The sequence below is a fragment of the Selaginella moellendorffii genome, unplaced genomic scaffold (assembly GCF_000143415.4).
Source record: "Selaginella moellendorffii unplaced genomic scaffold, v1.0 SELMOscaffold_18, whole genome shotgun sequence".
Classification (NCBI taxonomy): Eukaryota; Viridiplantae; Streptophyta; class Lycopodiopsida; order Selaginellales; family Selaginellaceae; genus Selaginella; species Selaginella moellendorffii.
In genome coordinates this window covers 1,416,457-1,626,734 of record NW_003314279.1, presented here as the reverse complement: position 1 = coordinate 1,626,734, position 210,278 = coordinate 1,416,457, and the positions used below count along the sequence as shown (strand labels likewise).

The 210,278-nt window shown below is 46.5% G+C and overlaps 45 protein-coding genes, 1 non-coding gene and 1 pseudogene across 62 annotated transcripts; 22 read left to right on the top strand and 25 right to left on the bottom strand.

The window, feature by feature from the left end:
* Nucleotides 1-32,262: 32,262 nt before the first annotated feature.
* Nucleotides 32,263-34,529, top strand: LOC112346903 (annotated as a pseudogene).
* Nucleotides 34,530-35,150: 621 nt separating this feature from the next.
* Nucleotides 35,151-41,062, top strand: LOC9650350 (ABC transporter G family member 39). Of its 2 annotated transcripts, XM_002972118.2 has the most exons (22): nucleotides 35,151-35,699; nucleotides 35,755-35,875; nucleotides 35,950-36,038; nucleotides 36,094-36,178; nucleotides 36,236-36,395; nucleotides 36,455-36,531; nucleotides 36,579-36,632; nucleotides 36,697-36,787; nucleotides 36,853-37,436; nucleotides 37,491-37,807; nucleotides 37,868-38,028; nucleotides 38,083-38,346; nucleotides 38,405-38,533; nucleotides 38,584-38,702; nucleotides 38,759-39,091; nucleotides 39,147-39,437; nucleotides 39,491-39,574; nucleotides 39,635-39,768; nucleotides 39,822-40,049; nucleotides 40,111-40,282; nucleotides 40,347-40,601; nucleotides 40,674-41,062. In XM_002972118.2, exons 1-22 carry the CDS (start codon nucleotides 35,377-35,379, stop codon nucleotides 40,941-40,943), a joined length of 4,341 nt encoding a protein of 1,446 aa, XP_002972164.1. In that variant the 5' UTR covers nucleotides 35,151-35,376; the 3' UTR covers nucleotides 40,944-41,062. The 2 variants fall into 2 exon arrangements, with proteins under 2 accessions (XP_002972164.1, XP_024532537.1); XM_024676769.1 differs by having other exon boundaries at nucleotides 36,853-37,807.
* A 128-nt stretch (nucleotides 41,063-41,190) lies between these two features.
* LOC9650349 (ATP-dependent zinc metalloprotease FTSH 5, mitochondrial) lies at nucleotides 41,191-42,546 on the top strand. The gene is made up of 4 exons (XM_024676786.1): nucleotides 41,191-41,315; nucleotides 41,387-41,471; nucleotides 41,541-41,821; nucleotides 41,885-42,546. Exons 1-4 carry the CDS (start codon nucleotides 41,294-41,296, stop codon nucleotides 41,887-41,889), a joined length of 393 nt encoding a protein of 130 aa, XP_024532554.1. The 5' UTR covers nucleotides 41,191-41,293; the 3' UTR covers nucleotides 41,890-42,546.
* An 8,828-nt stretch (nucleotides 42,547-51,374) lies between these two features.
* Nucleotides 51,375-53,554, top strand: LOC9650347 (elongator complex protein 3). Its single transcript, XM_002972115.2, has 9 exons — nucleotides 51,375-51,836; nucleotides 51,890-51,959; nucleotides 52,014-52,186; nucleotides 52,240-52,414; nucleotides 52,465-52,631; nucleotides 52,693-52,912; nucleotides 52,972-53,076; nucleotides 53,151-53,303; nucleotides 53,359-53,554. The coding sequence occupies exons 1-9, from the start codon at nucleotides 51,382-51,384 to the stop codon at nucleotides 53,512-53,514; spliced, it is 1,674 nt and encodes a 557-aa protein (XP_002972161.1). The 5' UTR covers nucleotides 51,375-51,381; the 3' UTR covers nucleotides 53,515-53,554.
* Nucleotides 53,555-54,384: 830 nt separating this feature from the next.
* Nucleotides 54,385-60,306, top strand: LOC9650210 (ABC transporter G family member 39). 2 transcript variants are annotated; one of them, XM_024676767.1, is made up of 22 exons: nucleotides 54,385-54,910; nucleotides 54,966-55,086; nucleotides 55,161-55,249; nucleotides 55,306-55,390; nucleotides 55,448-55,607; nucleotides 55,667-55,743; nucleotides 55,791-55,844; nucleotides 55,909-55,999; nucleotides 56,065-56,648; nucleotides 56,703-57,019; nucleotides 57,080-57,240; nucleotides 57,296-57,559; nucleotides 57,618-57,746; nucleotides 57,797-57,915; nucleotides 57,972-58,304; nucleotides 58,360-58,650; nucleotides 58,704-58,787; nucleotides 58,848-58,981; nucleotides 59,035-59,262; nucleotides 59,324-59,495; nucleotides 59,560-59,814; nucleotides 59,887-60,306. In XM_024676767.1, exons 1-22 carry the CDS (start codon nucleotides 54,588-54,590, stop codon nucleotides 60,154-60,156), a joined length of 4,341 nt encoding a protein of 1,446 aa, XP_024532535.1. In that variant the 5' UTR covers nucleotides 54,385-54,587; the 3' UTR covers nucleotides 60,157-60,306. The 2 variants fall into 2 exon arrangements, with proteins under 2 accessions (XP_024532535.1, XP_024532536.1); XM_024676768.1 differs by having other exon boundaries at nucleotides 56,065-57,019.
* A 42-nt stretch (nucleotides 60,307-60,348) lies between these two features.
* LOC9650209 (ATP-dependent zinc metalloprotease FTSH 5, mitochondrial) lies at nucleotides 60,349-63,342 on the top strand. 2 transcript variants are annotated; one of them, XR_002992600.1, is made up of 8 exons: nucleotides 60,349-60,536; nucleotides 60,608-60,692; nucleotides 60,762-61,043; nucleotides 61,107-61,349; nucleotides 61,477-61,601; nucleotides 61,673-62,149; nucleotides 62,199-63,159; nucleotides 63,239-63,342. XR_002992600.1 is itself a non-coding variant. In XM_024676777.1 (7 exons), exons 1-7 carry the CDS (start codon nucleotides 60,510-60,512, stop codon nucleotides 63,102-63,104), a joined length of 2,145 nt encoding a protein of 714 aa, XP_024532545.1. In that variant the 5' UTR covers nucleotides 60,349-60,509; the 3' UTR covers nucleotides 63,105-63,320. The 2 variants fall into 2 exon arrangements, 1 of the variants encoding a protein (XP_024532545.1); XM_024676777.1 differs by having other exon boundaries at nucleotides 62,199-63,320.
* Nucleotides 63,343-63,420: 78 nt separating this feature from the next.
* On the top strand, nucleotides 63,421-64,302 carry LOC9640596. 3 transcript variants are annotated; one of them, XM_002972112.2, is made up of 5 exons: nucleotides 63,421-63,523; nucleotides 63,575-63,628; nucleotides 63,682-63,799; nucleotides 63,853-63,925; nucleotides 63,976-64,302. In XM_002972112.2, the coding sequence occupies exons 2-5, from the start codon at nucleotides 63,613-63,615 to the stop codon at nucleotides 64,240-64,242; spliced, it is 474 nt and encodes a 157-aa protein (XP_002972158.1). In that variant the 5' UTR covers nucleotides 63,421-63,523; nucleotides 63,575-63,612; the 3' UTR covers nucleotides 64,243-64,302. The 3 variants fall into 3 exon arrangements, with proteins under 3 accessions (XP_002972158.1, XP_024532553.1, XP_024532552.1); XM_024676785.1 differs by having other exon boundaries at nucleotides 63,427-63,499; nucleotides 63,569-63,628; XM_024676784.1 differs by having other exon boundaries at nucleotides 63,429-63,523; nucleotides 63,569-63,628.
* Nucleotides 64,242-66,846, bottom strand: LOC112346902 (oligopeptide transporter 2-like). The gene is made up of 6 exons (XM_024676775.1): nucleotides 66,306-66,846; nucleotides 66,147-66,244; nucleotides 65,528-66,091; nucleotides 65,210-65,462; nucleotides 64,980-65,162; nucleotides 64,242-64,911 (listed from the first exon to the last, which is right to left on the bottom strand). The coding sequence occupies exons 1-6, from the start codon at nucleotides 66,819-66,821 to the stop codon at nucleotides 64,300-64,302; spliced, it is 2,226 nt and encodes a 741-aa protein (XP_024532543.1). The 5' UTR covers nucleotides 66,822-66,846; the 3' UTR covers nucleotides 64,242-64,299.
* A 4-nt stretch (nucleotides 66,847-66,850) lies between these two features.
* Nucleotides 66,851-68,981, bottom strand: LOC9640595 (squalene synthase 1). The gene is made up of 13 exons (XM_024676778.1): nucleotides 68,687-68,981; nucleotides 68,545-68,587; nucleotides 68,401-68,490; nucleotides 68,273-68,348; nucleotides 68,140-68,209; nucleotides 67,909-68,091; nucleotides 67,751-67,861; nucleotides 67,546-67,692; nucleotides 67,420-67,495; nucleotides 67,276-67,364; nucleotides 67,130-67,221; nucleotides 67,027-67,078; nucleotides 66,851-66,959 (listed from the first exon to the last, which is right to left on the bottom strand). The coding sequence occupies exons 1-13, from the start codon at nucleotides 68,879-68,881 to the stop codon at nucleotides 66,897-66,899; spliced, it is 1,287 nt and encodes a 428-aa protein (XP_024532546.1). The 5' UTR covers nucleotides 68,882-68,981; the 3' UTR covers nucleotides 66,851-66,896.
* On the bottom strand, nucleotides 68,913-71,855 carry LOC9640594 (oligopeptide transporter 7). 2 transcript variants are annotated; one of them, XM_024676774.1, is made up of 7 exons: nucleotides 71,776-71,855; nucleotides 71,171-71,703; nucleotides 70,939-71,036; nucleotides 70,303-70,872; nucleotides 69,989-70,244; nucleotides 69,756-69,938; nucleotides 68,913-69,692 (listed from the first exon to the last, which is right to left on the bottom strand). In XM_024676774.1, the coding sequence occupies exons 2-7, from the start codon at nucleotides 71,693-71,695 to the stop codon at nucleotides 69,072-69,074; spliced, it is 2,253 nt and encodes a 750-aa protein (XP_024532542.1). In that variant the 5' UTR covers nucleotides 71,696-71,703; nucleotides 71,776-71,855; the 3' UTR covers nucleotides 68,913-69,071. The 2 variants fall into 2 exon arrangements, with proteins under 2 accessions (XP_024532542.1, XP_024532541.1); XM_024676773.1 differs by having other exon boundaries at nucleotides 71,171-71,721; nucleotides 71,776-71,818.
* On the bottom strand, nucleotides 71,792-72,368 carry LOC9640593. Its single transcript, XM_002971903.2, has 3 exons — nucleotides 72,212-72,368; nucleotides 72,003-72,144; nucleotides 71,792-71,940 (listed from the first exon to the last, which is right to left on the bottom strand). The coding sequence occupies exons 1-3, from the start codon at nucleotides 72,349-72,351 to the stop codon at nucleotides 71,797-71,799; spliced, it is 426 nt and encodes a 141-aa protein (XP_002971949.2). The 5' UTR covers nucleotides 72,352-72,368; the 3' UTR covers nucleotides 71,792-71,796.
* Nucleotides 72,357-73,904, bottom strand: LOC9640592 (pentatricopeptide repeat-containing protein At4g02750). Its single transcript, XM_002971902.2, has one exon. The coding sequence runs from the start codon at nucleotides 73,902-73,904 to the stop codon at nucleotides 72,357-72,359; it is 1,548 nt and encodes a 515-aa protein (XP_002971948.2).
* A 418-nt stretch (nucleotides 73,905-74,322) lies between these two features.
* Nucleotides 74,323-75,299, bottom strand: LOC9640591 (ethylene-responsive transcription factor 3). Its single transcript, XM_024676782.1, has one exon. It carries the CDS (start codon nucleotides 75,293-75,295, stop codon nucleotides 74,516-74,518), a length of 780 nt encoding a protein of 259 aa, XP_024532550.1. The 5' UTR covers nucleotides 75,296-75,299; the 3' UTR covers nucleotides 74,323-74,515.
* A 408-nt stretch (nucleotides 75,300-75,707) lies between these two features.
* Nucleotides 75,708-77,569, bottom strand: LOC9650208 (dTDP-4-dehydrorhamnose reductase). Of its 3 annotated transcripts, none has more exons than XM_024676780.1 (10): nucleotides 77,449-77,569; nucleotides 77,316-77,396; nucleotides 77,171-77,257; nucleotides 77,042-77,110; nucleotides 76,762-76,972; nucleotides 76,542-76,704; nucleotides 76,306-76,493; nucleotides 76,138-76,255; nucleotides 75,927-76,063; nucleotides 75,708-75,867 (listed from the first exon to the last, which is right to left on the bottom strand). In XM_024676780.1, exons 5-10 carry the CDS (start codon nucleotides 76,957-76,959, stop codon nucleotides 75,742-75,744), a joined length of 930 nt encoding a protein of 309 aa, XP_024532548.1. In that variant the 5' UTR covers nucleotides 76,960-76,972; nucleotides 77,042-77,110; nucleotides 77,171-77,257; nucleotides 77,316-77,396; nucleotides 77,449-77,569; the 3' UTR covers nucleotides 75,708-75,741. The 3 variants fall into 3 exon arrangements, with proteins under 3 accessions (XP_024532548.1, XP_024532549.1, XP_002971946.1); XM_024676781.1 differs by having other exon boundaries at nucleotides 77,042-77,104; XM_002971900.2 differs by lacking the exon at nucleotides 77,042-77,110 and having other exon boundaries at nucleotides 76,762-77,014.
* A 34-nt stretch (nucleotides 77,570-77,603) lies between these two features.
* TRNAQ-UUG lies at nucleotides 77,604-77,675 on the top strand. Its single transcript has one exon. It is a non-coding gene; the product is annotated as a tRNA-Gln (tRNA).
* An 11,571-nt stretch (nucleotides 77,676-89,246) lies between these two features.
* On the bottom strand, nucleotides 89,247-90,570 carry LOC9640589. Its single transcript, XM_002971899.2, has 2 exons — nucleotides 89,714-90,570; nucleotides 89,247-89,607 (listed from the first exon to the last, which is right to left on the bottom strand). The coding sequence occupies exons 1-2, from the start codon at nucleotides 90,305-90,307 to the stop codon at nucleotides 89,404-89,406; spliced, it is 798 nt and encodes a 265-aa protein (XP_002971945.1). The 5' UTR covers nucleotides 90,308-90,570; the 3' UTR covers nucleotides 89,247-89,403.
* A 70-nt stretch (nucleotides 90,571-90,640) lies between these two features.
* LOC9640588 lies at nucleotides 90,641-95,627 on the bottom strand. Its single transcript, XM_024676941.1, has 9 exons — nucleotides 93,893-95,627; nucleotides 92,463-93,681; nucleotides 92,307-92,389; nucleotides 92,177-92,185; nucleotides 92,006-92,094; nucleotides 91,859-91,932; nucleotides 91,746-91,796; nucleotides 91,611-91,687; nucleotides 90,641-91,544 (listed from the first exon to the last, which is right to left on the bottom strand). Exons 1-9 carry the CDS (start codon nucleotides 94,203-94,205, stop codon nucleotides 90,709-90,711), a joined length of 2,751 nt encoding a protein of 916 aa, XP_024532709.1. The 5' UTR covers nucleotides 94,206-95,627; the 3' UTR covers nucleotides 90,641-90,708.
* Nucleotides 95,628-101,224: 5,597 nt separating this feature from the next.
* Nucleotides 101,225-102,965, bottom strand: LOC9650207 (retinol dehydrogenase 11). The gene is made up of 10 exons (XM_024676855.1): nucleotides 102,853-102,965; nucleotides 102,732-102,788; nucleotides 102,594-102,666; nucleotides 102,458-102,545; nucleotides 102,340-102,408; nucleotides 102,211-102,284; nucleotides 102,065-102,153; nucleotides 101,883-102,019; nucleotides 101,736-101,822; nucleotides 101,225-101,671 (listed from the first exon to the last, which is right to left on the bottom strand). Exons 1-10 carry the CDS (start codon nucleotides 102,887-102,889, stop codon nucleotides 101,486-101,488), a joined length of 897 nt encoding a protein of 298 aa, XP_024532623.1. The 5' UTR covers nucleotides 102,890-102,965; the 3' UTR covers nucleotides 101,225-101,485.
* Nucleotides 102,966-102,969: 4 nt separating this feature from the next.
* Nucleotides 102,970-105,438, top strand: LOC9640587 (uncharacterized protein At5g03900, chloroplastic). Its single transcript, XM_024676853.1, has 13 exons — nucleotides 102,970-103,467; nucleotides 103,558-103,665; nucleotides 103,719-103,822; nucleotides 103,898-103,984; nucleotides 104,030-104,096; nucleotides 104,161-104,226; nucleotides 104,321-104,413; nucleotides 104,481-104,546; nucleotides 104,596-104,708; nucleotides 104,773-104,859; nucleotides 104,921-104,990; nucleotides 105,039-105,182; nucleotides 105,243-105,438. The coding sequence occupies exons 1-13, from the start codon at nucleotides 103,060-103,062 to the stop codon at nucleotides 105,384-105,386; spliced, it is 1,557 nt and encodes a 518-aa protein (XP_024532621.1). The 5' UTR covers nucleotides 102,970-103,059; the 3' UTR covers nucleotides 105,387-105,438.
* LOC112346927 (putative Rieske 2Fe-2S iron-sulfur protein YhfW) lies at nucleotides 105,389-107,831 on the bottom strand. Of its 2 annotated transcripts, none has more exons than XM_024676852.1 (11): nucleotides 107,727-107,831; nucleotides 107,580-107,652; nucleotides 107,284-107,527; nucleotides 106,964-107,205; nucleotides 106,777-106,904; nucleotides 106,481-106,720; nucleotides 106,204-106,411; nucleotides 106,064-106,148; nucleotides 105,841-106,010; nucleotides 105,648-105,792; nucleotides 105,389-105,582 (listed from the first exon to the last, which is right to left on the bottom strand). In XM_024676852.1, exons 3-11 carry the CDS (start codon nucleotides 107,501-107,503, stop codon nucleotides 105,443-105,445), a joined length of 1,578 nt encoding a protein of 525 aa, XP_024532620.1. In that variant the 5' UTR covers nucleotides 107,504-107,527; nucleotides 107,580-107,652; nucleotides 107,727-107,831; the 3' UTR covers nucleotides 105,389-105,442. The 2 variants fall into 2 exon arrangements, with proteins under 2 accessions (XP_024532620.1, XP_024532618.1); XM_024676850.1 differs by having other exon boundaries at nucleotides 107,284-107,518.
* Nucleotides 107,824-108,343, bottom strand: LOC9640586 (glutaredoxin domain-containing cysteine-rich protein 1). Its single transcript, XM_002971896.2, has 3 exons — nucleotides 108,184-108,343; nucleotides 107,984-108,132; nucleotides 107,824-107,934 (listed from the first exon to the last, which is right to left on the bottom strand). Exons 1-3 carry the CDS (start codon nucleotides 108,304-108,306, stop codon nucleotides 107,892-107,894), a joined length of 315 nt encoding a protein of 104 aa, XP_002971942.2. The 5' UTR covers nucleotides 108,307-108,343; the 3' UTR covers nucleotides 107,824-107,891.
* A 29-nt stretch (nucleotides 108,344-108,372) lies between these two features.
* On the bottom strand, nucleotides 108,373-110,734 carry LOC9640585 (afadin- and alpha-actinin-binding protein). The gene is made up of 17 exons (XM_024676854.1): nucleotides 110,618-110,734; nucleotides 110,536-110,558; nucleotides 110,365-110,479; nucleotides 110,206-110,303; nucleotides 110,061-110,157; nucleotides 109,914-110,003; nucleotides 109,800-109,862; nucleotides 109,671-109,745; nucleotides 109,549-109,614; nucleotides 109,418-109,495; nucleotides 109,283-109,372; nucleotides 109,153-109,230; nucleotides 108,981-109,100; nucleotides 108,902-108,927; nucleotides 108,712-108,841; nucleotides 108,583-108,648; nucleotides 108,373-108,529 (listed from the first exon to the last, which is right to left on the bottom strand). Exons 1-17 carry the CDS (start codon nucleotides 110,618-110,620, stop codon nucleotides 108,452-108,454), a joined length of 1,296 nt encoding a protein of 431 aa, XP_024532622.1. The 5' UTR covers nucleotides 110,621-110,734; the 3' UTR covers nucleotides 108,373-108,451.
* A 64-nt stretch (nucleotides 110,735-110,798) lies between these two features.
* Nucleotides 110,799-112,498, bottom strand: LOC9640584 (putative dual specificity protein phosphatase DSP8). The gene is made up of 6 exons (XM_002971894.2): nucleotides 112,074-112,498; nucleotides 111,858-111,980; nucleotides 111,709-111,802; nucleotides 111,568-111,650; nucleotides 111,417-111,506; nucleotides 110,799-111,348 (listed from the first exon to the last, which is right to left on the bottom strand). The coding sequence occupies exons 1-6, from the start codon at nucleotides 112,275-112,277 to the stop codon at nucleotides 110,929-110,931; spliced, it is 1,014 nt and encodes a 337-aa protein (XP_002971940.2). The 5' UTR covers nucleotides 112,278-112,498; the 3' UTR covers nucleotides 110,799-110,928.
* A 91-nt stretch (nucleotides 112,499-112,589) lies between these two features.
* LOC9650206 (chaperone protein dnaJ 20, chloroplastic) lies at nucleotides 112,590-113,362 on the bottom strand. Its single transcript, XM_002971893.2, has 2 exons — nucleotides 112,857-113,362; nucleotides 112,590-112,790 (listed from the first exon to the last, which is right to left on the bottom strand). The coding sequence occupies exons 1-2, from the start codon at nucleotides 113,280-113,282 to the stop codon at nucleotides 112,668-112,670; spliced, it is 549 nt and encodes a 182-aa protein (XP_002971939.1). The 5' UTR covers nucleotides 113,283-113,362; the 3' UTR covers nucleotides 112,590-112,667.
* Nucleotides 113,363-116,086: 2,724 nt separating this feature from the next.
* On the top strand, nucleotides 116,087-118,403 carry LOC9650205 (glutamine synthetase cytosolic isozyme). The gene is made up of 14 exons (XM_002972109.2): nucleotides 116,087-116,248; nucleotides 116,299-116,338; nucleotides 116,400-116,503; nucleotides 116,579-116,627; nucleotides 116,690-116,796; nucleotides 116,905-116,992; nucleotides 117,049-117,177; nucleotides 117,246-117,320; nucleotides 117,374-117,427; nucleotides 117,481-117,518; nucleotides 117,572-117,731; nucleotides 117,807-117,867; nucleotides 117,923-118,045; nucleotides 118,111-118,403. Exons 1-14 carry the CDS (start codon nucleotides 116,178-116,180, stop codon nucleotides 118,125-118,127), a joined length of 1,116 nt encoding a protein of 371 aa, XP_002972155.1. The 5' UTR covers nucleotides 116,087-116,177; the 3' UTR covers nucleotides 118,128-118,403.
* Nucleotides 118,404-118,978: 575 nt separating this feature from the next.
* LOC9640583 (probable ubiquitin-conjugating enzyme E2 16) lies at nucleotides 118,979-120,081 on the top strand. The gene is made up of 6 exons (XM_002972108.2): nucleotides 118,979-119,112; nucleotides 119,185-119,288; nucleotides 119,378-119,480; nucleotides 119,550-119,613; nucleotides 119,702-119,790; nucleotides 119,850-120,081. The coding sequence occupies exons 1-6, from the start codon at nucleotides 119,089-119,091 to the stop codon at nucleotides 119,943-119,945; spliced, it is 480 nt and encodes a 159-aa protein (XP_002972154.1). The 5' UTR covers nucleotides 118,979-119,088; the 3' UTR covers nucleotides 119,946-120,081.
* Nucleotides 120,082-125,016: 4,935 nt separating this feature from the next.
* LOC9650202 (plant-specific TFIIB-related protein PTF2) lies at nucleotides 125,017-126,500 on the top strand. Its single transcript, XM_024676675.1, has one exon. It carries the CDS (start codon nucleotides 125,028-125,030, stop codon nucleotides 126,444-126,446), a length of 1,419 nt encoding a protein of 472 aa, XP_024532443.1. The 5' UTR covers nucleotides 125,017-125,027; the 3' UTR covers nucleotides 126,447-126,500.
* Nucleotides 126,501-126,602: 102 nt separating this feature from the next.
* On the top strand, nucleotides 126,603-128,349 carry LOC9640582 (atherin). Its single transcript, XM_002972105.2, has 7 exons — nucleotides 126,603-127,519; nucleotides 127,574-127,617; nucleotides 127,674-127,716; nucleotides 127,764-127,850; nucleotides 127,902-128,006; nucleotides 128,066-128,151; nucleotides 128,207-128,349. Exons 1-7 carry the CDS (start codon nucleotides 126,632-126,634, stop codon nucleotides 128,283-128,285), a joined length of 1,332 nt encoding a protein of 443 aa, XP_002972151.2. The 5' UTR covers nucleotides 126,603-126,631; the 3' UTR covers nucleotides 128,286-128,349.
* LOC9640581 (transcription factor bHLH30) lies at nucleotides 128,279-129,560 on the bottom strand. The gene is made up of 2 exons (XM_002971891.2): nucleotides 128,998-129,560; nucleotides 128,279-128,908 (listed from the first exon to the last, which is right to left on the bottom strand). Exons 1-2 carry the CDS (start codon nucleotides 129,154-129,156, stop codon nucleotides 128,501-128,503), a joined length of 567 nt encoding a protein of 188 aa, XP_002971937.1. The 5' UTR covers nucleotides 129,157-129,560; the 3' UTR covers nucleotides 128,279-128,500.
* Nucleotides 129,561-130,171: 611 nt separating this feature from the next.
* Nucleotides 130,172-131,380, bottom strand: LOC9640580 (pentatricopeptide repeat-containing protein At4g02750). The gene has a single exon (XM_002971890.2). The coding sequence runs from the start codon at nucleotides 131,378-131,380 to the stop codon at nucleotides 130,172-130,174; it is 1,209 nt and encodes a 402-aa protein (XP_002971936.2).
* Nucleotides 131,381-132,077: 697 nt separating this feature from the next.
* LOC112346889 (pentatricopeptide repeat-containing protein At4g02750-like) lies at nucleotides 132,078-133,415 on the top strand. Its single transcript, XM_024676745.1, has one exon. It carries the CDS (start codon nucleotides 132,078-132,080, stop codon nucleotides 133,413-133,415), a length of 1,338 nt encoding a protein of 445 aa, XP_024532513.1.
* LOC9650201 (60S ribosomal protein L17) lies at nucleotides 133,386-134,380 on the bottom strand. Its single transcript, XM_024676840.1, has 6 exons — nucleotides 134,267-134,380; nucleotides 134,174-134,214; nucleotides 133,874-134,104; nucleotides 133,726-133,828; nucleotides 133,604-133,665; nucleotides 133,386-133,532 (listed from the first exon to the last, which is right to left on the bottom strand). The coding sequence occupies exons 1-6, from the start codon at nucleotides 134,304-134,306 to the stop codon at nucleotides 133,461-133,463; spliced, it is 549 nt and encodes a 182-aa protein (XP_024532608.1). The 5' UTR covers nucleotides 134,307-134,380; the 3' UTR covers nucleotides 133,386-133,460.
* A 52-nt stretch (nucleotides 134,381-134,432) lies between these two features.
* Nucleotides 134,433-135,377, top strand: LOC9640579 (dual specificity protein phosphatase 1B). Its single transcript, XM_024676744.1, has 4 exons — nucleotides 134,433-134,851; nucleotides 134,918-134,970; nucleotides 135,026-135,090; nucleotides 135,144-135,377. Exons 1-4 carry the CDS (start codon nucleotides 134,433-134,435, stop codon nucleotides 135,249-135,251), a joined length of 645 nt encoding a protein of 214 aa, XP_024532512.1. The 3' UTR covers nucleotides 135,252-135,377.
* Nucleotides 135,378-143,160: 7,783 nt separating this feature from the next.
* On the top strand, nucleotides 143,161-144,421 carry LOC112347002. The gene is made up of 6 exons (XM_024677089.1): nucleotides 143,161-143,301; nucleotides 143,351-143,422; nucleotides 143,480-143,683; nucleotides 143,735-143,977; nucleotides 144,027-144,168; nucleotides 144,222-144,421. Exons 1-5 carry the CDS (start codon nucleotides 143,164-143,166, stop codon nucleotides 144,165-144,167), a joined length of 798 nt encoding a protein of 265 aa, XP_024532857.1. The 5' UTR covers nucleotides 143,161-143,163; the 3' UTR covers nucleotide 144,168; nucleotides 144,222-144,421.
* Nucleotides 143,972-145,128, bottom strand: LOC9650200. The gene is made up of 4 exons (XM_002971887.2): nucleotides 144,829-145,128; nucleotides 144,661-144,763; nucleotides 144,415-144,582; nucleotides 143,972-144,351 (listed from the first exon to the last, which is right to left on the bottom strand). Exons 1-4 carry the CDS (start codon nucleotides 145,083-145,085, stop codon nucleotides 144,199-144,201), a joined length of 681 nt encoding a protein of 226 aa, XP_002971933.1. The 5' UTR covers nucleotides 145,086-145,128; the 3' UTR covers nucleotides 143,972-144,198.
* Nucleotides 145,129-145,340: 212 nt separating this feature from the next.
* Nucleotides 145,341-148,115, top strand: LOC9640521. 6 transcript variants are annotated; one of them, XM_024677085.1, is made up of 15 exons: nucleotides 145,341-145,778; nucleotides 145,861-145,998; nucleotides 146,064-146,114; nucleotides 146,171-146,293; nucleotides 146,346-146,417; nucleotides 146,476-146,594; nucleotides 146,642-146,743; nucleotides 146,811-147,047; nucleotides 147,093-147,159; nucleotides 147,215-147,268; nucleotides 147,318-147,407; nucleotides 147,488-147,523; nucleotides 147,576-147,698; nucleotides 147,758-147,887; nucleotides 147,950-148,115. In XM_024677085.1, the coding sequence occupies exons 1-14, from the start codon at nucleotides 145,686-145,688 to the stop codon at nucleotides 147,767-147,769; spliced, it is 1,317 nt and encodes a 438-aa protein (XP_024532853.1). In that variant the 5' UTR covers nucleotides 145,341-145,685; the 3' UTR covers nucleotides 147,770-147,887; nucleotides 147,950-148,115. The 6 variants fall into 6 exon arrangements, with proteins under 6 accessions (XP_024532853.1, XP_024532852.1, XP_024532851.1 ...); XM_024677084.1 differs by having other exon boundaries at nucleotides 147,576-147,887; nucleotides 147,950-147,958; nucleotides 148,005-148,115; XM_024677086.1 differs by having other exon boundaries at nucleotides 145,342-145,778; nucleotides 146,811-146,927; nucleotides 146,979-147,047; nucleotides 147,576-147,887; nucleotides 147,950-148,003.
* An 84-nt stretch (nucleotides 148,116-148,199) lies between these two features.
* LOC9650199 (receptor kinase-like protein Xa21) lies at nucleotides 148,200-149,486 on the bottom strand. The gene has a single exon (XM_002971886.1). The coding sequence runs from the start codon at nucleotides 149,484-149,486 to the stop codon at nucleotides 148,200-148,202; it is 1,287 nt and encodes a 428-aa protein (XP_002971932.1).
* Nucleotides 149,487-150,332: 846 nt separating this feature from the next.
* On the top strand, nucleotides 150,333-156,134 carry LOC9640520. Its single transcript, XM_024677053.1, has 16 exons — nucleotides 150,333-150,428; nucleotides 150,505-150,580; nucleotides 150,631-150,682; nucleotides 150,755-150,832; nucleotides 150,881-150,955; nucleotides 151,015-151,180; nucleotides 151,236-151,580; nucleotides 151,657-151,754; nucleotides 151,815-151,909; nucleotides 151,970-152,260; nucleotides 152,311-152,478; nucleotides 152,711-152,922; nucleotides 153,067-153,360; nucleotides 153,578-153,906; nucleotides 154,003-155,955; nucleotides 156,018-156,134. The coding sequence occupies exons 2-15, from the start codon at nucleotides 150,523-150,525 to the stop codon at nucleotides 155,765-155,767; spliced, it is 4,026 nt and encodes a 1,341-aa protein (XP_024532821.1). The 5' UTR covers nucleotides 150,333-150,428; nucleotides 150,505-150,522; the 3' UTR covers nucleotides 155,768-155,955; nucleotides 156,018-156,134.
* On the bottom strand, nucleotides 152,476-153,945 carry LOC9650198 (uncharacterized protein YciO). Its single transcript, XM_002971885.2, has 9 exons — nucleotides 153,737-153,945; nucleotides 153,565-153,680; nucleotides 153,454-153,507; nucleotides 153,377-153,401; nucleotides 153,205-153,306; nucleotides 152,971-153,140; nucleotides 152,839-152,920; nucleotides 152,688-152,786; nucleotides 152,476-152,618 (listed from the first exon to the last, which is right to left on the bottom strand). Exons 1-9 carry the CDS (start codon nucleotides 153,935-153,937, stop codon nucleotides 152,556-152,558), a joined length of 912 nt encoding a protein of 303 aa, XP_002971931.1. The 5' UTR covers nucleotides 153,938-153,945; the 3' UTR covers nucleotides 152,476-152,555.
* A 181-nt stretch (nucleotides 156,135-156,315) lies between the features above and the next one.
* LOC9640518 (glycine-rich RNA-binding, abscisic acid-inducible protein) lies at nucleotides 156,316-157,393 on the bottom strand. Its single transcript, XM_024677087.1, has 3 exons — nucleotides 157,346-157,393; nucleotides 157,162-157,285; nucleotides 156,316-156,954 (listed from the first exon to the last, which is right to left on the bottom strand). Exons 2-3 carry the CDS (start codon nucleotides 157,264-157,266, stop codon nucleotides 156,394-156,396), a joined length of 666 nt encoding a protein of 221 aa, XP_024532855.1. The 5' UTR covers nucleotides 157,267-157,285; nucleotides 157,346-157,393; the 3' UTR covers nucleotides 156,316-156,393.
* Nucleotides 157,394-157,454: 61 nt separating this feature from the next.
* On the top strand, nucleotides 157,455-160,635 carry LOC112347001 (pentatricopeptide repeat-containing protein At1g09410, mitochondrial-like). Its single transcript, XM_024677080.1, has one exon. It carries the CDS (start codon nucleotides 157,472-157,474, stop codon nucleotides 160,472-160,474), a length of 3,003 nt encoding a protein of 1,000 aa, XP_024532848.1. The 5' UTR covers nucleotides 157,455-157,471; the 3' UTR covers nucleotides 160,475-160,635.
* An 11,287-nt stretch (nucleotides 160,636-171,922) lies between these two features.
* LOC112346959 lies at nucleotides 171,923-173,714 on the bottom strand. Of its 3 annotated transcripts, XM_024677007.1 has the most exons (4): nucleotides 173,622-173,714; nucleotides 172,305-173,567; nucleotides 172,210-172,255; nucleotides 171,923-172,007 (listed from the first exon to the last, which is right to left on the bottom strand). In XM_024677007.1, exons 2-4 carry the CDS (start codon nucleotides 172,696-172,698, stop codon nucleotides 171,965-171,967), a joined length of 483 nt encoding a protein of 160 aa, XP_024532775.1. In that variant the 5' UTR covers nucleotides 172,699-173,567; nucleotides 173,622-173,714; the 3' UTR covers nucleotides 171,923-171,964. The 3 variants fall into 3 exon arrangements, 2 of the variants coding, with proteins under 2 accessions (XP_024532775.1, XP_024532774.1); XR_002992628.1 differs by having other exon boundaries at nucleotides 171,923-172,255; nucleotides 172,305-173,533; nucleotides 173,622-173,672; XM_024677006.1 differs by having other exon boundaries at nucleotides 171,923-172,255.
* A 15,839-nt stretch (nucleotides 173,715-189,553) lies between these two features.
* Nucleotides 189,554-192,745, top strand: LOC9640517 (protein SMG7). The gene is made up of 9 exons (XM_024677052.1): nucleotides 189,554-189,843; nucleotides 190,073-190,187; nucleotides 190,238-190,315; nucleotides 190,367-190,906; nucleotides 190,967-191,092; nucleotides 191,141-191,226; nucleotides 191,275-192,355; nucleotides 192,424-192,507; nucleotides 192,564-192,745. Exons 1-9 carry the CDS (start codon nucleotides 189,554-189,556, stop codon nucleotides 192,600-192,602), a joined length of 2,439 nt encoding a protein of 812 aa, XP_024532820.1. The 3' UTR covers nucleotides 192,603-192,745.
* A 2,732-nt stretch (nucleotides 192,746-195,477) lies between these two features.
* Nucleotides 195,478-197,118, bottom strand: LOC112346994 (pentatricopeptide repeat-containing protein At4g02750-like). The gene has a single exon (XM_024677051.1). The coding sequence runs from the start codon at nucleotides 197,116-197,118 to the stop codon at nucleotides 195,478-195,480; it is 1,641 nt and encodes a 546-aa protein (XP_024532819.1).
* A 121-nt stretch (nucleotides 197,119-197,239) lies between these two features.
* LOC9640516 (phosphoglycerate kinase 1, chloroplastic) lies at nucleotides 197,240-198,952 on the top strand. Its single transcript, XM_002972097.2, has 6 exons — nucleotides 197,240-197,542; nucleotides 197,601-197,678; nucleotides 197,732-197,992; nucleotides 198,063-198,380; nucleotides 198,435-198,593; nucleotides 198,649-198,952. Exons 1-6 carry the CDS (start codon nucleotides 197,345-197,347, stop codon nucleotides 198,841-198,843), a joined length of 1,209 nt encoding a protein of 402 aa, XP_002972143.1. The 5' UTR covers nucleotides 197,240-197,344; the 3' UTR covers nucleotides 198,844-198,952.
* Nucleotides 198,953-199,073: 121 nt separating this feature from the next.
* On the top strand, nucleotides 199,074-201,402 carry LOC112346958 (protein diaphanous homolog 1-like). Its single transcript, XM_024677005.1, has 5 exons — nucleotides 199,074-199,568; nucleotides 199,922-200,052; nucleotides 200,114-200,241; nucleotides 200,301-200,954; nucleotides 201,011-201,402. The coding sequence occupies exons 1-5, from the start codon at nucleotides 199,315-199,317 to the stop codon at nucleotides 201,131-201,133; spliced, it is 1,290 nt and encodes a 429-aa protein (XP_024532773.1). The 5' UTR covers nucleotides 199,074-199,314; the 3' UTR covers nucleotides 201,134-201,402.
* A 91-nt stretch (nucleotides 201,403-201,493) lies between these two features.
* LOC112346993 (probable LRR receptor-like serine/threonine-protein kinase At1g56140) lies at nucleotides 201,494-203,884 on the bottom strand. The gene is made up of 6 exons (XM_024677050.1): nucleotides 202,985-203,884; nucleotides 202,578-202,871; nucleotides 202,310-202,523; nucleotides 202,018-202,258; nucleotides 201,816-201,966; nucleotides 201,494-201,763 (listed from the first exon to the last, which is right to left on the bottom strand). Exons 1-6 carry the CDS (start codon nucleotides 203,882-203,884, stop codon nucleotides 201,494-201,496), a joined length of 2,070 nt encoding a protein of 689 aa, XP_024532818.1.
* Between the last annotated feature and the right edge of the window lie 6,394 nt (nucleotides 203,885-210,278).

Below are 210,278 nucleotides of genomic sequence, written 5' to 3'. Positions count from 1 at the left end.
ACCGCCTAGCATTTAGGAATTCGGTCAAACACAATGTCTTCAAGGAAGCCCTTTAAACGCTTCCAGGATGGCCCCATGATCAACACACATGTAAAAAATAAAAAACAAGGTAACGCAGCCAGTTAGACCACTATTGCCAGGGATCACAGTCTGACTCCACACTCAAGCTCGACCAGGACGCATTCAGAAAGCTTGGAAAGTAGCGCGTACCGTACGCAATTGCATAGTCTGGCCGGAGTTGAATGGCTCGCAAGTAGGACTCCTGAGCTTTACCAAGATTCTAAAAAACCACAATCTTTAGATCGCTTACTAGGAACATGCCACATAACTTACTTTCAAGGCGTTCCCAAGATTCAAATGAGCGTTCGCAAAGTTTGGCTTTAATCGAATAGCCTCCTGCATGGATAAAAATTCAGAAAACATAAACTTTGCGTTTTCCAACCTGATAATAAGCAAGAGCTCTTTCGTAGTCCCCTGCTTCCATCAACAGGCCAGCAAGATTTGACCACGCAATAGCAAAAGTCGGCTGTATTCGGAAGCCATTAAGCGGTAACCAATGGCAGGCCGAAGTACGGCCGGCCGTAAGAATTACTGTAAAAAGGACTTTTGAGCATTTAGTTTTTACCCCACGCAAAGAAGTCGTCAATTTCATGACCGACCAACCTACCCCCGCGAACGTCTTGCTCCCGTCAAGTGAAAGGCAATAAAATCGATTAGCCACTAATCAATGTTATCTTTTTCTTATCATAGATCAACAATGTGATGGATTCGATTTCTCTGATTCCTTGTGCAACAATTCTTCGTGTTTGGTGGTGAAGCCAATTAAAAGAATAAATGGTGATACCCCAAAATTTGAAAATCAATACAAAATGTTTGCGCGCCCAACTGAATCAAGGGGCAGCATCTCCCAAATGTCTTGTGGGAGGTCAGCTTGACTTGTATAAAGAGCTAACAGTGGAACTTTAGCGTGTCAAAGGCTTGTTTGGTGTTCTAGTTTGTGATGCCATTGTCTGGGTCAGTGCACAAGAGGAAAGTTGCTGCACATCAAGACTATCAAAGTAGCATAATAGAGAGATAAATAGAATTTCGCATAAGTGGATCTAAACATTCTTCCATTCACCTGTGACTGGAATCTATGCGTGGGCTGTAACACAAATCTTCGTGCTTCTTGTCTTGTGTACTCCAGTATAGAAACACAGAAATTATGATTTGCATTAGGGCAGATTGACTTGAATAGTAGATAAACAGTAAGCGTGTAATGATCGAATGTTGCAAGGATTCAGCTGTTTGAGCATATTCTAAGAATGTTCTCTTTTATGGTTGAGATTAAATCTTCTCAAGTAATCAATGGGTAAGATTTCCTAGTGTTTATAAACATTTGAATTGGAATTGAATTGAATATCTTAAACAAACTTTTTATGCACAAACCCTAGTCACATAGAGAGGCACCCTCCTCTTCCATCAATCGCATGCCCTGGCACAGCATCATTTCTTGATGCTGAGTTATGTGGATAATGGGAGATCACTCTAGAAATTCATAGTTTTGTCCCTGCAATTAAGTGTGTGGCAATGTGATTGATCCAGGGTTGATGATGAGGAGTGAGGATGATTTTATGGTGACAAGCTTGATTGACATGTTGAAGAGCTTTTGGATGTCTAGACTAGTTTTTTTTTTGTCTTTTTTTTTTTGCAAGACTAACTGGTTTTTTGAGATCACAAGCAAACCATAGAGCACTGATTCTATGAGTTTTTTTTTTTGTCTTCTTTTTTTTGCTTGCAAGACTAATTAGTTTGTTTAGATCATAGCCAATGATCCAAACATCCTACTCATGGAGCTCATGGAACACTTAGGTAGTGACTTTTTTTTAATCTCTCCTCTCTTTTACCAAGTTGTTCAGTTTGCATATGGATCAAGAGGCTCTAATAGATGTCCTCAATGCCAAGTGCTTAATTGGCAAATCCAATGATCCAATTCATTTCCTCATTTTGGTATTTTGGTATGTGGTGAACACAAAGAGCATGCATCAAGTTGCTCAGTTTGCATATGGATCAAGAGGCTCTAATAGAAGCCTTGGATGTCCAAGTGGTCAATGCCAAGTGCTTAATTGGCTAATCCAATGATCCAATTCATTTCCTCATTTTGGTATTTTGGTATGTGGTGAATACGAAGAGCATGTGTCTACCAGGTCTAGGTTCCCAGACTCTGAGCTTAGGGTGCATGACCCTACGCTCTGGTGTTGAGCTTGATTAATACATGCAATATTTTATAAATAATTTTAGCAAAATTTTCATCATGCAATTCTAAATTGAATTTTCCAATCTTGAAAAATAAAGTTTCATGAATTTTATTTTGATAATCCATAATTTTTAATTGAATTTTTTATATGTTTAATTTGAATTTTTGAACAAAGGTCCATGCAATTCAAAACATAATTGCACATTTAAATGTGCGTTGCTATTATGAATTCAGAGAGAAAAAAAAAATTTGATAATAGAGATAAAAAGTTTGCCATAAAGTTTTTAGAACAGATGAGAAATGAACTCCTAATGCTTGAACTTTTACTGTTGCTAAGCTTATGTTACCACAATAGAAAAATTAGTAAAAAGAAGAAGAAGAAAATTAATGACAAAGGTTTCATAAATTAAGGGGATGCATGGAAATCATGAGTTAGTTTTCAAGTATGCCTTTGACATGGATACCTATATTAAACACCACATACCATCTCAAAAATAAACCTAAGGGTGGGGTGGCAGTGGAATTAGGGGAAAGGGGGGATATGGCATCCCTGAAAATTTCTCCCGATGCCTGGAACCTGGTAGAACAAATTAATAAAATAGTACCATGTATAGAAATAGTAATTATTACTTAAAAAGACAAAATGAATTTAGCTGAGTTGGCAACAATTATAATAATAACATGGTGCGAGTGCATGGAATATGGAAAGGGAATACAGAAATGTGCATATCAATTAGCCCAAAAACCCTAGCTTATATACAGGAGCGAGTGGTCCGGATTGAAACTAATCCAACGGCTACCAAAATCCCACTACGCTAATATTAGTATACGGTATCGTAGCCGTACACTTGGCCCTCACATCATCCCCTCCTCTCGGAATAATGGAAGGCTATCAGGATTCTCTTGTAGATGGGCCGGGATCTGGAGGAACGTCAGGATGAGGCATTGGCGGATCTGTAGATGGCATTAATTGCTCCTGATCCCTTTGTATGAAGCGTTTTAACTACTGCACATGCACAATCTCCGGAGGATCGGCCTGCTGGATGTCATGCCGAACCTCATAAACTTGCGGTCCAACTTGCCACAATACCCGATATGGTCCTTTCCACTACGCAAGGAGCCCCTTAAATAAACCACGTACCGTAAGATGGGGAAAACGGACTAACACCAAATCATCCACTTTGTACTTTGCAGGTGGACGATGATGGGAGCTGTAGCGCTGTTGTTGTCCCACTTGTACGCGGCCTAAGTGTTCGGCAGACTCTGCTCGGACAAGTGGAAGAATGCTCGTCAAATATTGATCCCATGACCTAGCATCAGGAGCTCGTGGCAATCGCAAAAGTAAACCCAACTCTATTGGTAATATTGGATCATGACCATATAAGAGTTTATATGGTGAAACACCAACAGAACTCTGCACCTCTGTGACATAGGCATACCGAAGAGACGGCAAATAACCATCCCAATCCGAATGCTGAAAGTTCACATATTTTGCAATCATCCCTTTGAATGTCCGAATGAGCCGTTCCACCAGACCGTCTAATTGTGGATGATAAGCACTCGTAAATGTGTGGCGTATCCCCAACCGAGATGTCAAAACATGAAATACCTTAGCCATAAATGCAAGACCATTATCCGAAAGAATCCGCTCTGGACAAGAATGTTGGAACACCACTCGATTGAGGAGAAAGTATCCAACAACAGTTGCAGAGGCGCTAGCAAGAGCACCAACTTCCACCCAACGAGTTAAGTAGTCAGAAGCAATAATAACATACTCATTGCCAGCAGTTGACCGTGGAAAAGGTCCCATAAGATCAAACGCCACCAACTCAAACGGACGGGAAATTGCAATTGACTCCAACCGTCCTTCCGCAGCACAAGGGGGAGTATTACGAGCTTGGCACCAAACGCAGCTACGCACATACCGGATAACATCACGTTGCATCTCTAGCTAATAGAAAGACCTGCACAGCTTCTCGGTCACATGACGATGTCCCATATGCCCACCTAGAACAGGAGAATCATGGTAGGCATGGAGAAACCGTGGAATAAAGATAGAAGGCACCACCAATCATAAATGATCATCAGGATCCATCCCAACAAAATAAAGAAGGCCATCTTCAAGACGATATTGAGAATGTAAATGCCAGAAAGGCAAGTCATCAGCAAGTGATGCAGGATCCTCAAACGCATCTCGAAGCCTTCGAATCCACGGCTCAATCTTTTGAGCCTCGCGAACCTCATCAAGAGAAGGTAAATCTTGCTCTATGCCTTGTGGACACTGAACATCAAGTACAGCAACCACCGATGGCACGGAATCCTCGTCTAGAAAATCCACAGATGCTGGAACAATAGGCTCATCAGAAATATGAAAAGAAAGTGGAGAAGGAAGAGGAGCTTGAGAAAGGGCATCAGCATCAGCCATAAAACTCCCTGGGCAATGAACAACATCAAAATTATATATCTGAAGCTTTAAAGCCCATCGAGCAATACGACCAACCAAGTTCTTCCGCTTCAATAATGAAATAACGGCAGCATGGTCACCTTCAAGTAACGTCCGAGAACCATGTAGATATGCATGAAGTTTCTCAAAACCCCAAACTGCCGCTAAATGCTCCTTCTCTGTTGTGGAGTAGTTCACTTCTGCTGGTTGTAACGTACGGCTTATATATGCAATGGGATGACGCTGACTAGGCACACTCTGGCTCTCTTGCATTAACACACCTCCAAGACCAATATCAGAAGCATCACGTGCAAAATAAAAGGTCGAGTGTAGTCAGGATATGCCAAAACCGGAGGAGTCATCAATAGCTCTTTGAGATCCACAAACGCCCGCTCACAATCTGAAGACCAGATGAAAGATGACGTTGATGATTTCAGCAACGTTCGCAACGGTGCAGTGCGATCAGAAAGATGATCCACAAAACGACTGAGATACTGCACCTTGCCCAGGAAGCGCTGCACATCATTCACACACTTCGGAGTAGGGAACTTTAGAACGGCTACGAGTTTGTCAAGATCAACTTGCAAACCCTCATGAGAAATACGGTACCCAAGATAAGTTGTGTCCTTGGACCCAAACACGCACTTCGACCGCTTCAGCTTTAAACCAACATCTCGTATCGATCCAACACTTTACACACATCACAAACGTGCTCTGCCCACGTCCCCTCCGAGTGAATCAAGACATCATCAATGAAGTCAGCAGTCACCTCTGGCATATCACAAAGAACCTCGTCCATCATCCACTAAAAAGTTGCTGGAGCATTGTTCAAACCAAACGGCATCACCAAGAACTCGTACAAACCAAACGGTGTACGAAAAGCAGTCTTAGGAATATCTTCATCGGCCATTGGTACTTGCCAGTACCCAGAAGCAAGATCTAGCTTGGTGAACCAACGACTTTGCCCCAGACGATCCAAGAGATCAGCAGTGTGAGGAAGAGGGTACACATCCGGGATTGTCACTTCATTTAACGGACGATAGTCGATGCAGAAATGAATACTCCTATTAGGCTTCATCACAAGATGAAGTTCACATGCCCAAGGACTCCGCGACTTCCGAATAACACCCTTCTCCAACATCTCCTTGATGTTTGCAGGTAAAATCTTAATCTCCTTGGGTGACCGATGACGAACAGGAACCTTGATTAGATGAGCATCCTCGGTTGGAATGGGATGATGTGTGGCAATCTTCTCCCCAGACAATAGGTCAAATTCAAAGAGATCAAAATACTCCTTCATGAGCTGGTCAATAGCTGCAACACAAAGATCATTAGAGGGATCGGAAAAGGGAAGAGTAGAACAAGATGGAAACACAAGAGGAAATAGTGGGGGAACAAAAGTAATGGAAGTAGAGGTAGAAGTAGAGGGACGAAGAAGTACAGAAGTGAGAGGAATGGATGAAACATAAGGAAGTATGAGACAAAGGGGAAAAGCCTCAAAGTCACACTTGGCATGATTGCGTTGTAACCAATCCATACCAAGAATGAGGTCAAAAGCTTGGCTCGGCACCACCCACAACGACTGCAACTCAAGCTCGAGATCGCCCACACGCACAACCAGGTCCGCCTCATCTCGTGCATAGGCATGTGTACGGCCGTTGCCATAAAGAATAAAAACTGGATCCGCCACACGACGCAAGTGTAGACAACAACGTGTGGCAACAGGTCGAGCAATAGAAGATAAACTCGAACCTGTATCAACCAACACGGAGAGAAGAATAGGAGACCTCTTGTTATAAAAACGAGCTTGGAAAGTAAACACTGGATGAACCGGTGTCGAGTGAACCCCTTGATGATACTCCCGAAAGAAAGATGGAGGGGTCACTAACTTATTCGCGCAAGGTCCCTCAATTACTCGTAGGACTCCTCGTTTCCTGGATGCACCTCGGTATCCAAACCTTCCACCGCAGCAGCACCAACGGGACGTTGCTGATGCCAAGGTCTCCACCCAGGAAATGGAGGTCGCCAATCCAGAAAGCGTCGACAACGCCGATAAGTATGACCAACTTCATCACATGCCCAGCAACGAACATCACGGCCATGACCACGTCCTCGCCCTTGTCCTTGGACTCGAGTAGTAGCAGCATCAACCTCTATGGGAACAGGACCATCACTCATAGGAAGTGGAGCTGAAGGACGTGTAGTGAGAAGTGGAAGAGGCAATGTCTCATAACGTAGTGCCAAGCGAAAAGCATCATCAAGAGTGGCAGGAGCAAGTGCATGCACAAGTCTGACAAGATCTTGATGAAGTGCTGGCCACAACATTCTTAGCTTGATCTGCTCCAACATATTTGGCTCCGCACGAAGCAAAAGACTTTGGAAACGAACGCCAAATTGCATCACCGACTCAGATGGCCTTTGGTGAAAACGATGCAATTGTTGGAAGGCATCATCACAATCGTCGGTGTGTCCGAAGGCGCATTTGAAGATGTCCGGAAGAACATTCCAATTGCCACGAGTGGCTGCGCTCAATCCATTGTACCACTACAATGCCGTCTCTTAGAGACATGTGGGGAACTCATGCAAACGTCGAGCATCATCCCAAGAATGATATGTGGCAATTACCGTGAAGTGATCGAACCAATGGTACACATCATCCCCAGGATTCCCATGAAAGAACTCCGGCCGAACGCGAGGATTAGCACCAAGAGCAAGAGGAGTTGTACCATGTTCCGTGAACGCCGCCATCAACTGAGTTTGGTTGTTCAATTGCAAGCGCATAGCATCAAGCAATTGAACCAACTGCTGCTCTAGAGTCAAAGGAGGAGATTGCGGATCGGCCATGAAGATGAACGCAAAAGAAAGAGCAAAAGAAGAGAAATGAGAAAAAGCTGGAAAGAAATGGTAGATCTAGACAATGCAAAAAGTTAGATTTAAACCAAAATCCTGAAAGGAAAGAACAAAAGAAAGGAAATGGAAAAGGCTAGACCTAGACAATGCAAAAGCTAGATCTAAACCGAAATCCCAAATCCAAGCACTCCCCAGGGACAATCAAAGGTGCCCCTCAACTCCACCAATGCGAGTGCATGGAATATGGAAAGGGAATACAGAAATGTGTATATCAATTAGCCCAAAAACCCTAGCTTGGTCCAGATTGAAACCAATCCGATGGCTACCAAAATCCCACTATGCTAATATTAATATACGGCATCATAGCCGTACACTTTGCCCTCACAATGGCATTTTTAAAGGTTCAGCTAAATCCATTTTAAATAGAATCTCAGTTATATCAAAGCTATCATAACTACCCCCTTTGTCAATATCTGACTTCTAGATAGAAAAATCACAAGGTACTTAGAAGTGATCTCCATTCTCTGATCCTCACTAAATCACGTCTCTCGCAATCGTCACCAAATCACATCTCTCACTACTGCATGGTCACCTGCCACTCCAGGCTGAGCGTGTTGGGATATATCAAAAAATTTGTGTAACTTTACTCGCAAGCCAAGGAGAACTAAACAATCTGAAGTATACTTGCACTTTGAGTTGATGTTGTCCAAGCCTGATCAAGCCCGCACAAAAGGCCAGTCAGTCAGTCCAAAAATTATTGAGAAAAACAGTATCATTCCACTAGTGATTCCTGAATCAACCTTGAATGCACAAATGATAGACAGTATCTACAAAGAAAGTTTAACATCATGCAAACGCTCACTGAATTCGCATCATGAAGCTCTAAGAATAAAGTGTTATCTAGAGCATACCGACCATCCAGCCAAAGCATCTCAATGCTGCAGGACTTAGAAAGAGTAAAGATTCGAAGAGAGTTTGAGACAGTAAGAGGCGGCCTGGAGCATGACTGGCAGCATAACTCATTGCAAACACAAACTCCCGCCATGGACTCTGTTTATCATCGTTACACTAGCAATAGCTCATGTCACCATCAGAAAACCTCACGTCATTGCTAAGCGTTCGATCGGTTTGGGCTCGAGATGGATCACCTGGCGAGGGCGTGGTTTTCGATGTCATGCCCGACAGGACAGTCTCTTGTACTGTGTCTGAGCTCAAGTGGAAGGTTCCACTGGAGCGTGGCCATTGCTCGTGTTCTTAGCACTCCTGTGCCAGACGCCTTCTTGTCATTGCCACTGACTACTTCAGGCGCCAGCAACAAGATTGTAGTTGGCAGCAGCAATCGCGCCCAGAATCGCGATTGCTCTTCTCCACCCTTCTTTGCTCCTCCACTGTAACTAGGCTTGCCGAGGTGAGCTTTTCTCCTTTCTATTTTTTCCTTTTCCTGGAAGCAGATTCTAACTCTCCCTTGCAGCTCGATCAATTGACTTTCAAAGCCAGTAAAGTAATGGCATCAGAAGTTGGAAGTATGCATTTCTTCCCTTTCTCCTGTGCTAGCTTTCAAGATTAACTCTTTTTTTTTTCACTCTTTTCAGATGTTGTGAGCATCGCAAAATGGATTCCCTCCACCCCCACATCTACGTGCCTTATAGACGCCGCTTCTCTATTCAACGTGAGCGACCCAGTGAGTAGCCTCTTTTTCACCTGGCTGCTGCTTCAGCTCCAAAGCATCAAGCAGCCCTTCGAGTGGCTTGACGCTTTGAAAGCTCAAGCCATAGCCGGCGGTGGCAGGCAGCATGACAAGCTCATGCTCTTGCTCTACACACTTACACTAGTAGCCTCGTGCCGCTTAGTTTGAAGTGGATCAAGTGGTGCAACGATCTTTTCCATGAGCTCCTGCGGATAGAGTGGAAGTCTGTGGACGTCAGCTTTGGTATTCGGCAGATATTGGAGGTAAGTCGTCCAAACAAAAACGATGGTGCTGTTTCTAATCGAAAAGTCTCGCTCAAAGTCACTTGCATAGCCTTTGCAAAGTTTTTCCAAAATCCACTAGTGAACTTTGAATCTCGATCACTAATGATGTCTTCAGCAAACCAAAATCAAGAAAAAATTTCTCCAAGTAAACTACAGCCAAGTCTGAGGTAGTGATAGACTGGGGGGAAGAAGACGTATGAGTTGATTAAGCGCAACTTTTATTGGAGGAATATGAAGGCTGATATCCTCAAGTATTGTAAATCATGCAAGCTTTGTCAATGGGTTAAGGTGCTATAGGAGAATCCGGGGGGACTTTTGCAACCTTTACTTATTCCTCAGAGCCGTTGGTGTAATATCTCTATGGACTTCATCACTTGTTTTTTTGTCCAGGAGCTCATGGCTGCTAGAGAACACAAATCATGGGACGCAAGCATTTGCGAGCATCTCAACCACTGGGTTTCCATGCACTTGTCATCCCACTGCAATTCTCACAGTGCTGGTTTTATCACAGTGGATGCAAGCGTGTTGGTTGGCCAGCTTCTGTATGGCTAGATGCTGACAAGGAAAGGACAGAGTGACCATGCCATGCTCCTGGAACTTTGCTCCATGACCAAGAAGTCCACGCCTAGTCTCTAGGAGCAGAATCCAGCAAGGAACGGGATCAGCTCCTCCACGCCACTGCCACTGTCTTTGGCAAGGAATTCAGCAACAACTTTGTGATACTGTGCGAGAATGCACAGTGGAAGGAATCTGGCATGACCCATTTCTCAGTGAGAACACTGAGAGCTTGGAAGGGACAGTTTTATATCAGCAGACTTTCCATGTAATGGTATAATAAGTTTAGAAAAGTAATCTCTAGAAAGTACCTATGGAAGGGTCACAAAATTGGGCTATGGATAGAGGAGGGAAGACTCCAGTGGAATTAGTTTAACTAGAAAAGGCCAATGTGAAGATTAATCATATGAAGAAGAGTGTACACATCTAAGATAGTCATCTCATTTAATAAACATTAGTCTAGGCAAAAGTAAATACTCTTATTAAGTTTTGTCATAAAATGAGGTTCATAAAGGATTTTAAGATTTTTAAATAACACCCTTTTCTAACATTTTTTTAATATTTGTAAAATCTTAATTTCCTTTGGTGACCAACACCAAACAAGAATATTGATTAGATGAGTATCCTTAATTGGAATAGGATTACGTGTTACAATATTAGCCACAGATAACAAGTCAAAGTCTAAAATATCAATATACTCCTTGAGTTGATCCACTGTGCAACACAAACTATCTGAGGGATCTAGAGAGGGAATAAAGGAGCATGATGGAAACACAATAAGAAGTAATGAAGGGATAAAAATGATGGAAACAAAGGTAGAAGAAGAGGGACAAAAGAGAACATGGTATCTGTGAAAGTTCCATACTTGATGACATCATGCTGAGAATTGAAGTTGAAATGTAATGAAACTTGAAGCCATACAACTCTACAATGCCATGTCGAAGCAATTGAGTAGTGACTCCAGGTGATATGGAGCTACTGTAGACTGAAGAAAACTTCCCTGAGTGTCAAGGAAGCTATACAAAGACTCTTGAGTGTGGCCAAAGTCAAAAACAAAGATTGGAGCAGTGCTTTTGCCACCTTTGAGGGCTGCACCACCTTCTGCTCCCTAACTAGCATGCACCATATCCAAATGGTGCTGTGAGGGTCTTAGATCCTTCTATGAAGCTCCTTATTGGCAAGGAAAAAGACTTGGAGCTGAAATAGTGGATTGAGTAGTCGCAAGAGTGTTGTCTATTGAGCTTGTAGGGATCCATGATAAAGTACATGGATCTGTGAGTGTGTCTTGGAAAGGCAAAGTTAGTAGAGAAGAGCAAACAGCATGATGCAGGTCTAAATAAAAGACATTGAGTAGTCGGGATTTCCTTAACAAGGGAAAATGCCACATTTTAAAACTTGTAAGATCCAAGGTGTTCAAGTGCTTTGACTGGAGGAGATTGTGCTGCTGATGTCTTTGAGTTTCCTAGAGTCTCTTGATCACTGAAAGTCATCGCCATGACTGTTGGAATGATAGAAAATGTCGTCACTCCCATCTGGCACATCATCACTTGCTATTTTCACATTATCCCTAGCTCCAAGCTTGACTAGAAACTTAGCTGCTGCTATTGACCCAAGAAGCTTGGTCCTCAAATAAAGAGGCCAAGGAGTTGGTTGCTGTTGGTGGCACTTGGGAAAGATAACCACCTTTTGTGAACATATGCTGCAGAATGGAGCAAGGAGAAGAGCATATAGTTGATATATGGCTGGATAAGAGCCTCTTGAATACCTCTCGAACCACTGGAAGTGCCTATGCCTTAAGAAAAGAAGCAAGTTCTAATTGTGATGGGGATTGTATAGCACTAGTGAAAATGGCCATGGATGGTTCAGTAGTAGCATTGAATGTAGAAAAAGTGTGGATGCTGAATACCCCCATTTCTGGCAGTGATGGATCGTTGAGGAGCTTGAGGAAGACAATAGCAAGCTTAGCTGGAAATGTTGGACGTCATGGAGACTTGGAAGAAGTAGCAATAGGAGTAGGGGTTGGAGTTGGAGTTGTCTTCTGTAAGGAGTGGCTATGAGTGTTATATAGTTTGGTAGTCTTGATATGATCACTGATTTGCATCATTCCCTTATTCTAGTATGTCTTAGCATCTATTTGGAGGTGCCATATGCATCCCAAGAAGATAAGATTGGTGAGGGAGTGGGAGTTTACTGTGAGACACAAATCCTTAAGCCCCAACAGTGGAGCCGAAAGGGTGCCACATGGTAGTGGCCAAAGCAAAAGCCAAACGAGCGTAACACATTTGGACTAAAAGGCTCCGACTTGAAAGGTTGAGAGCGGGAGTGGAACTCCCAACGGAGTGCTCAAAGAATGAGCATGAAGCGAGCAATAAGCGAGGCTCCAAAAAGGGATCCAAAAGGACCAACACATGACACGTAGAAGTGTCTGAGAAGGAGTCCGAGATGGACCCAAGTTGGAGTTTGAGGTGGAGTCCGAGATGGACCCAAGATGGAGTCCGAGATGGAGTCTGAGATGGAGTCCGAGATGGAATCCGAGATGGAGTCCGAGATGGACCCAAGATGGAGTCCGAGACGGAGTCTGAGATGGAGTTCGAGATGGACCCGAGATGGAATCCGAGATGGAGTTCGAGAAGGACCCGAGATGGAGTCCGAGGTCGAGACCGAGACCAAGACCGGGACCGAGGCCGCGACTGAGGCCGAGGCCGAGACCGAGCCCGAGTCCGAGTCCAAGTCCAAGTCCGAGTCCAAGTCTGAGTCCGAGTCCGAGTCCGAGTTCGAGTCTGAGAGGGTGCTGGCCCAAAGTGTTTGTCTCCCAGACCCTGGGGGGTTTGGTGAGCTCCAAAAGTATAGTAAGGGGGAGGACTACAGTGGAGCCAGTTTGGCCAGGAAAGGCCAGTTTGGCCCAGGAAGGCTGTACCTAATGTTGGGTGATAAGCTGCCCACTGGGAAGTCCAACACTAGAGTGAACACAGACCAACAAGCGGGGTAGCTTGTTGAAATGTTCAAGAGCCAGCTCTAGTTCCCCCGGGAGATCGACTGGCCGATGCTCCCAGTCCAAGTGTGGGTGGCACTACCTACTTGGATACCTAGCGTGGCTCAACGGAACCTCGCTCTAAAGAGCACCCAAAGGCGGAAGGTGGGGAGAGTACCCATGAAGCCCGCGTGGGGCCATGGTGTTCCGAAATGTTGTCCCAAAGGCCCAGACTATGGAAAGGAAGAAGAGTAGTCCTCTGGTGTAGTGACCAAGGATACAGTCATGCGGTGAGGAAGTCCCAGAGGACCGTGGGACTTAGTGGTCGGGCCTGTGGGCCCTGATCCAATGGCAATGTTGGCGAACACGGCCAAGGACAGAAAGGGACTTGGTGGGGACCAGAAAGGAGATATTGGGGAAGGCTATTCCCCATGTCTGTGGGCATCCTAAGGATGCTAAAGAGTGGATCTGGGATGACCACTCATGGACGGATGGCCCAGTCTTGGAGAGACGGGATTGCAATGTAGGAGGTGTGGGACCACTAATGTGACCAAGGTGATTGGGCATAGCCTAGCATAACAGGCTGGTATGTTGGTGGTGCCTTGGGGTGTCGGTCATGGGACCGGTCACGTGGAGCACTGGGACTAAGTGCAAAGGTTGAGTGGCATGGATGCCATTCTCGGGCTAGCAAGCCCCAAGTCCTGAGTGGGACTTATGGAGGTTGTGAATGAGACTCCTTCAAGTGGTTGGAGGTGTGGTTAAGTGATTAAAGTAGAATGGAAAAATGTAGTCGCTTACAGTTTGGTATCGGAGCTGTTCCTTAGATCGACTCTTATTGGTGGCCAAGTATATCACCACTTGTATTGGAATTGGAAAGTCCTAGGTATGGACCTATCCTCAAGGAGTAGCATGTCGAGAGGACATGGCTCTCCACTCAAGTTCATGCGTGAACTTGTGCATGATGTGGTGGATGGAAAAGGGTCAGTAAGGGAACAACTTTGGGATCTTGGGAATAGAATGAGGGTTTCCTCAGAGAGTTGAGGATGTGATCTAGATGAGCGTTTGACGCAGCAAACGGGCTAATGTAGTTGTAGTAAACAACTATAGTTGGGATCACGGGAAAGATGCAAACTCCAAGACGATAATGGAGTCACAAGATTACCCTCATATAGTTGAGGCTGGTGCTCATGAATTTAAAACCGGAATTAATGACCGTAGAAGGTCAAATATGGAAGAGGACACAAGTCCTTGAAATGGTACCCAGGGCTACCTTTAATAAATAGTGGAACAACCCAAGGAGTTGGGGGTGTACTTAGAGGATGAGTTGGTATTCTCATCACATGGACAAGTGGTTTTAAGGGGCAAAAGGTTGCCCAAGAGAACAAATCAAATGTCGGAGTAACACTTGCAAAAATGGTCCTTGTGAGTAGGACTTGAATACAAGAAGTTGTATTCCAGTGAGCTGGCACCTCAAAGGTGGGACCTCATGGGTCGTCGAATGACAAAGTCCAAAAAGTTGAAGGACTCAAATAGAGTCAAGGAATAATCTTGAAGGATTGATGAAAGCATTTGGACTGAGGTGTGTTGTACCCTACGAATGATGGAGGGGGATCATAGGATCCAAGGATGAGAACAGAGGGTATCTCATCGATGGCAAAATGTGCCATGCTAAAGTTGTGGGAAAGGTGTTCCTAGAAAAAGCAACTTTGGTGTAGAGTTGTGTGCGAACACTATGATGTAGTGCTAACGGATAGTTGGCATAAGAAACGACTGAATTGGTCTTGGCAAAGACCTAGACACAAGTGCGAAGTGTCATAAAGGCAGACGCATGGAGCCGATGGTGTGGAAACACCAAATGGGCCAAGGTGTGATGCCTTAAGGTTATGTTGATGGGTTCATGAGAACCCCTTGCCAAAGGAATCCCAATGGAAATGGGAATGGCATAGCCTATGCTGGAAGGCATGTGGTTAGAGTGTGGTGACCCAGATAATGATGGAGGTGTGGAAACACCAAGCAATGAGTTGTAAGACTTAACAACTATAGGGCAATTAAGCAAGAGGTGCAGGTAATTGGTTAAACAAGTAGAAGGTAGTTACCCAAGACTTCTTAATGGCATAAAGAAGTTAAATATACCCATATCAGGGATAATTTGCTTATGTTGCAATATAGTAAATCAATGTTGTAAAAGGAAATGCTCATTGTCAAAGAGGCCATCATTGGGACACCCAAACACTCTAAAACACCAAGAGGTGGTGGTTAGTGTCGTGAGGGCAATAGATAAGGCCCAAGGGACTGAGTCCCTAGCAAATGATGGATAGAAGATGCCATTCAAACATCCAAGGTTGTGGAGATGGGAGGAATCCATCTACCCGATTTGGACAAAGCCAAAAATGGGATTTTGGCAAAGGCTTGTAATGGGCATATGGAGGCCCATAAGTAGCAACGGTAATCCCGGTGTGTGGGATTATAAGGTGAGCATGCCCAAATTAAGGAACCACTCCCTAAGCTATCAGGTAGGTTCATCCCTATGAATACTTGACAAGGCATGGTAAAATGTGCAAAGCTATCCTCCTAGTTCGGAGGAGAATAACCAAAGGAAACATATGAAACATATGAGGCCAAAAAACAAGTAGTATGGGATGGAATTGAACCATAGAAATTGAAGGGTATAACCAATAGTGGTTATGCAAGTTGTGAGTGGAGAATCAAGAGGGTGCTCAAGGATGTTGCTACTAGCTACTGCGATGCCATGGAGAGTCTAAAATGTGGAATTATCCATGTTAGACCATATGGTGAGTAGGGAGCTTGCGAAGGCAAAGTTTTAGCAAGCTAAAGAACAAAGTTCCTTGAAAGTTCCCAAAGAAAATTCTAGGTGGATAAGTACCTAGAAAGCCAAGTGTAAATAGTTCCTAAAACGCGCGAAATCAGAGTGGTGCAGCAAAAGCGTGATCTTGAAGCTGGCCATGAGGCGAGGCTATCGAGGTTGGGGAAGTAGTTCCCGAGTGTTCAAAGAGAGGGCTTTGAACGAAAGTCGATGGTTAAGGACTTTCACGCTTATGCATGAACTATGTTACGGTGGCCGGATGACTTACTAAGTGAGATTGGCAAGTCAGGGGAACAAATTCCTAGTCGAAGGTGCTAACTTCAAAAAGGGGCAGCCCATGGGGCTGAGCATGGAGGAGTCCATGCATGATCACAGATTTGTCAATGAGAGGACTTGGTAGTGCGGAGGAACTAGGTTCCTAAGCTGTGATCTATAACGCACTTTAAGTACATGTTGGTGCACCGGCGTGGGGAGTCAAGCCAGGCATCCTATGCAATGCCATCTGTAGATGCATATACGGAGGTTGGGTTCGAGTCCCAACCCTTTAGTGCTTGGGTTCGAATCCCAAATCACTAGGGCGTGGTGATGGTTTGGAATATAAGGACACTCATTTTTCGGTGGTCATGGACTCTTAGTGAGGAGACTGGTTTGGGCACACTGCCAAACAAGGGATGCCTCAGAGTCGTGATGCATGGTTAGATTGTTTAGAGTGAAAGCTCGGCATATCTAACTTGAACACTTTGGTGCAAAAGGCACCAAGGACGTGGTGAATGAGATGGGGACACCCAATTTCAATTGCTATGGATCCTTGGCTGGAAGGGCTAGCTTGGGCGCACCGCTAAGTGTGGGGAATGCCCCCGGGGTCATAGTCAACAATTTAAAAGGGTCTGGAAGACCTTGTTCCTATTGATATATCTGTTAAGGGGTCAAGAGGAGATCACCAGGTGATCTTGTGGCTAAACAAAGACAAAGTCTTTGTTTGGGTTAAGGAATATAATTCCTAGTTCAAAGTGTTGATTTGAACTATTGATAATGGTGTGACTTGGTCAAGGTGACCAAATGAGAAGGGCACCTAAAGGGAAATCAATTGTGCCAATACGATGGTATAGTAAGTCCAAGAAAGTAGTCTTGGGGAGAGACCCATGGAAGGGTCGCAAAATTGGGTTGTGGACGAAGCTCGGAGCAAAAATTGCTAAAGAGACCTACTAAGGGTGAGCACCTGTTGGACTTAGCAAAGTAAAGCCTTTGCCATGGAACTAAAAGGATACCTCGAGAATGGAGGTAGTGATCCTATGTTGCTCAGTGCAACAATCAATGGATAAAACCAAAAGACTAGTGGCCAAGTGTGGGCCATAGAGTTCATTGGAAGGAATCCAAATGGCAAAGTTAGGCATGGAACACTAGTGTGTTGAATGCTAACGGATTGTGAGAAAGGAAGTGTGCTTCCAAGGATGGATTCCCAAATGCTCCAAGTTGGCAAAGGTGAAAGTTCCAAGGGAGGGAGCAGCGAAGTAGCCAAAGGATAGGGCCATGGATAGCTCTAGCACAACTTACGATGGTTGGAACTTGGTGCCAAAAGTGGCATAAAATAGAAAGGAGGACGATGGCACCCTCAAGTGGGGAGCTTCCTAGGATGGGAAGTGAAGTTGCACAATATGTGTAGTGAAAGGTGTCAAAGACACCAAAGAAATTAACTTCGAGAAGTCAAAATTAAAAGTTCTAAGGTGAATTGGTTATGTCAATAGAAGTTGGGACTACTCGAGAATGAGTAGTGGAATTGAGTTAGAGAAGGTGTCTCTAACGAGTTTAGCAAGAACTGAACCAATAAAAGGGAGCAAACCACCCCAGGTGGCCGAATGAGTCTCTATGTTGGAGAGACTATGCCCCTTAGAAGATGGACAAGGCATGATGAGCCTTTGGGGTCAAACCATAGACAAGTATTGGCTGGGTGCCAAGGATGGAAATGGTAATACTTGCGAGTGTTACTTTATAAAAGGGTTTACCGTTCGATGAGGACATCAAACTTCGTCTATGGGTGGTGGAGTTGTGAGACACAAATCCCTAAGCCCCAAAAGTGGAGCCGAAAGGGTGCCACGTGGTAGTGGCCGAAGCAAAAGCCAAACGAGCGTAACACGTTTGGACTAAAAGGCTTCGACTTGAAAGGTTGAGAGCAGGAGTGGAACTCCCAACGGAGTGCTCAAAGAACAAGCATGAAGCGAGCAATAAGCGAGGCTCCAAAAAGAGACCCAAAAGGACCAACACATGACACGTGGAAGTGTTTGAAAAGGAGTCCGAGATGGACCCGGGTTGGAGTCCGAGGTGGAGTCCGAGATGGAGTCCGAGATGGACCCAAGATGGAGTCCGAGATGGAGTCCGAGACGGAGTCTGAGATGGAGTCCAAGATGGACCTGAGATGGAATCCAAGATGGAGTCCGAGATGGACCCAAGATGGAGTCCGAGATGGAGTCCGAGACGGAGTCTGAGATGGAGTCCGAGACGGAGTCCGAGATGGAGTCCGAGACGGAGTCTGAGATGGAGTCTGAGATGGACCCGAGATGGAATCCGAGATGGAGTCTGAGAAGGACCCGAGATGGAGTCCGAGGTCGAGACCGAGACCGGGACTGAGACCGGGACCGGGACTGAGACCGGGACCAAGACCGAGACCGAGACCGAGACCGGGACCGGGACCGGGACTGGGACCGGGACCGAGGCCACGACCGAGGCCGCGACCGAGACCGAGGCCGAGAGCGAGCCCGAGTCTGAGTCCGAGTCTGAGTCCAAGTCCGAGTCCGAGTCCGAGTCCAAGTTCGAGTTCGAGGCTGAGAGGGTGAAAGCCCAAAGCATTCATCTCCCAGACCCTAGGGGGTTTGGTGAGCTCCAAAAGTATAGTAAAGGGGAGGACTGCAGTAAAGCCAGTTTGGCCAGGAAAGGCCAATTTGGCCTAGGAAGGCTAGACCCAGTGTTGGGTGATGAACTGACCACTGGGAAGTCCAAGACTAAAGTGAATACAAACCGACAAGCGGGGTAGCTTGGTGAAGTGTTCAAGAGTCGACTCTAGTTCCCCCGGGAGATCAACTAGCCAATGCTCCCAGCCCAAGTGTGGGTGGCACTACCTACTTGGATACCTAATGTGGCTTAACGGAACCTCGCTCTAAGCCCATGGCTAGAGCACCCAAAGGCGGAAGGCGGGGAGAGTACCCACGAGGCTTGCGTAAGGCCACGGTGTTCCAAAATGTTGTCCCAAGGCCCAGACTGTGGAAAGAAAGAGGAGTAGTCCTCTGGTGTAGTGACCAAGGATACAGTCATGCGGTGAGGAAGTCCCAGAGGACCGTGGGACTTAGTGGTCGGGCCTGTGGGCCCTGATCTAGTGGCAGTGTTGGCGAACACGGCCAAGGACAGAAAGGGACTTGGTGGGGACTAGAAAGGAGATATTGGGGAAGGCTATTCCCCATGTCTGCGGGCATCCTAAGGATGCTAAAGAGTGGATCTGGGATGACCACTCATGGACAGATGGCCCAGTCTTGGAGAGACGGGATTGCAATGTAGGAGGTGTGGGACCACTGATGTGACCAAGGTGATTGGGCATAGCCTAGCGTAACAAGCTGGTATGTTGGTGGTGCCTTGGGGTGTCGGTCATGGGACCGGTCACGTGGAGCACTGGGACTAAGTGCAAAGGTTGAGTGGCATGGATGCCATTCTCGGGGCTAGCAAGCCCCAAGTCCTGAGTGGGACTTATGGAGGTTGTGAATGAGACTCCTTCAAGTGGTTGGAGGTGTGGTTAAGTGATTAAAGTAGAATGGAAAAATGTAGTCGCTTACATTTACATACTGGAAATGCACCACCACAAAATCCACCAATGATGAGATCCCTAGGATTGATATAGGCACTTTGCAACATATACCCATAGGGATCATAGTATGGTTTGCAAAGGTTTTGAGGATGATGATTGTGTTGTTCTTGATCTGGAACCCAGTAGACTTTGCCAATGCCAAAGAGATGGCATTACTCCCTGATCCTGAATCCAAGAGTGCTTCTGCTATGACAATATCTCCCAATGTGACTAATGCTATAAAAGCTCCTAGATCTTATGTTGTTGTGGTATCCATGATGTGGATCTCCTCTCTAGCATGAAGAAAAGGTTTGTTGGACCATGCAAGAGTTTCTAACTGCTATCCAACTCTTGGGACTGATCGTAAAAGTTGTCCGAGTAAAAGGGTGATTGAGCTACGTAATAGCTATTACATGATGTATGTCAGAAGAGATGAAGATGTGGTAGGAGTCATGGAAGATGTATTAGCCAAGCTCGGAGAAGATGTGCTGTCAAGCTAAAAAGGTCCAACATCAACTATAAGGGAGCCAAAAAATGCCAACTTAAAAGGCAACTTGTATGTGCTGGTTGGACCTAGTACTTGTTAACAACTAAGTCGTGCTCTTTATTGAGGTGGTCGAAGTGCAAAGTTACCAGCAAGTGGATGCTCCTGGACACATTAGCTCCTTGGAAGTTAAAGCTCTAGATGGAGGTGATAGCACTATTTTGTTGAGTGTGTACTAGCCTCACAATGGGTACACCAATGATAGGGTCATCTCAATGTTGTTTCTATTTGCTAAAATCTCAATGCCTTAAGTTCCTCAAGAATGGTAGTCTATTGTTGTTGCTGTTGCAAGAGAGCTTGTTATTGACACTCAAGGAGGTTTTTGTATTAGCGAAATTCAGTAATAGCAAATTCCAATACTAGTGGCTATTTCTCTTTCACAACTTTGGGTGTAGATTGGTGAGAAACTGTTGCAATCAGATGCTTGAGGAGGTGGCTGGATGGAGATTGGGCAACTTAGGAGACACCTAGAATGAGGCAAAGCTCCTTCTCAACCTTCTTGGCATGCTCAAAATTTGAACAACACTCAATATGCTTATACTTGAGAAGTTTGCATTGGATGAGTGGCTTTAGCCCTGAAACAAAGGTGGTAACCACGATTATCTCTGTTAGGTATGGGATCTAAGTGAGGCATAGCTTCCAGTGCTTCTTGAACCACCAAATATACTCAATGACAAACTCATGTTGTGTTTGTAGGAAAGAAAAGAACTCGGTGTGAAGTTGTTGAAGATCCTTCTCCTATCTAAACATCTTGAGGAAGAGTCTCTTCACCTCTATATATCATTCCCACTCTATATCCAAGAATGACTCTACCCAAACTCGAACTTATCCATGCATCAATCAAAGAAAGTGGTTGCACTTGCCATCGTGATTCCATTTAAGTCATAAAAAACCTTAAATTTTACTATATGAATCCGTATTGGTGAAGCTCCTAGTGTGAAGGTAAATCCACACCCTGCTGTAGGATATAAATTGGATTAACTATCTCTACTGGTTGCTGCAAATCCCTAGTCAAAGCATCTGTTGGATTTAGTGAATCCTCCTCATTTGATATGAATCTATGGAAATCAAACTCTTGCCTTAAATGTGAAAACTTGCCTTTAAGAATGGAGACTAGTGCCTTCTAAATTGATCTTCTAGGTGATTATGAATGTGTTATCACCAGCATAAAATGTTTGAATCATTGCAAATGCCTAAATATGGTAAATGCTATGAAGTGATGCACCCAATCTAGCAAGTTGAATCATCCTCAAACACCTAAGCAAAGCTTATAACCAAAATAAATGGTCATGAATGTTGCAAATTCCAAAATAAAATTCCAAGAGGCGTGAAAATGTTAAGGTATCTCTAAAAGAAACAAGTGTTGTGCTTTTCTATTAAAAACTCTTGGAATCACCTGGAAAGTGGCTCAATGTCACCCTAAAAAGCTAGATCATCCTCACACAAAGATTTGCAAAAGCAAAGTGTAAGATGGGAGAAAAAATCTTAAGAATAATAATCACACTCAAACAAGGATGAAAGTTAGTGAAGAACAATAAAATCTCATGAAATTAGATATCAAATTAGATGATGCAACACAAAAATAAGATATCACAAAGGGATTTACAATCCTGATGTAAGAAATTGCAAGAAAGGTAAGAACTTTATGTGTTAGAGAGGTATGCAACTTCGTTTATCATACGATGCTAGAGAAAATGACTTGAATTTGGCTCAAAACTCCATGAAAATATTGAAGTGATGACTCAAAAGGAAGAGCAGAGCAAAGCACACACGATACAACAAACGACAGTGAAAATAAGATTTAGACACTCAAGAAATTGGCACTCAAAAATTGTTATAGTGTGGGGAAGAAAGAAACTAAAATGTGATTAAAAAAAATGATGGAAATGCACAAATTTGGATGATGGATAGCTCTATCCATGTCTTAAGACCACTTAGAAACAAAATTTTACAAAGATGCACAAAATGGAGAGAATTCTCACTTTGCAAAGCTTCCATAGTGAATTGCATTCGCACGCTAAAAGAAAAATGCATACATGTCATAGCTCTCAACGAATTGGCCTCCAACAAACCACTCTTTGGATAGCTATTAGCAAGATTTAGGAGCCCATCAAACAAATTGGTACAATCTCTTCCTAGAATTCAAGCTTAGATTGAAAAAAGATGGATGTAGGAAGAGGAATAAAAACTGAAAGAAAAATCACTAAAACTCCATTTCTCCACTAGATCACAAGTGCTTATACTTGATGGAAGGAAAAGCCTGAGATCTACATACCCAAAAAAAGAGCCCCTCAAATGGGTCAAAGACGAAGGAGAAAACCCCACTAAAAACTGACATTGCATGCCATAGCTTCAAGAAGATGAAATCTCACTCCAACACTCAGAAATCTCTCTATAGGGGTAATCCTACCACTCTTAGCCTACCCTCTCCAAGATTGCCACTCCAAATCCCATAGATCCTCTCCATCAATCAAGAAATGCTCCAGAAAAAAAAAAGATATGTGTTATACTGGGTTCACCATGTTAAGGTATAGCACCTTGATCCTCCTCCTCTCTATGGCTCTGTTCATGTCTTAAGCTCTCTCTCTCTCCATACTTTAGCTTAAGACATAAAATGCAAAACCTTTGATATTTGTGGTTTTTATATGAATATTTTGAGAATTAAAATATTCCCTCTCCCTCTCTCAAGATGCCCATAGCTGCAATAAGGGAGTAGGAGTGGGAGTAGGAAGAAGAGTAGGAGTATGAGTAAAAGTGGGAGTGGGAATTTTCTTTAGTTGCAATAAGGCAATTTAGTGGCAAAAGATAAAAAGAGTACTAGGTGGTAGTGTAGTTATAAGAGGGTTAACAAGTGCCCTAAGTTAGGATGAAGATTTATGGAGGTTATACATAAGACTCCTCCAACTGGTTAAAGGCATAATTAAGTGATTAAAGTAGAATGAAAAATTTAATTGCTTGTAGTGTTAAGCGAACCCCTTGATGGTACTCAAGAAAGAAGGATGAAAGGATCATTGATTTATTTATATAAAGACCCTCCACTATTCACCTAATTCCTCATTTTTTAGAAGAATCTTAATATTTAGATTGTAAGCTCCTAAATTTGGACTTTTCGAGAGGTCATCCAACCTAGTACTACTCAAACTCAAAAATGCTTAATCCTAAATATCTCAAAACCTTGAAAATGGGGTGCACTCTTTTTTATAGGCCTTTTCCCTCTATATTTAAATCATTATAGATTGTCTTTTTAATCATTCTTTTTGGTTGCTTATAATCCATCACATTTTCCTACAAGTTCATCTGGTGAATAGAAGATAAAAGCTGTAGCTCTCTTGAGAACCCTGCTCTTTTAACACCCTACCCCTCGGGTCGATCCCAGCCGAAGGCAAACTGAACCTGCCAGATATCAATCTCAACATGTGGTATAATTCCCTTAGCCAACCAATAAAGTTGGACTCAAGACCTCTTTGATACTAAATATAAAATTTTGAATTTAGACTTTTCGAGAGGTCACCCAACCTAATACTACTCAAATGCAACCTTAAGTATCCCAAAACCCTTAACTGATGGGAAAAACGGGTGTACTCTTTTTTATAGACCCTTTCTTTGTATATTTGAACCCTATGGATAGTATCTCAAGTCGTTCTCTTTAGTTACTTACATAAACCTTTTATTGCAACAACACTAATAGGATATTGTTGATGCCAAATCCTCCAGTTAGGAAATGGAGGATGTTAATCTAGAAAATGCTAACAATGTTTATATGTGTGACCAACCTCATCATATGCCCAATAGTGGACATCATGGCTACAATCAATAGAAAGTGGAGCTGAAGAACATGTAATGAGAAGTGGAAGAGATGATATTTCACAATATTGTAGTATCATCAACACAACACTTTGTCAAAATCTTGTAGGACTTTTGCATGCACTTGCTCCAACCACAACATTCCTAACTTGCTCCCTCCTAACATATTTGGCTCCACACAAAACAAGAAACTCTGGAAGCGAATGCTAAATTGTATTATTAATTTAGGTGGTCATTGATAAAGATAATATAATTGTTGGAAGGTATCATCATAATCATTAGCATACGTAAATACACATTTGAAAAAATTCAAGAAAAAGCTCCAATTTGCATGAGTGGTTACACTTAAACTATTGTCCCATTGCAATGCTATCCCTTAAAAACATATGGGAAACTCACATAAATGGCAAGCATCATTTTAAGAATGATAAGTGGTAATCACTATATAGTGATTAAACTAATGGTATATATCATCCCTAAGATTCCCATGAAAAAACTCTATTCAATATGAAGATTTGTAACAAAAGCAAGAGGAGTTATACCACAAGCTATGAATACTACCATCAACTGAGTTTGATTATTCAACTGTGTGTCCATCTTGTATCCCTTTCTAGAGACTCACTTATTGATCATTTTATACTCGTTCTTTAAGTAATTCGTTAGGAGTTCCACTCCTACTCTTAACTTTTTGAGTCAGAGTTTTTAGTCCAAACATGTTATGCTCGTTGAAATTCCACTTTGGCCACTATCATGTAGCACTCTTTCGGCCCCACTTTAGAGCTTAGGGATTTATGTCTTACAAGCACTAATTCATCCAATGTTTACTTTCCGAACTCATTTTTATAACAAAAGGTTTTTTATTATTCTCTTCATATTGATTAATATAGGCTTAAGTTTATCTTCTATTGCTCAACCTATTGCCACACATTGTCAACTATAGTTCAATTTTGCTATAGAGCCAATTTTTATTTTTATGGCAACAGCTATACACATGCATATACATAGCATGAGGCTGACTTAACTGTTGGTGTGGGAGATCTCAAGCTTGAAATTCAAATTGGTGCTAAGTCAAGCTTTTGACTTCATCCTTGGTATAAATTAGTTGCAATGCAATAATACCAAGTGTGATTTTAAAGCTTCTCCCTCTTATCTTATACTTCTTTATATTTCTTTCATTCTAATGGTCCAACCCGACCATAGCCACAAAATTCATTCGATTTTGTGGTAGCTTTCCTAAGCATCAACACTTTTTTTGCCCACTAGACTTTTACAAACACTCAGTGTGAGTTTCTCCTCTTCAACAGCATCAACATTCTCCATCTAGGAGCAGCCAACACAACTAAACACCATACTCCAAGTCTTATATCAATATCTCTTGTGGTCTCGAATTCTCTCGACACCGCAAACTTTAGATCATCATGCCTAACTTCAGCTTAACTTTTTATGGAATCCAAGGCTTTCTCTAGGATTTCTTTTGCCCTCCAAAGGGGAGCTCCTTCACAACAACACTTAAGAAAAGCTTGACTTACCTTCTTCACTAGTAGTGAATTCTCTCCTCTCTTTGGGCTTTTAACTTTCTTTTTTTTTCTTCTTTGTTTTCACTTGTTTCTCATGTCCTTCTAGGCCATATCCTCTTGCCAACACAAGCTCAAGCTTAGATTCTAGCCTCAAGGTGGCCTTAACTCCACTTGTCTAGGAGCTTGTTCATCTTCCGGCCTTTCCTCTTGGTTCCCAGGTTCTTGTCTCTATCACTTTTGGGAACACATTCTCATCTTCATTCCCATTCATTTATATTCACAAATCATTACTCTATTCACTTTTATAATTATTGCATTCCATCATCACAAATACCCACTCTCTGTTTTTCATTATTTCCACACCATATATACATGGTACTTAGGATTTTCCAACATCACTCTATTGAGAAGACTTTCAACAATATAATGCAATAAAAATCAAATTTTTTGGACGTTGGAGACAAAAGATACAATTTAAACCATCACAGTATGAGACTTGCAGTAAATCTAGAGACATTCTAGCTCTTTTCTTCAGTCAATTGGGCCTACATAGAACAAGCATCCAGCCACTCATCAGTGGAGAAAACAAATTTTCTCACTCCACATGCTTCTAGCTGCATTTGGCCATTTCATCTTACACTCTACATCAAATCCCAATATTAGCTACTACTTCCAATTGCGACATCAGATCACACATAGTCCTCTTCTATATCATCCACCATAATATGGCCTCCATTCCATCCATTCCATCACTTCTTGGGCCACAATTTTTATCTTTTTCCGCACATACCCTCACTATGCAAGGCATTCACTCTATAGCTTTCTCAAGAGAGGCACAAAGAATGTTTATCACACATTATGGAATGAGGCCATAGCTTTGGTCAGGAGGCTCTTCATCATTGGGGATCTAGAGGATAAAGCCTTTGAACTTATCAATACAAAAAATTATCAAAAGGGCAAAATTGTGCAGCAATATTGGGCTGTTCTATAACGGGCTGCCACATATATCTCTAATGACATTGAAAAGGTAGAAAGGATGGTGAAGCAAGCTTTTTATTGAGGCTTTCGTGAGGATTTGCAGCCTTATCTGATCACTGCAAAAATGAGATCTATGGACAAATTGCTTTCTGTGGCAGCAAAAGCATTAAAAAAGTGGAAACCCAAAGCAATTACAACATGTGTTGCTCAGCCATAGGTACAAGAGAGTGATGACTCAGGAGAGCCAGAGGAATACCACCATGATGCCAAAAGAGGTGAGACTTTCTTGAGAGGTAACTGGTCTAAAAAAAAACAGATATACCAATGGTTCCAGGGTAGGTAGTGGTGTCAAGCAGTTGGCACCTACTGATGGGGAAAGGGACAAGGGACCTAGCAAAAGGATTGGTTGTTACACTTGTGGGAAAGAGGGCCACATTCAGCATGATTGTACCTACATTGCTGACCTAGAGAAGTGACACAATGACCTGAACCGGTAAGTTGAGGCCCTTAAAGCAAAGTCTTCGGAAGAGAATTTAAACTAGAGCTTGCGCTTGTGCAAGGGTCAGACGCAAATAATGGATACCCTACCCTTCTTTCTACATATAAGCTTTTGAATTTAGACTTCTTGGGACCCAGTATTATTTAAACCTAAGGACATTTAACCCCAAATATTCATGGGCTCTTTCCTTTTATATTTAAACCCTATAGACCGTCTCTCAAGCCGTTCTCTTTGGTTATTTACAATCCATCATGCTCCTTTGCAAATTCACGCCCTCGTGAATGGAAGTTGAGAGCCGCATCTCTCCCGAGAGCCTTGCTCTCTTGACACCCTACCCCTCGGGTCTAGCCTAGCCAGAAGCAAACTAAACTTGCCAAATGTTAATCTCAAATGTGATTCCCCTAAACTAACCAACAGAATCAAACTTGAGACTTCTCTGATACCAAATGTAAGATTTTGAATTTGGACTTCCCGGGAGGTCACCCAACCCAGTACTATTTAAACCCTAGAACGCTTAACCCAAATATCCCAAGACCATTAACCAATTGGAAAAAGGGATGCACTTTTATTCATGGGCCCTTTCCCTCTATATTTGAACCCTATGGACTGTCTTTTAAGTTGTTCTCTTTGATTGCTTACACTACAGTCACAAAATTTTGTTGTGGTCATGATATGGTGGACCAAAAGAAGATCAATTCATTATCTCTATGGTTGAACTCAGATTTCTCTAAGAGAGTGGTGGCCATGGTGGACACAAGCTATGAAGTGACAACAGTGCTAGAAAAGTGGGTAACTGAGGCCTCCAAGGTGGTATGCCCTTGTCATCACATACGTATACACATGGTCAATGATGAGCTATATACACCTCGAGGTCTAGTCAACCTTGATTTGAAGGTTGGGAACACAGCAGTGAGGATGACATGTATAGTCACTTGTGCAAATGCAGCACTGTTGGGACTTGATTGGATGGATGCTATAGGTGCAAAGATTGAAATAAGGGAGAGGCAACTCACTTTCTCCAATGGTCACAGACCTGTGAAGTTGGGGGGTCTGCTTAAACCTGAATCTTCACACAAAGCCTTTTGTTGCACTTCCGAGTTTAAAACATTTGCTCCAATCAAGCAAGGGATGTATCTGTGGAAGGAGCCATGCAAAGGTAACATGGCATCCAGATTGATGTTGCCTCACAAGCTGTGGTTGCTCTTTGCAGAGGCAATTGCAAACAAAGTATTTTTGGTTGATCAAAAGGTGGTGCTACTAAAAGCGGACGCAGACATTACGATTCCTCCTATGTCATAGGTTGTGATTTAATTTGTTTTGTTCCATGCTGCATGTATTCATGCCCAGTACATGTAGGCATTTGTCCCAACACAATTCTTTATTTGTTGCTGCAAGGGAACGTTCATCACTTGTGGTCCTCATATCAGGCACTCTAGAGAGGCAGCTAATGGAATAATTAGTTCTGCATATAAGGACAAGCTTGACATCCTTATGGCAAACTTGACAACCTCCACAGTGCACGTCAAGTTGGGTGATCCTATAGCCGAGGCAGCATGCAAAGATATCTCAGACATTGTGTGCTATACAGCTGCTTATGGTTTGGATGCTCTTGGATTGCCAGAACCATTCAAAAATTATGTTGGGGGAGTGAGCTGTATGTCGTCAGAAAAGCTGCCACTAGATGAGGAGGCTCTAAAATTCCTTGGGAGGATAAAAGGAGAACTAAAAGTTGGAGATATGCTCTCAGGTACGGATCTCGTTTCTGAATTTGATGAGTTGCTGTGGCAATATCAGGAGATTTTTAGTACTGGAACTCTTGACCTGGGCAAAACTGATATGCTTCATCATGAGATCCATACTTCCTCAAGCAGGCCTATCAAGCAGCATGCATACCGTGAAACTCCCAAACAGTGGAAGATTGTTTCCAAGGAGATTAAGGAAATGTTAGATGCTGACGTAATTGAGCCTTCATCATCACCCTGGGCATCGCCAGTGGTTCTCGTCGAGAAGGATGGCACAACCAGATTCTACATTGATTATCGCAAGTTGAACTCCATTTCTAAGCGTGATGTTTATCCACTACCACAAATAGATGATACACTCGACCAGCTTGCTGGTGCACAGGTAGATGTCTGAGAGAGAGGTATGCTGGTACTTATGTGTTGTAACTCAGGTGTTTTCCGCAATTGATCTAGCCTCTGGATTCTGGCAAGTGCCTATGAGAGAAGAGGATAAGGAAAAGACAGCTTTTACATGCCGGGATGGTTTGTACCAGTTCAAAAGCATGCCTTTTGGGCTATGTAACACGAGTGCTACTTTTCAAAGACTTATTGACCGTGTCCTTGGTACGCTCAGATGGGAATCGTCACTTGTCTATATAGACGACGTTAATGTCTATTCTCGGGGAGTATGTAGCCACATCACAGACCTCAGAAAGGTATTTTATAGATTGAAAGCAGCAGGTCTGAAGATTAAGCCAAAAACATGTCACTTCTTCATGCGCGAAATTAAGTTTCTTGGACATGTGGTATCTGGTAGAGAAAATATCAGCAGTGAAGGAGTTTCCTATTCCTGAGGGAAAGAAGTAGGTACATGAGTTCTCCTTCGTGTGTTTGGAACTCTAATGTCTCGATGCAGATTAAAGCCTTTCTTGGTCTGGCTGGCTATTATCGAAGATTTATCAACAAATCGCAGAAAGGGCCTTGCCACTGACAAAGCTTCTAAAGCAGTCGGAGCGCTTGGGGTGCCAAGCAGCAGAACGCCTTTGAAGAACTAAAGCGGGAGCTGTGCAAGTAGCCTATATTATCTTATCCTGATTGCAGGTATTGTGGTTGCCTGGTAATGTATTGATCCATCTTGTGCAGCTTTTGCAGTGCGACGCATCAAGACTTGCCATATCAGCAATATTGGCACAGATTGGCAATGCAGAACATCCCATTGCTTATTATAGCAGAAAGCTGAGCAAAATTACTCCATTTCGGAAAAGGAATGTCTTGCTGTAGTACAGGGACTCAAACACTTCCGTGCTTATGTCCATGGCACCCAAGTCAAAATCGAAACTGATCACCAAGCACTCAAGGCTCTTCAAGGCTCAGGATCACTCTCAGGTCGTCTCCAGCGATGGTCGATTTACTTAATGGGATATGACTATGAAATTGTTTACAAAAGAGGCTCACAAAACTCGAACGCAGATGGGTTATCCAGAGCCTTTCACAGCTAGACTGTCTCACAAACTTGTTGAATTTTCTTGCTATAGTTCTCATGTTTAATCGTATTGGCAATATTTATCATTCCTGTTCTGGGTTGTAGTTCCATCCGCGTGAGCATCCCCATTTGGACTTGATTATTTAAGTGTGTGGGTTGGTTGAGGTAGTTATCCCTGCTTTGGACTTCAGATGGATCGCGAAGAATACAAACTGCGCTTGGCCTTTGCTGAATCAGGAGAGATTGTTCCTGGCATTGACAAGTCAGTGAGGAGAAAACTCAATTGAGGAAGAGATAAGTTTGGTGTGCTAGATGGCAAGCTAATGTACATCGCTTCAAGAGAGCTGAATCAATACCTGTTGATAGTTCAGCGGGATGAGGTCGATGAGCTCGTGCTAGATACCATGCTTCCTCTTTATCGGGACATTTATCACGGAACAGGATCCTAGATGATTTACAGCAGCATTACTGGTGGATTGGTATGAGGAATGATGTTGATCGGGTGATAGCCTCATGTACGGCTTGCAAGATCTCTAATGCTCCAATGCGGTCATCTATAACCTCAGAATTACAGCCGTTGCCAATTGGAGGGCCTTTTGCAAGGGTGGGACTTGATTTTGTTGGACCTTTCAACTTCCCCTCCAGACATGGCAACAAATATATTGTTGTTTGCATGGACTACTTCTCTAAGTAGGTTGAGGCACGAGCAGTAAAAGACAAATCTACTCAGACTGCTGTGGAGTTTATCTACGAGGATGTTATCTTAAGACATGGAGTCCCAGAGGAGATCCTTACTGACAGGGGAAAAGAGTTTTGCAGTGAGGCATTCTCCCTACTGTGCTGCAGAATGGGTGCGAAGCACACCCTGACAGGACGATTCAAACCTTCAACTAATGGCATGGTAGAGCGCTTAAACAAGACACTAGAAAAGATGGTCTCAGTAAATATTTTGCTCAAGAAAGGGGAGTGGGACAATGATTTGCCGGAAGTACTCTTTGCTTACAGAACAACAAGACACGAGTCCACAGGTTTTTCACCTTTTGAGCGAGATCTCACCGCAACCAATGATGGTATTGAATCCCAGAACTACATTGGAGAAAGCTCGAATCACAGGCCAATCTTGGAAGAAAGAGCAAGAGCAAACATTGAACAGGCACAAGCTCGTTATTCAAGGAACTACAAGAAAAAGAATCAATGATCATCCCTTTGGTGTTGGAGATTCTGTCATGGCCAAAGTTGTGGTGCAAGGCATCCTAGGAAGGAAGTGTTCTTCACGGTACGATGGGCCCTATTTGGTAATAGATCAGCCAACTCAAGCTAAGATGACAATTTTGGCTCAGCAAACAGAGAGTGCAATGCCATGGACAGTGTTAGCCACAGAATTACGATTCTCTAATTTGATATTCCACAGCAATGTTAGAAGTCCTAGAGAGCGCTCAATCAGACCTATGTTTTTTCAAGTCTCTCCTTCGAAAAAGAGGAAATGACTACACAATGCATGTGACATTAGTCTAGGAGTTGAGGACACACAAGTAAACGCTGTTCGAATCGGTGACTAGTTAGCAAAGCCTTAACTCTGTCGAACCCTAACCCTAACTTTTTCTATTTTTTGGTTGTATCGCGCTTCTTGGCGAACAGGCTGACGTGGTGGGACATCTTGAGGGAGGGTTTTTGCGAGGTTGGGGAGAAAGGAGATTGATACCTCAGAGGTGGGGAGCAGAGTCTGAGCGTGTGGCGTGTTTGGTAGACATTACGACTAGAAAGGTGTGTTTTCTTTGAGGCTTTGTTGCTGTGACCACATCAGTCCATGAATGAAAATAGGTCCTGGTTTGACCGCTATAACGTTTACTTAAGCAAACCAAAAATTTAAATAGCAATGGACTTGTTAAAACTGATTAAAAAAAAATTCAAAATAACTTAATTTTTAAAGGAAAAAAAAAGAAATAATTAACAGGTTTGAATTTAGGGCTAGAATGGAGCGATGGCTGGTCAAAAATATATTTCAACTTTTTCTTTTAGGGTTCTTGGGTTAGGGTTTTAGCGGCAAATGGCAGTGGAGCGCAGGAAATTGACACCGGGACGGGGAGGTGTTGTCCAGCAGCGGCTGAGCGAGGACGAGGCCAGGGTACGGGCAATTGCGGAGATTGTAGGGGCTATGGTGGAAGGACGCCGCAGTGGTGAGGACGTCGATCTCAATGCGCTTAAATCCGCTGCTTGCCGCCGCTACGGCCTTGCCCGAGCGCCAAAGCTCGTGGAGACGATCGCGGCGTTGCCAGAGACGCGATCTCGTCCTGCCCAGGCTCAAGGCCAAGCCTGTGCGCACTGCCTCTGGGATTGCCGTGGTTGCCGTCATGTCCAAGCCGCATCGGTGCCCACACATCGCCTATCTGTGTCTGCTGCCCGGGAGGCCCAGATTCGGACTTCGAATATAGCACACAGTCCTACACTGGGTATGAACCAATGAGCATGCGAGCAATTCGAGCAAGGTAAATTCTATAGTCTTTTTCATTTCTTTTTTTGCTAGCAAAAAAATATTCAGGTACAATCCTTATATACAGGCTCGAGGTCGAGTGGATCAACTCAGGCGTCTGGGCCATAGCGTGGATAAGGTGATCAAGTTTATGGATTCTCTTCTCTGTCACTGAGCAAAGGTGATCGCCACAGGTTGAATGTATCCTTATGGGAGGTACTTTCATGTCTTTGCCAGCAGACTACCGCGACTATTTTATCCGAAATCTCCATGACGCTCTGTCTGGTCACACCTCTCGAAATGTGGAGGAAGCCGTGAGATACTCAGAGCATGCTGCCATCAAGTGCATTGGACTGACCATTGAGACGTAAGGCTTGCGTGGTTTCTTTCAATCACCTGGTTTCTTAATTTCGTTTTTCTCGCTGTTGCAGGCGTCCCGACTACTGTCTGTCTCCTCACTTGCGCCAGATGTTGTCTTATGGCTGTACGCGGCTTGAGATTGGGGTGCAGAGCACGTACGAAGATGTCGCTCGAGATACTAACCGGGGCCATACTGTTGCTGCTGTTGCCGACTGCTTTTGCCTTGCCAAGGACGCTGGCTTTAAGGTCCGATGGCATTTCCTACACGAACTTCTTTCGCTGATTATGTATTTCAGGTGGTTGCTCATATGATGCCTAACTTTCCAAACGTCGATATGGAACGGGACATGGAAAGCTTCCGCGATTTTTTTGAAAATCCTTCCTTTCGAGCGGACGGCCTCAAAATCTATCCAACGCTGGTTATTCGAGGGACAGGTTTGTACGAGCTATGGAAGACTGGAAGGTTAGTGTATTTGCTGGTCTTTTCTCCGAGACAAAATTGATGTGCATCCTGATTGCTACAGGTACAAGAACTATCCACCTGAACAACTCGTCAATCTGGTTGCCCGAGTGTTGTCTCTGGTACCTCCCTGGACTCGGGTCTATCGCATACAACGTGACATCCCCATGCCTCTTGTAACGTAGGGCGTCGAGAAGGGAAACCTGTGAGAGCTGGCGTTGATGGGGATGGAGGACTTGGGCTTGAAATTTAGAGATGTCAGGACAAGAGAAGCTGGGATTCAGGTTTGCTCACATGCTCACGAGTAAGTAACATTCAACTAATAATTCTGATTCTTTTGCAGGATATACACAATCAAATCAAGCCTGAAGAAGTAGAGCTAGTAAGGCGTGACTACTGTGCTAACAGAGGCTGGGAGACGTTTCTGGCTTATGAAGACACTAGACAGGTATTTTGCCTAAAGCTTTCTCAAAGTCTTATGCTTATCATGCTTATCTTGCATGAGAGTGATCATCTAGGATATACTGGTGGGTTTACTGCGCCTGAGAAAATGCGGTCCCAACGCTACATGCCCCGAGCTGCTGGGAAGATGTTCGATAGTTCGCGAGCTGCACGTTTATGGAACTGCGGTGCCTGTTCACGGCCGTGACGCCGACAAGCTACAACACCAGGTCTATTTGTTTTCATCTTTATCCTATTGTCTCAAGCTACTTCCAATTTGTACAGGGTTATGGAACTCTTTTGATGGAAGAAGCCGAGAGGATAGCTCGCAAGGAGCATCGATCCGTGAAACTGGCAGTGATATCCGGAGTGGGAACTAGACACTACTACAGGAAACTAGGCTATGAGCTAGAAGGTCCCTACATGACGAAAAGATTGTAAGTTTACAAGATGAGAATCTCAATCGCTTTTTGATTTGCAAACGCGAATGTTTAGCATATAGCGCAGCGAGATCTTATGACAGCACATATTGTATTTAAAAGCTGCTAGTAATGAGATCAAACTCTACCACAAGTTGTACTTAAAAAACTGCTAGTAAACCGAAGTGTTTTACATTAGCACGGGACCTCCTTCCACCGAGCAAAACTATCTTGAATGCTGCTCAAAGATCGCAAATCAAAGTTGACTCCAAACTAGTTGAATTATATTGAATAAAATAACTCCAGTAAACATAAAATTTCTTCAGTAATCAAAAGTTACTACAATTTGTAAAGACCTTTGATCAGGTCACATTGAATAGCCGAACGATTCCGGTCGAATTCGAGGAAACAACCACCATTTTTTTTCCATTGCTGAAACAACTAGTGTACGCAGCATATTCACCCCTGTCAACGCTTCTATTTCGAAATTTCGCTCAAAAACCCGGGAAGAAAACTTTGCATCCACGCCAAAGCGTGTGCGGCGGCGTCGAGAAGAGCCCTACTTTGTCTAGAACAGGTTTTTATTGGCGAGGACTCTCCATATGTTCCATAGAAGAGGGTCACGAAATCACAGCATCACGTGCGCTTTCTAGTTAAGCGTCTGGACCGTCGGATCAAATCCCAGCCCAGAAGCGTATAAATGAGAAGCTTCCATGGAGTAGCATGGGCTTGTTTGTGGAAGTTTTCGGCCATGGTCCAAAGAGGCCAATTATATAAAGCCCTAGCTCCCAAACTATTTTCCATTCTCCTCATTTCTTCCGGCTCGATCGATCCAGGGATGTAGCGCCAGGATCTGGGATCTGGATCTCGATCGAATCGACTTCTAGTGGTAGCTCGTCGAATCGGGGGTGGAATTTTGTAGGTCGCATCGCCCCGGAATTCCAGATATTGCCGAAAACATTGCATTGGATCATCGCGAAAGAGGGGAAAAGGGCGGAGCGATGGCGGCTCCGACCGACGTGGAGCTGATGAGAGCGGCGAGCTCGCGATCGTGGACGGAAAATGTCTTCTCGCGCAGCTCGGTCAGGGAGGTGGACGATGAGGAGGCCCTGAAATGGGCCGCGCTGGAGAAGCTTCCCACATACGATCGCCTCCGGACGGCCATAATCAAGAACGTGGGCGAGCATGGGAGCACTCGCCACGAGCACATTGATGTCAAGTCCTTGGGCCTCGTGGAGAGGAGGAATCTTGTGGAGAAGCTCTTGGCAACAACGGACACGGAGAACGAGATGTTCATCCGCAAGCTCCGGGAAAGGATCGACAGGTAGTAGAACTGTTTTGATTCGAGTTTCTTCTCACTCTTGGAACAATTGTCTCAGAGTCGGGATAGACCTTCCCAAAATCGAGGTGAGGTACGAAGGACTTCAAATCGAAGCTGCTGTACGTGTCGGCAAGCGAGCTCTACCGACGCTGTTTAACTTTGTCATCAACATGTCCCAGGTTCGTACTATTAACAAAAAAATCTTTTCATCGCTCTCTGGCTCTTACTTTTTTGTTGTGATTTGTTTTTCCAGCAAATCTTGGGAAAGCTACACTTGCTCCCTTCTAAGAAACACGTCCTCACGATTTTGCGCAACGTTAGTGGTATCGTGAAGCCTTCCAGGTAATGAAATTGCTGCATCTTTCGGCGAAAATCTTGTACTTATACTTCTCTACAGGATGACACTTCTGCTGGGCCCTCCTAACGCAGGGAAAACTACGCTGCTTCTTGCGCTTTCTGGAAAGTTGGACCAAAGCCTCAAGGTAAGGAAGTCCTCCAGCTTTTAGGAGATGGTTCTCATCTTAGATTTCACTTTACAGGTTTCTGGGAGAGTCACCTACAATGGCCACACATTGACTGAATTTGTGCCTCAAAGGACTTCTGCTTACATAAGCCAACACGACTTGCATAGCGGGGAGTTGACGGTGAGGGAGACGTTTGATTTTGCTTCTAGGTGTCAAGGCGTGGGAAGCAGATATGGTAAACAACGTCCTGGGTTGGCGTGCAAATGGAATTGACTTTCTTATAACTTGTGTCAGAGATGATAACGGAGCTTTCAAGACGGGAGAAAAACGCCAAGATCAAACCGGATCCCGATGTTGATGCGTTCATGAAGGTAATAAGCACTTTGTGGTTGGCAGCGTTCTTACGAGCTTCTTACAGGCGTCGGCTATAGAGGGTCAGGAGACCTCCATTGTGACGGACTATGTGCTGAAGGTAAGCGTGTTTTGGATCGTGATCAAAGAGGATTCGCGGTTCTCATGCATTTTTTCGCTTCCAGATTTTGGGTTTGGACGTTTGTTCTGATATAGTTGTCGGAGACGCCATGCGCAGGGGTATTTCTGGAGGACAAAAGAAGCGTGTCACTACAGGTAAGACTTGCAAGCCTGGAAGCGTTTTGGTCACGATTTGTTTATGACAAATGTTTATTTTGCAGGAGAGATGCTCGTTGGGCCTGCAAAGTCTCTTTTCATGGACGAGATTTCAACCGGTCTTGACAGCTCGACCACATTTCAGATAGTGAAGAGCTTAAGGCAGTTTGTCCATGTGCTCGATGCTACCATGGTCATCTCCTTGCTCCAGCCTGCTCCCGAGACGTTTGAGCTTTTCGACGACTTGATTCTTCTGTCGGAGGGGCAGATTGTATATCAGGGGCCCCGGGAACTCGTGTTGGATTTCTTCGAGACGCAGGGATTTAAATGTCCTCCGAGGAAAGGTGTCGCGGACTTTTTGCAAGAAGTTACGTCAAGGAAAGACCAGGAACAGTATTGGGCTGACAAGAGGATGCCATACAGATTTATACCTGTCCAGGAGTTCGCGGATGCCTTTCAAAAGTTCCATGTCGGTCAGAACATTGCTGAAGAATTGGCGCGGCCTTTTGACAAGAGTAAAAGCCATCCGGCAGCTCTTGTCACTCAGAAGTACGCTCTTAGTAACTGGGAGCTTTTCAAGGCTCTCTTGGCGCGGGAGATACTTTTGATGAAGAGGAACTCATTCGTCTACGTGTTCAAAAGTTCTCAGGTATGCTATCAAAGACTAAAATCTATATATCTGATACTAAAATTTCCAATGCAGCTGATTGTTATAGCCGTAATCACGATGACTGTGTTTCTCCGGACCGAAATGCATCACAGAACTGTTGGCGATGGCAGTCTCTACATGGGAGCCTTGTTCTTCGGCCTGATCATGGTCATGTTTAATGGATTTGCGGAGTTGTCGATGACCATTGCGCGCCTTCCAGTATTTTACAAGCAGCGGGACCAGATGCTATTTCCTGCGTGGGCATTTTCTCTTCCTAACGTGATCACTCGAATTCCAGTGTCCCTGCTCGAATCAGCAATTTGGGTGTGCATGACGTACTACGTGGTTGGATTTGCTCCTAGTGCCGCCAGGTTTGTTGCATTGATGTTTAATGAGAAATAGTGTTGATATTTTATGTTTGAGTGTTTCAGGTTCTTCCAGCAGTTCCTCCTCATGTTCTTAATTCATCAAATGTCGGGAGGTCTTTTCCGATTCATTGCTTCACTTTCTCGGACTATGGTTGTAGCAAACACCTTCGGCTCTTTCACGCTGCTGATAGTTCTTGTCCTCGGTGGTTTTCTTCTTTCTAGAGGTAATCCATTGACTATACTCAGGTAGCACAACTTATATGGTCTTTAATTTCCAGAGGACATTGAACCTTGGTGGATTTGGGGATATTGGTCGTCGCCCATGATGTACGCACAGAATGCGCTTGCCGTGAACGAGTTCAGTGCATCAAGATGGCAGATTCTCGAAAATGCCAATCAGACCACCACCGTTGGCAACCAAGTTCTAGAGTCTCGAGGCCTGTTCCCCAATAAAAACTGGTATTGGCTTGGAACTGGTGCTCAGTTGGCTTATGCCATTCTCTTCAACGTTGTTTTCACTTTGGCACTCGCTTACTTCAGCGGTACGTAGGAATCTATTTCTTTTCTCCATGTAGGTACTCATTTTTTATATTCAAACAGCTCCTGGGAAACCGCAGGCCGTAGTGTCTGAGGAAATACTAGAAGAGCAGAACATGAATCGTACCGGCGAAGTCTCAGAAAGATCAGTGCATGCAAAATCAAAGCGATCCGGCAGATCTTCTAATGCAGGTAATGGCGCCATCACAAATTTCATTATATGGTCTAACATCGAATGCCAGGAGATCTGGAGCTTACGTCTGGTCGAATGGGTGCCGATTCTAAAAGGGGAATGATACTCCCGTTTCAACCTTTAGCAATGTCATTCAATCATGTTAACTACTACGTTGACATGCCCGCGGTATGCTTTTACGCATTTCCTTTGTAGGATATTGAGTTCTAATGTACTTGTAACAGGAAATGAAGCAACAAGGCGTGACAGAAAATAGATTACAGTTGCTGCACGACGTAAGCAGTAGCTTCAGGCCTGGAGTTCTCACGGCACTTGTCGGTGTAAGCGGTGCTGGAAAGACAACTCTCATGGATGTTTTAGCCGGGCGTAAAACTGGTGGCTACATTGAAGGCGACATTCGCATCTCCGGCTATCCCAAAAACCAGGCTACTTTTGCTAGGATTTCGGGTTATTGCGAACAAACTGACATTCATTCACCCAACGTTACAGTGTACGAGTCACTGGTTTATTCTGCTTGGCTCCGACTATCGGATGACATTGATAAGGGGACGAAAACGGTAAGGAGAGAGATGTTTTTCGTAGTCAAGTTTTCTAAGGTGAGTTTTGGAACAGATGTTTGTGGAAGAAGTTATGGAGCTTGTAGAGCTTAACCCTCTCCGGGATGCGTTGGTTGGTCTCCCTGGAGTTGATGGACTTTCGACCGAGCAGCGGAAACGACTGACAATTGCCGTGGAGCTCGTTGCAAATCCTTCAATTATTTTCATGGACGAGCCAACTTCCGGACTGGATGCACGAGCGGCAGCAATTGTCATGAGAACGGTCCGGAACACTGTCGACACCGGTCGCACTGTCGTCTGCACCATTCATCAGCCTAGCATTGACATTTTTGAGGCCTTCGATGAGGTACGCGATTATTACCTTGCAAACTCTCTTGAAAACCTGCCTGCTTTCTCCAGCTTCTGTTGATGAAACGCGGAGGGCGCGTTATCTACGCAGGTTCCTTGGGAAAGAACTCGCACAAACTTGTTGAATACTTCCAGGTAAGTCGCTTGCTTTGTTCTTGCAGACTTGAGATGATTTATATGGATTAATTTCCCCAGGGTATTAGCGGTGTTCCTAACATAAGAGAAGGATACAATCCAGCTACATGGATGTTAGAGGTTACCGCTGCAGACGTGGAGAGTCGTCTGGGAGTAGATTTTGCGGACATCTATAAAACTTCTTCAGTCTACCAGTAAGCACACTTGACCCTTATCTCTTTCTTGGCTAAACCACTGGTGTGTCTAGGCACAATGAAGCTATTATTACTCAGCTGAGCACTCCGGTTCCCGGCACGGAGGACATATGGTTTCCAACGCAATACCCTCTGTCGTTCCTCGGACAGGTCATGGGATGCTTGTGGAAACAACATCAGTCATACTGGAAAAATCCATACTACGTTCTGGTTCGCATGTTCTTCACCTTGGTTGTCGCGATAATATTTGGCACAATGTTTTGGGACATCGGCTCCAAAAGGTAAACGTTGCGTAGTTCAATCGAGCGTTGGTTCTGACTCCTGCCTTTCTCTTGTGAGCAGATCACGAGAACAAGACCTCTTTAATCTGATGGGATCTATATACGCTGCTGTGCTCTTCATTGGGTTCAGCAATTCATCAGGAGTGCAGCCGGTCGTTGCTATTGAGCGAACGGTCTACTATCGAGAAAGAGCCGCTGGAATGTACTCTCCCCTTCCATATGCTTTTGCTCAGGTAAGGCATACATCCGACTCTTCAGATTTCGTTTGACTCATCAAGGAAAACTCTGTGCGTCCAGGTCCTGATCGAGATTCCCTACGTGTTCGTGCAAGCCTTCTCGTATGGACTCGTTGTGTACGCGACGATGCAGCTGGAATGGACAGCAGCCAAGTTCTTGTGGTTCCTCTTCTTCTTGTACATGACGTTCCTCTACTTCACGCTCTGCGGCATGGTGACGGTGGCGCTGACACCCAACGACCAGATTGCAGCCATCGTATCCTCGGCATTCTACACAATCTGGAACCTGTTCTCTGGCTTCATCATCCCTCGACCCGTAAGTTCATGAATTCCACACATTTCTTTTCCGATTTCTTAACACTTTGGTTTGTTTCTTGGTGTCTCTCAGGCAATTCCAGTGTGGTGGAGGTGGTACTACTGGGCGTCGCCACCGGCGTGGTCTCTCTACGGCCTCTTCACGTCTCAGCTTGGAGATGTCACCACGCCGTTGTTCCGGGCCGACGGCGAAGAGACGACCGTGGAGCGCTTCTTGAGGTCCAACTTTGGGTTCAGGCACGACTTCTTGGGCGTCGTGGCCGGAGTTCACGTCGGCCTCGTCGTCGTCTTCGCGGTGTGCTTCGCCATCTGCATCAAAGTTTTCAACTTCCAGAACCGATGATCGATCAATTGGTTTTCGTGGGAGAAATTCTAAAGAACGAAGAAACTCGGTGCTGCCCCCATAACGATAGCTCCAGGGGCATCACAACATTTTTTACAATGAAGAGAATGTACAGTTTTCTTTGAATTATATAACCAGCCAAAAGGCTGGGTTTTTTTTTTTTTTTGAATGTGTACTTTTAGAATATTCCGTCTCACGCGGGAGAATATGCCACGAAATTGAAACGCGGAGGTTGAAACCCTCTGGGTATTCTCGTGTTCTTGATGGTTTGGGGACTTCTCGCGGAGGCGGTGGCTGCCAGGGCGCCCTAGCGCGTGAAGGATCGATTTTGGGAGCTCGGGCGGCATGGCATGGCGTCAGTTGCTGGAGAAGGTATGGCGCTCTCTTTCCTCTCTCCCATTAGGGCTGCGCCCGCGCTGATTGCCCGCGGATTTCGACCACAGGGAGGCTCCTCCGCCAAGCAGATGGTGTCGGCGGCATCCTTGTATGGGCTGGGACGCGCGATTGTGTTGAAGCAGCTGGATGCAGGCATTTTTCTATCCGATTTCCCTCGTCCTCTTCCCGTTGCTAATGATGCTTGAATTTCGGATGGCGCAGGGATCGTGTTGAATCGCCTCAAGAGACGCTGCATGTCGAGCTACACAAGCAATTTCTCGAGAAGGCTGGAGGAGCTGGAGAGAGAAGGAGGGCCCGATGCTCGGAGAAACAAGTGAAGTTTCTAAGAGATCTTAACAAGGTGGATCCCGAGGGAGTGATTTGGTGGTTCGAGAGTAGACCACTTCCGCAGCACAGCGCTGGTGCTTTGGCCGAGTATCTCAAAGCTCTCGTCAAGGTCGATAGGCTCGATGACAGTGCCTTGTTGAAAACGCTGCAAAGAGGTAAACGCTGTAACTCTTTCTTTATCGGATCTGATCCTCTTTTTTTTTTTTAAACTGTGTAAGAGTAACTGCATCGCTAGGAAGTTTTCAAGCTGAGGCGCGACCGATCATGTCTTCGGCAGGCAGTAGGAGCAGCCACGAAAGACGGAATTTTGGGCTCTCCCAGTGCGCCAATCCACATGGTCACGTCCGAAGGAGGTTTTAGAGTTCAAGTGTGGCGGACTGTTCGAACCTTGGCTCTGGGCTTTCTCCTTCTCTCTGGCGTTGGGGCCATTGTCAAGGACAAGGGCCTCAGCAAAGGTAAGCATCGTAGAGCATGGCTTGCAATGCAGCGACTGGAAAGACGATGCTGGCTCGGGCAACTGCTGGTGAAGCAGGGGTACCGTTTTTCTATTGCAGCGGGAGCGAGTTCGAGGAAGTGTTCGTCGGATGTGGTGCTCGGCGAGTGCGGGACTTATTCGCAAGCACTCGCCATGCATAATCTTCATGGACGAAATTGATGCAATAGGTGGGAGCTGAAATCCCAAGGACCAACAGTACATGCTGGTGGAGCTGAACGGTTTCAAGCAAAACGAAGGCATCATAGTGATCGCGGCTACGAACTTCCCGAATCTCTCGACAAGGCGCTTATCCGTCCTGGTCAGTTCGATCGGCATGTGGTGGTTCCAAATCCAGACATCCAGTTAGAGAACATCCATTTATGTATAAACACCTTGCTTTTCTTTTTTTCTTTTTTCTCTTTTTTTTATCTCTTATTTTTCTTCTCTTCTCTTGAACTTTGATTTTTCTTGTATAGATAGCAACAGGTTTTCTGGCACAAGTTTTATAGTGAAAGAAGATGCTTTAGCTATTTGAACACCTACCTAGAGGTCACATTAACGTTCTTGTTACATAAACGTATAAGTTTAGTCTCTTGTTATATGGGTTGTAGTGTTCTTCCATTGCAACTTTTATGAATCTTTCTTTTTCATAATTATTTTTTTTATTAAATGTGTTGTGGGTTATGTAAAGCACCCACAACACATAAACTCATCCCGTGTCCAAATTCACAATTTAATGCCATTTCATATTTAATAAGTTTCAAGCCTGTCTCAAATACTAACTCCTGATACTGAGGGAGGCTTAAGGTGAAAGCCCAAAACGTGTGTTCCTTAGGGGGGGATGGGTGGCTGGGCTATGGGGGGGGGTTCCAAATGTATATTAGGGATAGTGGGTAAGTCAAGCATGGCTAACCAACCTGAAACTCCCATTTGTGTGTTTGTCCTTGTTCTGCGTCTGGCATGTGTCATATGGCATAAAGAAGGTTTAGCTTCCACTTTTTGGTGTTATCCTATGGTAAATCACCATAGGATAAAGGGTCAAAACCACATGCATTACATTTTCCCTATAGTTTTAAAAGTATTTTTCATTTATAAATTCTTGCAAGTTGACTATATGATTGTGGCTTTTACTTCTGGCTGCTACACACATCATCAAATTTGTAAATGACTAGACAAGCATGCATAGCATATAGTGGTAATCACTACAATACTAAAAAGAAGAAGACAAAAAGGTAATTTTAATGGGGTAATTTATTTTGTTTATAAGCATGAATTAACATTATGAGCACCACTCATTAGATTGAGTTTTCATTTTATATCTCAATTTTATTTGTAGAACAAATATATAGATATACTACTTAATAAAGAAATGTGTTTTAGGTATTTTTAGAAATGATAAGTAGGCTCTAAATATAGAAATACACCCCTTTTTTATACAAAGGTGAACAAGCCACACTATTGAGGAGTAAGGTTGTTTATTCACATTAGTTGAGAGCAAAAATACATAAAATTGGGAGTTTGATCCATATTTGAGTATATTGACAGTCATATGTAGCTTCTATGCAAATGCCTCCATGCAGCATTTACATAAACTCCAATTGTTTATATTCTTTGTAAGTGCTTCTATTTTGTATAGATAGGTGAATTCTTTTGTTCTCTATTTAAACAAATTTAAAGTTTCAAAAACTTCATAGGATCTACTTTTGCATCCTTAATGTCATGCATTCTCTTTTTCTACTTGGGCATAGCTCAACATGTACTCCATAGCTTCCACCCTAGACATGTAATGATTTTTGCTAATATTGTTCTTGAAAGCAATGGAGTGCAACTCATTACCCTCTTTATCTTAGAGATGGAATTGCTGGCTTTTATAATTGCCACTTGAGATTGGTAGATAGAAAGAAAAGGCTTTGACACAAGAGAGCTAATGTCATTAGTCTATTTGCTAGGAGAAAATTTCTGTAATGTAGCTATATAATTTAATTATATTTTCCCACACAATTGCAAAACTAAATTTTCAAGTTCCCAACTGTAGTGTGGCAATAGAGAGGTTGCACTAGATCTATTAGCACAAATAAATGGGAAATTATAATTGATTCTAACTATCAAATTTTAAAACAATTATAAATCTATCAAGATCAACTTATATGTCTTTGTGAGAAATGCAATACCCAAGATAAATCTTGGGATCCAAACAAGCAATTAGACTACTTTAGTTTCAAATCAATTTGACACAATTAATTTAACACCTTTTGGATATTATAGACATATATACTCCTATTATGTCCCTTTTGAGTGGATCAAAGTATCAATAATAATGTTAGTAGTTATTTTTAGCATATTGTAGAGAAACTTATCTATTATCCACTGGAAAGTTGCAAAAGTATTATTCAAATGAAAAAATCATGTAATAAAATTTTGATTTAGCACTATCTATAACAATTTAAACTCAAGTTTATGATCACACAACTAAATTTGTTTTATGCTATACATATGCATATGGTTGTTGTTATAGAGAGTGAAAACTAGCTTTACCATATGATGTAAATGTAGACAATAAGATATAGTAACAGACAGAGCAATGAAAGATAAGTTTAAATTCGTATAAGGAAATACAAAAAAGGATAGACCTTTTATTATAAAAGAAACTTAGAAAGTGGTTAAATAGGTATTAAATGAACCTTTTGATGAAAGAGAGCAATAAAAAAGAAATGGAACATTTACAAGAACAAAACAAATCTAAACAATGCAAAAGTTAAATAAAAAAATAAAATAAATCCAATTACTCTTAACATTGCCCTTCATCTCCTATGTATAATATGTATATTTATATTAGTCCAAAACCCTAGGTTATATAGAAGAAAATGTGGATCAAAATGCTATTATATTTTTAATTTTTTAAAACTGAGGCAAAATTAATTAATTAGAGAAAATTATTTAATTTGAGGTAAATTAAATAATTAAATCAACTTATTAATTAATAAAACATGATAAATTCAACATAATCATATGGATTGTCTACAAGTACATGAATTGTGGCCAAGTTCATTACATGGGTCATAAATTGGCTCAAATTAATTAATTTAATCTTAAATTAAATAATAAAATTAACATATTAATATGTTATATTTTCTACATTAATTTATTTTTTGAAATCCCCCCAATTTGAAACTGTGAGTGCTTGGAATATGGAAAAGGAATACAGAAATGTGCATATTAATTAGCCCAAAAACCCTAGCTTATATACAGAAGCGAGTGGTCCAAATTGAAACCAATCTGACGGCTACCAAAATCCCACTATGCTAATATTAGTATACGGCATCGTAACCGTACACTTAGCCCTCACATCATCCCCTCCTCTCAGAATAATGGAAGGCTATTAGGGTTCTCTTGTAGATGGGCCAGGATCTGGAGGAACGTCAAGAGGAGGCATCGGCGGATCTGTAGACGGCATTAATTGCTCCTGATCCCTTTGTATGAAGCGTTTTAACTGCTGCACATGCACAATCTCTGGAGGATCGGCCTGCTGGATGTTATGCCGAACCTCATAAACTTGTGGTCCAACTTGTTGCAATACCCGATATGGTCCTTTCCATTGCGCAAGGAGCCCTTTAGATAAACCACGTACCGTAAGATGGGGAAAACGGACTAACACCAAATCATCCACTTTGTACTCTGCATGTGGATGATGATGGGAGTTGTAGCGCCTTTGTTATCCCACTTGTACGCAGCCTAAGTGTTTGGCAAACTCTGCTCGGACAAGTGGAAGAATGCTCGTCAAATATTAATCCCATGACCTAGCATCAGGAGCTTATGGCAATCGCGAAGGTAAACCCAGCTCCGTTGGTAATATTGGATCATGACCATATAGAAGTTTATATGGTGAAGCATCAACAGAACTCTACACCCCTGTGACATAGGCATACCGAAGAAATGGCAAATAACCATCCCAATCCGAATGCTGAAAGTTCACATACTTCGCAATCATCCCTTTGAATGTCCGAACAAGTCGTTCCACCAGACCGTCTGATTGTGGATGATAAGCACTCGTGAAAGTATGGCATATCCCCAATCGAGACGTCAAAACATGAAATGCCTCAGCCATAAATGCGGGACCATTATCCGAAAGAATCCACTCTGGACAAGAATGCTGGAACACCACTCGATTGAGGAGGAAATATCCAACAGCAGTTGCAGAGGCGCTAGCAAGAGCACCAACTTCCACCCAACGAGTCAAATAGTCAGAAGCAATAATAATATACTCATTGCCAGCAGTCAACTGTGGAAAAGGTCCCATAAGATCAAATGCCACTAACTCAAACGGACGGGAAACCGCAATTGACTCCAACCGTCCTTCTGCAGCACGAGGGGGAGTATTACGAGCTTGGCACCAAACGCAGCTACGCACATACCGGATAATATCACGTCGCATCTTCGGCCAATAGAAAGACCTATGCAGCTTCTCGGTGACACGACGGTGTCCCATATGCCCACCTAGAACAGGAGGATCATGGTAGGCATGGAGAAACCGCGGAATAAACACCGAGGCACCACCAGCCGTAAATGATCATCAGGATCCGTCCCCACAAAATAAAGAAGGCCATCTTCAAGATGATATTGAGAATGTAAATGCCGGAAAAGCAAGTCATTAGCAAGTGATGCAAGATTCTCAAACCCATCTCGAAGCCTTCGAATCCACGGCTCAATCTTTTGAGCCTCGCGAACCTCATCAAGAGAAGGTAGATCTTGCTCTGCGCCCTGTGGACACTGAACGTCAAGGACAGCAACCACCGATGGCACAGAATCCTCATCTAGAAAATCCATAGATGCTGGAACAACAGGTTCATTAGAAACATGAGAAGTGAGTGGAGAAGGAAGACGAGCTCGAGAAAGGGCATCAGCATCAGCCATAGAACTCCCTGGGCGATGAACAACATCGAAATCATATATTTAAAGTTTCAAAGCCCATCGAACCGTATGACCAACCAGGTTCTTCCGCTTCAATAATGAAGTAACAGCAGCATGGTCACCTTCAAGTAACGTCTGAGAACCATGTAGATATGCATGAAGTTTCTCGAAACCCCAGACTGCTGCTAAACACTCCTTCTCCATCGTGGAGTAGTTCATCTCCGTTGGTTGTAATGTATAGCTTATGTATGCAATGAGATGGCGCTGACTAGGCACACTCGAGCTCTCTTGCATCAACACACCTCCAAGACCAATGTCAGAAGCATCCACGCGCAAAATAAAAGGTCGAGTGTAGTTAGAATATGCCAAAATCGAAGGAGTCGTCAATAGCTCTTTGAGATCCACAAATGCCCGCTCACAATCCGGAGACCAGATGAAAGATGACGTTGATGACTTCAGCAACGCTCGCAATGGTGTAGTGCGATCGGAAAGATGATCCACAAAACGACCGAGATACTGCACCTTACCCAAAAAACGTTGCACATCATTCACACACTTCGGAGTAGGGAACTTTAGAACAGCCACAAGTTTGTCAGGATCAACTTGCAAACCCTCACGAGAAATACGGTACCCAAGATAAGTTGTGTCTTTGGACCCAAACACGCACTTTGACCGCTTCAGCTTTAAACCAACGTCGCGTAGTCGATCCAACACTTTACAAACATCATGAACGTGCTCCTCCCACGTCCCCTCCGAGTGGATCAAGACATCATCAATGAAGTCAGCAGTCACCTCCGGCATATCGCAAAGGACCTTGTCCATCATCCGCTAGAAAGTTACTGGAGCATTGTTCAAACCAAACGGCATCACCAAGAACTTGTACAAACCAAATGGTGTACGAAAAGCAATCTTAGGAATATCTTCGTCGGCCATCGGTACTTGCTAATACCCAGAAGCAAGATCTAGCTTGGTGAACCAACGACTTCGCCCCAGACGATCCAAGAGATCAACAATGTGAGGAAGAGGATACACATCTGGGATCGTCACTTCGTTTAACTGCAACTCAAGCTCGAGATCGCCCACACGCACAACCAAGTCCACCTCATCCCGTGCACATGCATGTGTACGGCCGTTGCCATAAAGAATGAAAATTGGTTCCGCCGCACGACGCAAGTGTAGACGACAACGTGTGGCAATAGGTCGAGCAATAGAAGATAAACTCGAATCTGTATCAACCAACACGGAGAGAATAATAGGAGACCTCTTGTTATAAAAACGAGCTTGGAAAGTAAACACTGGATGAACTGGTGCCGAGTGAACCCCTTGATGATACTCCCGAAAGAAAAATGGAGGGGTCACTGATTTATTCGAGCAAGGTCCCTCCGTTACTCGCACGACTCCTCGTTTCCCGAATGCATCTCGGTGTCCAGACCTTCCACTATAGCAGCACCCACAGGACGTTGTTGATGCCAAGGTCTCCACCCAGGAAATGGAGGTTGCCAATCCGGAAAACGACGGCAACGCCGATAAGTATAACCAACTTCATCACACGCCCAACAGCGAGCATCACGGCCACGACCACGTCCTCGCGCTTGTCCTTGGACTCGAGCAGCAACAGCATCAACCTCCATTGAAACAGGACCATCACACATAGGAAGTGGAGCGGAAGGACTTGCAGCGAGAAGTGGAAGAGGCGATGTCTCATAACGTTGTGCCAAGCGAAGAGCATCGTCAAGGGTGGCAGGAGCAAGTGCATGCACAAGGCCGACAAGATCTTGACGAAGTGCTGGCCACAACATTCCTAGCTTGATTCGCTCCAACATATTTGGCTCCGCACGAAGCAAAAGACTTCAGAAACGAACGCCAAATTACATCACCGACTCAGATGGCCCTTGGCAAAGACGATGCAATTGCTGGAAAGCATCATCACAATCATCGGCATGTCTGAAGGCGCGTTTGAAAATGTCCGGGAGAACACTCCAATCCCCACGAGTGGCTGCGCTCAAACCATTGTACCACTGTAACGCCGTCCCTTGGAGACACGTGGGAAACTCACGCAACCATCAAGCATCATCCCAAGAATGATATGTGGCAATCACTGTGAAGTGATCGAACTAATGGTACACATCATCCCCAGGATTCCCGCGAAAGAACTTCGGCCGAATGCGAGGATTGGCACCAAGAGCAAGAGGAGTTGTACCACGTGCCGTAAATGCCGCCATCAACTGAGTTTGGTTGTTCAATTGCAAGCGCATAACATCAAGCAATTGTACCAATTGCTACTTTAGAGTTAAAGGAGGAGATTGCTAATCTGCTATGAAGATGAACGAAAAAGAAAGAGCAAAAGAAGAGAAATGACAAAAAGCTAAAAGGAAATGGTAGATCTAAACAACGCAAAAAGCTAGATCTAAACCAAAACCCTAAAAAGAAAGAACAAAAGAAAGGAAATGGAAAAAGCTAGATTTAAACAATGCAAAAGTTAGATCTAAACCAAAATCCCAAATCCAAGCACTCCTCAGGGACAATCAAAGGTGCCCCTCAACTCCACCAATGTGAGTGCATGGAATATAAAAAGGGAATACAGAAATATGCATATTAATTAGCCCAAAAACCCTAGTTTATATATAGGAGCGAGTGGTCCAGATTGAAACTAATCCAACGGCTACCAAAATCCCACTACACTAATATTAGTATACAGCATCATAACTGTACACTTGGCCCTCACAAAACCATGATATACACAAAATTGCCAAGGGTACTGTTGGATAGAAAAAGAAAAGGAAACCCAAGAAATAGTATGTATATTACTATATAATACATATGCTTTTGTTTTGTAATGTTTGTGTTTGTTGGAAAACCACTGCCAAAGGTGTTCAGGCTGTTCTTTGTCCCTATCCCACTGGTCGACTCTGTGGGGCTCATGGACAAGGTAAACACCTCGACACCTCGATTCAGAGCTAAAAGGCAATGAACGTCACGTGGCAAAGGCACATGCACTTTACTATGAATATGTTATGACGACCATTTTTGCCACAGCATTGCAGCAAAGCAAAATATTGTCATCCATGTTTGTCCTCCGCCTCCTCTTCCAAGATAGGAAGTGTATGATGCATTCGTGTTGTGAAAGTCTGTCAGCAAATTCTGTGAGCATGCATTTCCATAATAGAGAAACCATGTCTCTCCTTCTTGTGGCATCCATGCTATGCCTGTGTTTGGTTGTTTCTCATGGGATGTTGATAAACCCTACAGGGTCACCTGGTAGACTAACTCAGCAAGGGGCCAGTGTGCTCATGAATAAAGTCTTGAATTTCTTACGAAATGTTCCTTATCGGGACGCTTACTATGCTGGCCAAATACTTGTAGATCAGATTATCAATGTCGAGGGAAGAAGTGTCTGGGTTGAGGCTTGGTTGTTGAACGAAGCGTCGTGTTCATCTGACCCACAGTGGTTAAACTTGGTACCATGGGAGCGGCTGAATAAGTATGCTGTGGATCTCCTGCCACACTTGTGGGAACGAGCCATCAGAGGTGGATTTGCTAGCATTGTAGGTACCGAACACATCTTGCAGATTCGGTGTCAGGAATCTGGTGATACCAGTACTGGTGACCGTGCTGCTGCACAGCCAGGAGCGCTTGCACCTGAACTTGCCGGACCTAATGTGCAAGGGGACTGCGATCCCAAATTCAATACCCTGTTCAGCAAGGTTGATTATACGGACAAGTACGAGGATGGGACGTACATATACACCAATCACTATCTCAGGTCAGCAAATGCATGGTACACGCTGGTCATGCAGAGCGATTGCAACCTTGTCCTCTATGATAGCCAGAATGTGGCTAGATGGGCAAGTGATTCTTGGGGCAAAGGCAGCAATTGTTATGCCGTCCTTCACAAGAATGGTGTCTTAGCTGTGTACAAGCGAGAGAATGCAAATCCAGCATGGGAGTCAGAAATTGCTGACGATGCTACAGCAAGCTCCCTTCAGGACGATGGCAACTTCGTGATCTACAAGTACACGCCTTTTGATGGAATGACTCATGTAAAAGCAATTTGGGCTTCCATTAATCACAGGAAACAAAATCTCTAAATGGAGTTTATAAATCCAATCTAAAACATTACTAACACATTAATGTAAAACATAACTACGAATGGAATTTAAAAAAAAAAACTATATTCAAATAACCTAATTAAATGAAAAAGTTTATTTAGTTATTTGAATTTTTTTTAAAATTTTAGAGAGAGTGTGATTAGCACAAACTATAGTTTTCTTTTTCTCAAAAATATATTTCAACTTTTTTTTTAGGGTTCTTGGGTTAGGGTTTTAGCGGCAAATGGCAGTGGAGCGCAGGAAATCGACACCGGGACGGGGAGGCGTCGTCCAGCAGCGGCTGAGCGAGGACGAGGCCAGGGTACGCGCAATTGCGGAGATTGTAGGGGCTATGGTGGAAGGATGCCGCAACGGTGAGGACGTCGATCTCAATGCGCTCAAATCCGCTGCTTGCCGCCGCTACGGCCTTGCCCGAGCGCCAAAGCTCGTGGAGATGATCGCGGCGTTGCCAGAGAATGAGCGCGATCTCGTCCTGCCCAGGCTCAAGGCCAAGCCTGTGCGCACTGCCTCTGGGATTGCCGTGGTTGCGGTCATGTCCAAGCCTCATCGGTGCCCACACATCGCCACGACTGGGAATATCTGTGTCTACTGCCCGGGAGGCCCAGATTCGGACTTCGAATATAGCACACAGTCCTACACTGGGTATGAACCAACGAGCATGCGAGCAATTCGAGCAAGGTAAATTCTATAGTCTTTTTCATTTCTTTTTTTGCTAGCAAAAAAAAAATCAGGTACAATCCTTATATACAGGCTCGAGGTCGAGTGGATCAACTCAGGCGTCTGGGCCATAGCGTGGATAAGGTGATCAAGTTTATGAATTTTCTTCTCTGTCACTGAGCAAAGTCATCGCCACAGGTTGAATATATCCTTATGGGAGGTACTTTCATGTCTTTGCCAGCAGACTACCGCGACTATTTTATCCGAAATCTCCATGACGCTCTGTCTGGTCACACCTCTCGAGATGTGGAGGAAGCCGTGAGATACTCAGAGCATGCTGCCATCAAGTGCATTGGACTGACCATTGAGACGTAAGGCTTGCGGTGTTTTTTTCCACACCTGGTCGTTTTTCTCGCTGTTGCAGGCGTCCCGACTACTGTCTGTCTCCTCACTTGCGCCAGATGTTGTCTTATGGCTGTACGCGGCTTGAGATTGGGGTGCAGAGCACGTACGAAGATGTCGCTCGAGATACTAACCGGGGCCATACGGTTGGTGCTGTTGCTGACTGCTTTTGCCTTGCCAAGGACGCTGGCTTTAAGGTCCGATGGCATTTCCTACACGAACTTCTTTCGCTGATTATGTATTTCAGGTGGTTGCTCATATGATGCCTAACCTTCCAAACGTCGATATGGAACGGGACATGGAAAGCTTCCGCGAGTTTTTTGAAAATCCTTCCTTTCGAGCGGACGGCCTCAAAATCTATCCAACGCTGGTTATTCGAGGGACAGGTTTGTACGAGCTATGGAAGACTGGAAGGTTAGTGTATTTGCTGGTCTTTTCTCCGAGACAAAACTGATGTGCATCCTGATTGCTACAGGTACAAGAACTATCCACCTGAACAACTCGTCAATCTGGTTGCCCGAGTGTTGTCTCTGGTACCTCCCTGGACTCGGGTCTATCGCATACAACGTGACATCCCCATGCCTCTTGTAACGTCGGGCGTCGAGAAGGGAAACCTGCGAGAGCTGGCGTTGATGAGGATGGAGGACTTGGGCTTGAAATGTAGAGATGTCAGGACAAGAGAAGCTGGGATTCAGGTTTGCTCACATGCTCACGAGTAAGTAACATTCAAACAATAATTCTGATTCTTTTGCAGGATATACACAATCAAATCAAGCCTGAAGAAGTAGAGCTAGTAAGGCGTGACTACTGTGCTAACAAAGGCTGGGAGACGTTTCTGGCCTATGAAGACACTAGACAGGTATTTTGCCTAAAGCTTTCTCAAAGTCTTTCTCATGCATATCATGCTTATCTTGCTTGAGAGTGACCATCTAGGATATACTGGTGGGTTTACTGCGCCTGAGAAAATGCGGTCCCAACGCTACATGCCCCGAGCTGCTGGGACGATGTTCGATAGTTCGCGAGCTGCACGTTTATGGAACTGCGGTGCCTGTTCACGGCCGTGACGCCGACAAGCTACAACACCAGGTCTATTTGTTTTCATCTTTATCCTATTGTCTCAAGCTACTTCCAAATTGTACAGGGTTATGGAACTCTTTTGATGGAAGAAGCCGAGAGGATAGCTCGCAAGGAGCATCGATCCGTGAAACTGGCAGTGATATCCGGAGTGGGAACTAGACACTACTACAGGAAACTAGGCTATGAGCTAGAAGGTCCCTACATGACGAAAAGATTGTAAGGTTACAAGATGAGAATCTCAATCGCTTTCTTTGAAATCGTTTTGATTGCAAACGCGAATATTTAGCATATAGCGAAGACGAATAAAATCAGTGAGATCTTATGACAGCACATATTGTATTTAAAAGCTGCTAGTAATGAGATCAAACTCTACAACAAGTTGTACTTCAAAAACTGCTAGTAATCCTAGATGGTGTTTTACATTAGCACGGGACCTCCTTCCACCGAGCAAAACTATCTTGAATGCTGCTCAAAGATCGCAAATCAAAGTTGACTCCAATTATTGCAAACTAGTTATCTGTGAGATTGAATCCCTTTATTATATTGAATAAAATAACTCCAAGATTTCTCTAGTAATCAAAAGCTACTACAATTAGCAACTTTCTAAACACCTTTGATCAGGTCACATTGAATAGCCGAACGATTTCGGTCAAATTCAAGGAAACAACCACCATTCGTTTTTCCAATCTTATTGGTGGTGTCAATCTTCCAGGTCAATACACCATCGCTGAAACAACTGGTGTACGCGGCATATTCACCCCGGTCAACGCTTCTATTTCGAAATTTCGCGCAAAAACTTTGCATCCACGCCAAAGCGTGTGCGGCGGCGTCGAGAAGAGCACTCCTACTTAGAACAGTTTTTTTTTCTAATGGCGAGGACTCTCCATAGGAGAGGGTCTACAGCATCACGTGTGCTTTCTAGTCAAGCGTCTGGACCGTCGGATCAAATCCCAGCCCTTGGATCATTAGAAGCGTCGAAATGTGAAGCTTCCATGAAGTAGCATGGGCTTTGTGTGTAGAAGTTTTGGGGTCATGGTCCAAAGAGGCCAAGTGTCCAAGTTATGCTTCAAATATATAAACCCCTAGCTCCCAAACTATTTTCCGTTCTCCTCATTTCTTCCGGCTCGATCGATCCAGGGATGTAGCGCCAGGATCTGTGATCTGGATCTCGATCGAGTCGACTTCTAGTGGTAGCTCGTCGAATCGGGGGTGGAATTTTGTAGGTCGCCTCGCCCCTGAATTCCAGATATTGCCTCATTGGATCATCGCGAAAGAGGGGAAAAGGGGGGAGCGATGGCGGCTCCGACCGACGTGGAGCTGATGAGAGCGGCGAGCTCGCGATCGTGGACGGAAAATGTCTTCTCGCGCAGCTCGGTCAGGGAGGTGGATGATGAGGAGGCGCTGAAATGGGCCGCGCTGGAGAAGCTTCCCACATACGATCGCCTCCGGACGGCCATAATCAAGAATGTGGGCGAGCATGGGAGCACTCGCCACGAGCACATTGATGTCAAGTCCTTGGGCCTCACGGAGAGGAGGAATCTTGTGGAGAAGCTCTTGGCAACAACGGACACGGAGAACGAGATGTTCATCCGCAAGCTCCGGGAAAGGATCGACAGGTAGTAGAAATGTTTTGACTCGAGTTTCTTCTCACTCTTGGAACAATTGTCTCAGAGTCGGGATAGACCTTCCCAAAATCGAGGTGAGGTACGAAGGACTTCAAATCGAAGCTGATGTACGTGTCGGCAAGCGAGCTCTACCGACGCTGCTTAACTTTGTCATCAACATGTCCGAGGTTCGTACTATTAACGAAAAAATCTTTTCATCGCTCTCTGGCTCTTACTTTTTTGTTGTGATTTGTTTTTCCAGCAAATCTTGGGAAAGCTACACTTGCTCCCTTCTAAGAAACACGTCCTCACGATTTTGCGCAACGTTAGTGGTATCGTGAAGCCTTCCAGGTAACGAAATTGCTGCAGCTTTCGGCGAAAAATCTTGTGCTCATACTTCTCTACAGGATGACACTTCTGCTAGGCCCTCCTAACGCAGGGAAAACTACGCTGCTTCTGGCGCTTTCTGGAAAGTTGGACCAAAGCCTTAAGGCAAGGAAGTCCTCCAGCTTTTAGGAGATGGTTCTCATCTTAGATTTTACTTTACAGGTTTCTGGGAGAGTCACCTACAATGGCCACACATTGACTGAATTTGTGCCTCAAAGGACTTCTGCTTACATAAGCCAACACGACTTGCATAGCGGGGAGTTGACAGTGAGGGAGACGTTTGATTTTGCTTCTAGGTGTCAAGGCGTGGGAAGCAGATATGGTAAGCAACGTCCTGGGTTGGCGTGCAAGTGGAATTGACTTTCTTATAACTTGTGTCAGAGATGATAACGGAGCTTTCAAGACGGGAGAAAAATGCCAAGATCAAACCGGATCCTGATGTTGATGCGTTCATGAAGGCAAGAAGCACTTTTTGGTTGGCAGCGTTCTTACGAGTTTCTTACAGGCGTCGGCTATAGAGGGTCAGGAGACCTCCATTGTAACGGACTATGTGCTGAAGGTAAGCGTGTTTTGGATCGTGATCAAAGAGGATTTGCGGTTCTCATGCATTTTTTCGCTTCCAGATTTTGGGTTTGGACGTTTGTTCTGATATACTTGTCGGAGACGCCATGCGCAGGGGTATTTCTGGAGGACAAAAGAAGCGTGTCACTACAGGTAAGACTTGCAAGCCTGGAAGCTTTTTGGTCACGATTTGTTTATGACAAATGTTTAATTTGCAGGAGAGATGCTCGTTGGGCCTGCAAAGTCTCTTTTCATGGACGAGATTTCAACCGGTCTTGACAGCTCGACCACATTTCAGATAGTGAAGAGCTTAAGGCAGTTTGTCCATGTGCTCGATGCTACCATGGTCATCTCCTTGCTCCAGCCTGCGCCCGAGACGTTTGAGCTTTTCGACGACTTGATTCTTCTATCGGAGGGGCAGATTGTATATCAGGGGCCCCGGGAACTCGTGTTGGATTTCTTCGAGACGAAGGGATTTAAATGTCCTCCGAGGAAAGGCGTCGCGGACTTTTTGCAAGAAGTTACGTCAAGGAAAGACCAGGAACAGTATTGGGCTGACAAGAGGATGCCATACAGATTTATACCTGTCCAGGAGTTCGCGGATGCCTTTCAAAAGTTCCATGTCGGTCAGAACATTGCTGAAGAATTGGCGCGGCCTTTTGACAAGAGTAAAAGCCATCCGGCAGCTCTTGTCACTCAGAAGTACGCTCTTAGTAACTGGGAGCTTTTCAAGGCTCTCTTGGCGCGGGAGATACTTTTGATGAAGAGGAACTCATTCGTCTACGTGTTCAAAGGTTCTCAGGTATGTTATCGAAGACTAAAATCCATATATCTGATACTAAAATTTCCAATGCAGCTGATTCTTCTGGCCTTTATCACGATGACTGTGTTTCTCCGGACCGAAATGCATCACAGAACTGTTGGCGATGGCGGTCTCTACATGGGAGCCTTGTTCTTCGGCCTGATCATCGTCATGTTTAATGGATTTGCGGAGTTGGCGATGACCATTGCGCGCCTTCCAGTATTTTACAAGCAGCGGGACCAGATGCTATTTCCTGCGTGGGCATTTTCTCTTCCTACCTTGATCACTCGAATTCCAGTGTCCCTGCTCGAATCAGCACTTTGGGTGTGCATGACGTACTACGTGGTTGGATTTGCTCCTAGTGCCGCCAGGTTTGTTACATTGATGTCAAGTGAGAAATAGTGTTCATATTTTATGTTTGAGCGTTTCAGGTTCTTCCAGCAGTTCCTCCTCATGTTCTTAATTCATCAAATGTCGGGAGGTCTTTTCCGATTCATTGCTTCACTTTCTCGGACTATGGTTGTAGCGAACACCTTCGGCTCTTTCGCGCTGCTGATAGTTCTTGTCCTCGGTGGTTTTCTTCTTTCTAGAGGTAATCCATTGACTATACTCAGGTAGCACAACTTATAATGGTCTTTAATTTCCAGAGGACATTGAACCTTGGTGGATTTGGGGATATTGGTCGTCGCCCATGATGTACGCACAGAATGCGCTTGCCGTGAACGAGTTCAGTGCATCAAGATGGCAGATTCTCGAAAATGCCAATCAGACCACCACCGTTGGCAACCAAGTTCTAGAGTCTCGAGGCCTGTTCCCCAATAAAAACTGGTATTGGCTTGGAACTGGTGCTCAGTTGGCTTATGCCATTTTCTTCAACGTTTTTTTCACTTTGGCACTCGCTTACTTCAGCGGTACGTAGAAATCTATTTCTTTTCTCCATGTAGGTACTCATTTTTTCTATTTAAACAGCTCCTGGAAACCCGCAGGCCGTAGTGTCTGAGGAAATACTAGAAGAGCAAAACGTGAACCGCACCGGCGAAGTCTCAGAAAGATCAGTGCGTGCAAAATCAAAGCGATCGGGCAGATCTTCTAATGCAGGTAATGGCGCCATCACAAATTTCATTATATGGTCTAACATCGAATGCCAGGAGATCTGGAGCTTACGTCTGGTCGAATGGGTGCCGATTCTAAAAGGGGAATGATACTCCCGTTTCAACCTTTAGCAATGTCATTCAATCATGTTAACTACTACGTTGACATGCCCGCGGTATGCTTTTACGCATTTCCTTTGTAGGATATTGAGTTCTAATGCACTTGTAACAGGAAATGAAGCAACAAGGCGTGACAGAAAATAGATTACAGTTGCTGCACGACGTAAGCAGTAGCTTCAGGCCTGGAGTTCTCACGGCTCTTGTCGGTGTAAGCGGTGCTGGAAAGACAACTCTCATGGATGTTTTAGCCGGGCGTAAAACTGGTGGCTACATTGAAGGCGACATTCGCATCTCCGGCTATCCCAAAAACCAGGCTACTTTTGCTAGGATTTCGGGTTATTGCGAACAAACTGACATTCATTCACCCAACGTTACAGTGTACGAGTCACTGGTTTATTCTGCTTGGCTCCGACTATCGGATGACATTGATAAGGGGACGAAAAAGGTAAGGAGAGAGATGTTTTTCGTAGTCAAATTTGCTAAGGTGAGTTTTGGAACAGATGTTTGTGGAAGAAGTTATGGAGCTTGTAGAGCTTAACCCTCTCCGGGATGCGTTGGTTGGTCTCCCTGGAGTTGATGGACTTTCGACCGAGCAGCGGAAACGACTGACAATTGCCGTGGAGCTCGTTGCAAATCCTTCAATCATTTTCATGGACGAGCCAACTTCCGGACTGGATGCACGAGCGGCAGCAATTGTCATGAGAACGGTCCGGAACACTGTCGACACCGGTCGCACTGTCGTCTGCACCATTCATCAGCCTAGCATTGACATTTTTGAGGCCTTCGATGAGGTACGCGATTATTACCTTGCAAACTCTCTTGAAAACCTGCCTGCTTTCTCCAGCTTCTGTTGATGAAACGCGGAGGGCGCGTTATCTACGCAGGTTCCTTGGGAAAGAACTCGCACAAACTTGTTGAATACTTCCAGGTAAGTCTCTTGCTTTGTTCTTGCAGACTTGAGATGATTTATGTGGATTAATTTCCCCAGGGTATTAGCGGTGTTCCTAACATAAGAGAAGGATACAATCCAGCTACATGGATGTTAGAGGTTACCGCTGCAGACGTGGAGAATCGTCTGGGAGTAGATTTTGCGGACATCTATAAAACTTCTTCAGTCTACCAGTAAGCACACTTGACCATTATCTCTTTCTTGGCTAAACCACTGGTGTGTCTAGGCACAATGAAGCTATTATTACTCAGCTGAGCACTCCGGTTCCCGGCACGGAAGACATATGGTTTCCAACGCAATACCCTCTGTCGTTCCTCGGACAGGTCATGGGATGCTTGTGGAAACAACATCAGTCATACTGGAAAAATCCATACTACGTTCTGGTTCGCATGTTCTTCACCTTGGTTGTCGCGATAATGTTTGGCACAATGTTTTGGGACATCGGCTCCAAAAGGTAAACGCTGTGTAGTTCAATCGAGCGTTGGTTCTGACTCCTGCCTTTCTCTCGTGAGCAGATCAAGAGAACAAGACCTCTTTAATCTGATGGGATCTATATACGCTGCTGTGCTCTTCCTTGGGGTCAGCAATGCATCAGGAGTACAGCCAGTCGTTGCTATCGAGCGAACGGTCTACTATCGAGAAAGAGCCGCTGGAATGTACTCTCCCCTTCCATATGCTTTTGCTCAGGTAAGGCATACATCCGACTCTTCAGATTTCGTTTGACTCATCAAGGAAAACTCCGTGCGTCCAGGTCCTGATCGAGATTCCCTACGTGTTCGTGCAAGCCTTCACGTATGGACTCATTGTGTACGCGACGATGCAGCTGGAATGGACAGCAGCCAAGTTCCTGTGGTTCATCTTCTTCTTGTACATGACGTTCCTCTACTTCACGCTCTACGGCATGGTGACGGTGGCGCTGACACCCAACGACCAGATTGCAGCCATCGTATCCTCGGCATTCTACGCAATCTGGAACCTGTTCTCTGGCTTCATCATCCCTCGACCCGTAAGTTCATGAATTCCACACATTTCTTTTCCGATTTCTTAACACTTTGGTTTGTTTCTTGGTGTCTCTCAGGCGATTCCAGTGTGGTGGAGGTGGTACTACTGGGCCTCGCCACCGGCGTGGTCTCTCTACGGCCTCTTCACGTCTCAGCTTGGAGATGTCACCACGCCGTTGTTCCGGGCCGACGGCGAAGAGACGACCGTGGAGCGCTTCTTGAGGTCCAACTTTGGGTTCAGGCACGACTTCTTGGGCGTCGTGGCCGGAGTTCACGTCGGCCTCGTCGTCGTCTTCGCGGTGTGCTTCGCCATCTGCATCAAAGTTTTCAACTTCCAGAACCGATGATCGATCGACTGGTTTTCGTGGAAGAAATTCTAAAGAACGAAGAAACTCGGTGCTGCCCCCATAACGTTAGCACAACATTTTTTACAATGAAGAGAATGTACAGTTTTCTTTGTATTATATAACCAGCCAAAAGGCTGGGGTTTTTTTTTTTCGAATGTGTACTTTTAGAATATTCCGCCTCACGCCACGAAATTAGGGCTGGCAGGGGGAATCGAAACGCGGAGGAGCGAGAAGAAGGGGTTGAAACCCTCTGGGCATTCTCGTGTTCTTGATGGTTTGGGGACTTCTCCAGGAGGCGGTGGCTGCCAGGGCGCCCTAGCGCGTGAAGGATCGATTTTGGGAGCTCGGGCGGCATGGCATGGCGTCAGTTGCTGGAGAAGGTATGGCGCTCTCTTTCCTCTCTCCCATTAGGGCTGCGCCCGCGCTGATTGCCCGCGGATTTCGACCACAGGGAGGCTCCTCCGCCACGCAGATGGTGTCGGCGACATCCTTGTATGGGCTGGGACGCGCGATTGTGTTGAAGCAGCTGGATGCAGGCATTTTTCTATCCGATTTCCCTCGTCCTCTTCCCGTTGCTAATGATGCTTGAATTTCGGATGGCGCAGGGATCGTGTTGAATCGCCTCAAGAGACGCTGCATGTCGAGCTACACAAGCAATTTCTCGAGAAGGCTGGAGCAGCTGGAGAGAGAAGGAGGGCCCGATGCTCAGGAGAAACAAGTGAAGTTTCTAAGAGATCTTAACAAGGTGGATCCCGAGGGAGTGATTTGGTGGTTCGAGAGTAGACCACTTCCGCAGCACAGCGCCGGTGCTTTGGCCGAGTATCTCAAAGCTCTCGTCAAGGTCGATAGGCTCGATGACAGTGCCTTGTTGAAAACGCTGCAAAGAGGTAAACGCTGTAACTCTTTCTTTATCGGATCTGATCCTCTTTTTTTTTGTTTTAACCGTGTAGGAGCAACTGCATCGCTAGGAAGTTTTCAAGCTGAGGCGCGACCGATCATGTCTTCGGCGTTTCCGGCAGTAGGAACAGCCACGAAAGACGGAATTTTGGGCTCTCCCAGTGCGCCAATCCACATGGTCACGTCCGAAGGAGGTTTTAGAGTTCAAGTGTGGCGAACTGTTCGAACCTTGGCTCTGGGCTTTCTACTTCTCTCTGGCGTTGGGGCCATTATCGAGGACAAGGGCCTCAGCAAAGGTAAGCATCGTAGAGCATGGCTTGCAATGCATGGATGCGTTTGTTTTAAGGTCTTGCCTACGTGTTGAACTGGCATCCTTGTCTGTATAGGAAAGGAGGTCTTACTCACGCCCCTGGTTCCTGGCAGGGCTGGGTCTCAATGAGGAGGTACAGCCAAGCTTGGAGTCTAACACCAAGTTCAGTGACGTGAAAGGAGTCGACGAAGCCAAAGCGGAGTTGGAGGAGATTGTTCACTATCTTCGGGATCCAAAGGTCATTGCTTTATCTATTTTTCTTTCGTGTTTCTCCGGTTTGTAACTCCAGTCTCGGTTGCTTCTTTGCAGAAATTTACCCGTTTAGGTGGCAAGCTACCGAAAGGCGTCCTTCTGGTTGGGCCTCCTGGGACAGGAAAGACGATGCTGGCTCGGGCAATTGCTGGTGAAGCAGGGGTACCGTTTTTCTATTGCAGCGGGAGCGAGTTCGAGGAAATGTTCGTCGGAGTTGGTGCTCGGCGAGTGCGGGACTTATTCGCAGCTGCGAAGAAGCGCTCGCCATGCATAATCTTTATGGACGAAATTGATGCAATAGGTGGGAGCCGAAATCCCAAGGACCAACAGTACATGAAGATGACACTGAACCAGCTGTTGGTGGAGCTGGACGGTTTCAAGCAAAACGAAGGCATCATAGTGATCGCGGCTACGAACTTCCCCGAATCTCTCGACAAGGCGCTTGTCCGTCCTGGTCGGTTCGATCGGCATGTGGTGGTTCCAAATCCAGACGTGGAAGGCCGCAGGCAAATTCTAGATTCTCACATGACCAAGGTAGAATTCAATCTTTGCTGATTCTCTTGTTAAATCTTGTTCTTTCCAGGTTCCTAAAAACGAGGATGTGGATTTGTCGATCATAGCGAGAGGCACTCCGGGCTTCTCTGGTGCGGATCTCGCGAACTTGGTGAACGTAGCAGCTCTTAAAGCAGCCATGGATGGTCAGAAGAATGTGGGGATGGAGGACCTCGAGTACGCCAAGGACAAGATCATGATGGGAAGTGAAAGGAAGTCGGCCGTGATCTCAGAAGAATCCCGGCAGCTCACAGCTTACCACGAAGGCGGTCATGCGCTAGTGGCGATCCACACGGACGGCGCTCTCCCCGTCCACAAAGCCACTATCGTCCCGCGGGGAATGGCACTGGGAATGGTCGCGCAGCTGCCAGACAAGGACGAGACGAGCTTCTCGCGGAAGCAGATGCTGGCAAGGCTGGACGTTTGCATGGGGGGAAGGGTGGCGGAGGAGCTCATCTTCGGGGAGAACGAGGTCACGTCGGGGGCGGCCTCGGACATAAAGTCGGCGACTCGGCTGGCCCGCGAGATGGTCACCAAGTACGGCATGAGCAAGGAGGTGGGGGTCGTGTCCCACAACTACGAAGACGACGGCAAGAACATGAGCACGGAGACGAGGCTGCTGGTCGAGAACGAGGTCCGGGAGCTGCTCCAACGGGCCTACGACAATGCAAAGACGATCCTTACCACGCACCAGCGCGAGCTTCACGCGCTAGCGAAGGCCCTCCTGGAACGCGAGACGCTAACGGGGTTGCAGATCAAGGCACTGCTCGCTCAAGTGAGCTCCCAGGGAGCTCCGCTGCCAACTCCACTGCCAACTCCACCCGCGCTCGTCCCCACTCCTCCACAGTCGGCAGCAGCGGCGGCAGCAGCAGCAGCGGCTGCTGCGGCGGCGGCGGCAGCGGCAGCGAAGGCCAAGACTGTACCGGCCGGGACTTGACAAAGCACTGCTACAACCAAGAACGAAAGAGAAAAGCCGGGAGGAAAGACAAGAGGTTTGCGATTCAAAAGCTTTCTTTGTTTTTTCTTTCTTTGTAAATCTTTTTGATGGGCTTTTTGATGGATGGATCTCAGCTAGCAAAACATGTGGGGAAGGATGAAATGAATGTAACTGGTGCACCAAGCAAACCACAGTTCTGTGGTCAGTTTTTCTAAATTTTTCTCTCCCGAAGTGTTAATTCTTTGTTTACTATTTTTTTCGATCGTTTTTAACTACAAGTGCTGCTGTTCTTGGCATGTCCCCCCATTTTTCTTTTTCCTCGCTTTTGTTGTAGTTGGTGGGCGGACGGTGCGTTCACAGCTTTGGTGTGTCGTATTCCATTTTCAGACATCCAGGTCGAATTTTGTGAATTTGGACTGGTGAGCTGAAATTTCTCTCTTTTTCCTTGTCGCCAATTGTTGCAGGCTCAGGTGTGATTTGGGAGATCAATTGGTCAGGAGCTTTTGGTATGGGTCAGCTCCAAGGTATGCTTTTTGGCTATTTTCTCTCGCATAGAAATGGAGCTTTTGCCTTGCAGCGAAGGAGCTGCAAGTGCAAGGCATCATAGATCGGGTCTTTGACCACTTCACGGCACACAATGGCAACGATTTCATCTCCTTCCAGGAGCTCTACACCGCCATTCTGCTCGTGTACAAGTAAGTCAATTCATCTCTATCGGTATCAAAATCCACTCACAATACACACGCAGCGATATAAACAAGCATTTTCCGGGTCCCCATTACGACCCGCCAGCCAGGGAAGAGGTGCAAGAGATGCTCGATGTGAGTGATTCGAACTCTTCTCTTAATCGCTAAAAAGCACACTGTTACAGCTATACGACACGAATCGAAACGGCGTTCTGGACCGCAAGGAGTTCATGGGCTTTGTGGAGAAGTTCACAGGGAACCTGGCGATGCGTCTAAGTAAGAACATCCTCATCTTCTCCATCGCGGCGCCGTGCCTTGCACTCCTCACAAAGTCGGCCACCGAGCGAGTTCCCGGAGTCGGCCCAGTGGTGAAGAAAATCCCCAGCGCGCTCTACGCATCGCTCATCACCACCGCGGTGGCAGTGGTAAGCAAAGTCAACGACAGCGCGTAGAGAAAAAAGCTCGAGTGCTTCTTCTATGCAAAGATAATAAATACCAAGAAGAAAGATCTATATGACCGGGCAACCCGGGACGACGATCCCGGGATACGTGGGACACCTCGCGAGCGGGCAGTGACTATCGTTCCCCCACCACGTAACGCTGGTGCCGTTCATCTGGAGCGCGAAGTAGAGCAAGACGCCCATGAACGCGACGCCGGCGTCCAGCGCGGCCGATAGAACGTAGTTGTATCGCTGCCACCACCTCCTGCGATACGTGTAGACGAAATAGTTGAAGAAGAGGCCGACGCTGGTCCAGGAGATGTAGTTCACGGCCGAGGCCGGGGGCATCATCGAGGTGGCGCCCAAGATCACGGGGAGGTTGATGTAGCTCAGCCACCGTGCGCGAGGGAAGGCCTTGGTGAGCAGCCACAGGACGACCGGAGCTAGAGCTCCCACCAGGAAGAACCAGGAGAGCTCCGAGTAGTTTCCTAGGCTGCCGAAGATCCGCTTGGGGCCGATGAGCCCCCAGATGACCGAGGCGCTGTAGAAGACGCTGTCGTTCGGGCACGTCCAGGGGCTGTCCGCCGGGAGCTTGTCCGTGTCGCAGATGTTTTCGACGCTGGTGAGCATCCACCATGCCGTGGCAACGTTCACGACTGCCGCTACGATGGTGCCGAGGACCTTGGTGAGAAAAAGAGGGCAATGTTTACAGTTGGAGAACTTGAAATGCGTTTTCTATGATATCATACCTGGACAGCAAACATTGATCTCGGCGGGACTTTCATGTAATGGCCAAGCTTGAAGTCTTGCAGGAACGAGATGGCCTGGGTCATGCTGATATAACCGTAAGTCTTGAAGCACACGTTGGCAATTGGCTTGCCCGGTAGCATATATCCAATTATGTACTCGGTGATCACGTTCAAGCCTGGAGTCTGCGAAGCTGCTGAGGAAAGAAATAAAAAAACTCGAAAAAACTTACAATGTTGGTTGTAGCGGTGATAATACCAATTGGTAAGGTGAAGACGATCGCGAGCGCGCAAGCCAGGAGAACCCCCCACCACGGAAGTTGCAATTGGTGCTTAAAACCGACGCAAGTACCGACGGCAACGGCGATTGATAAGAACATAAGAACAACAAACCATTTGTATGGTATTGTTGGATACTTTTTCATCAGCCGCGTATGAATGTCGGGTTTCTCGTTTAGAACAGATCTGCTTCTCTGCCAAATCTCTCTGGAAAGAAATAGTAAGATAACAAAAAAAGGAAAATAAAGAAAAAAAAATGCTTCGTGACTTACTTTCCATGAAAGCAAATAATATGGGTGATCACAGAAGCGACGCTGGCAAAACCAAGGCCATAAGCCATCGCGAAAAAGGTGCTCAAATGAACCTCCCCTTGCTCTTTGTAGGCAGCCATGTCAATCTCGAAGTTTTCATTGACAATCTTGTGGACGTTGTAAGGCGTTCCATTCCCCTGGAAGAGCTTGCTACTGAAGATTGGAAACTTCTTAGCATCGTAGACGTTTGTCCAGTAAAACGCTGGAATCACGATATAAACCATAATAATAAAACCAGCCAGCACGTTTGCAATTGGAACCCATGGAGTTATTAGCGGGCTCTGTAGAAACGATTGAAATGTGGACCAATCCAAGGCAAACGAGCCAAGTCCAAGACCATTTAAGCCAGAGCCAAGCTGCTGTGCCAATACTGAACGTGGAAAGGCCCAGCATACCCATGACACTGAGGTGAGTGCCGTGAACATATAACCGGGGATAATATAGTAAGCAAAGCTGACTGCCAGAACAATAAGAAAAAACTTAAGACGCGATAAGCCCTTCTTGCTCTCCTTCTCGTGTAGAGTCCTTTTGCAACAGCACGGAAAAAATCAGAATAAAAGAAAAACTCTGAAAAACGTACTCGAAAAGTGAGACTTGAACGAGATTTGCAGGCCACCACATATTTGCGGGCTCAACCAAATGCTTTCGAAGCAGTCCCGCCCATCCATACCCAAGCACCTAAGTAAACGAATACATGGTTGATGCTAGACGGAAACTAGAAAACAAACTTCGAGCTTACCTGAGTCGTAATAACGAGCAGGAGAGCTGCATGGAAGTAAATTTTCCTCTTGTAAAACGCTTTGATAATGTCAACAATGGAGACTCCATAAGAGGTTCCATTGCCAAATGCAAAGCCCGAGTTTGCGAAGACAGTGATAAGAACGTGTTCCTTCTTGTTAAATGGCCCCGGGTTCAGAGTGAAGTGAAAGTTTGTGAGAGGCAGCCGATAAACTGTCTTTGGAAGCGTTGCAGCCATAAGGCGACCAATCGCAACAGCCAAGATCTGGCCAGAGAGCGCTGAAACTGTCAGTGGCTCTTTTCTGTAGTAGAAGAACTGGTTGACGAAGGAAAGCACTATACAAAAGAAAAGGCCGATTGTCCACATTCTAAAAGTCCAAACCGGAACCGCTGGATCATCACTTGTGCTTACTGTCATTGCCACCTGATCGATTGGAGATTGCTCGTCATCCCCAGTATCACGTTCATCCATTGGCAAGTCACCAAGAGCTACTAACTCCACACCAGCACCGGCCATGTTGTGAGATCTAAAGAATCCTGCAGTTCTTTTTTATCCGAATTAGGCACAAAAGAACCTTTTTTGGCAGTCGTTTTAAACTTTAAAGAATAGCAAAACTAGCACATATAAGAATACCAACACAAACACAAGAATAACCTGGCCATGCACAAAACAAGAGATCAGGGGACAGGAAACATCAAAAGGAGATCTACGACTTACGTACCAGGAAACTTCTCTTTGCAGAGATAGCGCCAGTTTCAATTGTGTAATTCTTCCTGTGTGAAATGAAGTGATAAATGAGATAAATGAGCTGGATTTTTATTTACCTGCTGGATGACAAGCCATACTGTCGACAAGCCTTGAATATATTCTCTACACGTTCGGCAGCGATCAAAGCCGACGGATCGTTCTTATTTATCTGTAAATGACGAATTCTAAACTTAGTCAAGCAAGAAGAAACTATGTAGTGAACCTTTGACGCCAGAATACTCGCGAAGTCATAAAATGCTCCACAGACGTCAGCCATGTTATTCGTTGTCACTATTATTTTCGCGGTTGTCCCTGAAACAGAAGAGTAAAATCGATTTCTGGTGATAAGACAGCACGCAAGACTAACCACGCCGTATCTTCACAACCCCTCTAAAAACTTGAGGATTATTGTAGCACACTGCCGCAGTAGCTATAGCCATGACCTGCCAAAAACTCAGACCTGTTATCAAGTGGAAGACAGAAAGCAATTTACCTGTGGCACAGCGCAAAACCGAAACACTGAAGGATTTTTAAGCTTGGACATGTAGAAAAGACACTCTGGCGCGTGTCTAAGGCAGTCGGTAATCATGTCGTTTAGGCATTCAACAGCTTCCTTCTCGTTGCTCTCGTCTCTAAAGTCCTGCTCAGAGGCCACAACCATCTTCTTTATAGAACCGTATGCATTGCCGTGTACATACCGAAAGGAGAGAAGTCGGAGCATACTTTCCCCAGATTTCACGGGGCCAAAACATACGAGGGGCTGGAAGCTCGTTGATGTCTTCCAGGTAATCTCTTATTATGTTGACTTTCTGCAAGCCAGCAAAGTTAGACTCGCAACTAAATAAACCACGTTTACCTGCAAGAATCGGCCCATTGAAATTGCAGGGTACTCGGGAACTAATGATTGGTCATTATCAGGTTCTATAAGTCTCTGATCCAGGTCTTCAAGTCGTGAAGAGTTGAAAAGATGTGACAAGCCAACTCCAACTAAACCCGCCACATAATAGCAGTACTTGTCATAATCCGATACTGTAACGACCTGCCGTAACAAAATCTTAGCTTGAGACAAGAGGAAAGATGAAACTACCTCTTTCCGAATAAACTCAGCCATCCCATATCCCATCCTTTTCGTAATATCGCTGATAACACACTGGTATCTGCAAGTGGATCTTGGTAAAAAAACCAACGAAGAAGAGAGAGAAAAAAAGGAATCCCATTACTCCTTGGACAGCTGAAGAAACGCAAGAGACAGGTGATTGAAGTTCTTCATGAGCTCCCTGCAATGCTTTTCTCCACCTAAACGCAATAAGAGAGTGAGAGTTAACAACAATATAAAAATTCCACTTACAAACGAATCGCCAAGATGGATCCTCCAAGTGTTTGTAGAATTCCTCCAGCACAGTAGTCTTCGTTTCCACGGGAATGCTCATATCATCCTCTAGAAAAGAACGCCGCAAGTCAGAAATAAACAGAATATCCAGGCATCACTCACCAACAGTATCCAGCGCACGTAACACCACATAGAAAATGCACACCTGGAAGAAAGGGGGGAAAAAAGGAATAAAATCAATCGCCTCGAGCAATGCAAGGAATCTCAGCGAAGCATTGCTTCCCCCTCTCATCAATCCACTCACCGCATCGCGAATCTCCTGATTCAGGTGCTGGACGACAACCGCGAAGCTCCTGGAGACGAGCAGCAAGATCCGGTAGCAGTAGGCCATGTGTGGATCCGCCGGGAATGCATGAGCAGCGCGCGCAGCTGCGAGCTTCATCTGCAAGAGCGCCGGCAGCTCGCCGGGATGCCGGATCAGCGCCTCCACCATCCCCATAGCTCCGCGATCTAAGCCCTAAAACAAAACATTTGGAAGATAGAAGTTAAATGGGGGTATATAAGATCTTTACAAGGCATGAAAGAATAAAAGCTGGAAGAAGCTCAAAGAACCATCGATGGAGGCTGGAAGAACCATCGATGAAAGCTGGAAGAGCCATCCACGGAAGCTGGAAGAACCATCGTCTCTTTCACGATGCGCTGAGAGGACAATCGCTACTGCGAGCTCCTTTGGCAGCCGGGCACGACGCTAGCGGGCAATTATCCACGTCCTGCCCCCACCAAGCGAGCTCCATTCGATCTTCCCTCGTCGCAAAGTAGAGGAAGATCCCCATGAACGCCAGCCCGGCGTCCATAGCCGCGGAGAGCACGTAGTTATACCGCGTCCACCACTTCTTCCGGTGCTTGAAGATTAAGTAGTTGAAGATGAATCCCACCACGAACCAGCTCGTGTAGTTCACGGACGTCGCCGGCGGCATGTTTCCAGTGGCGCCGATGAGGATGGGCATGTTGACGTAGCGGATCCAGCGCTGGCGAGGGAAGGCCTTGGCGGCCAGCCAGACGAGCAGCGGCGCCACCGCCCCGACCAGGAAGAACCAGTTGATCGCCTGGTAGTGGCCGAGGGAGCCGAAGATCCGATTGGGACCGATGAGGCCCCAGATGACCGAGGCGCTGAAGAAGACGCGGTCGCTCGGGCACGTCCAGGGGCTGCCTTGCGGGAGTTTGTCGGTGTGGCAGATGTTGTCCACGGACGTGAGGAGCCACCAGGCGGTGCCTAAGTTGACGAGCGCCGCCACCGCGGTCCCGATGATCTGGTAGCAACGCAAGAGTGGAAGTTAAATGGTATCGTTCGTTTCTCTAGAGAGCAAAGTTACCTGGACCGTGAACATCGAGCGAGGAGGGATCTTCATGTAGTGCCCGAGCTTGAAGTCCGCCAGGAAGGTGATCGCTTGGAGCATGCTTATGTAGCCGTAAGTCTTGAAGCAAACGTTCGCGACGGGGCGTCCGGGGTACATGTAGCCGATGATGAACTCCGTGATCACGTTGAGGCCAGGAGTCTGGAACGTTTTCCTGGTCAGAAAATCCTCGAAAACTTGAATGCTTTTACCTGGTTTGTCGTTGCCGTGATCACCCCGATCGGCAGCGTGAAGACGAACGCAAGGCCGCAGGCCAGGAGGACTCCCCACCACGGCAGCTGAACTTGGTCTTTGAAAACCACGCAAGTGATGATGGATCCGAAGATGGAGAGCGCCAACAGCGCCAGAAACCACCACTGCGGACACGGCTTGTACTTGCGCATCAATCTCGTATGGACGTCGAGTTTCTCAGCGTGGAAAGCAGCCACGGCCCGACTCCACATCTCCCTGCGAAGAGATCACAAAAACTCCGGTCAGTTTCATTCCATCAATCCAGAAAACTTACTTCCCATGGAAGAGCACCACATGAGACACCGTCGCGGTGAGCGCGGCAAATCCCACACCGTAAGTGAAGACGAAGAAAGTGCTGAGGTTGAGCTTGCTGTAGCTGTTATACGCCTGGACGTCGAGCTCAAACCTCTCGTTCACCACCCGGGAGATGTTATACCGCGATCCATCGTCGGCAAACAGCTGACTGGAGAAGATCGGGAACGTCTTCGCACTGTAGACGTTGCTAAAGTACGCTGCGGGGGTGATGACATACATGACGATGAGAAACCCGACCATGACGTTGGCGATGGCAAACCACGGAGTCGCCAGCGGGCTGGAGAGATACGAGGCCACCGTCGACCAGTCGAAACCGACGGCTCCAATCCCCATGCCGCTCATTCCAGACCCGAGCTGGTGTGCCAAGACCGACTTCGGCCAGGCCCAGCACACCCACGAGATGGACGTCAGCGTCTTGAAGAGGTAACCGGGTAGCGAGTAGTAGAGGAAGCTGCAAGCCAGGGTGATGAGAAAGAACTGCAACCTGGTAACGTCGCCTTTCCGCCGGCTGTCCTTCTCGTGGAGCGTACTAGTGCAAGCAAAATCGACTGTTTCAGCGACCGCAAGAGAACAAAGAACACGACGGCGCACTTACTTGAAGATGGAGACTTGGACCAGATTGGAGGGCCACCACATCTCGGCGGGATCCACCAGGTAGCGTCGAAAGATCCCGGCCCAGCCATATCCAGTGATCTAAGAAGATCAAAGCATCAAAGCACTCAAAGGTCAACCAAGGCTCGGAAAAGAACGAAGAACAACGGAGAGAAAGAGATCTAGATCTAGAGTCTGGGACTGTGAGAAGACTTTCGATCCAAGGAGGAGCTTGCCTGAGTGGTGAGAGTGATGAGGAGCGCGACGACGAAGCTGAGCTCTCGGCCATAGAAGGCCTTGACAATGTTGACAATGCCAATGGCGTAGGCGCCGCCGGCTCCAGCGTTGGCGAAGATGGTGATGAGGACGTGCTCCTTGACGTTGAAGGGGCCGGGATTGAGCGAGAAGGAGCGGCCGAGGAGGCGGAGCTGGGCGGAGGGGAGCGCCGCCGCCATGAGGCGGCCCAGCGGCAGCGCGGCGATCTGGGCGGAGATGACGCCCACCGTCAGCGGCTCGGTGCGGTAGGAGAAGAACTGGTTGATGAATGCGAGCAGCGCGCACGAGAGGAGGCCCAGCGTCCACATCCGGAACGTGTAAACCGGCAGGGACGCGTCGTCCGTGGTTGGAACCGTGAGCGCGACCTCCTCGATCGGAGATTGCTCCTCCTCCGACAGTTTGTCTCCGTTCTTGCGATCATCGTCTCGCGCTGCTGCTGGATCATCGTCGCGAGGAATGTCGCTGCCCGGACCAGCGGCGGCCATGCTGAGATCTGTGAGGAGCAATTCAACTGTCACGGAAGGAGGATGGAGTCACGGAACAAGGATGGAAGTCACGGACTTACCTTTTTCGAGCGCTAATTAGGTCAACGCATTTCTCTCTCATTTGATCTATCTAGGGTTGCGCGCTGCTCTTGAAAGATCCTCCGGAGACGCAAGGCTTTCTCGTAGAGCTTGACGTCCAATCCATCCACATTGCGCGCGACTCTGGCCCGGAGCATCATCCCGTTCTGGGCGATCAAAATCACGGTCGAGAGCGTTAACGAAGGCTAGAAAACCTCGGCTAGAAAACCTGGAGCAAGAGCTCTCCGATGAACTGGTAGAGCGAGCCCGGGCGGAGGTGGATGTCGCGCAGCAGCGTCGTGTCCACCGCGAGCTTGGCTCCCTCGTGGCGAATGTGGGCGACGCCAGACTCCACATCGAAGCTTTCGAGCCTGTGACGAACGAACGATCAATCTCGAGAGATGCGAAGAAGAGAAAGAAAGACAACGCGGGCCTTACGTTCCCATGACGCGCAGCGATTTCATGTGGCGGCAAAAGGGCGATCCTGGCTCCAGCAGCTCCGGCAGCTGCACGATCGTCCCGGCCTCCATAAGAGTTCTTGATCGGAAGAACCCTAAATATTGACACGAGAATTCCATTTTCGCTAAGCTCTTGCCTTGCACAAGTTGGAAACCAACACGTATGCCGAAGAATCATCGGGGTTTAGCTCGGGAAGCACCCTCATCCCTTGCTTCATGTCCTCCTGGAGCTTGCAAGCCCCCAGCAAACTGTTCCACAGGTTCTGGTCCTCGCAAAAGGGCATGTTTCGTATCAGGTCCTCGGCGCTCTTGAGCTGCCCCGTCCTTGCAAACACATCGATCAAGCAGCCATAGTGCTCCACGCTCGCACGGATCCCATAGTCGAGCAGCATAGACACGAAGTAGCTCCTGCATTGCTCCACAAGGCCTGCATGGGTGCAAGCCACGAGAACTCCTCCGAAAACAACATCGTCCGGCCACAAATCCCCCATTACCATCTCTCCGAAAACTTCTAGAGCCTCCAAGCAGTGTCCATTAAGGGCGTATGCTGCCACCATTGTGGTCCACGAAACAAGCGATCTGCTAGGCATTCTATCGAAAAGCATTCTCGCCTCTAGAAGCTGGCCCTTTTTCCCGTAAGCCTCCACCATAATCGTCCACGAGAATGCATTTGATTCCGGCATGGAGTTAAAGATCGCTCTGGCTTGCTCCAGTTCCCAATGCTCGGCATACGCTGCAAGCATGGCAGTCCACGAAACAACGTTGCGTTCCGGCATGGTGTCAAAGAAGCGCCTTGCCTCATCAAGATGGCCATGTCGGGAATACGCATCCAGCATGGCAGTCCACAAAACAATGTTAGGAAGCCACCTTACGGAGTCAAACAATGCCCGAGCTTCCTCCAGATGCCCGGCTTGGGCATATGCAGTCACAAGGCTCGTCCACGAAATAATGTCTGGATCTGGAAGAATATCAAAACAAACCTTGGCTTGTTTCAGATCCTTGCATTGCCCATAGCCGACGATCATTGAGTTCAAAGCCACTGCGTCCCTCTCCGGTGTTTGCTCAAGAAACACCCTCGCTTGGTCCAGCTTCCCGTTGTGAGCACAAGCTGTGATCACCGCATTCCAAGATATTAGGTTTCGCATCGGCATTCGATCAAAGAGATCGACCGCCTCGTCTACACGCCCGTTGTGGGCATAGCCTGAGATCATAGCGTTCCATGACACCACATCTGTGAATGGAGCCGTGGTAAAGAGAGCGATGGCTTCGTCGAGATTCCCACTCTGAGCTTCCAGTGTAATCATTGCATTCCAGGAGATGACATTTGGAAAGGGTATCCGATGAAAGAACCGCTTGGCATCTTCAATATACCCATTCTGGGCATATGCTGCCACCATGATGTTCCATGAGAAGGTGTTGGGCTCTTCGATACTTTCAAAGGCACGCCGAGCCTCCTCAATGCTGCCACACTTTCCATACATCTCCACGACTATGTTCGCGAGGTAGCGATCCTGGCGGTGCGAGGAGTCGAGGATGAGACGATGAACTCGCCTGGCTTGTGCTAAGTCACGAGCGGCGGCGCAGGATCTCAAGAGCTGGGCGTAAAAATACACATCCGATTCATGACTATTGGTATTTGAGATCCAATTTTTGCCATTTTCTATTGCTCGCATCTGAGATCAATCACCGCACTACATCCTGGGAGGCAAAACTTGTCCTCAACAAAATGCCCACTCTAGGCATATGCTCGGCTTGTCAAGCCCATACCAGTGACTTGGAATTCAGACTTGGTACTTATTGTACGAACAAGAGACTATTTCTCTCCCATTTTACTAAGCGTTTTTGCGAGCTCGAGGAGTAAGAACTAGCATAGTAGCTCCTGTAAACTATGCGGCGCTGCTATAAACTAGCTCCATCCTGGACCCCTTTCTAGCCTCATAATTCTCTTTTGACTAGCATCCGACGGCTGGCATGCAATGCCGGACTACCATCCGACGGCTGGCATCTGGACCACCATCCGACGGCTGGAATGCGACCATTTTCTCTAAAGGTATATAGATGATCAATGGTTTCATAATTTATAAAAGAGAGGGAGAGAAAAGAAACTGGATTGATAGGGAGAGGACGTCTGCCCAGATTCGTAAAATATATTCGTGCACAGACAGTAAAAATTGATCGAATCTAGCTCTCCTGTCTTTTAGCTCAGTGGTACTTCCTGGAGAGACCTGAAAGAAAAAAACCTCTCTAGGCTTTTGTGTAGAGATGGATCCTGCTTTTGTTCTTTTCAATCCAGCTCCAGCTTGCTTGGAGTGGGAGGTAATCCACCGCTCGGCCTTTGCTTCGGGGAGGATGATCCCCCGGAGCTCCCGAGTTTGAGATCGAGCCATGACAATGCCGGGGAAGATGGAGCTGCTCCCCGCGATGAGATTGATGGCGAGGGTGTCGAAGGCCGATGAGGAAGTGGCGGGAGTGGGAAGATGGAGGAGCTCGGCACGGAGAAATTGGTGCGAGCTTTGGCGCCGCGGAGCTTGCGAGCGGCGGCGTCGTAGGCGCGGGCGGCGTCCTCGGGCGTGTCGAACGTCCCGAGCCAGTGGCGGCATCGCCCAATTCGGTCGCGGATCTCCGCGGACCATCGCCCCCACGGCCTCTTCCTCACTCCACGAAACGCCCTGGGCGAGCTGGAAATGGAGGAGGAGCTCGCGCCGGCGGGGGCGCTGGAGCTCTTCTCCGGTGGAGGAGACGATGAAGAGCTCGACGCGATCGCGAGCGGCGCAATCTCGAGCAGCGGCGGGACCTGCATTCTCCGATCACAGCTCAATGCCTGTGATGATCCATCGCCATTGCCAGCATTCAAAGCACTCACAGAGGAAGAAGAAGAAGCTCCTCCAAAGAGCGCCCTTTGCCCAACAACAGCAGCAATTCCATCCAAATCCTTGACGCTCGCTGTGCTCAAGCTCGGCCACTGCGCCATCATCGCCAGCTCCATAGCCGGCGATGCCACATCTTCCTCCTTGCAGAGCGGTGGCGAGGAGGGGCGATCGAGAGAGGCAAGAGCTGGCATCATATCGAAAAACATCGATCGAGGAACACAAAAACACACCCTTAAGATAAAACTACAAATGGGCAGCTATCAGAATATGCCCTACCTGACGGAATGTTTTCTGGCGCCAAACGATTATTTTACTTACCCGGGATAAGTTCAGTTAATCGCTGGCAAAACATGCCAAGCAAGAAATCCAAATCTCAATCCCCGGAGAGCCGTACATCTCGTCCACATTGTCCGGTTTATGACCGGTCTTACCTAGCTAGCCAGTGAGAAGGTAAAGTTGCCTCTCACGTGGTAAATATCATGTCCAAGTTACCGGTGCCCGTGGATATTTAATCGCCTAGTTAGTAGCTCTCTAGTCAGGCCGGCCACTAGCGACGATCCACGGTGACAAGCAAGCCAGGTGATTCCACGTGTACGGCGGGCAAGGGAAATGATAAGCGCACGGGCTTTATTAAAAAGGTTTAAGCTGCTAACATGAGCGTTTGCCTGACTCCCTCGTCAAACGGCGTCAAGCAAATGCCCAGCGTTGACCGAAGCTTTTCCACGTCCATGGAGATATCCGCGGGGCTGGCCACTCCTCGATCGACCTGGAAGAGAAAGAGGGACCGAGAGAAGATCAAGCAAGAAATTCTATGGAAGCGTTTACCGAGCTAGCCGGAACTTGATTGATCAAAGAAGGGTGGTAGCCTTTCACTCGAGCCACGACTTGAGCCATCTCCGCGCGAGAGAGTCTCTCGGGGCCTCCGAGATTGAGCACTAGTTGCATTGCTCCTCCACTTTGCTCTGTGATAAGATTGGAATCCAACAAGGAGATCATTAGAAGGAAGCTTTTGGAGGAAACTCGCTTTCTTTCTTACCGGACAGGGTAATGAGAAGCGCCACCACCTTGACGACGTCTCCGATGAAGATCGGGCACCGGTACTCGTCGTGGAAGAAATCCACAGGCTTTCTCGCAGAGAGGGCCATGTCCATCCACTGGAAACGAGAGAAAGAGCGTGAGAGACTAAGGCGTACGTCTTACGTACCTGGACTGGGAGAGGCTTCTGTACGTGGACGACTGGCTGCGGCCCGTAGATTATACTGCTCCGGAGGATGGCATAATTCCTCCAAGTCGATCGAATCAGAAACTCGGCCTCCACCTTGGACAGGCCGTAGACGTTCACTGGCTTTGTCTCGTCGGTCTCAACGTAGAACTGCTTGATCCCCTCGTACACTGGAGCAAGAACACAAAAGTTTTGGAAAAACTTTGGAGGCCTTTTACCTTGATCCGTGGAGAAGTGAACGAGCAGTGGCGGAGCCCCAGTTTGTAGAGACGCTAGATAGCGAAGTAGCGCGCGAGGGACATTGACCGCCATGGCCTTTTGTGGATTCTCTTCGCAGTCCCGCGGCACGGACATGGCTGCACAGTTTACAACGACTCTCGGCTGAAAGGGCGAGAGAAGGATATCAATATATCGATCGATCCAAAGAAGCGAACTTACATGAACCGAGAGGGCCAGATCTTGGAGCCCTTGTCCCGTCGTGAGATCCACGCGGTATCCAACGCCCAGTTGCTCCGAGAGTGGTGGAGGATGAGAGTTGTACGTGTAAGCGATGTTCTCCGGAGAGTATCTGGCCGCCAGAGCCTTGAGAAGATGGAGCCCCACATAGCCGGAGCCACCGACGACTAGCACCGCCATTCACTCGAGATCACTGATTAAAAATTCCAGCTTTTGATAACCAGCGCTTCCAGATCTGGAGAACCAGATTTCCTTAGTTTACCTTAGTTTACGCTGATTATCATGCAATCTAGCTCGTACAAGCATGCGTCTCTCGACGAGCATCCTGGTACTATAAAGGGAGAAGAAGAAAAAAAAAACACTCCACCAATGCAAAGGAATTCAATTTTACCTCGTCCTGGCAGTGAAAATCGAAGTGAAAGCTTTTCAAGCGAAGCGAATCCATGCACGGGACATACGAAACGCCTTTCTCCATGACCTGGAAAGAAGAAGAAAAATTCTACAGTGATTTTTATTTTCTACAGAGAAGCTTTTACCTCTTGGAAACTCCCTAGCGATGAGCTAGCACGCACAATTGGCGTGGTTCCAGAACCATACGTACTTATTCACAGCGCCCCCTGGCGTTTGCCCTTCCGTCAAAGCCAATAAAACAAGGAAGAGAGAACTTACTTCCTGTAGGTTAGTCACATTGCCCCGAAGGAATGTAGCTCCTCTCAAGCAAGATCTCCAAGCGAAGAACACGGAACCCCCAGCGGCGCCATCGCTGGCCGAGAAATGGGGCAACGTACAAGAGAAACCCTGGCAGCAAATCTGCACATTCACTTGGTTCTATGGTGTAGTGGTTAGCACTCTGGACTTTGAATCCAGCGACCTGGGTTCGAATCCCGGTAGGACCTTTTCTTTCCAGTGGCCAGAGCAAGAGATTTACGATGCCAAGTTCAGACAAGACAATGTAGCCGTCACTGGTTTTACATTTTCGTTTCTTCAGTAGCACGAATTTACGCTTCCGAGTTCACACAAGACGGTGGAGTGATCTCTCGTTTTACTTTTTACTTTTTCGTTTCTTCGGTAGCACTGCTCAAGTAGGCCTCAAGTAGAAAAGCAAAAAAGAGAATCTGAGTCACTGAGCTCGTGCGCTCTTTAGCGTTTATTTCGACGGTTGGATCGTCGAATCTTCTCCCAACGAAAAAAGACCCAACCTGCGAATGTATGAACGCCAGCAGCAGGCACGGGTACGCCGCGCTGGACGGCTGCGATTGCGCCATAATAAAACCGCTCCATCTCTTGGACATTCTGCCTCCACGCCCGGCCGCGATCGAACGCTGCCAAATCGCCTGGCCATTCCATGCCGAGGAAGGCGATGGTGAGCACAGTGGCGCTGGCCATGGCGGCCCTGGCCGCCGAGCTCCTCCTCCTCGCAATCATCGGGCCCCTCCGGATCGACAAGACGTGCGCTCTGGGACGTCACAGCCAGATCGATTCGATTGTCTCGAATCGATCGCTCCACTGCGCCAAAGGCCTCGTGTTTGTCTACGATCTCCCGGAGAAATTCAATGTGGAGCTCGTCCGGAGCTGCGACAGCCTCAATCCATGGAAATCGATGTGCTCTGCGCTCTCCAATTCGGGCCTCGGTCCCCCGCTGGGGAAGATCTCTTCATCCTCTTCCTCCTCCTGGTGGCCCTGGAGCAAGGCATGGCAATTTCTCTTCAGGGATCCCGATCGCTGGCCGGCCAGGAGATCGTGGCACGCCACCGATCAGTTTAGCGGCGAGATCATCTTCCACCGGCGAATGCTGGATCACAGATGCCGGACCCTCGATCCAGACGGCGCCTCCGCGTTCTTCGTGCCCTTCTACGCCGGCCTCGACATCTCCAGGAACCTCTGGGCGAGCGGCAAGAGCTCCAGCGATGTGGATTCGCTGGGCGAGCAGCTCCTCCACTGGCTCCAGCGGCAGCACCCGCATTTCAATCGTAGCGGCGGCGCCGATCACTTCCTGGTGGCCGGGCGGATCAGCTGGGACTTCCGGAGGATGCCCAGCGCCGCGGGCGAGTGGGGCAGCAGCCTCTTCCACCAGATCGAGATGAGAAGCGTCAAGCGCCTGGTGATCGAGCGCAATCCCTGGGACGATTCCGAGCTGGGCGTCCCATACCCAACTAGCTTTCATCCCAGCTCCGACGAGGATCTCGCCCAGTGGGTAGAATTCGTCCAGGGCAGCCCGAGGCCACACCTGGTCGCATTCGCGGGCTCGCCCAGGCCGGGCTACCGCTCGGACTTTAGACAGGTCCTTCTCGGGCAGTGCCGCGCGGCGCAGCGCGGTATTTCTGGGTGCCTTGACTGTACCGCCGATACCGCCGGCTGCACCTCGGACCCCCTGCGCGTCACCAAGCTGTTCTTGAGCTCGGTGTTTTGCCTCCAGCCGCGCGGCGATAGCTTCACGCGCAAGTCTCTCTTCGATTCGCTCATCTCCGGCTGCATTCCAGTTCTCTTCTGGAATCAGAGCGCGTACTGGCAGTACGAATTGTATCTCCCCCGCGATCCGGAGGAGTATTCGGTGTTCATCCCGCACCAGAGCGTCAAGAACGGGACCAATGTCTTGGACGTGCTCCAGGGAGTTTCTCGCGAGAGGATCGGGAGGATGCAGCGGGCGGTACTGCGGATCCTCCCCGGGCTGGTGTATGCGTCGTCTTCGTCCGGGCGTCGCTGGGCGGACGCGTTCGAGGTCGCCGTTGATGGAGTCTTGGGCAGGATCAAGGAGGAAGGGAGCTATAGCTAGAGGGCGCGATCGTAGCCACTGGATCGTGGGGAGATCCAAGGGCGACCTGGAATTCCAGTGTCGCATGTAGAGAATTTGAATGCAAAGGTTTGGGTGTAAGAACGGCTTGCAGGGGGATGATCACGATTGATTTCATGGGTCGTGACAGGGAGAGAAAAGGATGTGTTTGGTTGAGTTTGATTTCTATGTTTTTTAAGATTTTTACTTGATCACAGTACAGACTATGTATGTGGAACCATGTGTGGTCTAGAAATCTTCTCTTGATTATGGTTTTGTTGGCAGCCAGCTCTTGGGAGGGTTGTAGACAACAACAACGACTCATGAGGGGAAATGTACTTGGAAACAGGAGAGACACACCGACATCTCAAGAAAGCTTGAAAAAAATATTAAAGTGTAGATTTTAGGTGTGGGTGTATAGTGCAACAAACTTTGAGCCAAGTATCAATATTTTGGTAGACTTCTATGACCTGTTATATTTTTTCATTTGATTTCAATGAGATTAAAGTAATGTAGTCTCACTTTAGAGTGATGACTATAATATTATTCAGCTGAGAGTTTGAAAGGAACATACAAGAAAACAACATTCAATGAAATATAAGTTTTATTAATGATATTCTACTTTGGTCTTATATGCTATTAGGTGTAGCCTCACTAAAATGAATTAAACATTAGATAAATATGATTATATAAAAAGAGATGGACCAAATTCAATCCTAAATGGATGGTCTATATGCTATATAACCATAATTGAAATAAAAGTCAAAGTAATGGTATAAACATTAATTAAGTATGACGTCTTAATGAATTAATTGAAACTCTATGTGCAACTTTTAAATGTTGGAACTAAACTTGGAAAATATAACTTTAAACTAAAATAAAGGATTTAGATAGTGCACAAAACACTATGCTACATCCTGTTTATAAGTTTACTTATCAAACATCCTCTAATACCACCATTAACTTAAACTCATAAACATTAGTTGAACCTATTTTTGTGTTTTAATCAGCTTCTAAAAGATGAACAAGTCTAACTGCCCATATATAGTATTGGATAAAGAGGAAGATTATGAGTCCAAATTAAAATAAGCTCCCTTCTCAAAAGAAAAAAGAGAGGAATTTTTAGCAATTTATAAGGCAAAAATAAGGAAATAAAAAACCTTTTTGAGCACAAGTAATATTTGTCTAAAATCACCACTAGTTACAATAGTTATTCTACCAAATTTATCAAAAAAAACCTTTAATATCACATATTACAATTTCTACTACATTAAATGCATGTATTGGAACTATATTTATTTCATCTCAAATTAGTAAATTTGTTTTTTCTAATTTCATCAACCTCTTTTGAATTTTCCTTTAAATCAGATATACATGTGTTAGTGACTGGTATAGGTATTTATGAGGATTATTCTTGTTGAATTTTACTTGAGAGTTGATAATGTTTTTTATTGTAAAAATTATACCATCAATTACCTTTTCATATTTCTGATTTCAAATAAAACTATGATTTCATAAATTTCAGCTAACTAATACCTTGCATGAACCTTGGTAGTAAGTTACTAAAATAACAAATCCATTCGATTGCAAATATACTTTTTTCTAATGAGAAAAAGACTTTTATATTAGTGTGAAATGCCTTAATGTCGCAAATATGACTTCACGTATTGAAAGTTATTTGTCAACTAATCCTTTCGAATATTCTTTTCTTACTGCCACAACAATAGGAGATTAGTATTGTTGGACCTATTATCAGCTCCCACTTGAGCTAGTTGAGAAACTAATCAATGACCATGCATTTAAATTAGATAAACATAAGGAAAGAACCTTATGTGTTTCTTACTGAGCATACTTGGCTTAGTTAGAGAAACTTGTGTCATTGGCTTGCACTTGTTAGTATCAATAACCCTTGCGATATTGAGTTTGGTCTTTCAATACTTGCTAAATGATAGCTTACTGTGTCTACTAAACACCCTTGTTATTATGCCTTTTGTGTTAGTCCTAATTACTATTTATGGAAAGTGTCTAAATTTGCTTATTTGGCATATTTACGAAATGTAGAGATTGTGGTGTCCAAATCTGCAATCTAGAAACATTCCATAGGGATAATAAGTAGGTCGGGCATGGCTAACAAACTTGAGGTATAATCTTTATCCTTATTCTACGTCTGGCTTAGGTTTAAGCCCAAGTCCCATACTATGCTAGTTGGTGGTATACCCATGTCCTCGCATTAAGCCACCGACATGCTAAAATAGCACCAGACTCCATTTAGTTCTATTTTGTGTGTTGATCTTAATATTAGGATGTTAGATGCTCTAAAATTGTTCCAAATCACTTCATACTCCTATCCCTTCATTCTTTGGGTTGTATGCTCTAGAGTTGCTCCATGGTTCAGCTCCATCACAACTTGGCTATATGTTTAGGAATTTGACTCCATACCTTCATTCAATGGCTCAAGGCTTTGAAACTTAAGTTTCACACCATTGTCCTTTAGACACATGGTATGTAGCATATAACATGTGGCACATGGAGGGTTTAGGTTTCACTTCATGGTTATCCTATGGTAAATCACTATAGGATAAAAGGTAAAAACCATGTGTGCTACACTTAATTTTTTATTTGTTAAGTTGATAATTTGATAATTTAACAAAAAATACTTCCTATATAGATTATTGATATCCTACATAGTTAGAAAATCATCTCGATAAAGAGGTTTACTAGTTAATTTATTCTTTCCACAATCTGTATATGCTTGATATAAATAAGATTTAATATGAAATCTCTAAGTCACTAAATATTAAATATCTGTTAAAACTATTTGAGAAAGTAATGATTTTTATTCTATCAGATCAAATTGACCATGCCAAGGAATCCTATTCTTATCACAATGCTCTATATAATATTACATAATCTGCATACTATTTGTAAAAAACTTTGACCAAAAAATTGCAAAAGCAACCTCATTTATTGGATCTTTGACCTAGTCTATTTCCAAGTCTAGATTTAGCAAGTGTGGTATTTAGATTCACACAAATACTTCTATAAACAAGTTATTAATTAGATATTATATTATATATAGAAGCTATAGTTTCATTTAATTTAAACTATGAGTGCATGGAATATAAAAATGGATATCAATTAACCCAAAAAGCCTAGTTTATATATAGGAGCAAGTAATCCAAATTGAAACCAATCTAACAACTATCAAATCTGCTTATGTATAGCTATTAATATTTAGTATACGGCATTATAACTGTACATTTGGACTTCATATCATCCCTCATCTCAAAAGGATAAAAGGCAATCAAAGCTCTCTAGTTGATATGCTAGGATCTGGAGGAATATCAAGAGGAAGCACTAATGGAGCTATAAGTGGTATTAATTGTTCTTGATTGTAATACAATTTATCTCTCTCTTCTTAAGCCAATTGAAATAAAAGCAATTGTTTAATAAAAGAGCCTTTAATGGCTAATTTATCTTTATATATCCCTAAGGTTCCAATGGTCAATACAATTTTAGGGGTAAAATTATATTTATTTAGGGTATATTATATTTTAAGTAGCCACTAATCAATGGAAATTGAACACGTATCATTTGCTCTTGTAACACACTCTATCTTTCTCCCTTAAAACCCTTAGTGGCTATTTTATCCCTATATATCCCTTATGATTCTAAGGATCCATGATGACAATATATTCAAATGATCATATATACTATATTAATCCCTTTGTAGGAAGCATTTTAGTTGCTACACATGTATAATTCTGGAGGATCAGTTTATTGAATGTCATGCCAAACTTCATAAACTTGCAGTTCAACTTGTTGCAAAATGTAAACTCATGAGTTTGGACTTCCCGGGAGGTCACCCAACCCAGTACTATTCAAACCCAAGGACGCTTAACTCCAAATATCCCAAGACCCTTAACCGTTTGGAAAAGGGGGTGCACTCTTGTTCATGGGCCCTTTCCCTCTATATTTGAACCCCTATGGATCGTTCTCGAGTCGTTCCCTTTGGTTGCTTACAATCCACCACGCTTCCCTGCAAGTTCACGCCCTCGTGAACGGAAGCTGAGAGCCGCAGCTCTCCCGAGAGCCCCGCTCTCTTGACACCCTACCCCTCGGGTTGAGCCCAGCAGAGCAAACTGGACCAGCCAGATGTCAATCAACATGTGGTGCGATTCCCCTAGCCAACCAATAGAGTCGGACCCGGAGACCGCTCCAATACCAAATGTAAACTCCTGACTTTGGACTTCCCGGGAGGTCACCCAACCCAGTACTATTCAAACCCAAGGACGCTTAACTCCAAATATCCCAAAACCCTTAACCGTTTGGAAAAAGGGGTGCACTCTTGTTCATGGGCCCTTTCCCTCTATATTTGAAGCCCTATGGATTGTTCTCGAGTCGTTCCCTTTGGTTGCTTACACAAAACCTTTCCACTAAGTAAAGAGCTCCTTAGACAAATCACGTACTGTGAGATAGGGAAAATAGATTAAGACTAAGTCATTTATTTTGTACTCCATAGGTGGATAATAATGGGGGTTATAGCATTGTTATTGTCCCACTTGTATACAGCCCAAATGTTCAATAAACTTTGCTCAAACAAGTGCAAAAATGCTAGTTAAATATTAATCCCAAGACCTAGCATCGGTAATTTGTGGCAATTGCAAAAGTAAACTCAACTTTGTTGGCAATATTGGATCATAACGATATAGAAGTTTATATGGTAAAACACCAACATAACTCTATACCTTTATGACATATGCATACTAAAGAGATGGCAAATAACTCTCTCAATTTGAATTCTAAAAGTTCATTTCGTGATCATCCTTTTTGAAGGTTTGAATGAGCCATTCTACCAAACCATTTGTTTGTGGTTTCTTATAAATGCCCACTCATACCATAAATCAAATAAAAGATGACATTGACAACTTCAATGATACTCATAGTGATATAGTATAATCAAAAAGATGATCAATGAAACAGCCAAAATATTACACCTTGCCTAAAAAGTGTTGCATACCATTTATATACTTTGGAGTAGGGAACTTGAGAATAGTCACAAGTTTACCAAAATCAACTTACAAACCTTCATGAGAAATATAGTGGGTATGACCACTCGCTTTTATATATAAACTAAGCTCTTTAGGCTAATTGATATGCATTTTTTGTATACCCTTTCTATTCCATGCACTCATATTAATGGAAGTGAGGGGCACCCTTGATTGTCATTGAGGGTTTGGATTTGGGATTTTGGTATAAATTTAGTTTTTGCATTGTTTAGATCTCCTTTCCTTTTAACTTTTTTCATTTCTTTTCTTTTGCTCTTTCCTTTTCATTCCTCTTCATGGCAAAGCAATAGTCTCCTCCTTCTTTGACTCTATAAATACTGCCATTAATTGAGTTTGGTTGTGCAATTGCAATTGCAATTGCATAGCATCGAGCAATTGCATCAACTGCTGGCATGTGGTATAGCTTCTCCTGCTCTTGGTGCCAATCCCCGTATTTGATTAGAGTTATTTTATGGGAATCTTAGAGATGATGTGTACTATTAGTTCGATCACTTCATAATGATTACCACATATCATTCTTGGGATGATGCTCGAAGTTTACGTGAGTTTCTCACATATCTCCAAAGGACGACACTGAAGTGGTACAATGGTTGAGTGCAGCCACTTGTTAGGATTGGAATGTTCTCCCGAACATCTTTAAATGCATATTCGGACATACAGATGATTATGATGATGCCTTCCAACAATTGCATCATTTTCATAAAAGGCCATTTAAGTTGGTGATACAATTTGGTATTTGTTTCTGAAGCCTCTTGCTTTGTGCGGTGCTAAATATATCAAAATGGATCAAGCTGGGAATGTTATAAATAGCACTTCGTTAAGATCTTGTAAGACTTGTGCATGCACTTGCTCCAACCACCCTTGATGATGCTCTTCACTAGGCACAATGTTATGAGATGTTGCTTTTTCCACTTCTCGTTGCACGTCTTTCAGCTCCACTTCCTATGGGAGATAGTCCTATTCTAATGGAGGTTGACGCTGTTGCTGCTCGAGTTCAAGAATAAGAGTGAGGACATGGTCGTGGCTATAATGTTCGCTCCTGGATGTGTGATGAAGTTGGTCACATTTATCGGCATTGTCAATGTTTTCCGGATTAGCAACGTCCATTTCTTGGGTGGAGACTTTGGCATCAACAATGTCCTTTTGGTGGTGCTCCAGTGAAAGGTCTGGACACCAAGATGCATATGGAAAATGAGGAGTTGCACAAGTAATAGAAGGACCTTATGCGAATAAATCAGTGACCTTTCGGGAGTATAATCAAGGGGTTCACTTGACACTAGTTTATCCAATGTTTAAACAAGAGGTCTTTTATTATTTTCTCTGTGTTGGTTGATACAAGTTTGAGTTTATCTTCTATTGCTCGACCTATTGCCACACGTTACCGTTTACATTTGTGTTGTGCGGTGGAGCTAGTTTTCATTCTTTATGGCAATAGCCATACACATACATGTGCATAGGATGAGGCAAATATAGTTATGCATGTGGGCAATCTTAATCTTGGGTTGTAGTTATTATAAGTGGTGCCGACTTAAGCTTTTGACCTCATGCTTAATATGGATTAGTTGTAGTGCAATTATGCCAAGTGTGACTTTGAGGCTTCTCCCCCTTGTGTCATACTTCTTTATATTTCATTTATTCCTCTTACTTTCATACCTTTTCATTGCTTTGTTTGTACTTTTGCTTCCATTACTTTTATCTCCCCATTACTTCCTCGTATATTTCCATTTTGTTCCACTCTTTCCTTTTATGATCCCTCCAATGGTCTTTATGATGTAGTGGTTGATCGGCTCATGAAGAAGTATGCCGATCTCTTTGAATTTGACCTATCGTTTAGAGTTAAGATTGCCACATATTATCCAATTTCAACCAAGGATGCTCATCCAATCAAGGTTTCTATTCGTTGTCGGTCACTCAAAGAGATTAAGATTTTATATGCAAATGTTAAAGAGATGTTGAAAAAGGGTGTTATTCGAATGTTGTGGAGTCCTTAGGTATGTGAACCTCATTTTGTAAGCCAAGCTCATAATACTCCCCATCATGCTATGGAAGGATAGTTGGAGTCAATTGTAATTTCTCGTTTGTTTGAGTTGGTGGGGTTTAATCTTATGGAAACTTTTCCATGATTGACTGCTGGCAATGAGTATGTTATTATTACTTCTAACTACTTGACTCATTAGGTGGAAGTTGATACTCTTGCTAGTGCCTCTGCAACTGTTGTTGGATACTTCCTCCTCAATCGAGTGGTATTCTAGCATTCTTGTCTAGAGCAGATTCTTTTAGATAATGATCTTACATTTATGGCTAAAGCATTTCATTTTAATTCTACACTTTTGTGACATATGCATATCAAAGAGATATAAAATAACTATCCCAATCCAAATGCTAAAAGTTCACGTACTTCATGATCATCCTTATGAATGTCCAAACAAGTTGTTTCACCAAACTGTCTAATTGTGAATGATAAGCACTCGTGAAAGTGTGGCGTATCCCTAACTAAGACGTAATTATTGGTGTTTTACCATATAAACTTTTATATAGTCATAATCCAATATTACCAATGAAGTTGGGTTTACCTTTGGGATTGCTATGAGCTACAGATGCAGGTCGTGGGTTGCATCAACCTCCATTGAAATATGACCATCTCCTACAGGAAGTGGAGCTGAAGAATGTGTAATGAGAAGTGGAAGAAGTGACGTCTCATAATGTTGTGCCAAGCGAAGGGCATTGTCAAGGGTGGCTGGAGCACATGCATACACAAATTTTACAATATCTTGACAAAGTGCTAGCTACAACATTCCCGGTTTGATTCATTTTTATATATTTGGCACTGCACAAAATAAGAGACTTCAGAAATAAACACCAAATCACTAACTTAGATGGCCTTTGACAAAGATGATGCAATTGTTAGAAGTCATCATCACAATCGTCAACATGTCCGAATATGCGTTTGAAGACATTTGGGAGAATATTTTAATCCTTATAAGTGGCTGCACTTAAACCATTGTACTACTATAGTGCCATCTCTTGAAAACACGTGGGAAACTCATGTAAACATCAAACATCATCCCAAGAATGATATGTGTTCTTCCCACAAAAGAACTCCAGCTGAATGCAAGGATCGACACCAAGAGGAGGAGGAGCTGTACCACTTGTTATAAATACCACCATTAACTGAGTTTAGTTGTGCAATTTCAATTGTATAGCATCAAGCAATTGCACCAACTGTTACTCTAGAGTCAAAAGAGGAGGAGATTATTGCTTTGCCATAAAAAGGAATGAAAAAGAAATAGTAAAAGAAAAGAAATGAAAAAAGTTAGAAGGAAAAGGAAATCTAAACAATGCAAAAGTTAGATTTAAACCAAAATCCTAAATCTAAACATTCCTCATGAACAATTAAAGGTGCCTCTCACCTCCACCAATGTGAGTGCATGGAATATATACAACATATCAATTAGCCTAGAAACTCATAAGAGTGAGTGGTCTAGATTGAAACTAATCTGACGGCTACCAAAATCCCACTATGCTAATATTAGTATACAGCATCATAGCCATACACTTGGACTTTATAATTGTAAATTTAAAAATTATTTAATTGTAAAAACTTATATAGATATACCAAATATCATTGAAAAGGATATATAACTTCATTTGAAATACTAAAATAAAATATTATATGTGAGTTTATAAATACCCAAAATATGGCCTCCATTGTTAAGTAAAAATAAAAATTGAACATGTTTCAAAAGAATAATTATAATTATTTACAATCAACATGACAAGTGAGATTGTATAGCTAAGTATTGTAAGAATTTCTTAAAATTCAGAAAGGAATAATAACTTTATACACGTAATCAGCAAGAAGTTTGTGCTTTTATAGGAAAGACAAGGGTCAGTAGAGCTAGACTGCCAAAGGATCACAATTATGCAAGGTAATGAGAGAAGCAATTAAACAAGTGGTTTTCTAACCGACTATTCTGGGCAGTCACTCTCGACTGCTCTCGTACTGGATTAGATGACTGGCACATTATGTTCTGGACATGGTCTTTCATGCCTGGATTGCTTTGTGCCCCCTGTAAGCAGTCACAGTCGATCCTTTACAAAAGTTCGTGGAATCATAAGAGAGGAAAGCAAATCCTTTACGAAATGACGCACTGGTTTTGCAGATGCACACCGTCGTGATGCCTTTTCTTCTGGAGGGAATTCGTTGATTGGGATCTGGACTTTCTGCAGCCTTTATGTTGGTAATCACCTGCGGTTTATCGTCTACATCCCAACACACTGATACTCGGAAAGCAGGTAGCTCGGCTTTGGCTAGCAGCTGTTGGTGAAACAATGGTGCTGTTCCAAACGGTGAAGTCGGTTTCTTGTGTCCTTTTTGCGACTGACTTGGATCCAAACAAGCAGTGTGTCAACTTGGCTTTGTTGTGTGTTAGAAGCATTGGACACACCCATGTCAAATATCATCAAATATCATGGTCAACAGTGATCCTCAGCAAGGGTAATTCGGTAATTCAGGAAGAAGTTTACTGAAAGAAGACAGACAATACAAGGTGTCTTCTGTTGCCTGTGCAAAAAATATGACTGGCAAACATATGTTGCCAACCAAGTGTTGCCCAAACGCCATACAATTGGGGACATGGACACGCGGCTACGTGTTCTATTCAGAATCAAACATTTTACACAAATGTGCGAGGACAAGAGCGAGAGGGAGAGAGGGAGAGGGAGGGGAAAAAGAAAACGAAGGAGAGAAGCACCACTGACCAAGGTTATTTCCATTTCTGCTCTCTACTGCGCCTTCTTCTCGGGCCCCTTAGTAGCAGCAGTGGCGGACGATTGCTCCTTCTCTTTGTAGTACTCGTCCCTGTCCTGAAAGTAGCGCTCGAAAGCTCTAGGCAAAAACAGGGGGATCAAAAATCCCAGCAGATTGATGGAGTAGTACATTAAGTTGCCGATGGCTAAACTCCGTCCAAACCACACCCACGCAGCTTTCTGGGGATTCATTCCATGCAAAAGAGCAAAGAGTGTCATGCCATCTCTTACAGCAAGAACAGCAAAAAAAAAAAAAAAAGGAAAAAACGATAGAGAACTCCCATACCCGGAAATCATGTTGAGGTGGTATAGTCATCGTCAAGGTGATGTGAATCCACGAAGACAAGGCAATGAGCCGGCGAGCAGTGTAGATGATCGGCAGGAGAGCTCGCACCGGGAGGCTGAAGAGCGCAAGCCCACTGATCAAGTTCTCGCTGAGGATCTGGACCGAGAGCAAAAAGAGGTGTGGGGTGGCGGCTCGCACGGACGCCTGGTCACCCCTTGCAAATCCCCCTAGAACATAGGCCAGCGGCAAGAACAAGCCCATCAGCGTCCCCAAGATCACGTAGAGCTGGAAGAGGCGGTTCCCCTTGAACACCTCGGGCGCGGCGCTCCTGTGCTTGTGGTAGTTTGGGAACACCACCGATCCCAGGAAGAACGCGTACAAGGATGCAAAAACCGGGAATGCAAGATCCAAGAGAGGGACTAACCCGCTGGCCGAGAAGACGATGATGAAGGCCACGAGCTGGAGCTCGATGACGCGGAGCGATCCCATGACCCCGCCCAGCGTGCCCGATTCCTGGACGCGCTCCTTCATATCGCCGTGAGCTCTGCCCTCGGTGGCCATTCTCGACCCCGCCGCTAGCGTGGAGCCCGACATGATCCTCGCGCGCTTGACCGCTTGCTCCGATGGAGGGAGGGAGGGATGGAGGGGATTGTGGATCCCAGAAGCCGCAAAATTCTCTCCCGGGAGCTAGAACAAGGAGAGGAAAAAACAGAGGAGTGATGATTCGCAAACGCTAGCGCTAATCTCGCGGAGAAAAATCGATCGCTGGAGAGATTGGAGCTCTTGTCGCGATGAAAGAGAACCCTAGCAGCATAGGATGCGTCGAGAGAGGTGGAGCATCGCGGCGGTGGAGTATCGCGGTGGTGACACGTTCGAGGCACGTGTCGCTGGAGCAAGCCCTAAAACTTTACTAACATAACACACCCATTTCGCGCGAAAAGTTTAAATTTGAAATTTTGAATTCAAAGTTTAGGGCTTGGAGCGCGAGACCTCTGCTAGTTCTCGGTCCAGACTGAAAAAATAGGCATGTGGTGATGCCCGGCCGCCGCCAGCGCCCTCCCATTCAAGGCCTGCTGCACGGGCGTCACGATCGATCCCATGTCGTAGCTGCTTGGCTTGCTGCTCATCCAGTAGCCGCCACCGCGGCTGCTGAGATCCCCGCCACCGCCACCGCCAACAATCGCGCCTCCCTGATCGTAGGAGCTGGACGAGTGGTTCTTGCCGGGATTGGGCTCCTCGTTCTCGCCCACCGACGGCTTTGGGCTGTCGCTCGAGTAGACCGAGTTGCTCATGAGCGTGCTCGTGGAGGTGGATTGCCCGCCCAGCGCGGCGCCGCCCGAGAAGATGTGGCTGCCGCCCTGGTCGCCGCTGGGGAGCGCGTCCAGGCCGATGAGATTCCTCAGCACCGCATGCTGCATGCTTGGCGACTGCTGGATGATTGGCTGGTGGTGGTGGTAGCTGCCGCTGAGGGGATGGACCACCTCCTGCGCTCCCGATGGATTGTAGAGGAGCTGCCAGTCCTGCTCCGGCTTGGGGATGAGCTGCTGGCCGCCGTGGCTGCTGCTCGATCGGAGCTGGCTAGCACTGGCGCTGCTGCCGCGCACAAGTACCACGTCCTCGTCCGAGGTTCGTATGATCTGCTGCTGCTGGCTCTGATCCACTCCGGAGTCGCTGTCCTTGTACCTCTTGGCGGTCTCGCCCAGGAGCAAGCTCGGGCTCGAGCAGATCTTCTTAAGGTCGTAGCGGCTGATGTCGAAGTTGGTGACCGCGTTGATGCCCCGGAACTTGATCGCGGCGATGTCGTATGCTTCCGCGGCTTCCTCTTGCGTGCCTGGTTGGTTTAAACAAGATCAGACCGAGCGAGGCATTGCATTGCTCTAAACAACTGAGAACTTACTGAAAGTTCCGAGGTAAAGATCTTTGTTGCCGGCTACTCTTCCAATCCGGGCTTGCCAGCGTCCTTGTTGATGGTGTCTGCATGATTTAAAGCTTGTTAGGAATCGCAAAGGAGAAGGATTTACGGCACGCTTACCTCGTCACTCCCCTGTAAATCGATGCTCCTCTAGAAAACCCACTACTTTTCCTGCGAGCACACATTTTTCAGCGAAGAAATCTTGGAGGCAAGCTGGGGAACGACTGAAATACCTTCTAAGGGAAGCCACAAACTCCTGCCGTGTCATGTGTTTCATCTCCTCCAGCTCCTTTTCATAGTCACTTAGCTGATGCCAACCAAAACGTAGTTTACACACGGTCTTGTGAGTTCATGAATAATACAAGAGGAAGGAATCTTACAGGAAAGTTGATGGTGGTCGTAGGTCCCCAATACTTGAGCGCCGCCAGATCATACGCTCGCGCTGCTTTCTCTTCTTTGTCATAACCCCCTGCGCATTCATTCCCGGCAAGAAACATTAAATGAGGAACGAAAAAAAACTTCAAGCACGAACAACAAAGAGTGACACTCACCCAGGTAAACTGCGCATTGATCGATCCAACGAAGTTGCGTCCACCACCACGAATACGGAAAAGCAAAAAAGCAAAAGAGAGAGCGGTCAGCTCGCGGAACTTTGTATCGAATGATCAACAATGAACATACCTTGCCTCCCTTTCCTGGTCTGGCCCTCCTTTCGACAACTATTGTCCCACAGATGTGCCTCGTAACGTCCAGTCCAGCGATGCCTGCTCCATCAAACCCGTGATTAGACTAGCTATGGTTCCTCTATATATCGATCAAAAGTTGTCGATCACGTACCTTGTAACGCCTCGATAGATTGACGTTCTCTGTCCGAAGGTGTCGATGGATTTCCTGGGAGACGGCTCCTTGCCACCGGCCTTGGGCCTCTTCTTGGGCGGCTGGTCGCTGGAAACCGGATCGCTGGGAGTGACAGCGGCAGCAGTGGCGGCGGCCGCACTAGTGACGAGCGCGGAGGTAGTGGAGCAGCAGAGATTCGCTCCAGCAGCGTTGCAAGGACTGTGATGATCGGCAGCCGCGATCTGCGATGGAGCGGCGGCGGCGGTGCTGGACTGCGAGCCGGGGCTCATGGACAGCGTCAAGGACTGCAAATTCGCAAGCGCGCTAAACTCTCCGGTGGCGCCTCCGGTGGCGGTGCTCTTGGCGGTGCCCGGATTGGCGGCGATGGCGGGGGCGATGGCGGCCTTGGTTGCGAGCTGATGATCGCCGCCGGGAGGAGAGGATCCTTGCTGGTGCTGGCGGAGCCAAGTCTTGAGCGCGGATATCCCCAGCATATTCCCGCCATTGCTAGCGTTGCTCGAGCTATGGGGGAGCTGCAGGCTGCAGTCCGAGAAGAGGCTGCTGCTGGCCTCCTGGTGGCTGTGGTGGTGCTGCGCGTGGCCGTGGTGATCCATCTCCTGCCCCGCGACGAGCTGGCTAGAGTGGGAATGAAGCGACGAGATCGTGGAGCAGAGATTGTCGTCCGCCTGCTGCTGGCTGTGCTGCTCGAATTCGCTGTGCCGCGATTGGTGCGAGTGGTGATCGAATCCCCCCTCGCCGGTGGCCTCCGCGAGGCCACCACCGTAGAGGTTGTAATACGGGAGATTGACATTGATCTCCGCGGCGTGATCGTGTTGGTGCCGCGGCGTCGCTGAGAAGGGAGCTCCGGAATGGTGGTGGCCAATCTGGTGGTGGTGCTGCTGCTGCTGGTGGCCGCCTCCGCCGCCACCACCACCGTAGAAGAGATTCGCTACTCCCGGGCTGGTGTTGGAGGAGTCTCGGCTCGAGTACTGGCCGCCGCCGCCACCCAGGGACGAGCCACCGCCCAGGAAGTCCGCCAGCTTGGGAGCTTCGTGCTCGGGCTTTGGGCGGAGGAGATTCTCGTAGTGGTGGTGGATTTGCTGCTGTTGCTGGTGGTGCTGCTGCTGCTGCGCTTGCGCTGGCTCCAAGCCCAGCCGCGAGTAGTCGTAGACTTGGGGATGCATGCTCGCGCTCATTCCTGCATATTTGTGCCATTGATCTGCGAAGAACACCGGGTGAGAAGCCATGGAGGATGGAAACTCGAGGAGGACGAAGAACAATAAGTTGTAATAATTCTACTGCCAGACGCAAACAAAGAAGGGAAAAAGGAAAAGAAAAGAGAGGCAGTGGCAATGCAGATGCCAGGCTTGACCGCGAAGAAGCTTTGCCAGGAGGAAGACGAAGAGTGAGCCAAGAAAAAACAAACAAACCTTGATCGCTACTGGATCTCCGCTGCTCGAACGCTTCCATGATGCAAAGCGAGCCGTCCGTGGCGAGCTGCGGCTGCTGCATCTGGAGCTCGTGATGGTGGTGGTGATGAGGCGACTGATCACTGCTGCCCAGCTGCTGCTGCTGCTGCTGCTGGTAGTCCGCGGCGGCGGCGCTGCTGCCCTGGAGGTGATCACCGCCACCGCCGAGCTTGGCGTCGCCGATGGACGAGGGAGCTTGCTGCTGCTCGAAAGAAGGGAGATGTGGCGAGAGAGAGAAGCCGAGCCAATTACTGTTACTAGCAGAAGACCTCATCGCTCTTCTTTCTCTCTTTCTCGCCCAAAAGAGAGAAGAGTCCTAGATGATCACCAGGAAAGAGAGGTCTCGGAGCCCATTAACTATCGCCCGCCGCCGATCATATCTTCCAGTAGCACTGCTGTTACAGGTGCTCTTTGTTGTCTAGACGGCTCCCTGATCTTCGCGTGCTCGCATTTGAGAGAAGCAACGCACTGGTACCGGTGTGCTCATCATTGATGTTGGATCAACACGAAAACAAGAGACAAGCTTGGGATTTGGATTTGGATCTCTTCCTAAAACCCAAGAAAAAACCACGAAGAAAACTAGAGGAAAGATTTCGAGCAGCCTAGACCATAGCTAAACTAGTAGAGAGGAGCTTTTCAGAGAGTGCTCAGAAGCCAACTCTCTCTCGCAATCTCGCGCGCTAGATTTTGAGAAGAATGTTACGAGACCCAAAGGCGAAGAGGCAGCAGGAACAAGACATGTACATGGGGAAGCAAAACAACACAAGACCACAAACAAGTCGAATGGCGAGAGAGTACTCTCCGGACGAGCGAGATGAGGTGAGGAACGAAGGAAGAGGAAGACGGGAGCGATGGGATTTCTTTTGGCAGCAGTGACAGCTAAGTACAGCGCGCACTCACTCACTCACTCCCTCGTCTCATTACTCGGAGCTCAGCGCTCACGCTCGCGCAACGACGAGAAAGAGAACACTGAAAGACCAGCCAACCACGAAGCGCTTTCCACCGAGCGCCGCCGCCCACAAACACAGAGTTCTATGAGATCCTTTCAGCTTTCCCCAAAAGAAAGAGAGAGCTCTTCTCCTCCTCGTTCTCTCTCTCTCTCTCTCTCTCTCTCTCTCTCGTGCTTATTTACGTGAACCCTTCGCGGTTTAAGAGGAGAAGGGAAGGGATGATTGAGAAAACGATGAGAGAGCGAGATCCTTAATAGGTCACTTACTTTGATCTTGGTGAGATCTTGGTCTCTAAAAGCTCTCGCCTCTCCTGGCCGGGAAGAAGGAGACGCCACTGTTGCGAGCCCAGGAGCGAAGCAACATTGAGCCTTGAACACACAAATCCACACACACTATCTATCTCTCACACAAAACAACACAGCGAGGTATATATATCGCTCTCCCAGGACGATGTCTTTGGTCCGGTCACACGGCTACGCTCTCTCGAGCCCCATACGGACCCCGGCCCTTTTTATCTCCCTCTTTTTCTCCCACACCTTGGCCCCCTTTGCATCGATCCATGCGCGACATTTTTAATCGCGCCCCAAGTTCCATTGCTCCAATGTTGGGGATTGATAGAAAACCTTAGCGAGCTCGAGCTCAAGCTCCAGCTCAAGACCAAGAGAGAAAGAAGCAGAAGAAGAAGATCTAAATCTCAGTGCCTCTTTCTTCTCCCGAGTTTTCTTTGATCCTCTCAAATATAATCATTCGTGATCTACTACATTGACAGATGGATCTAACAAACTCGCCTTGTTGTCATCTTGTTCGCTTGTTTTTAACATCTTTGTCACTGCTGTGTTTGCTAAATATCCCGGGCTTAACTAACACACCTTTAACGTGGCCGTGAGCCCCCTTTAGCTTAACAGCTGCTCAAGCGCCCGCTAACCCCGGTCGCCGGTCAAGAAAGCCATTGCACACCCCATGCACATGTCATAAAATACGAGGTCACTGTCACGGTGCTTCCCCGGCCCCGAGACGACAGGCAGACAGAGAATGCACGACAGGCAGCAGACAGAGCGACATGTGGGCTGGCGTATTAGCACGCTAACAAAAACCACCCTATAAACCCTAAACCCAAGCCCTAACCCCCTCATAGCGATTGAATTCAAAGGAGACGCGGGCTAGTGGATGATGGTCCAAGAAAGCAATTTCCAAAAGCAAACACTCGTCCCCTTTTGCGGCATTCGCCCAAGCAAAAGAGATACCGCCCCCTTCCCTGACAGTCCGATATTTGCTTTGCTCGTCTTCCATGTCTCTCACACACCCATATACCCAAACATACCCCTCTCGTAGTGCGTGCGTGTTTCCTTTTTAGGCAACGTTTCGCGCCGTTCCATCGCGACGGAGGGCCGACCCCGTTGCCACCTTTCCTGAATTGGCAACCCTGTTCAATCAAGCATGACGTGTCAACCCTCCAGGGGCCGTCACGCTCGAAAAGACCGCCACTCCCGTCCACTGGATCCGGGCCCGATTTTGCATTAATACTTTTTACCTGCTGGCAAATACAAAAGGGTAAAAAAGAAATCCCCTGCTCAAAGCAAAATAAAGGAGAAAACAACGTCATTTTTTTTTATATCCCTATGCTTTTACTTAATGAGTGTACCGAGGCTGGCGTCACCCCCGCCTGCTGCACGCCGTGATTGTTGTTCCGTACTCGTACTTTGACTCGCAGCGGGGCATTCACTTTTACTTTTTCTTTCACCCTCCAAACGGTTCCAAGCCAAGAGCCCAGACCACCAGCCAGCGTTGGGTAAAAGAAAAAACAAGCCCGCCACCCTGCCCTCGGTGATTGAGAAAATCTACTGGCCGACCGTACCATAAATGCCGACAAGACCCACCCGGCGGCGACGCCCGCCGGTGCATCCAACGGCCTGTGGCCGCCGCCTTTCGACGCCCCGGATGCGCGCCACGCGTCCGGCGGAGCGTCCGTGGATCCTGGATTTTCCAAACCTTAATGCCACGACGTCGATTGATTTTTTTAAACCTTTGCACAATCCATGTGCATTTGGGCAGCATGTACTATTGTCTATGGCGGTTGCGTCTCGTCCACACTATAGAGAGTCTTGGAGGAGATTGGATTCCACGGCTGCCTAACAAGACAACACGGTAAAATCTGGGTGGTGGTGGAGGTGGTGGTGGTGGTGATTTGATTTGACGGGGTCAAGTAAGTTTTTCTTTGTTTGGTCTTCTGGCATGGAGGGAGGGAAGAAATCTATGGAGGCTTGGCATATAAAACAATTCGCTGTGGCCTGTTGGAGTACAAAAGAAAGATTTGACACAAACACACAGACTCACGGGCAGGAAAGAGAGTGTAAACAAAAGGTCTCTCGTTCCATGGATGGCTTCAAGCGCAAGAAGCGCTGCTACAAGCCCTTGATTTGTCAAGGGTCAAGGCGGCAGGAGGAATAATCTGGGCGAATATGGCACGCCGCGGTGTTACTATAAGGTGGAATCATCACGACATGTGACCCCTACCACGAGTTATTTGATTTAATGTGGACATGCATGAATAGTATATGCTTTGTATACTATTAGCAGCGCTGTTTGACCGGCCAAAGTGCCCTACAAAGTTGACACTTAGGTTCGCGCCACGCCATATAGTAACATCCAAAATCGCCATCAAAAGTTTTGCGTACTTGCAAGTGCCGTATGCAAAGACAATCACAAAATCACCCATCACCACAAATGTGGGTGTTTAAATGGCAGTACATCGCTTGCTTGCTTGCAATTAGCCAAGAGCTAAACTAAATCCAGAGACAACACCCAATTGTGGACAATTTGATCCTCCTGGATGGGTTGAAATCGAAAGGACCAGACACCGATGCAAACCGAAAGGAACGGGGAGAGAGAGCGAGCAAAGAGCTTTCACCACAGTACTTTATAGTCAGCCCGTCCACTCACTCACAGGAAGACCCAGCCATTCGCATTCGCTTGCGCAGCAGGGCTCTCACAGCAGTGGTCGCCCTCGAGCAAGAGAAAGAAACCACACACACACTCACCTCTTATCTCTCTCTCTCTCTCCTCTCTCTCTCTTCAGTTCTCCAGTAGCACTGTGCTCTCGACTGATCGATCAGTGTCACTGCTGCAGCTCCACTGCTGGACACTGCTCCACTGCCGCTGCTGCTCCATTGCACAAAAGGACCAAATCTCCAAAATCTGGCCTTAGATTTGCTCTTGCGTCACAGGAGACCTCCCCTTCCCTATATTTATATATATGTATGCTACTACGCACCCATTAGAGAGCAATGATAACGAAACCGGCCCATTGCCCGTACCGGGTGACGCAATTCGCTTCACTCTCTCGCCCCGTGCGTACGACCTGCACACACTTACTGCTACTGCCATGCTATGGCGCCTCTGAGCGAGAGAGAGAGAGAGAGAGGAGGAGGAGATGTTTTTACGTAGCTTATAACTAGATTAGCGTCCTGGAGGTCCTGGAGGAAAGGATTGTGGATTTGGGTGCTAGGTTTTCTTTTCTCCTTGCCTAAAACTAGTGAATGCAAGAGTGTGTGAGTGACATCACGGGCAGGGTGGCAGCGGCATTTCTATGAGGAGAGGGTTTTAATAATAACAGATAATACGGGAGGGGAAGTCGCAAGCAACGCAAGCAACTTGCCTCGGCGCTTGATGCCTGACGTGAAGCTGAGGTCTCCAGTGCATCCAGATGGTTTCGCAGCGCAATTTGTCAACTTTGGGGGCTTTGTGAGGGCGGGGATGTATGAGCTTGGCGATGGTGGGCCGCCTCTCTCGCTTGGGCTTTTGGATTAAGTTAGAGAGACGCGTGGTTTTGTCAAGGATCAAGGAAGCAAAAGCTCTCGCGTGGAGTTTAGAGCCTTAGAAAATGCGGCAGCTACAAACAATGCTGTGTGTATAAACTAAGTTAGCAAGCAAGCTGTTTGGAACCAAAGTTGCAAAGCCAGGAGGAATGATGGGTGGAGATGAGTAGTATCAGCATCCCTTATATATGCTGGAAATTGCAGGAATATATTGTGCTCCCGCCTTTTGGAATGACAATCCAAACAGTGGTGGAAAAGCAAAGCAGGGATTCCGTGTCTTCGAGTACCTATCATCCATTGGAATATTTGAGGCAGTAAACTACGTTATAACGGATGCGATTCCCTGTACAAGGCATTTGCGCGCGAGAGAAAGAGAGATAGCTTGTCACGCCATTCCCTAAGCTGTGATCTTACATCTGGATCACACCATCCAAGCACAAGGAAAAACACAAACGCATAGATTAAGCTTTGAGCTTGAGAGGGGTGGTCAAGCTCCTTTGAAAGTCTCGAGAGCCCAGGCCAGAGTGACTTAGATTGTGTCGTTGCTTTTGCGACCGGGCAAATTTAGGACAAAAGGACTTTGTGTGCGCGGGCATCAGCGGCACCCACTAGCCCGTGATTGATCTGGAAAAATTTTAACAATGCCCAAGCTCCAAGTTAGCGAGAGACAATGCCAAAATATTTCAAACCTTGGAAAGGAAAACTACGCTTATATTTTTTGTCAACAACAACAACTGGCTGGTCCCGTGGCAGATATTACATAAGGCCCCTCTATTATTTTTCTTCCTTGTCACATTGCCTTAATATTCTAGTTGCATGACAGGGACAGTGTTTCTTCCTTCCAATGCTTTGTCTTGACCACCTGCCAAGCAAGAACCCTAAAACCCACACAACGATTTAATGTTGGGGATCTTCGCTTATTATAACGCGAATGCGAGGCTTTTGTTTGGGACTCGGGCACCTTAACTTTGTGAGCGATCAAGCAGCTAAAATTTCCAAAGATTGGAGCTCGCACGTGAAGTGACGTCCCCGTGACGCTCACTGACGGGTTTTGACTTTTCCTCCCCCGTGGTAAAAGAGCACGCGTCTGGTGTGGAATGGCTGGGTCAAGGGTAAGATTCTCTGGGTTTACTCATTTCATAGACAATATTTTCAGTGTGATGTTGTAACAGAGCACAGAGATTACAATCCTCGCCAACCAACCAGCCAAGCACCGAATTTATCCCCGCGGCATTGGGACAAGGGAAGCTCCCGGAATTTGTAGTTTTCCAGGTTGAGGTAGATGACAAACTTAGGGATCGATCGAGAGGAGGAGCACAGCGCAGTGAATCTCTCCTTTGTGTCAACAAGAAGAACAAACAACACACTGCCATAGATCATAAACAAGCGAATTTGCGGTCTTGGAATCCTCAAAGCTCTCTCATTTTTTTTTTGGTATGATTCCCAGCAGGAGGAATGATCGTCGGTGGAAGTCGAGGCCAAAACCATGCGAGTCCAAAGCTGGCGAGATGTGGGCGTCCACGTGTCGCGGTCTCTGGGCGTTGGATCGTGGGTGGTGGCCGATCATGGCGCACCCACATTCCGTGTGGACCTCTCGTGTCGCGAAGAAAAGAAGATCCAATCCAAACATCCCTGTTGCCGTCTTCTTCTTCCAATCCTTCCACCCTATGGTTGGATAAATTCGATTTGGTCCCTTTGTCGTCGTATGCGTGTATGGAAATGGCCGGAACGCCTTTCAAGATCCAGCTTATAGGGTCTAGAGATCTTCTAGAACAGGGCTCACTCCCTTGCGTCAATCATTACGCTATGACAAAAGCTTTGAGCACTCGAAGAAACCCTAAAATCAAAAACCGCGAGAGGAGGAAGAATGCTGACGTCGGCCTGTGCCCGCGCCCGCCGCACGATTTCAAGTGCAATGAATCCGCCGAATCTAAGGGTCCCCCGATGGGACAAGTGGGCCCCTGCAGCCCTGACGCGTGGCAGCTCCCCCCACGGCCTGCTATGCTGTACGCCACGTGGTACCACCCCAGGGATGGTTTAGTTATAATAATGCGACGAATATACTATAGTTTAGCTGGTAGAAGAATTCCAAGAACACACATGGGGTAGGGTCGCCTTGGCGGAGTTTGGCGCTTAAACAATGGTTTGATCCACCTGATCGCTTTCTTTCGCATCTATGGATCCATCTCCTCGCGCATTTTCAAGCGATTGTGTTGATTTCTCGATCGCCCAAATCTCTCCGGTTTGCGAGATGGAACGAATCATCATTGTCAATCCGGTAGGCTTCACGAGTGACACAAGGTGTTTTAACTAGATTTTCTCGCTCCTTGGATCGGTCAAGGCATTGGATTGACAGCAAGCAAGGGACATCTCTTTCTTTCTCTCGCTCTCACTCACTCACACTCGCTCGTGTAGTACTGGCTTGGATGGATTCTTTTCGTTTCTTTTGTTCCCTTGTCTTCGTGTGATCGCAAGATCACCATGAGCACTGCATGTAACCTTGTTAAGTCACGCCAGAGCTTGTCACATTGAGACAATCAATAACTTCTATACCATTTTTTCTTCGGTTCGAAAGCATAAGACAATTGCAAAATCACTGCTAACTCCATCAGCGATTTGTCGATCTGGTCCTTTAAATTTTTTCCTTCTGGAAAACTTGCATTTTTAAAGGCTGCAAGTGGGATCTCGTTCATAAAGTGGCATGGTTTTTTTTTACTTCCAGAGAGATTCCATGGCTTGTTTTTCTTCTCAGTGGAACGTCCCATCCCAAGAGTATTATAAGCCTTCTCTTACACATTGAGCTTATCACCGGTGAGCTCCTCGCAAACTTGCCACAGCTTTCGAGCGATAGTCTTATCCATGGCCTGGGAGCTCGGCTTTGCAACGCAGCAGTTCTTGAAGTACTGGCCCGTGACAAATTCGACTTCGTCCGAGGTTGCGAGGTGTATCGCCGTTTGAGCACCTTCGAGTGGAGACTGCGGCGAAAGACAAAAAGAAATGCTCGTAAAACACACCAAAGAGAGATCTTTTTCTACTCACTCGAAGACCAATCAGTTTGCGCAAGATGGAACGCACTTTGCCTTCCGAAGTGTCAGCCATGGCTCCAGGAAAAACATGCCTGATGAGCTGCCAAGGATCTCATACGTGATATCTCAAATCGCTTGCAAAGATTTAAAAAAATCGAACCTTGGTGTCCACGATGCCCGGGTGGATAGAGTTACATGTGATTGGAAGGTTGAGAGACTCGCATTGTCGGCTGAGCTCGAGGCTAAAGAGGCAGTTTGCGAGTTTGGATTGGGCGTATGCTAGCCACGGATTGTAAACTGATATGGAGAAGTTTTTAAACAAGTCGATAAGAGCTATAGTACCTCTCTTATTAGAGAAATTCAGATCCTCAAAGTGGAGCTGTCCGATCCTCTCGGCCTCGGAGGCAAGGACCACGACTCTTGACGTTTTCCTGTCAAAAATGTGATTTTGGTTACCTAGAACACTTTAACGAACGCACGTACTGTACCTCAGTTTTGTTGCGCTCGAATGAAGGAGCTCCATAAGTAGGATCGTCAGTAGGAAATGGCCCAAGTGATTGGTCTTGCCAGAAAATTTCTTTCTTTCAGCTTCCTTGGATCGAGAAGTTTGGGCTTACCCCAAACTGCATCTCAAAACCATCTCGCGTGAAGTCCAGTGGACATGCCATGACTCCAGCGTTGTTTATCTGCCAGTATCTCCATATCCAGAGGTTTTACAAAGATCTCCAAACGTACCAGGACGTGTAGAGGATACCCTGCTCGTCTGTACTCGTCTACAAACTTCCGTATGGAATGAAACGACGCAAGATCACATTGCATGGATCTTCAAGTCACGACCGTAAATTCTAACTTCCTAATCTTACAACTCTACCTGATGGACTGATTTCCCGTCAAGGAGATGAGCTCCCTCACAGCGTTACTGCCCGACTCCACATTCCGGCAAGCTGCCCAAGAGCACGAGAGAGTAAAAACTCGAGAAGATCGCGTGGATACTTCAAAAGAACCAAACCAAGTGTTATCGCCATTCCCCTCTTCGCAAGCTCCAATGCCGTGGCTTTGCCAATCCCTGGAGAGAAGAAGCACATTGTCACGCCAAGGAACTCTCGCGAGAAGAAACTCTTCCATCTCACCGCTGTTTCCTCCAGTCACAATGACGTGCTTGGCCATGGCTGGAACCACGAACACCAATCCAACGGCTCATATGCGGCAAAATCATAGCCACTAGAAAGCCCTAAGAGAGAAAATATTTTGGCTCTCGCTGTGGAGCGCTCGCGCCGGAGGTAAGAGCTCTTAGCTAGGTAGCGCGCTGCCAGGAATGGGATGATCGCTCGCTCGCCATGGCGGCAATTCAATGCGGCTACCTCGTCTCGTGCAAGGGATGCGTGGATTACGCAGTCCATTCCAGGAACAGGACGCCGGTGGCTAGAGCAGCGAATGGAGGAGGAGGAGGAGGGGATGTTTTGGGTGTGGTGATCATTGGAGGCCGGAGGAGAGGCGAGCTTGGAACGAGCTTGTTTCGGAGGATTCGGCTGGAATGTAGAGCGGCCGGGTCGGGCCTCCGGATTGGAGAGCAAATCGAGACTGATAGGTTGGCTCCATCTGTGAGGGAGAGGACCATGAAAGCGATTGATACGCTGGGTGGACGAGTGACAGTCGGGGATGTTGCGACCAATGCCGGGCTCAAAGTTAGCGAGGCTCAGAGCGCTTTGCAAGCTCTTGCTGCTGATACTGGAGGATTTCTAGAGGTTTGTTTGTAGGATCATGGATGATCTTTTCTTCTTTGATTTTTTTTTTTTTTTTTTTTTTTCTCACTTTGCGTGCTGCCACCGTGCCAGGTCTCGGACGAAGGAGACGTGCTTTACGTGTTTTCCAAGGACTATAGATCGAATTTGCTGGCGAAATCTTTCCGGCTCAAGATCGAACCAGCCTTGAGCAAACTTAAGGTGTGTGTGATTTCCTTTGGTTTTCTACAAGACTTTTAACTGGCTCTTGGTAGGCTGGAGCGGAGTACTTGATACGCGTCTCGTTTGGAACGACACTTATTGCATCTCTGGTGATTGTTTACACATCGATCTTTGTGCTGCTTTCGTCTGCCCGGAGGTTGGTGTTGTTTATTCTTGTTTTCTCCTTTTGATACGATTGTTCTGAAATATTTGGAGTGAAAATCGTCTGCAGTGAAGATGACAATCGAAATAATCGAGGTGGCTATAGCTCACGCGGAAGTGGATTCTCATTTTACGTCAGTCCATTCGACTTGTTTTGGTAGTCGCGATTTTGCAAGGAAGAGAGAGCTAACTAACTCTGCAGGTATTGGGACCCTTACTATTATAGAAGGAGGAAGAGAAGAACAGATGGCATGAATTTCCTTGAATCTGTGCGTGGCATACCTTTAGAGATCGGAGTCGTTGCTAACGTTTTCTGTTTTGTTTCTTTTGCAGGTGTTCTCGTTCGTATTTGGAGACCCTGATCCCAATGAAGGACTGGACGAAGTTCGGTGGCAGGCGGTAAGAGTCACTCCTAGAAACTCTTAAATGTTCGTATTTGAGGGTGCTATGAGTCGTTTTTTGTTCTAAAGTAGATTACGTTTTGCATCTCCAGATTGGAGAAGAAATTGCTGCTAAAGGTGGCGTGGTAACTGCAGAAGAGCTTGCACCTTACTTAGATGTCTCCGCCTTGGATGAAAACAACAAGGTACGCTGTTTTGTTTTCAACGCTTTTTATTCTGTTTTCTCTTTTTTATTCTGTCTTGGTTTGGCAGGACGATGAGTCGTTTGTTTTGCCAGTTCTCTTACGATTCGATGGCCAACCTGAAGTCGATGCTAGAGTAAGCTTTCTGATATTCTGCGTCGTTTTAGCAACGTCAATCCTTGCAGGGAAACATCGTGTATCGCTTCCCATCTTTGCAACGCACTGCAGCCAATCAAGCTTGGAAAAGTCACAACGGTGACAGGCTCCAGTATCTCCAAGAAGCTCCTCTTCCTTTCAGGTGTGTGTGGTTGTATCTCATCTCTTGTCTAAGTGTTCTTTTTTTCTTTTTGTGCTTTACACAGCCGAGCCAAGCAAACAGACCAAACTCTTGTTGTTGCGCTAGGAGCGTTCAATCTACTCGGAGTCTTGACACTGGGTAGCTTGTTAAAGTACAGTTTCAGTTAATGTGTAAACTCTTCCAATTATAACTCGCGAACTTTGTCTTTCCAGGGACGCTGCCATCACTGCTCAAATGGGAGGGCTCCTCCAGTTCGTTTCAAATGCATTCCCAGTGCTACAGGTAATATAGAAACAGTATTTTGCTTCCATCCAACACGCAGCTGAACAGGCCTACACGGTAGCCTTCTTCGCGATCCCGATCTTCCGGTGGTTTCAAGTCCAACAGAAAAACACCAAGATCGAGGGGCGTAACCTGGCGAGAAAGGAGAGAGCGCTGCGCCTGAGAGCTCCTGACGCGACCTTGCGCGAGAAGGTATCTTTCCTAAACTTTGCTGAGTGCTCTCATTCACCCTGTCCTTTCCACTGTAAACAGCTACGTAGTGCGCGGCGGCAAGCCGAAAGAACAATCATAGGGAAGGACCGCATTGTTTACACAACCGAGAAGGATTTGCTAGAGCAAAGTTACGATGCTGCCGACTGGGACCGAAGGATGGAAGAAAGGACAGGGAACAACTAATATGCGAAAACGAGAATCTCTTTTTCCATTAAACGAAAGCTTTCTCGTTCCACCTCTCAGATCTCAAAAAGATCGGCCTTTGCTGGGCCGTTGATGACTTTGCCGTAAGGGTCGAAAATGGATCCATGGCAGGGACAATCGAATGTGCTATCAACAGGATTCCATTTCACAATGCACTTCATGTGTGGGCATACGGCTGCAGCAAACATATAAACGAAGTTGGCGAAGGAATTTAATTCTCTTTTCGATAGATAAATGTACCGGAGTGGCGGTGAACTCTTCCATTGCCGTCCTTGTAAACAGCAACTTTGTGCAATCCGGTCTGGATCACAGCTCCGTGACTCGTCTGGAGATCTTCGATGTCCACACTGTCCGTTCCTAAGAAAGGAATGGTATCTTTCAATCCCTGCATGGTAGCATTTTAGCCACAGAGAAGTCAGCCTCGTGTATCTACCTGGAACGTGTGATTGGCTTCTTCCACCGCAGATTTAATTGTCGACACGTCCAGCGGCAGCAACCGCTTTGGACTATAGACAGCAGCCCATGGATTCGGCCGTCCCAATATGAGGTCCCTGATGAGGATCCCCGCGATAGTTCCTCCTGTCATTCCCTGGCCGCTATCACCTATACCAGACATCTCAACTTGGAAAGAGAGAAGCATAAGAACGACTACGAACCTGTCACGATGTACTGATTGCTGCCTTTGAGGGACTCCAGAGGCTCCAATCCGATAAGATGCAGTTTGTCTGCCGGTTCAAAGACCTGTATTGCGAGGGAAGATTGAGTCATCGAAACCAGTGGTACATTGTTTTCTTGCCTGTCCTGTCCATGTGTAAAGAACTTCTTGAGCGCTTGTCCAACGCGCTCGAGCCCAGTTGGCCAGCTCCCCGTAAGTATCCTTGTACTCGGAAGGCTTCATTCCAGTGCTTGTGTCACCACCGCCAACAATCAAAACGTCGTAGCCATCTTTCTCTTCCAGCCGCACATAATGATAAGGCGAATCAGTATCCCACCACTCGGCTGTCCTGTTGAAGCAAATAGTAAAAAATGTCTAGTGTCTGGGGAATGAGACAAAAGCAAAAGCAAAACAATACCTGACAGAGCCTTTAGGAACTTTCAAGCCTACAACATACGAATGGCTGGCTGCCTGGCGTGCGTGCACGAGCACGTCATGGTTCAAAGGGGAGTTCGTTGCCACAACCACAGCTCCAGTGCTAACACTGACGCCGTCCGCTGTTTTAACTTGACTTCCTCCATCTATCTCCATCACTCTACTCATTTCGTAAATTTTACCACCCCGACGAACGAATGCTTCGGCCAATCCGTTTATATACCTGAGAAAAAAAGGCTTCGTCAACACTATAGAAACTGCTTTGTGAACACTGCTTACATAAGAGGATGAAACTCGGCTGCGTCGGGAAATCGCAGTGCCTTGTGAATCTTGCCGACCGAAGGATCACCACCCAAGTCCACCAGCTCCACGTTATCAAATCCGAATTTCTTGCAAGCCTCAAACTCCTGTAATACATAAAGTCTGTGTCAGTTTTGAACTAGCTCGTAGCAGTATATACACGAACCTTCTGTAACTTATCGTGCTCAGTAGAGGATTCATTGCACGGAAACAGATACCCATCCAGGCGTTTGAAATGGCAGTCGAGCTTTTCCTCCTGAACAGTGTTGGCAACCCATTCGATCGCACTTCTGTGACTTTCAGCCACATGTTTAACCACCTGAGCACCGTGCTGCTGCTCTAGCATATAATAGAAGTCGTCATTCCAGGGCATAATGTGAGCCGTGGTTCTCCCTGTTTGTCCACTACCTGAACAACACTTCGTCAAGCACAAGGACAAAATGCGAGAAATAAAAAGAAAAAAAAAAGAGCACGAAAAGGACAAACCTCTAGTCCTTCCTTCCAGTAGTATAACAGACATCCCCTCCTTGATAAGATTGTAGGCAACATTCATGCCAGCAATACCAGCGCCCACGACCACAACATCAGCGGACTCGTCTTTCGCGATCCGGGGATACTTCGGAAGCTGCTGGTCCTGATCCCACACAGTATGCCGGAGGCCGGGGACATTAGCCACAGCCTCGGCGCTTGCTGCTTCTTTAGCCATTGATGATATCCTACTCTGCGTTCACTAGAAGAAGAGCCGTGAAGAAACGAATAGTTTGAAGAAACTGGCTCCTTACCACGTAAAACGTTGGAGCCCTCCCGAGCTTGGAAACAACGCCCCGTCTCCTCAAAGTTGAGAAGAATGCAATACTGCAGGCTCCCATTCAATCAAGGAGGGGAGTTAAAACTCGCAACAAGACACTATAAAGACCTCGGGCACTTACCATTTGGCTCAAGAATAGATGGCCACGTGTTCTCTGCATGCAAGCTGAAACGATGTAAAACGATCTACCAAAGAAAAGGAAAAAAAAAAAAAACAAATGGAAAAGAAAAAAAAGTTTCCACTTCCACTTTTGTTCACACGCTGCACGCTCAAAGTTAAAGTATTTCTAGACGAAGCCATTGCCAATGCAATTGAGGCAACGTTGTACTCTGGACAAAGCAATGGTGAGAAGAAATCGATCAAGATGCGAGTAGCTACCTGTTGCCTTCGCAGGTTGGGCAGACGCAAGGCTTGATGAAGACCGGATCAAACAATGGCGACCAGCTAACGGTGGAGCTGCCTTTGCAGAGCTTGCATGGAACAAATCCTTTCCCCTTGCAAACTTGGCAGGGCGGTGCAACCTTTCTCTGGAAATGATCAAAAACCACGTCAAACGAGAAGAGCCGTAAACCGCTTACCCGGTTTTTATCCACGACAGCTTTGAATGCTCGCAGTGAGACGGTGGAGATGAGCGAAAGCGTGACAATGCCGCCCACCGCGGCAAGGCCAGCAGTAAGCAAAGCCTTCCCTGGAGCTGCCATCGCCTCAAAACCAAGAAGAAATCTAAAGCCCTACACCCCACCCTTGGTTCGATTCCACTGAGCCACTTTCGAAACCAAACTTTGATTGATCACGAGAACCAGAGGTTGACGATGAGCAGCACAGCCCAATGCTCGCTTTCCTGGTTTACACTGCGTACGATTCCGTTAGCCCCCCACAGAATCCATGACTTCTGTTGGCCGCTTCCACATTACAATTGAGGACCTGTGAGAAAAGTTGAGATAGAGCTCGAAAAGCTTGAACGCTGCGTCGCTTACCTTGCTAGGCGATTCGATTTCAGACGTCCATTTGCTCAGCTTCACGTTCCAAGCTTCTTGCTCTTCCTGCTCATACTCAAATGTCATTTGCATATAGGAAATGAAAGAAAAACGTAGTTTCGGACATACCTGAAGCCGCTCCTTTGCTTGCACCATTTCCGAGCGCTCCTTGTCCAGCTGGTGCGACATTCTTTGGAGGAGAGAGCAGTCAGACCCATAGCCTTGAAGCTCGTCAACATGATTTTCATCGATATACCCCCTGCAAAGGGAATGCACTCATAAGTAACACTGCTAAAACAAACTAGTGATGGTTTCCTACTCGGAGAGTTTGCTCATCGCAGCTGCCTGCATAGAACATAGTCAGTCAGACAACAACTCCTATCATGAAAGCCATGCACCTGCTCTTGGATTATGCTGCGAGCTTCAACGAGTTGCGCCTCCAGCTCAAGTTCCCGCTCAGTAGCTTCGCTCACAAGCTGCATCCCCTGCTCAGCCTGTTGAAAATGAATAATGTATTCCTGCATCAAGAGAGAAACGATGTAGAAAAACCAGTAACGCTTGCAAGTGTACCTTGATCGATGCCATTTTCGAGCGCAAACTCTCCTCAATCTGGTCTTTCGCAATGTGAAAGGGAAGATCGAACAAATCCTGCAGAGAAGTCGATGTGAAACTAGATAGAAAAAGTGAAGCACCAGCTTACCGCGCGTCCACCAAGCGGAGTTACTGGCCGATCTGGCAAGTCGTTGTCACAAGAAGTTTGTGAATTGTTCAAAAAGTTTCTCATGTCCATCTGTTAAGCATTCAATATTAACTAGGAAAGCGTTTTGACACGGACCTGCATTGCCCGCAAAAGTGTCTTCAGCTCCGCATTTTCAGTCATGAGTTCTTGCTTTTTACTTTCATAAGTATCCACCTGTAACAAAAGCATCGCAAGTTTTTTTTATCATACTTTACGCTGGCACTTACTATCATTTTGTAGAAATCCCCATCGGCTTTCTTGCTGCTCCATGTACCACGCTGACGGCTTTCTTTCTGTTTACAGTAACTTCGCAATTGAAACTTTAAAGAGGTAAACGATAAATTCATGCCTGTAGAAGACTCATTATCTCCATCCCCGACCTTGATTCTTTTTTCTTGTCAGCAAGAACTTGATTCAGTCGTTCCTAAGAAAATTCCACAGTTTAGGCCCTTGAGCCAGTAGATGGCATCAGCATTACCTGAAGTTTGAGGAATTCTTTCTCTTTCTTTTTTATCTCGTGAAGTTGCTGCGTGCGTATTTGCTGCAGGCGACCATCATTGAACATATATTACCTGTACGATAAATTACATACCTGTGTCCCGATTACCATTCTCTGAAACTCGTCACGCTCTTGCTGAAGCTTTTCAAGCTGGGCTTTAAAAGTAGCAGTCATTTTCTGCTCCTGTAATTACGAGAGCACGAGTGATAATTCCCAAAGAACTGAGAGACACACACAAACCTTGCTGAGCATCCCGGACAGCTCCCTCTCTTTGGCCGCGAGATTGGTTTCGAGCCTCTCGACTTTGGACTCAAGCCGGGAAATGTCAGATAAAAGCCTGAAAAAACTTACTTAGACACAAACAAGTGTAAGTAAGCGAACTTACCTTTGTCGCTGATCATCGACTGTTTCTCTAAACTCCACATCGTGCTGCCGTTGTTGAAGTATCGCGAACAAACAGTTGCAAGTTCTGGCAACAGCAACCTGTACCATTGAAAATATTTTTTCTTGGTGAGTTGCTAGAGAAAGCGTAAATGTTCCATACCGGATTTTGCGAGCCCAGCTCGAGCGGTGCTGGAAATCCATAGGCAACAAGCGACTGATTTATGTACTTAACACAATGCTCCAGATTGTGAACGGTAGCAAACACTTGCTGCTCACTGCATGCACAAGGTCCATCAAGAAACCATAGATACATCCATTCACAAATACTCACACTTCTTCCCCAGACAGGAAACCCTGCAAATAGAACCACCTCAAATCAGCCAAGGCGCCCAGGAGCAAGGGAAACAACATACCATTTTGAGAGCTCGAATCGAGGAGCACAAAAATGCCCTGCCCGAACAGCCGATCCAAGCCCAGCGCGCAAAGATCCAAACCTACAAGCGCTCAAACCTCTGCCCGATCGACGCGCCGCCGCCGGGCCGATGGAAGCGCGACTCGCAAAGGTTTGAGAATGAACCCTCGACAAAAATGGGGGACAAAAATTTGAATTTCTTACTGCAGCGGTAAGAAGGAAAAACCCCTTTTTACAACAAGAACTGGCAGATCAACGGCCCCACCAGTGCCACCTGGCAAAATCCGGTGCTTTTATCAGTTTCCCACCCGACTAGCAAACGGGCACGACGACTCCGTCCAAAGCATACGCCGAAGTCGACGATGGCGACGACGAAGAGGATGGTGATGGCGATGAAGCAGCCATCTTCTTGCAAGTTTCGAGGCTTGACCCTCTGGAATGCGTGCCGATCCAGGCGGAAGCCGCTCGAAAGTTGCGTATGGCGGCCAGCCGGAAGCGGCAAACGAAGCTTATGTCTTTCCACAGCTCGTTGCCGATGATCCCCGCGTCTTCGATGCTCGTGTAGCCCACCAGGTCTGCCTTGCTAACCAGCACTGGCAAGTCCAAGTCCAAATCCTCCACAGTCGCCACCGTGCTGGATGGAGCTTCGCTGCTGGTGGCGACGGAGGTGTGGAAGCTCAGAGTCATGTAGCACTGTGGCTTGATGACTTGATCACAGTAGTCCTGGATTGCCTGGAGGGCGAGAGAGAAAGAGGTGTCGCTCTATCGCGGCAATTATCAAACCGGAAGTTTTCGTGTACCTTCCATTGGGAGGCGGCTAGAAGAACTCGAGGTCGTTTGGAGCGCACGAAACTCAAAGCCTCGAGAGGAGTCATCCCTCTGTGCTCCACCTGAGAGAAACGAGTAAGAAACTCGATCGAGAGAGAGAGAAAAAGCTACAGAGAACTTTACCAAGTAGCAAATCACAACAGTGGTGCTTCGTCCTCGTCCTGCCTTGCAGTGAACGTAAGTCCTCATCCCAAGTTGTGCGTGATCTGCGCATTTGGAATCTACTCAAAAACCAAACGGAGATAAACTGTGATAAAAACTTACCATGAATGAATCGCACTGCCCGGCGAAGATCAACGAAAGATGGTGCAAATAAATAGTCCCTGGTCGGAATTGCAAGGTGATTGATCCCTTGATTCTACACAAAAGCAGCAAAGTTTTTAGATCTCAAGCCATTTTTGTTTCTCACAAACCTTGTACAAGGACGTATGAACCAAAGTCTCGTATGATTCGTTCAAAGTCACCACTGCATGAACACCAGCTTCCTTAAGACGGGGTATATCTCTTGGAAATGGGACAGCACCCAGCAACAAAAACTACAAGGAGCAAAAACCGAAAAAAAAAAAACAAAAAAAAAAACCGAAAAAATGATTAGTACGAGTGTTTGTCCAAAGGGGGAAAATCCATACCTGATCAATCTCATCCCACCACCGAAACTCTGCCTGGAATCTATTGCGAACAACATTGTAGAAGAGCGTGGGATAGAACAAGCATCGCGCGCCGGCGCCCACAAGCATCATCTTCGCATGATTCTCCGCAGCTCGCGGCACCAGGGCGCGATGATTCTCCTCCGACGCTGCCGCATTCTCGCCGCGGCCACACCCGGCAGCCATCCCTCCCCGGATTTCCAAGAATCTACCTCATGCCGCAGCGAGCCACGCTAATTCCAGCTGCGATGCCGCCCCAAAACGCCGCGATCTGGATCGATAGCCTAGAACTCCCGAAAAATACCTCCCGGGGCGCTCAAAGCGGTGGATCCGCGATGCCCGACCTCCATAGCCATAGCAAGCGTCACGAGCTCCGAGGCTTTGGCGGAAAGGGGAAAAGCTCGGATGGAATGGGGGAATATGCCAGGACACGTGGCGGGCGTCCACGGTGGAGGGATTAACACCATGACGTGTCTTTCATGCATGGGCTGGCTTGGATAAGTTTAACCGATGCGTATAGCCTCCGGCATCTATTTTTTTATCTATCAATGTACATGGTTTGATCTATTGTTTATGCTATTGCCGTTGCTGTTGCCGCCGGATCCTCGCAGCCCAGCTCTCTCGATTCTCGTGTTCTTTCACGGCGCTCCTTCTCTTCAGCCCGGATAGCTGATCGGCCCATCTCATCCTCCAATCATCCTGGAGAAGATCGATCAAAGATTAGATTCCTTTCGAGCGAAAGAAAGAAAAGAGTGAGAAACCCACCTCGAAATCCGTCGCCCAGGACACCGCAATCCCGTGCGAATCGAGCGCGCCCGAGATGGCGAGATCGTACATGGCACGGCGCCTGGAATCCGACAGCGTCTCATACGCCTCCTGGAGAACGATGAATCGCTGCGTGCATTCCTCCATCTCCTCCCTGGGGCACACATCCGGGTGATATTTCCTCGCCATTTGCCGGTAGGCCAGCTTGATGCTCGACAAATCCACGTCTTGCGACGATAATCCCAAAACCTCGTAGAAATTCGGCTGCGCTGCGCGCTCCGCGAGGGCGACCCTCCCGCCGCGAGGCGCATACGCGCACCGGACACAGGCGCCCCGCCGAGTGGCGCCGCTGGAGCTGCGATTCGAGAGCCCTAGCCCCGATCTTGGAAACCTTGGGAGATTGGCGGAGGAGGAAGCAACAGCCATCGATCGATCAACAAAACCCTAGCACTGCGTTTGCAATAAGGGCGCTGTGTTTTCAATGCTCAATAATTGAGAAGGCCCAAATTTTGTTACCCTTTGGACACAGAAATTCGTATCTTTAATATATATTGCTAAAGAGGCGTATGACGTGGCATTTGAGATGGCCGTGGCATTATAGTCGCAATATTTTCAAATGCCTTTCATCAAGAGAGTCATCGAAGCTGCCAAGCGTTGCCTCCCGGAGGTTTCCCACTCTAGCTTCCATCGTCTGCCTAGTTGGCCACTAGTGATTGGAACAGCTCTTTACTGTCCTTGAGAAATTTAGAGGAAAACTTCTATGCATTCTATACAGCAGCACCTCTGAACTTACAAAAGACCTGTTTCGACACAAATGAATCACATAATATTTAACAATATTGCAAAAGATTCTAATAGCACTTCTTGTCTAACAAGAAACTTCTACCATCCAAACTTCTGGAAGGAGACCGGCCTTCACCTAATGCAACATAGAGTTTACGTTAAGAAGTCATGGATTTCTTAAGAGTATCTTATGGTGGTAGCTTAGGAATCTAGAGTGGGTACTCTAATTATTTTTACAATTAAGATTTTTACTTTTATTCTGGTTTTCTTGGCTGTATCTAGAATATGCTTGGATATTCTCTAATCTTCTTTAAACACCTTCAAGTATATTCTAGCATTTTTTATTTATAAATTATAAACTTTCTTAATCAAACTAATTCGCGTGACTTTGTGTCAAGCCCATTGCTTCTTTTTCACCCAAGTGCGCTGTCTGGGTCACCACCTGCAGACTTCATAGCAGCATTTCATCTCACTTTCATGCCCCTAGCTCAAGGTTTTTCAATCCCTTTGAATTGATAAAAGTGAGAGAAACTCCTAAAAGATAAAAATCCTTACATCAGGCATATTGCAATCACTCAAAATATATCCTTCCATATGCTCCAAACTAGTTATGATAATTTTCTATGAAAAAACATAATGTTTATAATTAATTTTTCAATTCTTCTTTCAAGGTGGAATTTAATATATGTTTTTTTGATACTATTTCAATTTAATTTTCAATGTAATAATGATAATCTAAACAGTGTTTGTTAATTGGGCAGCATATGCTGGGCAATGACTAGTGATCCTGGAAGAACATCTTGGCTGCAGCTTTGTCAAGTTTTCCCAAGCCCAAGACACTGGCACAAGAGTCCTCTCATCAGATGGTCACACAAAATAAGAGATAAAATACTTACCCAACTCAACATCTGGATATAATGGGATGGTTGGCAAGAAGCCTTTACCCTACTGCTGTTGTTGGTTTTCCCATCTTGAACTCACTAGAACCATCATCCTGACAAGAAAAGTCACTAACCTAGCTACTGCCATTTTTGTGGTTTCTATGCTACTGTCTTGGTGGCACTCTATTGTAAAATTCATACTAAAACTAGAAGCTCTTTTAGTATTTTTTTATTCTTAGATTGATATGAAAGAGGTGAGATATTAAGTTTGGCGTGCTGTGAAAAGTTCAATTACTCATACACTATAAGTAAGAGATGTGTATGTGTGAATCAACAGTACACAAAAAACTGCTATTGTATGCCAAGTAAATAACATTGTTGCCATCTTTAGTACTTAATTACCTTTTATACTTCACAACAGTAAATATAGTAAAAAACACAATGTAATATTGTTGTGCATTTTACTTTTTTATGATGTCAACAAACCTTCTAAAACCCCAAATTTTTTATGCCAAACCTTAGGTTGGCAATGCAGATCCAAGATAATCTGGAAACCCATTTTGGAAATGAATCCATGCAGGAGGTGAAATGGGAATTCTAGTTTTTGCTCAATCTCACAAGGTTTTCAAAGTATGGACTTGCTATAATGCAATGGCCAAATCAACTTTTGCAAGCATAATTTCTTTTAGCTGGTATGAAATATGAATCTAAGTAGCATTCATTGTCTAATGCAACTTCCATGAAGTAATCTTTGTTATTGTCACCAATGTGATTTTAGGTATAAGAAATACTTATCTGCCAGTCCTTTCGGACATTTTCACATCAATGGTGGTTTTGAGGTCTTCTTCTAACGAGGTGGAATATCATGCAATGTTGTTAGCCATCCAATGGGCACTAAAATAGCCTATATGTCAACTTAGTATGACAAGTCTTTGGGACATACAACATCGTCTTCATGTGGATGTGGCACCCTAATAGGGCTACGTGGCACAAATAAGCTTACACAATGCACCATCCCAAGACTGCAGCGGATCCAGAAAATTGACATCTTGGTATAGTCCACACAAAAATAGCTGATCTAATCACAGAAAAAGAAGAAGAAGCTTGACCACACCTCAATACATATATAAATGACGTGGTGCCCCTCCAAGACAATCTGGAGCTGTTGTAGAAGAACCCGTTCCTAGAATTTGAGCGCACCAAAGGGTCATTCTAGAGCAAAATTTAAGCAAGAGCAAGACCAATGCACATAGGTGAGAGCAAGATTTCAGGTAGCGCTAGAGGCACCAAGGCTGTTTGTGCATGGCAAAGGCTCTAGCCTGCCCTTCAGGAAGAGAGGCGTTTAGGTGCGCGCTTGTCAAACATTCGAATTCAACGGTTTGACTAACCGGGCCACACTAAAAAGTCAAACCCATCCAAGCACACACGAACGTGTGGTTGGCGGATGGATTGCAAGGAGAGGGTGTGGTTGGGCGGAGGCGTACGGCCCAATCCGGAGCGTCCGTTTGGGCCCCGCGTACGGCCGGGGGCGCAATTCCGGAGATTTTCTAGTGGCCGGACTCGAGGGCCGGCTTTAAATCAGGTTTTGTTTGGCGCTGCGAGACTGCGATCCGGGAGCTTGTTCTTCACCTCGCCGGCGCGGCGCGCGACTCCAAGGATGTCGTCTCTCAACGATCTGCTCAACCTCGACATCTCTGACACGAATCAGATCATCGCCGAGTACATATGGTATGGAAGATGTTCTTGATTGAAAGCCCCGATTGATTGGCATGGCGCAGGATTGGAGGGTCGGGGACGGACATCCGGAGCAAGGGCCGAGTATGTAATCCCTGCGCGTGCATTGCCAGGATTTCTCACGGATTTTGCTTCGTTTCCACAGACTCTCAAGGGACCGATTACCGATCCCAAGCAGCTCCCCAAGTGGAACTACGATGGCTCCAGCACCGGACAGGCCCCAGGCGAGGATAGTGAGGTCATTCTATAGTAAGTTCCCTCTATTTCTTTGTGATTGATACTATGATCACTGGCGTTCCTGTGTGAACGAACGAACTTTGAAAGCCCCCAGGCGATTTTCAAGGATCCTTTCCGGGGAGGACACAACATCTTGGTAATTTCTTTGGATCCTTCGTCCCTCGTATCCATAATCCTGGTTTTGTTTCTCTTGCCAAGGTTATCTGCGACACTTACACACCAAAGGGAGTCGCGCTCCCCACGAACAAGCGTGCGAAAGCCGCGGAGATTTTCAACCAAAAGGCTGTCATTGATGAAGTCCCTTGGTAAGTTCTCGTGATCTTAGTAGTGGCGTGCATGAAGTTGCAAAGCGTGAATGAATCCTTTCCTTTTTTTTTTGTCTAACTGGAATGTGAATTTGCGAACTGTGACAGGTATGGAATCGAGCAAGAGTATACATTGCTCCAGAAGGAAGTCAAGTGGCCACTAGGATGGCCGCTTGGCGGCTATCCTGGCCCGCAGGTATACATTTGACTTGGCTCGCTGCAAAAGTCTTCGTTTCTTACGCACGCCAACAGGGACCATACTATTGCGGAACTGGAGCGGAGAAAGCTTGGGGGAGAGACATTGTGAATGCTCATTACAAAGCTTGCATCTACGCTGGTATCCAGATCAGTGGCATCAATGGAGAAGTCATGCCGGGACAGGTTTGTATTGGTTTTCCTTCTCTAAGAAGCACTCTCTCATTTTCCTCCTCTTGTTCCTGGTTTTGCAGTGGGAGTTTCAAGTCGGGCCCGTGGTTGGGATCTCTGCTGGCGACCAGCTCTGGGCCGCGAGATACATTCTGGAGGTAAAACTGTGATCAATATAGTGGAGATCATTCAGCTGATGTTTTCCATGCAGCGAATCACCGAGATTGCTAATGTCGTGCTTTCCTTTGATCCGAAGCCAATCGAGGTGAGAAAAGCTTTAAGGAAAAGAGGTGTGGTTGACGATTGTTCTCGTGCCAGGGTGACTGGAATGGTGCCGGATGTCACACAAACTACAGGTATGATTCTTTGCTTCATGTTTCTGCCATGGCAACTAACATACCATCAACAGCACCAAGAGGATGAGAGAAGAGGGTGGCTACGAGCTTATCAAGAAGGCCATCGGCAAGCTTGGCTTGAAACACAAGGACCACATTGCTGCTTATGGAGAAGGCAACGAGCGGCGCTTGACTGGCAGGCACGAGACGGCAGACATTCATACCTTCTCCTGGGTAAGTCTTCCACACCACACAAAAAAGAAGAGACTTTGCTCAATGCTTCCCTCGATTGTTTTTTCATTTCCTCAGGGTGTGGCCAACCGTGGAGCATCGGTTCGCGTTGGCCGTGACACCGAAAAGGAAGGAAAAGGTGTGTGTATCATCTCTGTTCATTGTGATCAAGCTAAACTCTTGTATCTATGCAGGTTACTTTGAGGACCGTCGTCCAGCATCAAACATGGACCCCTACGTTGTGACCTCGATGATCGCGGAGACGACCATCCTCTGGAATCCACCAACGGAAACAGAGAATGTGGTGAAGCCAATCAGTAAGAAACGCATTCTTCCCTCTTTGTTGCGTATACTCAAGTGTGTGTTTTAACTTCGTGCGTAGACAAACCAACAGCGTGAATGATCCAAGTTCTACAGGACGCTTCTCCATTATGTAAATTCATTTCCTATCGTAATCAACATACCAATAATTGGCACGCGCTTGCGTAAAGAATTTGGCGATGGAACAATGGGGTGCTCCACTCGCGGAGGATTCCAATGATTTCAAGTGGTTTTATTGAAGCTACGGGGATTCCATCACTTTCAAGAAAAGCAAACAGATGTTTGCTCCTAGTAATAAGCATTATAGACGAGATAATAAGTTTTGTGTTTGCAATAAAGCCTTTTATTCACGTTGACAAGCATTTGGTACGAAAAATTATAGGTTTTAGATTCTAAGGGTCGAGGTCCTTGATCACCACCATATTCTCTTCAAGAGATTCTAGATCGACCCAGTTGTTTTGGTGTTTGCTATTGTTCTTGATCGGCTGCGGCCAGGAGCATGAAATAGAGGAGGCTGGCCGAATCTACGCTAACTTGCTCCACATCCGCCGCGCTAGAGCCGAGATTTTGGGCTTGCCTCCTGCCGCTCATGACGCTCAGTACCTTGGAAGGCAATTGCCCCCGCGCCCTCTGCTTGATCGCCGTGGAATCGACATTGCTCGCCTCCATCCGCCGGATCATCGCCCGGATCTTCGCTGCGACGCCCCTTTCTAGCTCAAACAATTGATCGTCGCTGCTCATCATCCTCTCCATTTCTCTTATCTGCGCTCTTACCTCCCTCTGTGACCTCTTATACCATAGCCAAAAGGGATCAGATGCGTAGAATATGCACCACCGGATTCGAATGTGCCGCTAGATCGCCCGTACGGCGGCTGCGGATCTGGGCCGTCGGATCTGGTGTACGGGTCCGCGGGAATAGCTGTGGCATATTCCCGGCCGGGAAAACCCTTGTTTTTGTCTCCTTGGTTTGTCTCGCGAGCATGTTTTGGGGCGCCCGATCGGCAATCGCAGGGCAATCGCGGGCATTTTGCTGGGCATCATGAGCACATCGGTACCTCAGAAGGTGAGAATTCTCGCATTGCGGGATTTAGGTCTGTGGTTTCTCCTGCTTCGTCCCCCCCTCTCTCGCGCCCAGGCTCTCAGCAAGATTGCCACGAACCGATTGCACAAGGAGCTTAAGGAGTGGGAGAACAATCCCCCTGCCGGATTCAAGCACAGGCCGACCGATAATCTCCAAAGGTGTGTAATAGTTTCGTTTTTGTTTTTCTCGTTTTGGACGAGCTGTGTGTTTGATTCCTGTGCTTTTGGTTGATTCGATTTGGATCCAGGTGGATCATTGAAGTGAGTGGAGCACCTGGCACGCTCTACGCAAATGAGCAATTCCAGCTGCAAGTGGATTTCCCCGAGCACTATCCCATGGAAGCTCCTCAAGTACGTGAAAAAAAAACGTTTTTTTTTTCTTTTTCCTTCTCGCATAGCTTTTGCTGATCCGATTGGCAGGTTATCTTCATCCACAATCCTCCCTTTCATCCCCATGTCTACAGCAACGGGCACATTTGCTTAGGTGAACCTTTCTTCTCTCCAGCCTTGATAGATCTTGATGGATGATTGACTCAAACTTTTCATTTCTTTTGTGTGTGTTCTTCTCCCAGATATTCTCTATGATTCGTGGTCGCCAGCCATGACCGTCAGCTCCATCTGCATCAGCATCCTCTCGATGCTCTCGAGCTCCACAGTCAAGGTTTCTAGTAACTTGTTTCCTTCCCTCGCGCATCTCATCTCACATCCGCTTTGATCCAGATGAGGCCACCGGATAACGATCGCTACGTCCGGAACTGCCGCAACGGGCGATCGCCCAAAGACACGAGGTGGTGGTTCCACGATGACAAGGTGTGAGATGGATCGAAACAAGAGCTCGAGCCAGGCACACGCAGTGCTACTAAAAATCTATCCTAGCTTCGTAAGTTGCTGCTGCTAGTTTCTCGAAACGGTTTCCATCAAATCGAGACACACAAACTTGTTTTGTCACGCATATCCACTGTTCTTACTGTTACATGGCCAGGGCCTTGGACATCATGGTTCTAAACTCCTTAAAGTTCACCTTGTGGTCGCCATCGGCATCTACGCTGGAGATCATGTTCTTGACGTGGACCATATCGCTTCCGTGCTTGAGGCCGAGGCTGCAAAGCACGGAGTGGAGCTCCAGCGCCGTGATAAATCCGTCCTTGTTCTTGTCAAACACCTCAAACGCCTCCTGGAGCTCGGCCTTGATCCGCGCTTCCTCCGCCGCCTGGATCTCCTCGCCCTGGATGTGTTGCGAGTAGAGGGCGTTGAATTCGCCAAAATCCACCAGACCATCCCCATTCTCGTCCACGGACTCCAGCATTGAGCTGGTCTCCTCGTCGCTCCACCGCATCCCCAGCTTGTCGCCAATCTCCCGGAGCTCCTGCCTGGAGATCATGCCGTCGCGGTTGGAATCAAACATGTCGAAGGCGCGGCGCAGCTCGGCTTGATCGATTGGCGCAGCCATGGCGAAAAGAAATCCCTGCAGTTGTGCCGAAGCCGAAGTCCAAGCTTTGTTTTGCTCCCGCCGCCGTTTGAAAGCTTGGTCCAGGAAACCGATTCGTCTAGAAACTTGGACAAACTGTAAAGGGTCAAATTGTCCTCTTCTAGAACACGGCAATCTCACGCGGTTTCCTTTCCGTGTTGCTTCCGGCAAAAATAGCGATTTTTAGCTTAAACTAAAGGAATCGTGAAGCTAGTTCGTCATGGCTTTCGTCAAAGCACAAACATGATCTTTCCATCAAACACGGAGCTCTCTTACAAATGCCTATTCTGGGCATATACGAGTCTCTAGATGCCCGATGAGGGCATATGCAGCGAACATATAAGATGCTTGGTTCTCTTGCATCGAAAGAAGGAATTGGATCCGTGGATGATTGCTACATTTGAATCGCCCTGGCTGGGCGACAGGGGATCAGATGGAGTGCCCTGTCACTGCGGCACCAGCAAGAGAACGCGTTTGCAGCACTCGCGCGGCAATGCAGGGACATGGACGCTGCCGCTCGGCTCCACTCGCAGATCTCGTGCTCCGGGCTGCTGGATTGCAGTACATTTCTGGGAAATCTTGTTGTCCAGATGTATGGAAACTGCTGCGGCATGGACAGCGCGCGGGCCGTGTTTGATCGGATCAGCGCGCGGAATGTTTTCTCCTGGAACATCCTCCTCGCAGCGTATGCCCGGAATGGGGACTTTTTTCTCACGCTGCGGCTTTTTCTGGAGATGGTGATCGAGGGAGAGGTTCTTCCCGATGGGTTCACGTACGCTACAGCGATCCGTGCTTGCTCGTCAGCCCAAGGTCGCGGTTTTGCCGAGCTCGGGATGGAAATCCATGCATGTGTGATCGAAACTGAACTTGAGTCCGATGTTTACGTAGGAACGGCTTTGATTACCATGTACGGAAAGCTCTTCATGCTTGATCACTCAAGAGCAAGCTTTGATGTGATTGTGGAAAAGGATGTTGCATCTTGGAATGCGCTGCTAACAGCATATGCCCATAGCGGGTATCTTGGATGTCAAAGGGCGATTTGCTGTTTCTTTCAGTTGGATTTGGAGGGAGTGAAGCCCGATTTCTTCACATTTGTGGGGTTAGTCTCTGCGTGCACGCAACTAGAAGATCTAAGCCAAGGGACAGTAATCCATAGACGAATCCTTGCTCTTGGGTTTGAAAACGCTGTGTCGATACAAAATGCGCTGGTCTACATGTATGCCAAGTGTGGCTGCATCGAAAGCTCGCAAGCGATGTTTGATCGGATCATAGGCAAAGATGTTGTGGCCTGGACTGCTCTCATCACGGCAATTGCCAAAACTGGGCAAATCCACCAAGCGATGGAGCTGTTCTTGGTCATGGATCTCGAGGGAATCCAACCCAGCGTTCCCACTTTTGCGATTATCCTCTCTGCGTGTTCCAGCGTCGCCCAAGTCCGCCAGATCCACACTTGCATTGTAGACTGCCGCTTTGATTCGGACGTAGTCGCATGCACGGCATTGATCAATGCCTACTCGAGCTTCCTCTGCCTGGAAGAATCACGACGTGTCTTCGATGGTCTCCCAGTTCACGACACCGTGGCCTGGAACTCGATCCTCGCCGCGTGTGTGGAAAACGGCAGCGATCGCCGCTTCCGAGAGGCCGCCCACGAGATGGATCACGAGGGCGCCAAGCCCAACGCGCAGACGTTTATAATCCGGATCGAGGCGTGCTCCAGGCTCGGATCGCTTGATCTAAAAGACGCTCGAAACATCCACAGCCTGGTGATCCACTGCGGCTACCATCGCCGCGATGAGATCCTCACGGGATTGATCACTATGTTCTCAAAATGCGGGAGCTTGGACGACGCGAGACGGGCATTCGAGAGCCACGGCGAAAGGAACGTTGTGACTTGGACTGCCATGATCGCGGCATATGCCCAGAAAGGGTATCTGGCGCTAGGACTAGAGCTCTTCCAAACGATGGAGGCGGAGGGAGTTCTTCCGGATACCGCGGCCCTCGCCAGTGGAATCTCCTCGTGTAGCTCGCTGGAGGAGCTGCGAGCGATGCATCAACGGGTATCGAGCGAGAATCCGAGCGATTCCGCAAGGCTGACGCTTGGAACAGCGCTGGTGGCGATGTATGGTAGCTTCGGCCGGATCGAGCTCGCCGCGGCGGCGTTCGCGTCGATTCCAGCCAAAGACGCGGTGGCATTCGCCGCCATGAGCGCTGCGCTGGTGGAGAACGAGTGCTACGAGGAGGCGATCGAGCTCTTGGAAGAGATGGAAGGTCATTCCCTCCAGCCATCGCCGGCCACCATCGTCAACGCCGTGAACTCGTGTACCTGTCTCGGCGAGCTCGTCGCGGGCCGGGCGATCCACCGCAAGCTCGAGGGGCTGCACGACGTGATCTTCCCGGCGGTGGTGGCGGCGCTGCTCAATCTATACGGGCGGTGCGGCAGCCTCGCCGAGGCGAGCGCGCTCTTCAATGCCTCGCACAAGCGCACGGTAGCATCGTGGAATGCGATGATCGCAGCGTATGCACAGCACGGGCATCTGCCCGAGAGCCTGGATCTCGTCCACCAGATGCAGCTCCACGGATCTCTCCCGGACAAGTTCACATACATCGAGATCCTGCAAGCGTGCTCTCACTCGGGCACTCGCAATCTCGGCTGGAGCTACTTCGTGAGAATGGGCATGGATCACGGGCTCATCCCGGCGATCGAGCACTACGTTTGCGTGGTGGATCTCCTGGGCCGGATCGGGCAGCTCGAGCTAGCCGAGAGAGTGGTCAAGGGGCTTCCGTACGAGCCCGACGTGGCGGCGTGGAACTCCTTGCTGGGATCTTGCAAGATCCAGGGGGATATGCCCCGGGCCCAAGACACGGTGGGCGCCGTACTCAAGCTCCAGGCCGAGAGCGCCGCGCCGTACGTGCTGCTGGCCAATTTGTACGCGGCGGCGCGGCGGTGGGAGGACGTGGCCACGGTACGGAAGGCTATGGCCGATAGGGGGATTCGAAAGCCCACCGGGCGAAGCTTCCAGTGCCTTTAGCGGGAAGAAAGAAAAGAAAGGATTCCTTCCAAGGACCTTGGAAATCTTTCTTCCTCCATGGAATGGTGTCCAAGTGGCCGCCGCTAAAATCGCGGGAATCTCGGGATCTTTAGGTTTTATCTTACCGGCCGTCATTCTCATTCTTTTTGCGCGGGAGCCCTAGAATTCAAAAAGGGCGTGGTAGAATCTTTGATACCCTTCTCGCCCGCTGGCCGGCCAGCGGCGGCGATGGAGGAGGAGGCGAGCGCCGCCGTGTGGAAAGATCTCCCGGATGCGCTGATCGAGCGCGTTCTCACGCTGGTGCCGCTGCCCAGATTGCTGCAAATGCGCGCCGTGTCCAAGGAGTGGAGCCTGTTGATCCTCTCGCAGGGCTTCATCAATCTGTGCGCCCGGATGGATCGATCCGCCGGCGGCGGCGGCGGCGGGGATTCGTCCTTCTTCCTCTTTTTCACCGCCACGGGGCCGGGCGGCGCCGCCGTGATAGCGGCGCTCAGCCCCGTGAGCGGCTGCTGGCAGCCTCTCTCTTTGGATCCAATCTTTGGGATGGAGATGGAGGTCTCGGTCGTGGCGTCTGGCGGAGGGCTGCTGTGCCTCACCGCCGCGTCGCGGATCATAGCGTGCAATCCTCTCACCAGATCGTGGAGGCTGCTGCCGGAGATCCCTGGCTGCTCGCGGCTGCTGCCGCTGCTCACGGCCATCCAGATCGATCAAAAGGGCGGGTACAAGATCCTCGTCGCGGGGCCGGGCGGGTGGAGCGATCAGAGGACCTTTGTGTTTGATTCGACCACACCCTCAGCGTGGGCGCGCAAGGGGGATCTGCCCATCGACGTGCTGGATCTCGAGAGCGAAGGCGTGGTGAGCGCCGGATTCCTCTACGTGACGTGCTTGATCCCGCGCTGCCGGCTCCTGGCGTTCGATTTTGCCCGCGGCGAGTGGAGCAAGACCCAGATCCCTCTCCCCGCCGGGATCGCGAGCTCCAATCTGGTGTCGTGCGGCGAGGAGGTTCATCTCGTCGCCGCGCTGGGCGAGGCAATCCGGATCTGGAAGCTCGGCAAGGAGGCCCCATCGTGGGATCTTGTGGAAGAGATGCCGCGGGAGCTGTGCTGCTGCTTTCTGGATGGCGGGGCTGGGAGAGATTCCTTCCGATGCGCCGGGCGCGGCTCCTGGATCTTTGTCTTGAGCTACGATGGCGTGCTCGTGTGCGCGCTGGATCTTGCGACGAGGGCTTGGCGATGGCTGCCGGAGTGCAAGGGGATCGTGGAGGGGCGATGCTGCGTGGAGGCATTCTTTGTGGCCGAGCCAGCATTGAACATTCCAATCTAAACGAATCCTAACAGATTTTTGGCGGATCATCCATGCTGTTTTTAGGGTTCTAGCGTGGTGTTCTAGGGTTCTTGGGCCATGGCGGAGGATTGTAGCGCCTGTGGGCGCGCCGGCACCGTCACGACCGATCCGCTCTCCGGCCTCTTTTGCTGCTGCGAATGCGGCGTGGTCGTGGACGACGACGCCCTGGGCTCCGATCACCAGGTAGGGCTCGTCGGTGAGCGCGGGGGAACTCTCGTAGCCGGCGAAGGGATCGGAGCTCTCCCCGGCAAGCGATTCCTCTATCGCAACGGTGGCAGTGATCAGTATTTCGCGAAGAAGAAGCAGGATGCGCTGCGGCGGATCCGGGACGTGGCGGCGGCGCTGAGGCTCCAGCCCAACGACGCCGACGAGGTGGAGGCTATGGTGGATCGCGCGACGAATGGAGACTGGGGGTCTGGGAGATGGTTCGATGCTCTAGTGGGCGCTTGCGCCTATGTGGTGGTGAGGAATCACAGGCTTCCACTGACGCTGGTGGAGGTGGCCTACGCGAGCGACTGTGGCGTTCGCGAGCTCGGGCGAGTTCTTGGCAAGCTTGTCAGGGAGTTTGCCATGGCGCTGCCGCAGGAGGATCCCATCGTCTTCCTCGAGCGCCTGGTTCTCACGCACGCTGGATTCTCGAAGCTAAGCAGGGATGCCGCGAGGAAGATCATCGGGCAGTGCCGGGTTCTTCTCGAGTGGATGGCGACTTGGTTCGTGAGCACCGGGCGTCACGCGCTCCCCGCTGCCGCGGCCGCGCTGGTTATCGTGGCGGACGCGAACAGGATCGAGATTGGCCTGGAGGAGGTCTCGAGCGAGCTGCACTCGCCGGTGGCTACGTCCATGAAGCGCTTCCGCGAGATCCAGGAGGCGCTCGTCAGCACCATGAAGACGTTCCCGTGGTGCAAGACGGTCGTGACCACCAAGAACATATCGTGCCACTTGTGCTTCATGCTGCGCTACTTGGAGACGAGCCTCAAGCTGGGTAAGACGAGGAGGCGAGAGGACTCCAGTGCCATCGATCGGGTACAAGATGAGGATCAAAGCCACTCGAAGAACAAGAAGCTGAGGCATTTGCCAGAGGAGAGCCCGGTTCTCCCCGTGTCTTTCATCGCGAGCAGGAGCTCGCGGTGTGCGAGGGTCGTCAAGGCGGAGCTTGCTACTCAACGCATTGCCAGCGCGAAGCGATCCCTGGCCAGAGGAATGCCTGTGGATAAAGATCGACCGGAGGGCGGACTGGATTGCGAGGACATGACGATCGAGAGCCTTCTCCTGCGTGGAGTAACTCGGGATCAGATCGAGCAGGGATACTACGAGTCGCTCATCGCCGATCTTGCTCCAGGCGGCGACGATCAGCCCATCTCTGACGACGAGCTCGCCAAGTATTTCTACACCAAGGACGAGGCATCGCGGCTGGCGCAGCAAATCAAGCTCCAAAACATCCTAAGCGCGGAGAGAGAGAAGCTCCGACCATTGTAAAGATCTAGACTTGTACATATAAATTTTTCGCGGGAATTATTTCAAATCCCAGCCGTTAGATCGCTGGCGGGTCTCGGCCGTCGGATGCGCGCCACGTATTAACGCGGGCATCTCCCACTTTGAAAATTTGAAAGTGAGAGCCCTAAGTTACTAGGCGGTACTAGGGTTTTAAGGGATGCTGTGGGATGGAGAGCAGCGGAGGAGCGGTCGCGGTGGTAAGCGGTAGCACGACCAGTAGCGCAAGCATCAGTAGTAGCTGCGTCACAGCCGATCCGGATTGCGCGCCTCCCGCAGCCATGGCTAGGGTTTTGTCATCCTCGGAGAGCAACGCGCCGGCAGCCGCCGAGATCGCCCCCAACTCTAATGGCGGTGGCGGGGAGGCCACGAATTCCAGCTCCCAGGCCGCGGCTGTGCCGGTTCCAGCGGCATCGACGATGGCGGCGCCGCCGCCTCTGGTTCTTCCGGTAGCACAGCAAAGGCAGCCTCACATACCACAGCAGCAGCGGATAGTGTGCGTGCCGAATCAACAGGCGCCATATCCACACGCGCCACCCTCTTCTTCGCAGGGGAGGGCGGCCAAAGGGGCGGCGGTGGTGGTCCGGCATATGACCACGGCGCCGCCAACCACAGCTCAAGCTTCTGGCGCCGCCGCCGCTCCTGGTCAGTTCCTCCATCTCCAGAAGTTCCAGCAGCAGAGACCGTATGCCACGGCTTTCTTCTCGCAGGCTCAAATGGCCGCCGCCGCCGCCGCCAGTGGCTCGCACCATCTACGCCAGCCTCATCCAATCCTTCCCATGCCAGCTATGCAACCAGGTGGTGCTACTACTCCCAGGCCTCCTCAACCGGTAGGGGCAGCGTCCAAGTCCCAGCAGGGCACACAGGTCCAGAGAATTCCACACCCGGTTTCCTCGCCTCGGTACGTCAACGCTGGACAGGCGGCCGGGGGTGTTATGTCCGCTTCCGCGAGTCCACAGCCTCACAAGTTGCAAGGAGTTCATCACTTTAGAGTTGGCGGGGCGAGCAATGGTTCCGTTCTTGGGAAATCTCCATCTTGGCTTCCGCCGACTGGACAGGTTTGTCTTTGGATACTTTGTTTCCTCTAAGCTTGAAATTTTCTTTTTCGGCAGGGTGGTGGCTCAAGCTCTATGACTCCTGGCGAGTCCCATGGCAGGTGTGTCTGGTCGTGTTCTCCTCGAGATTTTCTTACTTACCGGTGTTTGCTTGCAGGGACCGTCCGGATGCCCTTTCCGTGATCATAAATGATAGAAAGGTAAGCTCTGTTCATTGCTGGCTTTCACATGACATTCATATGTTCAGGTTAGACTTGTGTCCGAGGCCGATAAGTCGTCTCTGTATTCTCTTTGTCGTCGATGGGTAAGGAACGATGTTCCTAGAAAAGATCAGGTATGTGAATGGAACAGCGATGTGAAATCTTAATAAGGACTTGTGCCACAGATGGGGTGCTGGGATTGCGTGGTACCGCTGCCTAGACCGCTGTCTGCTGCCGAGGTTGAGAGGGTAGAACCGTCGGAAGAGGACGGAGATGTTCCTGACGAAGTGGTGAGTGATCCTGAGCGGCTAGTGTTGACAATATTTCTCATTGTGTTTTTCTTTTCCAGATGAAGTCAGACTTTCCCGTAGAAAAAGTTTCAACAGGTGAATTGCTGGAACAACACATTTCTCATTTTAAGAACGTGAGGAAGAGGTAGGCTAGCGCTTGGCTGTATGTGTTTTAACGACGTCTGCCTCGTATATGACAGATCGAGAGAAGAGATCAAACAAAGAATTGCGAGATACAGACCGCGCCTCGCTCTTTGTCTCCAACGAGATTATACGTGATAGGCTCTAATTTATTCATTGAAAGAGCACATCTAATTTCATTGAAAATCAAAGATTTCTAACAGATTCTTTCATTTTCCGTAGTACCACCTGCTCCCACAATGGTTAAAAGGTTCCTTGGTTTTTTTCTGTTTACAGACGATTGACTTACGCTTCCTTTGTTGCAGGTGCTGCGAAAAGCTCTTAGATCAAAGAAAAGAAAAGAGTTCCTTTTTTCAAGCATCATCCTGGTTCTCTTTCGAGGATGGCTCTTCCATGACCGACTTAAGCGCCTCCTCGACGCAGGCCAAGGTTGGCTCCAGCAGCTCGGCATCGTCCTTGATGGTCATGACAAAGACGTTCTTGGTCCGGCCTTCCATGGTGGCCATCTCCGCCTTGACAGTCCGTAGGTGCAAGCTCTTGAGCGTCCGGACGAGGTCCGTGAGCAGGCTGGGCCGATCGGCGCAACAAATGCTGGCCTTGATCAACACCTTCCCACCCTCGTCTACCGGCGATTCCATCACGTCAACGTCGAGCTCGTCGGCGTCGCTGGGAACGGGGCCAAACTGGGAAATCTCCGCGACCTGCTGCTTGAGCTCCTTGATGCGCTCGATCACTTCCGCCAGCAGGGACGCCTTGTCAGTCTGGGAAGAGTTTGGCACGACGGCGACGACTCAATCACAGGACAGGCAATCAAAGAAGAAAGACGCGAGCGAGCAGAGCTTCACTCTACCTTGGCGGTGTTGGGGAGCAGCGTTCGCAAGGTGGACAGGTGCTTGTTGATCCGCTCCCGCCGCCGCCTCTCAGCTTCGCTGTGGCTTTTGGAAGCAGCCAGGGCCTTGGCATTGTCGGCCTGGGCGGAGCTCTTGCACAAGCTCAGCAAATCCGTCATGGCTTTCTGGAGCAAAGCTAGAAGTCGAGCGCAAAAGCAGTCGAAGTTCCAGACTTTCCAACGGGACCGCGACCACAACTTTCCCAGCTGATTTCTCCAGCCGGACGGAAGATCAAGATTCTCTTCCCAGGACAACGACCAGCAGTAGGAGCTTGGCAAAAAAGGCAACGCTTCCCTCTTCTAGATTGTATAGCTTGCTTTCCACTCTAGGAGAGGAGCCGTCTAACGACTGAGCTATAGCGCATAGAGCTAGAGAGCTTTTTTTTCTTAGCGCATGTTTTAGATGATCAAAATGTGGGATTTTTTTATTTTTTTATTTTTAACTTCTCTATGAGCAAATGCTTTGTGATCCCAAATCCCACTGACTATGATTGTTTCCACTGCCAAATTTTTCTTCCTTTTTTTTTCTTACTTGTGTCGTTTTTTTCTACTCCTCGGGATTTATTTGAGCCCACGAAGTATCCTGTTGATTGGCAGGCCAGACGTGAGCCAAATTCTCAAAGTTGGTTTCTCTGATCTGATTTGCGTTGGTTGGCTGGTCTGCCAAACCCTTAATTTTCTCTCTCTCTCTCTCTCTCTCTCTATCTCTCTCACAGTTGCGACTTTGCTCCAATTCTCCCAAGCCAAGAATAAGTTTTAAAAGCGCATTTCTCTTGTACGCTTCACTTGATTGACTCTCCGATTTCGTCCTGGCGCGCATCGAATCGGATCCAGATGGTGAATCCATGGCGCTTTTCCTTTTGTGGGTGGATTGCGCTCCAAGTTTGACACCGGGAGGCGCCTTTTTGTCAGGAGTGCATCCTTGCGGCGAGACAGAGATAATTTAAAGATCCCCCTTCGTATCTTGATAAGTTTGCAAGCAATGCGTGGTCGGATCCCTCTGGAGAGGTTCGGTCGATCGCCCGCACTGTCAAATGATCACGGCGGAGTGGAGCAAACGCACGCACCACTTTTGGCAAGTTTGCAAGCAATGCATACGAAGCTCATGCGCTGATCCTCCAAGAACAGTGAATGATCAGGGAGCGTTCATGCCCCTGTAAATGTTGGCAAGCTGGACGTACGGCTCCGCGGCGATGGATTCCACTGCCGGCTGCTCGCAAAGGTGGCGAGCAAACTTCCCCGCGACGAGCGATCCCCGCCCCGAGTCCTGGTAGAGCCGGCAAGCCGCGAGCAGCGACGCAAAGGCGGCCTGGTTTGGAGCAAAGGGCATGCTCGCCAGAAGCTCCTCGGCCTCGCAAATCCTCCCGTTCCGGCCCAGGACGTCAATCATGCTCGAGTAGAGCTCCACATCGGGCACCAGTCCGTGATCTTCGCTCAGCGAGCGGAAGTATGCAATCGCCTCTCGCCACCTTCCGAGATGGCTGCAAGAATGCAGCACTGTCGAGAAGGTCATCTCGTTGGGAGCGATCCCGTCGTGGATCATTGCTGCGAAGAGCTCCAGCGCCCGCTCGCCAAGCCCGTTTTGCGCATACGCCCCCAGCATCGCGTTCCAGGAGGGAGTGTCGCGGCAGCGCTCTGGCATCTTGTCGAAGGTCTCCCTGGCGCCGAGGACGTCCCCGGCCTTGGCGAAGGCCTGGAGCATCGAGGAGCAAGCGTACTCGTCCGGGTGTGGCAAAGAGTCAAAGAGAGCTTTGGCCTGGTCGAGATGCCCGGCCTGCGCATAGCCCGAGATCATCGTCGAGGAGGAGACTTTGCAGCACTCCGGGAGGCTCTCGAAGACCATCCTTGCGGTAAAAACATCGCCCTGTAGATTTAGCGCGTGGATGATCGGGTTCCAGGCCATGGAGTTCCTCTCCGGCATCCGCTCGAAGGCTTGCTGCGCTATGGAGATTTGCCCGTGAAGGGCAAATACCGAGACGATTGCGTTCCAGGACGAGGCGTTCCTTCCAGGCATCCGATCAAAACATTCTTTCGCTCTTCCAAGTTGGATATTCTGTCCAAACGCTGCGATCATTCCATTCCATGCGACTAAGCTGTGCTCTGGCATTCTCGCGAAGATAGCTTTAACTTCTTCCATATGCCCATTACGGGCATTTGCTGATAGTAGCGAAGTCCAGGCAACAACGCCGCGATCGGGCATCCGGTCGAAGATCTCCTTCGCCTGCCCAACATCGCCACTCTGCGCGTACGCAGTCATGATGATGCTCCACGAGAACGCATTTGGAGCGTGGATTTGCTCGAACACCGCCCGCGCATCACCCAGGCTGCCACACTTCCCATACATCTGGACGAGCAGATTCTCGAGGTAGCGATCCAGGAGCTGCTGCTCGAGAATGCGCGCGTGAACCAGCCTCCCCTGGATCAAATTCCTGGATTCGCCACAAGAGCGTATGATCCGTGCCAGTGCCTCGCGCTCCATTCCCAAACGAGAGCTTCATATCTAGCATTGCTTTGGAAGAGAGCGCCCATAATGCCCAGCGATCGATCTAATGAGCAAGCAATGCCTCGAGCTCATCTACTCGTGCAAGACGCTGGCTATGGCGGAGCGAATCCACTCCCAGCTGCAGCCCACCATCGCTCCGGACGATGCCTTCGTCCACAACAAGCTGATCGAGATGTATGGCAATTGCGGCAGCTCCAACCGCGCGCGCGATGTCTTCGACGCACTGGGCTCCTCCAGAGATCTCTTCTCGTGGGTTCTCATGATGCAAGCCTATGCCCACAACAGGAGCCAGGAGCAAGTGAGGTCGCTCTTCGATTGCATGCCCGCGCACAATCTCGTTGCTTGGAATGCAATGCTCAGTGCCTACACGCAAAGCAAGAGCCTTGAGAGAGCCGAGGAGATCTTCGAAGGGATGCCCGAACGGAGCATGGTTTCGTGGAATGCTATGCTTGCAGCATATGCCCAAAGTGGGCATCTGCATAAGGCTGAGAGATTGTTTGAGCAAGTACCGCAGCGCCATGTCGTGTCCTGGACGGCCATGGTCGCTGGATTCGCCCAGCAGGGAAAATTCGAGCAAGCCAAATCTTTCTTCGATCGCATGCCAGAGAGAAATCTTGTGTCTTGGACTGCGATCCTCTCCGCAAATGCCCAAGCAGGCCGGCTGGAGGAAGCGAAGAGAGTCTTCTCCGAAATGCCCGAGAGGAATGTGGTGTCTTTCACGGCGATGCTGGCAGGACTCGCCCGCCAAGGCGAGCTCGAGCAGGCCAGGAGCTTGTTCGATCAGATGCCGGAGCGAAACCTCGTTGCATTTACTGCGATGCTGGCCGCCTACGCTCAGCGCGGGCGCATTGCAGAATCGAGGCAGATCTTCAACGCGATGCCGCAGCGCGATCTCGTGTCGTTTAACTGCATCCTTTCGGGATATGCCCAGACTGGGGATCTGGAGGAGGCGAAGCGTACCTTCTCGAGAATGCCGCTGATAGATCTCGTCTCCTCCACGGCAATGCTCACTGCGTACTCCCATGCCGGGCATGTAGAGCAGGCCAAGATCGCATTCGAAAAAATGCCCCAGCAAAATCTAGTGACCTGGAATGCCATGCTTGCAGCATATGCCCAGAACGGCCATCTGGAGCTTAGCCAGAACATCTTCGATTCTATGCCACAGCGCGATGTTGTGTCATGGAGCACGATGCTAGTCGCATATGCACAGTGCCGGCGAATCGACTGCGCGGAGGAAACCTTCCACTGCATGCCGGAGCGCGACACCGTGACAAGAAACGCGATGATCACCGCATTTGCCCAGAGCGGGCGCCTGGACCGCGCGGCGCTGCTCTTTGCTACGATGCCGGAGCGCGGGATCATCTCCTGGAGCGCGATGCTGGGGGCCTATTCGGCCCAGGGCGGCGAGCACTTCGCCGAGGCGTGCGCCGTGTTCTACGAGATGGGCGCGCTGGAATCGCCCGACGAGACGTGCTACCTCTCGATCCTCGTCGCTTGTAGCAGAAAGGGGAAGCTCTACGATGGGCGATCGCATTTCGTGTCCATGGGCTTGGATCACGGGCTCCAACCAGGCAAGCAGCACTACTGCTGCATGGTGGATCTCCTGGGACGAGCCGGGTACCTGGATCAAGCCAGAGATCTCATCGCGAGCATGCCTTTTGTTCCAGATATCTTGGAGTGGACGTCGCTGCTAGGCGCTAGTCGGGGACACGAGAGCCTTCGCCATGGCGAGAGCGCTGCCAGGAAGCTCCTGAGCTGCGGCGATGGCGCGACCCAGGCCTACGTGCTGCTCTCCAGCCTCTACACCGATGGATCCTTCACCAAGTCTCAACGATATCCGAGGATGAGCGATACGAAAACTTTACTTCCAAGTTGATTGAATCAAGATCCGGGAAATATCGGGTCTACAAAAACAAGACTTTTACGTCGATGGGCCGCTCCTCAAACGAGCCGGGCCTTTCTTTGGCTTCCTGGGCTTGGCTTCCGGCTCAGCCTGCCATGGTTCCACACACCAAAAGTTAGAACGCTACGAAGAAAAGCTCGAGAGGTTTCGAGTAGTGTCACCTTGACTGGAGCGATGTGCTCTGAGAGGATCACTTCGATGTGGCAAGGAGAGGACATGTAAGCTGCCAAGCACAAAACGATGTAAGCCTCTAAGCCAAAGAGGAATAGAATTCACCACTTACGATTGATCCGGCCATGAGCTCGGTAAGTCCTCCGGCGCTGCTTCTGTGCCTGGTTGACTTGGATGTGCGAGACATACAGGGTATCCGCGTCCAAGCCTTTCACCTGAAAGAATCACCTTGATTCACTGAAGAAAGATGGGATTTTTACCTCAGCGTTGCTCTCAGCATTCTTTAGCAGCGCCAGGAGGAATCGCGCGGACTTCACTGGCCAGCGCCCCTGGCCATTGGAGTGACGGGATTTCGCCTGGGCAGTGCGCCCCACTCCTCCGCAGAAGCGCCGGAATGGAATCGCCTGCTTGTGGGCGATCACATCCTCCAGATAGCGCTTGGCCTTGCTGAGCTCGAGCTTCTTGATGGCCTGCGCGGTCTCGCGGGTGTTCTGCGACACGAAGAAAGCCCAGATCTTTCAGCCCAAGAACACAAGGATCGATCAATCAATCACACACACCTTGAAGTGGACCCGGAGATCGGAGCCTCTCGCCTTGCAAGCTGCGATCAATCCAAGCTGAGGTCAACGAGAGCGCTTGCGAATTTCACTCACCCTTCACTGCATTCTCCGGCTCCCTCGAGTAGGCTACCATGGCGGCCGCTGCTAGGGCTAGGGTTAGGGCTCGAGGATTTTGTTCGTGGGGGTTTAAAGATCGGACGGCCACTAGCTTCTCCCCCCTTTTCATATAAGAACCCTCCTTATTTGATTTCTAGGGTGAATGAAGAAGGTGCGCGATGGCCTCTACATCGGCAGCGCCGAGGACGCGGAGATGTTCTTGTGTGGAGAGAAGCGCGGGGTGACGCACATCTTGTCGCTCGAAAAGGTGCGCGACATTCGCCTTCTCAAGAAGGAGAGACGGAGAAATCGCAATCATCCGAAGTTGAGCAAGCTCCAGCAGGCACTTCTCGATTCCTCCAAGCCCAAGCCCGACGACGAGGCCTTCCGGAACGTCGCTCGGGAGCTCCTGGCGAAATGCAAGGACGCGGCGGTGGCAAAGCCAGTGAGAAAGGTTTTTCTTTTGGAGGACACTATGGAGGAGGACTTGCTCGCTTGCTTGGGAGAGTGCCTGGATTTTGTTGAGAAGGGGAGGGAGGATGGGATCGTCCTGGTGCATTGTGGCGCTGGAATCTCTCGGAGGTTTGGATCCAAACTCTGTTCTCTTTTTCTTGTGCTCTTGATGCTTATAGTGTTTTTTCATTGCAGTGCAGCGGTGATCACAGCATACTTGATGCAAAAGGAGAATTTGCTACGAGATGGTATGCTTGTGACCAGAGATATCTATTTATTATGTTTTCTCTTTTATTATGGCAGAGGCATTAGCATCTCTCCGGGAATGTAGCCCCCAAGTCTCTCCGAATGACAACTTCATGCTACAGGTTTGTGACTTTGCATTCCATGAATCTAACTCCTTTTTTTCTCGCCTATCCAGCTCCAAATTTTCGAAAACGCTGGCTGTGTATGTGGAGGGAAGAAGAGGAAGATGCCCGACTCTGGTAGAACTGATGCCGGCAACACAGCCAAGACGATCTGTACGTAACGATTCGTGCTCCTTGTGCTTTTGTTCTTCCGTCCAGATTGGCGATCTTGCGAGCTATGGCGAGTTGCTTTCGAGCTAAAGGTGTACTTAAACATCCACTGAGAACTTCTTGGGTGATTTGTGTGAGTCTGATGTGATATGAATGGAGAAGGATGTGAATGGAATGAAGTGAAGTGAGGAATGAATGAGCTCCCATACGATCAGAGTTGACGCCACCTCGTGACTAAAGCCCAAGCTGGAACTTGTTGTCATGAGGAAGTATGTCCTGGAATGGAAGAGAAAAAGAGTGAAATCAAGAGAAGAAAGGGGAAAAAAAAAAAAAAACTGAAAAGAGAAAAGAGAAGCCTCGCCACTCAAAGATGGCGGTGAAGGTAGATGCTTGAGCCTGATGTGATGAGTCCAGGAGGTCGAAGTCCTGGAGTAGGCCGGGAATGGATCTGTCGAAGTTTCCGGGCCTGGTTGATGTTGGTGGGCATTCGCCTCGGGAAACTGCAGAGCTGGATCTCGCTGGATATTGCTGAGTCTTGTGAGGAAGCTGAGCCCTCAAAGGAAGTTGGCACTGGTGTTAATAAGTTGCCACCTTTTTCTGCATGGCTGAGCTCAGAGTGTTGTTGAGATTGGTGATAAGTGATGAACAGCTGCTTGGCTGCTTCTCTGACTAAAGGAAGAGCCATGGTAAAGCCATCCAGTCGAGTTCTGCCACCTTGGGCATTTTGTAAATCTCGAGAATCTTGGTTGAATCTTGCGTTGACTGTTAGCAGTATAGAACTGGAGCAATGCTGGATATATCAAAAGCATGGATGCTGAATACCTCCATTTGTCAAGTGATGGGAGCTCAGGGAAGACGCTAACTCCGCTGGAAAAACAGTGCGAGGTTGAGCTGGAGTTGGAACAATAACTGAAGGAGCAGGTACTGGTGGTGGAGTAGGAGGAGGAATTGTGGATGTTGGATTAAGAATCTCTGATCTTGGAGCAAGAACCTTCCCCCCCATCAAACGATGGCCATGGATATTGTAGAGCTCTGCATTGCTGATGTTGTCACTGATTCACATCATTCCACATCTCAGCATTTGCTTGAAGGTGCCATGAGCGTCCCAGAGTTACAAGTCCTTGAGGAAAGGCTTGACATCCATGTGAGATGAGATCCTTTGAACCGTGATTGACACTTGGTGGCCAGGATCACTGTATGATGTGCAAAAGTCTTGAGGATGATAGATGTGTTGTCCTGGATCTGGAGCCAATGCCAAAGAGATCTTGTTGTTCCCAGATCTAGAGTCCAAGGTGCCTCAACTGTGACAACATCTGTGATAGATGCCACAAAAGCTCCTGGGGATGCTATGGTATCCATGATATGTATCTCCTGGCCAGCATGAATCAAAGGATGACCTGAACAAGCAATAGTTTCCAACTGCTGTCCGAAGCCTGGGATCAATCTGGCAAGAGAAAGTTGCACTGAACTGAATAGGAGCTATTGCCTAATGTCATCTGGGAGAGGACATGATGGCAATGAAGGCATGGGAGTCAAACCTGGAGAAGATTCTATGAATTTTTGAGAAGAATCAGCTTCAACTAAAGGTGATCCAGCAAATGCCAATTTGAAGGCATGCCATGACTAGACTTGGACCTTTTGGAGCAATTGAGTCGTGCTCTCCATTGATGTCTAGGGCCATTCACTTCCTCTAAACTTGAGTTATAGCTGTGAGTGCTTCCTTATTGATAGTGTTGATGTGTTGATGTCTTTGGTTGTGGATGGAGGTGCCTCAATTGCGAGCTGTTGGAGCTGCTAATGGTACCCATCTTGAGATAGCCGAAGTGTGGAGTTGGACACGTTGAGTCCTAGGAGATCGAAACTCAGGTTGAAAGCAGTAGCATTGTGCAATCAAATGGATATTTGCCTCGCAACATAACTTGATGTTATTGAAGCCACATTGCCTTAAGCTCCTCCAAGATGGCAGTCTGTTGCTGCTGCTGGCACTTGAGCAGGTCATTGTGTGATTGCAGATTCAAGTATGAGTGCCATTTTGTCCTTTGACAGGTTTTGGGGTTAGTTGGCAACTGCTATTGTGACTGTGTGCTCCATGAGATGATTGGGTGGTGCTTGGGCAACTTGAGAGACACTGAGGGTGAAGAATAACTCCTTCTTAACATCCTCTACATAGGCAAATGCAATAAGGCATTTAATGTGCTTCCTTTTGAAAGCAACTTTAGTCCCTGGATGAAGGTAGCAACCATGGTTTGCTCTGTGACGTTGGAGATCTATTCTAATGCTACTTGAACTGCCAAATATACTTTTATACTGTTTAACTGTATTGCTGGTTTATCAACCAGCAATAAAATTAAATGGTTGCTAGCTATCGAAACCACATCTGGCATGAAAGGAGAAAGATGCCCCAAAGAGAGGATGAAGGCTTCCTTTGCAAAAAGCACGTCTTGATTTACTTACGATTTGGCTCAAATGATGGCCAAGGAGATAATCTAAGTGTTCATGCAGAGATGACGCAATAAAGATAGTCAAAAGAAATGAATTAGGCTAAGAGAACTCACTTATGCTCAGGAAATAAGTTCTAAGAGATGGAAATTTGCCCTATGATGAGGAAAATAATTTTCATGAGACTCAGATGGACATGAAAATGGCAACAACAGACATCAAACAAAAGTTAGGGGCAAAACACACACAATAAGGAAACAAACCAATATATGCTGAAAGAATCAGTTGTCAAAGAATCTATATTGAATTGTGATACACAAGTTGCTTGCATGTTAGGACTCCAAGCAACTCAACTTTGAAAACTCCAGCGTAGAGAAACAAGAGAGAAAAATGAAGAGCTTGCTCATTTTTGCACCAAATCATAAGTTCTTACACTTATTGGGAAGAAGACATTGAGATTTAAGAACCTTGAAATAAGGGGGAAATTTTGATTGGAAAATTGCACCAGCCTTAATATGACTCCACTCACACTAAAAACTCTCTCTCTGTAGTGTGAAACCATATAATGAAGATTTTTTAAACATTTAACCATATCTTTAACTATCACTCACTAAATCCTTACTCAGGGTACTTACGATCACCCAAAAGGTGGTTTTAAAGTTATAATGATTTTATATTTTGTCTAAATGCTCCTTGTATCTAAATCCCACTTAAGACACCCAAAAATAATGTCTGTTAACTATCCATTTCATAAATGCCTTCAATGTTTCTCAATAATGCCCTAAAGTATGGAGGAATATTCACTATTAACACTATGTCAAGGCCTAAAGACCTATCCACTAAGTCTTATTAACCTTTATGACTATACCCTTAATTACTCAAAATGATTATTTTTTTTCCTTTCAATAGTCAAGGACTTTAAATTGATATTTTACCACCTTTGGTATCTTAAATATATGGTTAGAGCAAAGCTTTAATGAGCTATATAAGGTATCAAATAAGTATTGGGAGTATTGATTATTTAATCTTTTAAATGAGTTAGAGTTGGTTTTTAAATATTTCACTAAATTATCCCATTTACATATCTATTTTTACTCTAGTTTTATATTCCTAATGTTTATATTATCATTAAATGGGTATAATTATATTTTGTCATATTAGTCCATTTAAAATCCTATCCTATAAGGGCTTACCAAACCTTTTATGTATATATCTATTTGCTTTAAATATGTTTAACACTTGATTTTTTAATGATGCAAGATTATTCCATCAAATCTTTGGATTCAACATATCTCATGACATTTATTATATGTTATAATACTTAATCATTTTTTTAATCTTTTTCTTGAAACTTATTTATTAATTGCTTTATGCTTCTTTCTCAAGTGTTTCTTCAGGAGTTCCACTTATACTTTTAACTTTTCAAGTTAGAGCTTTTGGTTTAAACATATTATGCTTATTAAACTTTTATTTCAACTATTTTTCTTTTAAATCTGTATTGGGACTTAAAGATTTATATCTTATACTTCATTTTACACTTAGGGATTTAATTCTATCCCTTCATTTAGTGGTTTAAGACCTTGAAATTTAAATTTTGCATTAATTTTAATACATGAGTGTAAGGGTTAAATTCTGCTTTATGGTTGTAACTCATTATAAGGTATAGTAAAAACCATATATATTAAATTTGTCATGCCTAAACAGTTAAATTTCACTTTATGGTTATCCTAATAATTCATTACATGTGTTACATTTGGTATGAAAAGATTAATCTCAACTATAGCTTCACAAATATTCTAAGATATACCATTTCATATCATCTTGTACCATATTATATGGCTTTCACTTGGACTCATTAGATGGAATTTGATATGTACTATTTGTATAAGTTTATAATTAAGGTCTTGAGTGAGTCATATGAGCAATTTAAAGTTACACTTTGAATTGATGGTAGCATATTGGTGGTTACCATAAGTTATTACTATATTACTACATCCTCTAAGATTACTATAAATAGTAAATAGCTAGTATATACATGGCACTAATGGATCTTTCTTAGGCATGATTTTTGTTGGAGACTATAAAAATTAATATATTGGTTCAAATAATCATCATTGTGCTCTATTATGAACTTTTTTTAGGCTAAACTGAAGGCAATGAAAATATGGCTTTGAGGTTAGTCAAAGTTGAGTCCACAAATAAAGTTATCAAGGACGAAATATCTTATCTCCAATAGATGATTTGTAATGAATTATAATCTTAATTTTCATATTCACATCATGTGATCAAGAATCTCTACTTTAATACATATTGATTATTGTGGTCTTATGAATGATGGGATAGCAACAAGACTGACCATGAAACAAAGTTACTACTAATCTATGATAGTAATGTTATTTCAACTTATAGTTTTATTAAATGGCTCTATTAGTTTTACTAAAATTATTTCTACTAAAAGTAGATATCTAGCTCCTTCATCTCCCATACCACTGGGTCATCCTCAATCACCTTGGTGTCACCTTGTGAGCACACCGATATGAAGTCTCCCAATGCCATGTTGCATGTGCTAGCAATGAGGCCCATGATGCCCAAAAGGATGATACTGCATTACTGTTCCCAGCACTCACGAGCTAATTTCTTTTCCCTTTCTGCTGCAGCCACGGGCAAATGTCCCAAGGCAACTATTGTAGATAACAAGCATCTTGTGTCAAAAGTTCCAGGTATGTCCCTGAAAACTTCAATATCAGGCTTGTCACGAGAGGAAGTGATTGTGGACAATACAGGGCCGGAACTCGTCATTAAGACCATCTTCCAACAAACAAAGTTTAAGCTTCCCTCCAGTGCTGAGATGAAGCAGGTGAGAGCGTCTCTCTGGAACGGCTTAGTTACCATTTGCGTTCCCAAGAGTGCAATAGACACATGGGGCTGGACACGAGTATTTGGTGTTTTTTCTTTTTACCTCTTTTCTTTCTCTGCTTCAATCGTTTTGAGGCAACTATTGCAAGGATCACCACACCCTGAAAACTTTCACTTTTGGCTTTGCAACCATGCAGGCTTAAGGGATTGTGCCACAAAACGTCTTCCAGGAAAGAGTTAAACCTTGGATACACAAAATTAATCTAAATGGATAAATGTAGAATATTCTAAAATATTCTAATCTGTCCTCGTCGTTTGATGTATGACAAGATATTATTACTAAAAATCAAGAATTTCTTACTGGATTTGGATGAACGAGGCATGGCCCGTGGAGACGCTTGACAGATACTCCTGAATCTCGGATCACAGCACCAGGACTGTTATCCTGCGTCATTCAATTTGTTTAACGATATTTTAAGACAATCAAGCAAGGACTATAGCTTTGCAGCCGTGAAACTTTTGGACCTTGAAATGTAAACCAGTACCACTTAGCTTTCCAGGTGAACCATGAAAGAGTTGCAATGGTTATTGCTGTTGAAACACTTAACCAAGAAGGGTGTGGAGGAAGAGTGCTCGGCCCATCTTCTTGATCTGCTGCCCATCCTGTGGCTCGTGCACACAATCTGTCCCCCGTCCCGTCCAGTGGAAGTCTAGCACACCACACAGGAAGTGAAATGGATGAGGATGTGTTGCCGGGTAATGGTAATTGCGGTGATGAGTGAAGATGGTGATGGGCTGAATGGATGGAAGCGGAAAAGAATATTTTGATGAATAGTCGTGATGGATGAGTGAACGATGATGATGATGATAGCCTCAAAGTTGATTTATTAGCTTCTAGTGGCGGCCATTGATTGTTTGGAGTTGATGAAGAGGGATGTTGGCTGCTAAAGATGTTGTCTGGTCTCTCCCTGCTAGCTGGAAGCCGCCGGTTGATGGAAGGTACTCAAAGATGCTGGCTCATTGCGACGGAAGTGGATCCCAGCTAGTTGTTGTGATCCGCTCGTCTGAATGCTGTATGATTGCTGCTGCTGATGGCTGATAGTAGCCTTGATGAAGTGATGGATTGGTATGAAGAGGCTAAGATCCCAGTGCGGGCATCTATAGCATGAAATGGAAAATGGAAATAGCAAAGCATGAACAAGAGTGGTTTTTTTTCTATCCACAGCAACACGAAGTAGGAAGAAAAAACAAAAAAAAAAAAAAAGCCTCACAGCAAAATCGCCTGAGGTATGAAAGGGCTCCTCGCGTAAGGTTTGTACTCCTCTATCACAAAAGGATGGCTGTACTCCTTCGCTCTGGGAGCGTTGTCAACCCGAACTATGTCTAGAACTGACGGATGAACAGGATACAAGGGTGGTATTACCTGAAAAAACGAAGAACAAAAGAGAAAAGAGATGAAGAACAAGAAACGTCCATCGAGTACCTTGATCGATGGTCTTTGCACTCTTGTGAGCTTTGGACAGCAGAGCTCGAGCTGGGTCATCTCCTTGCAGAAGAAGTGAAGCTCTTCGATGGCATCACTCCATAACATCAAGCAGTCCAGCTGACCGGTCTCGTGGAGATCGATTTGCTTGAGCTTCTTGGCGTTCAAGAGGGCTTTGTTGAGAGAAACGCAGCGTTTGAAGGACACGGATTCCAGGCTCGTCGACTGCCAAGAGATCGGAAGGTTTGATCGATTCAAAGTTAAAGTTTGATCGATCCAAAGCTATGAATGATAGGAGACATTCATTACCTCGATGAGCACGTACTCTAGGATGGGACAACAAGCGAGGTCGAGAGTTTCCAGCACCGGGCACACTGATGGAGGGGACATGACAAATCTTGTTAAGTATTTGGTGCCCCTCAGTTCAAGCGTAGTCTGGCTGGTGAAAAAACGATTCTCTTAGCTTTGAGCACAATCTATAAGACAAGATCACAAGGAGAATGCTCACCAGGTTTGGCCGAGGAACTTTGAGAAGCTCTAGGATGAAATCGTCGTGAATAGATCCGCTCCACAAAATGCTTATCTGCGGGATGAAGTTGGATTGGACCGATCAAGCACCGATGCTTTCGCTCTTACCAGATGGCTACTCAAGAGGATTTTCTCTCGGATCTCGCCAAAGCTCGGCCAGAGGAAAGGGTCAGGAAGAGCTTCCAAAGGCCTCTCCCATTTCCCATTGATCAAAGCCTGGGCGAAGCAACAAAAGCTGAGATTCTACCAGGGAAGGAGATCGCTTCCATACCTTTTGCCAGCCAGCGTCGTGCTTGGGCTCCTTCTTCTTCTTCTTTCCCTTCTTGCCTTTCTTCCCTTTCTTCTTCGGCGGCATTCTTCAGCCCTAGAACCATGTTTCACGCATTCTCGCGGCGCCCTCTCATGGGACCTCCCTGCCCTAAATTGTTCTACAGCTGCTCTCTCGCCCTCGCGGCCCGAGGCCCGCCGCCCGCCGCCATAGCAAGAAGGAATGCCAGCAGAAAATTCTGTTAGGTTTACCAGGGAGCGATCTCAGCCGTCGATTCCAGTGAACATTCCGCCGTCGATCTAGAAGATTGATATTTGAAAAACCATGAGCTAGGGTTTTGGGGTGGGGGATGATCCGAGCTGCCGTGACGATGATTGCCAGGAGAATGGCATGGCCGTCCGGCGCGGGGAGATTCTCTGGAGTAAGCATTGGCAGCGCTTGCGCTCGCAGTGTAAACGTCGCTTTGGCACGAAGAAGCTCTCAACAGGTGGGTGTAGGAAGGATTTCTTGAAGGGATTTGATAATGCGGCTAACAGGCGATCACCGTTAGCTCAGAGGAAGTCTGGAAATTCTGGCAATTCGGTGGCCTCTCGCTGGATGCTATCGCTGTGAGTAGAGATTTTTGCGTGGCAAGAAAGGACTGCTGTTCGTTTTCCTTCTCGCAGGAGAAAATCAAGTCTCCCAGAGGGATTGTCGTGGACCACCTTGTGGCAGCGATTGATGGTGGAAAGCCAGTAGACTGGATAGCGCTGTGCAAAGAAGTCAATCTCAATCTCAGTGCCGCAAACGAGGTGTCCAAGTATTTGCCAAGGACTCGCCAGATTAGAACAGGCGTCTATCTCGATAAGATCTCAAGTTCCTGCTCCAAGGTAGATCTCTTGCTCTTGATGTGCCGCCGCTCACAAGTTTTTTCTCTCCAGGTGACGAGAGAACAGCTCCAGCTATGCAGTACTATGCTCGATCGCGGCTTCTCGTTTGACGATATAAGAGCGGTGGCAGCTGCGGAGACTGGCTACTCCGCCAACGAGCTCGAAACACTCCGTGCTGTGTCGGCCGAGCTCCAAAAGTCGCGGAAGATCAAGAAAGAGTTCTTCAGAGTTTCGCAAGGCAAGGTGGTGTTACTGGATCAAGGCCTCATGGATCTTCTTCGAGATAGAGACGGGGTAACGAGAATGATTTACATTCGTGGCTATAAGCAAGCGTTTTTTACAGGCATCGCTTCTGGAGATTGCTGCCTTCTTCTCGGATTGCGATCAAAAGCAGCTTGTGGATCTTCTATACGAGCTTGAGAAGGCTGGAACCATATGCTCGACCAATGGAAAGTATAGAGAAGTCCATATGCCAATCTTCTAAGGTAGTCTTCAATACATCTTACCGTGCTAGTTCATCCAAATGCGTTCATTCCAGGCCCAGTTGCTAGCAGCGGATCGAGAATGTTGGCCCACTCGTCGATTCCCCAGCTCGCATCTACATTGCTGAGAGGAACACCATTGACGAAAAACACCGGTGTGCCTGTCACGCCTCTCGAGCATCCATACTGCGTGAAAGGTACGCGAAGACTTTAGTTTTCTTGCCATGACAATCAAAGCTTCTTGTCTACCTTGAAAGAGATGCGCCCCGCCTGATCAGTGGAGGAGTCATAGAATCCCTGCTTGAAAATGCTCTTCGCCTCGTTGCCACTGCCAAACTGCGACGCGAACAGGCTGGAAAACTCGTCGATCACCGTCGACGCTGTTTTGTCACCAGTGTTCGCGTTGGAAAACTCTTCCTAATCAATTCGTCACCATCGAAACATTCGAAAGAGATCAAGAACAAGAACAAAATAAATAAATATAAGAGAACCAACCTGGTGCTCGAAGATCAAGTCCAACAAAGGGTACGTGAGAGACGCGTTGAGATGATTCGCAATGTGGAGCGCTCTCACCGAAAGGAACGACTGGTGGTGGTACCTATGCTTGGAAACAAGACAAACGAGAATCTCTCTGCCGTCCAAGAGACCAAGAGTGTTACTTACGGAAGCGCAAAGGGATGGACAATAAATTTCACTTCCGAGCCATACTCCTCCGCAACCTGCTTGATCGCCGGCCACGAATCCTTGCTATCGGGGCACAGCGGATCGAAGAAGGCCTCCACCAGAATCGGCTCCTGGACGCCGCCATAGCTGCCGAAAGCGAATCCATCGTACCGGCGGGGGATTGGGAACTGGCACACGGCAACGATCGCCAGCGCGGATGTAATGCCGAGCAGCTGGATGATAATCGCCATCGCCATAAGCCCTAGAATCTTTCCCGGCGATGACAGCTTCCAGCCAGGTCTCGCGCTCGAATCCCGTCAGCAACATTTTCCGCCGCTCGCCACGTGTCCCACCGCTGTGTCAGGTAAAAGCGACTTTCACGGTGATTTTTAGACCGGGTCGGCTGACAACGCTAAACGTTTCTATCGCGGCGGAGGAAAAAGGTCCCGTCGTGTGTGAGGTTATAGAGTGGTCGGTGCGCCCGGCTTATAAGTCTCCGGCATTTCTTGGCCCGACCGCGGGGTGTTGGGGAAACTCTAGGGTGGGCGCTTTGCTCTGTGTTCTTTTCGTTATGGTTTTCGTTTAAGACGGGAGAGCTCCAGTGCCTTTGTTTTGGTGTCGCAAAGCCGGCGATGCGCGTAGATTAGGGTAATAGAATGGGAGTGGGGATGCGCTAGATCGAGCAGCGCATCGGTGGATTCACTGATTTCTTGGGGGAATTCGCGGCCGCGAATGTAGGGCAGATAATGCCGAGCAAACGGATAGCTCGAATTTGAAGTGGTGGAGCAAGGGAATGTGCGCGATCGCAGCGTGAGCAGGGGCGTGGCAGCGGCGCTAGGGAATGCTGGTCGGATTCCATGAAAGGGAGCGGCGGTGGCAAGCTGCGCAGCACGCCCAAGGCTCAGATGGAAAAGAATTACTCATCGCAGCATAGAGATTTCGAGGACTTGGTAGTGTTTTCTGCTTTCTTTTTCCCTTCTTTTCTTGCTACACGAAATGTCGATCGATCTAACGTGACGCCTTTGTTGCTAGGCCGACGTGAAGATGCAGCATGAGTGTGGGAAATCACGCCTTCGATTGTGTAGAACCAAGTCCATTTTCTTGGTGCTATCGTTCCTCGTGTTCACCCTCTTTATCTTCAGCAACTTTATCGTCGATCCATTTCCAAGGGTATGTTCTTCCTATCTCTTCTTCTTTCTCCAAGTTTTCTTTTGCTATGGTTGTTTGTTTCGCAGAGCTTTTGGAAATGGAGAAGAGTCGGTGTCATAGGACAGCCTCAAATTCAGGTTTTTTTATTCTTTTAGAGTGTCTCTTGTGGATGTTCTGATCCTTGGCTTGGCAGGCCGAACTGTTCGAAACATGCGAGGATCGGCCGCGCAGTGGAAAGGATTTACTACCGAGAGGAATTGTCCAGCAAACATCGAACTTCGAGGTCCAGCCGCTGGGAAGAGTTTCCAGGAAGAAGGTAGTGTGTGCTGTTATTGACCGAGATCAAACAATAGCCAAGCTTTTCTTAGGTTCCCAACGGGCTACTCGCTGTAGCGGCTGGCATAAAGCAGAAGCGTTATGTGGACCGAATTGTCCAGAAGGTTGTTGTTGATCCATTGCGTTTTCCTGATGTTGTCCTGACCCCGTGTAACTTTGCAGTTTCTCGCTCACAACTTCACAATCATGCTGTTTCACTATGACGGTGTCGTGGACAAGTGGAACGAGTTACCTTGGAGTAGTCGTGCCATCCATGTTGTAGCAATAAATCAAACAAAGTGGTACGTATCGATAGAGCCCTAGAGTCAATTTGACGGGCTGCCTACAGGTGGTTCGCTAAGCGCTTTTTACACCCTGATATTGTTGATCCGTATGAGTACATTTTTGTCTGGGACGAAGATCTCGGTGTCGAAAATTTTCATGTTGATAGGTGAGCGCCTGAGTCACGTCTTCTGCTAACTTATTTGGTTTCTTGTTTTCTCTTCTCTGGTCTATAGATATTTGGCCATTATGAAGTACGAGCGTCTAGAAATTTCACAGCCTGCTCTAGAGCCCAACGCGTCGGAAGTCCACCATCGTATAACAATTCGCAGCAAGAGATACAGGGTACACAGGTACGTATATATAATGCTTTGGTGGCTCAAATATTTCCTTCGCTTTTGTAGGAGGAGTTTAAAGCCCAAAGGGACTGGGACATTGTGTTTTGAGAACAGCACAGATCCACCATGTACAGGGTATGCAAAAAGCTCTTCATTCTCTTCCTGAATTTTTCCTTTCAGCTGGGTCGAAGGCATGGCCCCTGTTTTTACACGAGATGCATGGAAATGTGTCTGGCACCTCATCCAGGTCTGTGTGTCTCTAATACATATAAGCTTCAGGTTCTTAACCTACGTCTTTTCAGAACGACTTGGTTCACGGATGGGGAATGGACTTCAAGCTTGGTTATTGTGTAAAGGTATACTTCTGTCCCTCCTTACAATGCTTCACAGCTACGTTTACGGCAGGGAGACCGGTCCAAGAGCGTTGGAGTAATCGACAGCGAGTACATTGTTCACAGAGGCATTCCTTCTTTAGGCGGTCCAGCAAAGAGTAAGGTAAGCAAGTCAAATGTGCTATTCTATGAGAATCGTCCTGTGTATTTCGCAAGTTCTTTAACATCAAATATACATTGCAGGCAAGCCTGGGGTCTGGAACCGATGCAAGATCAGAGGTGAGTTCCTGGTTCCATTTTAAAAGTGATGATGCAGAACGGTTTTGGACAGGTTCGCAAGCGTTCCTTCGCCGAGCTCAATATTTTTTCCCAACGGTGGCGGAATGCTGTCAAAGAAGACGAGTGCTGGCGGGATCCTTACAAGCATAGAACTTATTTTGGGGATGGCGAACAGGTTCGCTTGCGGGAAGTAGGTTAGAAGATTTTTTTTTTTCATTACTGGTGCTTCTCCAGAATAAGCCATGAGGTCTGCATCCATTCTTTGGAGCACAAAAGTGCTATTTTTTAAATTGCTAGCACAGGTTTGCTTGTGTTTTAGGACAAAGTTTTTTGCGGGGACGGAAGCTCGAGCTATTTTTTTCAGGTATGCCAGGTTCTTTGCTTGTGTCGTGCTCACTACCTTGGTCGTTTGTCTGGTGTTTGAAGGCAAGACAAGTAAGCTTTTTTGTACAACTTAAATGGATTATTCATTCGCACGCAGGTGGTTTTTGGTTTTGGTTTATGAATGCTCTCTATTACCGACAGCTGGTATTCCTTGACTCTGGCATGGCATCGGTCTGCATGCCGTCTGGTGTATGAATTATGGCAGGCTTCTGCGCTGAAAACGACTCTACAAAATGGATATTGATGTGAATAAACTACAAGTAAGTAGGAGCTTCTTGTTCATTTCAGTTGATCACGGTGCTGATTCGAAGAATTTGCTGCATTCAGCAGGAGACCTTTGCTGTCCACCTTGGCAGAAGAATAGCTCCGCGGGACACCTTTGAAGGCAGTTCCCCACAAAGCTACCGGAAACCTCCCCTGGCACGATGCTGAGAAATGGTGAAGGGAGCTCCCCGGCGAGGAAGTTGGATTCCAAGTAGAGACGCATCAGTGGTTCCGCACCGATGAGCATCCGGACAGCTTTGAGCGCGTACTCTATGGGAATGAGCCCGCTGAACTGGTTATGCCCGAGGGACAGAGCCGTGAGCCGCTTCATCTGGACAAAGAAAACTGGAAGACGTCCCTGGAACTTGTTGAAGCTCAGGTCGATCTCGATCAGCTGGCTGCTGTCCGCTACCTGTTCCCATTCTGCCAAGCCCGGCGTCGCGAGCACGGATACGAACTGATTGTACGCGAGGTTGAGCTGCTGGAGAGAAGGCAAGGTGAAGAGTGAAGCTGGAACAGGGCCCCTGAGATCGTTGTGACTGAGGTCCAGGACTTCGAGCTGCTCCAACTTGGTGAGAGACCCTGGGAGTCTGCCTTGGAGCTGGTTGTTTCGAAGCGAGATCACCATCAAGGAGAGAGGTAGCTCCGACTGCGCCCAGCCAGAGAACCGGTTGGTACTCCCGTCGAAGTACAGGAGACTGGACATCGCAGTCATGAGCGGTATGGGACCGCTCAGCCTGTTGTTGGAAACCGCGAGCCTCTCCAGACTGTGCAACCGGTTTAGCGAAGCAGGCAGCAGTCCTTCGATGGCGTTGCTAGCCAGTGACAAGTACTCGAGTTTATCGAGCCTTCCAAGAGACTGCGGGATCCATCCGGAGATGGAGTTTTGGGAGAGCTCCAGCTTGAGCAGGGACCGGAGATTGCTGAGCGACTCCGGGATGGAGCCGTGGAATGCATTGCCAGAGACGTCGAGGACCTGCAACGAGGATAAGTTGCCAAGATATGGAGACAAGCTCCCAGCGTAGCCGACGTTGTCGAGGGTGATCTCCGTGATGCGCATTGGGTGAGCTCCATTGCTGCAGCGGAAGCCACAGACGAAGAAGCTGGTGGAGATGGACGCACAGGGGTCGTGCGAGAAATCCCAGGACGCGAGGCAGGAGCTCGGGGCGATGGTGGCAGGATCGATGGCGGCCTTGAGCTCCTTCAAGGCCTCGATATCCACAGCAGCAGTGGAGGTGGCCCTGGCGCTACTGGCGATCGGGAGAGCATCGCCGGAGAGAAGGAAGCAAGCGAAGAAGAGAACTTGGAGGAGCATGGCGATGGAGGGAGGAACCAGCCTTACCTCTACGAGCGATGTAAGTCACACTCTCTTATATATTCTCCCTTTCCCTGGCTTCTTAGCTATCGCTCTCTTCGTCTCTCTCTCCTTTCTCTCGCCATCGCCTTCATCTTCAGTGCTACACTATCCCCTGCGCGCTTCTGTGCGATGCTTTGCTTTGCTTATCTGGAAAAACTAAGCTTTCGCTTTTGCTTTCGTTCCAGGATAAATGGCAGCAGCGCAGGTTCTTGGCTGGCAAGCTATCATCATCGTCTATACGGATGGAGGGAGAGATGCCAATCTCTAGGCGTATAGCTGCTGCCACTTCCACTCTCGGTCACTGTGGACAATTAAAATAATCCCTGCTCGAGTGGATCTCATCTGAGAGATACGTACCAAAAGTTCCGAGATTTTCCAAAACCCGAAGATCGAAACGAATCGAGCAAGCGGAAATAAGATTTCTTCTAGACGATCGAAGCAAAGTAGGAAAAGTTCTTCAAGATGATCGAAGTAAAAAAGAAGAGTTCTTCCATTCCACTCTAGACGATCGAAGCAAAGAAAGAAAAGTTCTTCCATTAGACGATCGAAGCAAAGAATAAAATTCTTCCATTCCACTCGCGTTGATTGTATGGAAGATCTTTGCTTTAGCCGGGATGCCTCACAACATTGTTAATTGGATTGATCACAGCAAGTTGGTCGCTTAATTGGAGAAACCATCGCTCATTCATTGCGAAGATTTCTTAAGATTCCCAAAATGCCCAGTCCGGGCAAATGCGCACAGACATGGACGTGTGTTAGTGGGCGAATATTCGCCCCTGGTTTGTTTTGCGGCTTAATCTTCCCGCCCTTGTTCTAGCGTTTTGGCGCCCTTGTTGTTTGCCCCAATCTGGATCTTTGGCATGGAGGGGAGCTCCCGGCGTGAGAGGCACTGATCTTGAGGTAATCGTGCGAATCGGCCCCTCGCATTCCTCCTTCCATGCCAAATTTCCCCTTGCCTTGTGTGTGTCTGACCTAGGTTTCTGGAGCAAACGCTATGGATGCCTTCCAGCAGCCTCCGGGCGACAAGCCTGAGGAGCACAACCCCCAGCAAGGTAAGCTCTGCCTCTTTCTAGCAAATCACTCCTTGGAGCGCTGTTTACAGGATTGGGTCAATCGATCTGGCAAACGACTCAAGAACAGCCATTGTTTCAAAAGTAACCGGCGATTTTTTTTCTTGTTCTTTTCTTCGTTTGTGGTTCCTGTAACTTCCTTTTGGTTTTTTCCAGAATTGAAGCTTCCGGACCTTCGCAGGCGCAGCTAAGCGGGAGAAAACTCGTCAGGCAGCTCGATTTTACGGCTTCCATGTAAGATCTTCTCCTTTCCTTCCTTTGGTTCTCAATTTCTTCGTACAGAAAGCCACAAAAAGGAGAAACTTTTGCAAAGAAATCCAAGCAGTGCAATTGCAAGAACTCTCGCTGTTTAAAGCTGTAAGTAAGCTAGCTTTGCATGTTTTTTCTTACTAAGAGAAGCTTTTGAGATCAAACAGGTACTGTGAATGCTTTGCTTCTGGTGTTTATTGCGATGGATGCAACTGCTTGAATTGCTGGAACAATTCCGAGAATGAGAAAGTAAGGCAGGAAGCTGTGGAGCTAGCTCTAGAGCGGAATCCCAATGCTTTTCGACCGAAGATTGGCAGCAGTCCTGGAGTCCAGGTAAGAAAGCGTTTCAGTCTCGGACTTTTTAATCTGTGTTTTCTCTTTGATCCAGGAACTTGTACGAGAGCCTCAAGCGACCGTAGCCAGGCACAACAAAGGTTGCCAGTGCAAGAAATCCGGCTGTTTAAAGAAGTACTGCGAGTGCTTTCAGGCCAACATACTCTGCTCGGAGAACTGCAGATGTGTGGATTGTAGGAACTTCGATGGCAGTGATGAGCGGAGAATACTGCCTCATGATCTTCTCTCCCCGCCAGCGAGCAGCGGCAGCGCTGCCTCTGCGTCAACTGGATTGTTGAGCTGCCCGCCGTCGTCTCCAACAGCTGCCAAGAAAAGAAGAACACAAGATCTTGTATTTATAGGCCACTCGCTGAAAGAACAGCCGTCTCGAGCGACGCAGGTACGCTGTGTCGTGTGTTTCTCTGTTTGTTTTTTTCTAAGAGAGAAGTGCTGGTTGAAGAGCTCTGGTCTTTCAGGCGCAAGTGAACGCTTTAAGAGCAGCTAACAGCCTGCTCAGCACCACCTTGGGAGGCCCAGGACTGCAAACTTCTCCTGCAGTAAGGTCGATTCGCGGGTGAGTTCCTATTATCTTAGAAGCTACGTGATCTTCTCTCTTACATACTTTACATTCCAGATCACTCTTAACGGGAGTTGTGCAACCTGAGGTGGTGGAGGAGCTTTGCAAGTTGCTCGTGATTGTCTCTGCCGAGACAGCCAAAACGTTTCTTGGTGAGCATTGCTTTCACTTTCACACTCTCGTATAAACGTTATTTATATTTCCGGTGATAGAATCCACGAAGTCGCAACAAGGAGAGCAGGCTCGACAACGAGATGTGGAAGAGAAAGACCAAGAGGAGTCCGCGAGAGACTCCGAAGCAACCTCCGCAATGGCTAGGAACCAGCGCGAGCTCTCGCCGGGAACGCAAGCTCTTATGTGCGACGAGCAGGACCTTGGCTCGTCGTGCAAGGAGCAAAGCCCAGAACAGAGCAGCATGCGCTTGTGTGCCGAGCAGGAGCGACTGATTCTCATGGACTTCCGTGATTGCCTGAAGAAGATCATCGCGGTTGGAAGGAAGCGAGGTACGAAGCTTTTCAGTTATTGCTCGTCTTATCTGTTTGAGCTCTCCCAGCCTCGCTCTTCTCCGCGGAGATGGCGAGAACGGAGATGCTGGCGGCGTCGCGAGCTCGAGGAATGTCACCAGTAGCAACAGCCAGTCCGATGGATGGCCAAACTCTTCCACAACCAGTTCCTGCGTCTAGTTCCAAGCAACCAGCGGTGTCTAGCGGCTCGCAGCTCTAACGATTCCTTGTCTCCGGAGGCTCCAATTATTCGTTTGACACCTCACAGCCGTGAGGATCATCAGAAAGTTATATGCTACGAGTATGGATTCACAATCTCGCTGTCTGTATCTCCGACCATCCAGTCTTCCAGGACTCCCTATAATATATCAAAGAAGAAAGTTTTAGCGACACTCATATGAACTTCAAAAAAGAGAACTTCGCAAACCTTTCCTCTTCGAAGAACTACAGGCATGGTTCCTGTCATGTCCACCACGGTGGAGGGATTCGCGACTCGAGTTCCACCGTCCACAATGAAGTCGACACTCTGCATGGATCCATCGAGAGCTGCACGAGAAGCAAATGAAAATCAAACAAACCTCTCTTCCGGAAGAAACTCCGTAAGTGTCAGCGATGATCGCTGGATCCAGCATCCATTCATCGTCGGCGGGTCTCCTAACGCTGTAAACTCACAAGCAAGCTATAAACTTCGAGGAGATGAAATGGAGCACCTTGTGCAAAGTAGAGGGTGCTCAAGCTGGCCAGCCATTTCTCTCCACACCGAATCGTCTGGGATGCGAACACCGACGCTCTTTCGAGGGGCGTAGCTCGCTGCGACGCTTCCACCGAATCTTGTGCACTGTTTTGGCATGTCTTTGCTGGCGGGGAGGATGAAAGTGTACTGTGACGAACACCCTCAACGTTGGAAAGAGGAAACCATGGAAAAGCATGAAAGTTTTACGTACCGGGCCAGGGAGACACTGGCGAGCAACGCGGAAGAAACTTGTAGGGAAGCCCGTGGTATACTTGTCGATGTCTTGGAACGATCGGCAGAGAATGCTCAATGGCTGCGCAAGATCAAGAAGAAAAACTCCTTTCATCTTCTTCTTTTACACGAGAAAGTTAAAGCTATCTTACCTTCTTTGCATCCATGTCCTTGATCCTGCAAGCTTCCAGTGAGAACTAATCCCTTGCAAGAACGAGACCTCACAAACCTGTAGAGGCGTTCGATAGCAGCCCGGTTGTGCAAGTCACAAACGATCGCGTATCTGGAAAATCGAGAGACAAGTTCTTAGAGTTCATGGAAGAAAGATAGAGATACGTACATGGTGTCTGTAGGAACGACTCCAACGCCACCATCTTGTAGCAGCGAGACGACCTGGTCGAGCTTCCAGAGATTGGATCCAAACTGATCTATCTCCAGGTGGAAAATCTCTTTGGACTGGAGAAGAGAAAGAATGGGATGGGATTTGCCACGGCAAAATGGAGCAAACAAACCTTGCCAGCGCCAGGTCCAGGCGTGTCATACTTGAGCCGCTTTGGACTGCGCTTCACGACCGCCTGGATCCTCCCTGCAAATCGATTCTTCTTCCTCCTCTCCACCCCAAACAATTGGAATCCAGCAGCGCCGGATCGCCCAAGCGCGCGGCCATTCCAATCCTGCCAAGGCGGCGCTAGCGAGAGGTGGCAATGCATCATTGAGTGAAGAAAATGAAAGAGAATATGAGAGACCTAACCATTGTAGACGAAGAAGAAGATGGGTGAATGGAAGAGCGCAACGAATGCCTGCGCCTCATCCAGGCCTGCAAATCCCTTCCCGCCGCGGAGAAGCTCCACTCCCGCGCCGCGCGCCTACCGCCCCAATCCCCCACGCGCGACATCTTCCTGTCCAACAAGCTCATCGAGATGTATGGCCGCTGCGACAGCCCCGCCCAAGCGCGCAACGTCTTCCACGCGATGCCGCTCACAGATTGCTACTCCTGGGTCCTGGCGCTCTGCGCGTATGCCCGCGGCGGGCATCTCCGTGAGGCGCGAGAGACCTTCGATCTGATGCCGGACAAGAACTTGGTCTCCTGGAACGCGATGCTCACTGCATTCTCACAGCACGGCTGCGGCAGCGAAGCCCAAGAACTTTTCCACCAGATGCCACAGCGAGATCTTGTGTCCTGGAACGCGACCTTGTCAGCATTTGCCGGTATGGGAGATTTGCAAGGAGCGCGCGCTTTAATTTCCGCCATGCCCGAACACAGTCTCGTGTCGTGGACTGGATTGCTCGCTGCCGCAGCGCAGAGCGGCAGCATCGAGGACGCCAAGCGCTTCTTTGACGAAATGCCACAGCGAAACATGATCTCCTGGACCGCAATGCTTACCGCATATGCCATGAATGGGCATATTTTAAATGCTAAGCTTCTGCTTCACCGCATGCCCGAATTCGATCTCGTCGCCTGGAACACAATCCTCGACGCTTCCGCGCAATATGGCGATCTTCAAGAAACCAAAGCCATCTTCGACGAGATGCCAGAAAGGAATCTGGTCTCCTGGACAATTATCATAACCGCATATGCCCAAAGAGGGCATCTACACAGCTCTAAGCTCTTGTTTGATTGCGCCCCAGTTTTAGATGACGTACTTCTCAACGCCATGCTAGCTGCATACACCCACAATGGTTATCTCAAAGATGCTAAGAATCTCTCTGATAACATGCCATGCCACTGCTTATTCTCGGCCACTGCAATGCTTACAGCGTTCTCCCAAAACGGGGACGTTGAGCAAGCTCAAGCATTGTTTGATTCAATGCCGGAACAAAACCTTTTCTCTACCACTGCTATGCTTACAGCGTATGCCCAACACGGGCATCTCCAGGAAGCCAGGCAAGTGTTCGAGAGGATGCCCGAGCTGGACGCGGTATCTTGGGCCGCCATGGTTTCGGCTCACTCCCAAAACGGCCAACCTTCGGAGGCCGAGGTCGTCTTCTACTCCATGCCTGAGCGTGACACCGCGTCGTGGAACACACTCCTCTCCGGCTACGCCCAAAACGGGCATCTCTCGCAAACCCAGAAGACCTTCCGCTTGATGCCCTCTACCGACACCATCTCGTGGAACGTAATGCTGGCTGCGTATGCCCGAAGCGGGGACACAGGCCCTCTCTACGACCTCTTCAAAACAATGAAGACCCTCGACCTTGCCGACGAAGCCTCGTTCCTGCTCGTCCTTCTCGCATGCAGCCATGGCGGCAAAGTCTTCACCAGCGTATCACACTTCCTCTCCATGGCCTCGGACTTCGGCTTGCAACCAAACAAGCAGCACTTCGGCTGCATGATTGACGTCCTCGGCCGCGGGGGGTATCTGGAAGACGCCCAGGAACTCATCGCCACAATGCCCTTCGAGCCCGATTTCCTCGAGTGGACATCGCTGCTCGGTTCGTGCCGGAGCTACCGCGATCCCAATCGAGGCGCTCGAGCGACGAGGCAGGTGCTCAAGTCGGATCCAGTCCGGGCTGCGGCATATGTCCTCTTAGCAAATACCTAAACACCCAATTAGCCAAATGACAAGAATATGCGAAAGCCGGGGGTGGAATATACCACCGTCGTTAGGCGAAAAGGCAAAGGAAGCAAATGAAGTCCTCGTCCTCGGTCGCTATAGGTTCCTCCCTGACCACTCGCTGCCGGAGGATGAGCGCAAATGCCAGCCCCAGTCCTAGCCCAGATCACAAAACGGTGAGTGGAGTGGAGCCTCCAACTCGAATCCATCCATTCCAATTGCCCATGTCTTCTTCCAGGTGAATGTGAAGATCAAAGGCATGGTCCAGGGCGTCTTCTACCGGAACTGGACCATGGACACCGCCAAGCAACTCGGGATCAATGGCTGGGTGAGGAACCGAAAGGATGGCTCCGTGGAGGCCGTCTTCTCGGGCAAGACCACCGCGGTGGACGCCATGATCCAAAAGTGTCACAGCGGCCCCGCGGCAGCTCGGGTCACCGGCGTCGAGGCCTCCGCCTGGAACGAGCCCGTCCACGAAGGATTCGAGCGAAAATCCACCAAGTAGAGATCTCCGACAGAGAGATCCACAGAGAGAGGAAAATATCTTCCAAGAAAGTGAAGTATTTAACAAAGACGAACAAGATCATCGTGAGTTCTCTCTTCTTTCCATGGTGTCAGTAGCGATCGTCTCGGCTGCCTCCATTCGAGGACCTGTTCGAGGGGCGATCATACGGTCCGGACCTCCGGCCACTGTCCCGGGAACCATAGCGGTCGCCACCTCGGTCGCCGCCACCACCACCGCCACCAGTGTAGCGGCCGCCGCTGCCTCGGCTACCATCGCCATACCTGTCTCCGCGGTCGCTACCATATCTATCACTTCCATACCTGTCTCTACCGCCGCCGCCGCCGCCGCCGCCGCCACCGTTCTCTGGACAGTCTCGAGCCCAGTGGCCTTTGTTTCCACACTTGAAGCAGTTCCCGCTAGCTCCTCCACCGCCACCACCGCCGCCTCTTTCTCGGTCTCGGTCGTAGCGATCGCCGCGGTCTCGGCCTCCTCCTCCTCCGCCGCCGCCGCCACCACCACTCCTTGGCGGCTCGGCCTTGCTCACGGTGATGGAGCGGCCTTCCAGCTCCTGGTTGTGCATCTTCCGGATGGCATTCTCCATCGACTCTTCGTCTTCGAAAGTCACGAAGCCGAAGCCCCGGGACCGGTTGGTTTCGCGATCAAACACCACCTACAGGGAAGAGCGAGCGATCAGTACCAGCGTAGAAGAGGAGAGATCCACGAGGATCCAAGCAAAGCGAAAGATCCAGCTCGAACTTAAACGACCTCGTAGAGCTTTACCTTGAGAAACTCTGCACAAAAGAAGGCAAGCAAGGAAGCCGGTGCCTAGACCGACCCAAAGAGAGGAAATCATCTCATCCATCAGACTCAATGTAACCTTGGCTTCGATGATGGATCCATAGGGCCGGAACGCCGTCTCCAAGCTGCGATCGGTCGTGCTCCACGACAGGCCGCCGATGAAGCACCGAAACTCTTCTTTCATCTTCGATTCTACGCGCAGCCTGGACAAGAGAGAAACAAACCCATCAATCCACGGCGCCGGCGCAGCGCCCGCGCCATACCTCTCTCCTCCAGCCAAGCGCCCTCTAACCCAAGAACCCTAATCTTCCCGAGTGCTTTAAGGCACCAAAAGAGCATATTCGTGCTTCTTCGTCCTCTGGCTGGCCTTCGATGGCGATAGGAATGGAATGGCGCGCTGCTCCATCCAATTCCTCGCCAGCGTCATTCGCGCTTGTGGCGAATCCAGAGATTTGGAAGAGGGCAGGCGGGTCCATGCCTGGATCGTCGGTCCGGACAGGTTCCTTGCGAATTTGCTCATCCAGATGTATGGGCGATGTGGCAGCCCCAGAGAGGCGAGAATCGTGTTTGAGGAAGCCGCGAGTTCCAATTCGCTCTCGTGGAGCCTGCTCACGGCAGCGTATGCCCGGAATGGGTATCTGGAGGAGGCCAAGAGGATCTTCCACAGGAGGCCAGCATGGGACGTAGCGTCATGCAATGCGGTGCTGCCAACCTATGCCACCTTGGGAAAAATGGAGGAATCCAAGGCGGCGTTTGAGAAAATGCTCGAGAGAAATGTTATCTCTTGGAACACGATGATCTCTGTGAATGCCCAGAACGGGTATTACAAAGAAGCTAAGGTGGTTTTTGACAAGATGCCTCAGTGGGATGTTGTGTCGTGGAATTCGATCGTTGCAGCGCTCGGAGAAATTTTTGATGTTGCTAGAGCTAAAGAAGTCTTTGAAGCTATGCGTCAGCGGGATCTTGTGTCTTGGAGCTCTCTCGTCAACGTTTATGGCCACAGCCGCCAACTTGTAGAAGCTAAGGCCGTGTTTGATAGGATGCCAAACTGGTCAGTAGTAACTTGGAACTCCCTCTCGCAAGTTTACAGCCAAAGCGGAAGTATAAGAGAAGCAGCAGAGGTTTTTCGAGCAATGCCCGAGAAGAACCTCGTGTCGTGGAACAGCATGGTTCAAGCGTATGCCCAAGCCGGATATACGAAACAAGCCAAGGAAGTTTTTGATTCTATGGCGAGAAGGGACGCTTTCTCGTGGACTGCCATAGTCGGGGCACCAAACGAGGAACCATCCGTCACTCGAGAGTTTTTCTACAGGATGCCGATGTGGAATGTGGTCGCTTGCACTGCGATGGTTGCAAGCTGCTCACAAAGTTTCCAATCACACGAAGCATGGCAGATTTTCGAGACAATGCTTGCGAGGAACATCGTGACTTGGAACTCGATGCTCTCGCGTCTTGGCTCGGCTGGAAACTCCGCCAAAGCAACACTATTGTTCCACAGGATGCCGGAGTGGGACTTGGTCTCATGCAATGCCATGGTGGCGGTGCTTGCTCACAGCTCCCAGCTTGAGCAAGCAAAGTCCTTGTTTGATGCTATGCCGGAGAAAGACGTGCTTTCCTGGAGCACCATCGTCCAAGCTTACGCAGAGAATGGGCTGGTGGAGGAAGCCAAGAGTGCGTTCGATCAAATGCAGGAGAAGAACGCAATGGCCTGGACGAGTATGATCAAAGCCTACGCTCACAGTGGCAATTCTCATGGTGCCAAGCTCCTCTTTGACAAGATGCCAGTCAGGAACGTCGTAAGCTGGACGAGCATGCTCTCGGCTTTCGCCACCACGGGCCATCTCGGCGAGTCGGAAGCAACGTTTCGCAAAATGCCGAGCCACGACTTGATCTCGTGGACGGCAATGGTGACGGCGTACGCGCAGTGCGAAGCCGCGGCCAAAGCCAAGCAAACTTTCGACAGTATGCCCGAGAGGAGCTTGTTCGGGTGGAATGTGATGGCCTCCTCGTTCGCTGCGAACGGACACCTCGAAGAAGCCGAGGCCGTGTTCGCGGCAATGCCCGCGCGCGACATCATCTCGTGGAACGCGATGGTGGCGACTTACGGACAGAATGGTCTCCTCTCCAGCGCTAAACGAGTGTTTGATGAGATACCCGAGAAGAACGTTGTTTCGTGCACCGCCATGCTCGCGGCCTATACGCAAAACGGGCATGTCCAGGACGCCAAGAAGATGTTTGCGAGCTTGCACGAGCTGGACGACGGTGCGATGGTCAGTACCATGGTTGCCGGTTTCGCCCAGCGTGGTTATATTCAGGAGGCCAAGCTCCTGTTCCAGAAGTCTACCACGGCGGCGGCGCACCACCAGCAAGACACCGCTCTCTACAACACGATGCTCGCGGGCTACGCTCAAAACGGCTATCTTGACGAGGCAAGAGCTTTGTTCGATCGAATGGCCACTCGCAACGTTGTCTCCTGGAACTCGCTCGTCCATGCATACGCTCAGAACGAGCAGGGAGTGACTGCTCTAGCCGTGTTCCAGGCCATGAGCTCCGAGGGAGTGAGAGCCAACGATCTAACTTTCATGAGCCTCCTCGCTGCGTGCTGCCACCTCGGGCTCGTGGAGACGAGCCGCGAGCTCTTCGTGTCGATGCTCCACGACTTTGGGATCAAGGCCTCGCAGGAGCACTACTGTTGCATGGTGGATCTCCTCGGCCGCTCGGGCCGGCTGGAGGAAGCCCACGACTTGATCGAGAGCATGCCGTTTCTTCCCAGCGAGGCCGCCTGGGGGAGCTTGCTGGGCGCGTGCAAGATCTACCGCGACGCCGCTCGAGCGGCGGAGATCGCCGACAAACTCTTGGAGCTCGCCACCGAGAGCTCGGTCCCGTACGTGACGCTGGCCAGCGTCTATGCCGCGGCCGGGAGGCACGACGACGCTGCTCGAGTGGGGAGCATGATGAAGCAACGATCGCTGGCCAAGCTGCAAGGAGTAAGCATGATCGAGATCGATGGAAGGGTCCACAAGTTCGTCGTTGGAGATGCCTCGCACCCCAAGAACGAGGAGATCTACGAGGAGCTGCGGAAGATCCACGCCGCAATGGTGGAGCGGAGCTACTCTCCAGACACGGGAGAGGTGCTGCATTACGAGCTGAGCGACGAGGTGAAAGAGCAGCTGGTTTGCTTGCACAGCGAGAAGCTGGCCATCGCGTTTGGGATGATGAGCACCGCTCCAGGAACAGCGCTGCGAGTCCTTACTAACTTGCGGGCGTGCCCCGACTGCCACGCCGCCACCAAGCTTATATCCAAGATCTTCAAGCGCCAGATCGTTGTGCGCGACTCGAATCGGTTCCACGTTTTCCAGGGTGGTGTTTGCTCTTGCCGAGACTTCTGGTAAGAACACGCAAGATTCCCCTGCAGGATTCCATCGTGGGAATTGCTTTAAATGGAACTGGTCACTCACTTTTTTTAAAAGGACAAGAGGTAGGACATAAATGAAGAATTGTTTAAGAATTGCTAAAAGTTCCTTTTTTTATTTGTATAAAAGAATAAGTAATATATTTAAGTATTTTAGGATATTTTACCATTTTATTAATTTAGATTAATCTTTTATTATAATATATAAACTTTTTTATTAAATACTTCTTAGTATAATTTAGTTTATTCTAAATAAGATTAATTTTGCATTTATACATTATGAAAGCTTGCTTTAAAAAAAGATTACAAATTTAGATGTGGAAATAACACTATAGTGTGTTATTTTGGCAACTCTAGACATTTAGTTAATAGAATTAAAATGGAATAAGCATAAAGGGCATAATAACAAGAATATTTAATAAACACTATAAATTATCATGTAGCAATATTAAGGGACTAGGGCTTAATATATAAGGGTTTTTGCTATATTAGTGCAAAATAAAGCAAAAAATAACTAAAAGTTAGACCTATTATATTTAATAAAAATATATAGAAGTTTTTACTTTATGCTTATTTGGCTAAGTACAGATGTTAAGCCCAGTTTACTATATTTAAATAAAAAAGACTAATATAAGGAATTAGCAATGTTAATCTTTTATAATGGTAGTAAAAAAAATTCTAAAAGGATTAGTTAATAAATATTTATAGCACATATGGTTTTTATTTACCCTATAGTGATTTACCATAAATTAACTATGGAGCAAAAATTTAACTTTTGGATATGTGACCCAATGGCAATAAAGTGGAACCTAAGTTTAGGGCTTTGGGGTATTGAACGAAGAGACAAAGCTAAACTCTCAAGCATACAACCAAAGAGCAAAAAAACCAAAACACAAAATGACTTTTGAGTATTTAGCCCAAGGAGCAAAAGGATAAAAGCATGGATGATATAAAAATAGTCCTAAAACATTTAACATCCCAACATTGACTAACATATAAAATGGAGCTAAATAGAGTTTAATACTATTTCAGCATAGCAATGGTTTAATGGTTTAATATTCCACCAAATCTTTGTTATTTTTTATTAGCTGTGGATAATCAACTTTGTAATATCTAAACTAGCATGGTCTAGAGTCTAAACTTAAACCCAAGCCAAATGCAAAACAAGGATAAACATGTAAATAAAGAGTTAAACTATACCTTTGGTTGATCAACCATACGCAATCTACCGACTATCTCTATTATACATTTGAAAACCCCTAAAGCTCCCCCCCGCCCCCCCTGCCCTGCCCCAATAAAGCACACTTTGGGCTTTCAACTTAGTCCTAAGAGTTAGTTTTTGGGGTAATTATGAAAACTTATTCAATATTGAATGATATTAGATTGTGAATTTGAATATGCAAACAACACCATTATATTCAGGATAATTTTTACATTTTGTATATATTCTAAACTAGCAAATTTAGATACTTTCCATAAATAGCCAAATGAAATTAACATATGGAGGAATGATAGCAAGAATATCTTAGTGGACACAGTAAATTATCACCTAGTGAATATTAAGGGACCAAGTTGAATATGGCAAGGGTTCTTAACACTAGCAAGTGCATATGAGTTTTTCATACCAAGCTGAATATGCTTAATAAGAAAATACATAGGAGTTCCTACCTTATATTCATTTAGCATAAATCCATATATGATGATTAATTTCTCAACTAGCTTAAATAGAGGCTAATAAAGGGTCCAACAATACTAACCTCTTGCTATTGTGGCAGTAAAGAAAAAATATCCGAAAAAACTAGTTGATAAATAATTTTTGATACCTATAGTCACATTCATGACGCTCTCTCTCGTTAAAGAAGATTGACATCTGCATCAATGCATACTCTAGTTTAGACTGCTATCAAGAAAATAACTCTAGTAAAAGTTTATAGTGTTTACACTTTGTGAGAAATGTATGAACTTAAATGAGTTAGGGGGTAACTTCTCTGTCTAATGAAAATGCATTACCACTTAAACAGTTTTTGGCTGTCATCACAAAATTAACCACCCTTCTTATTTTGGATATCACTCAATTTACAAAAAATGATATGTCTTTGTTTGTAAGTGATATAGAGAGAGCAGTTAAAGGCCAAGGAAACAAACTAAACCTATCGATAAGGTTTAGATAGACTATTGTAAATAAGTAGTTAGAGTTGTTTACACAATCATACTTTTTTAATGAAATAAGGAACATCAAAAGAGAGACAAGTGATATGATTAATTGACTGTAGTTATCCTATAATTAAAGATTTCACTATACACACAAAGTGCTAAAACCAATCTACTTATACTGGCCTAAATCCAAAGATCAATAGATAAGCAATATCAAAGTCAAAACTAATGCTATCTTAAAGACTAAATTATGAATTATTCTTAGATTAGAACACAAATTATAATTAAGTTATCATCTAATTTACCAGAATTATAAGAACCACTAAAATCATTAGTTTAAAGTCATAGGATTAGCCATTCAACAAAATTCAATTGCAAGTATATCATAAAAAAAACTCAATGATAAAATTAAACTACTAAATTTTGTAGATAATATGCCAAACAATTTACAAAAGATAGCTTAAAGAATACAAAGTATCATTGATTGGCAAAAAAAATGTTTATGAATGTATTATCTAAAGGAAATAACATCCAAATCTATCAGAACCAATTAATACCACAAGGGCCAATAAACACATATTTATACTAACTATCATACTAGCTAATCTAGATAGATCTTAATCAATAATACAAAGGAATTAAAGTTGCTCAAGGAAGTGTCAGTAACATCCTACCGATATGTTAAACCTAAAAGACCAATCTAAAGGAAACCACAAAGAATATGTGGTAAAACCTAAAAACCATTAAAATAATAACTAACCATTATGAAAAATTATCAATCATCGAAAGATGCATAATCATTATCAAAGAAATTATCCACCATCTTGAAAAATAGTCAATCAAACAAGGGTTGTGATGCTTGAAAGCATGCTATAAATGATTGCCATGACTTGTTTAAAACCTTGCAATACCCTAAGTGGTAACAAAAAGTTCAGATAATATACTAATACTACCAACTGCTACTCAACACCATCACCAATTTATATCTTTAACCACCTTGAATTTTTTATTTTACACCAAAAAGTTATATTCATCATAAAGCTCACTGCCCAAAACATTTTGCAATTAGTGGATCCATACTTCTTCTTTATGAGCACCCACCACTTGACATAGTAATTCATTTTTTGGAAATGGAGGAGGCAACCCATCAACAATCACTAATGGTGCACAAAATAAAATATCAACCAAAACCAACCAACCCTAAAGGTTTTTATGCTTGTATTGAAATCCAACTTTAACAAAAAAAGGGCTTTTGAACAAACTATCTATTGAATATACTTTTAAAACCTTAAAAATTATAAACTTTTTTATAATTTATAAATATAAATTAATCTAAATGCATGAATTAATAGAATATACTAGAATATCTAAGAATATTTTAGGTATATCCATTACCACAAAATATCCTTTTTTATTAAAAATCTATGTTATTTTGAGAATATATAAATTTACTATTATAATTTTCTAATTTGGAAAAATCACTTTTATAAATTTATACATTTTTTATACAAAAGACTTATTTTAAATTTATAGTGAACAACTTAAAAACCAAACCTCTCAGCACCTTCGTATATGGCTAATAATAATTTTTCTCTAAGTTGTTCCTTAGACTTATAAAGAGGCAACAAAATCTGATTAACACTACAATAATAAAATCATATATTTAGTAAAGAAATTTAATATAAGTGAAATACTTACCATGTATGTGCAACTGGTAAATAATGATTTTCTTCTTCTAAATAACCAATATAAAAACTGTTTAAGCCAGAAAATGGAACCTAATAAATAAAAAGTTAATAAAAAACAATTAGAGTTATATATATATATATTTATTTACCTTTGAACTGCCAGTTATAAATTTCAATAACATTTCTTTGTTTTTTTCATTAAAGCCCTTAATGATGGTCCAAAACCATTTTAAAATATGGTGATGATGCTTACATTTCGCAACATTTTTAATATCTTGAACTGCATAAATAGAATTTATATTAGACATACATAATCTAATTTATGAAAAACTTACCCTCTATTTTAGAAGATCCACATATGAGCAACTCCAAGTCATCAGCATTCAGGTTTGATAACAAACCAATAGGAATTAATTCATAAAACCCATCCAAAAATGCATTTAGCTGTGGCTTGATTGATTTTGTCATCAAATATTCCCCTAATAACATCACGTAGTCATGCTTATTTGCATCAGTAACAGAGATATCTCCTCCCCCAGCCACAAGATCACAGGTAATCAACTGTAATTATACTCCAAAATCAGCCTTATAAACAAGTTTAAATGAACTTCTAGTTACCTCAGTCTTTCCACCTGATGTGCAATGCTCTATATCCACACTAAAAGTCAGGCCTATTGATTCATCAACGTTGTTCTGCAATAATAAAAACCTTCATAAGAGAAGTGAAACAAATAAAAGAAACGTACCTCCAGCAACCAAGTAATATTCTTGACAAACTCTTCATCCATATCCTTGTATGTCACCTCCTGTCCTAGTATGTGCTTGTAGAAGGCGCGAGTAAAGCGTAAATCAAGCCTTTCATCGTCCACAATAGCTTTGGCTACCTGATAACAAAGAGAAAGGTTGGCACTGAGAAAAATAGAAAGAAAAAACCACTCACCAGCTGACCAACGAACTTAAAGTCCGAGAGGTTGCTATCGGACAAGCTTGGATATGGCTGGTAGCGATCATCCCCAACTGTGGTAAACAGCTTCTCCCCAATCTCCCGCGACACAAGGTGAAACCACTCTCGTCTTAATCCACCCAAATCATCTCTCGATTCGTCCACAAACTCCAAAACCACGCTCCTGGAGAGCCTGAGCACCTCGGGCGTCAGCTGCGCAAGGCCCTTGCGAGAATCCTGTAGAATGCAGTCCCTCGTCACGGGGAGCCGCGGACGTGGTGTAGATTTCGTGCAAGACGTAAAGCTGCCTCGCACAAACTCGAGCTTGAACTCCAAGCCCAAGCTCAAAAGGCATGGCCACTTCCGGAGCATGGGCAGCGCGAGCTTGAGGTAGCGAGGGTGTCTCTTGGCTATGCTTTGTAGAGTGGTCACGGCTGAGTCTGGCGGTGCGCTACTGGAGCCGAGTGCTTGAGTGAGGAAGAAGGCCTCGACGAGTGGTCGTGTCTTCCTCATGTTTTGTGCCTCGCGCACAAATCTCCACAGCGGATCTAGTGTTCGGACCAGGTGCTCCCTTGCTTCCACGTTTTGCTGATCTACAAGTCGCTCGAAGAGTTGAGCAAGGCGAGCGACGGTCTCGTTGCATGAGTGATTGCCGCGCTCTAAGCTTTCCAAGGCACAGTTGCCAACTTCCGTGGACAAGCTCGTCAAACGCGAGGCAACGGCTGGCGAGAGAGCGGGATTCAAGACGAGCAAGTCGGCCAAGGTGTCAAGCGACGATCTGTTTTACAAAACAAGCACAAATAAAAGGTGATCGTCCGGACAAGCTATATGAGAAAAAGAAGATAAATTACCTTTCGCTGGTGAAAAGCACGGTACGGCAGAGCTTGTGAACCTCCGCCTCTGAAAGAGCTATGGAGAATGTTTTGTGAAGGTGCTGCACTACGATCTTCAGCATCTTCATCGCCAGCTTCGAAAGCCTGCGATTTTTATCCAGCATATTGACGAGCACAGGTATGAAAGCAACCGCATTATCTTCTTCCAAGAAATAGCCGCGATACGCCAGCCTGATATGTATATAAACCATTCGTTCCAACACAAAGTCTGGAACTCCTGCAACGAACACTGTGAAATAAGAATGGTGAAGCAACAGCGAGCCAAAACTTACCGGAGATGGAACACCTATGCCAGAGACGTGATCCAAAAGCTCGCATCGCTCCAGGGCTCAGGACCATGCCAAGCAAAGCTTTCGAAAGCGCAGCACAAGGAGCATGCTCTTTAAAAAGACAGGCCAATTGCAAGAGACAATGGCCTGTATGAGCAGGATGGAGCCACAGGAACTTGACGAGTATCTCCAAAACATCCTCGCCAATCTTCCAGGACATCCAGTCCTCGTCCTCGTCATCCACGTCCTCGTCCTCGTCATCCACGTCCTCGTCCTCGTCATCCACTTTCTCGTCCTCGTCATCCACTTCCTCGTCGTCCATTTCCCCGTCTTGGATCGAGCTTTCCTCGGCAGCACTGCCACTTTGAGCCACCATCTGCCGCCAGTTAACGAGAAAAGCTGCGACGCCATCATCCGACACCTTAGGCCCATCGAAAGTTGGACCTGGGAGATCATCGCCATCCCAGGATCCTGACAGCACCCCAAAGATCGAAGCTGCCACGGCTCCTGCCTCTGGATGGTCCAAATCGAGTCCGCCGAGAGCTTTGAGCATGCAGTCGGCCACTGGGATGGTGATATACTGGAGGCAGCACTGCACATTTCTGGAGAGGTAGACCAGTTTCACAGTGTCCGGCTTGGACGAGAACGCGCTCATCAAGGCTGGAGTTATGGAACTGTCTTTCTCGCGCCGTATCAAGGCGCCGACGAACTTGCGAACCAAGGCTGCATCCACGCTGCTTTGCAAAACACGCTCAACAATCCCGGCGTCCACGGCTTGCGGTGTGCCTGGGATCTCGTCAACTATCTCTGTCAAGAGCTCCAACGCGACGTCGTCTAGCCTGTCCAAAAGAAGATCCAGCAGCCGGGTGAAGACGTCCGAAGCAGCAGCACTGGCGTTACTATCCGGGTAAACGTCGGCGTCCTTCAAATGCATGTAGTTCTCGTCGTCAACTTCACAGGTATCAAAGGACGCTTGCATGAAAACATCCGGCTCTCTCAAGGCCAAGGACGAGAAGCTCGTCACGAAGAGACCGGTGTCACACTTCCTCTTGCAGCTCCTGTCAAACTTCGTGTCAAAGGTCATCTTCATATACGTCCAGATCTTGCGCACCATGCTATGATACAGCACCTGTCTATCTTCCAGCAAATGAACCACGGTCCTGAATGCGTAGCTCTTGGAGCATGGATCCGCGGAGACTAGTTCCAGAATCGCGCCGACAAGGCCAGCCAAATCACCCGCCTTTAGCAGCTCCTGCGCAACACTGTGATTCCTCGTTAGTGTTTCACCAAGCTTGGCAAGCTCCGAGATGCAGAGACTAGTCCTGCGTTGGAGGGAGTTGCCATACCAAACTACTGCCCTTACCATGAGCTCGTCGCTTTGCTCAGGCAAGTCTGTCGGAGTAAAAGGATTGCCACTGTCGTCGTCACCCCGAGCTTCAAACATACGGTTTAGGATCCGCAGCAGATCTTCTGAAGGCGACGCTGAAGACTCGAGCAGCTCTAACACCGTCCTCGCCACCCCACCTCGGGCTCGAGCAAATGCTGCAGCACCACCATCTTTGGTAACGAGTAGAGCTACCACGCTAGCAGCTGCGGCACCTCCGCGTCCCAGCTCTTCGAGTAGCGAAACCAGGACCTGCTGCCTTTCCTGGCAGTCACATCGCTTCCAGACAGTGAGGAGGAGAGTTTCGGCGCCCTCTGGAGTAGCCAGCCCGTGAGAAAGTCGAAACACCGCAACAACGGCGTGGAGAATCCGGTGAACCAGTCTGCTTTCGTCGACGACCACCCCTACGAGGGCCGAGTGATTCTCCAGGAGCTGCTTCAAAGTGGAGAAGTATGCGTCCAGTGGTGGTAATGCCGCCTGTGAAGACCACCCTCCCAGCCCTTCAAGGCTGGCCAGAAGCTTATCGAGTGCCCCGTGCGCGTAGAGCTGCTTCAGGAAGGAAAGGTTGCAGGCACCGTTGTTGTCGAACAACAGCCACTCGACAAGTCTGGCTAGCCGCTCCGAGTGCCAAGCACACTTTCCAAAATCCGAGGAGAGACTCCTGGCAATCTCTACGTAGGAGCTGTCGCTGAGATTGAGCGCAGCACTCCTTCGTGGCCTTTCCAGCACATATCCCGGGAGCTGCTGGAGAAACTCATAGCCGCCAGCCTCGATTAGCGACGACGTAAAACTGTCCTGGCTTAGTGCTTCCAGCAGCACGACGTCAGAGACGCTCGCGACGTCCCTTCGAATCAACTCCACCGTCTTCGTTTGAATCCCAGGCGTCATCCTTGATAAGAAGTACGTGACGGCTGCTTCTGTGATCTGCCACCCAGACGGAATAGCTTCCGAAACCATAGCCTCCATAAACGCAGCCTTTACTTGATCACTCCAACCCCAAGATAGCAGCACACCAGCCGCTGTATCAAACACTTCACTTCCAAACAGCTTGGAGTTTCCGAAAACTTTGACCAAGCATCGCTCCACCCGGGCCTTCTGGATGCCATGGACAGCCCCCGGATCACGCAGAGCCTCGGAGAGCAGTAGGCTCTTGATCATACGTCCGTCTCGAGGGCCCTCGAGCTCGTCCTCCAGCCATGCCAAAACGTTGTCGATGCTTGCGACTCCCAAAACGAAGCCAGGAAGCTCTTTGCCAGGGGCCACAGAAGAGTTGAAAAGCAAGGCCTGGATGAAGCCACTGGAATGCTGGCTGTTCCCGCTGAGAAACTCTTTCACCTTCCTCTCCCTGTTCGCCCGCGTAAAAATGTCTCTTTTCCCGTAAGCCGTCAAGGCATAGAGCGCCGCCACCCGGATGCTCTCGGGAACGTCGTTGCCGCTCACCACGACATCCGCCAGCTGCTTAAACATGAGCTTCCGCCACTGGATCAGCTCCAAAGACAAGATCAAGATCCTCACGTACGTTTGCCTCGCTGCCGTGGACGAGAATGCCTTTGCGAATCGGATTCTCGTCAGCAACGCAAACCGGAGCTCCATGGGGACGTTGAACTCGCACACCAGCCTGTTGAAGAGAGCCAAACAGTCGTCCATGCGCAGAGCTTCCATGCCCAGCTGAATGACTTCCAGCTTCCCACCGTGATAAAACTCGAAGTGGAGACTGGATGCGAGACGAGCTTGTTCCGCGTCACCGCAAAAGATGCAGGACTCCAAATCCAGAGGCCCGTTACTCCCCGCCCAGCCCCGAGAAAACTCCCGCAGGATCTTGCTCGTCTGCTTGTCATGAGCGAGCTTATGCGAGCGCACGATCGAGGCAATGACTTCCAAAGCGAGTAACACAATCTCCGCGTCAGTCGAGACCAGGAGACACACAAGAGGCTGGAGAGCAAGGGAAAGGAAGATTAGTACAGCTTGCAAGAGAGAAAATGGTCACCTCTATGTTTTGCGCGTCGCTGCCACCATTGCTCAGCGCGGTATTGAGAAGGCCAAGCAGCGCGGCCCTGGAAACACTAGTGAAATCCTCCGTGAGCTCACCATTGAGCTGTGCGCGGCTGCCAGCCATCAAAGGAACAAGCACCCTTTCCTGCGACATAGCGCTTCTGTCGGCCCTTAGGGTTGTTGGGATTATATCCTTGTGTCGGGTTGGAACTCGAAGAGGAATCGTCTCGTGGCGATGGTGGCAACTTACACAATGGCGCTAGACTAAAGACTGATAAACCCTAAATGGAGAAGCGCAAGAGAGGAAGAACTTGACAAGATAGCCGCGGTGCTGCAAGAGGAATAAGTCGTGATGGACTGGCAAAAAGGTGACAGGTGTGTGTTTTGCTCTTTCTATTTCTTGAGTGAGTGAGAGATTTCTGTAAAGACTGCGTACGCAAGAAACCACCCCGGAGGAGCAGCGAAGCCGACATTCCAAGCACCGCCGCATCGACTCCTCCCAGGTATCTATCTATCACTGCCGCAAATCTTCTTTGCTCACTTTGCTCAGCCAGGCCGAGAGGGATCTCAAAGCCAAGCTCGAGAGCAAAGACGCGGATCTCAAAGAGGTCCACGCGCTCCGGGACGATGGCTACGGCCTCCTTCTCTCAGCCCCGAGATCAAGAAGGCGCTCTGGAAAGCCCACCACGCCAAGATCACGCAAAAGAGCGACCGCGTCGGCAAGAAGACGCTCAAGAATGTGGTGGCGCCTTTGATCGACTTCATAGCCAGCAGCTCCAACTTCTACTCGGAGCTTGTTTTCAGGGTGAGAGTGAGGCATGGCCTCGGTGGGATCGTCTCGGATAGCTGTGACAAGAGCTTGGACGAGAGCGAGGCGAGAGAGTTCCGCGAGACTTGTCACCGGCTGCTACTGCGCCTCGGACTTGGCTCGCTACAGGGAGGTGTATGGAGTGAGCCTTGGCAAGAGGAACTATTCCACCGCGGAGGACTACTACGTGCAAGCCTCGAGGCTTTGTCACTGCGAAGGTGGAGCGCATGGACAGGTGCGAGGATCTCGATTGTTTTTCTGTTCGTTCTTTCGGTTCTAAGTGTTTGATCTCTAGCTGGCGACCCATGTGGGAGATAGAGTTCGTGCTGTATCACTATCTGAAGAGCTTGTTTGTGAAGATACCGTCTCCAACAAGCCACAGCAACCTTCTACTTCTTCTGGAGAGTAAGGTATCCATTTATTGAGCACGATGAGAGAAGTTGATGGGGATTTTTCAGTTGGACGCCATCGCTGAAGCCAGCCAAGGATCGTCCAACTTTGACAATCTCTTGAGGCTCTTCGAGATCTTACTCCTGAAAACTGGGTGAGTGCATTAGCTTGAGACATGCAAATGGTTTTGATACGCTTGCAGTTTCGACGATTTGCAGAAGGTGCTGGATGGCACACTGAACGAACTCGAGCGATGGATGGGAACTCCCGCTAAAGACGGCGATCCAGCAGAGCCAACCAGGGGAAAAATTTTCCTGGGAATACAGATTCGTGACGATACTAGCGTGCTCCATCGAAGACTTCCATCTCGGCCTCGTCTGCAAGACTTCTCCGCCAAGGAGCTGGCTGCATGAGACTCTGGCGTGCGCATTCAAAGTCGTTCGCACGCTGGCGGCGATCAGCGATACAACCATGCTCCCGGCGCTTGTCATCTTCACAGCATGGCTCGCAGGCAGCGAGGACACCGTGCGGGCCACCGCAGAGTCCGACGAGCTCAGGAGGAGCTTCCTGGATGTCTTGGAGCGGGTCCAGGCGCTGAGTGTCTTCTCCGAGGAATCCTTGTCAAGGCTCTCCGTGAGCCAGGAGGAGCACTCCACTGGAAGCAAAGCCACCCTTTAGACTTCCAAAAAAGAAATAGTTCTACCACACACAACCTCCGATTCATCACGAGGAGAAGCATCTTCCAAAGCAATAAGAATAGGCTCCCAACATAGCCTGGGCAAAATTTTCAGAGTGATCGTCCACGACGAAGAATCAAATGCTACCTTGCTTGATCGCGGAGGGGAGCTGCAAGTAATCGAAAGCTTCGAGGCGCAGCTCGGCATTCTCCTCCATTCGCTAAACAAAATTAGCAATTGACGTACTTTGAATTGATATCACACTTTTGGTTTCATGCCCTGGGGTGAGAAAGGCTCGCATTCTCGCCTAAGTATCTGGAAAGAAGCGCAAGTGAGATCCAAGAACTGTAAGGAAAGAGACGCTCGACTGGCAATCAATCAATCACTCATGCTTTCAGCCACTTGACGAGCTCCAGATCCAAGATCCAGTCGTGCGATCCCGCAAGAATCAAGACCTCCTGTTCCAAAAGCTCTCACAGGCAAAGACATCTTGGAAAGGATTTCTCTAACACTTAACACTGGTTCTCGGTTGCAATCCTCTCCTTCCTGTTGCCGCCATACACCTAGTCAACGCACGGTCAGTCAACAAGGATTCAACGCGAAAGCCTTTACCTCCACGAGATCCGGGACGACGCAGTCTGGGAGCCACAGTCGCTTGTAGAGGCAAAGCTGGATGCTTTTGTTCTGGGCATGAGGACCTGCCTGGCCTGGAACGCGTGGTTGCATCGTTACTGTGCTGGAGAAGACGTTCCACCGCGCCATGCGATGGAGCGTCTCCAACGCCAGATCGAGCTGCCCGCCCGCAGCGCGCGCCTGCGCCATGGACGTCCACAGCGCGAAGGCCCTCCACGCGCCGGCGGGATCGCCGCTCTTGGCAAACGGAATTCGCGGAGATCACGTCCCGCCCAAGCATTCTCTCGTAGAATCGCCCCGCATCGATCGATTTCCCGTTCTGAGCGTAGGCGCCCAGGATCGAATTCCACGCCACAACGTCGCGCTGTGGCATTCGATCGAATGCCCCTTTGCCCTCCTCCAGATACCCATTTTGGGCAAATGCCACGAGTAGTCGTGGACGCTACCGCATGAGGTTGTAGAGGTGGAGATCCTCGAGGCCGCGCTCGAGGATGAGCGTGTGGATCTTTCTTCCCTAGAGTAAATTGGCAGAAGGCAGGAACGCTTCCTTCATCGATGAAATATCGTCTTCCAGCGCCAGATTTCACGAGGGAAATGTTGCATCGCCGGGGATTCTCAGCTGCGTCTTTGCTGAGAGCTACCGGCACAGTGGCGGCAGAGGCAGGAAAGTATTTCCAGATTTTGATGCCGATGAAAGGATCTTCAACTTCGCGACCGTGGTTGTCAATAGCGACAAGGGCCAGTCTGCATGGCCGGCCTGGTCGCAAGCTTGCTCGCTCGTCGGGACAAATGCCCGGCATTTGTTTCCAAGCACAATCCATCATCCGCAGCAGCTGTGGAAGAACTGGGAAGATCATTCTCGGAGGTTTTAACAGCACAAGGTGATGGTACTGCTCCACCAAAGATCGCTGCTCCATTTATTGGTTGCGTGGCAGATCTATGGAACGTCGCTGCTCCGGTGCCGAGAAGAAGCTCATGCTCCTTGGGTTTCCAGTTCTTCCGGGTACAAGACTGCTGGTGTGGACGTTGCTGGGGATGGCGATGTGAGAGCTCTGGCTGTCAAGATTTCAAAACTCTGGTTGGCGACTGTGCTCGGTGGACGCGAGAGAATCCCAGTGTGGTTCTGGACAACGAAGATCTAGTTCCTTTGGACAAGGAACTCCAGGCTTCTAGCGCGGCGGATGTTGTAGCTGGCAATGCGAAAGTTCCTGAAGAACTCGGAAAGACCGAAGACCAACAGTACTATGGAAGATCAGTCGCCTACAAATAAACTAAAGCACAACTCGAATAACCAACCTGTGACTGGAACTGATGGATTGCTCTTGATGCAGCACACCCTTGTGCCAGAACTTTCGAAAACCCCTAAAAGTTAGGGTATTTTGATTGTGCTGCCCATTGCGATGAGGGGGAGGAGAGGTGATGACTGTGTGAGGTAAGGATGCCAAGGTGGAGAGGCTTCTTGCTGGATGCCAGGTTGCTATGGATTGTCAGTTTTGGAAGCTGGAGGATGTTGTGTCACTGGCAACATCTGGGTTCTACAAGCTTTCCAACCCCTATGCTCTCTCCTTGAAGAAGGGTTGGAAGCAAGTGTAACAATTAGTTTATTGGTAAAGTAGGTTGTTGATTTAAAACATAAAAATGTAGAAAAACAAAAAAATTAAAGAATTAAAAAACAATTTAAATGCCCTTCATAAAATTTTTTCAATCCTTAGTTGTGCATAATCAAATTAATGTATGATAATTTTATCTTGTGCTATAAAGTAATTTATTCTAAATTACTTTTGTCCAAGGAGAAAGTATAGGATACTCATGTCATGATCTCGACAAATGTAACTCGAAAGCAATTACTTTATGGTACAAAACAAAATTATTTTACCTCAAATCAATTGTGCAGGATTGAGAAAATCCTATGGAAGACCATTTAGGTAAATTTTTACTTTTTATTTTTTTATTTTTTTACATTTTTATATTTTAGATCGGCAGTCTATATATATATATATATATATATATATATATATATATATATATATATATATATATATATATATATGTATATAAATTAATTAATTTTTATTAGCTTTATATTTATTAGATTCTATTTTAATATTGCACAATATTTCTATTGGATATTTAAAAAACGAAAACTACTATTTACCAATGGCATATATATAGTAAATAGTTTACATGTAACAATAAATAATATTAAATATGTGATTTTATAATTGTAGTGATAATCAAACTTTGTTTCTTTGTTATAAATTGTGAGACACAAATCCCTTAGCCCTAAAATGGAGCCGAAAGCATGCCACATAGTAGTGGCCGAAGCGAAAGCCAAACGAGCATAACACATTTGGACTAAAAGCTCCGACCTGAAAGGTTGAGAGCGGGAGTGCAACTCCTAACGAAGGGCTCGAGAAACAAGCACAAAGCGAGCAATAAGTGAGTCTTTAGAAAAGGGATACAAAAGGACCAACACATGACATGTGGAAGTGTCCAAGATGGAGTCCGAGATGGATCCAAGATGGAGTCCGAGATGGAGTCCGAGATGGAATCCAAGAAGGATTTGAGATGGAGTCCAAGATGGACCCGAGATGGAATCTGAAATGGAGTCCGAGAAGGACCCGAGATGGAGTCTAAGATGAAGTCTGAGATGGGCCCGAGATGAAGTCCGAGATGGAGTCCGAGATGGACCCGAGATGGAGTCCGAGATAGACTCCAGATGGAATCCGAGATGGAGTTCGAGAAGGACCTGAGATGGAGTCCGAAGTTGAGACCGACACCAAGACCGAGATTGGGACCGGGACCAAGACCGAGACTGAGGCCAAGGCTGAGACTGCGACCGAGACCGAGGCTGAGACCGAGCCCAAGTCTGAGTTTGAGTCTAAGTCCGAGTCCGAGTTCGAGTCTGAGAGGGTGAAAGCCCAAAGCGTTTATCTCCCGGTTTGGTGAGCTCCAAAAGTATAGTAGGGGGAGGACTCCAGTTTGGCCAAGAAAGGCCAGTTTGGCCCAGGAAGGCTGTACCCAAGTGTTGAGTGACGGGATAGCCACAGAGAGGTCCAAGGCTAGATTGAATACGAACCGTCAAGCGGGGTAGCTTGGTGAAGTGTTCAAGAGATAGCTCTAGTTTCCCTGGGAGATCGAATGGGCAATGCTCCCAGTCCAAGTGTGGGTGGCACTACCTACTTGGATACCTGGTGTGGCTTAACAGAACCTCGCTCTAATCCCATAGCTAGAGCACCTAAAGGCAGAAGGTGGGGAGAGTACTTATGGGGCTCACATAGGGCCATGGTGTTCCGAAATGTTGTCCCAAAGTCCCAAATTGGGGAAAGGAGGATGAACAGTCCTCTAGTATAGTGACTAAGGATACAGTCACATGGTGAGGAAGTTCCAGAGGACAATGGGACTTAGTGGCCGGGCCTATAGTTTTTGATCTAGTGGCAATGTCCATGGCTAACATAGCCATGGACAGAAAAGGGACTTGGTAGGAACTGACAAAAGGATATTAGAGAAGGCTATTCCCCATATATGTGGGCATCCTAAGGATGCTAAGGAGTGGATCTGGGATGACTATTCATGGACGGATGGCCCAATCTTGGAGAGATGAGACTATGATGTAAGTGGTATTAGACCACCAATGTGGCAAAAGTGAATGGGCATGGCTTTAGCGTAACGGGCTGATATGTCAGTGGTACCTTTGGGTGTCAGCCATGGGATTGGACACGTGGAGCATTTGGACCAAGTGAAATGGTTGAGTGGCACAGATGCCATTCTTGGGGCTAGCAAGTCCCCAAGTCCAGAATAGGACTTATGGAGGTTGTGAATGAGACTCCTCCAAGTGGTCGGAGGTGTGGTTAAGTGACTAAAGTAGAATGGAAATTTTAGTCACTTATAATCTAGTATTGGAGCTATTCCTTAGTCTAACTTTTATTGGTGCTCAAGTATATCACCATTAGTGTTGGCATCGAAAGGTCCTAGAAGTGGGCCTATCTATGAGGAGTAGCAAGTCGGGAAGACATGGCTCTCCACTATAGTTTATGTGTGAACTAGTAGGTGAGGTGGTGGATAGAAAAGGGCCAATAATGGAACGACTTCGAGATCTTGGGAACAGTATAAAGTTTTCCTCAAAGAGTTGAGGATGTGATCCAGATGAACGTTTGACTCAGCTAATGTAGTTGTGGTAAACAACTATAGTTGGGATCATAGGAAAAATAAAGACAACTTCTTGTATTCATATCCTACTTATAAGGACCATCTTTGTAAGTGTCACTCTACCACTTGATGTTGTTCCCTGGGGCAACCTTTGCCCTTGAACTACTTGTCCATGTGATGAAAATACTAACTCATCCTTAATTACACCCCCAACTCCTTGGGTTGTTGTAGCATTTATCAAGGGTAGCCTCGGCTACCATTTCAAGGACTTGTGTCCTTTCCCATATTTGACCTTCCACGGTCATTAATTCTGGTATCAAATTCATGAGCACCAACCTTAATTATATGAGGATAATTTTGTGATTCCTTTATGGTTTATTCTAGCGAGCTGGCACCTCAAGTAAGACATTATGGGTCATTAGATTTTAAAGTCCAAAAATGCTAAATGACTCAAGTAAAGTTAAGGAATGGTCATAAAGGATTGCTAAAAGCATTTGGACTGAGGTGTGTTGTGCCCCACAAAGGTTGGGGAGGATCATAGGATCCAAGTATGAGAGCAATGAGTATTTCATTGATGGCGGAATGTGCCATACTAAAGTTGTGGGGAAGGTGTTCCCAAAAGAAAACAACTTTGACACAAAGTTGTGAGTAAACTCTATGGTGCAGTGCTAACGGATAGTTGGTATGAGAAAGAACTGTATTGGTCTTGGCAAGGACTTAGACACAAGTAAAAAGTGTCATAAAGGTAGGCTCGTGAAGTCGATGGTGAAGAGACATCGAATGTGCCAAGGCATGATGCCTTAAGATGAGTTGGCGGGTTCACGAGAACTCCTTTCCAAAGGAATCTTAATGGAAATAGGAATGGCATAGCCTAAATTGAAAAGCATGCAATTGGAGTGTGGTGACCCAGATAATGATGGAGGTGTGGAAGCACCAGCAATGAGTTGTAGGACTTGACAATTATGAAGCAACTAAGCATAAGGTGCAAAATAATCGGTTAAACTGGTAACAGGTAGCTATCTAAGACTTTTTAATGGCATAAGGAAGTTAGATATACCTTTATGGGGAAATAAATTGTTTATATGCCAATATAGTAAGTCAATGTCATAAAAGGGAATGCTCATTGGCAAAGATGCCATCATTAGGACACCCAAACACTCTAAAACACTAGAAAGTGTTGTTTGATGTTGCGAGAGCAATAGATAAGGCCCAAGGGACTAAGTCCTTAGCGAATGATAGATAGAATGTGCTATCCAAACCTCCAAGGTTGCGAAGACGGGAAAAATCCGTTTACCCAAATTATACAAAGCAAAAAATGGAATTTTGGCAAGGCTAGTGATGGGCATATAAAGGCCTATATGTAGCAACATTAATTTTGGTGTGTAGGATTATAAAGTGAGCATACCCAGATTGAGGAACCACTCCCTAAGCTATTAGGTAGGTTCATCCCCAAGAATACTTGCTAAGGCATGGTAGAAAGTGCAAAGCCATCCTCCTAGTTTGGAGGCAAATAACCGAAGGAAATGTGTGAGGCCAAAAGCAAGTAGTAAGAGGATAGAACCAAATCATAGAAATCGAAGAGCATAACCAATGGTAGTTATGTCAGTTGAGAGTGAGGAATCAAGTGGGTGCTCGAACATGTTGTTACTAGTAACTATGGTGCTATGAAGAGTCTAAAGCATGGAATTGTCCATGCTAGACCATATAGCAATTAAAAAACTTACGAAAGGAGAGGCTTTAACAAACTAAGGGATAGAGTTCCTTCAAGGTTCCCAAAGACAATTCTAGGTAGCGTAGTACCTAGAAACAGTGCTTCAAAACACACCGTGCACCATGGCGTGTTGGCGTGGTGACACGAACACAGCCTCCAGCCGTGTTAACACGGGCCGTGTTCATTGACTCGGTCAATGCTCCAAAACACGGCTCCAAACACGGTTGAAACACGGTCAAATACCATGTGACCACACCATGTTCTAAAACAATAGCTCACGTGGTTCACGTGAGCGTTTTGCGCTTTGATGTTTTCTTGTCTTGTGATCAATCAAAAATTCCTACAATCAATCAAAAGGTTTTTCCAGCGATCTATGGCGATTTTCTTGGGCTGGGAATGCCCTCTCTAGGATTCTAGCGCTGGAGTGGGAGGAATGGCGCTTAGCCACGCTTGATTTCGTTGCAAAAAATTCTTGATCATTGTCTCCAGGTTTGTAGATTTTCTCTCCCAAATTTTCTCCTTGGATTGCTTCTGCCATAATTCTTAGCTGCTTGGCACTGCATCTTTGTAGATTGCTGTGATTCTTAGTTGCTTGGTGTTGCGATTGTGTTATTGACGGCGTGATTCTAAAATTTTGAGTTTTTCAAAAAAAATTTAGGCGCAGGGTGTGACCGATTGTGGATTGGAACAGGAGCAGGGTGTGGGATTTTAGAGGCTGAGCAATTGTGGATTGGAGCAGCAGCAGGGTGTGGGATTTTAGAGGTTGGACTGAGTGATTGTGGATTGGAGTAGAAGCAGGTGCAGGATTTTAGAGGTTGAGCTAAGTGATGGCATCTGGGAGCTAGAGCAGGAGGACTTCAATAGGGCGACATCCATCATCCGTTTGGTGGGAAGAAGTGATCCTTGATGATCAAACAAACTGCCATAGTGGGCATCGACACTAGTCTTGCAAGTGATGTTTGTTGAGAGACAAAGTTTCAGGTGTGGATCATGTGAGGGGACATCTCACAAGGGAAGCTGGTCATGAAATCTTAAGTTGTGATGTCATCTCAGCAGAGAAGAGACAACAACTTAGGGAGATGGCTAAAACCATTGATGACCAGGTTTTGGCTAGAAAACACCAAAGCAAGAAACGAGCAGTTTCTACACGTGTCAAAGGCATCCAAAGCACTGGAGGAGAGAGTTTTGTTGCTTCCCAGAGTTCTACACCAAGTGGCAATTCTGTAGAAGGAATTTCTAGGTTTTTTTTTGCAACAACAGCAAGGAATCTGGGATTCTTTTGATCCAAAAAGGAAGGAAGCAGTGGATATGATTATAGGACGATTTTTCTGGAATGAGCACATACCATTTGTGAAAGCTCGTTCTCACCATTTCAAGGAGATGGTGCAGCAGATTGCAAGGCATGGAATTCCCTACGATCTTCCAACAGAGACAGCATTGCGAGAGCAATTGATGCAAGTGGAGAAAGCCAATCTTGAAGTTCAACTTGCCAAAGTGAAGGCACGTTGGAAGAATTGTGGGGTTACTCTTGTTGCTGATGCATGGAATGACACAAGAAATTGACATATCATGGGGCTTGTTGCATACAGCAAAGGACAGTCGACTTTTCTTGAGGCCATTGATATATCTTCTAGTGGGAAGACGGCTGATAACATTTTTGCGACATGGGAGTGAGGTATCGAGATTGTTGGAGAGGAGAATGTTGTTCTTATTGTCACGGATGGTGAGGCTTCAAACAAGGCTGCTACTAGGCTTCTAGAGGCGAGGAAGCCAAGGATTTTGTGGGCTCCATGCTTAGCTCATTGTTTGAACAACATTCTCAAGGATTTCACAAAACTACCATGGATGGTTGGGCTGCTAGACAAGGGAAAGACTCTGGTTGGCTTCCTCTGGAACCATTCGCATCTAGTAGCGATTTTGGCATCCTTCTCTTCACGACGAGTGTTGAAGTTCAGCGAAACATGATTTGCCTTCAACTTTCTTATAATGGAGAGATTGGTGGAGCTGAGGCCAAAGCTACAACAAATGTTTGTGAGCGACGCTTACAATGCAAGGCTAGAGTCAAGGACAGATTCTGGGATAGCATGCCGAGGAATTGTGTTCAACGATACATACTGGAACGAGGTTAACCACATGTTGGGTGTTTCAAGGAGGGTGATGTATTTGCTACGGATGGTTGACGGAGATGTGCCTGTGATTGGGAAGGTCTACGAGGGGATGGATCAGATGAGCGAGAACATCCGTCAACAAGAGGAGAACAATCTTAGGTATGAGGAGCTAAATGAACTGATTTCAAACAAGTGGTGGGCTAATCATAGCACCTTTCACTCCGTGGCATACATGCTTGATCCAGAGTTTCAAGGGCGAGGACAGGAAAAATCCAGGGAAGTTTCCAAAGATTGGAACATGTACTTGGAGATCCAATTCCCTGACTATCAGCAAAGGTCAACTATAAAAAATCAGCTTTGCCAATACAGGAACTTGGAGGGTAGTTTTGGCACCGGGGACTCTTAGATGGATCGTACAACAAAGGGTTCTATGTAGTGGTGGGAGGACAATGGTTACTCAAGTCCAGATTTGCAGAGGTTGGCAATTCAAGTGCTTAGTCAGGCAAGTTCTTCCTCATCTGTGGAGCGATTGTTCAGCATTTTTGGCCATATCACTTCAAAGAAGAGGAATTGCTTAGTAGTGAGCCGGATTGCAGACTTGGTATTTGTGGCCAGTAATACCAAGTTGATAGGGAGCCACACTTCCTATGACAAGTTTGTGGGATTGAGCTAGACAGGAAGTATTCCTCAAATTACTAATGCTGATATTGAAGCTATGGAAAAAGAGGACGAAGACGAAGACGATGATCTTGCTAATGAGGAGCTTCTAGATGAGATGGAGTGATAAGTAGAATATTCTAGAGAATATTTGTGTTTTCACCCGTGTTTATCCGTGTTCATTTCCATGTTCCATGTTCGAGTTCAAAAAATTGAATGTTGTGTTCGTGTTTTGAAGCTATACCTAGAAAGCCAAGTGTAAATAATTCATAAAACACGCAAAATCAAAGTGGTGCAGCAAAAGCATGGTTTTGAAGCTTGCCATAAGGCAACATTATCAAGCTTGAAAAGTAGTTCCCGAGTGTTCAAAGGGATGACTTTGAACGAAAGTCAATGGTCAAAGACTTTCACGCTTATGCATGAAACCATATTACATTGGTCAGATGACTTGCTAAGCGAGAGTGGCAAGCCAGGGGAACGAATCCCCTAGTTGAAGGTGCTAACTTCAAAAGGGGTGACCCATGGGGCCAAACATGGAGGAATCCATGCATGATCATAGACTTGTCAAGTAAGAGGACTTAACAATTTGGAGGGACTAGGTTCCTAAGCTATAATCTGTAGCATGCTTTGGATATAAATTGGTGCACCAGTGTGGGGAGTCATGCCAGGCATCGTGTGTAATGCCATCCGTAGATGCATATGCGGAGGTTGGGTTCGAGTCTCGACCCTTTAGTGCTTGGGTTCGAGTCCCAAATCACCAGGGCATGGTGATGGTTTGGAATATAAGAACACTCATATTTCGGTGGTCATGGACACTTAATGAGGAGATTGGCTTGGGCACACTGCCAAGCGGGGGATGCCCCGGAGTCGTGATGCACAGTTAGATTGATTAGAGTGAAAGCTCGGCATATCTAACTTAAACACTTTGGTGCAAAGGGCACTAAAGACGTGGTGAAGGAGATGGGGACACCCAATCTTAATTGCTATGGATCCTTGGCCGGAAAGGCTGGCTTGGGCACACCGCCAAGTATGGGGGATGCCCCCAGGGTCATAGTCAACAATTTAAAAGGGTCTAGAAGACCCTATTGATAGACCTGTTAAGGGGTTAAGATGAAGTTACTAGGTGATCTTATAGCTAAACAAGGACAAAGTCTTTGTTTGGGTTAAGGAATATAATCCCTAGTTCAAAGTGTTGAGTTGAACTATTGAGAATGGTGTGGCTTGGTCAAAATGACCAAGTGGGAAGGACACCTAAAGGGAAATCATTCATGCTAATACGATGGTATAATAAGTCCAAGAAAGTAGTCTTTAGGAGAGACCCATAAGAGGGTCGCAAAGTTGGGTTGCAGACGGAGCCCGTAACAAAAAATGCTAAAGAGATCTACTAGGGGTGAGCACCTTCTAGACTTAGCAAAGTAGAGCCTTTGCCATGGAACCAAAAAGATACCTCGAGAATTGAGGTAGTAATTCTATATTACTCAATGCAACAATCAACAAATAAAAGCAAAAGACTAGTGGCCAAGTGTGGGCCATGGAGTTCATTGGAAGGAATCCAAATGGCAAAGTTAAGCATGGAACACTAAAGTGTTAGATACTAACGGATTGTGAGAAAGGAAGTGTGTTTCCAAGGATGGATCCCCAAATGCTCCAAATTAGCAAAGGTGAAAGCTCCAAGGGAAGGAGCGGCAAAGTAGCCAAATGATAGGGCTATAGACAACTCTAGCACAACTTACGATAGTTAGAACTTAGTGCCAAAGGTGGCACAAAATAGAAAAGAGGATGATGGTGCCCTTAATTGGAGAACTTCCTAAGATGGGGAAGTGAAGTTACACAATATGTGCAATGAAAGGTGTCAGAGACACCAAGGAAATTGACTTTCAAGAAGTCAAAATTAAAAGTTCCAAAATAAACTGGTTATATTAATAGAAGTTAAGACCACTTAAGAATGAGTAGTGGGATTGAGGTAGAGAAGGTGTCTCTAATAGGTTTAGCGAGAGCTAAACCAATAAAAAGGAGAGAACCACCTAAAGTGGTTAAATGAGTCTCTATGTTGGAGACACTATGCTCCTTAGAGGTTGGATAAAGCATGGTGAGCCTTCAATGTCAAACTATTGACAAATATTAGCTAAGTGCCAAAGATGGAAAAGGTAATACATGCTGGTGTTACTTTATAAAATGGTTTATCGTTCAATGAGGACATCAAACTTCATTTATGGGTGGTGGAGTTGTGAGACACAAATCTCTAAGCCCCAAAATGGAGCCAAAAGCGTGCCATGTGGTAGTGGCCGAAGCAAAAGCCAAACAAGCATAACATGTTTGGACTAAAAGCTCTGACCTGAAAGGTCGACAGCAAGAGTGCAACTCCCAACGAAGGGCTCGAGAAACAAGCACGAAGCGAGCAATAAGTGAGTCTCTAGAAAAGGGATACAAGAGGACCAACACATGACATGTGGAAGTGTCTGAGATGGAGTCCGAAATGAACCCAAGATGGAGACCGAGATGGAGTCCGAGATAGAGTCTGAGAAGGATCTGGGATGGAGTCCGAGATGGACCCGAGATGGAATCTGAGATGGAGTCCGAGAAGGACCCGAGATGGAGTCTGAGATGGAGTCCAAGATGGGCCTGAGATGGAGTCCGAGATGGACCTAAGATAGAGTCTGAGATGGACCCGAGATGGAATCCGAGATGGAGTCCGAGAAGGACCCGAGATGGAGTCCGAAGTCGAGACCGAGACCAAGACCAAGACTGAGATCGAGACCGGGACCGAGACCGACACTAGGACCGAGACCGAGACCGAGCCCGAGCCCAAGTCTAAGTCTAAGTCTGAGTCCGAGTTCGAGTCTGAGAGGGTGAAAGCCCAAAGCGTTCATCTCCCAGACCTTGGGGGGTTTGGTGAGCTCCAAAAGTATAGTAGGGAGAGGACTCCAGTAGAGCCAATTTGGCTAGGAAAGGCTAGTTTGGCTCAGGAAGGCTATACCCAGGTGTTGGGTGACAGGATAGCCACTGGGAGGTCCAATGCTAGAGTGAATATGAATCGTCAAACGGGGTAGCTTGGTGAAGTGTTCAAGAGTCGGCTCTAGTTTCCCCGGGAGATCAAATGGGCAATGCTCCAAGTCCAAGTGTGGGTGGCACTACCTACTTGGATACCTGGTGTGGCTCAATAGAACCTCACTCTAAGCCCATGGCTAGAGCACCTAAAGGCGGAAGGTGGGGAGAGTACCCACGGGGCTCACGTAGGGCCACGGTGTTCTGAAATGTTGTCCCAAAGTCCCAAACTGGGGAAAGGAGGAGGAACAATCCTTTAGTGTAGTGACTAAAGATACAGTCACATGGTGAGGAAGTCCCAGAGGATAATGGGACTTAGTGGCCGGGCCTGCGGGCCTTGATCTAGTAGCATGCAAGTGGTATTGGACCACCAATGCGGCAAAAGTGAATAGGCATAGCTTTAGCGTAATGGGCCAATATGTTAGTGGTACCTTTGGGTGTCGGCCATGGGATTGGACACGTGGAGCATTTGGACCAAGTGAAATGGTTGAGTGGCACAGATGCCATTCTTGGGGCTAGCAAGTCCCCAAGTCCATAATAGGACTTATGGAGGTTGTGAATGAGACTCCTCCAAGTGGTCGAAGGTGTGGTTAAGTGACTAAAGTAGAATGGAAAATTTAGTCGCTTACATAAATCCAAAGAGTAACTTAAAAAGAAATTATTATTAGCAATATATAAAAGTGCTTGTGAGTGCTTGGAATATAGATAGCGAATACAAAAAATGTGCATATCAATTAGCCCAATTATCAATTAGCCTGTAGCTTATATACAGGAGCGAGTGGTCCGGATTGAAACCAATCTGATGGTTACCAAAATCCCACTATACTAATATTAGTATACGGCATCGTAGCCATACACTTGGCCCTCACATCATCCCCTCCTCTCGGAATAATGGAAGGCCGTTAGGGTTCTCTTATAGACGGGCCAGGATCTAGAGGAATGTTAGGAGGAGGCATCGGTGGATCTGTAGATGGTATTAATTGCTCCTGATCCCTTTGTATGAAGCGTTTCAACCGCTAAACATGCACAATCTCTGGAGGATCGGCCTACTGAATGTCATGCCGAACCTTATAAACTTATGGTCCAACTTGCCACAACACTCGATATGGTCCTTTCCACTGTGCAAGGAGCGCCTTAGATAAACCACGTACCGTAAGATAGGGAAACCGGACTAACACCAAATCATCCACTTTGTACTCCGCAGGTGGACGATGATGGGAGTTGTAGCGCCGTTGTTGTCCCACTTGTATGCGGCTTAAGTGTTCGGTAGACTCTGCTCAGACAAGTGGAAGAATGCTCGTCAAATATTGATCCCACGACCTAGCATCGGGAGCTTGTAGCAATCGTGAAGGTAAACCCAACTCTATTGGTAATATTGGATCATAACTATATAGGAGTTTATATGGTGAAGCACCAACAGAACTTTGCACCCTTGTGACATAGGCATACCAAAGAGACGGCAAATAACCATCCCAATCCAAATGCTGAAAGTTCACATACTTCACAATCATCCCTTTGAATGTCCGAACGAGCCGTTCCACCAGACCGTTTGGCTGTGGATGATAAGCACTCATGAAAGTGTGGCATATCCCCAACCGAGATGTCAAAACATGAAATGCCTCAGCCATAAATGCAGGACCATTATCTAAAAGAATTCGCTCTGGACAAGAATGCTGGAACACCACTCGATTGAGGAGGAAGTATCCAACAGCAGTTGCAGAGGCGCTAGCAAGAGCACCAACTTCCACCCAACGAGTCAAGTAGTCAAAAGCAATAATAACATACTCATTGCCAACAGTCAACCATGGAAAAGGTCCCATAAGATCAAACACCACCAACTCAAATGGACGGGAGACTGCAATTGACTCCAACCGTCCTTCCGCAGCACAAGGAGGAGTATTACGAGCTTGGCACCAAACATAGTTACGCACATACCGAATAATATCACATCGCATCTCCAGCCAATAGAAAGATCTGCACAGCTTCTCGGCCACACGACAATGTCCCATATGCCCACCTAGAATAGGAGAATCATGGTCGGCATGAAGAAATCGCAGAATAAAGATAGAAGGCACCACCAGCCGTAAATGATCATCAGGATCCGTCCCCACAAAATAAAGAAGGCCATCTTCAAGACGACATTGAGAATGTAAATGCCGAAAAGGCAAGTCATCAGCAAGTGATGCAGGATTCTCAAACCCATCTGGAAGCCTTCAAATCCACAGCTCAATCTGTTGAGCCTCACGAACCTCATCAAGCAAAGGTAGATCTTGCTCTGCACCTTGTGGACACTGAACGTCAAGTATAGCAACTACCGACGGCATAGAATCCTCGTCTAGAAAATCCACAGATGCTGGAACAATAGGCTCATCAGAAACATGAGAAGAGAGTGGAGAAGGAAGAGGAGCTCGAGAAAGGGCATCAGCATTAGCCATAAAACTCCCTGGGCAATGAACAACATCAAAATTATATATATGAAGCTTCAAAGCCCACCGAGTAGTACGACCAACTAGGTTCTTCCACTTCAATAATGAAGTAACGGCAGCATGATCATCTTCAAGTAATGTCCGAGAACCATATAGATAGACATGAAGTTTCTCGAAACCCCAAACTGCTGCTAAACACTCCTTCTCTATCGTGGAGTAGTTCATTTTTGCTAGTTGTAACGTACGGCTTATATATGCAATGGGATGATGCTGACTAAGCATACTTGGGCTTTCTTGCATCAACACACCTCCAAGACCAATATTAGAAGCATCTACCCGCAAAATAAAAGGTCGAGTGTAGTTAGGATATACCAAAACCGGAGGAGTTATCAATAGCTCTTTGAGATTCACAAACACCTACTCACAATCTGAAGACCAGATGAAAGATGACGTTGATGACTTCAGCAACGCTCGCAACGGTGCAATGCGATCAGAAAGATGATCCACAAAACGATCGAGATATTGCACCTTCCCCAAGAAGCGCTGCACATCATTCACACACTTCAAAGTAGGGAACTTTAGAACGGCTACAAGTTTGTCAAGATCAACTTGCAAACCTTCACGAGAAATACGGTACCTAAGATAAGTTGTGTCCTTGGACCCAAACACGCACTTTGACCGCTTCAACTTTAAACCAACGTCCCATAACCAATCCAACACTTTACACACATCACAAATACAGAAATATGGAATATAGAAAGGGAATACAGAAAATGTGCATATCAATTAGCCCAAAAACCCTAGCTTATATACAGGAGCAAGTGGTCCGGATTGAAACCAACCTGATGGCTACCAAAATCCCACTATACTAATATTAGTATACGGCATTGTAGCTGTACACTTGGCCCTCACGTGCTGAAATTTTAGTTTTTAACTATTTTGAAAAAAAATATAATAATAAGAATAATTTTTTATTTGAAAAACTATATATAAATAAATTATATATTTTAAATTTAATTTATTTTATATAAATAATTCTACTCTTTATTAATTGTGTCCTTATACGTGTCAGGTCTGATACACTCCAAATGTCCGGTTAACTTTGCTAGCACAAAAAGAACTAATAAAGGGTCTAGCAATTCTAACTTCCTGCTGTCGTGGCAGTAAGGAAAGAATATTCTAAAGGATTAGCTGTAGTCACATTTGGGATAAAGAAACACATAGAAGTTCCTACCTTATGTTTATCCGACATATAATGTTAGTTTTTCAACGAACTTGGGTAGAGATTGATAAAAGGGCTAGCAATCCTATTATTGTGGCAGTAAGAGAAAAATATCCAAAATAACTCACTAATAGATAACTTTTGATACATGTAGTTATATTTACAACATAGTAGCACATTATCTCTATATATCTTATGTTTTGAGAGAAAGAGAAAAGAGAAGGATTTTTACTAACTCTTAATTTCTATATTTTTCAAGGAAGTAAAACTCAAAACAAAAAAGCATTGTAAAACTAAAAAAGAAAACTTAGACTAAAATCTCTCCACACTCCATACTCTAATGTTGAAGGGCTCCTTATATAGTCTATAGATTATTTTTTATTTTGTTGTTAATATCATAAAATATTATTGTAAAAAATATGGCAAATTTAGATGATTAAGAAAACATTTTTGAATAGTGGCAAAAAATCTTTGTAAGGTAGAGGGTATACTTAAATGTGAGAGTTATATAGCAAATCACTTTATAAAGGTGGTGAAAGATAAAACTTATGATAGAGTAGATAGGAAATAGGATATAAGATATGAAAAGGAAAAATTAGTTGACTTTAAATATTATATTATAGAAAAAAAGTGGTGGTAAAATAATAAAGTGGTAATGGTAGAGGTATATTAGAGATGGTTTTGTATATATACTTATATATCTTAATTTTGAATATGTCATTTTTGGTTAAAGATTTTCCCGTCATAACAGAAATATATAGCAATAAAATAAGTAATAAAAGATAAACTCAAACATGTATTGACCAATGTAAAGAGAATAATAAGGGATTTCTTATTATAAAAATGAGCTTGAAAAATAAATACTAGATGAATTAGTGCCAAGTGAACCTTTTACTAATACTTTTGATTTTGCATAAATACCATTCATTACTCATGTTACTCTTAATTTCTTAGAAGAATTTTTATGTCAAGACTTTCCACTACAATAACACCAACATAATGTTGTTGACACCAAGGCTTCCCCCAAGGAAATAAAAATGCCAATTTGGGAAATATTGACATGTTGATATATGTGGCTAACCTCATCACATGCCTAATAGTGAATATCACAGCCACAACTATATCTTTGCCCTTATTTTTAAATATGAATAACAATAATATAAATCTTTATTAGAACAAAAGGATCTATAGGAAGTGGAGTTAAAGCATGTGTACAATAAATGGAAAAAGTGATGTCTTATAATATTATATCAATCGAAGAACATCAGTTGGGGCAAATGCATGCATAAGTTCTACAAGATTATGATGAAGTACTAGTTATAACATTCCAAACTTAATCCACTCTAACATATTATACTCTCATGAAGCAAAAAGCTTCGAAAGTAAAAACAAAATACATAATTGATTCAAAAGGTCCTTAACAAAAACAATGCAATTATTGTAATGTATCGTTATAGTTGTCAGCATGTCTAAATATGCATTTGAAGATATATGAGAAAAGACTCCAATCTGCACAAATAACTATGCCCAAAGCATTATATTATTGTAACATAGTTTCTAACTCATGTAAACATCAATCAGGCATCATCCCAAAAATGATAAATAGTAATCACTATAAAATGATTAAACTAATAATATACATCATCCTCAGAATTCCTATAGAGAAAATTTAACTAGACTTGAAGATTAACAGTAAAGCTAAAAAACCTATCATAAATGTTGCCATCAATTGCTACTCCATTGTCAAAAGAGGAGGAAACCATGAAAATGAATGAAAAGAAGGAAAAAAATAAAAGAAAAAAAAAACAAAAAAAAAAGAAATGGAAGAACAAGAAAGAGGACAATACAAAAGCTCATTGAGGAATGAGCTTTTGTATTGTCTTCTTTATTGTTCTTGTAACTCAAATACCATGATTATATATAAAACTAAGTTTTTAATTAAGCTTGATCAAGGTCAACCACAAGTTTGTCGTTGGAGATCCCAAGAACGACGAGATCTACGAGGAGCTGTGGAAGTGGTGGAGCGGGGCTACTCTCCAGACCGAGGTGAAAGAGCAGCTGGTTTGCTTGCACAACGAGAAGCTGACCATCGCGTTTGGGATGATGAGCACCGCTCCAGGAACAGCGGTGCGAGTCCTACTGCCACACCGCAACCAAGCTTATACTTTAAGCGCCAGATCGTTGTGCGCGACTCGAATCGGTTCCAAGCTTTCCAGGGTGGTGTTTGAGACTTCTGGATTCCATTGTGTCAAAAAATAGAAGACGAGAGTGTGTCCACGGCTTAGGGAAGAAACTCTAGGGGATGATCGCTACAAGCCTTCTATTGTGCTCGGTCTACGCACGCGCCTAGCAAGCTCCTCGCTGGGAAGAAACGGCATGCTCTCAATCAAGTCGTGGGCTTCCTCAAGCTGGCCCGAGTGACCATGCAGCAGTAGTGCTCCTGATCCCAAAGTCGTACTCGTGGCTCGTCTCCAGGAGCCCGAGGTGGCAGCACAGGCGCAGCCTCTAAACCCTAAAATGGCGATGGAGAAGCGCAAGAGAAAGGTGTGTGTTTCACTCTTTCTGTTTCTCGAGTGAGTGAGAGATTTCTGTAGAGACTGCGCACGCAAGAAACCACCCCGGAGGAGCAGCGAAGCCGACATTCCAAGCACCGCCGCATCGACTCCTCCCAGGTATCTATCTATCGCTGCCGCAAATCTTCTTTGCTCACTTTGCTCAGCCAGGCCGAGAGAGATCTCAAAGCCAAGCTCGAGAGCAAAGACGCGGATCTCAAAGAGGTCCACGCGCTCCGGGACGATGGCTACGGCCCTCTCCTGGCTGCTCCTTCCCTCAGCTCCGAGATCGAGAAGGCGCTCTGGAAAGCCCACCACGCCAAGATCACGGAGTTTCGCTCCCAGATGCAAAGAGCCGCCGAGAAGCAAAAGGGCGACCGCGTCGGCAAGAAGACGCTCAAGAATGTGGTGGCGCCTTTGATCGACTTCATAGCCAGCAGCTCCAACTTCTACTCGGAGCTTGTTTCCAGGGTGAGAGTGAGGCATGGCCTCGGTGGGATCGTCTCGGATAGCTGTGACAAGAGCTTGGACGAGAGCGAGGCGAGAGAGTTCCGCGAGACTTGTCACCGGCTGCTACTGCGCCTCGGGGACTTGGCTCGCTACAGGGAAGTGTATGGAGTGAGCCTTGGCAAGAGGAACTATTCCACCGCGGAGGACTACTACGTGCAAGCCTCGAGGCTTTGTCACTGCGAAGGTGGAGCGCATGGCCAGGTGCGACGATCTCGATTGTTTTTCTGTTCGTTCTTTCGGTTCTAAGAGTTTGATCTCTAGCTGGCGATCCTGGCGACCCATGCGGGAGATAGAGTTCGTGCTGTGTATCACTATCTGAGGAGCTTGTTTGTGAAGATGCCGTCTCCAACGAGCCACAGCAACCTTCTCCTTCTTCTGGAGAGTAAGGTATCCATTTGTTGAGCACGATGAGAGAAGTTGATGGGGATTTTTCAGTCGGACGCCATCGCTGAAGCCAGCCAAGGATCGTCCAACTTTGACAATCTCTTGAGGCTCTTCGAGATCTTACTCCTGAAAACTGGGTGAGTGCATTAGCTTGAGACACGCAAATGGTTTTGATACGCTTGCAGTTTCGACAATTTGCAGAAGGTGCTGGATGGCACTCTGAACGAACTCGAGCGATCGGTGGGAACTCCCTCTAAAGTTTGCGATCCAGCAGAGCCAACCAGGGGAAAAGCTTTCCTGGGAATACAGATCGTGACGATACTAGCGTGCTCCATCGAAGACTTCCATCTCGGCCTCGTCTGCAAGACTTCTCCGCCAAGGAGTTCGCTGCATGAGACTCTCGCGTGCGCATTCAAAGCCGTGCGCACGCTGGCGGCGATCGGCGATCCAACCATGCTCCCGGCGCTCGTCATCTTCACAGCATGGCTCGCAGGCAGCGAGGACACCGTGCGGGCCACCGCAGAGTCCGACGAGCTCAGGAGGAGCTTCCTGGATGCCTTGGAGCGGGCGGAGAGCTTCTTCCAGGCGCTCAGTGTCTTCTCAGAGGAATCCTTGTCAAGGCTCTCCGTGAGCCAGGAGGAGCTCACGCAGGGAAGACGCGACGCTCTCTGGGAGGACCATGAGCTGCAAGGCTTTGTTCCTCTCGGCGGGTACCACGAGTCTCTGAACTTTGGCTTCCACTACCTGGCTTGCGACTCCAAGCAGCTCGACTGGAAACGTCTTCGAAGATTGGAGGCTTCCTTGCGAGCTCTCGCGGAGATGGCAGGCTTGTCCAAGGATACAACTTCCAGTCAAGCGGAAACGGTGTCCACAAGTCTGGGCTCGCTTCTTGACAGGCAGCTAGCCGAGCTCAAAGTTGATACGGGCTTGTCGAAGAACACTTCTTCTAGTCAAGCAGATGAAGAAGCAGCAAATATATCGACGAATCTCAGCTCAGCGCAGCTAGACGATCTCAAGGTTGATATAGCAGGCTTGTCAAAAGTTGGATTTCTCAACGAAGCCGAGGAAGCGGGATCCACCGAACTCGAAGAGCTTCCTGTCAAGTTCTCTCCTAGTCTGGAAGATTCATTCTTCGCAAAGCAGTTTCTAAAATCTGTAACTGGATCCACCGACTTAGTTCTTCTTGAACAAGCACCGGAGTTTCCTGAATCACTCGAGGATGATCATGGTCAAGGCCTGAGGGATTTCGAGGACGACATCATACCAGTAAGTTTTTTACTTGCTTGCTATACGTGCTTGGTAGAGTTTGATCGTCTTGGTGTCTTGGTGTCTAGTTTCCAGCAGGAGACGAAGGTGCCATGGACAATGGCAACGATGAGGATCTGCAAGACGATGTTTATCTACCCTCGCAATCACAGGTACAATCAAGGAAAGTTTGAAATAAGTTTTGACGTTGTGTACATTTGTCATGCAGGAAGATGCGTTGAACTGGAGATCGCTTAGCTCGTTTTGAGAAGATGTAAAACTAAGAGAAACAGACAACGTAAAAGTATTTTTAACTTTTACTTCCACTTTGCCTTGTCAAACACTGAGCATAACAATGTTAACTTTACATTTGTAATATTGTTTTATTCTTTTAAAGTATAGTACAAGAAAAATGGAGACGAAATGTATTTCATTTTCTATCAACTAAGAGTTTAGTATTGGAAAAGAAATGAATTTTTTTCTATATTCACTTTATGTTTTCTTCTTCCCTTTTCAAAATCTTGCTATAGATTTTGAGTATGACTATGGAATTGTGGATGCACTTACTCTAAATAGTACACTATATATTCTAAGTCAAATTTCAGCTGCTATTATGAATATACCAAATGATAATTTAACAAGAGGTCAGCATATAAATGTTTTAACAACTATTACCAATGGAGGAATTATTTACAATGTACAAGTTAGCTTATACTTATTTGATGAAAATACATGTACTCTAAATCCGAATGGAGAAAATGAGAATGGATTTCATGCACGATATACACTTGCAACCCTTTTTACTCAAACATATGAAATATTAATAAGATTACGAGCATCATTTATTACAATTGTTACATATCTTTATGGGTTTGAGTATATGATAATCAATTATCGACATAATCAGGAGCAATTACTTGGATTTCATAACACACCTAGGTGCAATATCTATAAAAGTACAATGCATATCCCATATAAAAGTTTATTCTCTTCTGAGTTCTTAACATCCTCTAATGGAAAAGCAATTCTCTATTTGCATATAGATTGTAATTTGGTTTTATATGTTTATAATAATGTAAAATGGTTGACTGGCACTTCTAGGCAAGGAAGTAATTGTTATTTAAAAATACAATTTGATGGAAATATAGTGCTTTATTCGAGTGATAATAAAGCTGTATGGTCAGTGAATAAATACTGTAAACCACAACCTTATTGCCTTATGAGTACATTTTTAGTATTAAAAAATGACTGTAATTTAGTTTTATATAGAAATAGACAAAAACAATTTCATAAATATCCTTTATTGGAATTGCTATGGGAAACTAAAACTTCATGTTAGTTTATAACTTAATTCTAAAGACGCTTAGTTTGCTTTGAATTTCCAATAAATACATCGCAGCTATTGTTTAATCTCAATTTAACATTCTTGCAAATGAACCATACATCCTAGTATCCTAGTTGAAATACATCTTAAATGCTTTTCCTTTGGCATGTTTTCAGGATATATCCATATTTCAAGATACTTATGACTTAGAGCTTGGAGTCATGATGGTTAAACGTCACTAAATCACCACTAATATGTCCTAATATTTAACAATGTTAGAACTGGAATATTGTCCTTAATCAGCCACTTGAACTAATGCAACCTCTTGACTTTGACAATAGTAGGCAGAAATGGTTTCAAAACCAACCACACATGCATCAGGGTTCTGTCAATAGCAATGTGAAACACTTTTATAGTAACACATGCCTATATAGTAAGTTCTAACTCATGATTAGGTTTTTAGCAACCTTCTTTGGAGATCTAACCAAAGCAGCCAAATAATAAAAGAAGATCAACAAGAACTCCATGGGACCATTCCTTTGGTTTTGAAATAAGAGAGCTTGGTGAAGAAATCGGATGGTTTTAATCATAGGTGCAGCATCTTGCTTAATGAGCAGGACAATCACAGCAATGTTGAGCAGGAGGAGTGGTACCATTTCCCGTGGTGGCTGCTTCCACTGCCACCACCGCACTGCAGCTCAAGATGAACAAGGGTATACTGTGGCTTGGGTAGTGCGATATAATGTTCAGAACTGATAAATCATATGAGGTGGGATTTTCAGTTTAAATGAACTCTTAACTCTTAACGAGTGCAGACACGTCAATAATAGAATATGCCAACAAAGGTAACTCTTTGAAATGTGTTAGTAAGCCGTTATGCTGGAATTCTGGAAGATGCTATATTTGACAAGTTATATACTCAAAATTTGATTTTTTCTTCTTAAGTCCTAGGAGTTTTTTTAAAGTGAGGATGATAAGTTGGAAGTGGCCAAAAGGTGTTTATCTTGTCCTCTAGACTGACAACTCTCTTTTTTGTGAGCACATGAGGGAAGCCCTAGATTCCTCAAAGAAAGGAACTGGAGTGAAGAGGTGTTGTTTAGTGACTTAAAGTTACAAGTCTTGTGTAAGTAAATCCTCAGCAATTGTTTTGATTCGAAATGTAGAGACCATAATTTTCTCCTTCTAGTACGAAGTGTGTGATAAATAAGTTGTTCTACTGTCTTGCCTAAATGTCCATTTCTTAAAAGCTCTAAGCAAAGCAAGCTCAAGTAAACAGTTTATATTAGATTAAAGAATATTCTAGGATATACTTGGATATTTTTGGAATATCCACTATAGCCTAGGCTTTTTGCAAAAATGTCATGGAGTAACATCTTGTTGCAAATGTACCAGGTGCAAGTCCCAAGAAAAACTTAGCACCATGACTTTTACTTGCAGCCACTTCACGATCCAATATGGTGCTCTATGGAATGCAAGAGGCAGCAAGAGTTTTCGAGAAGTTGCTATGGCAGAAGCACCAACTTTGATAAAATTGCGACAAAAAACTTTAAGTTTAAGGGTTTCTTAGTATAGTGGCTCTTAGTTTAATGTTAGATAAAGTGCCGCCATATTTACCTCATATGGTATTGGCAATGCTCTGACATTAAATCCATTTGTTAAGTACTTCACCAGCTTATCAGGCCGATGAGAGGTCAAACTAGCCCTCCTCCAGTGACAAGTAGAAGTTGGCACCACCACCAAGCTTGGAGGCAAGTGATCCGACCAAGCAAGAGAGATTATTAGAGCATTTAAGATATTTATTTAAAATAAATGCTTAGGATTAAACTTTAATCCATGGTTCTGGAACAAATGGCATTACATCAATTAGATACTCTGCAAGGTCCAAATACCCTGCTCTGCCAAGAACGTCAACCATGCAACTGTAATGTCGTATTATTCTCTTTAGACCATAGTCATTGGTAACAGAACAAAAATTAGAGCAAGCATCCATTACATTTCCTAAGTGATTGCACACAAGCAAAATAGAAACAAAAGATATCTCATCAGGCATTTCAACCAAGCTCAACTCATTTAAAAGTCTTACAGCTCTTAAGCCCTTACTTCCATTCAGCAATGAATTCCAAGATGCCACATTTGTCTCAGGCATTTGAGCAAAGAGCCTTTGTGCCTTTCCAGGTAACCCATTAAGAACGTATCCAGATAGCATAGTGTTCCATGATATGATATCTCGCTGCCTCATTCCATGGAACACTTGCTCCGCGATGTGCATATGCCCTGCTTGAGCATATGCAGAAACCATGATGTTACACGAGACTAGATCGTTTTCTTGCATTGAATCAAATAGTATTTTAAGTTCATCTGTTCTATGGCAGACCAAAAGCGCGTGAAGCATGGTATTAAAGGAAACAATGTTCCATTCTGGCATTTGGTTAAAGACACAAACGAGTTCCTCGACTTTTCCAGTTTGGGCATAAGCATCAAGAAGAACATTCGTGGAGATAATGTCGTGTTGTTCCATAGCTTGGAAGAGGCGCCTTAATTCTACTAGATTTCCATTCCGAGAGAGACCGGAGAGCATCACGGTCGAGCAAACCAGATCCAAATCCTTCATTCTACTAAACAGTTCCATTGCCTCATCCACTTGACCTCTAGAAACTAACGCAGCAAGCAGTGTGGTGCTAGAGACGATGCTCCTTTCGGGCATTTTTTCGTAGAGGATCCGGGCCTCCTCAGCATGCCCGCACAGGGAGTAAATCGCTAGCATCGAATTGCAAGACACAAGATTGTGCTCTTTCATACCCCGAAAAAACAAATCTTTGGCCTCCTCGAGATTTTCTCTTGCGTCTGAACCATAAGCAGACAGCATTGCGTTGCAACAGGCAAGATTCCACTCGTGCATGGAGCAGTAAAACACATGCCTAGATTTTGCAAAACGCCCACTTTGGGCATACGCTGTAAGCATGGAGCTCCACACAATAATATCTCTCTCTGGCATGTTTAGGAACAATTGTTCAGCTGAAACTAGATCAAAATCTTGACAAAACGCCTTTAGTATTGTGGATAGGGTGACCAAGTCTCTCTCCTTCATTAAACTAAGAAGTGCTTTTGCTCTTTCAACTTGCCCATCTTGGGCATATGCCAAAAGAAGAGTATTCCAAGAAACCAGATCCCATTCTGGCATATTGTGAAACAAATATTGTGCTTCGTGCATTCTATTCGCTTTTGCAAAGAATGCAAGAAGTGCGCGGTAAGCCACCGTGCTGTGCTGGGGCATTCCATCAAATAACCGCTTCGCCTCCTCCAGATGCCCATTCTGGGCATAAGCCGTGAGGAGCAAAACCCACGAATACAAGTTCCTCTTCTCTCCGAGTGCAGAGAAGACACTCCGCGCGCGCACGACGTCGCCAGCCTTGCCGTACGACTGAATCAAGCGGTTTGCCGCGAGCAAATCGGAAGGCATTAATCGCAGCCGTCGGATGTCCGCGGGAAAGATTTGACTTTGAAATTTCAAGTTTAGGGCAGCGGTGGAAGCCCCATCCTGTGGTTCCTTTTGCGCGGAAAAACATGACATCAAATGCAAATACGCAACTTTACTGACGCTATTTGTAGAACGTTCTCTCCAATTAATTTCCCTTAAACTTTTTAGGCGAGGAAGAAGGAGCGATCGATCGATCTATCCATTGGCGATGGCGGTGACGAAGAAGAGCGTGGGCGATCTCACGGAAGCCGATGTGAAGGGCAAGCGCGTGTTCTTGCGCGCCGATCTCAATGTCCCCCTCGACGCCGAGTTCAACATCACGGATGATACGCGGCTGCGAGCGGCGGTGCCGACGATCCAGTACCTCCGCCGCCTTGGAGCAAAGATCATCCTTGCAAGCCACCTGGTAAGCTGGATCGATCGATCAATCCCTTCCCATCGCTGGCGTTTTTCTTTCTTTCCAGGGGCGACCCAAGGGATACACCAAGAGCTGCTGCCTCGCCCCTCTCGTTGGACGCCTCTCAGAGCTTCTCGGGGTCAAGGTAGAAATTTAGGGTTCTTCGTTCTCTACAAAGTCTCTATTGACTCGCGATAGGTTGACCGCGCCGATGACTCGGTGGGCACGGAGGTGGAGGCGAAGATCGCGGCGCTCGACGATGGCGGCGTGCTGCTGCTCGAGAATCTGCGCTTCCATCCCGAGGAGGAGAAGAACGATGAGGAGCACGCCCGGAAGCTGGGAGCGCTGGCCGATTTGTATGTCAACGATGCGTTTGGCACCGCGCACAGGGCTCACGCGTCCACGGAAGGGATCACCAAGTACTTGAAGCCTTCTGTGGCTGGATTTCTCATGCAAAAGGTAAGAGTTTGATTCTTTCTTTGCGAGCTCTTCGCTAAGTTTTGCTTTCTTCGATCGTTTCATTTGCCAGGAACTCGACTACTTGGTCGGGGCGATCTCGAATCCAAGGCGGCCCTTTGCTGCGATCGTGGGTGGCTCCAAAGTCTCGTCCAAGATCGGAGTTTTGGAGTCGCTGCTCGAGAAGTGCGACGTTTTGCTGCTGGGAGGAGGTATGATCTTCACTTTCTTCAAAGCCCAGGGGCTCTCCGTGGGCTCGTCGCTCGTCGAGGAGGACAAGCTCATCCTCGCGACCAAGCTCATGGAGAAAGCCAAGCTCAAGGGTGTCACTCTGCTGCTTCCGACCGACGTGGTCGTGGCCGATAAGTTTGCACCAGATGCCAGCAGCAAGGTACGCTCAAGAACACTTGGATTTCGTCTCTAAGATCTGGTTTTTGCTGGCTAGATTGTGTCTGCTTCGGCAATTCCCGATGGATGGATGGGCCTTGACATCGGACCAGACTCCATCAAGGCGTTTAGCCAGGCTTTGAACTCCACAAACACGATCATCTGGAATGGTCCCATGGGAGTGTTCGAGTTTAAGAACTTCGCGGTTGGAACCGAGGTACGCAAGCTTTTCCACTCACGCAGGACGCTCACAGTCGATTGGTTTGACACAGGCCATCGCGGCAAAGCTCGCGGAGTTGAGCGACAAGGGGGTGACGACGATCATCGGCGGCGGGGACTCCGTGGCGGCGGTGGAGAAAGCGGGCGTGGCGGATCGAATGAGCCACATATCGACCGGAGGTGGCGCGAGCTTGGAGCTGCTCGAAGGGAGGATACTTCCCGGCGTGGCTGCGCTGGACGATGCGTGAGATATTTCAGTGGAAATCATTCTTTGTCTTGTTCTGCTCAAGAACTTGTCAAGAACTTGATGAGCGTTTGTCAATCTCGAAGAAGGGAAGCAACATTCTCTCGAAAGAAGCACTGTAGTACTACGCACGCAGATTTGCTCGAAGGTCAATGCTCTCAAAAAGAGGAAGAGAGAGAGTAAATGTCATGGACAAGCAATGCAAGTAAAACAATTATAGGGTTTTGGGCTCCCCATTGGCTGTGGCGTCGGCGTTGCGGGGCGGGCATGGATCGATCGACCGGAACGAGGTATCAATCCGTGGCGGCATGGAGAATTCGCTCGCGGCGGCTCGTGGACGAGCATGGATCGGCCATAGCAATTGACTGATTGATTGGAAGCTTGCTGGGCAACGAGACGCATTAGTTTTGGTTGTTGCTTTTAGGACGAGGAGAATGGATGGGCGGCGGTGTGTCACAGTCAAGTGATTAGAGTGATGGAGATTCCCGGAGAGAACGCGACTTGGACGCTGCTGTCCGACGAGGAAGAAGGCGGGCAGCAAAATCAGCCACAGCAGCAGCAGCAGCAGCAGCAGCATCTCTACGCGCCGGATTTGCCTCCGCTGGGCCAGGATGCTTTCATCGATCAGGCGTTCCATCAAGCTATGGTTGCTGGTTTCGATGATTCTCCTCCCGCTGGCCTCCAAGAGTTTCCGCCACAGCAATTCCAACCACAAGCCGACCAGCCGGGGTAACTCTATCGCTCTTAACATTTCCTGGAGATTTCGTCGTTTGCTTGATCCTGGAGTGATGCGAATTCTTCGTTCCTTTTTTCTTTTTTTTTCTTTCTTGACGAATGCGCGAACGTTGTCTTTTGTTTTTGTGGTTTTCTTCCATTCGCGATGCCTTTGTTTGATTGATCCACGCTGAATTCTTGCAAACGTTTTCCTTTGGTTTGTGGTTCTCTTCCATGCACCATGCCTTCCTTTGGTTGATCCACGTTTGCTAAATTCTTGCAAACGTTTTCCTTTTCTTTGTGGCTGTAGTTTTTTGTTCTTCCTCGTTCCTCTTCTCGCATCTGATACTAGTTTTCAATCTTTCCAGGCTAAGGTGTGGATCCGCTGCAAACGATGCGGGTGACCTTGCATCCGTGAGGAGAGTCCACAAGGCGGACAGGGAGAAGTTGCGAAGGGACAAGCTCAACGAGCAATTTACCGAGCTCGCCAGTGCATTAGGTGCCGTATCTCGACTCTCGTCTTTCACCATCTTATTTCGTCTCTTCCTTGGTTGCTCCAGATCCAGACAGGCCTAAAAATGACAAAGCAACAATTTTGAGCGATAGTGTTCAGGAACTAAACGAGCTACGAGCCGTGGTGAAGCGGCTAAAGAAAGAGCATGCAGCACTTTTGGATGAATCCCGCGACGTAAGTTTTTCTCTTTTCCTGGTTCAACTTGTCGACGGACCGGCTTGTTTCTATTTCAGCTGTCACAGGAGAAGAGCGAGCTAAGAGAAGAGAAAGCTTTTCTCAAGTCCGAGACGGACCAACTCAACTCGCAACTCCAACAGAGACTCCGGCTCGCGCTGTCGTGGCCGGTGGATCCCTCTCTCATGCTCGGTGCGTCCGCATTTCCATATCCTCTCCCAGTCCCAGCAGCACCCGCTGCTGCTGGTCCTCCTCCTCTCGTCTCTTCGTCTCCATCACCAGCAGCTCCTCCATCCTCTCAGCCACAACAGCAGCAGCAGCAGCAGCAGCCTCAAGCACCACCAACGCAAGGCTCGCAAATTCCACCACCGCCAATTCCTTTCCTTCCTCCCGGTTTGCCTCTTCCGCCGCCTTACGGCATTCATCCTTACGCAATGTTTGCAAACAGGCCGCCAGCCGCTGGTTACTTCCCATACTTTTCTCCTCCTAGCTCCACCGTGGAGAGGCCGTTTGCTCAGTACGCAACTCCAGGAATGCATCCCTTCCGAGGCTACACTGGTCAGGATGGAGCCCCTGCGTTCTTCCCACCGTCTCTAGCAGCCGAAGCTCCTTACAAGCCACTCCAAGTAGCTCCGAAAGCAACCAGGGAGGACAATGCCGAGCCAGGGCCAGAATCCCAGCCGCAATCTTCTGGGTCAAGTCCGCCACCCCAAGTACGTATCAATCTTGTTTCTTCTTGTTTTGGAATCTAAGAACACGGTTTTTGCAGGTGGAAGCTTCATCACCTTCTTCCGTGGAAGTAAAACAGGAGGTGCAAGTAGTACAACCACTAGTGAAAAGCTTGAGTCCCACGATTCTAGATGGATCTAGCGATTCCAACTGTGTTGCATGATCGATCAAGTGGTGAAAGCTATTGAGCATCTTGAATTGGGTAAATGAATCCCACTTGCAAGAGGCATGGTCTTACACAGACTTGAAGGGAATATCACCTGGCATATGCACATATTGCATAGAAATCCTGCCAGAAATCATGGTGCAAGAGGCGATTGGCATATAGGATGAATCCATCCAAACTTCCAAGTGACATTTGTATATGAGCTCTTTTTCTTCTAGTGCTCATTTTCTTCCCAATCAAATAGAAATCCTGGCTTTGCATTGGTTCCCAGCGATCATGCGACACTGCCACAGTAGACTTCTTTGATCATTTGAACACAGTCAAAAGTACCACTTCAGTTAAATAACGCAAACGTGGTCAAGTTTTGGTCAAAGACTTGGACTGCTCGAGGTTTTGCCTCAGATCAACGAGGAAGCCAGGCCTGGAGATGGTGCCACCGATTTCCATGTCTCCCATGAGCATTCCCACCACTCTAAACATCGACGGGCGCTTGCTGCCGCCGGCTTGCGTGCAGTGGAGAGCCACCAAGAACACGCGCTCCATCTCATGAATATCTCTCTCTTCGCCCACATCCAGTCGCTTGTCAATCATCTCCCGGAGGTGGCCGCTCTGGAAGACATTCCACGCCTAGTTTGGAAGAAGGATCTTAGACGAAGATATAGAGTTTAAAACCACTCACCCGTTCGAGAAGGAAGTAATCGCCATCCAAAAGTGTGAAATCCATGTTTATCCTTCCACTCAAGATCTCCAGGACAAGGATCCCAAACGAGTAGACATCGGCCTTCTCGGTGAGCTGGCCGGAGAGAGCGTACTCTGGAGCTAGATAGCCACTGGAAACGATCTCCATGGAAGTTGAAGATTTTGGACATCAAAAAACTTACACTGTTCCTGCTGCTCGTGTGCTGATATAGCTCCGATCTTCCTGGATCAGTCTTGCCAGGCCGAAGTCCGAGATCTTTGCCTCGAGATTGCTTGCTAGAAGGATGTTAAGGGCCTTGATGTCTCTGTGCACGATGGTTGCCTGTGATGTTTCTCCGTGCAAGTATGCCAGACCTTGTGCAACTCCCACACAGATGTTGTATCTGGCTGTCCAATTTAGCTCCAAACCTTTGTCTGGAGAGCCTGCCGAGACAGAAAGCATGATAACTCTTTCATGGATCTAGCGAAACTTACTAAACAAAGCCTCCGATAGGTTTCCATTCTCGATGAACTCGCAGACGATGAGCTTGTGCTCTTTCTCAGAGCAGAAACCAAAAAGCTTGACAACATTCTTGTGCTGGAGGAGGCAAATCGTAGACACCTCGTTCTCGAAATCCCGCCTTGCCTTGTCTGATAAGTCGGAGCTAGTCAAGTATTTGACGGCAACGAAGTGATTGTCTATAACTCCCTGTGTGTGATCAAAAGTCGAGGAACTTCTCGAAAGAAAGAAACAAAGACCTACCTTGTACACACTCGCAAATCCGCCTCTGCCTACTAAGTTGTCCTTGTGAAATCCTTTGGTAGCCTCTTGGAGCTCTTCGTACGAGTATTTCCTGGCCTTGGAACCGGGTGGTAGCCAGCTCAACGCTTCCCTGCTAGCTTTACGATTTCTTTTCTTTCGCAAAATCAGCACAACACACAAAATCACCAGTGCCACTCCAACGAGAGATGCTCCTAAGGAGACTGCAATCGTTCGAATCCCTCGCCTCGACTTGGAGCTAAACGAAGGCTGCGAAACAGAGCTGGTACCATTTGGCTGCGGCGTCGATCCATTCGGAGAAGTTGGATCTAGTGAGAAAGAAGAAGCATGTAAGAGATTCACATCGTAACTTCCAAAAGCTCGCCTTTGAAAGTGTGTGAGCTCCACACCGCCTTTGGAGTCTTCATGTTGCTGATGGCATAGATCACCATGTTTCTATCTCCCTGGACCGCAAACAAGGACGCATTCGTGGAGTTGTTCGTCCCAAACCTCGCCAAGACAGTCCCGTTTCGATCATACACAGCTAGCGTCGCCGTCTTTTCAAGAACAAGCTCGCAGTCCCTTCCGCTTCCCTTCGTTTTCGACTGCCACAAAACCTCGTTGGTAGTGGTGTCGCTAAACACAGCGTTGCAGTCCTCTCGCATCTCCAGCACGTACTCGGCCTTTGTAGCAGATTGAATCCGGCAACCCGGGTAGAGCCTGTCGAAAACACTGTAACTCAGTCGCGTGTCTTCGTAGTCGTAGCAGTAGCCAATATGATCCGTGGAATTTTCCACCCGGAGAGACGAGCACGATCCATTAGTTCCTCTCAAGTTCATGCCCTTGATGTAGTATCCGGCTTGGAACTGTCCTTGGGCGACATAGGCCGCTCCATAGCTCAAGTTCATGAGACCTCGGAGATCCGGCAGGAGAGCCGTGAATCCAGCACGAAGCTTGCTGCCAGTGCCACCAAAGTCGGGGCTAAAGTTTGGGCCGCAGTACTCGACGTTGTAAAAGTAGAGGTTGAGAACCAGCGAGAAATTGGATTCCAGGAGGAACAAGGTGTCAACAATGGCCTGGCCCCGGAAGTATGGATCCGTGGCTCCATCGTAAGTGAGCTTGGGAGGGATGGCAGTAATGAGAGATAAGAACCTGGCGTGGAGCTTGTTGCTGGCGGCATTGGTGAGAGGAAAATCGTCGTCCTGTGCGTGCATGAGGAGCTTCCCAGCGGCTAGGAAAGCCTGGATCAGGATGAAGAGGATCACAATTCGGGTGATCCAGGGCTGGGCGTCTGGAAAGGGGGGATTCATTGTGTGTACCCACGATCCTGACTGACAAGTTCAATCTTTTCAAGCACATTACATAGAGCTTGGTTGACTTTCTTCATAATCGCAAAATTAGAAACGGGATATCATAAACTATTGATAATAATAATTTGCAGCATTAAGCAGCTTTGTGTTTTTGCTTGGATATAAGTTGACTTTTAAAACTAAGTTGACATTGGACCTTTTCAGCTTAAATCTCACTGTGTAGGAGAAACTCAATCCAATATAGAATTTGTACTAATTGATAAAAGTTTATCCCTCTCCAAGATACCATGACACCAACAGAAGGGAATAGCGACATGTGAATAATGATTAAAATTAGTTGCAAAGAAAAATATTAAACAACAGGTTGCAAAAAAAAAGTGTTTCTATGTGTAGATTGTGTTATTTTATTATGTCATGTAAGAGAATAAAAAGGAAGTACTTATTGTGCTCTTCAGACTTTAGGTAAGCTCTTTGGGAGACAGTGTATTATTATTCCCAAAGCTTCTCTAAGTAAGAAAATATCAAGTCAGAGATATTTTGAGTAAGTGGTGCTATAGAAATGATCCTTTTGGGATAAATTTGCTTATTATTGGTATAATAAGCATAGATGTTTGATGAAAATGATGAAGTTCTGCAAGTAAAATAATGGACTTTTTTTTTCTCTTTAAACAATAACTATAAAAAAGGTATATTAGTTCTAGTTAACTCTTATTACAAAAGAATTATAGAACTTATAAAAATAATTTGCTGTGCATTCCATGCAACAACACTTGGTTTGCTTAATAGTAGTGTTATTCCTATTTATTAATCTCATTGATCAAATGGAATTTTAAAATTGTTTATAATTTATAAACATAAGATTAATTTTATTGAATATCAACTATTAGATGGTAGAATAAACTAGAATATACTAAAAAGTGTTTAGGAAAGTTTATAAATTATAAATACAAGATTAATCTAAATGAATAACAACCGTTAGATGGTAGAATATTCTAGAATATTCAAGCATATTCTAGGTATATCCACTACCACAGATTTGCTTAAGCAAACCAAAAATTAATATGAGAAAGTCACAACCATTAGATTGAAAACTATCCTAGAATATACTTGGATATTCTAGAAATATTCATTACACTAAAAGAATATACTTTAATATCATTAGCTCAATGGTGACTATAATTTAACACTGAAACAAAATAAAATATTAATATTAATACTTACTATAAAATAATTAAAACTATGTACCATATATGCATTTGGTAAATAATAATATTTTTGTTCCAAATACCTAATATAAATTTTAGTTTATAATATATAATTTTCCTTACCTTCCAAAATTTCTGTCATTTCATTAAAAAGTTTAATTTCTTTCAAGGCATTGTAGTTAAATGATCTACATTGATTTAATGATTAAATATAGTCCACTTTTAGAATAATCACAACCATGAATTAAAATATGTCATATTTTATTGCTTCTTGAAGAGTAACTTAAAGAAAAGTTACTATTGGCAATATATAAAGTAATTTGTATTCATTTATAACTTTTATATTATAAATAATGTTTTGGTTACTTAATCAAACCTGAGGGGAATGGGATGGTAGTGAATATACTTAAATTGTTTTTGGATATTTTAGGATATTCTTCCATCTAACTGTTGTTATTTATTTATATTAATATTTTATTTATTATTTATAAACATGTTTATAATTTATAAAATTTCCTAAACACTACCTAGTATATTCTCATCTATTAGTTAATTTTTATAATTATAAACTTCCATTTGATCAATTGGATTAATAAATAAAAATAACACTACTATTAGTAAACCAAGTGTTAATGCATATTAATATTTCAAGTTTATTTTTCATTAAAATAGTTACTATTGAAATGTTTCATGTTTAAATGCAGAAACACAAATGGTCTGGTGTTCATAAGTTAAAGTAAAATTTTCATAAATTTATGGATTTCATCAATACTAATCTTATGTTGGTATTTTGTAGTGGACAAATAATTTGTACAATTCAAGTGTGGCATTTAGACAGTAAGAAGTTGTAACTTAGAGTTGTTATTGTTAATAGTGTTCAAAATGCAAGATATATGAAATTTCAGAATTGAGGATTGTTTGTCATCAACGGCAACACAAGATTTAAAACTAGCCACTACCTTTCAACCTCAAATTTCTCTAGTCATTTAAAAGGCACACACCACCGTTTCTTTGCTAATCAGAACAAGATGTGTTTATGGATTACAACAACAAAGGCACATAGCAGAGCTGAATTGGAGCTAACATTTCCATCACACTCATGGTGAATGAGCTTGCTGAAATTGTGCAATAGACTTTTATAGCAGATTCAGTGCCTCAACATAAATATTGGTGTTATAGTCATAGTTGATCCGAGGTCAAGGAAGAGAAGGTGCATGAAGAAATGGGTGTAGTGACGGATCACATGTGGTGCTTGAGTCTAATAGAAGGTTGTCCGATGTAAACACTATTGGGAATGAGTCTGCTCGAAAGGGGAACACTGAAAAAACTTTCAAAAACACAATAACAACTTTCTATTGGATCCGAACAATTCTTCACAACTGTTGGGATTATATATCAAGTACTATTGTTTGAAGTTCTGGTATGAGTGTTGGACATGAGGTAAGAGACTATCTCATCCCTAGTATCCTCCCTCCACATTATAGAAAGATGAAAACAGTTTGGGAATGAAAAATTGTGCCAATTCAGAGTTTTTGAGGTACAAAACAATGGAGGAAATTGCATGTGGTTTTATCATACATTCATGCATAAACTTTCTTAGTTAATTTACCTTAGGGTTTAGGGTTTACATGGCACCAATGACTTGGGGCTAATAATCATCTATTAATTTTTTAAAGGTTGAAGTTTACCAGATGGAAAATAAAGGTCCATGAAAACTATCATATTTAATAATTACTCTAGATGATCAAACCAAGCTCCCTCAAGATCTTCTCGTCCTTTAACAGGAACTTGGAGTCACGCTTACAGCAGACCTTGTTCTTACACTTGTATCGCGGCTGCGTGATCTTCTTGTTGTTAAAGTCGTTGAAACTGGAGGGCTCGCCACAAGTCTTGCAGGGCGGTTTGATCGATTTTGCTAGCTCAAGATCATCGCTGGTGGGAAGGCCTTCGTGGGCGGGCTGGAACACTGCATGGTTATCTTTCCCAGGGGGCCGCCCCCTCTTCTTCCTCACAGCCGGAGCGATCGCTGCCTGGAGCTTCCGATCTTCATCCGGATCATCCTGTGTGGCCACTGGAGGCGCCACAACCCAAGGCTCCTCTCGTGCCTTGGCGGCCCGGGGCTCTTGTTCCTTGCGTTGCCTCTTTGGAGGTGATGATGGGTTTGGAGGAAGCTCGTCGTCCATTGGCGGAGGCTCGTCATGCTCCAGATAATCAAAGGCCTCCTCGATCATAGGCGAGCACTGTTGCGCAAGCAGGGAATACTCGAACAAACAGGTCCTCATCTGTTGTGAAAACCCTAACCCTCTTCATGAATATACATTTTTCTATAAGAAAATTTAAGGGTTGGTAGGCACAAAAGGGTGGCTTAATTGAACTGAGATATTCGACGTCTCCACAAATCTTCTCACTGAAGCGGTTCCAAGCGGCTCGTGCACTGGGGGCCGACTCCAGAAGCTCATCTCCTCAACAACAGCCTCTCTGGAGGAATCCTGGTCTACTAGGACTGCAAGTCCGTTCGACCACAACAAGCTGTCTTTGGGATTGCCTCGTATGACCATCTTGGAGATTTACGACAACGATTTCAAAGGCTTGGTGCCGTCACAGCTCACTAATCTCCAGACGTTGAGAATCCACAACAACAAGTTGACTGGAACGATCCCCACGGACATTGACAAGCTGCAAGTACTGAATGAGTTCACGGCGCAGAAATAAGCTCTCAGGTACCATACTGGACAGTCTGTGCTCAAAGTTGCTGTTGGGATCAAACTATCTGGAAGGTGGAATTCGGAGCAACTTGAGCAGCCTTGCCATCCTTGACGGGTCCATCACCTGTCCGGTTCCATACTACCTTCTATTGTAAAGATGGTGTCACTCAACTCGTCCAGGAACAAGCTCAGTGACAACATTCCTCCGGTGCTGACCAGAATGAGGCTCAAAGATTTCCTGCTCTTCAACGTCTCATATAACAACTTTTCTTGAGTGCTTCCACAAGCACTGGACGTCCCCATGTTCAACTCAAGTTTCATAGGCAATCCCAAGCTTTGCGTCGGGGCTCCCTGGTCTTTGAGGAAGTCCATGGACTTGCAAGCAGATTCCTCTAGACTCTGCCTGGCGTGATGGCCTGGATAGCAGAAAGTGTTCTTGCATTGGCAGCGGCAGCTCTACATTGCACCCACAGCATTCACCATTTTTTCTCTCTTTTTTCATTCTCTCGTGCATTGTATTTCATCCTTTTTGCCATTTTTCTCTCTTTCTTGAATAGATCACGCATTTCATTCCAGTACCATCACCAAGCAGCAAAGACAAAAAGAAAAAGAGCTAATGCTTGCTTACCACAGAAATCGGATGAAAATCAGCGTCAAGCTGCTAGAGTGTCACACAAGAAGTCAGAAGCCCTAAATTTGGTGTCACCTGGGAAGCATCTAATCCAAGCAACGATCCCCTCAAGCTGCCAGCGCAATCTTCAAGATCGTCCCATCAAAAGTCCAAAGAATATGCTTTCTAAAAGGTAAATCAATATTTCCAGTATGTTGGTTCCATATATGATTATTTTGCCAATCTAAATGGAACCTGCTGATTTTTAAAATGTGATGATGGTGTTTACATTTTATACAAAACATTTATATTAATTATTTTGAATAAGAAAATCCATTTTTTAATTTATTTAATAGTAATGTTATTCAAAAGAGCAACTTAATGAAAAGTAACTATGGTTTGCAATATATATTTATTCAGTTTCTAAATTATTAGACTATTATTAAATTTTTACTTTTCTAAGGTCTATAAATATATATGTATTAGGTAATATGCTAAATATAATACTATAGCATATCTTGAATTTGCACTTGAATTTGGTCCATCCATTCTTGTATATAAACAATGGTTTAAACCCTAATTAATATACTTATTCTTATATCTTGAGCAATCACATTGGTGGAGGTGAAAGGCACTGCAATTTATTCTTGTAGGGCAAGGCTTTTTAATAATATTTTACTATAGTTTTTGGGATTGTATTTTTTATTTTTAATTCTTCATTATCTTTTAGATTTAGATTTATATTAGCTCTTTACAAGATTTAGAATTTTAGTTATTTCTATGCTTAGATTTGCTCTTCCTTTTTATCTTTATTGCATTCTTTTTTTTTTGCCATACCACATTGTCATCGATCAAGGAGTATGTCACTTGAGGCTGCTAATGTTGCTTTGTTAGATTGAGCTTTTGATGTTGTAAGGTATGATTATATTGGTGTTACACCCATCCTTGATATATTGCCGTTTTTAGCTTTTGTGAGATGTGATTACACAGTTTGTCATGTTTTTGGTGATCTCCTGTTGATATGAAGTGTGATTGTGACATTGATTGGCAAGTTATAGATGATGCAATCTAGTTTTGAAGAATGTGTGAGGATTAAATTTATGGGAAGATGATGTGTACAAACTCAAGTGGATTTCAAATTGTGATAACAAACTTAATTATTATGGAGATAGTTTTAGAGATGAAGTGAAAATTTCATAGAGTAGATGTCAATCCTTGAATTTGCTATATAATCCTTTCTCTTTACCTTCTATTTTTTCTTAATATTTTTCTATTTTTCCACTTGAACCACCTTCTCATTTTCTTAGTGTTTCTTCCTCATTATTGTTTTCTTCTCATGGCATATTAATCATTTGTATCTCTTATGATTTTTATTTTTAATGTGGTGTTAATTTGAGTGTTTTCTGTTCTCCCCATACTAATTTAGATATTAAGTATATGTGGGAAGATGAGAATTTTTCTTTTATTTCTTTAACAAAGTCTTTGATCAATTTTAATATTGAGTATTCTTTTATTCTAAGGGTATTCACTTTGGCCAGAGTTTCATATTGAGTGCATATCCCTAGTTGTGAGTACTACTGAGAGCTTTTGTTTTATCGTTATTATTAAGGAGTTTATGTATTCTCTTGAGAATGTGAACTTTCTATTGATTTTCCCACTTCAAAGTGGTTAGTTGTGTGTTGAAAAGGTTGAATGGTGTGAATCTTTTGTTTATCTCATGGTATCCAAAGTATTTTATCACAATAAATCCTTTATTCTCCAAGCTTTGAGCATATTTCATTCTTTTCTCTCTACTTTGATATAGCATATTTTAAGGAACTAGCTCCCTAATGTGTTGTAGGCTGAAATATCCCCAACAGCTCCACCAAAATGAT

Excerpts from the sequence above, each read along its gene's own strand:
- LOC9650207 (XM_024676855.1), bottom strand. The coding sequence starts at position 102,889 with ATGGCCAAGCACGTCATTGTGACTGGAGGAAACAGCG. Across the intron at positions 102,789-102,852 it reads TGTGACTGGAGGAAACAGCG|GGATTGGCAAAGCCACGGCA; the intron begins GTGAGATGGAAG and ends TCTTCTCTCCAG. Across the intron at positions 102,546-102,593 it reads ACGGGAAATCAGTCCATCAG|ATCCATGCAATGTGATCTTG; the intron begins GTAGAGTTGTAA and ends CGTGACTTGAAG.
- LOC9640518 (XM_024677087.1), bottom strand. The coding sequence starts at position 157,266 with ATGAAAGAAGAGTTTCGGTGCTTCATCGGCGGCCTGTCGTGGAGCACG. Across the intron at positions 156,955-157,161 it reads GATCCATCATCGAAGCCAAG|GTGGTGTTTGATCGCGAAAC; the intron begins GTTACATTGAGT and ends TCTTCCCTGTAG.
- LOC9650206 (XM_002971893.2), bottom strand. The coding sequence starts at position 113,282 with ATGGCTGTTGCTTCCTCCTCCGCCAATCTCCCAAGGTTTCCAAGATCG. Across the intron at positions 112,791-112,856 it reads CCTGGGCGACGGATTTCGAG|GATGATTGGAGGATGAGATG; the intron begins GTGGGTTTCTCA and ends GATCTTCTCCAG.
- LOC9650198 (XM_002971885.2), bottom strand. The coding sequence starts at position 153,937 with ATGATGCATTGCCACCTCTCGCTAGCGCCGCCTTGGCAGGATTGGAAT. Across the intron at positions 153,402-153,453 it reads GCTATCGAACGCCTCTACAG|GATCAAGGACATGGATGCAA; the intron begins GTTTGTGAGGTC and ends GGAAGCTTGCAG. Across the intron at positions 153,141-153,204 it reads GCCAGTGTCTCCCTGGCCCG|TACACTTTCATCCTCCCCGC; the intron begins GTACGTAAAACT and ends TGTTCGTCACAG.
- LOC9640596 (XM_002972112.2), top strand. Across the intron at positions 63,800-63,852 it reads GCCATTCTGCTCGTGTACAA|CGATATAAACAAGCATTTTC; the intron begins GTAAGTCAATTC and ends ATACACACGCAG. Across the intron at positions 63,926-63,975 it reads AGGTGCAAGAGATGCTCGAT|CTATACGACACGAATCGAAA; the intron begins GTGAGTGATTCG and ends ACACTGTTACAG.
- LOC9640517 (XM_024677052.1), top strand. The coding sequence starts at position 189,554 with ATGATTATATATAAAACTAAGTTTTTAATTAAGCTTGATCAAGGTCAA. Across the intron at positions 190,188-190,237 it reads TGGAGAAGCGCAAGAGAAAG|AGACTGCGCACGCAAGAAAC; the intron begins GTGTGTGTTTCA and ends AGATTTCTGTAG. Across the intron at positions 191,093-191,140 it reads TCCTTCTTCTGGAGAGTAAG|TCGGACGCCATCGCTGAAGC; the intron begins GTATCCATTTGT and ends GGGATTTTTCAG.
- LOC9640583 (XM_002972108.2), top strand. The coding sequence starts at position 119,089 with ATGAGCACATCGGTACCTCAGAAG. Across the intron at positions 119,481-119,549 it reads ATCCCATGGAAGCTCCTCAA|GTTATCTTCATCCACAATCC; the intron begins GTACGTGAAAAA and ends TCCGATTGGCAG. Across the intron at positions 119,614-119,701 it reads CAACGGGCACATTTGCTTAG|ATATTCTCTATGATTCGTGG; the intron begins GTGAACCTTTCT and ends TTCTTCTCCCAG.
- LOC112346927 (XM_024676852.1), bottom strand. The coding sequence starts at position 107,503 with ATGGCTAAAGAAGCAGCAAGCGCCGAGGCTGTGGCTAATGTCCCCGGC. Across the intron at positions 107,206-107,283 it reads ACTGGAAGGAAGGACTAGAG|GTAGTGGACAAACAGGGAGA; the intron begins GTTTGTCCTTTT and ends AGTGTTGTTCAG. Across the intron at positions 106,011-106,063 it reads CAATCAGTACATCGTGACAG|GTGATAGCGGCCAGGGAATG; the intron begins GTTCGTAGTCGT and ends TGTCTGGTATAG.
- LOC9640580 (XM_002971890.2), bottom strand. The coding sequence starts at position 131,380 with ATGTATGGGAAGTGTGGCAGCCTGGGTGATGCGCGGGCGGTGTTCGAG.
- LOC9650347 (XM_002972115.2), top strand. The coding sequence starts at position 51,382 with ATGGCAGTGGAGCGCAGGAAATCGACACCGGGACGGGGAGGCGTCGTC. Across the intron at positions 52,632-52,692 it reads GAGCTATGGAAGACTGGAAG|GTACAAGAACTATCCACCTG; the intron begins GTTAGTGTATTT and ends TGATTGCTACAG. Across the intron at positions 52,913-52,971 it reads CAAGAGAAGCTGGGATTCAG|GATATACACAATCAAATCAA; the intron begins GTTTGCTCACAT and ends ATTCTTTTGCAG.
- LOC9640589 (XM_002971899.2), bottom strand. The coding sequence starts at position 90,307 with ATGTCGGGCTCCACGCTAGCGGCGGGGTCGAGAATGGCCACCGAGGGC. Across the intron at positions 89,608-89,713 it reads CACCTCAACATGATTTCCGG|AAAGCTGCGTGGGTGTGGTT; the intron begins GTATGGGAGTTC and ends ATGAATCCCCAG.
- LOC9650200 (XM_002971887.2), bottom strand. The coding sequence starts at position 145,085 with ATGGCGATGGCGATTATCATCCAGCTGCTCGGCATTACATCCGCGCTG. Across the intron at positions 144,764-144,828 it reads GTCCATCCCTTTGCGCTTCC|GTACCACCACCAGTCGTTCC; the intron begins GTAAGTAACACT and ends TTCCAAGCATAG. Across the intron at positions 144,352-144,414 it reads CGGGGCGCATCTCTTTCAAG|TATGGATGCTCGAGAGGCGT; the intron begins GTAGACAAGAAG and ends CCTTTCACGCAG.
- LOC9650349 (XM_024676786.1), top strand. The coding sequence starts at position 41,294 with ATGGCGTCAGTTGCTGGAGAAG. Across the intron at positions 41,316-41,386 it reads GGCGTCAGTTGCTGGAGAAG|GGAGGCTCCTCCGCCAAGCA; the intron begins GTATGGCGCTCT and ends TTTCGACCACAG. Across the intron at positions 41,472-41,540 it reads GTTGAAGCAGCTGGATGCAG|GGATCGTGTTGAATCGCCTC; the intron begins GCATTTTTCTAT and ends CGGATGGCGCAG.
- LOC9640595 (XM_024676778.1), bottom strand. The coding sequence starts at position 68,881 with ATGGGGATGGTGGAGGCGCTGATCCGGCATCCCGGCGAGCTGCCGGCG. Across the intron at positions 68,092-68,139 it reads CTGAGTTTATTCGGAAAGAG|GTCGTTACAGTATCGGATTA; the intron begins GTAGTTTCATCT and ends TTGTTACGGCAG. Across the intron at positions 67,693-67,750 it reads CTCCGACTTCTCTCCTTTCG|GACTTTAGAGACGAGAGCAA; the intron begins GTATGTACACGG and ends GCCTCTGAGCAG.
- LOC9650208 (XM_024676780.1), bottom strand. The coding sequence starts at position 76,959 with ATGGCGGTGCTAGTCGTCGGTGGCTCCGGCTATGTGGGGCTCCATCTT. Across the intron at positions 76,256-76,305 it reads AGAAGCCTCTCCCAGTCCAG|TGGATGGACATGGCCCTCTC; the intron begins GTACGTAAGACG and ends TCTCGTTTCCAG. Across the intron at positions 76,064-76,137 it reads GCTTCTCATTACCCTGTCCG|AGCAAAGTGGAGGAGCAATG; the intron begins GTAAGAAAGAAA and ends ATCTTATCACAG.
- LOC112346902 (XM_024676775.1), bottom strand. The coding sequence starts at position 66,821 with ATGGCCGGTGCTGGTGTGGAGTTAGTAGCTCTTGGTGACTTGCCAATG. Across the intron at positions 66,245-66,305 it reads TGCTCGTTATTACGACTCAG|GTGCTTGGGTATGGATGGGC; the intron begins GTAAGCTCGAAG and ends TCGTTTACTTAG. Across the intron at positions 64,912-64,979 it reads GATCAATGTTTGCTGTCCAG|GTCCTCGGCACCATCGTAGC; the intron begins GTATGATATCAT and ends TTTCTCACCAAG.
- LOC9640591 (XM_024676782.1), bottom strand. The coding sequence starts at position 75,295 with ATGATGCCAGCTCTTGCCTCTCTCGATCGCCCCTCCTCGCCACCGCTC.
- LOC9640593 (XM_002971903.2), bottom strand. The coding sequence starts at position 72,351 with ATGGAATTCTCGTGTCAATATTTAGGGTTCTTCCGATCAAGAACTCTT. Across the intron at positions 72,145-72,211 it reads TCGCTGCGCGTCATGGGAAC|GCTCGAAAGCTTCGATGTGG; the intron begins GTAAGGCCCGCG and ends CGTTCGTCACAG. Across the intron at positions 71,941-72,002 it reads TCGGAGAGCTCTTGCTCCAG|AACGGGATGATGCTCCGGGC; the intron begins GTTTTCTAGCCG and ends TTGATCGCCCAG.
- LOC9640579 (XM_024676744.1), top strand. The coding sequence starts at position 134,433 with ATGAAGAAGGTGCGCGATGGCCTCTACATCGGCAGCGCCGAGGACGCG. Across the intron at positions 134,971-135,025 it reads GGAGAATTTGCTACGAGATG|AGGCATTAGCATCTCTCCGG; the intron begins GTATGCTTGTGA and ends TTATTATGGCAG. Across the intron at positions 135,091-135,143 it reads ATGACAACTTCATGCTACAG|CTCCAAATTTTCGAAAACGC; the intron begins GTTTGTGACTTT and ends TCGCCTATCCAG.
- LOC9640516 (XM_002972097.2), top strand. The coding sequence starts at position 197,345 with ATGGCGGTGACGAAGAAGAGCGTGGGCGATCTCACGGAAGCCGATGTG. Across the intron at positions 197,993-198,062 it reads CTGGATTTCTCATGCAAAAG|GAACTCGACTACTTGGTCGG; the intron begins GTAAGAGTTTGA and ends TTCATTTGCCAG. Across the intron at positions 198,381-198,434 it reads CACCAGATGCCAGCAGCAAG|ATTGTGTCTGCTTCGGCAAT; the intron begins GTACGCTCAAGA and ends TTTGCTGGCTAG.
- LOC9640582 (XM_002972105.2), top strand. The coding sequence starts at position 126,632 with ATGGAGAGCAGCGGAGGAGCGGTCGCGGTGGTAAGCGGTAGCACGACC. Across the intron at positions 127,618-127,673 it reads CCTGGCGAGTCCCATGGCAG|GGACCGTCCGGATGCCCTTT; the intron begins GTGTGTCTGGTC and ends GTTTGCTTGCAG. Across the intron at positions 127,717-127,763 it reads TGATCATAAATGATAGAAAG|GTTAGACTTGTGTCCGAGGC; the intron begins GTAAGCTCTGTT and ends TCATATGTTCAG.
- LOC9640586 (XM_002971896.2), bottom strand. The coding sequence starts at position 108,306 with ATGGCAGCTCCAGGGAAGGCTTTGCTTACTGCTGGCCTTGCCGCGGTG. Across the intron at positions 108,133-108,183 it reads CTGTCGTGGATAAAAACCGG|AGAAAGGTTGCACCGCCCTG; the intron begins GTAAGCGGTTTA and ends GATCATTTCCAG. Across the intron at positions 107,935-107,983 it reads CCAACCTGCGAAGGCAACAG|AGTACAACGTTGCCTCAATT; the intron begins GTAGCTACTCGC and ends TGCTTTGTCCAG.
- LOC112347001 (XM_024677080.1), top strand. The coding sequence starts at position 157,472 with ATGGCGCGCTGCTCCATCCAATTCCTCGCCAGCGTCATTCGCGCTTGT.
- LOC9640581 (XM_002971891.2), bottom strand. The coding sequence starts at position 129,156 with ATGACGGATTTGCTGAGCTTGTGCAAGAGCTCCGCCCAGGCCGACAAT. Across the intron at positions 128,909-128,997 it reads TGCTCCCCAACACCGCCAAG|ACTGACAAGGCGTCCCTGCT; the intron begins GTAGAGTGAAGC and ends AACTCTTCCCAG.
- LOC9640587 (XM_024676853.1), top strand. The coding sequence starts at position 103,060 with ATGGCGGCAATTCAATGCGGCTACCTCGTCTCGTGCAAGGGATGCGTG. Across the intron at positions 103,666-103,718 it reads CAGCCTTGAGCAAACTTAAG|GCTGGAGCGGAGTACTTGAT; the intron begins GTGTGTGTGATT and ends GGCTCTTGGTAG. Across the intron at positions 104,547-104,595 it reads AACCTGAAGTCGATGCTAGA|GGAAACATCGTGTATCGCTT; the intron begins GTAAGCTTTCTG and ends CAATCCTTGCAG.
- LOC9650209 (XM_024676777.1), top strand. The coding sequence starts at position 60,510 with ATGGCATGGCGTCAGTTGCTGGAGAAG. Across the intron at positions 61,044-61,106 it reads GTTGAAAACGCTGCAAAGAG|GAGCAACTGCATCGCTAGGA; the intron begins GTAAACGCTGTA and ends TTAACCGTGTAG. Across the intron at positions 61,602-61,672 it reads ACTATCTTCGGGATCCAAAG|AAATTTACCCGTTTAGGTGG; the intron begins GTCATTGCTTTA and ends GCTTCTTTGCAG.
- LOC9640521 (XM_024677084.1), top strand. The coding sequence starts at position 145,686 with ATGAAAGGGAGCGGCGGTGGCAAGCTGCGCAGCACGCCCAAGGCTCAG. Across the intron at positions 146,115-146,170 it reads TAGGACAGCCTCAAATTCAG|GCCGAACTGTTCGAAACATG; the intron begins GTTTTTTTATTC and ends TTGGCTTGGCAG. Across the intron at positions 147,160-147,214 it reads GTGTCTGGCACCTCATCCAG|AACGACTTGGTTCACGGATG; the intron begins GTCTGTGTGTCT and ends ACGTCTTTTCAG.
- LOC9650202 (XM_024676675.1), top strand. The coding sequence starts at position 125,028 with ATGGCGGAGGATTGTAGCGCCTGTGGGCGCGCCGGCACCGTCACGACC.
- LOC9650199 (XM_002971886.1), bottom strand. The coding sequence starts at position 149,486 with ATGCTCCTCCAAGTTCTCTTCTTCGCTTGCTTCCTTCTCTCCGGCGAT.
- LOC112347002 (XM_024677089.1), top strand. The coding sequence starts at position 143,164 with ATGATCCGAGCTGCCGTGACGATGATTGCCAGGAGAATGGCATGGCCG. Across the intron at positions 143,302-143,350 it reads CACGAAGAAGCTCTCAACAG|GCGATCACCGTTAGCTCAGA; the intron begins GTGGGTGTAGGA and ends TGCGGCTAACAG. Across the intron at positions 143,684-143,734 it reads TCTCAAGTTCCTGCTCCAAG|GTGACGAGAGAACAGCTCCA; the intron begins GTAGATCTCTTG and ends TTTTCTCTCCAG.
- LOC112346958 (XM_024677005.1), top strand. The coding sequence starts at position 199,315 with ATGGAGATTCCCGGAGAGAACGCGACTTGGACGCTGCTGTCCGACGAG. Across the intron at positions 199,569-199,921 it reads CCACAAGCCGACCAGCCGGG|GCTAAGGTGTGGATCCGCTG; the intron begins GTAACTCTATCG and ends CAATCTTTCCAG. Across the intron at positions 200,242-200,300 it reads TTTTGGATGAATCCCGCGAC|CTGTCACAGGAGAAGAGCGA; the intron begins GTAAGTTTTTCT and ends TTTCTATTTCAG.
- LOC9640520 (XM_024677053.1), top strand. The coding sequence starts at position 150,523 with ATGGATGCCTTCCAGCAGCCTCCGGGCGACAAGCCTGAGGAGCACAAC. Across the intron at positions 150,581-150,630 it reads GGAGCACAACCCCCAGCAAG|GATTGGGTCAATCGATCTGG; the intron begins GTAAGCTCTGCC and ends CGCTGTTTACAG. Across the intron at positions 153,361-153,577 it reads TTCTTCTTTTACACGAGAAA|GAACGACTCCAACGCCACCA; the intron begins GTTAAAGCTATC and ends TGGTGTCTGTAG.
- LOC9640592 (XM_002971902.2), bottom strand. The coding sequence starts at position 73,904 with ATGCGAGCAATAGAAAATGGCAAAAATTGGATCTCAAATACCAATAGT.
- LOC112346889 (XM_024676745.1), top strand. The coding sequence starts at position 132,078 with ATGGTCGCTGGATTCGCCCAGCAGGGAAAATTCGAGCAAGCCAAATCT.
- LOC9650205 (XM_002972109.2), top strand. The coding sequence starts at position 116,178 with ATGTCGTCTCTCAACGATCTGCTCAACCTCGACATCTCTGACACGAAT. Across the intron at positions 116,249-116,298 it reads ATCATCGCCGAGTACATATG|GATTGGAGGGTCGGGGACGG; the intron begins GTATGGAAGATG and ends GGCATGGCGCAG. Across the intron at positions 116,993-117,048 it reads GCGGCTATCCTGGCCCGCAG|GGACCATACTATTGCGGAAC; the intron begins GTATACATTTGA and ends GCACGCCAACAG.
- LOC112346959 (XM_024677006.1), bottom strand. The coding sequence starts at position 172,698 with ATGCCACAGCGCGACGTTGTGGCGTGGAATTCGATCCTGGGCGCCTAC. Across the intron at positions 172,256-172,304 it reads TCGTCCCGGATCTCGTGGAG|GTGTATGGCGGCAACAGGAA; the intron begins GTAAAGGCTTTC and ends TGCGTTGACTAG.
- LOC112346993 (XM_024677050.1), bottom strand. The coding sequence starts at position 203,884 with ATGAATCCCCCCTTTCCAGACGCCCAGCCCTGGATCACCCGAATTGTG. Across the intron at positions 202,524-202,577 it reads GATTTGCGAGTGTGTACAAG|GGAGTTATAGACAATCACTT; the intron begins GTAGGTCTTTGT and ends GATCACACACAG. Across the intron at positions 201,764-201,815 it reads ATTACTTCCTTCTCGAACGG|GCGTGGAATGTCTTCCAGAG; the intron begins GTGAGTGGTTTT and ends CTTCCAAACTAG.
- LOC9650350 (XM_024676769.1), top strand. The coding sequence starts at position 35,377 with ATGGCGGCTCCGACCGACGTGGAGCTGATGAGAGCGGCGAGCTCGCGA. Across the intron at positions 35,876-35,949 it reads TTGTCATCAACATGTCCCAG|CAAATCTTGGGAAAGCTACA; the intron begins GTTCGTACTATT and ends TTGTTTTTCCAG. Across the intron at positions 38,534-38,583 it reads CGGCAGATCTTCTAATGCAG|GAGATCTGGAGCTTACGTCT; the intron begins GTAATGGCGCCA and ends ATCGAATGCCAG.
- LOC9650210 (XM_024676768.1), top strand. The coding sequence starts at position 54,588 with ATGGCGGCTCCGACCGACGTGGAGCTGATGAGAGCGGCGAGCTCGCGA. Across the intron at positions 59,496-59,559 it reads TTCCATATGCTTTTGCTCAG|GTCCTGATCGAGATTCCCTA; the intron begins GTAAGGCATACA and ends CCGTGCGTCCAG. Across the intron at positions 59,815-59,886 it reads GCTTCATCATCCCTCGACCC|GCGATTCCAGTGTGGTGGAG; the intron begins GTAAGTTCATGA and ends GGTGTCTCTCAG.
- LOC9650201 (XM_024676840.1), bottom strand. The coding sequence starts at position 134,306 with ATGGTAGCCTACTCGAGGGAGCCGGAGAATGCAGTGAAGG. Across the intron at positions 133,829-133,873 it reads ATGCTGAGAGCAACGCTGAG|GTGAAAGGCTTGGACGCGGA; the intron begins GTAAAAATCCCA and ends TGATTCTTTCAG. Across the intron at positions 133,533-133,603 it reads AGCACATCGCTCCAGTCAAG|GCTGAGCCGGAAGCCAAGCC; the intron begins GTGACACTACTC and ends GAACCATGGCAG.
- LOC9640588 (XM_024676941.1), bottom strand. The coding sequence starts at position 94,205 with ATGAGGTCTTCTGCTAGTAACAGTAATTGGCTCGGCTTCTCTCTCTCG. Across the intron at positions 91,933-92,005 it reads CGACCACCATCAACTTTCCT|CTAAGTGACTATGAAAAGGA; the intron begins GTAAGATTCCTT and ends GGTTGGCATCAG. Across the intron at positions 91,688-91,745 it reads ATTTACAGGGGAGTGACGAG|ACACCATCAACAAGGACGCT; the intron begins GTAAGCGTGCCG and ends TAAATCATGCAG.
- LOC9640585 (XM_024676854.1), bottom strand. Across the intron at positions 110,004-110,060 it reads TGTCCGGGATGCTCAGCAAG|GAGCAGAAAATGACTGCTAC; the intron begins GTTTGTGTGTGT and ends TCGTAATTACAG. Across the intron at positions 109,231-109,282 it reads CTCCGCTTGGTGGACGCGCG|GATTTGTTCGATCTTCCCTT; the intron begins GTAAGCTGGTGC and ends ACTTCTCTGCAG.
- LOC112346994 (XM_024677051.1), bottom strand. The coding sequence starts at position 197,118 with ATGCCTTCCGATTTGCTCGCGGCAAACCGCTTGATTCAGTCGTACGGC.
- LOC9640594 (XM_024676774.1), bottom strand. The coding sequence starts at position 71,695 with ATGGCCGCCGCTGGTCCGGGCAGCGACATTCCTCGCGACGATGATCCA. Across the intron at positions 71,037-71,170 it reads TCATCACTCTCACCACTCAG|ATCACTGGATATGGCTGGGC; the intron begins GCAAGCTCCTCC and ends TGATCTTCTTAG. Across the intron at positions 69,939-69,988 it reads TCACGGCAACGACAAACCAG|ACTCCTGGCCTCAACGTGAT; the intron begins GTAAAAGCATTC and ends AAAACGTTCCAG.
- LOC9640584 (XM_002971894.2), bottom strand. The coding sequence starts at position 112,277 with ATGGCTGCCGGGTGTGGCCGCGGCGAGAATGCGGCAGCGTCGGAGGAG. Across the intron at positions 111,803-111,857 it reads TTCATACGTCCTTGTACAAG|AATCAAGGGATCAATCACCT; the intron begins GTTTGTGAGAAA and ends GCTTTTGTGTAG. Across the intron at positions 111,507-111,567 it reads CTGTTGTGATTTGCTACTTG|GTGGAGCACAGAGGGATGAC; the intron begins GTAAAGTTCTCT and ends CGTTTCTCTCAG.